Source organism: Centroberyx affinis, unplaced genomic scaffold, assembly GCF_046629955.1.
Source record: "Centroberyx affinis isolate AG114_WGS23_722 - 3 ecotype Tasmania unplaced genomic scaffold, CSIRO-AGI_Caff_v1 ptg002815l_1, whole genome shotgun sequence".
NCBI classification, from domain to species: domain Eukaryota; kingdom Metazoa; phylum Chordata; class Actinopteri; order Beryciformes; family Berycidae; genus Centroberyx; species Centroberyx affinis.
This window is the reverse complement of record NW_027280959.1, coordinates 1-202,500: the sequence shown is the minus strand read 5'-3', so window position 1 is coordinate 202,500 and position 202,500 is coordinate 1. Positions and strand designations below refer to the sequence as shown.

The 202,500-nt window shown below is 42.7% G+C and overlaps 18 protein-coding genes across 30 annotated transcripts; 7 read left to right on the top strand and 11 right to left on the bottom strand.

Moving 5' to 3' along the window:
- The first annotated feature begins 5,283 nt into the window (after nucleotides 1-5,283).
- Nucleotides 5,284-16,559, top strand: pitpnc1b (phosphatidylinositol transfer protein cytoplasmic 1b). 3 transcript variants are annotated; one of them, XM_071536011.1, is made up of 11 exons: nucleotides 5,284-5,937; nucleotides 8,952-9,100; nucleotides 9,708-9,796; nucleotides 10,191-10,198; nucleotides 10,352-10,423; nucleotides 11,635-11,727; nucleotides 12,534-12,689; nucleotides 13,649-13,712; nucleotides 13,897-13,983; nucleotides 14,507-14,514; nucleotides 15,597-16,559. In XM_071536011.1, the coding sequence occupies exons 1-11, from the start codon at nucleotides 5,890-5,892 to the stop codon at nucleotides 15,744-15,746; spliced, it is 924 nt and encodes a 307-aa protein (XP_071392112.1). In that variant the 5' UTR covers nucleotides 5,284-5,889; the 3' UTR covers nucleotides 15,747-16,559. The 3 variants fall into 3 exon arrangements, with proteins under 3 accessions (XP_071392112.1, XP_071392109.1, XP_071392110.1); XM_071536008.1 differs by lacking the exon at nucleotides 14,507-14,514 and having other exon boundaries at nucleotides 15,592-16,559; XM_071536009.1 differs by lacking the exon at nucleotides 14,507-14,514 and having other exon boundaries at nucleotides 13,897-13,984; nucleotides 15,581-16,559.
- A 22,505-nt stretch (nucleotides 16,560-39,064) lies between these two features.
- On the bottom strand, nucleotides 39,065-49,163 carry LOC139658005 (myocardin). Its single transcript, XM_071536007.1, has 16 exons — nucleotides 49,100-49,163; nucleotides 48,476-48,633; nucleotides 45,883-45,936; nucleotides 44,718-44,773; nucleotides 44,114-44,180; nucleotides 43,177-43,302; nucleotides 42,862-43,055; nucleotides 42,488-42,628; nucleotides 41,671-41,833; nucleotides 41,370-41,546; nucleotides 41,007-41,155; nucleotides 40,276-40,860; nucleotides 40,046-40,144; nucleotides 39,752-39,889; nucleotides 39,586-39,640; nucleotides 39,065-39,486 (listed from the first exon to the last, which is right to left on the bottom strand). The coding sequence occupies exons 2-16, from the start codon at nucleotides 48,528-48,530 to the stop codon at nucleotides 39,065-39,067; spliced, it is 2,481 nt and encodes an 826-aa protein (XP_071392108.1). The 5' UTR covers nucleotides 48,531-48,633; nucleotides 49,100-49,163.
- Nucleotides 49,164-53,981: 4,818 nt separating this feature from the next.
- LOC139658025 (uncharacterized) lies at nucleotides 53,982-58,724 on the bottom strand. Its single transcript, XM_071536041.1, has 3 exons — nucleotides 58,547-58,724; nucleotides 55,228-57,798; nucleotides 53,982-55,070 (listed from the first exon to the last, which is right to left on the bottom strand). The coding sequence occupies exons 2-3, from the start codon at nucleotides 57,772-57,774 to the stop codon at nucleotides 54,705-54,707; spliced, it is 2,913 nt and encodes a 970-aa protein (XP_071392142.1). The 5' UTR covers nucleotides 57,775-57,798; nucleotides 58,547-58,724; the 3' UTR covers nucleotides 53,982-54,704.
- Nucleotides 58,725-59,215: 491 nt separating this feature from the next.
- Nucleotides 59,216-67,255, bottom strand: ntd5 (ntl-dependent gene 5). 2 transcript variants are annotated; one of them, XM_071536043.1, is made up of 8 exons: nucleotides 67,181-67,255; nucleotides 66,076-66,219; nucleotides 65,405-65,596; nucleotides 62,357-62,480; nucleotides 61,697-61,773; nucleotides 60,899-61,081; nucleotides 59,945-60,142; nucleotides 59,216-59,799 (listed from the first exon to the last, which is right to left on the bottom strand). In XM_071536043.1, the coding sequence occupies exons 1-8, from the start codon at nucleotides 67,245-67,247 to the stop codon at nucleotides 59,717-59,719; spliced, it is 1,068 nt and encodes a 355-aa protein (XP_071392144.1). In that variant the 5' UTR covers nucleotides 67,248-67,255; the 3' UTR covers nucleotides 59,216-59,716. The 2 variants fall into 2 exon arrangements, with proteins under 2 accessions (XP_071392144.1, XP_071392146.1); XM_071536045.1 differs by lacking the exon at nucleotides 66,076-66,219 and having other exon boundaries at nucleotides 67,181-67,253.
- A 1,011-nt stretch (nucleotides 67,256-68,266) lies between these two features.
- dbpb (D site albumin promoter binding protein b) lies at nucleotides 68,267-78,142 on the bottom strand. The gene is made up of 5 exons (XM_071536042.1): nucleotides 77,630-78,142; nucleotides 77,128-77,379; nucleotides 75,781-76,233; nucleotides 71,837-72,096; nucleotides 68,267-70,851 (listed from the first exon to the last, which is right to left on the bottom strand). Exons 2-5 carry the CDS (start codon nucleotides 77,315-77,317, stop codon nucleotides 70,636-70,638), a joined length of 1,119 nt encoding a protein of 372 aa, XP_071392143.1. The 5' UTR covers nucleotides 77,318-77,379; nucleotides 77,630-78,142; the 3' UTR covers nucleotides 68,267-70,635.
- A 2,233-nt stretch (nucleotides 78,143-80,375) lies between these two features.
- LOC139658023 (uncharacterized) lies at nucleotides 80,376-91,062 on the bottom strand. Of its 6 annotated transcripts, XM_071536040.1 has the most exons (4): nucleotides 90,753-91,062; nucleotides 90,240-90,367; nucleotides 84,340-86,834; nucleotides 80,376-84,051 (listed from the first exon to the last, which is right to left on the bottom strand). In XM_071536040.1, the coding sequence occupies exons 3-4, from the start codon at nucleotides 86,618-86,620 to the stop codon at nucleotides 81,617-81,619; spliced, it is 4,716 nt and encodes a 1,571-aa protein (XP_071392141.1). In that variant the 5' UTR covers nucleotides 86,621-86,834; nucleotides 90,240-90,367; nucleotides 90,753-91,062; the 3' UTR covers nucleotides 80,376-81,616. The 6 variants fall into 6 exon arrangements, with proteins under 6 accessions (XP_071392141.1, XP_071392136.1, XP_071392138.1 ...); XM_071536035.1 differs by having other exon boundaries at nucleotides 80,376-86,834; XM_071536037.1 differs by having other exon boundaries at nucleotides 80,376-86,834; nucleotides 90,255-90,367.
- Nucleotides 91,063-97,380: 6,318 nt separating this feature from the next.
- LOC139658022 (protein shisa-7) lies at nucleotides 97,381-101,429 on the bottom strand. The gene is made up of 5 exons (XM_071536034.1): nucleotides 100,672-101,429; nucleotides 99,527-99,681; nucleotides 99,067-99,132; nucleotides 98,597-98,782; nucleotides 97,381-98,375 (listed from the first exon to the last, which is right to left on the bottom strand). The coding sequence occupies exons 1-5, from the start codon at nucleotides 101,427-101,429 to the stop codon at nucleotides 97,381-97,383; spliced, it is 2,160 nt and encodes a 719-aa protein (XP_071392135.1).
- A 6,263-nt stretch (nucleotides 101,430-107,692) lies between these two features.
- On the bottom strand, nucleotides 107,693-113,467 carry ube2s (ubiquitin-conjugating enzyme E2S). The gene is made up of 4 exons (XM_071536026.1): nucleotides 113,312-113,467; nucleotides 112,089-112,236; nucleotides 109,537-109,727; nucleotides 107,693-109,439 (listed from the first exon to the last, which is right to left on the bottom strand). The coding sequence occupies exons 1-4, from the start codon at nucleotides 113,312-113,314 to the stop codon at nucleotides 109,068-109,070; spliced, it is 714 nt and encodes a 237-aa protein (XP_071392127.1). The 5' UTR covers nucleotides 113,315-113,467; the 3' UTR covers nucleotides 107,693-109,067.
- Nucleotides 113,468-115,677: 2,210 nt separating this feature from the next.
- Nucleotides 115,678-119,254, top strand: josd2 (Josephin domain containing 2). The gene is made up of 5 exons (XM_071536024.1): nucleotides 115,678-116,055; nucleotides 116,192-116,320; nucleotides 116,739-116,864; nucleotides 117,712-117,906; nucleotides 118,205-119,254. The coding sequence occupies exons 2-5, from the start codon at nucleotides 116,199-116,201 to the stop codon at nucleotides 118,314-118,316; spliced, it is 555 nt and encodes a 184-aa protein (XP_071392125.1). The 5' UTR covers nucleotides 115,678-116,055; nucleotides 116,192-116,198; the 3' UTR covers nucleotides 118,317-119,254.
- Nucleotides 119,255-119,394: 140 nt separating this feature from the next.
- ttyh1 (tweety family member 1) lies at nucleotides 119,395-137,940 on the bottom strand. The gene is made up of 15 exons (XM_071536025.1): nucleotides 137,902-137,940; nucleotides 134,025-134,189; nucleotides 131,999-132,228; nucleotides 130,361-130,472; nucleotides 129,302-129,633; nucleotides 128,446-128,541; nucleotides 128,259-128,331; nucleotides 126,404-126,479; nucleotides 126,146-126,201; nucleotides 125,385-125,477; nucleotides 125,187-125,279; nucleotides 124,881-125,020; nucleotides 122,862-123,029; nucleotides 121,145-121,223; nucleotides 119,395-120,444 (listed from the first exon to the last, which is right to left on the bottom strand). Exons 2-15 carry the CDS (start codon nucleotides 134,157-134,159, stop codon nucleotides 120,361-120,363), a joined length of 1,767 nt encoding a protein of 588 aa, XP_071392126.1. The 5' UTR covers nucleotides 134,160-134,189; nucleotides 137,902-137,940; the 3' UTR covers nucleotides 119,395-120,360.
- Nucleotides 137,941-139,552: 1,612 nt separating this feature from the next.
- On the bottom strand, nucleotides 139,553-146,001 carry leng9 (leukocyte receptor cluster (LRC) member 9). Of its 3 annotated transcripts, none has more exons than XM_071536022.1 (8): nucleotides 145,995-146,001; nucleotides 145,507-145,655; nucleotides 142,671-142,764; nucleotides 142,085-142,221; nucleotides 141,608-141,934; nucleotides 141,194-141,479; nucleotides 140,761-140,884; nucleotides 139,553-140,647 (listed from the first exon to the last, which is right to left on the bottom strand). In XM_071536022.1, the coding sequence occupies exons 2-8, from the start codon at nucleotides 145,646-145,648 to the stop codon at nucleotides 139,985-139,987; spliced, it is 1,773 nt and encodes a 590-aa protein (XP_071392123.1). In that variant the 5' UTR covers nucleotides 145,649-145,655; nucleotides 145,995-146,001; the 3' UTR covers nucleotides 139,553-139,984. The 3 variants fall into 3 exon arrangements, with proteins under 3 accessions (XP_071392123.1, XP_071392122.1, XP_071392124.1); XM_071536021.1 differs by lacking the exon at nucleotides 145,995-146,001 and adding an exon at nucleotides 145,770-145,952; XM_071536023.1 differs by lacking the exon at nucleotides 145,995-146,001 and having other exon boundaries at nucleotides 139,553-140,617; nucleotides 145,507-145,763.
- A 262-nt stretch (nucleotides 146,002-146,263) lies between these two features.
- On the top strand, nucleotides 146,264-158,459 carry flcn (folliculin). 2 transcript variants are annotated; one of them, XM_071536020.1, is made up of 12 exons: nucleotides 146,264-146,503; nucleotides 146,694-146,903; nucleotides 147,117-147,263; nucleotides 147,422-147,643; nucleotides 152,975-153,141; nucleotides 153,280-153,371; nucleotides 154,948-155,111; nucleotides 155,479-155,592; nucleotides 155,938-156,061; nucleotides 156,195-156,320; nucleotides 157,045-157,147; nucleotides 157,404-158,459. In XM_071536020.1, the coding sequence occupies exons 2-12, from the start codon at nucleotides 146,694-146,696 to the stop codon at nucleotides 157,609-157,611; spliced, it is 1,677 nt and encodes a 558-aa protein (XP_071392121.1). In that variant the 5' UTR covers nucleotides 146,264-146,503; the 3' UTR covers nucleotides 157,612-158,459. The 2 variants fall into 2 exon arrangements, with proteins under 2 accessions (XP_071392121.1, XP_071392118.1); XM_071536017.1 differs by having other exon boundaries at nucleotides 147,117-147,275.
- A 1,109-nt stretch (nucleotides 158,460-159,568) lies between these two features.
- Nucleotides 159,569-163,320, top strand: LOC139658020 (uncharacterized). Its single transcript, XM_071536030.1, has 5 exons — nucleotides 159,569-160,099; nucleotides 160,492-160,598; nucleotides 161,158-161,229; nucleotides 161,718-161,864; nucleotides 162,138-163,320. Exons 1-5 carry the CDS (start codon nucleotides 160,087-160,089, stop codon nucleotides 162,492-162,494), a joined length of 696 nt encoding a protein of 231 aa, XP_071392131.1. The 5' UTR covers nucleotides 159,569-160,086; the 3' UTR covers nucleotides 162,495-163,320.
- A 1,136-nt stretch (nucleotides 163,321-164,456) lies between these two features.
- On the top strand, nucleotides 164,457-169,295 carry grwd1 (glutamate-rich WD repeat containing 1). Its single transcript, XM_071536027.1, has 7 exons — nucleotides 164,457-164,670; nucleotides 164,803-164,920; nucleotides 166,159-166,321; nucleotides 166,493-166,703; nucleotides 167,330-167,475; nucleotides 167,939-168,130; nucleotides 168,681-169,295. Exons 1-7 carry the CDS (start codon nucleotides 164,457-164,459, stop codon nucleotides 168,987-168,989), a joined length of 1,353 nt encoding a protein of 450 aa, XP_071392128.1. The 3' UTR covers nucleotides 168,990-169,295.
- A 191-nt stretch (nucleotides 169,296-169,486) lies between these two features.
- cdc42ep5 (CDC42 effector protein (Rho GTPase binding) 5) lies at nucleotides 169,487-173,120 on the bottom strand. The gene is made up of 2 exons (XM_071536016.1): nucleotides 172,974-173,120; nucleotides 169,487-171,676 (listed from the first exon to the last, which is right to left on the bottom strand). The coding sequence occupies exon 2, from the start codon at nucleotides 171,672-171,674 to the stop codon at nucleotides 170,733-170,735; it is 942 nt and encodes a 313-aa protein (XP_071392117.1). The 5' UTR covers nucleotides 171,675-171,676; nucleotides 172,974-173,120; the 3' UTR covers nucleotides 169,487-170,732.
- A 2,615-nt stretch (nucleotides 173,121-175,735) lies between these two features.
- Nucleotides 175,736-188,023, top strand: leng8 (leukocyte receptor cluster (LRC) member 8). 2 transcript variants are annotated; one of them, XM_071536015.1, is made up of 15 exons: nucleotides 175,736-176,065; nucleotides 176,619-176,751; nucleotides 177,135-177,269; nucleotides 177,639-177,716; nucleotides 178,327-178,759; nucleotides 179,144-179,315; nucleotides 179,397-179,567; nucleotides 180,107-180,352; nucleotides 180,440-180,598; nucleotides 180,811-181,105; nucleotides 181,372-181,473; nucleotides 181,568-181,636; nucleotides 181,746-181,875; nucleotides 182,549-182,756; nucleotides 182,850-188,023. In XM_071536015.1, exons 1-15 carry the CDS (start codon nucleotides 176,025-176,027, stop codon nucleotides 183,010-183,012), a joined length of 2,535 nt encoding a protein of 844 aa, XP_071392116.1. In that variant the 5' UTR covers nucleotides 175,736-176,024; the 3' UTR covers nucleotides 183,013-188,023. The 2 variants fall into 2 exon arrangements, with proteins under 2 accessions (XP_071392116.1, XP_071392115.1); XM_071536014.1 differs by having other exon boundaries at nucleotides 176,619-176,766.
- A 3,576-nt stretch (nucleotides 188,024-191,599) lies between these two features.
- LOC139658008 (RNA binding protein fox-1 homolog 1-like) lies at nucleotides 191,600-199,944 on the bottom strand. The gene is made up of 12 exons (XM_071536013.1): nucleotides 199,858-199,944; nucleotides 196,330-196,566; nucleotides 193,507-193,686; nucleotides 193,280-193,333; nucleotides 193,067-193,159; nucleotides 192,901-192,970; nucleotides 192,736-192,795; nucleotides 192,508-192,643; nucleotides 192,379-192,418; nucleotides 192,217-192,284; nucleotides 191,739-191,823; nucleotides 191,600-191,644 (listed from the first exon to the last, which is right to left on the bottom strand). The coding sequence occupies exons 1-12, from the start codon at nucleotides 199,942-199,944 to the stop codon at nucleotides 191,600-191,602; spliced, it is 1,155 nt and encodes a 384-aa protein (XP_071392114.1).
- Nucleotides 199,945-201,885: 1,941 nt separating this feature from the next.
- LOC139658007 (small ribosomal subunit protein uS4-like) lies at nucleotides 201,886-202,495 on the top strand (the record flags this gene model as incomplete). Its single annotated transcript, XM_071536012.1, has 3 exons — nucleotides 201,886-202,004; nucleotides 202,112-202,234; nucleotides 202,467-202,495. Coding segments are annotated over exons 1-3 (249 nt in total), but the record flags the coding sequence as incomplete, so codon positions are not given.
- Nucleotides 202,496-202,500: the final 5 nt, after the last annotated feature.

Here is a 202,500-nt window from a genome sequence, read left to right as displayed (position 1 = left end):
CGCAGACACATACACAAGCATCCAAATTCGATTAGATTTGAGAAATCCAGTGAAGGTATTTCCAGAGACAATAATTCAAAGTGCGGTTAATGAGGTCCAACAGAGAGAGAGAGAGAGAGAGATACTCAATAAATTTCACACCACTGGATCCCTGCCATTTCAAGAGGGCCTTTGTCAATTCCCATAGAGAGAGACAGAAAGACAGGCGAGACAGAAAAGGACAGAAAAGAGGTTGACCATAAGGAGCGAGAGATTGAGAGGTTGAGAGAAGGCTACTGGTCTCTCAGTAGAGCGGTGTTAAAGACACAAGCCCTTGGGATGATTCCCTGAGCCTGGCTGGACTGTCTGGCATTAACACTAAAGACATGGAGCCTTGGCATGGAGCGAGCGAGAGAGGGGGTAAGAGGATAGAGACGGAGAGAGAGAGAGAGAGAAAGGCAGAGGGGGTCAATGAGAAAGCGAGAAGGGGCCACGGAGCACTGCCACCAGCCGAAAAGAGCTAGAGATGCCTTTTCAAATTTTTGTAGATTCCTCCACCTTGCGTGCAATGTGTGCAGTTCTCTCTCTCTCTCTCTCTCTCTCTCTCTCTCTCTCTCTCTCTCTCTCTCTCTCTCTCTCTCACACACACACACACACACACCGGGCAGGAACGTGGCAATTGAATTTCCTTTCAGTGGCGTTGTGTGCAAGAGGAAATAGCGCAGGGCCACAGTGCTAGCCTCTATCTCACGCAGACACTGAACGCAGCCTTAATCCATTCCTCTACCCTTCCCCTTCCACACACACACACACACATACTTGTCTCCAAATCCCCTCCACTCCATTCCTGGAATAAATTATTTCATTTCTTTTTGGTCCGCAGCGTTTTTATTCGTCTCTGTGGCGCGCCTCAACTTCTGTCCCTGTGGAGAGTCCTGATGAATGTGTTGGGCTCACACCCTCTGATCATCCTGCTCTGAACGCCTTCAGATACACACTGGCTGCTGGCTGCCTCCAATACACATAAGGGCTCTCTCTCTCTCTCTTTCTCTCTCCTTCTCCCTCTCTCTCTCTCTCAGACACAGACACACGAATACAAACGGGAATAATTCAAGCTATACAACAGATCTGGATCCTTTTTCTCCAAACGCACGCCTACTGTACACAGACACAAACACACACTTTCTCTCTCCTCTGTGTATTGAGCTAGCGGTGTTGCTCCTTGTTCAGATTAATGATGACATTTAAGAACACTGAACAATTTAAAATAACATCTATTATTCATCTGGGAACATAAGTACAACAATGTATAGAATGCACTTTATATTGCTGAGCTCATGAATATGGAAAAAAGCTGCAAATGAATTATTCTTTTTTATGATGGAAGGAGAGTCTCAGGACTTGATTACCAGAGCAGGGAGCCTCTGTGTGCCTGCATGTGTTCATATGGGAGCATGTGTGCGCATTTGCATATGCACATGCATATATGTGTGTGTGTGTGTGTATGTGTGTGTGTGTGTGTGTGTGTGTGATTGCAGGAATTAATCAAGGCAATTGTACTTGTTCTTGTACCAAGTTAGCATGCTGAGGTTTAACACTTCCGCTCCTCACATCCCTGTTGCAGTGGCTGGCGTGGCCCCCGAACGCCGTCTGGAGCCCCTAACGATGTCGGATAAGACCTCATCTTCCCCACTGGTGTGTGTGTGTGTGTGTGTGTGTTTCCCAACGGGACGCGGCTTGACAACAAGAGATTGGGATTCGATAAGGATAAGTGAGCGCTCCGTTTCATCCAGGTCACTTGGGGATTCACTTCTCACTCAAACACACGGACAAAAAAGCACACACAGACACACACACTTACACACACACATCCCTGTGGCGGGCGGTCCTCCTGTGGTATCAATTAAGAAACTGGTCCAATCAATGTCTTAGCACCAGCCTGATACTCCACTACAAGGAGATTAAGACTAAGCTTACATCTTCACACAGAGGAGCTGGCCACGCAAACATACATACAAAGACCCCCCACACACAACACATAGAACACACACAACACATAGAACACACACAACACATAGAACACACACAACACATAGAACACACACAACACATAGAACACACACAACACACACACGTTAGCAAAATAGTCAGCCTCCTCTGTGTGGTGCACAGTAGCATCTGGCTGCATTTGTGCTTTGAGACACTCTGAACAGAAAACAATAATGCGATGTGTACTGTTACTTCATCTTTCTCTCGCTCTTATTTTTCTCCCTTCTTGTCTCTCTCCTCGCTAGGCTAAAGGCTGACCTAAATACTTCAGGTTTTTGATGATTGGACTAAAACAGAGATCAGAGGCGTCCAGTGGGTTTGTCTTCTGTGGCGCGATGGTGGAGGAAGGGAGGGAGGCAGAGGATCCGGACACACTCAAAGAGATGCTGGTAGTTAACCACACTCCGTAACTGTACAATATGGAGCTCATAAAGCCAGTCGACCCTTATCCCCACAAACCGGCTAATTCCTCATCTTAATCTCGCTTCATCAGAGCCTTACCTTTTACCCTATGATAAAAAGTTCTGCCACTGCCACCGGGCCGCCACTAATCCAGGCCTGGGAGGGAGTGGTCCATCATTCACACGCTCGGAGAGGACAGTGGAGAACCTTTGACCTTGGCTTGTGACCACGCCTAGAGATTGAAGAGCCTGTAATGCAGCGATGGCAGCCGGCCCACCAGTTAATGATCTGCTTCTTCCTTTTTCAGCTTAATATGGAGCCATACTGCTCGCCCTCAGCTCTGCATTAACATTACACACACACAGACACACACAGACACACACAATATACACGTGCACACACACACACACTGACGCACATACACACATATATACACACACAAACTCTCTCTCTCTCTCTCACACACACACGCATACACACAAGCAGAGCAGGAAACATAGAGGTCAAAGAACGCCTCACCAGTTTTTTAAGAGCACCCATTCATTTTTCATTTAATGATGTGAGGGGATGTGATAGGTGTAAGCACTGTGATGAACTCCTCTCCAATTCCACCAGCGCCCGCTCCCTCTTCCTGCAGGACAGCAGACGAAGGTGACAGCTCCGATGACCAGAGGTGGAAAGTGTATTAAAATGTTTCACTCAAGTAGAAGCGCTGCTACTTCAGCTGAATTTCACTAAGTAAGAGTAGAAAGTAAATGAGGATCTTACTACCAAAAATTAGTCACGCAGTTTTATAGATAGATAGATAGATAGATAGATATTTATTTGATGGTCATTAACAGCCCAAGGTTTGGGGATACTTCTAAGTTTAGAATAACTTATACTAAAAATGTCAGATCTCATCCCACTGAGCAAAAGACGTGATTTCAACGTCGCGTCTATGCTTTAGCTCTCATATAGCCCAGGATCATTACGGCTATGTATAGACCTATTTTAGACCAAGCAGTAAATACATTATTACAATGAATAAACATCTGTAAATACCAAAAATATGCACCAGAGAAGTCCTGTAGACTAGCCTACAAGATATTATCTGAGAGCATAAGAAGTAATTTCAACATTGCGTTTATGCGTAGCTCTCATATAGTCCAGGATAATATTGTCTATGTATAGACATCTAATAAACTTTCACTTTTCAACCCCATTTAAACTTAATTTAGCCTAGACGGCTATGGCCATTTAAACGTGTTTTAAATGTCTAATCAACGTAAAATTGCTCAGTGGGATTTTACATTCCAATTTTATTTCTAAAAATAAAACTTTCCCAGTTAAAAAATTGGAAAAATTTAAATTAATGCACAAGACTTTTGAAAATAATCACAAAAGTAGCGTTTATCTCAAAATCTCCTCTAAATCCAGCAACTCATGTAATTGTAAGTAGTTCCTGACTCTGATCCATCTTGGAAGCAGACACGCAGGATAAATCTTAGCCTACGGTAGACAAATTCATCCATTCATCAATCAAGAAACCAATTTTTCGATTAGCTCCATAATTCGCTGGATCAGTCATCCAAGAGCATTGCCATTCCTCACCATGGTTACCACTAACCCCGCTCCCAAAGAGCCCCGCAAACCACAATTAATTAATCAATCAAAGTAATCAATGACTCGATCAACTGTTGAATCCACAGCTAAGTCATCGCCTATCATCCTTTTAACTGTGGTGATTCATGTGCTGTCAGAGCTGTGTGTGTGTGTTGCGTCCGGGGAGAATACAGGCAGAGACAAGCAAAGCACACCTCAGCTCTCTGAAGTGGCCTCTCTTCTCTAACACTGATCTGATAAGATAGGAGCAAACCCCACCAGGAATTTGTTTTCACCGCTCTTTCACTGCGGAGCAGATGATAGCGAGGACACGTGGAGAGGCGAGCCACTTTGGCCCCCGTCTGAACCAACTAAGAAAAGCAAGCGAATTCCACCATAGAGGAAGAACGCGAGCCCGGCTATTGGTTTTGGCCCCGTCTGACTGACCTGAGAAGCCAAACATCTGCTTCTCTTATTTGATGGGGAGGCAACAATAATGTGTTTGGCAGCCGCAGCTCTCACTCACACAGAAGGAGAGCGGCCCGTGACTCAAGGACGGACGCGGGCGAGAAATTACGACCGCTCCGATTCCACTACTCATTGACTAAACACGGATTCAATTAAACCCAGCTGAAGGTCATGAGGTAATACAATGTAAGCGAGTCTGGCGCTGTGCTTAATGGAAGCGCTCATGGCTCTGGTAATATTTAATCCAATGGCCCAACCTGACTAGCCCAGTGTGTCAGCCATTCATATCCCTTGAGTGCTGTCACAACCTGGGCTGTGTGTGCGTGGGTGTGTGTGTGTGTGTGTGTGTGTGTGTGTGTGTGTGGGTGTGTGTGTCTGTGTCTGTGTTGGGAAGGAGCAGTGGTTGGGTGGGGGAATATGAAGGTCTGTCTGTGGAATGTGAATGTGTTTTAGATGTAAAGATTACCAAACTCCAACATGATGTGTCCCATGTATTGCCAGATGTAGAGAGATAACAGCGAGCGTTGTCTATTTTTGAATCGGCCCAATGTTATTCTTGAAAACAGTCTTAGAGAGAGAGAAGAAGAAGAGAATAGAGAAGGGGGAGGGAGAGAGAGACACAGGAGCAGAGTGGGGCGGGGCGGGAGTGGGGGGTGGGGGGGGTGAAACAGGTGAGGAGGTAGTAAAGTGCAGTGGGCGGGGAATGGATAGCATGGGAGGGAGAGAGGGAGGGAGGGAGAGAAAAAATAGATAAGGAGGGAACAAGCAAAGGAATTTGCTGAACTGAAAGCAGTGGAGGGCAGTGGAGAGGAAAGGGAGGAGCGCTGAGCAGAGAGCAAGGTTGCACATGAGAACACTTGGAAGGAAAGACAGAAAGCAAAAGAGAGACAGAGAACATAACAACAGCATAGGTAGGGTTGGTTAGGAACAGGTTTCAATCATACCTCACCGCTAATTACCAGCTTTTCACCGGGGTGAAAGAAAGCAAACAGAAACTAAGACAGAAAAGCAGAACAAGCAAACTGTAAAGGCAGCTGAAAGCAGGAGAGGGGAAAGCAGAAATAACAAAAGGAGGGAAAGACAACAGTTGAAAGTTGACCCAAGGGGTCCGGAAGATTAATTGAGGGAGAGAAACAAAAAGGAGAAACGGCAGTAAAAAGGGAGCTAGGGAAAAAGTAAGAAAACTGCAGATACACATTGACAGAGTGGACTGGACTTGACTCCATGGACTACTGACATCAGCAAAACAAAGGAAGAAGAGAGGCAGAAAAGAGGTCACTGCAGTCCAGCAGAGTGTAGCTTGCCTGAGCTTGTCTACTATGCATCTAAGACAGCTGGGATAGGACAGACAGACTGAGGCACAGACAAACACAAAGACAGGCAGTCAGTCCACACTGTATCAGCACCATGTTGATGAAGGAGTACCGAATATGTATGCCACTGACTGTGGACGAGGTAAGTGTGTTTGTCTTTCCCACGCACTCACACACACAGTAAGTTTACCCTCCTACTACTGTAAATTGAAAGACAAAAACGGGGGGGTTCATTTTGAATGTAAAAGTGCTGTTAAAAGTTGTAATCTCAAAAGTGTTCAAGTGTTTGATAAGAGAAGTGCCAACAAAGCACATAGACCTCCTGTAGCTGCTGTATGGGAGCTTGGCACGTCGGGCAGCGAGGTTTGTACCTGCAGCTTGCACTAGCCTCAATAGGCCTAGCCAATCTGATGGAGCCAACACACAACACCTGGCCAGGAGCATCATAGCACTGTTGTTGTGTCTAAATTATCTCCCCATCTGTCTCTCTCTCTGCTTCCCTCGCTTGCTCAAGCACTCCTCTTTATACACAAACTAGTTTGACTGGTTGCGGATTTACCAGACCTAAACTCAAACAAAGGCTTTTTGCCTGGAGGTTTAAAAACAAAGGAGATCCCGCTGGGGGAAAAATGTGGGTGGATGAGGGAGATATGCACCAAAGTGCCCTTCAAAAAGGAATGTCCTCCTCACCTGCTGTGCCATCCTCCCCCTCAATAATATTACCTGTTACCACAACAATGACAGTGACAAATTGCAGTCCAAAATAGGATTTATAGTATCAGTACAGGGCACAGAAACGCTTGAGCTTGCAGCAAATCCTCTTCCACCTGAAGGTAATAAGTATAAGTGAAGCTTACTTGAGGTAGTATCAACTTGTGACAGTTACTATGAGCATAAAAATGATCATGTACATAATGTCATATCAATGAGTCCAGGCCATATACAGTAGTGTAACCCTTGCCCTAATGTTAAAGGGGAATACTGTTTAATTTTAGGATTGAAATATATTATTCCTATACTGTAAATACAGTTTGGCCTGTAAGTGTTCACTTCTGTTGCTGCTTGTCCCATTGCTCAACCTGTAATCTCAGAGTAATGAACACCTCCAAAGGCTTACTGTTACAGAACTAATGATGATTTTCTTGAGATGCGGGTACATTTTTTGGTTTGGAACTTATTACACTATTAGATGTAAAATTTTTGACAAGCTTTGTATAGGTTTTGCAAAATCTGCCTCCTTTTCATAGTCAGTGGAGCAACTTGTACATCAGGATGACATCACATATTCAAGTCTTTTCTCTCTGGCTTTTAACATTGGTAAAAAAAACAAAAAAGTTGTTCATTAATACTGTATGCCCATAAAATTGAAGTGTATTCCCTGAATACACTGAGGTGTACTCCCTTTTAATCGTATCTTTCATTTCCAGTTCAACTCTTGGCATCACATTGACACTATCTGCAGAGTCTCCACCCCACTACGATGAGCTATTTGCCCTGCTCATGAGTCTATGTCAAACACACTGACTGCAGCTCTCTTTGAAAGGCAGAAGAAGGAAAATACAAGGCAAACATTGTCAATGGTTTTTTTCTGGGTTTCTCAACACATCACTTATCACTGCCCTTCAGAGTGCATAATAGTGATTTAAGGTCAGATAAGTCTTCTTTCAACTTGTTACTAAGATTAGCTTTCAGGAAGGGGGAACTGACTCCAAACCTGTGTCTGGAACCCACTAATAGTCTCAAGACTGTGTAAAAGCATCCATCTCTATGATTAATTAAGTTGTGAATACCCAATAGGTAAATATTGAATGTTGACATTCCACAGTAATTGGAATAAGAAGGAGGAGTGTCACGATGATGTCAGCAGACTACAGTGAAGGATGGCGAGCTGACTCTCCCCTCCTCTTCCTCTTCCTTCCTCCCCCTCTTTCTCAGTTTCTTATTTTTAATTAAAAGGATCCTTTATTGGCATGTCAAAATAAGGAAACAAAATGAATTACATTCACTACAGAACAATTATAATGGTCAAAGCAGAACAATTTAGGTGTATATACAGTGTCATTGCTTATTTATCATAATGATAATAATAATAACTTCAAAAACAAAGTTTACAAAGTGCTTCGCAATCGAGACAAACAAAAGACATAGAAACAAGGTCTCATAAGGGAAGAAGATGATAGCGGCAATAGTGGAGTAAAGAAGCATTATTATATAAAGCATGTCTGTAGAAATAGTTATTTAAAAGACAACAGTGATTCTGCCAGGCTGAGCTCCTCGAGGAGGACACTCCAGAGAGCAGGCGCCCAAAGGCCTGGTCTCCTTTAGTCTTACACTGCACTAGGCAGGATTTTTAATGAAAACACACCCGTCTCATCAGCCTAAAGCACAAAGTGGGGCTGCGACAGAGAAGAGAGTCCCATCCCCACTAATTGAGACTCTATAGACTCGCCCTTATTGGCCAAATTAAATTTTAGTATCAGATATGGTCACTGGCGGGAAATCTTCACACGCAGTAAGTGACAATTCAAAACACAAAGCTCGCTCCTCAGCAGCAGCGAGCGAGCGAGCGAGCGCTCCATTGAGAGAAAACTGGACTCGGGAACGATGGCTGCCAAAAGATTTTCTTCACTACCTTCACTCCCACCAGCCACTGAGAGGAAGGAATTTAGGTCTGAGGAGTGTGCAGTTTACTGATGTCACGTAACATGATTTTTGGGTACTAAAGTCCTCAAAATTCAAACAGTTACCTCTCACTGCCATTTGTGGCTGCCAATGTGCGAAATTGCCTTGGGCAGCTTTAGGTCTGCAGTAGATTTGGGAATGACCAGAAAGTCCCTGCTCATGGATCTAAGGTTGCACACAAGCTCAAGAGTGGTTAAGATGTCAGAGATAAACCTGGGGGCCAAACTGATCCATTTAGTACATTTTGCTAATTTCCTCCATGTATGACAACAATCAGCAAACAAATTTTGAATGAAATTAACATTGCACTTAACATTGCACTCCCTCTCTCTTTCATGTTTCTCTCCACTTCTCCTCCCTCTCTTCTGGCTTCATTTTTCTCACCACAACTTTGTCTTTGACTTCACCCCCACCCCTCCTTAACACCCCCCCCACCCCCACCCACCTCTTCCTAAATCTGTCCTCGGGCTCCAGTATAGGATTGGGCAGCTGTACATGATCAGCAAGCACAGCTGTGAGCAGAGCGGAGGGGGAGAAGGGGTGGAGGTGGTGAGGAATGAGCCAGACATGCACCCCCAGCACGGCCCGGGACAGCTGACCGAGAAGCGGATCTACCTTAGCAGGTAGAGGGCACACTCACATTGTATTACTCTCCTTGTGAAGACCTTCATTGAACCTAATTTATACCCTAACCCTAACTCTAAATTTAACCCTACCCTGCCTTAACCTAAACCTAATCCGAATTCTAACCTTAACTCTAAATCCAAGCCCTAATCCTAAAAAAAAATCACTTAAAGAAGTAAAGAGGACTGGCAAAATGTTGTTGAGGGTTTTCCTCATCTTTCTATCCTTGTGAGGACATTGGTCCTCAAAAGTAGAGCTATACAGGAACACACACACACACACACACACACACACACACACACACAAACAACTGTAGAATGTATTCTACCTCTATCATGCAGTGGCATGTGACCTAGAAGCTACAGTAACAATTCATCACCACAGGTGTAATTGGGAATGAGTCATACAAATGAACACTGTGGTAAGAGTAGCCTACAGGTAATTTAGCTATAAATGGCACAAAAACCACTCTCTGTCTTTCTCCATAACGCTCTCTCTCTCTCTCTCATCCTCTCTCTCTCTCTCTTTCACTCCTTCTCTCTGTCATGCCATGATACTACTCTCTCCCTCTCTCTCTCTTCCTGTTTCTTCCTGTTTTGGTCTCAGTAAATTGCCATCCTGGGCGAGAGCATTTGTCCCTCGATTCTTCTATGTGACAGAGAAGGCCTGGAACTTCTACCCTTACACCATCACAGGTCTCTCTCTCTCTTTCTTTGTGTGTGTGTGTGTATGTGTGTGTGTGTGTGTGTGTGTGTGTGTGTGTGTGTGTGTGTGTGTGTGTGTGCGTGCGCCTGTGTGCCTCTGTTTGTGTTAAACATCAGGTTAGTCTCACCTCAATGCATTATAGAAAACTTATTTACTTTTAACAGCTGGTATTCAAATATTTATCACTGTATGTATGTATATATGTATAAGCATTCCTCTGTGCTAGCATGTGTGTAGGTGTGTGTGTGTGTGTGTGTGTGTGTGTGTGTGTGTGTGTGTGTGTGTGTGTGCTCACATATGTGAGATTGCGTGCTGATACATGTATGAGTAACTAATGATATTCCTCTCTATCCCTATCCATATTGAACGTCCCTGGTGCTGCAGAGTACTCAGTAAGTATTCTCACACATCATTTACTGTACATGAATGCAACAGCTCATACTCTTCACTCTCACATATCAGTGGATAAAATCTGCGTCCTCTTTCTCCATTTCCCTTCATCTCTTCATTCTCTCCTCCCATTTCTACCTCTTCTTCCTCTCTAGGTGTCGTTCCTTCCCAAGTTCAGCATTCGTATTGAGACGAGATTCGAGAATAACAATGGTGATAACAACAATGTGAGTATGACTGAGAGGCTGCGAGAGGAGAGAGATAGAGTGAGCAGAGAGGAGGGGGAGGAGAAAGAAAGAGAAAGGGGAAGGAAAGAAATTGCAATTTTCTCTGCAGTGCGAAGAAAATGTTCATCAAATTGATGTGCCCATTACAAGGAAAACAAGCAAAGCACATAATGCAATATTGGCAGATCTATTAACCAGACACATTGTATGGCGAGCATGCCTGCTTTGCTCCCTGTTTTTCCAAGGCCAACACACACACACACACACACACAAACACACACAATTTTACCCTTGTTTGTCCCTGCATCATGGCTGTGTAATCAATGGGAACGAACAAGGGAACAAGACGGAACACGTCAAAACATGAAGATCTCTCTGCTGGAGTTCTGCTAGACTGTGAGAGCTAACAGAAATGCGGCGAAACTTGTTTCGTTTCACCAGTTGCTACAGGTTACATGAATTTAGTCTACACAAACATGCATTCACGGAGGGCCGTGTGTGACCTACGCACATCATCTAGCCTATCACACCAGCTGCAGGACTGCCTGTGCTTCTGTGTGAATACCTGCACCACACAGAAAATGTGGAGAAACAACGCTTCTGATGTGGAAACCATGAGATCGTTGCGCACTGGGGACTTTGTAAAAAGCCAAGACAATACATCCAGCTATTACAAATGCATTCCATACGAGAGAGCAAGACCTTGGGTAGACAGATCACCAAGAGCACCACAGGAGCGTAGCGGGCTATTATCTAACAGTGGGTTTTTCTTATTTGTTAGTTTGCAACTGTGAAATGAACAACTTCAATAGGGCATTTGAACACATTTTAAACAAGGTCAGATAAAAGTACAGTCGGTTTTCCGCCTCTCTCCCTAGTTTCCCTCCATTCTCTCTCAAGGAAAAGTGTATTCCGCTCCCATAACTCTTCTTTTTCCCCTCTCTCTTTTTATATCCCTCCTACGTCCTTGTTTTTTTCTACCCGCCCCCTCCTCTCTCTATCTCTGTTCTCTCCTCTGTTTGCTCCAGTGTGATTTGCTCCAAGGGCCTCAGGGTGGGATAAAGTGTGGGGTGTTATGGTGTGTGACCTCCCGATTCTACACAGTTACTCATCTACTCATCCTGCTCTGTCTCCAGCAACTGTGTGTGTGTGTGTGTGTGTGTCTCCGTGTCCGCTCTTGTATATGACCTCCCCCATCTGTTTGGATGTAGGTATTTGGGGACAAACCGACCCCAAAAGAGAGTGTGAGTTTCCTGGATATCCTGAGTGACCCTATCCCTGAGAAGCACTACAAAGAGCCAGAGGTACATAATGTACAGTTACACACACACACACACACACACACACATAATTTCACGCACAACCACACAAAGGCAAACACATACAAATGATCTTGTATATAATAGCTTTATGTTGTATAGCTCTTTGTAAAAGAAAAAAATATAATTACAAAAAGGGATAATTATGTACACGTGCGTACACATGCACAAATTATCATGTACAAACACAAAAACACATACACATGATTACACATACACACACATACACACAACTGCCACCTATTTCCTTACCGGTCTTCTTGCTTCAGAAACAATATAAATCAGATTAATACACCCACACACCTCTTTTTAATCTGTCCATCTTTATTCCTTCCTTACCAAGGTTAGGCACTCCCTCACTGACAGTAAGTCCTTAGAGACAAAGGTCAATATGCAAGACGCAATACACAGACACACGCACAACAAGTACACACACACGTGCATGCACACACACAGATAAAACACACACACACACACAAAAAAAAAATGCAGACACACCGAAACCCATAGATAAGTGAGACTGTGAGAACATAAAATCACAGACACAAGCGTTTTCCACTCATCTTTTGGTCACAGATGCATAATGTGTGTTATCACATGCTCCTTTTAGGGGCTGTGTTGAGCAACAATCTTCTTGCACCTCCACACATATTATCACACTCTCTCTCCATCTCACACACACACACACATACACACACTCATCCATAGTTCCCTCTGAAGACAGCCTCACAGGGCCGTGGTTTCTGCAGACTCAGCAGGTAACGTACAGACCCACTGCTTACTCTGTGCAGGACTTGAGTCGCTGGCAGTCAAGTAAAACGGGCCGGGGGCCCCTGGAGGACGGCTGGAGAGAGGACACCAAGCCCATCATGTGCTCCTATAAGAGGGTGCAGTGCAGCTTCGAGGTGTACGGCTTCCAGGGCCGGACTGAGGAGTTCATACACAAAGTGAGACTGAGCTGTTTTTCCCATCGTGCTTTTTTCTTGCGCTGAAGTACAGGGGGATGGATCAGGATATGATCTGCAATTAAGGTTATGGGCCTTTGTAAGTGTAATGCTGGAGCTGGAAAAATTTAAATTCACAGCTAATTGGATTTACTAAAGTGGTGCTTATGTGAGCAGAGCAGTCATTTCTGCATGCTGTAGTCTTTCGTTTCGTACACCTACATGGATGATCCCCTACAATAGAACACAATGTGGATATACACATCCTAGTAAAATCATTATTGTTTATTTGATGGTTATTTAAATGTGCTACGTGTAGCCTTTTAACATCAGTAAATCATTACCACATTAATTTTTAGACATTAGTATAATTACCGTTAACAAGAGAGAGACCATCGCCAAGAAGATTGGCAGCCTCTATCAATCTCTACACTGCATTTTACCTTGTGTGCTACACAGGAAATCTGCTGGATTGCTTTTTAGCACAAAACAGGAAGAAGGCCGCCGTTTCTCAGAGTTTCTCAGACTGGCAGACGGTGGAGGGAGTGAAAGGCCAATGGAAAAATCAATTGCAACATATTAATCCTCTTCTGCAAAGCGAAACACACCCAGAGCAACAAGGGTTACAGTTAGGGTTACGGAGCAGCGACAAGTAGCAACACCCTGTTTGCGACAGCTAGCAACAGTGTTTATGGGAATGTGGTCTTCATACTGAGAAACACTAGTAACAAGCACAAGCACTGGCATGAGACAGAGGCTACCAATTGTCTCGAGTATGATCTCATTTGTTTACAGTAATTATACCAAGGTATCAAGTAATTGTATTATATTATAATTATAGTAAGTATACCAATTATTCTGACAATAACATATTGATGTTTAAAAATGCTACACATAGCAGCTTTAATGACGCTGACTTTGTTTCATTTTTTTCTATGTTTTTGTTTCCTGAATTCTCACAGAACATCCGGGACATTCTATTGGTCGGCCACAGGCAAGCAGTGGCATGGATAGACGAATGGCACGGTGAGTCAGAAATGCATTTACCATGCAATTTTTTTCATTTTACAGATACAAAACAAAACATACAGCATAGTTATACGTACTTGTATTATTAAAATATGACTTTACCCCCAATATATACCCCGTGAAATAATACATATTTTATACTGCATCATAATGCTGTGTGTGTACTTTCCTTTCCCCACAGGGATGAGTTTGGAGGAGGTGAGAGAGTATGAGCGAGAACTGCAAGAGAAGACCAACAGCAAAGTCAAATCCAGCCAAAGCAACACGGGTAGGTTGGAGCTCCTGACCTGTACTGTACTGAAATACCACAGAGGATGGGAGGAGAGACATAGGAGGGGGAGGAGGGGGGAGGAGGAGAGCAGAGGCTGGAAATGGAAAGGAGAATGGAGGGTAGAGTGGGGGAGAGTACAGCTGGGAGAGAGTGGTGAAGGTGGAGAAAGATGGAGGTGAAAACAAGGAATGGAAAGAGTAGTAGATGAAAAGAGCAAGAAGTTTGAAATGTATAGCTGTACCCCACAGTAATTATTCGTGCATTTCATTTCAGCATAATAAGCAGGGAATACAGATAGTAAGAAGCAGGAGATGTAAGATGTATAAATACAGAGAGGCAAAACACACACACACATAGAGTCCCATCCAAAGCACACGTTTTTAGATCATTAAAAAAAATATCTAAACATGTATTTTGTATTTTTGTTAGCCTGCCATGTTATCTATTGCTGTCAATAGACTGTAAAATGGTATGAATTAATAACTTTGTAATGCTAACAGCCGTTAACAGGGACTGGTAGCACTGCTAGTGACTTAGCTGCACCCCACAAGTACCCAGATGGCCTGTGTGTATCTATGGGGGGGAAAGAAGGAGGGAAGAGCAGACAGGAGGCATTTCACAAGACAAGCGAGGAGTGAGGAGGGAGAAAGAGAGGGTGTATGCCCGGAAGAGAACGACAGAAAGAAAGATGTAAGGGGGGGAAGAGGAGTGTATTGTAGGCCGGCCCATGAAGTGATAATGCCACTGCGTCAGTCTGATAAACAGTGTAATGCAGCCACCTGCTGAACTCTCCCCATCACCAGCCCTCTCAACATAAATACCCAGCCATTGCAGCACTTAGCTGCAAATGTCAACCCTGGTGGGGGTCTGCGTCTGGGCATGTGTGTGTGTTGGTGTGTATGTGTGTGTGTGTGTGTGTGTGTGTGTGTGTGTGTGTGTGTGTGGTCACCCTGCCCCCTGCTGGTTAGTCTGGTGAACCTAGGCTGCATGCAAGCGATATCAAAGGCAGAATCCACAATATGGCTTGTAGCAGCTGGCTGCCTGCATTCTGTTTGTGTGTGTGTGTGTGTGTCTGTGTGTATGTGTGTGTGTGTGTGTGTGTATGTGCGCGCGTGTTTGTGTGTGTGCATGCGTGTATGCACGTGTGTGTGTATGTGCGTGCGTGTGATGGGAGACATCGAGCTGCAACAAATCTGCAGTCATTGCTCAACCTGCTGCAGCTCGCTGCGCTGCCATGACCCCCTACAGGCCAAATGCTGCTACTGCACGTATCTTTGCACAGACAGAGTAATAGATTTGATTTCATTCATCTACCGTAATAAAAGTAAATGGATGTCATTGACTCTACAGTCTAATAAAAAGTTGCGTGTGTGAGTTGAATACCAATAAGGGGTTTAACTAATGGGGAACTAAATGCAAGTAACAGATCTAAGTATACTCAAATAAATTAGAAATTTAAACACATTTCTCCCGCTGCATTCTTCCCTGTGACTCTTTCTCTTTTCTTCCCTCTTTCATCACTGCCTTTGTTTTTCCTATTGTTTTAACTTATCCATTTTTATGTATCTCATTCTTTCTCTCTCTCTATCTCACCCCCCCCCCCAGGCCAGGCTGCCTCTCGCCCTGCGTTGTCTCGCTCTATCTCGGTGACTGACGAGCGCTCTCTGAAGAGGATGGGAGTGACAACTGCAGCCATGTCTGACCCCGCAACCTCCTCCCTGCCACAGACCCCCATACGCCTGAACTCGACCCCTGAATAATGCCTCACACACACACACACACACACACACACGCACAAACCAGTCACACCATCCATGTGATGTTATTTCTCAAACACGCACAAACACACCTACATACAAGCGTGTACACACACACTATCTGCCTGGCCAAAGATGTCCTCTACTGCCACCTTCAAACTACCTTCCAGCATCTCCAAGATCCCAGCTGTGTCCACCTGTAAATGCGACGAATTTCAGCGGCTCCTCTCCAGCCCGCAGCCAGAGTGCCGCTCACCCACCAGCAGGGCTCTCCAGTGTTTCCCAGCTCCCAGCCAGCAACCTAGAGACAGGTGCATAAGGAGTTTAATAGAGTGGATCTAATGAGAGAGCAGAGGAGAAGGGGGATGCCATCAATGCTATGGATCCGCTCCCCTCTTCCCCAGCCGATAGGTCAGCCCGGGCTTATTGACAGAAGGTATCGAGGCGTTGTATTGGTTCCTTGATCGCTCAGCTGTGAGCTGCAAATGGGTCAAGCCAGGGCTAAACTTCAATGATGAGTCAATAATGTAACCATTTGAAACACTATTACCATTTTTATGTACATTTGAAGGAGAGTCGGCTGACTGCCCATCATCAGAGACCAACCGTGGCAGGATATAAACAAAAAAAAATGATTTGACATACATAATGCAGAAATAATGCAGTTTGCTATTGCCTTATTTGTAATGGCATTCCGTTTGTATGGACCAAGTATAATTATGGATCAAATGGAAAATTTATGTGGAAAAATATACTGTATAGTCATTTATAATGGATTCTCAGGGTACATTCCTTTTATCAATAAATAGAATTTCTATGCAACGAGAATTCACTTTGATTCACCAGTGTCCCAATCTCTGCCTAAAAGTGACAGAATGGACTCCCGCCACCACACATTATCACATGTTTGATTAGTATTGGCTTGTGAAGAAGGACTAGCTGCTGGCACATTGCAGTACTCACATGTAATCGAGTCACCAATTTCACACTCGTGCGCCTATGTGGAACTACAGTATGGTGAGTGGCTCAGATAATTTGCTTTCAGGTTCCGGCTCCAACAACAGCAGCGGACGTGTAAATGAAGCGATGCGGTCCAGCACGACTTGGCCCGGCCTGGTTTGGCTCTGCAGCTTGGAGTCCATGTCCATGTCTGTCATCAGAGAAGGTTCACTATATCAGTTTATTGTTTAAGACCTTAGAACGGCTTCTCACTGAGAGACTTGGAAATTCCTTTGATTGACAGGCACAGATAGGATAGCAGCTTGCTTGGAGTGGTGCACCAAACAGCTAACATTATGGTGCTCATTATGGTTTCTTTTATCCATACAAATCAAGAATCAGCATGAAAATTTGTTATTAGCTTCCCGACAAAGGTCTCAGACACACACTCATACACACACACACACACACGTATAAACACACACACACACACATGCACACACTCTTTCTCTCGCTGTCTCTTTTTACAGTAACAGCAGGAGGCTGATATGAAAGAGCAAGTGCTCAACACAGCCAGGAGTGTTCACAAGTGCTGCAGAGGGACCTCAAACTGCTGGCTATACTGCATTAACATTACCTCTTTCTCTTCTACTTCTATCTCTCCTGTTAATTTCTCTCTCTCTCGCTCTTTTCTCTCACTCTATCTTTCTCACGCTATTTTCCCTCTCTTCCTCTTTCTCTCTCACCTTCTCCTTTATTCTCCCTCTCTCATTCTTGAAACCCTCCCTTGATCTCCCTTTCTTTCTTTTCTCTTTCTCTGTGTGTCCCCATCTCCGTTCCTCAAGAGGGCCTCTAAAGAAGATGCACTGTGTTCATTATATGGAAATGTTCCCCATGGTACATTATCATAGATCCTGACCCTGTAGCGCTGAATCATCCTGCTATTCCCAGTTCCCCCGTCAGACCCACAAATAGCACAGTAGAGGAAAGACGGGACGCTCTCCAGAGCCACATCCAGTCAGCTGTACCGCTATCACCACTACTGTACTTTACAGTCACTTTCATATGGAACCTTGAACTGGACAGCATGGGCGCACGAGAGAGGGAGGACAGAGGAAAGGCAGAGGAAAGTGAAAGAAAGCAAGAAAGAACACTAGAAATAAAGCGTGCAAAAAAAAATAAAAAATTCAGAGAGTAAGGCAGTCTTAACAAGCAAGAAGTTGAGTCAGGGTCTGTTTACTATGGTATAGCAAAGAAGAAAGCATGTCTGTTTGTCCATAATTTCTGCTCCACCTTAATGGCCTTTTGCCTAACCATACTGATGCACAACAGATCAATACACACACTCCACTCACTAGACAGTAATGCAATTGACTCATTTGTTTGAGGGTGTGCACATGTGTGTGTGTGTGTGTGCATGTGTATGTTTGTCTGTGTGTGTCCATGTCTTTTAAACCAGTCCCCATTTCCTAGCTGTGCAGTATCTTTAACTCTGTCATTAACAGAGAGTGACCATTTAAGCCACATAGTTTAGCATGTCACTAACCTAATCACTGGGCCCGCATGCCAGGGGCCCACAGATTCAGTAAGTGTGTGTGTGTGTGTGTGTGTGAGAGAGAGAGAGAGAGGGAGAGAGAGAGAGTGAGAGAGAAGGAGGGGGTTTTACACAATCATTGAGAATTAGTGTTAAGTGAATTAGAGGGTGACTTGGCGTTTATGAGCATAATAATATTCTACGAATATTTACATCCCATAGTATGGTTATCTGTGTCTGACACTGCATGCGTGTATGTGTTTGCATGTATGTGTGTGTGTGTGAATTCCCAGGAGTATAAGTCTTGCATATGACTAAATGGTGAGACGCTTGTGTTCCCTCATTACAGTGTCAGCAATACAGTTTTTAGCCCACTCAACCACATAAATGACTTCAAATCCTCTGTGTATTAAGCCTCACTGCTGGGAACCCAATTTGTAACCTCTGCCCAGTAATACGTTAACTGGACTTTATCTGGGGACAGGCAGAGTGTTAAATTCATACAGTATCTGAGAGAACTAATTGAACCAATTAAGAAAGTGAATATGGATTACTGTGGGACTGTGCACACACACAACCCCTCTGGAATAGAGTTGGAGACCGCTGGTTTCACGCGATAATGATTGTCATTGAAAATGGATGGCGAAGCTCTCAGTGTACTGTGCAACAACACTGTCCCACAGTCGGTTGGTTTTGCATTTACACTGATGTGTTTTCATGGTGAAACATCCTTAGCAACTGATCCCAGGGCTGCTATTCTGGGCAGTAATTAATTGCATGCGGGTAAAGGAAAAGTCAAGGATAAGTGTTGAAACTGTACTTTGTCTCGCACGCACTCTCACATCACACACAAACAAACAGGCAGCACTCGCTTTCACACAAACACACACACTTGCTACAGGAAACAAAACAGCAAATGCCTATAAACAAGCAGAAACACAGAAACTCACACAAAAATAAAGGCCTTGGGTAGTCGTTCATGCTTTAAATATCTTAATCAGCAAGCCCATAAAGCCTCCCAGTTTTAATTGCCCCACCATGACTATTAATTACATAACAGCCATTGCAGCCAGCATGCCCATATGTTTGTTAATAGGAGAGAATGGATTAGAATAGAGTGAGTGGAATACATTAGAATACAATGGTTTTTATTGATCTACAAAAGTGGAATTACATTTGCCCACTGGCATGTGCATAGAAACAATGGTATTTATTTTCTTGTAAGGAGCTACAGAGCAGAGGATGACATGAAACATGGTAGAGGACGCTTCACAGAGGCTAAGGACAATGTACAGTATTACTGTAACACTGAAATATCTATTGGTGAGTTATTTCTGTGCATATGGAGGGGAGGGACAACATGACTGGGACAACATATGGTCAGGATAATACAAGATTACATGTAATTGGCCTTATTCCCACAGCAGCCATCGTCATATTATAGTTGGTATAGATTGGCATATGTATAAAACTCAACACATAAGTGAAGACGGAAGTTAGCTAGCTTGCTAGCTTACTAGCATGTTAGCTACTAGCTCGCTAACTATAGTCTAGATACCTGCAGCTAGCTATAGTGGCATACATATATTACCTTAAAATGTGAACCTACATCCCTACAGATTCTTCAGATCCATCCGTTGTTTTTCAATAGGGAATCTGTGAGATAAATGTTTGTCTGATTACCAACATTTGTATGATGTGCATCTTGATACTTAACAGAGTTTCCTACCCGGAGTGGGACGTAAATTCAAAATGGCTGCCGTGGTAATGGTCCATGGGGAAGGGGAGAGCCTGCGCAATCGCTCCATCCAACCCGTTGCCAGAAGTAAATCCCTGATGGGAAACTCTTCATAAGTATTCACGTTGCCCACAGCCAGTCTCGTTTTGTTCAGTGTACCAGTGCGGATTGTTTCTGGTTTATCCACTGGGGTGTAAACAGGATAATTCAAAAACTATGATATTTTAAAAAAAAAAAAATTAAGGGTAAAGCCTACGTGTGGAGAAAGCGGGAAAACAAATATGCTTACTAACAAATATGCTTACATTATTCATTTTTATGTACAAACATAATCACATCTGTAGAACATCCCTGAGATTTACAGTTTAAATGAAATAAAAAACTGATGTAGTACGTGCTTACCCCACGGGTGGGTACATTGTAACAGACCGGGGGCATATTGTAACAGCGTGTGAAAACGATTGTCAGCATGTTGGAAATAAGTTTATTTTGCCACAAAATAATAGTAAGTGAATAGTAATTATTGTCACTACTTACAGTGTTAATCTTTTGGTAGTTGTCAGAAAGAGTGACATATTTTATCCATAAAACTATTTGAGGCATATGATCATTAGCTAGTTAATGACGAATGTCTTTGAGTTCCTTGGCTACTTCACTACCAGCTCTGTGGAGCAGTGCAGCGACGTGCAGACCAATCAAATAACTTGGCGCTCAGTCATAAAAGCTACATTGAACGAGCTAGCTGTTTCCAACATCCAACGCTACAATGATTTTCTCTGAATACTCCTCATCTCATCCTTAAAAAATCACATTAGGTCTTATAGTTTAAATGTAGCTAGAGATAGAAGCACACTATGTGATGACTCCCTAATGCGAAAGAATCTGTAGGTCATTAGACATTGGCAATCAATAGAAAACAATGTCATAATATAGAGTTTAAATTTTCAGCAAAAGAAAACTTACATAGCAACATTGTGATTCAACCTAAATTCTGTAAATTGATGGTAAGACAAAACAACATGATGTGTGATGAGTGGAAAGTAATGTCTATTGCGGGTTTGAGTGAGAAATGTATTTCCAGCACCAGTATGACTCCTGAAGTCTCCTGATATGAGGGGCGCTGCTCTGTGGCGACCTGCGGCGTTTGAGTGGTTGCTGTTTCCCCCTGTTGCTACGCCAACGTGTGTTTTTCACTGCAAAGAAATTTCCCTATGGCGACAATAAAGTCAGTGAGTAAGTAAGTAACTCTGCTTTCTCAAAGAACTCTTTTTTTTTTTTTTATACTGCATTAGGGTACTGTGCCGTATGTTTTTTCTGTTGTGTTCAGAATAGAGGTCAACATACTGTAGCTTTTCAGGTAAAGCTACAAAATCTGTCCAGTAAAACAGATTAAATCGACATGGAGCCGACGTAGACAAATAAAGGTTAAATGGCATAAAAGCAGATGTTGTCATTGTGAGGCAGGTAAGTGGCAGCGGGGAGGTGGTGGGAGGAGAGGGGCTGCTACTGTGAAATTAGATCACAGTAGGAAAGCAACCCAAACAGAAGAGCTTACTTCATCCACAGAGACCTGTAGTATCAGTCTGCTTCTTGTGTGTTTAACCAACATGTCTGCCAACCACTTGTGAGGCCTGAATGTATGGTAAGAAGGCTTTCTCATGATAAAATATTGCCGTAGTTTCAATCTAAGTAATGTGTTTCTGGGGGATCAACAACAGAAATTCAATGCTGCATGAGACTCCCTAGTTTGTCCCATTCTAGCCCCTGTGGTCAGGCAAGTCCAGTGGCGGGAAATCTTCTTGGCGCAGAGGAAGTGATGCACTTTCCGCATTACAAGAAAGAGAATTACGCTGCGATCTGCGGACTATTTTGGATTGCAGTTGGTGCAGTGTAGCATGGCAGAAGCAGCTCTTCAGGATTGGCTTTACCGCCTCAGCCTTCAGTTGAAGAATTTGACTTTTGGAAAGTCTCAAAGCAAAAAAGAGAGCGTTCAGCATCTCTCCATGTGGCGAGGTTGCAAGGAGTTGCTACAGAGAAGAAAGTTGCTAAACCTGCAGAAAACAACTCCAAATGGCACCGGTGTCTTTTTTAATGGTAGCCTTGTATAGACGCTAGTTGGTCACATGCTAAACACACATTCTGCATTTCCTCATGCTAAAATGCCCATATAGACTAAAATGCGAGCATCGTCAAAGCTCTAAAAGTTTATGTATTTGCAGACATGTGACACAAAAAATGAATCGAGGCATTTGATCGGTTCATTTCGGTGATATTCAGCGTTGCTGGTGGAGCTACCAATGTCAGAGCCAGCCTGCTGCAGAGTCTGTGGTTGTTTCAAGTCTGGTTTCAGGTAAAAAAAATATCGATTTTGAATAATACAGACGGCACGGCAGAGTGCGAGAGGGGTTTTAGCCTAATGGATAACATTGCAACTGACAAGAGGTCTGCACTCTTAGTTTCAAACATTGCCAACTTGATGGTGATAAACCTTAATGGTCCCCCTGTTTCACTCTTCAATCCAGAGGAGTATGTCTGGCTCAGGCAGCGCTGTGCTGCCATTGACTCACAGCAATGCAAGGCCATGTCAGTGCAAAAAATAATGTTTATTTGGCGCATACTCTAGCTTTGTACAGTAAAGTGGATGCATAACATAACTGGATAAATACTTTAAAGGAATAGATCACATTCATTGTAACATTCATCACTTTGAAACTTTGTACTATAAAGGCAAAAAGAAAACGGAATCCATTCCCTGATTTTATCCATGCAGCCAGTAAAATCGACCATAGTTTGAGCCCATAGCTATAATACAGTTCTCACAAAGTATGGTAACTATTGGTGGTACATTCGATTCAATAAACTAGCAACTTTGTTTTTTCTATGGGGTCCAGCTCTATCATCTATGCTATATTATTGGCAGCATGGATAAAACCAAAGCATGGATTCCCATTCCCATTTGCTTTTATAGTACTTTCAAGGTAAGAAAGCAAACATGAAAAATCGTGGCGATAAGGAAAGTTAATCCTTGACTGACGTTTTCATGATATCATGATATCTCAGAAACTGCCGATCAGATTTTTACAAAACTTTCAAAATTACACTGATTGGACTGATCGAATTCTGAGAAAACTGGGGAAATAATGCATCCCACCACTGTGTTCTTTCATTTTCAAAATTCGCTGGCCAAAATAAGGTGACATATTTATTACTTGTCAGCCTATGGGCTCCTTGGTTTGATCAGGGCCAGGTGTCACAAACCAAAAACTATAAGCTACACCATACTTGAATTCTGTGTAAAGAACTAATGTGAGCAAAATTCCTGCTAGGCATTTCATTTGTTACTGGGGGCAAATAATATTTTGAACAGGATGAACATATTTGATCATTTTATGATGAGTGAATGGAGAAAATAGAATTTCTTTCTCCACATCATCCTTTACCTGTGTTATAGCTACATGTTTTATCAGCATACGAGCAGAGGGGTTCACATCGTTTTCCTTGCTACTGTATGTAATGGCATATTTATCTATACGTATCTTATTTGGCGAACTAATTTGAGAAGAACTAATTAAATCCTGTGAATAGTTGAAAAGTCTTAGACAATATGGTAATGACTACCCAAGTCTTGATTCCATAAAAAAGCCCACATGCTTTTTATTCTCCTGCTGCTCACTGAACATCTATTACAACTTCCTATAGCTCCAGGCCAAGCTTTCCTCTCGTCTCTTTCTCTTTCTCTCTCCCCCTCTGTCTTTCTTTCCCTCTCATCTGCACTCATTTACAACTTTGCCACCTCACTCTGTTTTATTTCCAAATCAAAGTGATGAAATGGATCTTCAGTGAGGTGATTTCATAATGTAGCAAGTGAAGAGGAGGGCGTCGTTACTTTATCATGTGGAGGGGGGATGAGTGAAAATGAAAAACAGGAGGAGGAAGAGGAAAAGAAAGTAGAGAGATAAATCAAAGAGACTTGAATGCCATTTACCTTTATTTCAAGGAGTGCCAGCTAGATCCATAGCTTTTGTCTTAAAGGAAAAATCCACGGTTATATATCATCAATCTGTGATGTTCAGTGCATTCCAGGAGTTTTTTTGTGATGAAGTGTTGTAATTTACTTTTTGATGTGCCGCCTTTTCCTCAAACTGCTTCATCTACATCTACTTCAATTAGTGATTTCCTGCATTTCCAGGACTTTCAACAACGCCCACAGCATTTAGCTGTGGATTATGTGAGCAGGTGGGGCGAACAACAGTGATGGAAGAGCAATTTATTTTCCAGTCGAAAAAAAGTCAGAGTTGCACCCTTTACTCAATGTCTATGTCTTGTGGCTGCATTGCATTGTGGTCTATTGAAGCTACTGTCAGTGGAGAAATTAGTATCTCCGCCTCTTCTATGAGGGATTTGTCACTGTATGACTGTTGAACATTGGTGCAAAATGCTCTTTGATTCTGAGGGTCTTTACCGTTTTAGATAGTTGAAAAATGTTCAGCTATCAAATTAAACATTGTTTACATTTATCCAGTTAGCATGAGAATAGTGAAATTAAGGAAAATGCAAGGTACATTGCCAATGCAAGGCACACTGCCAATTGCTGCTTAACAATGTTGGAGTGTTTTAGGGTGGATTTTTCTTTTAAGCCTGGGTGAATTTTGTATTAGTTAAAAAACAATCTTTGGAAATAACAAATATCGCTTTTTAATTCATTAACTCAAATTTCTGTGAATTCCCTGAAGTGGGTGGAGTGGAGCGGAGCTGAAAGCAGCCCTGTGAGCCTGTGTTACTATGGGCTGCTGCCGTGTCTACCTGCTTTACAGGCCTATTATAGAGACATCAGGGGAGTAACACAGGCCGACAGAGACAAACAGGTCACCCTTACCTGGGCTGGAGGATAAACGATTTCCCCTCCACCACTGCTCTACCTCACCTCCCTTATTTTCTCTCCCTTTCTCCCTTTCTCTCCCTCCATCCCTCCTTTCCATCTCCCCTTCAGTCCCACCCCTCCTCTCCTCTTTTCTACCTTTCTGTAGTCTTTCTGTTTCCTTCCATCCTCTATCCCCCTCCACATAGCTTCCCTGCCTGCCCCCCACACCCACATCCCATCCCAACCCCATCTCCCTGCTCCCCCCGTCATGCAAAGAATAAATATTAAAACGGGGGCTGTGTGTGTGTGTGGATAGGGGTGGGGGGGGTGGGGGGGGGAGTGATGAGACGAGGACAGCGTGTACAATGACCTTACTCACAAATCGTTGCCTCATGTACAGCATGCATGTCCTTGTTGCAACACCAAAACAGCTCACAGCCCCAGATGCTGCATAAACAAACACACACACACGCACACATACAGACACACACACACACACATATACACACAAACACATGCACAGGCTGTCTCTCTCACTCCCTCTTTCCACAGTAATGTTGTGTGCTCATTATCTACTCTTAAGGATTCACTTAGTTTGCTAGCTTGGCATTTACCCACAGAAAGTACAACCAATATTCCATTCTTGTAGCAAACTCTTGCAGCCTGGTATGACATTGCCTTTTTACGGGTGACACCTTAGTCAGGTGGAATAAGGAGGAAGAATGTGCCTTCAGTCTGTTCCTCTTTAACTGTCATACAGAGGGACAAATGATGTCAGACTCTGTTGCCACTGCTTCAAAGATGCACATGTCCTTTTATAAAGCCCTGGAGCACTGGCATTTAACATTCACACAAGACAGGTGCTGTCATGCATTCAGCTCCGTGTCACCAGCAAGTCTATGCGTATTTATGCATGCAGTCTCATCTACTGATGTATAATCACATGCATATGTGTGTATGCAACTGTGTGTGTGTGTGTGTGTGTGTGTGTATGTATGTGTGTGTTTGCTACCATGGTATAAATCATTGGAGCTGAGTTGGGGGCTGGTGCTGCTCTCTCCATCTGTCTCTGTCTGCAGGGGTGAGGTATTTTACACTGATGATAGGGCGAAGGCGGGAGGAGAGAGAAAATGAGCCATGCTTTAGTCGTGTGGGACGGACAGAAAAATAAATGCTATGGTATCGAAGGGCAGCGGGCAGCATGTGGATCATGTGAATATGTGGAAAGACTTGGGGGAAGGGATATGTTGAAGCCTTCAGTTCACTTAATCCGCATCTCTGGAGGGCCAGTTACTCACTACCTAAGATCTGCCTCTGTGAAATAGACTCTCTTATCCAGTATTGAAAAATAATGCTACCCATATAATGTCTCCACATGCAGCCCTTCCTCTCCTGCAGCCTGAATACTGGATACATATGAATGAATGCTGTTTTGTGTTCTGTTCAGCCGTACATTCATTTTGCATCAGTAACATGGACACATAAGGCCCTCTCCTGGACTGAAAAGTGTTTTCTTGTTCCATCTACTTGCAACATGATTCTTAATCCCTGGAGCAGGCTTCATCTGTGGGAGAGCAACTGGCTCTCCATTGGTTACCTCATTTCCATCAATCCTGACCACCTCTTCTTAACAGGATAAACAGGAGCAGAATAGCTCCTGAGCAAATGTATCCAATACTTCCTAATCAGGCTGGCACAGAGGGGAGGGAGAACGCCCTTGAACCACAGGATGTGGATTCAAGCCTTCATGCTGGCCTGCATTCGTCCTGCTAAAGTGTCCTTGAGCAAGACAATGAATCCTTAACCGCTCCAGGGCTGCGTTCTGTATCTGACCATGCTCTCTGTCCTCCCTGTGAGGGAGAGGCGCCAGGAAGAGAACTGACACTATGGGTTACACATGCACCAAACTCAGGCAGTGTGCTTGAAGCAGTTGCAGCTGGTCTGTACATCATACAGCTATGACAGCAGCACCGCTGGACAATTTGCCTCATTGAGCAGCCTCTGCTCCAGTTATACCCACAAGAAACTGAAGGAGCTTACTGAAGAAACAATTCACAAGCTGGAACAGGTTTTGAGTCCCGATTTATGACTCATGTCGCGTCCCTCATCCCTCCTATCAATTTGGATTACAGAGTTTCTAAGAGACTGAATGACAAAGACAGACAGGAGGAGAGACTGTTGGCCTATGTGGACCTCCCATTGGAGGAAAGGGGGTCATGCTTGGTTGGCTTGGTTGTTAAGGTAGAGGGAGCAGAATCTCTCCTGACAGACATCCACTAGCTTGCCATAGTGCAAGATTTGGTTCTGGGTTCTGAGATTAGCTCAAGCATGGCAATCTCTCCTTGGAAGGATTCTGGAGGGCTTAAAGAGCCAGCCATAGAGCAGCAACACAACTGTGGAATGGACACAGCCATGCCAGGCTTTTTTGCACAAACCCAAAACTGGCAACTCAACACTGCAAAGCTACACTATTGCATGATTATTGTCACATACCTGGGTCTGTTGTTTGGGAAGAGGAACAGAGCATCACAGCTGCCATTCACAGTATGCAAGGACACATTCTTATAAGCACACCATGGCGCACCTGCATTCTAAAACAACAGTGTTTTCAAATGCGCATTCAGTATGCATGAAACAAACGAAACGCCCATTTGCCATCTAAGTGAGACACGTATTTGAATTGTGTCATTTTCAGTGGGATAACGTTGGAACCAGTCCTGCGAGTTTATTCCCTATAATAATAAGACATAAAAAGAAAACTGCTGGTTTTATATTGGTGTAGTGAATCAATGCACCTTGAGCACACGTGTGAGTAAACACACAAATGCATGCATACATGCATGTTTGCACAGACAGACACACAAATGTGCAAATAGAGCAACATGCAAACATGTGACGAGGTCAATCTAATCTGTGAGTGTCCATGGTCATATACAGAGCATATGGGATAAGGATGCAGGGGGTAGTTAATCCCTCCAGAACGGTGCTCCTACAGTGTGTATGACCTTGTAGGGATGTTAGCCCTTATATCCTCATTAACATGGATGAAGCATGGCCAGAGGGTGAATACACCTACCACCTCACCTTAGTTCCCTGCAAAACCACAGAGGAGGTAACACTAATACACAAACACAAACACACAAACACACACACACACACACATGCATGCTTGCACGCACGCACACACCCTCAAAAGCGCAGCCAGGCATGCACAAAACCTCCAGCATCTATTTTTCATTATTACAATGGTATCAGCTGGAGGCAAGGTTGGGCTATGCTGCAACTGTACAGAGGCTGAGTGGGTGAGGTGGGCTGTCATTGACACTAGGCCTCAAACACGAGTCTGTACTAAAAAGTACAGAAAAGACCCAGCGGGGAGGCAGAGGCAGAAAGGAGAGAGGAGGAGAGTGCTGCAGCCTAGCACACTGGCTGCGCTGTAACTCAGCTGTGTCCTTTACAAGCGGACTGTAGGGAGCATGCACAAACACTTGCACGTAGGCACACACTCACTCAAAACACACACAAAACATGGAGGCGCTGTGTGGCGCAGACATTGTTTCATCTGATTTGGCCGTAGTCTAGCTTCTACAAGACAATAACTCTCAGGAGGACGAATATCAGCAGGCCAGGTCCAGCAGGCAGAAAACAAAATGCACCGAAGGCATCAGATCATTTTGTGTCTTGTCCTGTAAAGAGGGCCTTGTTCCATTAGGTGGACACTGTGTCATGTCCTGTAATGTGTAAGTTTCTTTGAGGTAATGTGTGAAATAATGTGAAAATTTAGGTGAGATTCAAACCTGGAACTTCAGTGTGGCGTTACACTGACATTACAACTACATATTGATCGCGCATAGTTAAATGACTATGTAGGTGACTATGAAGGCAATTGTTTTCAGTATGAATCCCGGGTCATGACGTTTTCAAGACAGCTAATATTGGATTGATACAATTATTCTATGAATAAAGTCTGTTACATGATTTAATAAATGTGATATAAAAGTATTGGAATTCAGACTGTCAAATGGGGCATTTTACTGCCAGACTGCATGCAATTTTGAAATTTTAGCTGTAGGCTATCTACACTACAGATTGGGCTACACTTGAAAAAAATGTTACAAAACTGCAAATGGTTGTAATAAAATAAGAATACAATATAGTTTGCGTGTGCTAAATGCATACAAAGATGTGACATAGCCACCTAATGATACAGAGCCTGCATTACACACAGGACAAGACACAGAAATGGACAAATGGACAGGACATAAAGGACACAGTAGCCATCTAATGAGACAAGACTAAACCCTAGTTCATTAAACGGTCTGGCGAAGTCCCTGCATCTTATATAATTTACAGTTGGAGCTAGTGCTGATCACTTAAAGGTATATTATGTAACATTTCCGCATTAAAATATCTAAAAACAACTAGACCTATGTTATATATTGTGTGTACTTACATTATCCCAAATGTTTCCAACAATGTTCAAACCCAGAGAAATCTGTAATTTTATTCAAGGTAACGGTGTGTTTCATTTGGTCGCCTGTCAATGGCATCATATCCCCTTTACCCCCTAACTTCCGGGGAAACACGGGAAACACCAGATGATACGTCAGAGAGTGAGGAAGGAAGTCGGCGAACTAGCTAGCTAACCGCTCTAGCCACTCTATTGTTTTTATTGTTCACTCGTGATGGATCACAATTATTCATTCCTGTTTGCTATGCGTTCTGTCGCCGAAGCTGTCCCCATAAAAAAGCTCCCATGATCCCACACTACTTCACAACGTCATCAAACTATGTCTTTTGTTATTGTTTTGATTGAGAGACCCCTAGCGGCAGAAATGACATACTGTGCATTTAAAAGATATTATTAGTTGGTCAATGTGATAAATTATTAGATGTAGGTCACCAAACCATCTTGCTCAACACACACAGCTTAGCGGCAACATTCGTCCTGAATGTGATTTTTTAAAGATATGGCTTCCACATAGATTTCTGGTGATTTTTGCTTGATCTTTGCTCTTCATTATAATGATAGAAACTACAAGATCAAATTTGGACTCCAATTTGGGCCTAATCTAAAATTAGCATCATCATAATGCATAGTAAATAGACAGGAAGAAGACAAATGACTATAAACCTCAGCACTGATTTTAGGATATCCTAAAATGGGAACTTGTGTTTGTAAATTTACCTTTGTGTGAATTGTAATTCTGTCCTTTCTCCTTCCTAAAATGCACTTCCTGTTAGCTGCCTGACAATAAAAGGTTTATTCTGGAGGGAATTTGGTTTAGTGGCCCTTACCTTACATCTGATGTTGCTCTGTCTGAGGTGAAGGTTGTTAACAATACCACAAGTAGAACTAGCTGGGCTATGTAATTGCAAGCATTTTTTTTGCCGAGGCTTACATAAACTGCTAAATTGAAAAATCCCATTACTCATCCTTGTGCCATTCTGCTCAATTACCCTCTTTCACATGGGTCTAACAAGATGTGGGCCTGTTCTCATGATTGGGAACGGATTGAAATTCTTAGCACAAAGCAGTGACAACTGTGATGGATTCACCTTGTTGGATGGCTGACCATTTGACATGTTTTAGATTTCTTATATGAGAAGATGTGGTAATGTCTTACCTCACAGAGAAACTTACTAAGCTGACAATACAATGATGTATTGCAGTGGAAAACAATATAGCAAACAAGAGTAACCTATCTGTGCAGGTATTAGGCCACTAATGAAAACAACACTGAACATAACAAGCTTTTCTGTATTAAAACTCTATAATCTACATAACCTATTAGCTTACTGATATTGATTATTAGCTTCCTGTCTTTAATAATCCTGAAGATAACAGCTAACTTACTCCTTATTAATCATTATGTATTATTTTTAATAATCATATGAAAATTAGTAGCATAAACAGCATGTCTACATTTGATATTAAAACATCTGGGAAAGCTTCTCAGTCTTTTTTATTATAATATGAACAATGATATAAACCACTATAACCGAAAATATTGTCCATATTTATCCTAGCCCGAGCCTACAGCGTACTTATGAAATTTTCAAGATAGGCATAGTTACCAAAAAGCCTCCGGGTTACTTTGCTATTGGTACTAGGCGATGTGCGAGCAGCACTGAGGAGTAATTTTGGACTGATATTGTGCAGCGTGGCAGTAGCGAATAGTAAAAACAGTCAAAATCAGGCACAAAATCCTCAGATGATCCTTATGCCCCTCAAGGAAACTTGGGTTCAGCAAATCACTCTGACTGATAGGTTATGAAACAGGTATTGCCCTTCATATATAAATAAAATCAGCCCATAAACTCTTCTTGCCATAACTCCTCTTTATGGGTCTATATTTGGGTACGGTCATGTAGTCTTTATGAAGTCTTCGGGTTTTGGGACTGCAGTTAGACACTTCAGATACTTTCTAAGGTAACAGTAAGCCCAGGAAGAAAATATGGCTCAGACAAGAAAAGGGGTAAGTTGGTTAAGTGGTAAAAAGCCTCTATGACCTCTGCTTTCACCCCACGGGGCAGTAAGGCTCAACTGACTGTCAAGTTGCTCAGTTTGGGTTGCTAAGGTTTCCCAATATTGTGGTAAAGGTCAGTTTAAGCATCAGTACATCCTATTATGTGACCCGCACCCTCCCATTATTTGACTGCAGAGAGCCTAATAATGCCACATTGGGTTTTGGTAGCCTTTAAAAGAAGCTCTTTCCTTGCCACATCTTTTGTCATCTAAAAGAGGCTAAACATCTGCGGTACAGAAAGATTGCTCAGTCAAGCCATGTTTTGGTACTAATTAGTCCAATTAGCCTTTCCCGTCTCAGATACTTTTAAACAAAGACTAGCAGCTCTGCTCGGCTCACACTCAACCAGCCCCGCAGTTTGATGTGTTGTGGAGCTGGAAAGCTGCATCACCCTCTAGTTACAGACACAGACGCAGACGTAGGCTACTTTACACAGTTTCAGGGCATCCTTCCTTCACAGGATAAAACTGTACCCTGGCATGTCTTTTGAAAAATTCTAAAAAAGTGTATGTCCCCTTAGCAAGATTTTAACACAGAAACATACTTTTGTGCACGAGGAATCAGAGAGCAGTGTAGATGTTATATTCCCACAGCTGTAATTTCACTATTAGCAATGCTGAAAGGCAAGTTCCATATCGGTTGCCTGTACAGTATGATAACAGATTTCATAAGGAGGTGCAGAGGAACCAATTAGATACAGCAGCAAGGAGAACTACAAGGATATTAGGTATACTGAACATAAAGAGAATAATTGAACTGTGATTCCTTAACATCAGCTCCTATACAGTGGCAGAGGTCCCTTATTAATCTATCCTGCATCTAGTCTGCATCTATCCTGCTTTAATATACTGCAGCCTAATCTTTTTCAAACATTTTAAGATAATGCCATATTGTAAGATACCGTGTCTTTCAATCTGCTGGTTGTTGGATCATTCCTTCTACTTTCTAATGGCTTGAAAAAAAAAAAAATGTATCAAACATTTCCTCTTTGGGGCAGAGGAACAGTAATACAGCAGTAATTCACTACATGCATTTAAAACAGGGCTTTTGCAGACTTTTCATCTGTATATCTATTTGTGCCCCTTAGAGGAAATGTTTGAAAAATTCATATTTTCTTCTTGTAGACTTGTAGAAACAGTGTGATGGCCAATATAAGGACTACACACTGAATTTCTGCATCTTTTCTCAACTGGCTACAGAGTTGAATGTGTTGTGCAGCATTATCTATCTCCCAGAAAGGGCTGGACGGCTGTGTTTCTGTTTTGTTTTTTTCCCCTTTTTTTTGTCTGTCAGCATTTTCCTCATCTGCCACAGCTGGTCAGGCAGGTCTACACAGTGAAAGACAACTGCAGTTCACCCAATCAGGAGTCCGGTCCTCACAACAGATGCTTCATGTGCTTTTCATAATGGAAAATGTGTCAGTAGGGCTGAGGTCAAGCCATGATGAAACAAAGTACAGAGCTGCTATTTCAGGCATTGAAGAGTGAATGTTGTTAATGCTGTTTTTTGGTCACAGCAGGGGCCTTAATGGTCAGGTTTGATCATGGAGTTAGGCTGTAACCAAACAATTAACGCACCATAGAAATATTTGGTCTGTATATCGGCTCTGTAAGAAGTAATCTAAAAGTGTTTTGCACTGACTGTGACATAATGTACTCAACAGACCAAGAGAAATAATTAGCCACTCTTGGTATCTGAATGAGGATCTGGATGGCGGCCCAGAAGAAGTGCCGGTGGTCCTTCATTGACCGTCTTCTTCCACTTTGTTATGCACAGCTTACCCAGCAAAAGTTTTGATTTGATGGGTTTTACATGGTTAGATTCTCTGTATTTGTTGCTGTGGTACCAAATGCCCATTTTCCGCCTTATATTGTAAACGTGATTAGTGCTGGCTCTCGACTAACTGAGATACAGGCAACACTAGCTGCTGAGAAATTAACATCCCTCTGCCTTCTCTCTCATGGGTTATAATTGCAGAGCAAACCTCTCGGAGGAGCGCCACAGAAATCGAACCGTAGCGACCTTCTGCCAGTGATCAAAGCCTACCCCCCCACCCCCCACCCAAGAGACGAAGGGAGAGAGCAAGGGAAAGAGAGGGGAGAGAGACGGAGGGAGGGAATCCACACAAGCCATCTCACATCTCGGCAAGCTTTACCTGCTTTACATATGAAACACACCTTTCTCCTTTTAATTCCCATGAAATCGTGCAGGAAGCGGTTATCGCAGGGGGGCGAGGAGGAAGTGATGCGGAACGGCTAGAGGGGCCATTACAGAGAATCCTTCATTACACCCTGGTCACGGCTTTGGAGTATTACCCCTGTGAAAACACACTCTCGCCCCTGGGCAGATAAGGCAAAGAGACTAGATTGTCTAATCTTATTTCTCTCTGTGTGCCTCGTCTCTAGATGGGGAAGGCAGAGTTAAACGTATCAACACATGAGGCTTTGGCGCGCTTAACCAACAGACAGGTTGGCTCAGATCTGTTGGCCTGTAACTGTGTCTGAAGAATTGTCTTATGCCTGTCTTTGATTGGAATAGGATTTGGAATGGAGATGGATCCTCACACCACATCTTGGTCCATGATCAATCAATCAATTAATCAACCAACCTACTTTTATATATGTAGCTCATTTGTAGTAGCTGTGTCTTAACCGCCGAAGAGGAAGAAAAGTATCAATCCATCAAGTCTGAATTGGAAAGAAGAAAAACTCTCTGAAGGCATCTTCTTGCATTGGAAGGCAATACGAGTTCCTTGGCAAGACATCAGAGTGGAATATATAAATATCCTGACTCATCCATCAGATACATGAGGAGTCCATGTTCAATTTTCATTATGCCAAGTCTCTAGCAGCTGGAGCTCTCTGCCTTTAAAATTTACAGTAGGTAAATGCCACTTGCAGGAATATACACAAATGCAAAAATCATGGAATGCTTATCAGACTACAGTACATTAGCATAAAAACAAGTGAGAAATAGCTGCCACAATCAGTAATGACATACTTAGCTCTGCCTGATTATTCAGGGATACGCATTTACATAAACTGTGGCTCAGTAATAGTTCTATGAATGTAGAGTATATTTGAGTCATTGGTTTTGTTTATCAACATATTATTTCTTATGTTTTTATGCAGGGATCTAGCAGAGGGTAAACACACCTAAACTCAGTTTATCCACCTTTTTATTTGTGGAATAGAGTCTACAAGCATTTTTAGGATGACATAAATATTTATGGGGCAAATAGTATCATAGTGATATAAGTTATATGGGGATAGGGTCATTGAAGTTAACCTAGACAAGCCTAGTTTAGCTGGACTGTGAATGCAGCCTGTGGGGAACATTGTCTGTCAGGAACTGAAACATTTGACTCATGACTTTCATAAATGGTACTGGACCCTCTTTTCATGTTGGTTCCAGAAGATTCTTTGTCCCTATTGAAAATCAATGAGTAGGCTATGGCAACATTCAGGCTCTTGGAAAATGTCCTGTGCAGTGTTGGAAGAAGTACTGAGATATTTTACTTAAGTAAAAGTAGCAATACAACAATGTAAAGATACTCCATTACAAGTAAAAGTCCTGCATGAAAATTCTTACTTAAGTAAAAGTACATAAGTATTGGCAGCATTTTAAAGTTGTCAACGTGAAGCTAATCTTAACAATTTAGCTATACTTTTGGGTAGTCTAATCTATAACAATGCTATTTTATAGTTATTTTATAAAGATGATCAAATGTTTTAAATCTGATCTGAAAAGTAACTAGTAACTATAGCTGTGAAATAAATGTAATGGAGTAAAAAGTACAATATTTCCCTCTAAAATGTATTGGAGTATAAGTACAAAGTAGCATAAAATGGAAATACTCAAGTAAAGTACAAGTACCTCAAAATTGTACTTAAGTACAGTACTTGAGTAAATGTACTTAGTTACTTTCCACCACTGGTCCTGTGCCCTAAAACAGCTGCTGTGGCAGAAAATGTCGCATGGAAAATGGACTGAAGTGCTCTGACACAGGCTATAGGAGACTCCTATTTCAATATGATTAATTACTTACCTACAGTTACAGCCGTGTCCGGCGGAATCCAGTGGTAAAACAGGAATAATATGTATTTTCACTGCGCTCATGTTAACTCTCTGACTGTTGAGCAATTTAACACATCTCCGATTAAAACATGTTACTGTTTACAAATCCCGTTAGCCTACACAGACGGGTTTGGAGCGAATTGTGGAATTTTAAGTTTAACTTTCATTTTTACAGCGGGAGACTGTGTCAGATTGATAATAATGGTCTTTTTGGATCGCCAAATGACAGACATGACAGCCATTTCTATAGGCTACATTGAGCAACTTCTAATTGGCACACCGCCACAAGCCCACGTATGGAAAAGTCGCGCATGCGTGTTTCAACAACGTGGAGTCAGGTAGGGACCCGGTGCTGTACCTGCTTCTATTGGTCGTTGTTTGCCCTATGATGATCACTGACAGGAGGTCATAGTTTACCCACCTTTTTATTTACCACTACATTACTGTTCCTATAGCTACTTTATCATTCTGAGGATACACAATCAAGATATGAGGAAGTCATGACTGTTTGATGACATTTAAATAGCATTTATTGGTATGAATGAATATTTCATTTAATCTATGACCATAAATATTTGATTGGCTGAATAAGATACAATTTGGAACAGATTGTGTAATATATAGGCCATCAGTTAATCTTTCCTCATAAAGCAATCTACATGTTGATCTTCTCAACAGGCCATAACACAACAATGAGCTGCTTGTTCATTTAACTTGAACGAAAGAAACAAAGAGTAACCACATAGCAAATCTATTAAGACTTTAATTTTCTTAATGTTTTTAAATACATTTTGGACAGGGATTGATAATTTTTGCATGAATAAGTTAAATAATAAATAAAATCAAACACATTTTATTTTCTCTTTGACATCTTTTCACAATCAGGTATTTATAGCAGCAGAAGTGGCCTACAGAATCTCAGTTACCTGTAAGACCCTCGTGTTTTCAGCTGACCTCTGTCCTAACCAGCTTTAAATCCAGGTCAGGTGAATTTCAAACCCAGTTTAAAACTGAAGTATTTAGCCTGGGTTAAATGAGAATTGTCAAACTGTCTCGGGGGTGTTACAGGTCCTGAAATAGGAAACTCTGCACCAGTGTTAGGAAACTAAATGAGAAACAAGGAAAACACTAGTGTAGGCCTGAAGCACTGGAAGTCACAGGAGGTAGCATCTTACTCTCCTGCCTATCAATTTTTTTGTGCAGGAGGCAAATGTTTATTGATCACTATGATTATCATAGCCATCCATCCACATTTGACTGCATTTTTCATAGTCTCTACAGTGAACGCTGCACATGAAATGCTTCAACATAAAGCTAAAGTATTGAGCTCAAGGTTTGCCTGCACCAGATATGTTCTTCCAATAATTTACCATGGCTGTCTTGTTTGGTAAGACAGTGGTTTATCATCAGAACAAGAAACTGGCTGGCACCCATACTGCAAGGACAGTGTACAAACAACATGACATAAACAAAGTATGGCCTTAGATTTGCCAATGACTGTGCCCTTTACACAAAGCATATTGCACTGAGCACATTAATACTTTAGAGACACAGCAAGGGACAAAATACAATCACAGTTTTTTCATCATATAATGGTCTTGGAGAAAGGTGTCCGGTCAGATACCAGTTGAGAAAACAAACAATACACATGTTCCCTCCCTCTATGAATGACACCCAATCAGAGCTCTTCAGAATGATAGATGGGGCATGCGGCCAATTGGGGTTACAACATAATTGTATGTAAATGAGATCTTGGATCTAAATTACAATAATCTGGTACAGCAGATGTTAATGACAGCTAACCTGTGAGATAAATCTGTGTCATTATACTTACGTTATTATGCTAAGTAGGGTTGAGTATGTGCATTGCAGGTAGAAATGTAGCATGCAGAATGAACGTAACTCATTGAAAGTGCATTATGCAAACAAATGTTGTACCCATCTCAGCATGATCCATCAATCACTTAGAGCATGAAAGCAAGAACAGTGTCATCATTATTGAGGAGATGCACAGCATTTACTGTATCTAGTTCAACTTGGTACTGACAAGCTAACCCCTGGTCGATTCACACGTTAGGAGACTGTGGTCTCAGGAAATAGCAATGCCATATTCTGCAAATATCTCGCTTTGGGCTAACTCTACAGTGCATTTGCTGTGAATAAAAATAGTGGCATCTGTTATTTACATGCAGAGCGCACATTTAACACCAGAAAATAAAACATTTATGAAATTAATTAACACTAACTGAACAGGTGTGACCTTGGCATTTGGTTTTAAGTGTGCTAAATCTGGCATTGCTAGTAGCAGGGTAAGCACCAAGCAGTGGGCCAGACACTGTTGGGGGTTAATCAGGGAACAAACTGACCACCTGTTTTTGCACAATGATGAGGAAACTCTCACTTATCTGATTGGTGCATTTGTATGGGGACTATTTTTGGGGCGGGTGCCTGATTGCTCTCTTGGAGAACAGTGACTTGAACAAGGTAGTCTGGTTGTTCTGATGATTACACTGGATAACTACACTGGACTTACTGACTGCTGGCAATGAGACTACAATGAAATGTCTGGTCTGAAATGTGGACACGGAAATTCAGAGCCTTTTCTTGTGTCTTTCACTTGTACTCTATTACAGATCAACCATACAATACACAGACAGGCACACTTAATTGTACGCAAACAAATAACTACAAGTGCATCTGGCAATATTGCAGATAAATATACATGGAAGCATTTGTGTGTTAACACATACAAACAAAAGCAGCCTTGTGTGCACAGTCACACACAGTCAGACATGTGGTACACACACACGCGCGCGCGCACACACACATAAACACACACAGCATGTTTGTAGCTTCTGCCAGCTTTCTGCCTCTACATGCCGACTGTGTGTCTGGCACCAGGGTTAAGGTCTGAAGCCACACACAAGCTGCGTGCTCTGTCTGGCTTTTACACACTCTAAATGGGCTTTATGAATGGCTAGGACTCAATGACTGAGTCAACACCGGGGGCCACACTCAACCCAATCCGACAACGGGTTTTGGAGATAAGTCAGAAACAACATTCTCCCAGCGCAGCCAGGAAGCATGTTTAAATTAATATGCCACCAGGTTTTCTTTTGTTTCGCACTGCAAACATTGTGCTGTGGAGTGTGTCAGTCCACAAATGCGTTGTTTGTTTGTCATTTCTGGCTCAGCCCAAGTGCTTTTAAACAGCGGCCTGTGGTGTGTGTGTGTGTGTGTATGTGTGTGTGTGTGTGTGTGTGTGTGTGTGTTTGTGCTCTAGTTGCTCTATCAAAGCTATGTTTGATCTGATCGCTGCAGTGAATCCAGCTCTCGACATTGCGTGGAGCCATACCTGCAGTGACCTGCAATGATGGATGGATGGATGGATGGATGGATGGATGGGTTTAATGGATGGATTTAATGGATGGATGGATGGATGGGTTTAATGGATGGATGGATGGATGGATGGATGCATGAATAGATGCATGGATGGACAAGGCCTCTATTCACAATCTTGTGCCCTCATTGGGATGTACTTGATATACTTTGCCCCTTTCATGACCAACAAAAAAATACAACATTCACACTCATCTACACATACAGGAGGTACAAACACACATTTGCACACATCGCCAAGTCTCACCACTGCTCTATCATTAGATCCAACACTCGAGTGACATTCAGATCCGAATCCAGACCGAAGTCTGTCTCAACGAATGGAGCTGTCGGTGGGGTGAGCGGGCGGAGGCCAGACGTCAGAGTTTCAAGCCAGTCAGCGGCGTCAAACATTGCCGCCGCCCGCCGTTTCCGTGCGTTCCCCGTGGATGACAGAGGGGAAGTACAGAAGGGGGGTGGGGGAGGGGCTGGGGCCACTTGGCCGGGGGCTGTCGCAGCAGGGGATGGCGGGAGCTCCAGCAGGAGAGAGGAGCATAGGGGTGAGGACAGGAAGTTGTCATCCTTCGAGTGGTGCTGGGAGGCCTGGGATTGATCCGCTTGGGGAGGAGGGGAAGGGCCAGGGGCTAAGTGGGCAGGGGATTTCAGATCAGAGATATCGACAGAGTCTGGAAGAGAGGAAGAAGAAAGAGATAAGACACTGAAAGAAGAAGAGTAAAAAAAAAAGCAAAAAAAGTTGTATTTTTGATTCATTATGAGAAACTCACCGACACAAGTGATAGGCTCAGCCAGAATGTCATCTATGGACTGGCAAGGGTCCATCTAATGCAGAGAGACAGGAGAAACACATAAATCCCTCTGTACATTCACTGAACAAAAGGAACTTTTGGACAAGTCATGGTGACGTCTCCCTGTTCATCTACAGCCTCTAACCTGTGCTTTCTGGATTGCCTCCTGTAGTTCTTCCTCCAAGCTGCGAACACTGGGCGAGGTTTGAACAGGACTTGCTGTAATCTGCACTGGCAGCTCAAAGTCCTGGCCAATCGCATCACACGGCTGGCAGCTGAACACCTGATTGGAAAGCAGGGGTAACTGAGTTGATGATGATGAAAGTAAGGTCACACGCTTCAGCAGTTTTCTTACATTTGAGGCACTGCAGCGTACCTTTAAATGGGGTCCTATACGTATGGTTATGTAAGTTATCTGTGTATTTATTTGTGTATTTACCTGGGTAAACAAGACCTCTGTCTGTCCGTCTGTTTCTGGCTTCCCTCTTGGGCATCCTGGATCCTGTTGCAGGAAGGGATGGAGGGGTCCTCCACAAGACTGGCAGATGAGAGGAATGGGGAAAAGGTATTACTGATCATAGTTCTGCAAAACAGCCATCCTGTTATCATTTATCAAATGAACTGTTCTCCAACACATCAGACCCATCATCCAGGCCCCATTGTCCTCACCTCGTTGCCGGTGTTAGTGGTGCGGTCCCTGGGTCTGCTCCTGATCCTCTCCCTCATCTCCAGCTCCACACTCAGCTCCTGCTGCTGCTGTTGCTGCTGCTCCTGTTCAGTTCTCCAGGCGGTGCCACACTGAAGGGGCGATGAGGAGGAGGACAAGGGGAGACTGGGGCTTGGGGTTCCCGAGGCGGTACTGGCGGGAGCCAGGAAGACAGCGCTGGTCACACCGCACTGTTCACCTGTCACACTGACCGAAGCAACATTTGAGAAGCCATTTGGAACAGCGCTCAGAACTCCATTTGGGGCACCGCTGAGAATCCCATTAGGAATTCCCCTGTCCTGGATGTACATATGCTGGTTTGGACTGCTGCTGGGTGAGTCTGGTCCAGAGCTGGAGCTGGAGCTGGGACTCTGGTTGGGGGGCACCAAGGTAGTGAGGGGCTCCAGGCTGGTACCCAGCTGGCAGAGGGGGGCAGGGGTTAGGCAGGTGCGGGGCAGCTGGAAGGGGCGCAGACGCTGCAACAGGGCGGGCTTGGTGCCAGACACAGGGAGGCCGCGCTTCCGCAGCTGCTGACGCAACTCTGACACCTAAGGAGGGGAAGGGGTGGAGGTGGAGGGGCAAAGGGCAGTCATCAGTTTCTCTTCCTCACAAGTTACATGCTAAGAGTTATCGGTTCTCAGAAAATTTTCTGCTTTTTGCTGCCATTCTTGCTTGATAGAGTTGCCTCTCTTACCGTTAGGTCAACAAGGTTAGGAGGGAGAAGCTCGGGCTTGTGCGTGGGACTTGTGTCCACAGGGGTGTGGTTTGTTGTGGCAGGGACAGGTTGGGGGTTCTGGGGCATGGCTCCCGACGATTTCACAATGTCGCTGCAATCTCCACTGGAGGAAAGAGGGAAGCATTAGCTGACCCTAACTGTATGAAGACCTACGGCTTGTTGATAAACATAGTTGTCTCCAGCGTAGATTACATGACACTATATCTAACAGCAAACTATCAGCATACCTGGGTACAACAATGAGCTGTTGCTGTTGTTGCTGCTGTGGCTGTTGCTGCTGTTGCTGCTGTTGCTGTAGTTGCTGTAGTTGCTGCTGTTGTTGTATTTTCTGTTGCTGTTGCTGTTGCTGTTGCTGTTGCTGTTGCTGTTGCTGCTGCTGTTGCTGCTGGTTCTGGAGGATTTGCAGCTGGAGGAAGACCTGCTGCTGCTTCAGGAGACGGGAATAGGCCGGGTCTATGGGCTGGGCCGCGACGGGGCTCTTTTGTTTGGCTCCGCTGGCTGGGGAAAGGAATGCCAATTGGTTAGGCTTAATTAATACAACTAGCAACAACAGTAAGCCATGAGTACACAAATGAAATTAAGTTTAGAATAGATGTAGAAGAGTAAAGCATCATGTTGGTACCCGCAGTCCCAGATCCTCTCTGGTCTGGAGGAATGTATTGGTGGTATTTGAGTTTCCTCATCTTGGGTTTGGTGTCCCGCGGTTTCCGTGGGCGGGGGAGACGGTTGAAGTTGAGGGAGGAGGGTAGGGTGGAGGAACAGGAGGGGCTGGGAGGCTGAGCTGTCTGCAAGGACACACATCATTCAAAATTTATTAAAACTGTAACCATACTGAGCTCTTGCCCAGTTGTGAACACCGAGTGGCAAATAAAATGTCACACACAAAAAATGTCATGTCAGGTCATTTCACCTTGTGTGGCATAATATGATCCATGTCAAGGTCAAATTCTTACATGAAATGCAAACATGCCACACAAACCTCCAGATGACAGTGTGTGCCAGTTCTGACATACAGCCATGCTGCTCAAGTGTGAATGTGTTAACCTACAGGGCAAATACTGAGCTCCCCCAGAAGTGCAAATTGACAGTAATGAATGCAGAGAAGCTTATAGAGCAATGTGCTTGACAAAATGGAAGAGTGACCATCCTGTAAGGTTAAAGACCCTTACAGTGCTGATATGTGTGTATATACCTAAATGTTGCTCTGGATGAAAATCTCATATCTCCAGAAATAAACTTCTAAGGAATTAAAATAATGGTCTTTCCAGAATAATGCCACTGCATTTTTAACATTATTATTTGAGTTTTGAATTAGCTTCATGAAGGGTCATGAAAATATTCAGAACAGAACGACCGCTTTTAAATTAGGTGTGATGTTTTTATGAGACAGCATCAGTATGCACTGTGCTTCCTAACTGCTTTGACTAACCCCAGATTACCTTTGGCAGCAGGGGTGTGGTCTGAGAGGTCAAATACATCCCATTCGGTCTCCCAGTCGTTGCCATGGAGTTTGATTCACCCAGTGTTACGCTCATAGGTTGGCTGATGCCCTCGGTTGCCGGGAGCAACGCCAAACCAGACTGAAAGCAGCAAAGAAAAAGAGAATATCTGAGTCGACATATAAGGCTATTTATAAATTCATCAGTCTGTTAACATTTACTTGTGAACATAGTTCAGTTTGAAAATCTAATGTGTTCAACTGAGGTCATAGATGGGAATTAATTTATTAGTTGGTCGGCACTAGACTTTCTTCCTATTACCAACATGATGCAAACATGAATCTTAAACAAAACTGAATCTCACTTTTCCTTACCTGAGCATGACTGGGGCTGTGGTTCAGGGGCGGGCCCACAGGTGAAAAGTCACTCAGTAATTGGTCACCTGAGAGTCCTGGCAATGAAGAAAAGGCTGGTGATTGGTGTACCCCCTGTTGCTCAGTAGACGAGGAGGAGCAGGAAGAGATGTCATCTTCGAAGACATCAGTGGAGAGAGGGAAAGATACAGGGCCTGAGGAAATTGAAAGTGAAAGGAGGTAAGGTCACAAGAGGAGCAAAGGAGGAGGGGTGGGAAATAAAAATGTGTGTGTGTGCCTGTGTGTGCCCATGCATGCGGATGTGTGTTGACTCACGGTTCTCCGGGGGCAGTGTGTGTTCGTGCTGTTGCTCCACGGATCCAGGCCGGCGTTGGATCCTCTCATTGAGGTCCTCCGCCTGGCGAGCCTTCTTCTGCCTCTGGGCCCCGCACACACTCCTGTCTGTGGGTGGGAGAGAGGGAGAGGAAGGGTACAGATAAGCAGAGAGCAGGGGACAGATGGGAGATCAGTAGAGAGAAAGGGAAGAAGGGAGAAGATTGGAGAGAGAGAAGCAACAGGATTTCAGAACATATGTGATGTGAGCATGCACAGCACTGTTGCCATAGGCGATCAGTCCCAGTTCAAACCAGCAGAGGCATCGAAAAATAGTAAACACTGCTGCCTTTAGAGAGATGCATTCCCCTGGATGTGAGCATGCACACACACACACGCACACAATCATACTTTCACGCAGCATTTTTTACAGTGCAGGACTGTGTAGGAAATCACAGAAAGGAGTTTATAATACCAGTAGTCTTTTAAATTAAAGAGAAAAGTTAGGATGGTATAGAGCAGAGAGAGAGGGAGAGAGAGAGAGAGAGAGAGATGTAAGTAATGGGAGAAAATGGGGATACTGATCCCTGGATGGGCGGGCTTATCATGTACTGTCAATCACTGATATGTTTGCAGGCTGCCTAGAGTGGAGAGTTACAGTGTACAACAAGGCCGCATTTATATTTGATTGACAGCTGATGAAACACCAAGCCTGTTGCAAGATTTATACACTTCATTTTCTCACACAACTACATTGGTGGAGTGGGACTGGAAGGAGGAGCGGGGACTAGACAGCACAGATAAGATATAATGGAGAGAGAGAGAGAGAGATGGGGAAATACTGTAATCACACAGGATAGCGTTACTATGCGCTTTGCTGGGAGCATACAGAACAGAAACAGAAAGAGAGACAGCAACATTACTGTAGGCAGGTCATCACCTTGTGCAGTTTCAGTGTTCAGACCACTAGGGGGCAACTTCTGAGTGGCGCCGTCGTCAGTTAGACACTGCATCAGGAAACAGCAGGTCAAACCAACAACCAGGGCGCAGGGATCATATTGCAGTTCATTCAGGGCAAATTGCCATTGCCAATGTATCCTATTGGAATACTCATTTACACCAGTGTTTCCCCCAGATGTTTTTGTGAGGCTTTTGAAACAACAGTCGGATCTTTTGGTGCTAAGACTATCTAATGAAACCAATAAATTAAATTATTTTAGGTGGTTGCTCACAGAGAAGAGCACTCAACCTATTCAGAGGCAGGGGAAACACTGATCTAAACTAACCATTTCACGAAATTCACGCCAATTCACGTCAAATGAATGTTCTTGCAGCAATGTAAGCAACAGTGGTAAACCAAAATTCTGGCCCTGGAGTGTTCTACCAAATACAATAGCTTACACTCATGAAAACGTCACATGGAGCAATGAATGAAAAAGTTTTACATGGGAGCTTGGCTTTTACTGCAACAAGGTCAGTGTGTTATCTATGGTGTGGAACAATCTGTTGTATCATTGACCAGAGAGGAACAGGACGTTACTCACCAGAGCTTCACTCTGGTCTTTCTCTCCTTTTTGAGAGGGACAGGTAGATTTCAACCCTAAAGAGACAGACAAGATGCGGTCAGATGCAATGAAAACACAGTAGAGCAAGGAGGAATAGCTTTTTTTTTTTTTTTTTCTTAAATCTCATTCCGAAATCATGTTATCATGGTATTGTTGTAACAGCCTAGAGGTGGTAGCAAAGGGGAGGATGAGGACTAAACTGAACTCCACACTAGACAACCTCCAAGCCCCTCTGCGGTGACCTCATCCCCCCAAGATGCAACAGCATCTTAGGTGCTGTTTTGTGTTGACAGCCGTCAGACTGTACAACGCTTCCTGTCTGGGTGCCTGGACTGTCAAGGAGCCTCCCTGGCTTGCTTTTTGGATCCCTACACTGTGGAATACTCTATACAACGTCTGCTGCACTGATTGTCACATCTGAACGTGTTTCTGTATATCTGTACATACGATTCGACACATTTTCTTTCCATATGCTACCTCTTGTCATGATCTGGCAACGGCAGCAATATTGAGAGCAGACGCTAATACACATTGTTATGTTTTTGCACATATAATACCTTCATCCAGAGATTTATGTAGCCTATATACCTACATTGGCAAAACCTCTTAATATGATACCTGCATCTCTAAATGGAATACATTGACAAGGTGTATAGGTTGTTGTTTTTTTTTACAATGCACGTACATGTACATGTCCTTCTGTGTATATGCATGACCTTCTGTAGACATGTTAATGTGAATATGATGCACATTTTGCATATCATGAAAATTTGCTGTAAATTCACATGTCTGTTTTGTTATATTCCCATATGCTTCTTGTTGTTATATATTTTTATATTGTTCCCACCTATTTCATACTGCATATATTTCATATTTTTGGCATGTTTTCATATTGTATATTTGGATTATTACTTATTTTTGTGATTTACATAATGAATTTGTTCAAAAACACATGTAATATTTAGAAGATAGAAAATAGATTCCTGTATTATCAGATTTTTTAGCGCATATTAGTGAAGAGAGAATTTGGACTCAGGACTCTTTCATTGCAAAGAGGTGAACTGAAGATCATTAATATGAAATCCAGCATGCAGTCATATCATGAAGAGATCAATCCCAATGATAATTATACAAATAGACTAACCAGAGTCTGCATTGATTTCATTCTGCCTCCGGTTCTGAATCCTCAACTGCAGGACTGAAAAGCAAGAAGAGAGGTTCAATTGGCTGTGTTAATAAATGAGGAATTATTACAAGTTGTGCTGATGGAACTATACGTTGTAGATTTTATTTCTCCTTGGTACCAAAGAACCAACAATTTGTAGAATGATTTCTTTCAAAAAAACAATTTCACATTGGTATAGAAAGGTAGCTGTTGGGCAATGGAAGACAGCATGATCACTGCTATATGATATGGTCTTGTAACTGTATATTACCCCATGACTTTGCAGTCTTTGTAGATTATATCTTCTGGTATGCCTACCAAACTACACACAGCACACACACACACACCCATAAACATTCAGTACACACATGCACAGCCCAACAGGTGAAGCGGGGTAGGGCTGGGACCATTACGACCAGCTCTTCCCCCATAATGCAGTTCAGAGAGTTTGAGACCTGAGAGACCTGACGAGGGAAGGGGAAAGGACGGTGGGGGCGGGGGGTGGTGGGGGGGTGGGGGTGTGTGTGTAGAGTGAGGGCAGTAACTATTTATCCCTCACTAGGTCTATTTTGGTCGGCCCCATCCCCCCTTCAGCTGTCCCTCTCTCTCCACAGCCTCTCATACATCCCCTCCGCCCCGCCTCATCCTCATTTGTGCTGCTAACTATATTCTTCCTCCTTTCCTCCGTCTCGGACAACTCAAAATAAGAGTTAACCTCGTTAGAAATCTAGATTCTAAGTGACTTAGCACACTGTGCACTGTCTTCATAACAGGTTGGGAAAGGTGTGCTGGGGGGTTCGATTACTGTGTGTGTGTGTGTGTGTGTGTGTGTTTGTGTGTGTGTGTGCATACCAGCAGATTTTCAGTCCTTTTCAAAACACATTTACAGCACAGTCAATATCACAGCCTCATGCCCGAATCTTGAACCTTAACCCAACATAAGGATTAGCATGGTATCCTCTCTCTCTCTCTCTCTCTCTCTCTCTCTCTCTCTCTCTCTCTCACACACACACACACACACACACACACACACACACATACACACATTGTTATTATTATTAACATATTCATGCATGCTTTTGTGGAATCTGATCAAAGTGTTGCACCGGAATCAATTATACCATAAATATGAACTCAAACAAACTGCATCATGTCCTCCATATCGGAGGTGGATGACATTGAGTAGTTTTTTAACAAAAGGCTGTAACCCTACTGGATGTGCACATGATTTCAAACAGACCAGCTGCCCAACAGAATCACGTTTCCCAGCAGGTGTTTATGCACCTAAGGGACTGTCTCTATGTCATTTCCCCGCCTTTCTATTTTACCAGCCGTTTATGACAGCCGCCTGGGACCACAACAGCAGCCGCTGCTACTTGCAGGGAAAACTTGCTTCATGGAGATATGGGAGGGTTACTTTAAAATGTTATTTGTCAGAAAATACTGATAACATCCTGAAAATTTTAATCAGGAGCATAATTATATTAGATTAGTCCAACTACTAATGTAATTTATAATTATTATTTTCAGTTACTCTTGGATTTTGCCCTCAAGACTTCTTTACAGACTGTGATTAGGATATTGTTATTACCTACAATGATAAATAATTCTTTGTAATTTGTGACTCTAGTCTCACAATGACAATGTCCCTTTAACCTTCAAACATATTCCAGTGTAATCCAATGAGTATACTTTTTTTTCAAAATGATCAGTAATCTGATTACTATGCATTTCAGCAACTGTAACAGATTACATTTTTTTTGTTTCTTCTTTTTAGTTTGTTTTATTGTCCTACCCCCCCACACACCACCCTAATTGGAGGACGACTTTATCTTGTACAACAGTATTTTTTAATATGTGTACATATCTCACACAATGTTATCATTACATTATTAACAGTATTTGAAGCTGCTCCAATTACAAGTGTACAGTATCAATCAATTATCCACAAAAGATACGCGAAGAAAATAAAAAACAAACACTACACTTAATTGCACACACACAGATACATAAGGAACAACACGCAACAGATTACAGTTGGCAGTTTTTTGGAATCAGATTACTGTCATCTAACCCTAACCCATTCCCCAAGCCTGGTAATAACAAACGATAGACTTTGCTTGGTGTCAGAGCAATATTTTCCCTGATATTTCCCGATTTATTTCTCCTGTTGGAGAATTGATAAAGAGAAGAGATGTGACTCACGTAGGCCCACTGCCTATTAACCATCATTGTTAACAAACCAACCCATGTCTTGGTTACAGCGTCACACAGGAGAGATCTATAGCTTGGGGCTGAGCTGTCTTCATGTCTATTCAAGACATCTCTGTCTGCAGGTAGCAATCACTAAATCCATCCACCATGATCAATACCTTCACTCTATTGATCACATGATAGACAACATGATTGACAAGCCAATAGCCTTCGCAAACACTTCACCTCTACATGTTAATGCTAATGTTGCCAATTACGCCTGGGATGTTTAGCCACTGTTGTGGGAAAATAAATCCCTTTCTCCTTAATTGGCATTTGAGTTGAGACTCTAATGCAATGGCTGCTTGCAGATCCTCACCTGAACGGAACTTGTTCCGGATGAGAAGCGACCTCTCGGAGGCCAGCAACGTCATGTCGGAGAGGAGGGTGGGGAACGAGGGAGCAGGGCAGAGAGAAAGAGCAAATTCCTGGTATTGCTCTACCAGGAGGAATGGACTCTTCCTTTTCTGTCTCTCGCTGTTGGGGATGTAGGGAAGAGCAGAAAGCGAGAGAGAGAGAGAGAGAGAGAGACAGATGTTTGTTAATCCATTGACAGACGCAAACTGATATTGATACAGGCACGCTGAGATAAATAGAAGGAGAGATAGAGACGTAAAGCCTCTCAGACCTACAGGCAGGCTGAGCGCTGCGGTGAGCTGCTCTGGCAAGAGCAGGCCTCCCTATAGGCAGCCTGTCATAATCACACAGAGAGTCGCAGCGGCCCACCCACAGAGACAGAACTAACGACACAGAGAATAAAACAGACAAGGAGGCATTTAGAAAGACACAACGAGGAGGTAGAGGAGAGAGAGAGAAGGAGAAGGAGGAGAGCGGAGCTGCATGAGTGACAGAGACAGGAGCCCCGACAGATCCTCAGACGTCAGGGCTGAAGTGCGCGGGGGACACTGATTGTGACGGACAAACATGGAGTCACAACACCTACCACACAATACATTTTCACCGTGACGACAGGACTCGGCTGTGTAGTACACTAAAAGAAGAGGAGCTGCCTCTAAAATAGAGAGACCTGGAAATTTACATACACTGTGTTAGTGCACACACACACCACCTATTAACAATATTGATTTGAACTGGCCAGCCACAGAACACCCAAAGGAAGCCTGTTTGAAGGGAAGGGGCACACACACATGCACACAAAAACACACACACATGCTTTGGAATAGCTGAGGCTATGCATACTAAATCACCATAGTGTTCTTACTATTCCCAACCCCATAAATGCACACACCCCACTTATTTACAATATGAAATTAGAGTCCTGTTGGCCCAAAGGACATCCACTCAGTCATTATTGCAATCAGATAACAAACAGTTGATTGAAATTTCATCTCTGGCATTATTCCACAGTAGGGCATTGAGGCACAAGAAAGCATTGAGAACAGCAACAAGCCTGAGAATAAAAGTAAGAGAATGAAAGAGAATACTTACAGGAAAAGAGAGAATGAAGTCCCTCGGGGGAAATTGGAGTGGATTTAAGATTAAATTGAGAGAGGTGCGAGATGGAGGAAGAGAGGGAAGAGAGAACTTCGTAGTGCGTTTAATGACGATTTCTTTCTTTCATGTTCTTTTCATATCCTTTCTTTTTTTTCCTTTCCACACTTGTTAGTTCGTCAGGTTTCCTAAAGGTGAACGCAAGGAGAAAAGGATCTGTGGTTCCTTCTTTCCCTTATGGTAGAACTCACCCTATCCTTCTCTCTCTACCTCTGTCTCGCTCTCTCTGCCCCTCTCCCCGTCCACCCCAAAGCATCCTGGATCCTTGGTGCCAACTGTGAGCGACTGTCAAAGTCTACCCCTCCCCCCTCCATGGCTCCATCTCCCCCTCCCCTCCCTGAGCAGCCATTCACTACCCCTGACATCTGTTGACTGACTGATTGATGAACAGGTTTGGCGACAATAAGGGCTTTTGTGTTTACATATGACTTTCTAAAAAGCAGAAGTTAATGTAACTCATTAATGTTAGCAGTTAGAGCCTGAATCGCCACAGGTTTTGAGGGATAGAAAAGTGTGGGCTTAATGAAGTGACTGTTTCTCTGTCGCATGGCAAAAAGAAAAGCCTAGGAGTGTGTGTGGGCCTGCAGAGCAGACTATGGATTGTGGTGTAGTTCTGGTTCACAACTAATGATGCACTCCAATAGAAATGCAGGCTCAGTGTATATGTGCTCCTGTCAAAATACCTTTGAGTCACTCTCTTTAAAGTGATTTACTAGTGTGTGTGTGTGTGTGTGTGTGTGTGTGTGTGTGTGTGTGTGTGTGTGTGTGTGTGTGTGTGTGTGTGAGACACAGAGAGTCGTAGGACACAGGTCAGTGAGTCAGTGTTCGTCAGCATATGTGTATCAGCACTGGTGCCATGAAGAATCACCCCGTGTTTCACCTTGCTGTCCGAACCGCCCTTGTTTGTGTGACTGTGTGTTTACGTATGTATGCATGCACTGTGTATGTATGTGTTCCTACATGCATGTGTGTGTGTGTGTCTGTGTGTGTGTGTGTGTGTGTGTGTGTGTGTGTGTGTGTGTGTGTGCCAGTAGGCTGCACAGGGGGAACGGGGGGGTCGTAGCTGGAGCACCTGTTCCGTCGATTTGACAGACAGGCCGGTGTGTGCTGGTTCAGCAGGTCACAGAGAGGGAGGGGAGGAGAGGTAAGAGATGCAGGACAGAGAGAGAGGGGAGAGGACTGGAAAGAGAGGGTGAGGCAGAGCTGAGGCGACAGCGAAAGCGGAGAGGAAGGGAGGGTGGGAAACAGGGGAAGTCGCAACCACAGGAACAGGAAGACAGCTGGACCAGATAGGGAAAAGAGAAAAGGAGGTTGCAGCCATTTTATCTGATGTGGATAGAAAGACACTGACGTAGGGACCCACTAATCAGAGAGCACAGAGGAGAGATAGCACTGCATGGGCCAATTATGGTTGCCAAGGAACAAAATGGAACAACTAATGGAACACAAAATGAAAGGGGAACCTTAATTTGATGCATGGTAATAGATGGACAGCTCCTGTAGGTGTCATTTGCAGGGTATGTCTCCGTGTTTTTCACCATCATAAAATGTGCATGCCCTACATTAAAGGTCTCACCTTTGACAGCTTTTCTTCTCCCACCCTGTCAATGGCTGTGACACACACACAGACAGAAAAAAAAAATACTGGCAGCACTGACAGCATGGCACATTATTGAGGGAAAGGTGATGTAATCGCTTTTTCCTCCGTCTGTCCCCGCAGGCCCCTCCTGTCCTCCTCCACCACAACCACCCCCACCCCTAGAGCCGGGACTCCCTTTCTGATTAACACCTGTTACCCTCCTTCTTTCTCTCTCTCCCTACCCCTCTCTCTCTCTCTCCCTCTCTCTCTCTCTCTCTCTCTCTCTCTCTCTCTCTCTCTCTCTCTCTCTCTCTCTCTCTCTCTCTCTCTCTCTCTCTCTCTCTCTCTCTCTCTCTCTCTCTCTCTCTCTCTCTCTCTCTCATAAACTCACAGTGTTAATCCTGCACTGTGTCTGGTGAGAGAGGAGGCTGCACGCTGGTAACCTTTCCCTCATACAATATCATATTTCTCTCTGTAATTCTGGCCTCACGCTTCTCACACATACAAATATACACCATCGCACACAAAACACAAGCTAAAATCATGCTCGGCCCTTCACAAAGCTTAATTCACTTAGAGTGGGCTGAAAATGTAACTGCATGTGTTTTCATAAGCGGCTTCACATCTTCCCCTTCACTGTCATACCTTTAAAGTTAGAATATAAATCCAACTCTCCCCACACTGGCTGTCTGTAGACTTACACCCTTTATGAATAGCCCTCCTAACCCACCATTTGAGAGTGCTGAGAGAGAGGGGTGAGTAAGTACATGCAGCACATCATAAGAGTAAGTGTGCCCTCACATGGCTGCAGTATGCAATGACAGCCCATGATGGCCATGTTGGACCAAAAAAGCATCCACGGTCAGTTTATCTTTCCATCATTTTGGCTTTCAATGACAGTAATGGAAAACCTGTGATCTGAACAGAGTGGATATTCAACAAACATGTCAAACTGTCAGTGTATCAAAGAGACAAACACTCACAAACATACTAGTCTAACACACTTCATTACATCTGCCTGCCTCTCCCTGGCCGTTCATCACGGTATCTATTCTCATCCCTCTCGCCTCTCCTCCTCTACCTTTATCACTTCAATCACTTGGCTATGTGCCTTGTGCCACTCAGAAGGCCTGCTGCCCGTTCTACTTGACGCGACACAAACGCCAGCGCACATACACACACACCGGTCTCAAACACACATACACACACTCTCTCTGTCCTCACTCTGTCCATCATCCATCTGTCTGTCAGTCACCTCACTTTGAAGCTCTGTCCAATCTGGATAGTTACCAAAGCGAGCACGCACGCGCACGCACACACACACACACACACACACACACACACACCTCCAGCTGGACTGCTGATCTCATACACTTGGCCAGTTGAATATTCATCATTGTCATGCACTGAGGACCTTGTAAGCTCAGCGATGCAACAGCCCAGTGGTGTCAATTAGGGGACTAGAGTCTGTTTTGTGTCAATTTATCCTTTTTTTCTAACAGAACAGCATTGAATTAATGAAGGAAACCTCGAAGTGGCCTTAACTCTGAGCAGGTAGCACTTCAATGAGTTTCTACAATAGAAGGTTAGGAGCAATTGTTAGTCAGGGGCTCATTTTTAATGGTGTAGACGTGGAGGGACATGATTGTGAATAGCACAGGAGGAAATTAATTTAATAAGATTAATTGGTACAGTGCCTAGACAGAGTATCATACTGTCTGCTGCACTCTGCTGTGGTGTTTATAAGCTAAGCTATATAAGTCTATAAATTCTTTATAGCCCTATGGGTCTGTTTGGCAAAGGGGTGACAGGCACCAACAGTTAGAATATAGGCAATTAAAGGTGAAATAGTAAAAGTAAAATGTACATTAGACATCTGTTTCTCCTCTTTACCATAGCAAATACACCTTCTCCTCACTTCACAGAGCATGCCTGTCCTTCAGCAGCATATACTGCATTCTCAGACAGGCTGCTTGGTTAACCTCTGCTCCAGACACTCTCTACACCTCTCTCCTTCCACTGGCCCTGAATAAAAGTCAGTTTGCCAGATTAATACAATGGAGCACAGCACAGGCCTTTCAGCATGCTGAAGTGTCTCTATTCACACACTGGGCAGCATTGCAATAAGGAATGGGACAGCCGCGAGGACCCAGTCAGGTCATTTGAGCGATACAGTATTTAATAACTTATCGTCAGCTTAGCCCTGTTAGGCTCAGTGGCTTAAATGGACCAGAAAATTGAGGGAGTGAAAAAAACAGAGGGCTGTCTTACAAACTCAATTACTCCCTGGAGACAGTCCAACTGGTCAGGTTGCAAGCCCAGCAGATATATATCAGGTATCTTTTTTTTTTTTTCTACTTTTGATCCCAGAGATTGGTGTAAACTCTGGTCTCTACTTTGGTGATTAATATAGAAAAGAAATCCAGTCAGTGAATCAGCTAAAATTAGAGGGGAGAGATGGATACTGGCCCCAGTGTTCATAACTGAGGAGAATTATATGTGATCAAAACCTCTTTATGCAAGTCCACTCTTTGATAACTGATTCATTAAGCCTCTGTATAAAACAGACTCCGAGGAGAGCTAAAAGTGAAAATTAAAAGAATGATACAGATTCATGTACAGTCAGCAAAATTTAATTCAAATAAGTTAACAAAATCACATTAATCAAAAACTTGAATATATAGTGTTTATGTTAGAATAACTCAGAACTTTTGGTCAAACCATTGTATGATATGGATTAAATACATAAAATCACTCTTTGAAGGCAACAAAAGAAAAAGAAAGCATTTTCATTCACGACATAAAAAAAAGTGAATATTGAATTGAAATAAACCAAGTGCAAATGACTCACAGTGTCTCTGACGGTAAGAAAGATTACATCTTTCACATTAGATAGTGCAGAAGTGCAGCTCTTACAAATAGTTCTCTGTTCATAAATATACAACTAGAGCAGAGAATTGTTACAGAGTAAATAAGTTATCCTTCTATTGTGAGCACTTTAGGTATTCATCATGGATAATATGGGAATGCAATAGTCTCTTTTTAGGGGCATGTTAGCGACCTACTCAGTATTTTTAACTGACAGAAAAAAAACAGGATCTCAAGCATGAGCTTTCCCTACCATTCAAGTTTTCTTTTCATACAGGAAAGCTAATTCAAAAGGAATACAATACATGGCGTATGACTCTGAAGGCTGTATTTTTGGCCCATCAAATGGAATGGAAAAATATACATTCATAATAAATAAATGAACATAGAAACAATGAAATAAATATTGCAAGTGCTCCCTTCTTTGAATATTAATTAAATATGTTTTAATGAAGAGGAAAATTTAGTATCTAAGCATGTGAATCAGAGTCTGAGCCAGAGTTCAGTACGTTCACCCTGTCTGACGCTTCGCTTCCAGCTCTCTTCATCTCCTCCTCCCCTTCACTCTGGAGTCTATCTGCAGACAACTCTAACTTTCCATCTCAGACTCTGAGTTATCCAAGTTGGACACAGTGGAGCTGTACCACTCTGCACTCTCTTCCTCCTCCTGGACTCCCGATCCGCCTCCTCCCCCGTCTCCTCCACCTCCTCTACTTCCTCCACCTCTTCTCTCGCTCAGCATCTCCATGGCTACTTGGTGGTATGGGTGTTTGCGCTTGGTGTGTCGACGTAGCGTGTTGCGCTCGGCGAAGCGCGTGTGGCAAAGTTGGCACTGGTAGGGTTTCTCTCCGGTGTGCACCCGTTGGTGGCGCTGGAGCTCGCCCGCCTCCCTGAAGCGCTTGGCACAGATGGGGCACACATAGTTCCTCTGGCCGGTGTGAATGTGCTTGTGTCTCTGTTGAAGAAAATGGTAAACATTTGATTGCATGGCAGTGCTAATGTAACACATTGCTTTCATTAACTGTTATCACGATGGTAATTAGTGCAATGTGACATCTGTCATTACTTGTATTACACTAGTCAAATTATCGTAATGATTAGCTTGCACTGACCTGCAGATGGCTGGAGCGTTTGAAGGCTTTGCCACACTGCTGGCAAACGTGAGGCTTCTTCTGCGAGTGGGTGATGGCATGGCGCTCGAGGTCTGAGAGGTAAAAGAAGACCCGCGGGCACAGCTGGCAGTACAGCACCCTGCGGGGGCCCATGGAGTTGGGTGACGAGGCTGGAGAGAGGGGATCCAGTGGGTCAAGGGAGTCCAATTGGCCGGAGGTGAGGATGGGTCCGATGGGAGGGGAGGGAGGAGCCGCAGAGTTGGAGAAGTAGAGATGGTCGTCCAGCGGTACGTGTTCCGACTGCAGGTCAGAGGGCTCAAACTTGGGCTCCGAGGCCGGGGAACGGTCTTCTGCCTCTGAGCTGGGCTGACCTAAGGGGTCAAAGGTCAAAGTAGCAGACTGTGGGTGTGGAGAGGATGACGATGCTGTTGTATAAGTCGATGGCTTGTTGTTTTCATTTGAGACTTCTTCAGTGTATATGGCTTCAGTTCCAGGGTTTGAATCAGAAGAGTTAGTTTGGGTCTGAATGAGGGGAGTCGCATTGTGAACGGCTCCTCCAGAGGGAATAAGGTTGTTGGTCTGGAGAGCGGGGGTGGACGAGGGGACAGAGAGAGCGGTGAGAACAGGGGCGGGGTTTATGCTGTTACTCACTCCTGACAGGATAACAGGGGGGTTATTGGGGCTCAGTCTGATTACAGGGTGAGAGAGCGTGGACAGAGATGACCCCAGTGTGCTGACCTGACCAGATGACAAAGGAAGTGAGACCGAGGCTGAGGACGCAGCGATCTGGGACAACTGACCAGTAGCGGGGTCAAGGACAGCAATGGGGGGAGAGACAGACTCACCAGAGGAGGAGGGGACAGAAGAAAGGAGGAGGAGCATAGGGGTGGAGACGCCCGGTGAGTTCTGAGTGACAGAAAGGGGAAGCGAGAGACCCACTGGAGCAGAGGAGAGCTGGGCCGAGGAAGAGGAGGACAGAAGGAGAATAGGGGTGTTGGTAGAGGGGTTAGTGAGGATCTGAATGGGTTGGCTGGGGACTGATATCCCAGAGGGCTGAGACAGAGCAGCGCCAGCCTCATGAACAGCTTTAATGCATGGCTCTGGGGCCTTAGAGGGCTCCAAGGTCTTTATCAGTTGTGCGCTCGTGAAGAGGTCAGCGGCCTTTGACCGCTCAACACCGAGTGACGGTGAATCAGTGGTGGAGGCTGGTGAGGGATACAGATCACCAGAAGGTGCGTTTAGCGTGTGCAGTGCATTATCTAAACTTTGGCTGAGGTTGGGACCTGCTAACGTGGCCAAATGTGACGACGCCTTTCTCTCTGCCTCTGCTGAATCAGGCTGGTCTGAGAGAGGGTCCTCTGACTTGGAAGCGTCTACTTGGGGCACTTTGAGTCCATCTGGACTGAGAGTATAAGGAATTCCCTGGTCGTCTATAAGAAGTAGGTTTTCAGTGTCACAGTCTATCGAAGGGAGGGAGGTAAAGACAGAGGTAGAGAAGAAAGAGGGAGACAGGAGAGAACCTCCAAATGCATCGGTGCCATTCATATGGAATGCAGAGTCCTCTTTTTCATTGTCACCATCATCCTCTTCTACTATATCTCTATCTCCTTCTCCCTCAAACTCATCCACCTCCATAATCAATGAGCTCTCAGAATCATCCATAAAGCGCCCATACCTCCTCTCTTTACTGTCTCTTTTCTTAGGCAAACTCAGGTCCAGCGGTTCTGTCTGCTCCTCCGTTCCTACCTCTTCCACCTCCTTACTCGCACAAGCCTTCAAGTCCATTGCTTGTGAAATGAGAGGAATCTTTGTCCCCCATTCTCTCTCTGTCCTTTCCTCTTTGATCCCTTGTTGGATCTGTACTTGAGTTGCATCAGTACTGGAGTTAAAAGGCGTTTCTGGAACAACAGTATGGTTGATATTAGCATCTGTAACATCTTTCTCTTTACACCTTTCCTCGTTCTCCTCTGCTTCCATCTCATGGAATGATTCAACTTTTGGTTCTTCAGTCTTTTGACTCGTAACTTCCTTTGTCTCCCGCTCAGTCTTCACAGATGAAAATGTGGCTATTGGGATTTTGCTAGTACTTTTTTCTGTGATCATGGTCCCAGTTGAGACCAAAACAGGTCTGGTGAAATGAGGGTGAGAAAAGTCTTTGGTCAGGCTGATGGTAGAGTTTGTGATTGGCCTTTTGCACCGAGGAGGAACAACAATTTTGATTCTGATTGGTTGGCTGCGCAAAACAGGCACTCCAGTCTTGACTGTAATTGGCTGCTTGAATCCACCAATCTCACTCCTTTCCTGAGAGGCTGGCTTGGATGTCCCGCCCACCTCTGGCATTTCCCCATTGATTGATAGAGCATCTTGCCTCGAGTTCACTGCTTTGAGAGGGCATGGCTGGAGGTTACCTGGTGGAGTAGTGGGTGAGGTTTTTTCCTTTGGGTCCACAAAAAACTCTGTCACTGGCCCTGAGCCCTCTGCACGTTGGCTGCCATTTTGGACATCCAAGCTGCCACTGGTCAGGACTGTAGCCAACTGAGAATCCATTTTGGGGCATACCTATTTATATTTCTGTAAAATAGGGATAAAATAATAAACAAATTAACAAATGAGAGTAACAGATGAACAGTATAGGCTAATTAAACAAAATAGGATCGTAATCTCTGTTATAATTTGAAGGGAATTAAATAAATATGTAGGAGTTGTTGGGAGAAACATACAACTCAGTGTGTGGTGATTATTGGGGTCAAGTGTCTCTGGTCAAGTTTAGTGCAATAAGCCTATAATTATTACTGGCTGTGATACTGTTATGTGCTATTACTAATAAAACCGTATCATTACTAATTCCTCTTTCCGAAATAATGAGCGACTTATGACCCCCCTAAACTGAAGACCGTGTCCTGTTAATTGCATAGGCTACCTTTCATGATCCTGCTGTATAAATTAGGCGAATTGCTTACCCGGAGTCGCCGATCATTCACAGAATAAACGCACTAGAGTATAGCGACGGGTCCGACTGATGCAGGCTAAACATTTCCTCTCTCACTTTTATCATTCGCATGCTACCTAGAGAATAAAACGTTACATTTTGAATTCATCTGGTATTTAAAATGTAACGTTTTGTTTCGCATCCTCCTCTTTGGTTAATATCTGTCTGAGGATAAATCGAGAAACACTGTCCGTGGAGGACGCCATTATGCTCAGTCCTAGGTCCGAAATGCCAATATTATTATGGCGCGTGTGCGCATTGACAACACTCGGACCTGGGACAACGCCATCACTAACGCGTCATTCGCTGTAGAAAAACATGTATATTTACAGACGGTCGCGGTGTGGAGCGGATCCTTCCCTTTGCACCGGAGCCTCCTCGGACCTACAGCCAGCCATTTTAGAGTCGAGGGTTCGAGACACCGAGAGCGCAACCCGGCAGCTTTAGGACAAACTTTACCGGCGTATTGCTATTTATTCACGCTATGCTTTTACGGCAAGTGTAGGATGCGCCGGACACGCTGTCGATACATTTTAAAACTGTATTTTAAACTATACTCCACCCATACACTCGCTGCATAGGGACTGGCTTACCCGAGCTGTGGATATTTCCGGAGGACCAAATATGAATGTGCAGTGTAAAGGGTGATGCTGCGAATACTGAGGGAGGGAGGGGTCAAGGGGAGTTGCTATGGTGTCGCAGCCTACCGGGTCCGACCAGTAGCCATGTTCAGCCTATGAGTATGGTTGAACCTGCAGCCTGCAAAGGAGGCTCTGTGTGCGTGCGTGTATGTGCGTGCGTGTGTGTGTGTGTGTGTGTGCGTGCGTGCGTGCGTGTGTGTGTGTGTGAGAGAGAGAGAGAGAGGGCAAGAGAGCAAGACAGTTAGAAATCAAGAGCTTGTTGAAAAATGGGCTTGAACTCACCTATTGTATGCCATTAAAAGGAGTCAGATAGAGATCAAGCTATTTTTTGACATTGTTTTATTTCAAATCATTCACATCAATAAAACTTACAAGCCTCAAGACTTGATGCGTCAGTATCACGTCAACAGAGGACAGAAAGGCAGACAGTGACAACAAGCCAGGGATCACACAGTGAGAGATCACAGAGTCAAACCATAGCCACATTATGAGCTACATGAAGGTATCGTTACTGGCATAATAACTGGTATTACTGCGTTATACATATTCACCTATGTATTACCATCTAATATATGAATTGGCTCAAGCTGGAAGAGAAAGCAAAGAAATACTTGAGGGGTTTAAGATTATTTGTATGCCTGCAGTTTATGATAATATGCAGTAGAGAGTGACGTGACAAAGGTCATAAGCAGGATTCAAACCCATCATGCCACAAGCACAGAGTATAGCCCGCTGATCCACAGGAACGCTGAGGCATATTAGAGGTTTTGGCAGACTGAAATGATAGCAGGTTTAAACAGAGGCTGAAGGGTGAAGAGGGAGTGTTGGGGGTGTAGGGTAGTGGTGGATGGACGGGTTATCACTCCACATCACCAGGCTCACACGCATCGATCTCTGACACCAGCCGGTGAGGGAAGAGTTGGAACTGCAGCCAGGTGGGCTCTGAAAGAGGAAGAGAAGGGAGAGAAGTTCATGTCTCGAACCCTCAATAATGAGAATGAATGACTCTAAAGTGCTGAACGGCCTGTTGAAACAGATATAGATAAGAAAATACATAAGAAAGGGCCGGTCTGTATATGTGGCTCACCAAGGTAGCAACTGGGTGGCCGGAGCTTTCCATCAAAGCAGGTCTGGGTTGCACTGAAGCTGCACTGCTTGTGAGGGTGTTTGCAGTAGAACGTGACGTTCTCCCCGTGTGGAACCATGGCGTCTGTAACATCAAATGGCCAGCGCTTCTCTCCAATGATCTCCACGCGGCTTCGCTCAGCAGGGATGAGACAGCGAGCTACAAAAATGATGAGCAAAGTATAGAATATAATAATAATAATATAGGTAATAAACTTTTATTTATAGAGCACTTTTTTTTAACACAAGTTACAAAGTGCTTTACAAGATTAAAACAAATTACAATAAAATGAAACGAGAATAAAAGAGAAACCACACAATTTAAAAGAGCACAGTAACAGAGGGTTAACGAAGTAAAACCAATAAAATAAAAATAAAAGAATCAACATAATTTAAAAGAGCACAGCACACAGAGGATTTACAAAGGAAAGGCTAAAAATCTAAAGCAATATTATAAACAGGTATGTAATCAAGAGAGATTTAAAAGATAACGCAACAGATAAGGTGATTAAAGAAACAGCCACAGGATGAAGAAAAGGCTTTTTTAAAGAAGTGTGTTTTTAAAAGCGATTTAAAAGATGATACAGAATCAGAAGTATAGTATAAAACACAGACAGAATATGTATATGTAATATACAGTATATGTAAATATGTATACAAATACTGTCAATTCTAATAAATATTCTATGTATGTATGCATGCATAGATGTATGTATTTATGTATGTATTTATGTGTGTTCATACACTTTGCATAGTAGTAGAAATATATTGAGTATCTTGGTAACAATTTCAATTGCAATTTTGAAATGTACTCAAATAAGTCTTTATTTTAAAGGTACACCAGTGGGAAGACTAATCAAATGTATAGGCATCATTCCTGGTATAACTGTCTCCTGTTTCCCAGGATGCCTCTCACCTCTGCAGTATGGAGGTTGGGCGCTCCAGCTGCCGTTTGACAGGCAGGTGACCTTCTGGGGTCCATCCATCAGGAAGTTCTTCTTACAGAGGTAGTGGATGTCAAAGCCCACCTCATATTCAGTCTTCTGGACGGCCACCACATAGCCCTGCTCCACCTCTCGAGGAGGCAGGCAATACACTTCTGACAAAACGGAGAGAAACAGCAAGAGAGTGAGAGGGGAGGAGGTTGATCACCAGTCTACATGTCCTTCATTTTCGGGACAAAGGCCAGCATAAATCATATTCTTCTTTATCTTAACATGATGCGAGAAGCTTCATGTAAGAATTTCTGATCTGTAACTATACAGTAGTACGCTATGCCCTTTCCCCATTATTTAACAGGCCATGCAATGCCAATTTTAGCCAGAAGATGGCAGAAAAGCACTGCGAAACAGAGCAGCTGCTCTTGTAAAGTGTACTCAGAAGGTCTGTGTGTTTAGTACATCTGTCTGTCTCTTTCTTTGACTCACTCTCTCTTACATACCTGCACACACACGGACACATGCACACAAGATAAGGTCTGAAAATGATGAGTACAATATCCACCCCCACAAAATACACACACACACACACACACACACACACTCTCTCTCAGAAGGCCTCAATCCATTCACCCACACACCAACCATCATCCTTTTCGCTGCCGACGTCTTCTCCAGCTAACCTTGAAAGATGCAGGCGTAACATTGAGTGTGAACAGGAAGACACACACACACACACACATACAGTTAGTGCGAGATATACTACACATACTTACTTTGACAGATGGGGTGAGGGTACTGCCAGGTTTGATTATCTTGACAGAAATTTTCACTGCTTCCCACTATATCCGCTCTGCAGGAGCAAAAGGAGACACAGATGGAGAGAGAGAGGGAGAGATGGCTGTGTGACATGTACAGTATTGACAGCTGAGGAGCTCCGTCTGAATAAACTAAAGTGATGAAAGGCGCACATGATTCCCCCTTTCTCCGCGTCTCTCTTTCAGAGTGTCTAGATTTTGTGTGCACGATTCTGGCTGACATATGCACTCGGTCTCATCTTATCCAGCGGATGACTCACGCTGTAAAGGGGAGTCAATACAAGATTAGAATGTAATGACCTAGTTAGCCGACTGGAGAAATCGTCAGCTGGGAGATCAAAATGAATTCCCTCCCATTCATCACTCATCACCCCCCCCCCCCTCCCCATCACTCCCCACCGCCCCACTCCACCATCTCTCCAGTACTCAAACCTTCCCTCTTCTCCCTCTCGCACTCTGCCTCCTCTTCACCCCGTCCTCTCCCCTCTCCCTCAAATTTCTACCTCTTAACCCTTCTTTCAGGTTTTCATACTCACTGCCTACGCGCTCCCTGCCTCCCTACCTATCCGCCATCTTCCACCCTTCGCCCTCCCCCTCTTTTCTGCCCCCATCGCTCACCCAGACAGACAGCTGTAGCGGATGGAGGTTCCTATGGCAGCGCTGCCCTGGATGCTGAAGGTGTTGATGACTTCGTCAGGCAGAGGGCAGGTCTGGGCAGCATGGGCCGTGGGTGACTCAATTCCTGAGGGAGAGAGAGGAAGGAGGGGAGAGGGGAGGGGAGGTGAGAGGAGAAGAACCTTTGTCTTCAAATGGCGAGAAGCAGAACATCTGGACACGTGTGACATGTTCTCGTCATCTGATTTCCCTTCCTGGCTTCCTTCAAATGAGCTTCACATCATAGTAGCTCGGAGTTATGACTTAGAAAAGTAAAAAGTACCACCAGTGTCACCAGAAAAACATGTGGATGGAAGGAAGGACAGAAGAGGGAATGACAGAGGGAAGGAGTGTCCATCATGTTACCTCATTTGACTTGCGTTAACCAAAGTTTTCATGCAGTTTATGACCTATAGAGGTGTTTCACCCAATGTCTTTTTTTTTTTACCTAAGTGGAAATAACCTTTCCCAGGTAATAAATAAAAGTTAGATAAGCAGGTGAAACGCCGCCACAGCCCTCTCAGAAACAGCTATATCTGTGATTGTATAACACCTGGCACTGTTCATTCCTGGAAGTTTGAGTACCTCACACTCACAGAAATATAAATATCAAGAGTGGTGCTTGGAGAGAGGTTGGAGCGACCCGAGCTGCATCAAGTGCAGGGCTTTCGAAGCCGAACACGACTTTGAAAGGCGGAGACGGCTCTTGCCTGAGGGATGTCTTAGGTATTTGAAACCTGGAAATGTTAATATAAGAATGTAAAGTGACCTATGGGAGAGTGAGAGTTAAGAGCCTGCTTGGCTGCAGATGAGAGCCTGAAGCTGAGTTCAGTGTTTTCACGTACCGCCCTTCTCCTGCCTGTGTGTCCCAGCTTTACTGCCACCCACACATGCTGCGGCAAGAAACCAGTATGAAACAGGTATATCAGATGCAATGCTTTAAACCAGTTTGATAAAGAACAAATGAGTGACTCTGAATGACTGTGTTAAATGCAGGCTCTGATATACTGATTTAGACTATAGATGCACAGGGTCGGCCAAGCCCCTTAAGCCTCCTTTGTGGGTTTTTTTTCTCACAGTCTCTCTCTCTTGCACACACACACACACACACACACACACACACACACACACACACACACCACAAACTCAATAGCCTACAGCAGCATGCTTGTCCTTGGCTCTCTTTGTAGAGAGAGACCTTATCAGAGGCCTCAGATGGAAGAGGATGAGAGGAGAAGGAGATGAGAGGAAAAGAGGATGAGAGAAGAGAGCAGAGGAGAGGAGAACAGGGAACAGAAAGGCCTGGAGCACCGTGAGCAAGAGAGCTCTCTGACTCTCCTGACTGTGATCTGTCGCCCACACACACACACACACACACACACAAACTCTGTGACACATGTGCAATCTGCCGCCTACACATACACATCTAATGTATACAGAAAAATCTACCTCTCTACCTCTCTCTCTCTCAACACACACATACACACACACACTCACACTTGTGCGCACAGCTCTCTGCCACTCTGACAGTGATCTGCCGCCCACTGCCTCTCAATAGGCATGAAGGAGCTCGACTCGCACTCAAACACACATGTACAGGACACACAATACAAACACTCTCACACGTTCAAAACCCACCTACCTTCTGCCTGTCTCTCAGCAGGAAGATACTCTACAAGAGAGCTGAGAATCGTAGCCTCATTTGACGTCTGTGGGTATAGCCGTTCCTCCAAAAACCTCAAGGGTTTGACCAGAGCCCAGCTGGGTTGACAATTCCTAAAAATATATATTTAGCTCCAGGTCCAGGATTAGTGCTGCAGGTCTCAGGCCTTTGAAGGTGAAATCTTATCGTTTTGATCAGACCTGACAGGGTTTCGATCCAAAGTGCAACACCCAAGCAAAAAGCATGCTATATTTTTAGGTTCTATATGGTGATGAGATGTATCCAAACAAAAAAGAAGTATTGATAGCTGTGCAGCACAGCCATGCAGCACAGTGGTACAGTTTTTTGTCTCTTGTGGGCAGTCCGCTCAGCTTTAGTATTCTTACTCTATATTTAGACTGAGAATGTAGCGAAGGAGACAGAGAAGGGAAGATTTAACCACTCGACTATCTTGGGGCACACTGTGGTACAATGGTGGTACTGTATAAAAAAAGGGAATCATGCCAAAGACCTTTTGTATTTTCTATAGGAACTGAGGAACTGAATAAGACCAGACAGACCCAGCTCAGCTAGTCATGGTTGTGTCTGATTATTTACAGCTCTGTTCTGGTCACCATGAACTAACAGAAGAATCTTTAAAGTAGTCCTGGTCACATGTCTGTTTAAGGTCAAGTAGAACTTGCAGAAGACCTCTAGCACATATTTTATATATAAGCCTACCACAAGCTGTCATAAATATAATCACATAAACTTATAAATAATAGTAGAAAATTTAGATTTGTGAGCTTTAGTGCACCCCCCCATCCCACCCCCTTACACACACACACACACACACACACACACAAATACACTACCAGTCATTCTATGCTATGCAGTGTGGCACCGTTGACGTAAATGCATGCACACAGAAATGTATTCGGCATTCAGCTCCTCTTTGAACTTATCGACAGTACAACAGTAAAATCTTTAGACAGCCAATATGAACAACTGAAGCTCCAGTTGCTATGGCGATGAGGAAAATAGGTCCCAGTTGTGCAATGTCTCAGTCGACACAATCACAGAGGGGTTTCGTTCCTGAATCGCTCTCTCTCTCTCTCTCTCTCTCTCTCTCACACACACACACACACACACCTTTACCATATATCATTGACTTGCACACACAAAAACATATACACATGCAGTATACCTGCCTCTGAAAAATAAGCGATCAATATCAAATCAGAGAAAGTAACGACTACCACAGCACGTTCTTCCAGGTAATGTTTATTGCCTGTTCTACGAATGCCTATATTAAGTGGATATCTGAAGTAGAGCGAGCAAGAACATTTTTCTGTTGAACTCCAACCCACCTGTGCAGATGGGCTCATCCCCACTCCATTGTCGGTCACCCTGACAACGGCGGATAGTTGCATCCAAGCCATTGGGCAACGCGAATCCTGGGTTACAGCGCACTTCCAGCAGGGCAGAAAATGAGTGAGTGGGAGAGAGGAGGCGAGCTGTTGAGTTGTCACTGGGAGGAAGAGGCCAGGGACAAGTACGACCTGCGGAGAGACGGGATGATCGAGAGGGGAGGAGAGGAGAGGAGAGGAGAGAAGAGAGGAGAAGAGAGGAGAGGAGAGAGAAGGAGTATTCATATGGTGTTGGATTGTCGTGTTGTGAATTGGAATGGTTAGCACTAAACCCTTTTAAAAGGGCACTAATGAGGTTGTATAACGCACAGTATAATGCACATGCACAGTGCCCTCATTTACAGTGCACAAATATAATTAAAAGCTTGTGTTCAGCACTGGCAAGGGTGTATTTTGAGGTGAGCAAAAATACCCAGTTTTTGGGCATAACCAAGGCATTTATTTTTCACAAGAGGAAAATACATGCGCACACAGATGTATGTAGGCACAGCTGCGTATACACCTACACACACACACACACACACACACACACACACACACACACACAATTGCTGAGACCACAGTGGTGTTCACACTGACAATAGAGGGCACACATGCACACATGCAGTTACCTGGAGCCACACAGCTGAGACCGCACTGGCCGTCACACAGACACTGGCGCTTGTTGCCACAGTCCCTGTCTGCTTTACAGGGTCGAGGACACGTCCTCCTCCTCTCCTCTCCCAGCAGCCTCTCTGGACAGGACCCTGTGGTCCCTGTTAGCACAGACACTATCACACCTTCACAGTAATTGCACCTTTGTTTGTTCCTACTCCATTCACGACCCCTTGTAAAAACCACAAATGCTCAGAACTGTAATGAGATTTTGTTTGTCAAGTCTGCTTTGTTTTCTGTTTGAAGGATAAGTAAATTTAGTGTGGGTGGCCGGGCAAACATTTAGCACCCAGGTTGGCTGCAGAGTTAGCATTTAGATGGAGCCTTTATTATTCTTTGCCATTTAAACTACCAATCTTGGTTTTGTTGAAAAGTCAGAGTGTTATTTTCAGTCTGTGCATCAGCAAAGAGGAAAACATACAGTATTTATTGTCTGGTTTCACAATCTAGCAATGGTTTTGTTTAAACAATTAAATTTACATTTGAACAGGACCGATCTCTCACACTTCTCTAGTGCCTACCAGCCCTCCACATTTTCCCTCTCCCTCCATATGTATTCCATCAAACACATCATAAAACCCAATCCTCCACTTAAACAGTTTATGTTGCACGCCAACATGGACCCGCCCTCGATGTCCAGAACATTTGGAGTGAGGGGGAGAGGAAAGGAGAAATTTAGGGGAGCGAGTGGGGAGACAGACAGGTTCCTCGTTCTTCCAGATGGAACACGTGTGCTATCAGTCTGCCCGCGGCACGTGTGACCAGTCTGCTACCCAAACACATGTGCTGTGTGTATACACATGATCATATCAGCTCATATGGAGACAAATATGAACACATTACTACAATAAGGTACAATCCGCATCACAAGAAAACATGCAGGGAAAAGTCCAGCTCTTCCAATAATTGCTCTGATAAAGGACAGTCCAACAATTAATAGTAATTCCAGGGGTCACTGCATGACAACTCCCTGTGTTTAGTTACAGGCCATTGTGTATGCAGCACTCCCCCAGCATACATGCTCTCCCAGATGTGAGTGATGGACAGAGTCAGAGAGCTTACCTGAAGCCTGCAGGGACACAGTTCCAGCCAGAGCCCACAGTGACAGGAGCAGCAGTGCAAAGTCCATCCTTGAAGCCTGGCCTCAGACGATATGAGGGAGGGAGACAGGCACACACTGCATTTTGAGGGAAGGGGAACAAAGGGTGGGAGATGGGGGGAAAGGGAGAGAGAGAGGGAGGGAGAGAGAGAGAGAGAGAGAGGGTACAGCCCAGGAACACACATCTGGTTCGCGTTGAGGAGAAAAGGACTGAGGAAAATTCCTCTCTGAAGGACCTTTCACCCATTTCTGTTGAGACAGCAGATAAAGGGGATGACACACATGCTCACTCTTGCCCACACATCAATAAACAAACAAGAGATGCAATTAACTAAGTAAACTGGTGGGTTTACCTGTTGTAAATCCAACTAGTCCTGCCTTAACCAGATGTGCATACACACAGCCACACACACACACAGCCTGCACACACATAGTGTCTTGTTTCTTTTATTCTTTAATTAATGTATATGTGCATTCATTTGGTAGCTCTATCCTCTCCTCTTTCATGCCAAAACCTTCACAACTGTGTGTTATATGATATTTATGACTGTAGCTGCATTATAGATTGGATTGAGAATTTATCATATTTGTGACTGTATCCCCATACACAGAGAGTATAATTAATTTGGATATGCATGAACTATTCCTTGAATGTCCAATGGAAACAACATTGCCTCTTTTGTGTAAGAATGCATATTTGGATTGTTTTGCCTATTAAAAGAATGTACACAATGTGGAACAAACTGGGAGTCTATCAAAACAGGCAGTCTCAGTCTCATTTCACCACATAAATAATTGTGTGGTTACTTAATCAGAATGAGGCTGCAGTGAACCGAGTAAATGTGTGTTATAAAAGTGTTATTCCTCTGTAATTTGACCTCAGCTGTCCATTCTCCTGGTCAAAATTGGGCATTAGTTAAATTAGTTAGTTAGTTAGTTAAAGGCTCAATCACTCAGAACTTAACCACACAGACTTAAGAGAGGCACCAAGAACTACTAAAATCTAACAGTCAACAAACTTGTGATAAAACACCTGAGCAACACAGAGGAGCAGTGAATGAGAACAATCTTTTATTTGTGTTTTTTGGGAAATCTTGACTACATCCAAATAACCAGCACTAAGTGGGCTGGGCACCATGGACACCACTGACGCAGCAGGATAGTTGTAGTTCAATTAGAGTCACTATAAGATTTATCAACCACATCTGTGAGGATATTAGAGACTACATCCTGTTGGGAGAGCAAACAATCACTGATTGAGGTGACAATAGGCTAAAATAAACCAACAGGAAACATATACATAGTGTGCATAGTCCATACACGGCTGAAGAACAGAAGAATTCATAATGAACGGTAAATTAAGTCTGATGAACCTCATTTTCAAGGTATTGAAAATACCAGCAAAGTTTGTGGAATCCATGGTCAAAGAAACCAACATGTCCGTCCTCTGTGGAAAGCTGAGTTTGCTGTATAGAGTCCGTAGCAGAACTGAGTAAGGTAGAATGTCTGGAGATCGGAGACAGGATGCAAATGGTTGAAAGTGAGGGTTTTTCCATTTGAATAGTCTCTCTGAGGAACACTTGAGATCAAAGATGTTTCAAGGTGCAACAGATCATGTTCATCCAAAAAAAGGAAATCATTCAATAATATAGAACAGCAATAAGAGGGATAACAATCATCATAATCATAACAATAATAATAGCAGTAATGGTAACTATTCAACATGGTCATTAAGGGGATAAAAAGCACACTCTATCACTGGTTTGGCCAGGCCCTTGCCCCCCTCCCCCCAGGGGCATAGGTGGTGTACCATGCCCCTGTGCAGGTGTTGTGGGTACACAGAGAAGTTCATAGACACAGTAAACAGTAAGGACTGCAGTATTGAAAAAAAGCGCAAAGTATCAACAAGCTTTGTGAATCAACATAGGAAATTTTGGCTTTTATTTATCCCAGAAATCTGAGAAATTAACACCATTCCAATCAATGGGAGTACGAAGCCCATCTCCTGAAATCCACTTACATAAACATTCATACACTCATCTCACCACATTCACACTTCTTATAGACCTCCATCAAATACACAAACCTGTATCCAATATAGACAATATTTCTCTTTGAGCGACAGACAGTAATTCTAATTAAAGTTTGTTAATAAAGTACAGTAAATCAATGTGCATTTTCCTGGGGGAATTGACAGACTATTTCAGAGTATGTTACAACACTGAGATTTGACTGTTCTATGTGCTGTCTAGGCACAAGGGAGACACAGGACAAAATGTGGGAAGAGTTAGCATATAACTGGAAGGGGGACTGGTTGAAAGTGAGAGCAGCTGGAAACGGATCAAGTGGATATAGAAACAGAGGAAGGGCAATGTCCTAACGATTCAAAGGGAAGATCAAGAGGGCCTGTGTTACCCAGGGCATCACAACCAGCTTTCACCAGCTTAGGTAAGATATTATACACCAGAGTAGAGTAAAAACACTCAACGTGGATAGAGAAAGAGAGAGAGAAGGAGTCAAAGATACGGTATGGGCTTGACAAACATGTACCAGTCTCATAAAATGAAGCCCATCGTACAACTGGGCAAGTATTGTCAGTATCACAGATGGTGGGGTATGGTAAACAGGGAACATAAGCACCAAGTCAATTAAATAGGATGGAGTTGTTCTATAAAAGAAAACACACGAGACTGGTCAAGACGGGTGTTGAGGATAGTGCTGGACTGTGTACATGGTGTCTACCCGTCTCTCTCATTCTCCCTCTCTCTCTCTGTCTCAGCATGCCCATTCCCAGTGACAGAAGCATAACAGAAAAAAATAAGTGCTTGAGTAAAATCCACAAAAATGTTGAACTATACAATTTTAAGATCATTTTGCTCTCTATATTACAATTGAAACTTTCCTCCTAGCCCCTGTTGCTGCATCCTGACTATAATCAAGTCTAAAATACCCAACTATGGTTGACCACCTGTTAAACACCGTCTCCTGACTCATCTATAATAAAAAGATATTTACCATAGCGTTCCATGTCTCTATGTCCCAGTCATGTAGAAAATATACAAAATTATTCTTCAAATTTGCTCTCCCTCTAATTTTTCGTAAGTATTATAAAAATATACAATTCTCCAATAACAAAACCCTTAAAAGTCACATCTTTCATCTGTTTAATTAATCTCTCTGTCCATCACTTTTTAGGACCGCCCACTGTGACACCTCAACAAAACAAGACACCTGAGCTTCAATATATAACCTTTCTCCTTGTCTCATACATTCATCATCATCATAATCATCATCCTCATTGTCATCATCACCATCATCATCATGACCCCATTCTGTCCATCATGCCATCCTAAAAATGAGAGTCTTTAAAATTAATCCAGCTTAATCCTCCTCCGCCTCCCTTTGCTCCTCCCCTTCATCACTGGTCGGCCAGGCGGTTCTCGTATTTACTAAGGATGTTGCGACAGCGGCCAAGTTCCTTCCGCATCTCGGCCACTTCCTGTCGGAGGGCAGCGTTCTCTCTCTCCAGGTAGGCTGCGCGCACCGATATTTGGTTCTCCTTGAGACGCCGAGCATCTCGGGAACGCTTTGCTGCTTCATTGTTTTTACACCTCCTGGACCAGTATTTTTCATCCTGAGAGGGGATAGGAGAGGGGTAAAGATAGAAAGGATTATTATTACAGCATCTGCCAACTGATCCTATCAAAATATTTCCCTCTATACTAGTCATTTCTATTCTGGGTATGTTGCAAGTCAAATCAGCTGATTAGGGAAATATGCAGGACTACTTCAATAAAATAATCAATGAATGCTCAGAATAAGAAACTAGTTTCTAGAAAAATCTACAAAGCTACAGTGCATTTGGATTGTGTAGGCAATTTATTCTGAAGTATTGGCACTGAGAGAATGCAATACCAGTATTGGGAATGTGGGTGTTGGGCCATGAATGAGTGTGGGACGAGCTCCGTCCAGTTTAGTCCTGTTGTGCTAACTGCAGATGTTTCATCCTCAAAGTCTGTATTCAGTTAGTGTTTGAGATTAAACAAAGTGTGGCAACGAGCTGCATGTTCACTGTCATTTTGATGCCATTTTTTATGTTGCATATAAACATCTTTCTCACACATCAGTGGGCATGGCCAAGAAAGCAAACTATCTCTGTAGGATAGTCTAGTCTAGTAGGATAATTTTGGTTTTTCATATCAAAGTCATTTCCCACTCCCACATATCCCCTTGATCCCCTTAATGGGTACTTTTTATGGTGGTGAGGGTACTTATAAGTTGAGTTACTGAATATTACCTGAAATACCTTAACATGTTCGTTTTCATATTTTCATATTATTTCCCTTTTTCTATTATTTCTGTTTTCTATTCCTTCACCCATATTTGCACAGGCTTTATTAATGTTATTAATTAGATTGTAACATAACAAGCTACCTTTAAAAGTAACTCCAACACTGTTCATGACAGGTTATATTGGACATACCATTTGCCTGTTACTGAATAGCATTTGCTAAAGAAAGACCTTGTGAGCGGTCTCAAATTTTTTGGATAAAGCTGAGTTGACCATCACTGCTCTAAACCTCCCTGCTGCTGCACTGCAGACTTTAGACTGAGCTCACCTTCAGGTCATCAGGTACCAGCATCTTGCGGGCCTTCTTGATCATCGGCTGCGGTTTGAGCTCCTCGTCACTGAAGCGGTGCCTCCTGGGGTCGAAGGAGTCCTGGCCAGGGATGCTGGAGAGGGCCATGTCTGAGGAATCCATGTCAAACATTCCCATCGCGTCAGGGCCGCTGCCTGTGGGTGTGAGCATGGGTGGACAGGAGGACGAGGAGGAGGAGGAGGGTGACTCACAGGAGTCATTCATACTCGTCTGACTCCCTGGAAGAGAAGAGAAGAACAATCTGATTTAGATGCCTTTTACTCAACTACATGTACAGTGAAACAGATTCTAGTCTGACACTAAGCATGAGTAGTTGATGACAGCATGCCACACAGAAAGGCAGTACAGCAGTTTGCAGTTTTGCATCCTGACCACCAGATGGGAGCAGAGAGCTACTCTCTGACTGTAAAAACAACAAACGACATTCCTATGCCCTTAATTGATTTCAAAAGAATTTAAGAGGTTCTTCAACCAGCTTGTGTTTCATGGACAGTAAGGTTTAGAGGGGTAGGGTTAGGCTTACAGAAGTAACTGGGAATATAGTTCTTGGCATGTAGATACAGATACACAGATATACAGGAGATACAAAGGGTACAGTAAGAACAGAAATACAAAACAATGCAAAACTCTGGCTCTCCAAAATATGCTGGTGTAACACAGGTAATCTCTTTTTTTTTCATGTCAAGGACCTCTTACTAGATACACATTAGGTCAAGGACCCCCATTTGATAAGATTTTGTTCCGGGAACCACAATCTGAGAGATATAGTAACTCCCCCAACATTGTCCAGAACTGCACACTGTCTACACTGTAAAGCTATGATCAAAATAATCTCAAAATCTAAATATTCTCTCATTGTGCTTCTACTGCTGCAACAATAGCGAAACTAAATTATTCCTGATTTTCCTGGGTATCCCCTGGAACCTCCTCAAGGACCCCACTTTGGGAAACTCTGCTCTAACAAACCTGATTCATGACCACAACCTCATGTACCAATTGGTTCAGTCAGTAGATAATATTGGCTACTGTTATCAACATGACCAAACCACTACAAAGTTATTGTAGAGCACCTCAAATATCCAGAGCTAAAACTCTATGGAGAAATCTAAAAGTGGAAATGTTATATAACTTTCCACCCCTCCCCTTGAAACCAGTTCTTTAAGTGGGGCCAGTATAGGGCTACACCTCACCCCACTCCCTTTAAGGCCTAATGCACCTAACGTGACTGACTTTTCTTCCCTATCGGAGCATAAACACCCCTTCACTCTTCCTCTACCTCCATAAACACACACACACTGCACAATCAACACCCTTGCCAATGGCTAATTAGTGATTGATGCTGAATATGGTAAAGAAATACCACAGAATTTCATCAACACCTTTGTAACACTGTCTCAAAAAAACTTTATGCTGTGAGTTTCACAAAGCTGGGATTTATGGCAGGGCTGCCATTCGGGAACACCAAGGTCAATGCAAAGAGCGCATAACTTGATGTAAGGAGCACAAAATCTGGAAAACAGTAATATGGGCTGATGAGTTGGCTGTCACCCTTTTTTCCTACATTAGGGCAGGTTTCTTTCAATCCCACAACATTGCTGCCAACTGTTAAACATGGTGGTGGATCTGTAATATATGGGCAGCCATCTCACAAAAGTCATTAATCCTGATGATTGCTCTGCATGACTGTATAACTGCCAGGGAATATGATGGTATCTTACAACACAAGCTGCACACTATGGTGCATTGTCTGTTCCCTCATGATGTTCCTATATAAACCAATTCAAGAGTGGTTTCATGAACACCAGAATGAAGTCAAACACCTCCCATGGTCTCCATAATCATCAGATCTAAACCTCATTGAATCTTTATGGCAGCAATAGGCAACCATGTGCCATTAAGGGTCGGGAGCATGCATGTATTCATTCCAACCAATCACTACACCAGGTGATTTCATTGATTAGCACACCTTCAACCAGAGCTGAGGAACTAATCAGTGAAATCAACTGCTGTAGTGATTGGTTGGAATGAAAACCTGCAAACTCTCGGCCCTCCATGGCACATGACTGCCTCTCCCTGATTTATGGGAAGTTCTGGAGTGCAGGATGAGAAGTAGATTTATACTCCCTTCATCCCTCAAAGAACTGGAGGCTTTCCTTTTTGAAGAAAGGCCCAATATCCCACTACACACAGTTCAGGACTTGCACAACAGCATTCCAAGGGCTGAAGCTGTCCTGAAGGCAAGAGTAGCCCTACTCCTTATTAGGTATGTGATGTTCATATATTATTATTGTTGTTCCTGTTGTTTTGCCCACACCCTGTGGATATTCCCTGTGCCATAAAACAATTAGAATTAGTGAATATTCAGTCCTGTCACTTATGGCCAAAGCCAAGAAAGAAAAGTCTGCCCCACTCCCTAATCTGAGATGTTTACTTTAGCACAACTATAAAATGTAACTATTTTGGGTGCAAAAACAAGCATTTAATACATCTAGAGAGTCATTCTTCTATTCAATGTCTATGGACCATGTCTATGATACCACAGATTAGAATATTGTTTTTTCTGGTTTCAAGCTTTGGAAGAGATGATCATAATTATTTAAACAAATTTAATTAAGTATCTTAGGCCACACAATAAGATATATAAATTCTTAAACTGAACTGAAAAGACTATTTATAATTTCAATTGTTTTTGAAAGATTTTTTTATCGTTTACTTACACAAATTCCATATAAAGGAATTGTAATCCCAATACGTAGGTCTTTATCGTGTAATGCAAACACAAAGGCCTAATTATGGCTTATAACGCACACTTTGTTTGGAAGGCTTTAGGATTGAATTAGGTGGCTGGTATTAACATCCCATATGTCATTCTTTCCTGGATATCTTTGTACTTAGTCTCGGTCATCTGCAATCAGACATTCAGTTTGAACTCCAGTAGCACAGCGAGCCTCTTCCTCTTCCTCCGTCCCTCCCTCGGCCTCTGGGCTCCTCCTACATCTCTACTGGCCCTGCCTCTAGTTCTCTCACTCCAGTACTCACAGGCTCGGCACGTGTACTGACGCGTGCACATGGCTGTAGCGTGTGAGGTGGGGAGAGATTTAAAGACACGCAATCACAAACACTCCACACACTTCTCTCCCTCTCTCTTGGTGCTGTTTTGACCCTACTGCACATGAATAATTGGCTGGGAGTGAATGCTGATTGTGCTGTACACTGTGGTACATAGATCACATGCCAAACTAAACCAAACCTCTTTGTCACAGCTCTGAGGTTGACTCATCAAATAGCCCTGGACCTCTTTCTTTCCTTTCTCTTCCCCTCTCTCTTTCTTTCTTTTCTCCACATCTCTCCCTGGTCTTTATCCTACTATACAGGCCAACCTGAAAGAACCGGATTTTAACCCTGCGACATGCTACATTATGAAAAGTAAATTCCACTCATTGTTAAGCAGCCATTTCCAAATTCTCTCTGCCAAGTTGACTTTGCATTTAGAGCCCTGTGACTTTGTCTCCTGCCTTGGGTTTGACTCCACAGGACAGAAAAATGCTTGGTCACCATGGTGTTTGTTAAAACTCAAAAGGGAGAGCTAAAATGCTGAATCACTAGCCCATAGGGACGTTCAAAGAGCACCACATAACCTTGCATGCATTTCAACCATTATTGAATTGTAGGACTACTAACCTCATATTGGTGGCAGGGGACAATTTGACTCTAACTGCCTCTAAACTCTGCAGAGTTCGCAGAACCCTCTTTTAGGATCTTGCCATTGTGAGCTGGTATGGATACACCTTGATGAATGTCATGCAATGCTATGAGCGCTATGTCATCAACAGTCCTCATTGTCTAGTCTCTGGTTCTACTGTTACTACTACAGACCAAATGGCCCAAGTCAGTAAACTCACCATGTAGACAGTCATTTCCTCCTAGCATGTTCTGCGGCTGCGCCACTTCCAAACCAATGAGCGAAGGGGAGGAAGATGAAGAGGACGAAGAAGACGAAGAGCAGGGCGGGGGCGAGGACGGTGGGCACTGGGAGCTCTGGTTGGGCACGGCCGACTGGGAGCTCTGTGAGGGGATCTGGGCCGAACTGGAGTTGTTGTTGTTGTGGACGCTGCCCATGCCATTATCAGTCAGAAACTCCTCCAAGTCCATGTATTGAAGCTGGAAGAGGCCCCCATCTGCAGGCAGGGTGCGATCCCACAGGAGAGGCCCCAGGAACTGGTTGAAACCCCCTCCTCCATTTCCACCACCTCCTGCACAGCCATTACTGCTGTTACTGCTGCCTATTCCACTCCCATTCCTCATGGAGCACACTCCCAAAGAGTCCTCATCCATGTCCAGAGATCTGTCTTTGTCTGCCAGAGAGAAGAGGGTAGAACTATTATAAACTCATGATGAAGATAATGAAGAATGGCTTTGAGCTGTCTGATTACCTTAACTGTTTTCAGAGAGACACAAGAGAGTTTTACTTGCCAAAAGGCTTTTCTCAAGATATTTTGGTCAGTGGCCTAACATCAACTCTCCAAATTTGTGCAAAATTAAAGGGGTGGCAGGTGTACCCATAAGATGCATTTCTGCAAAATCTCTCTCTCTCTCATTGTATCTCTCATATGTACACACACTCACAGATGGACCAGATGGTAGCTGAATTGCAGCATGAAGAAAGAGCTGAAACCAATTTGTTGTCATAACATATACGTAAGCTTCTGAACAAATCTCACAATAGCTGGGGCTATGTTTGGCACAGCCAGCAACCAGAATCCATTCCTTCATAGTATTATAGCTAAACCAAAACATGTTATCACATCATTGTAATCTGGATCCTAATTTGAAGTCACAGCAGGCATTAAAATCCAGGTAAATATTCATGGCAGAGTCATTGTGAAATTAAAACTTTAGACTATCTGCAATGATGCATCACACTTTGGTGTGAAACTTGGTGCCAAAAATTGATCAAAAATGAAATGTTGGCTGCGTGACAATGTTAAATATTTGTATAATAGTAGGAATAGTTCCAATATCACAGCAACAGAGGGGGGAAATGTATGCAAGAACTGCCCAATGTTCAGCTATGAAGTAGCTGGAGCCTCACAAGATCAGATAATGGACTGCACAGGTGAAAACAAGCTGAATGAAGATTGACTGAGTCACGTGACATCTGCAAAGTCTGTGTTGGGCTGCTGCACATTCAACATCAACAACATCATACCATACATATTTTTAATGTATCAAATTAATAACATTCTCACCTTTCACGTCACAGGGGTTTTTTACGCGTTGGTCTCCCTTCATGGGGTGCTGCAGGAGGGATTTTAGACCTGCCATAGAGGTGAGGTGACCCCCTGTGAGGGAGCCTGCAGGCTGAGTACAACTTCCAAACTGTGGGCTTGCGCCGGCGGGAAGGTCGGGGGTCAGGAGCTGGGAGAGCTGCCTGGACATCCTGGACCAGACGGGGCCGCAGAAAGATAGCTTGGGTGCAAAAGGGGTCGAGAAAAACTGACCTGTGTGTGTGTGTGTGTGTGTGTGCACGAGACAGAGGGAGGAGGGAGGGGGGGGGGGGGGGGGGGGGGCAGAGAGAGAGAGAGAGAGAGAGAGAGAGAGAGAGTTTTGAGTAGTGCCATTGCTGAAATAGTATAATAGGCTACCATTGTACTATAATTCTTCATAATTATACTTAAGAGCATACTGTTAATAATGTAGTTTCGTAATATTTTGAAAACTTAAATGAAATAAGGAAAGAACAACTTTTACCTTTTTACTTGTAGTCAATTAGGTTTGCTTAATTCCATGCAGAGTCATTTTAATTAAAGTATTCCATTGCAGTCAGGTGTTGATATTATTATAACTCCTCGATAGATCAAGTTGGTATTCTCAGTGGAGCAGTGTGGGAGGGACAGTCAGATTATCTGAATAAGAATGCTGTCCATAATAAACACAGCCAGGAAAAAAAATGAAATCCGCAGACTGCACTGACAGGTAAAAATGTTGCAAAAGTTGGAGATAATATCCCGATTCAATCGTCCACCATTCAATACGAGACCCAAAAATAGTTGCAAAGCAAAGAAAACAACGTCCTCCGTCAAAACACCGAAGGAAAACAGAGAGTAAGAAAAAACGCAGCGACGAGCAGTGCGTGTATGGTCCTATTGGTCAGATGACAAGTTGTATTGCTCTTTCTCTTCTCTCCAGTCGCGCTCTGCTGTTCGTCGGGGGGAGGGGGGGTCTTTTCCTCTTTCTCTGTCTGTACTTTTAGCATCCGATGGATCCAGTCACGGGCACGGGCTTTGGGTTCGGGCCGCGCGACGGCTGTCCTCTCAGCTGGAACGAACACGGGCAGTTCACGTGACGTCACATCTCGCAGGGCAAGGCGCGAGAGGGGCGTGTTTAGATCTCGATTCTCAATATTTATGAGACACACCTACCCTCGTGCCACACCTCGAGGAGGCATGCCACAGTGTGCTGTTTGTTGCCTGCTCAAACTGACAGGTACAAACACATGGGCAGTTTTTTAAAAACTGCAGTTACAAAGACGCAAACAAGTTTAAGATAAGGAAGATGGGAGGAAGTAAATACTTCTCTGTTTTAATGCAGGTATCATATACACTACTATAGTTTACTAGTACTGTAGTTTTATAGGACATTACTGGTGCAAAACTTCTCTCATGTCTGTTAGACCATATTTCTGGCTTTCTGTAATAGTCTAGAATCAGGTAGTGGAGCATAGTTTTTCCAGTTTGCTTGTAATCCACAGAAAACGTGAGTGTGTGCCGTTTTCCAGGCGAGAGGAATGCTTCAGCACGTTGCCTCCTGGGGTACAATCAGCCACGGCAAAATAGCTGTTCCCAGCGCACGTGTTTCAGGCACGCGGGGATGAAGCCTGTCTGCTTGCCGCTGTGACTCCGATTGGCTACAGAAACATGTCGCTCCTCCCATAACAGACGCCTATTGGACAGAACTAGGTCACTTCCCCGCCCCGCGGATTCCCCCATGCTACAGCCGCGTGAGACCAGTTCGAAACACAAAAGCGCGAGGTGTCTGTCTACTGTACAGAATTACAGAGCGCATGCAAAACATAGCGCCGCATGAAATCTCCTCTTTGTTTTTCCCCAAGTCAGACATGCAAAAATAGAGTGATGAAAAAATTATTAGGAGAGATAGATTTTAGTCATTTTACAGCTCAAAGCTTCATGGACCTGACAGCTTTAGTGAATATTATGTTGTAACCTAAGCTGTCAGTTTTGAGTGTTGAATATTTAGTCATAATACTTAAGTGTTTATTTGCTTTAAAACTTGGCAGAATGTGTTTTTAGGGAGAACCATGCTAAAAGCAGCTGTACCCCCGTTCAGCCCTTTTCCAGTGTTGTTTGCAAGCGCTACAAATGGATGCAACCCATTGAACTAACGTGTGACTTTACCAAATCATTAAATTTGTTACACTTACTTGTCCCATAAACCATTGTTGTACTTGTCATTCATGATCCCCTTCTCCAGATTTATCATGGATCTGGTAACATGCTAGATGGTCATTAACAAATAAACTAATTAAAGAAAATACTTTTGAATTTGTCATAATATTTCTACCAGGGCAGTGAATTTGACTAAGTAGCATACAAAGAGAGATAGTTTCTCATTCTATAATTTCCCTCATAAGGGACACTGAAGTTCAGTCTTAAACCAAATATATTACCACACTTAAAAGTATTACTGAAGTAAGCATCAGAGAGAGAGTGAACGCAAATCTGTGTCTGGACATCAGGAAGGCAGGACAAGCAACTCAAATTATCACACATTTTTCCCAAGCTATGTCCAGTTACATTTAAGTGTGGCTCAATTTAACTTGTTATAATAATTGAATGCAGTTGTTCAAGCAATTTGTTTACTTTGTCTTTTTGGTGGCATTCATCTTCTAGTAAACAACTTGCATACACAAACAGCACACACACACACACACACACACACACCCATGCACACTTCACACATAGACAGACAACATTCTGCCCCTTGAGTCCAAACCCTATCAGTGTAAAATCCATGTGACTGCCACACTCAACCACACAAGGGCAAGAATACAGCATAAATGAGTTGCTTACTGCCATCTTGTGGAAATGGAATAGAGTGAGAGGTTTTACACAGCCATTTATTTCCTGTATGGTGATCATATACTGTAAAATGTAATGATTGAAAACAACTCATTGACCTGGAGTAATCTTCCCAATGACATGGGTAGGCCTGTACTTGAATAAAATTTATTGGTATATCCACTACATCCTGAAATCCATTTAATCCACAGAGTGATATGAACTTCACAAAGGACATAAAGCTAAATATAATTGTGAAACTTCAATACTGACTTTGGTAACAGTTACAACTTACTTATATTCAATAACTAGCAGTTTGTATCGTCTTCAGGATACTGCAGGTCATAACTGAATGAAAAATGAAAGGAAAACAAATGATAACACTTATGGTTTATTCAATGCCGAAATATAATCAACTACTGACTTCTCAGTAAATAAAGTGATAGAAATCTACTTAGAACTATCATTTTCTTTTTTCTTTAGAAGAAAAAAAACAAGGCTTGACAGGGGTATGAACATTTCTTAAGTGAATAAAGTGACAGAATGTACTTAAAACTTATTTTTTCTTTTTTCTTTAGAAGAAAAAAACAAGGCTTGACAGGGTAAGAACATGATTGCAACTCAGCAAAAAGAGTAAAAGGTAGAAGGGATTAAGTATAAGATTGGCATGTAGACTGATTGGGTTACACACATAAATACATGGAATAATACATTTGCTTCTATGATGATAGGTCCTTGTCATTAACGCACTGTGAAGTAGAAATAATCACTGCTAAAAAGAGCATACAAATAACATGAGATAAACACGTGTTACAGTCCACTTGTTTAACCTGTATTCAATCTCTTGGTATAAAAGCTATGAATAATATCTCAAATAAATGAAGTAAAGTGAACATGATAAGCAAGGCTTTTTGTAAGTTTCTTCATTTTGGCAGGAGAGGGATCCTTGTACAGCTTATTACTAGCAATGTTGTCTTTTTTCTATATGTGATCAAATCACTAGGGAATATTGAGCAACTTTCAAATCAAGTTTACACTAAAAACCTTTGGGGATATACTGAATAAACCATCACATACTGTAGGAGTGAATTCACAACCTCAGCAAAAAACTGACCAGAGAACAAACATGCACTGACAAACTATCAACAAATGTCTTTGTCCCCATGTCCCTACTCCTAATAAATGCACTTTACATTTTTAAAAAATCCTCAGAGAGCCTCTAAGTGAACAACAACAAGACAAAGTACACAGCAGAGACGTTTATCATACAGCAAGAGGTGTAGCAGGGATGCTAGTGAGGATATGGGGAAGAGAGATACATTAGCAGGTCATGTCACCTAAACTTGTCTAGTAACTGCACAGTGTCAGCCAAGCATAGTGTCAATGCACTTAAGGGGTTAATGATCCTATGGAAACAGTCACATCTTTGAAACATCTTCCAATACAATTTGGAAGAATTTCAGGTGATATTTTATAGGATGCTCTACAGTAGTTGTTAACACACTCATTCTAATAGTCAGCAGAGTAGATGTCAACACAGACACCAGGCAAATGCTCTCAAAGGCATCAAATGCCTTTTTTAAGTCCCTTTTCAACTCATCTTCCCATTTTAGAACTAAAATATTCCTTTTGTATGCCACTCTTTCAGATACCAGGATGCTCAGTATCTGAACGCTCCCTGTAGGGACGACATCTCCCCCTGACCCTCTCGGTTGTTTCTCTCTCCTTGCCTCTTTGAGAGCTTCAGGCTAGTAGCTCCTCGCTGCAGTCCTTTGGCCCTGCGACGGCAGGACACCTTGTGCCTGTGGAGGAGTGTAGCATTCCAGAAGCGAGCAGAGCAGCGTCGGCAGGAAAAAGACCCTCTGGCTCGATGGGAGGCCCGATGGATGAAGGCTGCCAAAAGCCTGTGAGACTGCTTCCCACATACACTGCACCTTAGTCGCTCCTGGGTGGTCATGACTCTTTGCGGGTGTTTAACTGCCATGTGGACTAGCAGCCCCGCTTGACGGGAAAACACTGAATTGGGGCATATAGGACAGCCAAATCGTTTCACAGGGACTTTGAGTGACGACAGGATCTGCATCTTCATTCCACCAGTGTTGACGAGCTTATACCCACCCCCTCCTGGTTCCCCCCCTCGCCTAATCTTCAAGAGAAGAGAGCCTTGTTTCTTCTTCTTCAACTGCCTTCTTATTAAAGAACCTATCTTTCTCTTCCTTGTGCTTCCATCAAATCTGACTAAATCTGAGGGTTCCCATCTGTTCCCCCTGCGATCTCTCCTGTCGGACTTTTTTTTTTTTTTCTTGTGCCGCCTCATTTCATCAGGTGGTGACTGGATGCTCTGTTCACGATGTTGGTGGGACTGGATACTCAACAGATGATGATGGTGATGATGATGCGGGTGATGATGATGAAGATGATGATGTTCAGTGGAAGGCAGTTCCGTCAGGGGCTGGAACGGGGCTGTGGTATGAAGAGTATGACTACGGGATCCTGCTGGGTAAATATGCTCCCCTTTCACCCCTGCTGGGGAATGCTGGTGCTGGGGGGGCATGATTGTGGAGTTTGGGGGCAGAGGCTGTGAGTAAGGCGGGGCATTAGAGGCTGAGGATTGGGCTGCTGCAGCATCATAAAAAAGGGGAGAGTAACCAGCTGGTGGTTGTGGGGGAGGCTGTTGGTGACTATGAGTGACTACGCTATGACTCTGCCCTCCATGGCCTTCACTGGAAGGAGCCATCTGTAACAGGGCATTGGTGGCAGCCTCACTCTCTGATGTAGATTGACCAACATCACCCCCACCTCTGTTGTCTCCTGATCCACTGCTACCCTCTTGTGGGTTAGACTGTTCAGTACGGGTCAGCCCGTGCTGTGATTGCCTATGTCGAGTGAGGCTATTGGAGTAAGCAAAGGCTTTCCCACATACGTCACAGCAGAAGAGCTTTTCACCCCCACCTTCATGAACCGTTTGGTGATGGGCGGTCAGATGGAAGTGATGGCGGAACGACTTCCAACATATAGCACAGGTGTAAAGTCGGGGCGGGGGCTGAGGCTGGGGCTGGGGCAGGGGCAGGGGCAGGGGCTGGGGCAGGGGCAGGGGCTGGGGCAGGGGCAGGGGCAGGGGCAGGGGCAGGGGTGGGGGCGGGGGCTGGGTGTTGGAGTCTTGAGGCTTGATGTCTTGAGGATACGAGTAGTAGGAGGTGGTGTTTGCTTGGTTCTGGCTCCTGTCTTGGGCCACGCTACATTGAGGGTTCGGGTTAAAGCTGTTAAGGTTCTCTGCAGCTGGTGTTGTGGGTACTTCTTCCAGCTCTCCTTTCTGATGGAGTTTACTGTGCCTCCTGAGGCTCTGTGAGTAACCAAACTCTTTCCCACAGATGCTGCATTTGTAATTTTTTGCCCCAGAGTGGACTGTCTGATGTTTGCTGAGGTGGAAGGCCTCTCGGAAATATTTTCCACAAACAGTGCAGTGGTGAGGCTTTTCTCCAGTATGGATGCGGTCGTGCCTACGTAGGGTCTCACGACGTGCAAATCCCTTGCCGCAGACACTGCAGAGATAAGGACGTGGGAGCCCACTGGGCCCAGGTCTAGGGGTGTATTGCCTGCGTTTGGGGGGCTGTCCACCAGCTGCTGCATCTTTCTTAGCTCTGGGTTTGCGGGGACGTTTTGGTTTGGCAGCAGTATTCTGTGGGTTACTGCTCATGACCTCCTGGTTCCCCCCACCTCTGAAATTTTTATCCATACCAGATGTTGATGAAGGTGACCCCAGAGGACCTAAACCGAGGCCCCCCAACAGGCCCCCTATGATATCGCCTCTATCATCTCCTCTGTTCCCACTGCTGCTGGCTGCTGTTATAGCAGAGATAGCATTATTGACAGAGCTAGTGACATCATCCTCCGAGTCATCCAGTAGAGAGGACAGGGGCAGGTGGGGCTGTTGCTGCTGATGGTGATGTTGGTTTTGGCTCTGTGGGTGAGGATGCAGTGTTGGGGCCAAAGGTGCCTTTCTCAGAGCTGGGCCCGCCATCCCACTTCCACAGGGGGAGGCACCAGAGTAGCATGGAGATGGATTGCCTTGAGAACGGTGATCGTCGTGGTAGCCTGTGTAACGATTCCGAGAGTAGTCAGTGGGGTATTTACCATCTGTTCTCTCCCTGTCATTAGAATTCCCTCCCCTTCCAGCCTGAAATAGACCATCACACCCTAAACCTGATTTTGGTTCTCCTTCCCCAACAATGATCACACCATCTTCCTCCTCAGTTTTCCCATAAATTACACCTCTATTGCTCTGATAAGTTCCCCCTCCACCATTACCTCCTCCACCCCCTCCACCCACTCTTTCCTCCCCATCAGTTCCCGTCTTGCTGCCCCGTTGTTTGGGTCCCCTACCTGGCTTGCCGCAGGTGCCTGAGGCAGCATGGTTGAGTAGAGAGGTGCTCTCACGGAAGGAACGACCACAGGCTGGACAACGGAATGGCTTTTCCTCATGAATCTTCTCATGGCGTGTCAATGACTCTCTACGATTGAAAGCCCGAGAGCAGGTGGAGCAGCCATATGGGCGGGCTGAAGAGTGTATTACACCATGTTGCAGAAGGTGCCCTTTTTTCTTAAAGCCTTTGCCACAATCAGAGCAACTGAAGATTTTGTCTGGGCTAGGACAAGAATTGGATGGGGGCTGAGAAGTATCTTGGGTGGAGTGGGGAAGGCTTGGGTCAGATTGTGTTTTGATGTGAATTGGGTTTGGGCCAGTTGTGGCAGTATTGCTAGTACCTGCTGCAGTTGGCTCATGCATGCGCAAATGCCTGCGAAGGCTTGACAGGTGAGTAAAGGTTTTGCCACATTCTCCACAGTTATAAATGGGGTCTGCATCAGGCTGTGTGGGGTTGGGCTGCATGGAGCTCTGGTTATCAGGTTTAGAAAGGTGAGAATCATTAGTAACCAGCACTGAGGCAGCAGTGGAAGAGGGAGCAGAGGAGGAAGAGGAAGAAACCACTGATGAGGATGAAGATGATGAGGCAAGGAGGGATGATGGGTCCCCTCCCATATTTGACATACCGACCCCACTCCCAATTAAAGCTGGGGGCTGACTGTGGCTAAGCCCTCCTCCACTACTAGCAGTATTGGGATTCCCACTGTGGCTGCTGTGGCCATGGCTACTGCTGCTATTACTACTGCTTTCAGATTTTCTCTGTGGCAAATAGCCGGCCATAGCTTTCTTCCTCCTACTGCTGCTACTGCTTCCACCTCCACTGCTTTCCCCTTTACCATCATCCTTTGACAAGGATAAATGAAGTGGCAAAGGGAGGGGCAAACCTGCTTCCTGTTGCATTAGAGAAGCTATTTGATTTGATGAGAGAACAGGGATGCCCTGGAAGTCAAAACTACCTAGGGATGAGGGCTGAGAGCCTGGGTGGAGCGGGTGATGAGGATGAGAATGAGAGTGAGGGTGAGACAGGGTGTGAGGTGGCAGCTGTTGCTGCTGTGGAGGCTGCTGTGGAGCCTGCTGTGGCTGGGGAGTGGAGTGGCCATGTGAGTGAGAAGAATGCAAAGCTGGAGGCGGAGCAAGGCTAGTACTAGACTCTGCACCTGTTTGACTTAAACCAATCCCCAAGTGGTTGTGGGTTCCCTGCTGAACCAGAAATTGCTCTAGGCTAGCATTGGCAGGCACCCCAGAGAGGAAATACTGATTAGCAGCTAACATGCAACTAAACTGTTGGTGAAGGCTCCGTGCATCAGATTGGGCCCCAACAAGCTGATGCCCCAGTGAGCTGACTGCACTGCTGCTAGAAGGGTTGTTGGAGGTGGCCACAGAGCTCGAAGGGGAAGGAGAAGAAGAGGAGGGGCCAGGTGATGCTTGAGGGACAGAAAGGCCAGGATGCAGGGGAGGAGGGGGTGGAGGTGCAGATGTTACTAATCCTCCTAATCCCCCAGCACTCCCACTACTGCTACTTCCCCCAGCAAAGTGCTCAAAGCGGCCTACGCCTGGGTGTAACTGCTCTTGTGCTAGTGCTGCCTCAGATGGGTGGAAGGAACGTAAGAACTGTGGATAGCCTGAAGAATGACTTGAGCTGCTGCTACTCATCTTGCTCGACTTTGAGCGTGAGCTCTGAGATGAGGAAGGCTGTTGTTGTAGAGGTGGGGGAGGAGGGGCACTCATCTTGGCAAAAATGGAGGCAGAATCAGAAAAGGCGTTACCTCTAGACCCCTGGAGGGCGCCCAAGCCGAGTCCAGACAGAAGAGCTCCAGAAGATTCAGCCTGTTGTTGCTGCTGCTGCTGCTGCTGCTGGAGTTGATGCTGGTGAAGTTGCACTTGCTGTTGATGCTGTAGTTGTCGATCTAAACTAAGGCCTTTGAACGGGTGGGCCTGGTGCCCACTTAACATCTCTATAATGTCCAAATTGTATTTTCCAAACTGGAACATTTCCCACTCACTGGCACATGGGGGTGCAGGGGCCACACCTCCAGCGCCAGGAGCGGCAACGATGATCCCACCACTGCTAACAGTCGAGCTTCGCCCTAAGGGTGACGTTACACTACTGCTTCCTCTGGAACTGCTCGAATCTCGGCTTGATTCTAAATTCCTTCCAGTGGCACCGCTGCTACTCCCTCCTGATCGTGTACTTCGACTGCTGCTACTTCCTCCTGATCGTCCACTGCCTCCACTCTCCATCCAAAAGGAGAAGGGACAAGTGGGGGACACGTTTATGGGTCTTTTTTGATTTCTAGATGGACTCCAACTTATTTCAAAATTGGACAGAATAGTTTTTATTTAGAAGCAGTTCAAATGACATCTCCTTGTTTCCTTTGACAGTTACTGTGTTGACATTGTTTTCCTTCATCTACGCAAGTTTCCTCATCCCCGTTCAGCCAAGAGGTTCCTACAACTGAAAAACACAAAATTCAGAAAAGAGAAAAATCATAGAAGGGAACTGGAGAGTAATTTTGAATAAAATGTTTGTATTTACTGTCCCTAGCCAATATTCCAATTCTAATTATTGATTTCAAAGAAATAGTGGTTCTGAACCTATTAGTAGGCGTTCCATCCATTAAGGTGATTTTTAATATTTATATGTAGAGCATTCACTTAAGTCTGTATCTGTCTATCTTGTAAGACCATAAGATATCTGAAAATTATGTTAATAAGAACTGCACCAAAGATTCCCAACTTGAGGTATATGATGAGAGATACGTAACTGTAATCATTCAAATGGCCTACATAAGGTGGTACGGTCATTTCAACTGATGCATCTCAACACTGTAATTACGAATCCAAGTACTTAAGCTGACCAGGGTGGAAAGTCGCACAATGAGATGCTGCTAATTTCAGCAGAATACTTTGACATTTTGTAAATTCAACATGTCATGGTATCCCTTTAAGATTTTTGACATTTTCAGCCACCTCAGCAGGTTAAAAATCATTGTGTGGTGGTCAAGTTTCTAAATACATATATTTCATATTTTATAATCGCTTACTCTGAGGTGGTTCTGTTGGACTGTAGTATAACCAGACTCCTTTTGCTGTTAGCTTGGTTTATCATGCTCTCTAACATTTTAAGATTCACATTTCATATTTACCATTGCATTTAGCAAGTTATCTGGATGCTCACAGATGACCTCTGCCACAAAGCAAAAGGAGTTCATGGTGAAAGGAGGTAGAGGTTGATTATTCAACAGAGCTACTTTGGTGATAGTGATCTAATATATGTCAACATATTATCATATTATAGGTTAGGTTACCTATCCCCTTAACCCTTACATGCTCTAGCGGTGCCGTAACACCCCGGACACTGTATTTTGTCCTCTCAGTTGAGATATATACGTACGTGTGGGGATCTCGGCCAGTATACATGTTTTTTTTTCCAGTATATAGGGCACAACAGAACCAAGCCACCATGGTATCTATGCATTTTATAAACGCACAAACCTATTATAATAAAGCATTTATTTGAATCTAAATACTGTACCTTGCCCTCTCAAGTATGAAATTGTGCCCTAGTCACATACGCTTCTATTTCATCATTCATTGGTTAAAGGATAATTCCAGGTATTTCCAACCAGGGCCTTATTTTCCTAGTTTTTTTCCATCATGTTGATCGTTTTCGTCACTTACTGCACTGCAGAGCTTTACATACCTCCAGTTCTCTTTCACACTTCTCTCCAACACACACCCAGAGGGCCAACGCAATCTTCCACAGTTGAACCCAGAAAGCAATTAAAACACACACTTTCAAAACAATAACACTCACACGACCGTTACATGTCTTTAAATAGCTATGATTGAACAATTATCACAACATTTCAGTTATAATAGTCCATTTGATACTTTTTAGCGTTGCTCACACACTTCTTTGTTTTGCAGGCTGCCTGTCTTCTCTCAAATGAATATCATATCATTAGAAGGGGATTTTGCTGCTTCAGCTTGAAAGCATTCACGTGTTTTACTTGTTGGAACGCCAACATTCAAAATCATTTATATTTTTGTATTTAAAATCAACCATAAACAAACTACAGCAGATATTTTTTGCTGTTTGTTAGTACGGTTGATTGTATTAGTGTGAATAGAACTATAATTTCAATATAATAACTACAATTTCAAGTGATTTAGATTTTTAATACCTTGGACTGCTGACATCAGTGGATTCCCTGCTATATTTAGTGCTGGTGTTGACTCACTTCTGCAATTCCTGATGCCAGGTGGGAGATATCGGAGCCCACAAAAAATTCTCATATACCCTACCTGTAATTACAACTAGGAGGTTGATGTGAACGGTTTTTCCCAGTCGGCAGTTCTTATTTGCTGAAAATCTGATGACAGGAACACAGCATCAGAGTACTTGAACGGTCTAGTTGCCAATTAACTAGCCCACGCTAGTTAAAATAACATGTCTAATACCGCAATATATGCAATTTTCAGGCATCAGATAATTGGAAAATCAGATGTAGGCAGGTCCCATTGCAGTGTGGGTGCAATTGTGTTGAAAGGACGTGTTTCAATCGCTTTTTCGCAATCGTAACAATGGCGAGAACTAGTAAAATAAGGCCCAGGTTGAGTATAACCAGAGTTACCCTTTAATGCATAATGCAATCCACAAGTTCCCAAAGAATGAAAATCTAAATGGACATATCACTCAGTTTAAGATTTTACTCATATTTTTCTTATGGCCTCACCAACGGTTGACTACGTTGACTACAACGGTTTGAGAACATGAACAACACTCTCCCAAAGTTAGAAACCTAAGAACTATGTTTTTTATTGTCTTACTAAACCTGAGAACTATTATCATTAGTATTTGAAAGGCATACCAATGCACACCTTGGAGCTGCTACACTGACAATGAAACGGAGACTGGTTTTATATCTGACAGTACTGCAATCAGTTCTGATACATAATTTGAATACAATTGGGGCACTGTCAGTCACCTTATCCAGCTTTTCCATTTCTCTGTGGAACTGTTCACTGAGACCAGGCAAAAGTATTTCATTTCTGGATATGTGAGACAGTAGTGCATGTTTACAGGTTAAACAGTCCTTAAAAAAATGCTAATTATTTTCATTCAAATCCAACTGCTTGCTCTGTCACAATCTTCATTTAGGATAGGTCTTATCCGAGCACATTTTCTAGCCCCCCAGGACACCATATTCACACCCACAACATAGGCTATTTGTTCAGTTGTCCAACTAGACCATTACTATTTGTTTAATCCCAGTTCTTCCCAAAGGTGCATAATATTTCCAGTACACTAAATAACTGTCAGTGCTTCAATCTAATGTAACAACCAATAATAAAGTGATTTCTTTAATTAAGGTAGTCTAAATGCATGTATGTTTTGATGCAAGTTTTTAGTGGAATAGGTCTGTCAATAGTGTGTACTCAACAGGGTAGGCATAATGCAAATTATGATGAGATGGGGGTTATTTCAGATTATCAACTGCTGTGTGGGACCATAACACACATCAAGATGATAACTAACTATTGTCACTGGCTCCAACCCTCACCACCAGTATGACAAATTAGTTAAATAGCAAAATGTAGTTCCCTTCACCAACAGGCCAAGCAGGGATAATCATCATTATTTGAGCAGGGTGGATTCATTCCATATTTAGTCATTATAGTAGATGTATTTTCAATTTTCTTAACTATTCAAAAACACTTTGACAATTCTCGATCAGTAGCCTACATTGGCAAATTGTTATTTAAATTTAAATTTCCCATTATTCTACAAATGACAAGAGGTGAAAGTGATTTGGCTTCACTCCTAGTCACCAACTTAGCATCTCATTTTGCTCACCTCTTATATTCTTACCGTTTCCCTTAATCGGAGAAATGGACCTATAAGGGAGTGAGCTCCCCCGGCAGATGAGGGAGATAATTTATCGCATATTTGATTGCCTCTCATTTTAATGTAAATTAGCGATCCTGTGAAGAAGGACAGAAATTCTGAATCAACATCAGTATCACACTCGCTGCACAATGTAAACATTATCAGAACAGCCACAAGCAATAACGCATGCACTTGCGGTGGCACACTGTAATAGTATTGGCTAACGTTTGCAAAAAAAAAAAAAAAAAAAATAGGACGCGCTTGCATGCAAAACTTCACGGTTCTCCTTAGTGTCTTATTTTGTACTGGCTCAGCGTGTTTGGCTATTTGATGCCACACGTAATCTAGAAAACCACATAACCAGTAGTACGGCTAACGTTAGCTAACATTCACAACCAGAATATCAAATGCATGCCGACTAACGTTATGTTGCTAACGCTATATATACATCTGCGTAACGTATATTGGGCAAATGTTTACCTACGCATCCAGTTGCAGAGCACAGGCAGATGGATGAGGCCTGTCACGCCTTCTAACCATCTAGCTAGCTACCATCCGCTTCCATTTCTGCGTGCTGTTTTCCACTCGTTAGCCAGAGCCATTTTCACTGATGCTGAGCTAGGTGAACGCTTACACGGTTCTCCCTCGAAATCAACACCAACGGCTGCCGTGAACGCCTCCTCGCCATTTGATAACAGCAGCCCGCATCAGCAGTGAACAGTTAGCAAAGATTTTGTCGACCGAAATATATTTGGATGGTCCGTGAAAATATTTTTGGGTAAAAGTGAGTGACGTGTGCTCACTTAACATTGGTCCTTTCCGGCCCTTGTTATATTTCCGGGTAGCACCAGCGGAGCTCGCGGACGGCTGTCTTAGCTCACAAGTCTGAACGGTTTACACATTTTACTGGAATCGAGATGTTCTTCCAAAAATGTTGCACATTTGGATAATATGTGCTTATTCGAGTGCCAGTCCGATGTGTCCCACCGTGTTAAAATGTATCCATATTCGATAGGAGGTTCAAAACATTTCACCGGGCTGCATAATGGCTGCTGTTTAGCCTATAGGCCTACTGTACCTAACTATTATAAACATTGTGGCTGCATTGTTTCAGTGACCCGTCTTATCAGTCGCACATAAAACTGCCGGTTTGTTGTCAAGAACAGACAAAGCACTTTTGATTCTGAAATGTAATTTTCTTACAAGCATGCATACTCAAATATTTTGAAATGTCCACTACCCATGAAATAGGATATACATAGGTCTAGATGGAGCATCAGTATAAACCCACACATTATAGAGAGATGCAGGCTGGTGGGGGTCTCACAGACAGGACCCAAAGTAATAATGTTATCAAAAACCAGACAATGAATAGATGTACAAAATGTATAGGTTTATTTGTAAATACATATGACATTAATATGAATAAATACTACTATCAAAGTGAATATTAATCAAACGTACTATTTAAATAATATAGAAACAAGCCATATAAATGTCTAGTGTCATTCATGCTAGAAAGGACAAGTCTTCTCTTTCTCTTCCCAGTCTCTCCTGTCCTGTACCTGCCCAGCATGATAGCCATGCAACAGTTTTGAGCCAGTTCAAAAGTGATAATCTCCCTGAGCTTCAAGGCCCCAAGTCAACTAATACAATTTTCGAATCAATATATGATGATTAGTATAAATCCAAGAAATGTGCCTGTGATGCTCATGGCGTCCAGGGGAGGCTGTTCCTAAATCCACCCAGGATGAAGAGGAAAGGTGACCGGGCCTTTGCTGGGATGTCCTGTCCCAGAGGTTAGACAGCAGCTGCAGCTAAATCAGTGTTGGCCCCTAAATCACTTCTCAAGGGCCATTTGTACAGTAAGGCCCTTTCATAATTTTACTTTACTGACTTTAATTATCTTTTTTATTGTCACTAATATTAAGATGTTATTTTTGTTTTACTTTCCCTCACTACTGTATTTGTTTTTGTTCCTTTCGCTGCCTGTACACTTTGTAACATCTGTTTTGAAAAATGCTATATAAATAAAGTTAATTATTATCATTAGACTATTATGTGAAAATAAATTGTGTTCTTGCAAAATTGTGAGAAAATAGGCCAGTAACTCAACGTCAGGCTAAATTTCATCTTCACATATCACTTACTCTTATTTGGTGCAATCATTTTGATCAAAATTGAGCGATATGAATAGTTTCATCTCCACACCACTCTGATTTTTAAGGTTGCTAATCATGCCTCTGTTACAATGTTAATCATGTTGACCAGGCATGCAGGGTCCTGGACCATCAAAGGCCTCAAAAGCCCCAGATTCACATGGAGATAAATTTGTCTCATACAAATTTGCATACCATCTATGCCATCTTCAGTATAGTTGTAGGCTACAATGAGCAGTTGTTAGTATCATTTACATGGGTCAGCACTTTAGTGGGCAGATGTACAATCTACAATTGGATGCTGATCTGATAGTGTGTAGATCACAGGTAATCCAGGCACGATGCTAGTTGACAATACATTAGGACTAAATGCCGTCTGGCTCTGGTAGTGCCACTAAGGACAAACCCCTACTGAACTGCATTTGCTTTATTTTCTAGCGTATGCTATAGCTTAGATACACAATACACTGCAGACTTTACATATCAGCCTCCTGTAGGTAAATTACATGACATTGTGCTTCTCATCTGCTGCAGAATCTGTCCTGTAGGCCTGAGAGGTCACCGCCCCTCCTGGTGGCGAGAGGTGCAAATTACAATAATTGCATGCATCAAAGGGCGCCAGTACCTAAACCAAATGCAATCGCTATTTTGCGCCATTTGTGTACATCCAGTAACATTGATGGTGGTATATCGGTACAACGGCAGTCTTCTCCTCGATCATGAAAGCCTTCTTACGCCTCAGTGCAATAAATGCGGTCACAGCAGCTTTTTAAAATGAGCTCCATACTCTCTGACCTGTAGGAAAGACATGGGAGAAGAAAACCAGATGGTTCCAGCCTAGGTATAATATAGACTAACCATGTAGGCTACTCATATGTTTTGGAGCGGTGAATTATATGAAGACAATTTTAATTTTTCAGTTATTCACTCCCATTGGAATTGTATAGCCTTCTAATGTGTCTTTTACAACAGTTTACAGCGGAAAGATGTGGGATTTTATCATAGACCCACCTGTTTGTTCACTAGAAAGCTAAAAGGCATTATGTTAACACACAGCTGTTTCCTTTTGCTAGAACCTTTACAATAGACTCAGTTGTTTCATGATTATTTTTTAGAATCTGCCATTTAAGGACATGTCTTAAGGCATATAGTCCGATACACACAATGTTAACACTGTTGAGAGGCCAATCCTATAAAGTGCACTTTGCATTTTACAATCGGATTTTGTTTGCCTCCTTAAAAGAAGATGCAGTGAAAGGTCGAAACGGTAAAACAGATCTATTGGTCAAGGAATTCTTCTAAAATCTTGCATAATGGATGGGAATGTGTTTGTCCATACAATGAATTGCAGAGAAAACAGTGCCTTTGGTTTGGAATAGCTTACCAGTATAAATGGTGTATGTGCTGCTAAGGTCGGGGATGATCCAATCATCCATGTGTCTTTATTGCTGGCAGCCTATCAATTAGATTTTTTTAAGAAATAGATATGGAGGCTGTATTCTATAACGAATAAGTTGGGCATGTTTCCTTCCCACATACCCTCAACTACAACAACTAAAGTAAAAGATCCTTCAAGAACATTTATGTGGTGTGAGCAACTCAGACTGAATGAATGACAGTAAAACATTTTTTTCCACCAACTTTATTATACAAATTCTTTGTAAGTCACTGTTGTATCCAAGGGGATCAATGCATTGAACAATAACAAAAGGGTTACTTTGAAATTTATAGGCATGAAAATAAATTGGTGAATTTCATTATTGGACACAGTCCCTATTCATACAATTTACCGTCTATAATGTATTACATTTCAGCTGACCGTTAGCCATCCTCATTCTAAATGAATTCATAATGGTAATGAAAAAACACACACCATATTCATTCATTTCTCTCTGAAAATTTGCCTTTTAACTTACTTGCCTGTGTTTTAGTTGTCAATCCTGAAAAAGAAATATCCCTGTTGCCATGTAGGCTGTGACAATAGAAAGACGACAAAATGTTATGAGTTTGGCACTGTACAATTCATTAACTACTAACACATAATTTGTTGAATCCTCAAATTAATGTCGAAGAGATCACTCGTTAAAATATTCTGATTGTACTAGCTATACAAAATACAATACTTGCACAAATTAGATTAACCATTTATAAAATTGTGGTAATGAGTTTTAATGGATATGGCTTGTGAGATATTACAGACTTTGCTACAGACCTTTTGTGGCTTTATTAAAAAATCTAATACTACTGTATGTCATCTGTCCTATTTCCCTGAAAAAGACACTGCACTCAGAACATTCAGGTTTCCATTAAACCTCCATTTTTCCAACCTGTGTTATAAACATTCATCCAAACACACATACATTATGGCATCATGGGTTTAGTGTGTACCACCCATATGTTATTGGGTCAGGCTGCAATAGCAGAGACAGCAGAGTGTCTCTATCTGGTGGCATTAATAACATGTGGCCCGTCCCAAACACCTCTATCCCTCACTGGCTCTTTTTAAGACCTTATCTACACTCATACATTTAGAAGGCTGCAGATTTTTTCACTAGATGTTTTTGTACCAGAGTGGAAACCTAAGCAATCACTTAAGATCAAAAAGTCATAAGGCCTATGTCTAGGCACTATACATACAGCTGGAGATTGGCCATTGGCATCAATGACCTTAAATCCAGGCATATTGTCAATGCCTCTCAATGAAATGGAGCTGGCATGCATCAAGATTTGGAATGTTTTTAAAAACTTGGATTTATGACCAGATGTAACAAAAACCAACTAGTCATGAGAATGCTAGTTATCTAAAAACAATAAACACTTAAATCCCACCAAGTAAAAGAACATCACATCATAAGATAATTGTTAATAATAACAATAACAGTTATAATAATTATTAATAATAACACTCCATCATATTCATAACAACTACATTTAGCACTGTGTATAGGAAGATTGTCCAAATGAAATCAGTATTTCTGTTTATCAGCATTTCATCTCCATATCCTCTCAGTTGACTGAACAAAAACCAAGCGGTAACAAAGTCTTCTTTCTTTAATCTGCGTAATTATCTCTGATTTCTCTTCTTAGTTATTACAAAAAAATCCTCTCTATACCATACCTTTCATTGATCAGTCACACTTCCAGCCTTGCTTTACAGAATGTAAACCTTGAGGATATGATACAAAGTATGTTTGTATCTGGTGCAAATATCAGGGGATAGATTTGTGCAAAGTTTTGTCTCTGTGTTTCTCTTTGAACTGTGCTTAAACTGCTCTTGTTTTTTGTACACATTAATACTTAATACATCATGACAATATCAACACAAAATCAAGAGAAAGAGATATCATTTTATATGGACCACAGATATCACATACTATATAGGATAGGATAGCCCTTAGTATTGATAAGCGTTGTTATTGATGAAGATTTTTTTTTTTTTTACTTATAATGGCTGAAGTGCGTTATGATACAGCAAGGTCTTCATTTGAGGATGGAAAGGGCATCCCAACCATCCGAGTCTCTTATGGCGTCGGAGCCGTCCTGCAGAAGGCCTCTTGTTGCCCTCTCTCCTGACTCACAAGCTTTGGCTTGCTCTGAAGCCAATCCTTTGACTGTACAAAATATCATTGACTTGTGTAATTTGTCACCTGGTGAGAATAATAAAATGGTGATTGTCAGACCAGCTTCCTCTGTGGTATTTTCTTTGTATCTCCATAAATGGCTTTGAAGGACAGTTGTGTAAGTGCAACCTCTGCGTCATGGTCTATTCATTTGTGCTCTAGAGAAAACCTATGCTCTTCGTACACAACCTACATAAAAGCAAGTTGCCTTTTTATTGGTAAACTGAACAGAGATGTCCGCTCTGTATCATCTCTTGACTAACGTATATGATCTACGTCAGGATTTTTTAAAATAAAATGACTGATGGCTCTATATCATTTGGTTATCCCATTATTTTTTACAATACGCTCCTGATCTATAGAATGGGATCATTAGTAAACAATTGCCTGTAGCATAATCTAATATCAGTTTACACTCTTTAAATGTAACAGTGATCAGTGTGTGGAGGTTACGTCCTCTGGGGATATAATCTAAGGTCACATGGAAAGCTAGGCAACCCAGGCAGCTGATTGGTTATGTGGGTTCCTTGACAGTTTAATCAGGCGCTGAATCCTGCCAATAGTGTCAGGCTGCTGTGTCCCAGTCACTGGAGTGCGAGCTCCAAACAGCCCCCACCTCATCCGCTCATTTACATAGGAAGCAACAAAAATCAGTTCTGTCTCCCTGCGTCAGGATGAGGTTGGTTCAGTAAATAGCGAGAGAGTCAAATCTCTAAAATCCCTCACCAGGCACAGTTCACTTAGACTCATCTGGTCCACTGGGCTGTTTTCCCGAGGGATTCAGTTTTGTAAATCATTGTTGGCAAGGGTTGACAGTCCAGCAGGTAACTGGCTCAATTCTCTATTAAATTCTTGATTAAATATTCCACAAGTATCTCCTCTTCGTTGATCTCTTCCACTCCTCTTTTTTGATATCATCTGGTTCCCTATCTAATATGGCTCCTGAGTTCTTTTTTAAAGACATATAAAAACAAAGTTATGAACGACACTTCCGTTGGTCTTGTCTCACCCTTCTAGTCTTTCTACTAGTAATGGCACCAATGTATATGGCAATATGGCAAATTCTGTTAGGAAATATGGCTGATGTAGGCAATCACATACTTAGAATACCCCACCTTGATCTATAACTTTATAAATAATCATATTTAAGCTATCTAATTACTAGTGAACACTAATTTGAATAGCCTAAACACTTTATACTTTAATTATACTTAATACTTTTATTCTATTTTTATTTCTTACAGTTTATATATCTAATAGTTAAATGCAGAAGGGTGATCTATTTCCAAACCTTTGATGAGGGGCAAATTCTACATTAGGCACAGCTCCTCACACCGTCACCTCATTTTTACTGCCTGTCCTGATCCCCTGGCTGCCTCCTCCGCTTCCCCCCACCCCCCCACCGCCTCCTCCCGGTATAAAATGTAGCTGCTCAATGGTGTTCTGCCTTTTCGCAGCAAACGCCATCCTCCTCGCGCTGTGGCCCCCTAGTGTTCCTGTTCCCATAACTACCCCCGCGCCGGGCATCTCGCCCGCCCAGCCCATGCCCCCACTCATGTGCCCCGTCATGGCCGTGTTCCTCTCCTGCTCCCTTCCAGACGTGGGGTGAGAGTTCATCTTGATCATGTGGTGCCGGTCGAGGGAAGGCGTGGCACAGACGTTCTGCTGGGACTGGGCCTTTTGCTGCGGGGTGAGGCGAGGCAGCGTGGGCACCATCCCTCCTGCGTGGGCGTACGGATCTACAACCCCCATCCCCCCAACTCCCATCCTCTCCTCCAAGTGGTCTGGGGACATGAGCAGCCGTTCCTGTCTGTCCTGCCTCTCCTGTCTATCCTGCCTATCCTGCCTATCCTGCCTATCTTGCCTGTCCTGCCTGTCCTGCCTATCCTGCCTATCCTGGGGTTTGCGGGTGAGGGTCTGCGTGTTGGAGTTCTTATTGGAAGCCGCCATGGCTTTGTAGTACTGATGCTGCTGGTTCTTGGAGAGCCGGGACAGGGTTCCTGTGTTCCCGGGGACGTCGCCCATGTTGAGCAGCTGGTCTTGGGACTTAACTTTCCTCGGTGGCTTGGAGAGAGTGTCATAGTTGGGGTTGTACTGGGGCTCCGGGGGGTCCAGAGGGTAAGGGTTGGGGGTGGGTGACGTAGGCATGCCAGCAGGCGGGATCCAGGGACGCATTGCGTGCCTGGGAAGCGTTCCTCTCCCGCTGAGGGTGTAGTCTCCACCCCAGTGGAGGTGGTGCTGGGAGGACTGGAGAGCTGGCTGGGCTGTGTGAGGCCGGCGCTTTGTGGTGCAGTAACCAGACGAGTACTCATCTAGACCTTTCTCTGGAAGTCAAGCACAATTTCTCTGAATTGTTTATCATAGCAGTAAATACCATAAGTACATACTGACAAATACATTTTATGCCATAGTGTCTGAAGTGTCTTAGCTCAGTACTCATGAAACAGCAGCACAAACTGCACTGTAAGGGCAGGGAGGGAGGGAGGACAATGACAGATTTGTATATTCCTAATTTCTTCCCCATTTCTCAAATGAAGATACGTACCCAGGCGTTTCAGGGAGGAGTATCTGTTGAGCTCGGGCTTGGTGGCGCTCTCATAGGAGGGAGGCAGCTGAGCCAAGTTGTGGAGGGAATGGTGGAAGGCAGGCTGGGATTTGGTGTTGTTGTGTTTGCTGGAGAGAAGGGTGCCTCCAGCTGCCAGCTGAGCGTTGTTCATTCGAGGGGTGCGTTCTGCAGAGACCAGAGGGAGAGGAAGGCTACGTATTAAATGAGATTTCCTCCTCTGGGTATAGTGCACTGTAGCAGTGTTCAAATCTGCTAACATTCACTGGAACAGAGAGATTTTAACTTGCTTCCAACCCTAACATAGGCAACAAATGCAATGATAATCATAATTATTGTTGAGATGAATATGTCTACTTTTGTGCTTGAAACGAAACTGAATGAAGTAAATTAAGCATAGTGGTGATTACATGTAATTTACATAAGAGCATAGCTTTCACCAGCTGCCTTACCGATAGTTGCAGTGTGTTTGGGGCTGGAGCTTGATGAGTGGATGAAATTGTGTTGCAAATTGCCCACTGTAAGTCAAACAACATAAGGTAATCAGCTCACAAAATGGATGTCAGGCAGTTTCCAGTTTAATGGCATTTTAGCATACAAAGATCAAGCCACCTTTACGATTTTATCTATCTGCATCAATTCACCTTCACATGATCTTTCATCCATATTGAGACTCTCAACATCAGCATATAAGGCTGTATACTTTAATAGTGCTTATCTCCAGATTTCTATCCATTTAAAATGGATTACATTTTTCTTCCACGGCACCAGTGAGGATTCTTGTTTTTCCTTAATGGCTCTCTTTCGAATGGAAAAACAGAACAACGCACACAGACACATACAGACATGACATCCACAATATATCACTGCATACAACAGCTTGTACATGTTGTACAAGCCTTAGGCCCTTACATCTGTTGTCCTTGCTGGGCAGGCCAGGGGCGTAGAGGTTTTTGGGAGGTCTCCCCAGTGTCCCCTGTCCGTCTCCCACAGCCAGAGCCACACTGTTGTTTCTCTCATCCTGCTGGACTGGGCTTGACTGGTGGCGCAACATGTCAACCAGGGCTCTGACATGACAAACACAAGCACAGAGAAAACACAGGATTAGACTTGTGTATTTTCAGAGTTCAATCTGAAGTGACAATTAACACTGCTAATGGCTAACCATCCTTACAGACAGGTAAGTTCTGCTCACCTGTTATTCTTAGGAGCCTATGCTTTAGGGCTAGCGTTTGTATTATGTATATTTTTTACACATTTGACAATATGAATGTTGTTTGCAATGTATCTTATTTTTGACATTGGATTAATACATATTTTATGAGCAATGGTCTGTTTCAGTTATGATCCACTTATCAATTATTGGCCAGGAACCTTAGAATCAAAAGCAAAAGCAAACCCATGAACCATAGAAATGTTCAAATGCCATATAATTTCTAACATGGTCGCCTGACTGTGATGTGAGTGATGGAAGAACCATCCATATCATTCTCCTAAGCTTTTTGAAATATATGGGAATAGCACACTTCGGATGAGGAATGAGGTCGCAGACTTGCTCACAATTGCCGAATTGATGTGAATGCAGTGAACATGTGAGTCAATTAAAAAATCAAATAAACTGTTTTAGTTTTAATTTGTAGGGTTTTGCATTCTTTGAGGGGAGAATAGTTAGACCAACCAACTGTAAATATTGGTCCAACGTTCTCCCCTAGTGTAGCCCAAGATGGAAAAATGCCCAACCTGTGCAAAATCAAACAGCATATCTGCATTGCCAGGGTAGTGTGATATAGTGGACCATATATGAATTGATAAGCCCATTGGAATCAAATCACCACGAATTCTGCAGCAGCCACTTGATGAAAATCAAATATGTTTTAGCTGATGTCTAATAACATTATTTTGAGCCTAGAATGGTGAATCTGGGACATTTATTGAGACCTGAAAACCTAATTTTCTTACATTATTCCTGCATGACAGGAATTAACAGATAAATCAGTGAGAGGTGATGGAAAGAAACCGGAATACCGGAATAACTTATTGATTTCTCTGAGCCTCACCTGGGCATATTAAGATCTCTGTGGTTGGCCTCCTCCTGCACCTTGTTGAACGCCACCTTGATCCCCACAGCTACAGCCACCATGAACACAACTACACCACCAATGACAAAGCCTGTGTTGTGGCTCTGCTGCTTTAGGGGATCAAAGTCTGGGTCCGGTCCTAATTCCTCCGGTGTAACCATGTCAGGCGGCGGCGTCTTGGCCCAGTCTGGAGAATCATAGTTTTTACAGAGGTCCTGCTCCAGCTGCCGGCTGCGCTCTGGACAGCAGAAACGGTAGTGGCAGGTCCCACAGCAATAGATGAAGGTGTCCTTGGAGCAGTTGAAGGCGCTGTCAAACTGTCCCATTACGTCGTAGTAACCCCGACATACATCCACATCCACCAGGCGCCGCGGAGGGGGCGCCACCTGGGCTGCACCCAAGGGAGGTGCAAGAGCATCTGCTGCAGTCACATTCTTAGGGAACATGACCTGGGCCAGGGGCTTAGGAGGAGTCTCCAGAACTCCCTCTGTTTCTGGAAGTTTCTCAGCAGTTTTGGTCCTGCCTTGGAGAGCAGCCGGCCGCAGGTTGGCCTGGATAGCGAGGAGCAGGAGAGAGGGGCTGGGGGCGGTCTTAGGCTGGTCGGTGAACAGCCTCCCCAGAAGGTCTGAGTGCTGGGGAGGGGGGGAGGGAGAGGTCTCCACAACAGTGGTAAGCGGGGCAGTTAGGAGGGAGAGCAGGGAGACAGCGAGGACTCGGAGATTGGTGGTGGGCGTCATCTTTACATGACTAAGAGCTCTATTTTCTGTCGTTGAGTCAATGCAGTTACAATGCTGTATCCGCTTTTGCAGTTTAGCCCACTAAAATGGCATGTGAAATATTCAAGCAGCATGTACAACCTGTTTGATATTGATCATTTAAAAATAGCTTCATTCAATAATGTTGAGCGATGAATTTATAAGTCTAACTGAGTATTTATATAGTAAATCAGTATAAGTGGTGAGGAATAATAAAAAAGAAAAGGACTAACTCCATCAAAATGAATTTGTAGGTGTCAATCATTGGTAATAATAGTGTTAAAATTGTTTTAATTTGCTGCTAGAAATGTGTAACGTCTTCATGTTTAGTCCTCCAAAAACACCCCTCAAATCTATAATGCTAAAATAGGTGCAGCTGTGTAAAAAGTACAAACTGCACATAAAGATCTTCATGCTTTTAGACCATAATGTCTTGTTCTACATGTCTCATTGCATGTTGTGTTTTGCCTCTCCAGAACAAAGAAATATCTGCCGCAATCCTATACATTCCTGTGCTGCTTATGGCACTTGTAGAACAATAGTCTGTGGCCAGGTCTTTATCTGTCTTGTTTGTTCCTGGTCGACTATTTCATTCTGGCACATACATTCAGAGTTGGCACTTAATTAACCTGTAGGCAATTCTCTTCTGGAAAAATGTATGAAATCTAAAATTCTACCAATATGTTTTGTGCTTTTTGGCATTGTAAACAATCAAATAGCATTAATAGACTGCACCAGTGAGGGAAGTAAGGACTGGCTCTAAAGGTTGTCCTGTAAGTGGTGCCTAGTTTGTCTGGAGCAGGGTGTCATCTCCATGTTAAACTGATCTAGGCACTAATCACATCTGTACATACACTATTTACTTTATCTAAATGTTTTATACGGTTTGATCTAATGTGCAGCGGTACTCGCCTGGCACGTACTGTTACTGTGATCGGGCTGAGGGTGATAATGAGGGAGCCCCAGATTAAGTGCTAGAAGACTGTAGAAACTGCAAATTAGGAGTAAGCATCAAACAATCAAACAAATCCTGGCCTGTGAAATACATTGCAAAATGAGGCAAATGTATTATTTGAGATCTGAACTTGAAATGTTCTGTATTTAGCTTTAGGCACAAAAGTTGACGGTGTCATTCAACTGCGTGTCACTCTAATTAAATACGAATTGAATGGCACATTGCTTCTACATGTGACATTTCTCTCTAAGTAAAATTATTCCTTATTTGTCGCTGAGGTTCAAAGAATATCACTTTTGTTGAGAAATATGTAAATGTGTGAAGTTATTGTGTTGGAGGTGTTGGCAATAATAGACAGAGGCAGATCTGTCTCCCACAGAAATTATAATTATATGTAATTATCAAAACGTCCCTATCTGTTGCAGAGAATGTAGGCACAGATGGGGGAGACAGAATGTTGAAATCACTGAGGCCTCCACTTGTTTCAGTTACATGTTCCTCTAACCTTCTGAGAGCAGTTCAGTGGAGGAAAAACGAGAGACTCTCACACTGACTAATGTTCCAGAAAACTCTTCAGGAGAATTCGTCTGTCGTCTGTAAACGCTCTGCTCGATTTCCAGGATCGTCTTCAGCTTTACATGGCGACGACGATCAAAACTGGAATGTGTTGGCCGAACAACGGAATCCACTGCAACACAAATGACAGACTTAATTAGAAAGAGGGTCTTCAAGCTCTCCTTCTCTCTGCCGCTCACACACTTATTGATAGCGGTTCGAACATCTGCACATTTTCAGGACACATGTGCACATAACACAATCCTTTGTATGTGTGTGTGTGTGTGTGTGTGTGCTGTGGGAATTGAGTGTGTGTTAGCGTGCCTGTTCCTTTGCAGGAGCACAAGCTCCTCAAAAGCCGATGATAGAGAAAGAAAGAGAGAAAGAGGGAGAGAGAGAGAGGGAGAGAGAGAGCAGAGGGATAAATGCAGGGTAGGGATTTAAATAAGCAAAGAGATCGTGGCGAGCGGGAAGAGCCAGAGGTATAGATGCAGAGACGACCATGAGTGGGAGGGCGGTGTGTGGGTGGCACAGAATCAAGTACATTTCTCCCAGCACTTACCAATACAACATAGCACAGCACACAAACAGCACCGCCAAATACATCCACAAATACATGCCACAGACAAGAGAACATGATGGGGGAACAGCAGCACACAAGACTGTAAATCAGCTGCTGTTGAAGTAGTTGAAGGGGCAAAATGTATAATTCTAAAGATGCTGTGGATGTGTGTGCATGTGCATGTGTGTGCGTGCATATGTGTGTGTGAGAGGGAGAGAGATAGAGAGAGAGGGAGAGAGAGAGAGAGAGAGAGAGACTATAGTAGGCATTCTATAAACCTCTCTGTAGTCGGTCCCTCCTCACTCCTTTATTCCTCTTGCTCTCTCCTTCTCCTCTTTCTCCCTCGTTCTGCCTTTCTCTCTTTCTCAGATTCTGTGCGTGGGTTGAGGCAGCTAACTCTCTCAGAATAGCACTGCAGCTCTGTCTGTGTGTGAGTGAAAGAGGCAGTGAAAGAAAAGGAGGTAGAATCCAATCTACACCCATTAGCCAAACTAGATTTCAAAGTCACATCTCCCCGTTTCTTGTTCAACAAGATGACACTGTGATGCCTTGCACAGTCATCTGCAGGCAATGTTCAATTGCCATTACCATATTTCTGCTCTGACACCATTCACTTCACAAGGATATTCTGACCAGCTTCTCCAGACCAGAAATCCAAACCACTCCCCACGATACAAGCAATTACAGCTTTCTAATGACGCACAAGATTTCAAATTCAAACTGCACAACAAATATTCTACATCTTATCCCAAGATATTCATTCAAAATATGGTGGGCCAGTCCTCCTGCACCCAAAAGCCTTGAGTTTTTTCAGCCAAAGCATTTTGACTCAACACACAAAAGCGGAGGATGTTTTCCTGTAGTTATCTATACTGTGCTGTTGAAGCAATGCAGTTGAGGAGTGGGGGCAGGGGGCAGAGCCTATCACACAATGCTTAGGAAAAAGGAAAAGGTAAAGCGAGAGGAGAGAGAGAGAGAGAGAGAGAGAGAGAGAGAGAGAACTAAAGGGTGAAGGGCGCTGTGAAGATGCCTCCCTGAGTTGCATGGCCACTGGAGGGAGGACATGCTCAAATCATTTTAACAGATTCCTGGCATTGTGAGCAGAAAGTCAATCCTGTTGTATCAAAGCAGATGAATCAAACAGCTCCCTTCCTTTCCTCGCTGGATACTGACAAGCTGTGCAGACTGTTGGACATGCACCAATTTCAACAGGTGTTTGAAGGAAATCAAACAAAATGGCCTCTCTTTTCTTTAGACACACTGTTGCAAAACGCACTGTGATATGAATGAATAACAAAAAATCCTGTATTAGCTGCATTCATATTGCAGCAACAGAAATTGAATTATAACAAAAGCCGCGGGCCACAGGTTCCTATTCTTTAAAAGGAAGGCTGGCGTTATTCTTATCAGTGAATATATGCTGCGCAATGACTGTGTATCCTCTGAGTGACTGGACACTCACTCTTGTTATCTGGGCTACAGTCTATCCTTCATTAGGTTATTAAGTTGTAGCTTGCAATGAACAAGCATGCGGGTTACGGACATGACTTGCATGTATCAGTAGGCTAAGAGTGCGTGGGTGTATCCGCGCCGGTGTGTGTATAGTCCGGCTGGCTGTGTCGGTGTGTGTGTGTTGTCAATTGTCTCATTATCAATGTATTTACAATGTTGCAATGTGCTGGGAGTTGTTGATTTAAGTATTTAAGTGATGAATAATACGTCTGCCCAGCATAAAGGCTATGTGTAGTTTCTATGGCGCAGCTTTCATCCAAATGTTTTGTTTGACAGCCTCCAGCCTACTTGATGCATTTAAACAGATGCGAAACTCATTTTTACATACACAGAAAGACAAAGTGAATGTATAAAACTAATTTGCCTGTAATTCAGTTAATGGTGCTGCATCAAAAAGGGTGCATAATGTCGTGTCTTACCTGTGCGTTGCTCTGGGGTTTGATGCTGGAGAACAGCGCTGGAAGAGCCTGCGCACTGTATCTCAGTGCTTTTCAGATGACAGCCTGTTATTGTAGCTTAGGAAGATCAGGGCAGCTTAAAGTGTTGCTGATGTGTCGGCCACCCGTTTTAAATGCCCGTGTTTCAAACAAGTGTTGCAGATCTAATTTGTACATGTTGGTTCTCCATGAGGCTATTGCTGTTCCTTCATATTCGTTTACCACAGCAGAACAAAAAGCGAACAGACGAGAAATTCGTCAGTGACCAACGAAATATTCTGCGATTTTCCTACTTTTGATTAGGAAATTCAACTACGTCGGTAAATTCCATGTGTTGCACAGCACATCAAGTTATCTGGTGCAACTAAAAAGCACGCAGTAATTCAGTAAGGTAGCATTATAAACGATGCAATCTCAAAAAGTCAAACGTGTAAGCGAAATTTCCCCCAATTTAACTTTTATCCATCCGAAATCGATTGTCGCTGGATCCCTTCATAATTTCCAGGCTAGATAGGCTACACCGCCTAACTGCGACTGGCCTCACGAAGGTCCGCCAAGGAGAGCGCGCTCTGATTGGTCGCTCAGACTGGTGCTGATGAGACTCTTCATTCCGCGCTTCTCGGCGCTGATGGTCATTAGGCCCATTCACTGGTGGCGTTCATCCTTATAGTCTTCATTTTTTGTTTTGTTTTACTTTAATAAAATAATACAGTCAAATTTGAAAACATCATTGTCCATCAGGTGTCTATCAGATGTGACTCAGATGTGGCAGGTGCAAGACAGAGGCAAAATAAAACGCAAAGACTTGTGATTTTCCAAGAAATACAAAATCAAGGCACTCAATAAGCGGACATCCTCTGAGATCTAAACTGTGTGTGCGTGCATGCGTGCGTGCGTGCGTGTGTGTGTGTGTGTGTGTGTGTGAGAGAGAGAGAGAGAGAGAGAGAGAGAGAGATGGTTGCCACAGCAACTGTGTCATTATGTTGGTGGCAATTATGAAAGCGATGAAAACGGGGTAGGGGAGAGGATTGGCGCAACAGCCTTAACACTGGAGCGTGAACGAAACTGTCAATTAGACCAGCATTTGCATTTCAGTGATTTGATTAAGTTTATAGGTTTCGCCATGCTCGGCATGCAGTTGTATGAAGGAACACTTGCCAATCCACAAAAATCTAAGAAAGTGGATAGAGGGAGAGCGATGAACAGAGAGGATATCAGGATTGTAAGAGATGAAGTTGGCTCTTGTTTGGCTCCTTTCCGCTGTCACAAAACCGCGTCCTCGTCCTGCTGAACCTCAGACCAACATGACACCAGAAGAAGCCAGATGTACCTTTCATTTCCCGGTAATCACCACGGCATCAGCAAAATGTAGCCAAGGCTCATGTGAAATTAATTGGGATTATAGTGATTTAGGCCTGGAGGACAGATCACCTTATCCACACCACTCAGGTTCATGTTAAATAAGGATATTACTGGAAAACTAACCTGCATTCACCTAGCACCTTGCCTGTACATATTCTCTAGGCTACATTCAAGGTCCTTATGAATTTAACAAAACAGAATTGTAGATTTTATGTGTTTCTTTTGCAATGGCAGCTAGTCTATTCGGCCAGAATAAATTACTATGTATCTCTGTCACAATACTCAACGTATTTCATTCTGTTGTGCAACATTAGGAAAACGGTTAAACATTAATTCGAGAGGAAATGCCAGGAAGGTAGATCCCAGATGGGGAACGAGGGGGTAAGCGTTTCCAGAAGGGGGTTTTGTGAGGATGTCAGGGTTATCTGTAGTCCCAGGTGTCTAAGGGCCGGATAATTACCTGCATGGCAGGCTGCTATTTCTACACAGGTGGGTGGGCTGCTGTGCGTCTGCAGCACAGAGGCTAGTGCAGCCCTTCATTAGATAGTCCAACTGCGGTCTATTGGGTGCACTTTACAGTGGGATGCTAACGTGTATGCAATTACTGCACTAGTTTTCTTATAATGGTTATTTCGTCATTGCAGAATAGGAGTCCACGATAAACAAAATGAAGTGCTGACTCGTGGAAATGAACAGTCAAAGCCTACTATTACTACACTGCCATCAGTGTAATGACGGCTGATTACTAGAAGGCCTAAATATTTACCATCAAAACCAATTGCGTATGCATGTCAAATGCATACGCAATAAAAACACCAGAAAAATGATAGAAAACGACTCATTTTGCGTTTCTCTTCTGGCATTTCATTTTTTTTTATTAATTTAAATAATTTAAAATGGACACAAAATACCCATCCAACAGCCTGCACAATGACACGAGTTTCAGAGGCACCTTTTCCATCCACAGCGCTTCAGATTGTTTCCTTGGGAAATGTAGGCCCCACATGCATTTGCAACCGAGAGAAAACCTGCCCAAAAAACCCTGCCAAAACAGTGCAACGGGTGGGGAGACAATTTCTATCAAACATGTGGAAGTCTTCCTAGTGATATCTTCTCTGGTACCCACAAGGCTGATAGGAGAACTGGGTATTTGAGAGCACATACTGCTTTGCAGGGAAGCAGGGCTAGTTGAAGCTAGTCACATTACCGTATGCTCAATGATAATAGAGATGAATCATTTTTTATAAAGCACACTCTTGCAACCGACCCTGTTCCCTTACAGCCATTGATCTAGATCTTCACACACAAGACAGCTGAATATAGACATGTCAATTAAAAACCACTTTTGAAAATACTGGACAGTGAAACAATTTTAGAAAAATGAAAAACTTAAAAAAGGGTAGGGATTCCATTAAGAAACACTGAGACATTCTAGACTCCACTGCTAACTCTTTCCATACCGTTTCTTTCATTCAGGTCACAATTTTGTATGAAAAATACAATTTGAAAAGATGTTAACAATTTTGCGTGGCATTAACAAAATATCATTTCTCACACTCTAATGAAGCCATCCAGATGCATAATCCTTTCACAAATTCCAACATTATTACCTTGCAGCTCAATTTGAAAACCTGATTTTGATCGAAGCGATTTAAACCCAGACAGAGGAAACGACATCCTGGTTTTAAGCTCGAACTCCCTCACCGTGAGCCTGGCTGAGCAGTACACAGTACCATCTCAGCAGCAGAACATTGTGTTGAAGTTTAGAAAGATTTGACACCGAGCTTAACTGAGACAATACAGTTACATCTCATTAATGGAGAGACATTAGAGGCCGTATTTACCATAGTGAAGCCCATAACCAGGTGTCACTCATTCAGAATAGGCTTAGGGAAAAAACATCAAATACAATTGGTGGTATCATCATTTGTGCAGTGAAGGTTTTTTCTTTCTTTTAAAAAAAGAAAGGAACAAATATTTCTGAGCATGTCTTTAGGTATGGAAATAATTAACAAACCTGTAGCGCCAACAGGAATAGCCAAACTGGTGGCAAAAAAAAAATAAAAAAAAAAATAAGGGGGGTAAGATGTAATGAGTACAAAATGGACAGTCTGGGGTGGTGGTAGAAAGAGTCAGAAAAAATGAACAAAAACATCGTCAGCACACTTCAATATTTATATTTACACACACACTCGCGCACACACGCACACTCACACACTGAGAATTTAGCTGAGGTATTAGAGTCGCCTCAATGCACGCTTTTTATCTGCTTTCTTTTTCCCTACTACATTACTAGTGCTACTACTACTGCTGCTATTGCTGGTGGTGGTGGTACTGGCTCCGTTAGCTCCATTACCCAGAGCTGCTGCCACAGTGGCTGCACCAGGTCCCGCTCTCTTAGTAGGGTCACCCGCATGCTTCTTAGGTTGCGGGCCATCGTTAGGGTCCTGAGGTGCCCCAGAGGTCCCGCCAGGTCCTCCCATGGCATGGATTTCTGTGAGCAGACGAGCACGGGAGGCATACTCTGCATAGTCCTCCAGTAGCAAGCGCCCAGCCTCTTCATTCAAAGCTGACTCAGGATTCGGATGAATGAGAAGACACTTGATTGTCTGTGGGAAAATGTAGAAGACAAATGTTTAAAAAAAAAAAAAAAGGTGGAAGCGTATAGTTGACAACAGAACAACAAAGACTAATAGTCTCCCTTACAAGTAAGACATGTCTGAGGCCGAGTTCTGCCTTCCAGTCTCTCTTCAGCACGTTGACACAGATCTCTCCCTTGTGACCCACGTTGGGGTGAAAAATCTTGGTCAGGAAATACCCCTTGGGTGGAACAGCAGGGAAGTCCTTCCCGAGGACCAGACGCATTCGGAAAATGCCACCAGCAAATGGAGTTCCCTCTGTCAAAGCATAAAGAATTAATCACATCAACAGTGTGTACTGCTTAGCCCACTGTTGTTCCACAAAGAAAAACAAGGTCACAGATTGGTCAAATTATTTCAACCTGAGGAATTAACCGTGTAACCGTCTTTGGACTAGAGAAGAAAAACATGTTGGCTAGGACTGGATTTCATTTGGAACTTTCTAATACCAAAACCAGTATTGGTACCTTGAATTCAATACCGATACAAGATGATCATTTTCTTCAATAGCCTACTTTGTAAATGAAGGCCATCCAACACATTTTTTTCCTATAAAAAGGGCATCTGTTTGCTTCTGCAGATGAATGCATGTCAAACATTTCATTAAAATGAATGAATTGTGATATGACCATCTATAAAATGTTGTTAAAAGTTCTTAAATTCATAAATAGTACTGTCTGATGAATCGAACTGTTGTAGAGAAGGTGCACTATGGGAGGTAGGGATGTTTGGGAAGAAGGATCTCCTGTCACCAGGACTGTCTGGAGTGGCTGTGTCATCGCATGCAGAGTGGAGGAAAGCTGGCACCTAAAGTCCTAACATTTTGTACACACCTAAAAAGCAAATGCTCAGTGCAAATTGTATTGACATTTCCATTGCCTGTGATTTTTTAAAGGTGGCAATTAGACACACTGACCTATTTCCAGGGAGGCATTTTATATTTTAAATCCCCATGAAATGAAAAATGACCTTTTCACCTTGTTAGCCAAATTTACATGTTATAATATACACCTAGTTAACAATAAATGCCAGAAAATTACAAAAACAAAATATTTTATTGTATTTTTATATCAAAAATCCATTACTTTCACTTCCCGGGAAACAGTGCATCTTTTAATGGTGACCTCATGCTGCACCAGTAGGAGTAAATAAAAATTCAAAACCAACGGAACCACCACAGGTTTTTGAACAATCCTGCCCCTCCGATCAAATAGAACTGCCTTTCTCTGCCCAACTGATATCTCATTGGTTTACACTTTTGAATGATCCCTCCCTGCATTATGTCCCGCCCCCATATCCTGTATCAACAGAAGATGCATCAAGTTGAGGAAGTAAGACGCTCTCAAAATGCCGTTTCATGGGAACTTGTAGTGGGTCATTGACACAATGATATGGCTTACACATACTGTATGTTAAAGAACACAAATGTCAATGTGTCTCATAATAATTGGTTTGTACTCCATGTGGAAGACCATTTTCAATGGGCTATTGGACAACTCCCAACAGCACATTGTTATTTTAACTGCATCCAAAAACGTTTAGATGTATAATTCAAGCCTTTATCTTTACAGAAATAAAAGCATTTAGTCCATAACATGTACACTTTTCAGGAGACATGAAAAAGAATACTTTCCTTTTTTAATTATATAATCTTGCTGCACTCGAGAGTTGTGGGCTCAATGAGCAAACTATGCCATCATTCACGTTTTTGAAAATAATTTAAGTCCTTGAAAATGGCAAATCTAAGCTTGGATAGTTAACCAACTATCTAGACATAGTGGAGCAGATAGCTGTCACAGTTGGGACCCAGGCTAGGCGAGAGGGTGACAGAAGAGAGCCATTATTACCTCAGGTTGAAAATAAGGGGTTAGATCTCCTAGCTGCCAAATAGCATTTTATTGGATATGCAGTGGTAAGGTAGCTGAGCTAACAAGTTAGAATGACCTGGATGCAGCTTGTTGAATTCAAGGCTGTATTTGTTTGGGCAGTACACAACAAACCACAAGCACTGGAAGCTAGCTAGCTAAAGTTAGCTCTCAATCCAATACTGGCATTCTAAAGGCTAAGAGGTCATATATAATTATAAAATGGAATGACTAAACTATATTAATAACATGAGACAGATTAGACGCATGAAAGCTGGATGGATAAAATCCCATAGACCCAAGTATTGCATGCTGACTTGTGCTAATTTTTGAAGCATAAACTACTGACATTTATGTGAACTACTCAAAATCCATGTGATTGTTACCTGCTAGCTTGCAAAATGTCACAATACATGTTGTTGCATTGGCCTTTCAGTAACTTCTGTTTGGCCACACAGGACACACAGACTGTTTGAGTTACCTGGGTACTCAAACACTGTTCCAGCCGCTGAGATAGTAATAGAATACGCAAAGAATATAATCTTACGAACAGAGAGAAATTGGGTATGAGCAAGACACTAACTATATGAGCTTCTAAAGCCCCTTCATGAGTAACAAAGATAATATAATAACTTAGCATCCCTCTATCATTGCTGAGCTGATTTAAAACAAAAACTTTCATTAGCCTATTTAGTAAAACAGAGTCTTATCATGACCAATGTCAGCCTAGCATGACGTGTGTTACAAGTCTTACCCGGTCCTTCAATGGCTGTGTGCAGTTCAGTGATATCTTCATCACTGGGATAAATCTTGATGCCCTCAGGGGGGTCTGCTGCTAAAGCTGAAACTTCTTTGTATACCAAGCGAAGGACCTGAGGGGGCAAATTCTCCACATTGGAGTTCTGAAGAGAGACACAGAGAGAGTTTTAGCCAACTCAGGTTGTGCTGATGGCAGTACTGATATAGATACTGTTAAAGTGAAAAACACAACTCACACGTGTGTTAATGCTATAGTACAGTCTAGATTTCTTAAGATCTACCAGTCGGTCGAAGAGCTAGGAACAAGAAAGGCGAAGGTCTTTTGATAATGTTGTCCCAAGGGAAATCCTGAAGCTGCTTTGCTGACCATCTTACTAACTGAATGAAGGAAAGCTCACCTTAGTGGATGGGAGATAGTTATATCAAAACATTTATAGGCCTATTGATAAATGTAATAAGACCCAGTTTTACCTTTTTTTGGTTTTGTTTTTAAATCAGGATATGCACAGATTTTCTAGTTCATTAATATAAAGATCAACTGAAATACCACGAATACACAAAGCCAACCTTCAGTTAATTGTCAATGGCGAAGCTATTTTTTTCTCTTGATGACGTTAGCATAAGGTGTTTAGTTTCTAGGTTTGTGCAAAAGTTGTTGGTGTTCATAATATCGATAATCGTCTAAAATCCTAGGAATGACAAACCTAATCTGTTTTTGGGTGAACAAGCAAGTTTTTCCCCTTTGAGGCATCAGTTGTTATAGCACGAGGGGAAAACATTAGTTACTCTCATGAAGTTTTAACAAGTTTTAATGACGTGTTGATGTTAAGGATGTAAGTCATCTGACGTTAACAAGTTAATGAAAGCTAGCTAACGTAATCGTAACGATAGTTAACGCCAGCCAGCTTGAGTTAACGTTAGCTTGCTATGTAACGTTAACGTTAGCGTTTTCATTAGCTAGCAAGATTAGCTGAAATTAGGTAACGCTGCTAGGTGGATAGACGTTTCCGTGATGCAGTATTTGTGGTAGTTAATTTATTTTCAAAACGTCTTTCTGTTAGATAAGCTGTAGCCAGTGAATCTTAATTAACGTCAGACATTCCAGCAAATAGACATAACCCGAATAAGCAAAGATCGACGGTTGGCGACAGCTAAAATCAGATCAAGCTAGCAGCTAACATTAGTACCATTAGCAGTAAGCTGAGCTATTCGACTTACCATGTCTTCGAAAGATATTTAGCTTAGTCGTGTGGATGTGTATCTGGCGTCAGTTCTATACAGAATTTTACGCTAACGTTTCCCAAACTCTCCTTGATGAAAACTTAGCTTGGGTTAGCAACTGCTCTATTCTTCTTTTCGTTGACACAGGAACAAAAATACGATCCTCAATTTAACCTACACTCTTGGACCAATAGGCATCTTAGTAACACGATACGTGAGGAGAATGTAGCCAATCACGATCCAGCATTTGTCGTTGCGTTATGGCTGGCAGCTCTATCAGCCACACAAAGTCGGAAATATCACTCATACTACCCAGCCATAGGTGCGTTTGAAAAACTCACACCCACCCTACACAAACTAAAAGCTTTGCTAACTAGAATTCTGCTGTTCTGCCATCCCGTCTATCCTGTATCTAGAAATGTGCAAAAGATGCACATTGAGATGGTCTGGTTTGGCCAGTTTATTTCTATTTATGTCTGCGATTGTAGGAATAGCCCCATTCAATGGCAAACCAATTCACATTACATAGAGTATCCCAACCCAAATTGTCCATATTGCAGGGAATCCCCAGGCAGCACCTATGACATTATAAAACAGACTTGATATTTGTTACTAGACCTGATATGGGCATCTTTTACACTTTTTTTTAACCATTTAGATAGATAGGATAGTTATGTGGTTTCTGCTTTTAATAGTCTGTAAGCATAGCTGTGTATTTGATAAATATTATCAGTAGAAAGAGGCCAGAAAAATGGGAGGCGATTATTATGTCTAAACACTGCAGCACAATCAGTGGAGGTCCTCCACTGATCAAAGCTATCAAACTATTACAAGGTGATCATGGTCCATCAATACATGGCAGTGAAGTGCATGTTCCACCTGATTGTGTTGCAGAGTTTTTATGGATAGATAGCAAAATTACGATAAATATTTTTTTGTAAAATGTATTTTTTTATATATATATTTTTTGTTATCTTTGAGATTGACATGGTTTCATATGTGGACTATGTATGAGACTCAGTTGGACTGTTACTGTTACTTTGCCATATTGACAAATCATCTTTCAGAGTCTCATACACTAAACCAATGTTCCTTTCATTATCATTAACATTATCAAACTTTCCAGCACACCAAAGCTATTCAGCAGCACCGCAGTACATTGGCCTGTGTTCCATATGTCTTATGTGCTCTGTCCATTACCCTGTGCTCTGTCCACTTTGGCTTAAATGTCATTCAGTACTAGAGTAGGCTGTCAAGACTGTAATGTTATTATTTTTTATTTTATTTTTTAGTTTTAACTGTTGTTGTTTTTTTTTAATGTAAATACAAACTAGTGAGCCTTAATGGAGCAAATCTAGCAATAATAATAATCCTAATAATAATCAGAACCATAATAAGTGTGACTTGCTGAAACTAAACTCAGCACTAGAGGGCGCTTCAACACAATGTCCACATTTAGGAAACCTCGGAGCCTGGCTGAGACCGTTTGTGCTAAGGATCCAAAAAGTGTCAGGACGGGGTTTGATGAATGTAATCCGACTTGAAATCCAGCAGGGCGAGCGAATAACAGATGGGGTGTCGGTATTTGCTTCTGAATTAATGGCAATAACTTATGTGTTATGGTGGGTAGAGGAGGTGAAACAAAATGGTTATTGTTATGATGCTGCTGCAGCCTTGTTGGCTTTAGAGTGACAAATCCAAGGCCCATCCAAAGACCATTTATGCCTATATCTACCCATATAGAGAAATTGGGATTTAAGGTATGATTTGTATGGGCTCCGGGTCATTCTGGGGTTGAGAGTAATGAAAAGCAGGACAGAACTGCAAAAACCTCTCTCAGAAAAGAAAAAAAAGTTTAAATGTGATTTATGGCTTAAATGGGAAAAACAGAGTGTCCTGGTGTGATTGAAGAGGGAAGTGAAAATAAAAGGCAGGCAATGTGGAACATTGAGGAGAAAATTAAGGCAATTTTTTAAATATATATTATATATATATATGTATGTATATATATTATATTTTATTTTTTATAATTTAAAAGTCAGTAAAAAACCGAAGCAAATATCTGGGGGGAGACAGGGACACTACTGTTAAATTAACTAGAAACAGTGGCCTAGGCCTACAGCAGCATGGTAAAATTTTGAATTAGCAGATCTAGGGGTTTCTTCTTTTTCTTTGAAAACTTTGAGTATAACAAGAACTATCAACTGATTGAAACAAAGATCCTGATTTTTTTTTCCCAACGGGCTTATACCACGGGTTTTTAAATCATAGTGGAGTCCATCTGAGTATTTTCATCGATGGAGGGCGACACTGCCGAAAATATACAAGAAGAAGAAGCAGAACAACAAGCAGAAGAAGAAGAAGAAAAGGAGGTGACCGTTTGTGTGCAGTGTGTGTAAAGAGGCAAATAAGTTCTCGATTATGTTTTTGTTTTAATTTGAATGCGTGGCCTATAATCAAATCAGCAAGGATCAAAGCAACGCATTGTCTCGTGCTGCCGTGACCGTGGAATGGGCGTGACAGCGGCACGGCAACAACAACAACAACGGCTCTGCTTCCGGTTTCTCGATCTAGCTGTCAGACTCCAGCATCTTTTTTAGCAGGGAATCGCATTGTCAGCAGCTTTATTCTCAATAGATTTAGTTTGTTGCTATCGCTTAATATCTCACTTTGTCGCGGTTTTGGGGACTGTCAACAACAACACTGTAATCGTTGGGCTTCCGTAGTTAGCTTCCGCCACGGTAAGCAGTGCACAGCTAACGACTTTTAAGTCAGCCTGCCTAAAGGCAATGCAAGAGTCTTGTATAGTTTTATCGCTAGCTTGCCAGCTGTAGCCAATTCTTACTCTTTTACTTGTGTGTGTGCTTGTGTCGTAAGTCTTAGTATGAGCGAAGGAGAGGTGTTTCATGAGAAGCAAAGATTGGAGCTGTGTGCGATTCATGCATTGAACAACGTGCTGCAGGAGCGAGTGTTCACCAAGGAGACAGCCGACGACATCTGCAAACGGTAGGCTAACGTTAACATCTTCAACGTATGTGTGTGTGTGTGTGTGTGTGTGTGTGTGTGTGTGTGTGTGTGTGTGTGTCTGTCTGTCTGTCTGTCTGTCTGTCTGTCTGTGTGTGTTTGTTACTTCTTTTCGTCTGCCTATGTACAGAGAGTGAGACTTTAGTGCTTTGCATTACAAACAAGCACACACAAGTTTTGAGTTGCAGCTGATACTCCTCTTCACTGAAAGAGGAGTCAGCAACCTATCTGTTGGACTAAAAAACTTCAGACAATCTATCTGTGTTTTCATGTTCAGGTGTACACATCCTGACCAAGTTTCAGATACAGCAACAACACTTTAAACAGTATTTTAGTATACACATTCTGTTACTGACAAAAGTTAAAATGTTTTACTGCTTCTTGTCCCTCTCGTCCACAGGCTGGCCCCACAGTGTGTGGTGAACCCACACCGCTCAGTGTTAGGCACGGGGAACTATGATGTCAACGTCATCATGGCAGCGTTGCAGAGCAGAGAGCTGGCTGCGGTCTGGTGGGACAAACGCAGGTGGGTGACACACACTGAACGCTGTGTGATGAGAAACATCATGGAGCCGACAGGAATGTGTAATTTAGGAAGCTTCCAAGCCTCACAGCAAAGCTTTCTTTTAATAGAAATCAAATCAGAAGTGCTTCCTTTGGTGGTAAAAGGAAAACCCACCCTGAAACACTTAAACTCTGTTAAAAAGCAGCAATTGGCAATGTACCTCGCATTTCTCGTTCCATTTTCTTGATTGGTGGTGTATTCTTGTTATTCCCATGGATAACTGGCCAAACGTAAACAACATGACGTCACATCAAGATATTTCCAGCGCAGCTGCAATGGAATTTAATTGCAGAAAAATGTCAACTATCTAAAACATCAATGATAAATGTCAGGATTTGCTGTTAGTCCCTCAGAATCAAAGAGAGAGGGCTTCTTTCTAGATTCACCATTTTGTTGACGTTCAACAATCATACAGGAAGAAATCCCACATAGAAGAGGCAGAGATACCAGTTTCTCCACTGACAGGAGCCTCAATAGACCAGAATGCAATGCAGGCACAAGACATGCTGCATTTTGAGTAAGGGGCGCAACTCTCGCTTTTTCTCGGTTGGAAAAACTCGCTCTCAGCTGGATGCAACAAGTTCACGCCCGTTCTCTGGAGGCTGTCGAAAGGCATTCTGGCAAATGTAGGAAGTCACTAACTGAAGTAGAAGTAGACGAGGCAGGTTGAGGGCAAAGTGGGAACACTAAAATACACAGAACATCACAGATTGATGATATGATGGACAATATGATGATGCAACAGTTTCAGATTATCCGAGGATGGACTTTTTGTATAATACCCCCTTTCTCTCTCTTTTTAACACAGAACAGTACAGAGCCTTTGCATGTCAAAGGTCCAGGGTTTCATACTAAATGTTCCGTCACGCGTGTCGCTCGGGATTGTGTCCCTCCCCCTCAGACGGCGGCACTGGCTTGCGGTGCGGCAAGTCAACGGACAGTACTACAACCTGGACTCCAAACTGAAGAGTCCTGTCTGCATCGGGGGAGAAGCAGAACTACGGTAAGAAGGGACTGGATGTTGGAAGGAGCATGTCCTATCTTCTTGATACAACAGAAATGTTACAAGAGATGCACTCTGAACGTGAGGTTATTCTAAATTAGAGCTAGAGTGTGCTGTGTGGTCCTGCTTGAACTCTGTCTCAGTGAGTGAGTCATCCCATATGAGTGGTCACATGGGGCTTATCTCACTGTCTGTTTGTGTTGGTACGCCGCACTCTTGTAATCTACTCTCTGTCTTTGCTTACATGTCTCCCACCCTTTCCTCATCTGCCTCCCTCGCTTTCTCTTCTCTCCTTCAGTACATTTCTTAGTGAACAGCTTTCTCAGGACGTGGCGGAGATGCTTCTGGTCGTGCGGCGGGAGGTGGAGGAGGACGGCTCGTGGCTGAACTCTGACAACCCCAAGAAGTGATGCCTTGACACACGACACATCTTTACATAGCATGGAAAAACTGCTCTGGGAAAAAAAGACAGGCATTTTCTAAAACAGACACCTCTTTAGAGAAAATTCTTCAGGGAATGCACTATCAATACACTAGATATCTACACACAAATACACAGAGGAAATTCCAAAGAGAAGCAAAGACGAGGGGTTACTCCCGAAATTAAGAACTGCTTTGATTGTAACAGTAACATTGGTGGCTGTTAAGCTGTTGTTCTGATATAACCCATGTGGCATGTACCTGCTTTGTCTGCCCTACTCTTGGTACATTTGTTTTAACAATGGGAAGGTGAACCTAACGTAACAGAGTTGCAAATATAAGTGGTACATTTGGGCTAGTTTGATGATGCTTGAGTTGTGACATACGACTGAAATTTCACCTTTTTGTGGTGGAAAAATTGCAAACGTTGTGCATGAAACATCATCTGCAATAATGTCTATTTTGACTACTAAAATACCATCAATCCACACACACTAAGAGAAAATGGTTGAATTGTATTTGCCACATAAGATCTCACTGGTCCTGCCTGTTATGATCCAAGCGCCAAAATTCGAACACTATGTATATATGAGTTGGTCATGTCAAAATGTGCCACCGTTCCAACTGACAAAGAGCACCTGAATGCACCATCTCTCTCCCCATCTTTGTTGTTACTCTTCTATGCACTGCAGAGTTAGACTTGTTAGAACTGGTTGTCTTTGTGTTCATACAGGCACACAGGTGCTGTGAAGGCTGGTGAGGCATTAACTGTATTAATAGGTTTGATGTTTTTATTTTGTCCATCTGTCTCTCCCATCGATCTATGCATATCCAAGTGAATAGGAGCACTATCTCTGGTACACACTAGTGACGAACTAACACATTAACATAAGGAAACTCAGAGGTTCATGATAATGAAACTTATTTATATTAAACATTTGATCTCTTGTTTTATCCTGTTGTAAAGCATGCTGTGTGTTTGTTGGCTACTGTGCATTGATATCTAGGCATGATGAAGACCAGCTGAGCGTAAGGTTATTGAAGTTATTTTTATTTATATTAGACTCTTGAGTGTAAAAGGATGCCATTCAAAAGGAGCATTGATAATACCATACAAACTCAATTCAAGGGTTAACAAGGTCAGTTGGCAAGGAAGGGGGATTCAATGAAATCTCCAACATACCATACCATATATACACAAAACATCTTGTAGAGATCTCAGAAACCCAATGCTATACATAGTTATTATTGCTAGTTACGGTAGGGCTACTGCAGCACCAGTAGCAAGATTCATATTGCTATGTACCTGCTGTCATTGCATGGGATTTGTAGTTCTCCACTCTCGAGACTGACTGGCAGCTGTAGTTCTCCATTCAGTCTTTAAAATAGGGTCTTGATAGCCCTCAGGTATTTTTTAAGAGCAAAGGTTCATGATTATTCAGATATTATAGACAGTGAAATATACAGAATACCAGAATGTAATACAAGGAAAATACAGAATTGCCACCTATAAAAAGTAAAAAAAAAAAAAGTTATACCAAGTGAGGGAACTGCATAACCATTCACAGAAAAAAATGTGTCTTGTTGCTACGTGCCAGTGCTTTTCTACAACAATATTTATATAAAAACTTGAAAATAAAATGGTGGTACTGATACATTTAAGAATATAAAACTACAACGTAGTAACGTCAATACCATTCTGGCTTGCCTCACAACTGTTCACAGTTCACACAGACTTTGGACAGACTAGGGAACAGAAATGAGTACTTTAACCCAGTGAACTCGTTTCATACCTTTGCATAACCTCACTACCCATCCAGCATTTATAGCTCACTGTGAGTTATTTCAACAGTCCATTTAGTCCTGTTTCTTTTAAGTGCTTCTAATCATAATACTCAATGGTACTGACGTCACACACCTTTAATTCACATCTAGCATTCAGTTTATTTAGATTAGTTCTTTTTCATTTCAGTAAAGTGTCCATTCATATGAAAATTAAACATTTTTTTCTATACATTTTCTAACAAAAAATAATCAACGTGAATACAGGTTCCTTGAATGGGCAGGGTTGGGGTGTGATTGACTACCCCCGTAACCAGTCAGCATGCTGGGAGAGTACTGTACGTCCAGAAAACATGATGTGATTCAACAGAGGAGGTGTGGAGGAAGATCCAAAGGTGTATTGAGAGAAAAGAGCAAAAAAAGAAGACAAGAAGATGCAATTATTCACCCATGTTATGAAGATCAACTCGTCAAGAATAGTAGACGGCGCATGTTCTGCTCACTGTCTGACCACCGCTCATGAATGAATTATGCAGAATTTATAATGTTTCAAATGGCAAAGTGAAGGTTCTGAATTTTAAGAAGCCTTTCACATCAAATCACCAACCAATGCATTTGAGGATGGAAGAGAGGGTCCCTCCATCCTCAAAACTCTTTCCAATCCATTGGGAAGACTGAGATGCAGTTCTTAAAATCCTGAATGTGCTTCCGAATGTTTTATACATATTTTTTTTGGTCAAGGTGCATAATTCTTTTATGTTCTTGGAAATGGGCAGGTAGTGATGATAAACACAAGGACAGCTCTTCAGCTCGTGTTAGTTACAGACTTACATGCCAACAGTAGAAACATGTTAATTACATTTCATTATTTTTGTCAGTTTGTAAGCAAAAAAAAAGGCCAGCCCACAGGGTCTTGCGAGGTTGAAGGCTCACCACCGCGTCGGTCCGTTTGTTATTGATCAAAGAGCGAGCGTACGCTAACAGTAATGATAAATGGCACAGATTATGATGATGTCACAAGAACAGAGGAACTCACAGAGGGGGGTGGGGACTGCCTGTCAGTCAAGGGTAGGCTCTCATAGCCAGGGTTGCCATTGGAGGAAACGTTTGGAGTCCTGTATAGAGATAGAAAGAGACAAGGACAGAAAGAGGGAGAGGAGGAATGGAGGATGAACAAGAAAGGGAAAAAGGGGTGAGACACATTGAGAAGGACAGAGGGAAGGGGCCGGAGGGTGATGGGAGCCAAGGAGAGGTAAGAGGAAAAAGGGAGGAAGAGTGATTAGAAATATGGTGTGGAAAAATACAGAGCTCAGTATAACTAGTGGCATTAGTGTTACTGGGCTTGAAGCTAGGCTGCTGGGTAGTGCTGTGAGCACTGTGGCCCGGCGTACAGTCCACTCCTTATTGATGCACTTTTACATGCACATTACATTACATTTACATGCATTTATAACTTGGGACTGCAGCTTACCAGTCCCATTTTAGCTGTAATGCTTCTTTCCTAATTAATCTGGTTATCTGCATACTAAACCCCAGAAAGCTTTTAAAGCAATTCCAAGCCATTCCACTTGAGAGGAGTGGACTGTATTTTTAGTGTTGGTTTAATTTGTGGACCTTGCCAATTAGCTTTAGTCAGTATCCTTGTGTTAATATTGGATACGGGAGCAGTCAGGATGATCAACTGGTGTTAGAATAGGTAGTGTTCTGTGTTATGAGATTAGGTAGAGAGTACATATTCTCAGAGTACTAACTAAACTTCGAAAGTTCAGCGAGAGAGAAAGGGAAAAGAGGTAAAGAAATGTAAAAAGAGAAACCAGAAGTGATAAAGACAAAGTGAGAAAGAGGGAGAAACAACAAAAAGGATTCAGAAGGCATGATAACGAATAAAGAGAGGACAGATAGAGAGAAATAATTTGAGAGATTTGATCACATGAGACTATGGACGCCACAGTGTGGATGGTAGATGAGAATGATGGGGGCGGTGGGGGGGGGGGGTTACCTATGTCAACCTGAGCCTCACATCGCCGGATGTTTTTACGAGCGCAGCCTCGTCAATGATGCCCTCCCCCCATACAGCAGTAGTCTACTACTGTGTAGGAAATAGGACGCCATTTGAGACACAACCAAGATCTGTGAAATGATCGAGCGGCCTACACCGTCTGTCTTGAAACGCTTGACAGACGAATAGACAGACACACAGACAGACAGACCTCTGGAGTTGTGTCTGTTTCTCTGCCTACACTGTAGTCCACATTGACCTGTCTGTGTGTCTGTCTGCATTGCATGTGCTTAACCTGACAGCTTTGTGGTTTTGGACTATTCCTACATGTCTATATAGGGGCAAAAGTATGTAAACCTAGCTGACTGTACTGTACTCCAGCTACCTAATCTCTTATATTATCAATACTAATCATATTAATGCTAATATAAATGTGTGTTGTGAGGGGAAATATGTGTTCTGCTTTGTACTTTGCATGATCGTTCATGTCACTGGTCAGTCTCTCTGTGTATTGCATACTGTGTGTTGGCATACTGCATACTGGATCTAGGTAAAATCCCTGATCTGGGGCGTATCTGTACAGAAGTTGCCCTTAGGTACAGATCTAGGATCAGCTAATTATCTTCCAACAGCAATAAGCTGAGAAATAGAAATACAAGTTTGATGCTAAAACAGTGTCTAAGGGCAACCTCCTCCTCCTCCTTCTGCATCTTCTGTCTGTCTGTCTGTGTGTCTGTGTGTCTGTGTTACTCACGGGAGGGGCGGCGCGCTAGAAAAGGGGGGTGTCCAGCCGGCCCCCGGGTAATTATAGAAGGGGGGCATGGCCCCTCGCTGAGACCCCGTGGACGTCTGTCTACGTGCCTGATGGGAGGTGAAGGGGTCCTCACTCTCGCTGTCCGAATCTTCATACTCCTCTGAATCACTGTCACCGTCCATGAGAGAGAGAGAGAGGAAAAAATGTGTGAGCAGAGGAATGATGGGTACCATGTGTATCCTGTATTCCGCTCATGCCTTGTTTACTTCACAGCTGTTTATTATAGTTACACATTCAGTATACTCCCCCTATTTATCCCCCTTTACCTTTTCTTGACATACAGCTGACATGATATGAATGGCTTCACACAACTGCAATTAGTTGTACTGTTGTTATATGTTCACAGTTCACTATTAATTGAATACTGACATTCCCAGAAAACACATTTACCAATACACAGGATGTGATGTAACAATCCTTTGTGCCAAAATCTAGGGAGAGCAATCATACAGAAGCTCAGTTCAGATGATGAAAAGAATGATGTACTAACCTACAAATGGTTACCGATTAAATCAGGCTTATGATCTACAGGACACACACACACACACACACACACACACATCCACTCTCAGCTGACTCAACAACCCTGTGCCACTGCTATGTAAGACATGAGTGCTAAACTCTACCTGCACAAAAATAAGAGGAATTAAATTACATTTATCTGGCTGTAGAAGTAACCACAAATCAAACTATCTATCTTGCAGGGATCAAAGCCATCAGAGGGTTCAGTGGTTTGTCACTGGTCATTTATGTGTTAAAGTTGAAAAGATGGTAAAACCTTTTAGGCTGCAAGACATTGCGTATGCCAATGTTCTTTTGAAATATTCCATGATTAAGTTTGGGCCCGTCGTCTACAATACACTTTGTGTCTTGTGGTCTGTATGCCAAGCAGCAAATATTCAGCATTAGTGGCATGCAGAAACTCCCACATTTCGTAATCATGATCTGCTTGTGGATGATCGCCCCATTGTTCTTCATGAATGGAGTAGCAGGGGAATGTACATCCTTCAGGACATTGTGGGACAAGATGGACTTCTCAATTTTCAAGATCATCAAACCAAGATCAGTCTGCCCAGCTCCTCTTTCTTTTTCTACTCATATGGAATACCATGGGGGGAACAATACCTCAAGCAAGGTGGAAAATAGTAGTGATCTTTATAAATACATTTTAGAACATATATAGTTATCCCTTTCCCTAAATAACTTGTGGAAACAAAATCTATCTCCCTTTATAGTAGTAGTTTTAATTAATAGTTCAAATGGTATTCTTTCATGAAGAAATCTGGATCACTAAACCATTCATTAAAATAGATTAACACAAATTCTGTCCTCCTCCTTGGTGACTTTTGAAAATGAAAATACTTCAGTCTCCTGATTGTACATTTTGCTCTTATGCAAAGCTGGGAACAGTTTTACATATGATGTGGAAATGTCCAAAGGTGATGGACTTATGCAAACACTGTCCTCTGAAACACTTTCCACTGCTGTTGGTAAATCTACTCCCTTGCTACCTCTCATGACTTCCTTATTCTTAATTTTCTTTAGTCTTGTCTCACTGATTTGTGCTTTTGATATTGCTTTCTTTTGTTTTTTTCTTCTCAATGTTTGAGGCAAGCAATATATAGTGTGTAGTGTGGGAGGGTGAAAGGTCAGTACCAATGTAGCTGTGTACGTGAAAATGGAAATGTCCTGCTGATCCCTATTTTATATTAGAAAATAATAAAAACAATTGATGACAACAAAAAATAACAGGAATTACATGGCTACATTTTGCAGGACTTTCACTTACACACTAAACACACACACACTTCCGCATAAAGGTTTTATGAGAATTATTGTACTGGTACTGACTCACACACACAAACACACACACACACACACACACACACACACAAACACACACACACACACACGCACATGCACACGCACACACGCACACGCACACACTCTTTCTCTCACCTGGGGAAGCTCCTCCAGGCTCCGGGCAGAGAGCAGAGGATAGCGGTGAAGGCCAGAGCAGAGAGGAAAGAGTAAAGGGAGAGGTAGAGCAATCCCTCCATCCCATCATAGCACAGGCCTTTCAGGGAGTCGATATAGTCCTGGAAGGAAGGGAAAGAAAATGAGAAAGACATAGATCTGTGAAACTAAATAAACTAGAGACAGGAGCCTGGCAGTAAGTTGTTATTGGTCCTCAGCACAGATCTTATGACGGTTTTCTTAGTCCAATATATGAATCTACATGAGTTACTCTGAGCCTAGACTTACCTTATTCAGACCTCGGCAGTTCAGCAGCGCCACCAGCTGATGAAAGTTGCCCTCTGTGGAATTGAGTATCTGCTGAACCTCCCTGAGTGATTTCTACATTGACAAAAAGTACTGTATGTGAGAAAATGATCAGAAGGACACACTGCATCCGGTAGCCATTTTGTGTCTTGCGCTGCACTGTTACACATTCTAACATACCTCAGCTTTGGGAAACTGTGGGAGAGCGTTTCTGTCCAGACTGGAGAGGTGTGTGTGAATGTTGGACAGCGCCCTCTGTGACTGGGTCAGCAGCTGAAACAACAGGTCAGTGGGATTGAAGTTTATATTTAGGATTATTGCTCTAATATACTCAGAGTATACCTATTTATCTAGCGTGCTAATGGTTTTAAAGAGCGTAACACACTGTTTCCAGCACCCATCTCTACTTGGGGCGATAACAATTTTCTGTTATCGCCCCATTTTGACACTGCCTTGACATCACTTACTGAGACGCGGCCAAAAGTGTAACACAGTTGAAAGTTTCAGCCCATAGAGAGCAGTGCAACAACAAATCTCTGCCCCTAGAAGCAGATGCAGGACTTAATTCAAAAAATGTAGAAATTAAGTGCAGGATTAATGCTATTCACTATATAGAAGCCATGTAACCATGTTTACAGCTCAAAAAATGGGATTTAGTACTGATTCACTCTTTAAAGGGTTGCATAAAGCAAGCCTTAAAATAGACAGCATAATCATTCTTATAATCTTCATTAATGAACACAAGGCAGCAGGGTGGCCAACCACCCTGTAGCTGGAAGGTTTGATGCCCATAGCAGCCAATGTTTCCATCAACACCTGTGTCCTGTCAAAGTCAGACACTGAATTGCTACCTTCTCACTCATTTAAAATCACTTTGGATAAGAGTTTCCAATGTAATATGTAATGTAAGCAAGACACGTGACTGACAGAGGACATATTACCTGCTGGAACGGACTGTTCATGCGCCTGCTGCAGGTCAGGTAATAATCCAACACATCTGAATGGCCAACAGAAAACCAGTGCACAACAGATCAGTGCACAATAGCAAAGGTGTGGGAACATTTAACTTTGTCATTATATTTGGCTCTGCTGACATAGGCAGAGTTGGGGGTAAATGAACCGCATAGGAGTAACAGCAAACAACAGCCACTAGTACTTTCAGAGGTTGTCGCTCAGACAGGGATAAACTGCTACTGTACCTGAGCTGGTCCCAGAGTTGAAGTGGGTGGAGTTGAGGACAAACGTGTTTGGATCTGAGCAGAAGTCACTGAGAGCCTGGCAAAGCAGGAAGAGTGAGAAGGAGAGTGGAAAGTACGGAGGAAAAAAGATGGCCAAAGAAAAAACCAGCGGGGCAGGGGAGTGGGGGGCGAAAGGGGGAGGGCAGGAGAAAGTGATCACAAGGGAAAAGTTAGTGGAGACACACTGACCGACTGACATACTTACCTCCTCAGATATCTGACTGCAGCTCGCAGTATAGAGGCTGATATTGATCTGCTGCTGGCTGAATCACATGCTGTCCTGGATAGACCTACTCTGTAATCTGACATCCAGCTGTCTTTCCATCACCACATCTCTTTCTTCTCCCTCCTCAATTCCTCTCTTTCCCCACTCTACCAAACACTGTCTTTCATCTCTCTGCCCTGCCTTCTGACCTACTATATACACTCAGAGAATGTACACAACATAGAGAGAGTTACACACAGATGCACACAAACACACTCAGCATGAGATCGCCCCACCAGAAGAGGGAGTGAGAGCCACACAGACAGGCTGGGACTGAGGGGAAAAGGGACGGCCCAGGACAGCAGAAAGCGGGCAGGCCCACAGCTGGCCCTTTGTTTCCCTGTCAGCGGCCCGGGACAGAGCTGCTCTGTGAGGAGCCACAGGCCCTGGGACATCTCCCACCAGCTCCACATGACACTGGGACACTTAAACCAGGCAGAAGTGCAGAAAAACAGCCACCCTTTTGCCCCCCCCACCCCTCTACCCCCTGTCACCCCCCACCAGCTCCAGCCAAAACAGTCTCCCCTTCAGACAGCATGACCCGTCCAGTGCCTGTCCCCAGCCAAACTTCACACGCCAAGCTGAAAATGGACAATCCTCTGTCAGCAGCATAAAAAAGTTCTCTATGTTCTTTGTTTTTCCGACAAATGTCACTGCAGGGACACAGCACACTAGTGTTATTGTGGTGTTTTGGTGTTAAAAGCTCAGCTGGACTTTCAGCTGAACATTGTCCAGCTTTCATACATCGGCATGTTAGTTTCACTTTTACTGGGTTACACTTTCACTCTCAAACTTACCCTCCTCCCTTTTTCTGTGCCCATCTCTAAAGCTTCTAGGAGCAGAGGTGCAGCAACAGCTTCAAGCCTTGCACTGAACAAGCGGATGGTTTATCCTCTCTCTCTCTCTCTCTCTCTCTCTCTCTCCATCTCTCTCTTTCACTCACTTTCTCCCCCTCTCTCTCCATTAAAGAGAGCCTGAGATGCTCTCTTGCTCCGACTCGTCCTCTCTCCGTCTCCCTACCTCACTCTTGTTGAAAGCACTTCTGTTCATCTTCCATCTTTACTTCTCAAAGCCAAACGCCCACGCACTGGCAAACACACTTACATGCAAACATGCACTTTAATGCACAAACACACTTTGCTCACAAATGCACTCATGCACACGCACATTGAATCTTTAATCTCTGCCCCATTTTCCTGCCTTTTTGGTCCTCTGCCATGACTGCAGTGTTCCCTAGGAGGCAGGTCTTTTCACAGTTTAGCACAATGGGCACAGAAACACACTCATACACACACACACACACACACACACACACAGAATGGTCTGTTCTAGAGCTGGGCTCTTCTCAGCAAGGGATTCCTGACATCCCTTTGGCCTGCCATCGAGGGTCAGCCCCCTAAAGCTCTCTTCCCTCAGCAATAGCCTGCCAATCACTCCAATGATAGTCCCATTCACTCCCATATAACTCCCCCTTCCCTTCCCCCTCCAACCCCACATCCCTCTGCCAGCCCTGGCCCCTGTCTTTATAGCAGTTGTATTGGACCTACTCACCACTACAGTGGCAGTCTCCAGGCCCAGGGAGCCCCAGCTTAGGAACAGGGCCAGCCAGGCCAGCACCGTCATCCTGGGGGGGAACAGCACACACACTTCAGCCAAGAGGACACCCTGATGTTCCATCCAGTGTTGTTTGGACTATATCTAAAGGCACAACACAGCTTGTGTGTGTGTGTGTACTTACAAGATGAGGAGCCAGCGGGCTTGCTTGGCCAGTCCCAGCAGGATGAACAGACACACTATGAGGTCCAGCAGTAGCAACAACACGTATGACAGCCACCTACAACAGACACATACACCATGTAAACTATGCATGCAACATATGTCATTACATTAAACACTATTATAAACAAAGTCATATCGCTTCTAGTGGAACTTAATTAGCTATTTTTTAACCTTTGAATGAGCATGCTCTTATTCAGCACTGCCCTGCTTCACAAAACCTAGTTAAACCTTACTAACTAAACTTAGGAGCTACTGAGCACAACCACAGTCTTCTACTGTTCTTCCACAGAAGCAACTGGGAGTCAAATGCTTTTTGCAAGGGAACCTCGATGGCCAGTGAAAGTTGTCACTTTCCCCATACAGATTTTCCCAGCTGATCTGAGATTCAAGCCTATGGCCTTCTGGTCATAAGCCCACTTCTAATAATAACAACTTTATATTATAGAGCACTTTTCTAAAAACAGTTTACAAACTGCTTTAGAGACCAGCAAAAAAATCAAACAAGATGATACAGTGGTAATAAAACAACAGTAAATAAAAGCAATGAAAACTGTAAGAACAGTAAAAGAAGAACTTAGAACATTTTGGCTTCTGCTGCTCCCAAAAACAAAACTGCTGAGAAGTGTAATAAGATTATTCAAGTTCTAATAATATTGCTGATCTAGGATCACTGATCATGTCTTCTTGCCCATCTCTTTTAGACTGAAAGGCTTTGATATATCCTATCCACTGTGTATCTGAATGCAGGTCGATGCTGTGCACCGTTTGACAGTCGAGTCTCAAAGCCAGGTGGCCGCTCCAGCCCGCTGCCTCACCTGTAGTCCTCATTGACCATCAGAGTGTTGGCAGCCCAGCCGGGTGAGAAGGGGTTGGGCATGATCCCGGCAGGCACCATAGTAGGAGCCACAGAGGGGGGAACCGGGGTGAGGGCCGCAATGGGCGACCCGCTGCTGCTGTCGTTCCCCAGCCCTCCGTCGGCACTGGAGCGAGCCAGGGAGAGAGAGGAGAGGAGGTTGATCACGTTCTCAGATAACCTCCGGCAGTTCCGCGTCGACACCAAGAAGGGCTTACTGCCAGTAAACAGCTCCTCCATTGTGGTCAGCGGGCCAGAGATAGACAGCTGCAGCCCAGTAATTGTGTCTGAAATCTGGGGAGGAAGGAAGAGCACAAGGAGGGTTAAGTGGGACGGAAAACCACAAGCTAGAGATGATGATGCTCATAAAATCATGTTGACTTAAGAGTGGTTGTGTTATGCAGATGGAGAACTGAGGATGCTGGGCATCTTGGTGCCTCGGCCTGCTAATGCACATAGCTGATAATCAGGACTGTAATACGGGTTCAAAATCCTAGCTCATACTATGCTGTCAAATATCTGTTTGCTTATTATTCTGTCTCTTTCCACTGTACCTACTATAGAGCTAATGGAGTGCTTGAAGAGGGAGAGGTTGAAGAGGGATAGCACACTTGAATAAAAAAAAATTGAATGTTAGTTTCTTTGTTGATGAGTGGATATGAACTGTACCTCAGATCCATCCACCTGTGCTTCCTAGGTATTTACATATATATATATATATACTGTATATAATTTCTCCATCCCTCTATCTTCCAGAGAGAGCAGTGGAAAGAGGACATTCAGCAGTGTGACACAGAAACCACTATCTGACCACAGCAGTTCACAGGGAGATCGATATCGCACCTGACAGAAGTTTATATCACACTTTTTTTCTCTCTCTTCCTCTCTCAACAAACCACATGTAAACATGTATGCATGTACACTCTCTCTCTCACACACACACACAAACACACACACAATGTCAACTAGGTTAGATATTCTGCATGTGCCTGGCATTTTACTTGCGTAGAGCAGCACTCACCAGCAGATCGATGGAAGCTAGCGTATAATTGGCTGTGAGAAGAGACGAGGTCAACTGATACATCCCATCATTAGCCTCACTGTTGCCGTAGAAACCAACGCCTATGGCAACACTGCAAAAAAAAAGAAAAAGAAAAAAGGGAGAAACATGAAAACAGGGTGGGAGGGTGAGTGTGTGAGAGAGATAGAGAGAGGGAGAAGAAGAGACATGGGAGGCATAAAAGTAATGTTTAATTCAGTGTGTATGTACATTTTAAATGAATTTGACACAACAAGATAGAACTGGCGAGGATGTGATATGTGTGCTCTAGATGAACGTACCAACAGCCAAGCGCAGGGGAAGGAATAAGCAGATGATGAAAAAAAGCCGAGTCTGTAGCCCTAGACTGTTAGGCTTCAGCAGGCAAAATATTAGAAATGTTAAACATAGCGACATATTTACACATCTTTCTGTTATTCAAATATTCAGATTAAGGCTCGGGCCAGATGTTCATCAAATCCCCTCAAACCCGAGAGGAATGGTATGACCCAATCTCCCACAAAGTATGTGACCCAGATTAGAAAGCAGGGGGAAAAGGAGGTATGTGTGTGTGTGTGTGTGTGTGTGTGTGTGTGCGTGTGTGTGTGTGTGTGTGTGTGTGTGTGTGTGTGTGTGTGTGCGTGCATGCAAGCCTGTGCTTTGCATTGCAAGCTGCCAAATGCGTACGCTGTCTAATGCAGCTGCATTTCAAATGACATACACAATGCTAGTACTATCCGGGGGAAAGGGTGTCACATGAAATATTTCCAAGAGGTAAACTGCGGCATTATTTTTTCATCCAACCCCGGACAGAGAGGTCACAAGCAACGGAGAAGGAGGTGACTACACTGCAAGCCATAAGGGGGAGACACGAGCCACATCAACCTAACGTCTGCATATGATGACATCATCATGACAGCTGAAATCAGACCTCCAGTACATTATGTTCTGTAATAAAGCAATATGGTGTCAGCCGGTATTGCATATAAAACCACAAGCCTATGGTGGGAGTGGACTGGAATATAATAAGCAGCGGCGCTGAAGCATTAAATTGTGCTATTACACCACACAATTTGACAGATAGCTTCCCACTTAAAAGGTCTGATGGGCAGCTGAGCTTCACTCCAGCGACCCGCGGTTCCGCTCTGCTGTGATATGAGAGTGTCTTGGACAGATGTCAAGTAGCATTCCTGTATAATGTACAGTGAGGACAATGTACTGACTTGATGACTGCATGGTCACCAGATCAAGGGGGGAACACTGGTGGGTAAATGACTGCTGTAGGTGGGTGAGCTGAGATCATCGCCACACACATTGATGGGGAACCACCGAAATCCACACATAAATAAACACACACACACACATCCACTACTGTCATGGGCCTGTGGTCAGTAACCAATAACATAACATCATCCATTAGCAGTCATTTGAGTGTCAGTCATATTTTCATAGCACTGTCCCCCTCCTATGCCATTGGTGACTGTGTGAAACACTAAAAGCCGCATGATGATGGAGGGTGACGCCTTGTGAATCATAGTGTTGCTGTTGATCCATCTAAAGGCTACTGATGTTGCCATACAATAAAGAACACTATGGTTCATGATGAATCTGCCTTCTCACCAGCACAGTGTGACAGCCGCCACCGCCACCCATGTGACACAGCAGATGCCCCGCCCCTTCCTCCCGCCATATCCGTGACCCGTGCTGCCGTCTTCGTCCTCCTCCTCTTCCTCGGATCCCTCACTCCGGTCGCCACGGTGACAGCAGCAGTAGTGTATGAGGAAGGAGAGGACCACCAGGAGGGAGAGAACGAGAGCGATGGCGGACAAACTGGACAAAACCAGCAGGGTCTGAGAGAACGGGAAGAGAGGAGAGGAGTCAGTCGGTGAATGAGTCAGTGAATCTGAAAAACGGCACTTTAATTCCATTTTTACATGTGGAGAAGAGCAGTATGAGAGGGTAAAATACCAACTAATCCTGTTAAATTCCATAGCCTGTCATATTGTCCCACCCCCATTAGCAGCAGGAGATGATGATTAGAAATGTGTGAGAATATAAATTGTGTGCTTCAAAGGCAAGCAGCAAAAATCACAGATACACTGCATGCGCCCACTACACACACACACACACACACACACACACACACACACACAGATAAATACACACACTAACTCGTCCTGGAAAAGGAACGAGTTAGTACTGCATTTAACACAATTAATAAGATCACTCTCGACTGCTGATCATCTATACTTATCATTTCTATGGCTTTAACCCATCAATCTCTGCACTGTCTAAATACTAGGCATGGTGTAGTGAATATTAATGTCACTAAGCCATATCAGACCCCCATTTGATCAGGGTCCATGTCATAAAATCAACATTACTGAAATGCATTTCGGTACAACACATATCTACAGTATTATCTCTTATCCATCTGCCCGTCTGTCACTCCCCATTCCTCCACCTTATCTCTATCTCTCTCTCTCTCTCACTCTCTCGCTCTCTGTTCTCTACAGCCTCTCTCCGCACCGCTCCACCCCACCCATCCCTCTTTCCCCACATTCTCCCTTGCCTGCTTGCTCTCTCTCTCTCTCTCCCCCCTCTCTCTCTCTCTCTCTCCCTCTCTCTTCCCCCCTCCCCCCCTCTCTCTTTCTTTCTATCCACGCCACTGAATCTCTATTAATAATCTGTGACCTACTTAAATACATTCACTGCCACTCTCTCTTTCTCTCACTCCCATTCGCTTTCCCTTTTCTCTCTCTCCCTCTCTCTCTCTCTCTTTCTCTTTCTCTCTCTCTGCCCAGTCTTCTGTTCGGCAACCTCCTCGCATTACTCATTCCCTCTCTCATTCTCTCTCGGAGCACTTTCAATCTCTTTTGTCTTTCTCTTCTGGAGGATAATTTGCGTCCCCTTCTCTGTACCACAGAAAAGTCACAAACACGCACTGTGAGACACGGGTAGCTGGAGCGTTTGTATAAGCCTGTTGGAAGAGGATGAAACCCAGCATTTTGCAACAAAAACTGCACGACTCTGTACCATGCAGACATTACCAAGGTGGCAGTCTGCTATTGGACTCACACCTATATGCTTAATCTGATACACTCAGAGAAACCAGATTGCATGAAATATCTCCAATTTGCATGACCAGAAGGAGTGGCGTAATGTCACGATTAAGTACAGTTCAGATTGACATTAAAGCATCTGAACTGTGGTTAAAAAAGGCATTATTAGGTGAAAAAATAGATTTCTGGATTGACAGACTGGCGGTGCAACATTAGAGATGGGTTCAGAAACATGTCAGCGGTCCTTAGAGGAATCTAGGCCCATCTTCCTGCCAATAATTAGGTCAATAAACCGGCCTGATTAAATCTTTTAAAAGGTCTACTGACGCCATCATGATAACTCCACAGATGATTGTTAACATTCAGAGATTTATAATGCAATTCAATGTGGAGCAAATTGCCCATAACTCACAATTACCTAATGAATTACAGAATCATTACTATAATACAATGTACAGTTATTACTATGAATGGAGCAATTTATCTGTAATTATTACGTAATGTGAGGCCTCAGACTGACACTGAATACACAGGGAACAACATGTGGTTTCACTGTGTGGCTGGTAGTGACAGGTGTCCGTTACCTGCTGGTACTCCCAGCTGTCGGGGACGAAGATGTTGTCCCTCATCTGCATGGTGAGGTCCAGCCGGGGGAGGGCGTGACACACTCTCACCCACAGCGAAGGGGTGTAGCTGGGCACCGTTGTCATGGCAGCCATTCTTTACTGCCAATCGTCCCCTCCTCCACCCTGTGGGAGGCAGGAGAGAGGAGTCAGAGCAACCAGCCGGTAGGATGTGAAGTAAGGAAAGAGTCAAGGAAAGAGGGAAGCAACAGCGAAGGTCTTCCCCAGCCCATGGCAGAGCTGAGAGGACAGAGAGGTCACTGCCTGCTCTCTGCCAGCCACTGAGCCCCACCTCCATCCAGGCACAGCGCCGACAATTTATGACCAGTGACCACCTGCGCAGAGTAAAGGTTGAAATGTCAGCCATGCTTACTTGAAATGAGCTCTAAGGAGCGTAAATCAGCGCACACGCCTCGCTCAGAGAGGAGGCTGAGGAGTGTTGTTCAGTATTGTGCTTTACCTGCAATACTTAAGGTGAGGACCTGGGCTTCACTGATCTTAGATCTGTGCCTGAGGGCAACATCAACCAACAAGAAGCCCAGAGGCTCAAATAAAGATCACATAAAGCAATGAATAGATAAAGTCATCTTTTCACCTGCATTAATATTAATGTTATAACCTTTACCTGTCCCTATCCTCGCTCCATAAAGACATTAATGTGTGGAGATTTGTGTTGCAACAGCATAAAACAGCCTGCCATATAGGGAGATTACATTACTATCTATGACCAAGCTTGGCTACTAATCACAAACCTCTCTCATAACCTATCCTTTTAAATAGGGGAGTATACTATAGGAACAGTATGGATTATATAAGGGATGTATGGGGGCTTTGAAATAGTCTTCGCAGCAGAGTATATGCAGGAGAAGAACAGGGTTTAGATTGGGTACCAAGAAGGGATAGAAGGAAGGATGCATTTGGCGGCCTTGATAGCTCCGCTCCATCATCAAACGCTGTTTAGCGCTCAGCATCTCTTACTAAAGCCAGCCAAGAGGGAGAAAGTAGGGTAAATACAAAGGGCAAATCCGGTTAGCCCAAACACACACTGGAATCCTCATTACAATGAAAGAGCAGAAGGGGAACAGAGGGGGAGATGGAGCATTGTAGGCCCACGACACTGGGTGTGTAGATTAAGAGAATATCAGAGCTTTACTGTTTAAGACAGGAGTGTTTCAAGACAGCTTAAGGGAGGGGAGCACAGAGAGGACCATTCACAACAACAGTACTGAAGCTTAGATAGAACGGGTTATACAGCACAGCTCAATGCCGACGATACCGATGGACACAATTCTGCATTTGAGTCTGAAAGGGTTCAATAATGTCAGATAGATTTTGCACTGAAGGCCTGTCTTGGGTTTTACGGTCTTTGAATGCAGCTGTTATTTATTCAATACAGCATTCAATCAACACAGCATTCTACATTTGTGAGGCTTACTACTATCCCTATTGATTCAGTACACCGATGCTCACAACCCACCGCATATAATTGCGTATAATAACGTACATGATAAAAGTTTTGATTCAGCAGATAGTCGCAGTCAATGCAGAGACAATTTCCCATTCAGATTTGGGGCGGTTATGGCCCAGAACAAGTTAACAGCTCGCCCACAGGCCAGACAGGCCCGCTCCGCTCTAAGCCCATTACAATAAGCCTGTTCACCTTAATGGTTCCAGCAGCCCAACTGTCACAAATCAAATCAATGCCAGCACTCCATTTCCCTTATTAAAATTGTGGTGAACATAATGGTTTACACGCTGTGAGCCATGCATCCATCAACCACACACCAACAGTGTCAACAGACTGTGTACTGTAGTCCGGTGCCGCTATGTTCACATACCACAGTCATATATCAATCCAATAAACATTTTATGCGTTCCCTTATGATCATTTACACTGGGTTCAGCAAGACAGAGGCAGTTATTAAATTAGATGTATTATAGGAATTTGATTTAGGCAAGACTATGAGGTACATTTATCAGACTCTGGAGAGGGTAAGAGCTTTTTGAGTTTGGCCAAAGTGAGAATAATCACATAATCAAAGCTGAATTGCTCTACCTGTGAGCACCACCACCAATGTAAAATAAAAAAGCAGTTCCTTTGATGGATGACAATAATGTAACAAAAATAATAATAATGATTTTGAGTGTGAGAAATAATAGTTGACGTGCATTATAGCTCATTTTAGCAGCACGCACCATATGAAACCCATGATCAAACAATTAAAAATATCAAAATAAAAGCCTGGATCAGCAGCTTGACTAGCAGCATCTATCCTACAAGTCATTCCTGGGATGTCACTCGTTGCAGATGAAGAGAACAAAATTAATTCAATGAAGATGAATGGCTGAGGGAAACCACACCAGTGACAGATCAATACACATCATGTCAAAATGTAGGTAGGACTGTACTGCAACCCAGAAAGTTATTGAGGCAACCTAATGGGATGAGGGTGGGAATGGGGGGCTTCGGTCCCGGAGCAGCAGTTACTCAGCAGTTGTCACAGAGAGGAAGACTCAAGTTGACGTGATGTCTCCTGCCAGCTTGTTATCATGCCGGTTACCATTGCATAACTGAAGGCAAATAAATGTGATTTTGAGCCCACTCAATGGAGGGAGAAGAGAGAGGGAGAGACAAGCAGAGAGAGATGGAGCACAGACCACTGCCTCTCACCCAACCATGGCCTCTGAGACAGAGACAAAGAGGAGAATAATTTTGGATTGGAGGATTCTCCCTCATTGTTCTGTCTGCACAGAGCTCAGACAGCCTTGGGAATGGAATCAATTGCAGGGTATGAGACTCCATAATGTCTGAATGTACAGAACGAGGCCATTTTGTAAGGCAGCTAATGAGAAAAGGCTGAAGACGGGAACCATCTCCTTCAGCTGGGTATAAAATCCTCTTTAGCACAGGGAATTCAGCTGCATTTTTATCTATATTTACATTGTGCTGTGACAATTCAATTCTGTGAATCGAAGGATAAGAATAATGTAGTCCTTCTGCAGCTGAAATGATGCACATTTCCAATTTGCCTCTCATAAAATGTTATGTTTCACATTAAGGCCTAAATAATCATCCAACATCCACTTAACAACACCCTTAATGACTGCAATTTATGAGACAGCATTATAGCCCAGTGGCACACCACAGCAGCTATGAGACATTAACACCCATAAGTGTATGAAGTTGCCTTTAATATATAAGCACCTGTCTGCTTTCTAGAGCCATAGGAACAAAACAAAAAAAAGCAAGATTTCTCAAATTTCAAATAAAATTCAAAATTGTATTTTTTGTTTGCATTCATCTGCAAAATTAATATTCAGTTCCAACAATCTACCCTCAAAGTGAGTGCAGCCTACCGTAGGTAAGCCAGTGCAAATCGGTGCTTTGATGTGTGCAAGAGTCAAACATGACAAGTTGATGGTGACAAAATGCTTCCACACTACTGACCTAATTGGCAAACCTATACAGAGCAAAATGTTAAATTATCTTACACATTAAGCAAATAGTCCAGAGACATTTAAACAAAATGTAATAACTGAGGCAAATTAAACATCTCGCATCTCTATTTTCTGTTTTAATTGGGTGGAAAATCAATAGATGCATTGAAACCATAACAGTGCCAAAGTAACAATTCTCTAATTCTAAGAGGTCAATGGGAAATACTTCATGAACATCCATTAAGCATGAAAAGATAAGCATGGATCCAAATTGGTAATACATTGTAATGGTTTAAATGTGCATGATGAATCGATTTCACTTGACTGATTATTCATCTTTATGACCACAAAGACAATTAAGCCATAATCAAGCATTGACAGAAAGAGATCAGTCTCTTACCTCTGACTGTTGTGCTGGAGGTTTCTCTCTTTCTGTCTCTTCTCCTTCTCTTCTCTGGGTTCCGTGAAATATTTACCCACTCAAAGAGGTATACTGCCAGCCGTCAACGCTTGATGCTCTTGCAAAAAAATCATCCTGAAAAATTGGCTTGGAGACATGCCAAAAAATATGTCAAAATGAAAAAAAAAGGAAGAAAAAAAAATAAGCCAATAATTCTTGTGGAATTTGAAATATTAAATAGCCAATAATTGTATGGTTGTCTGGTCACAGTGGAGATGTGCTTGTGTTGATGGATGAGAGAGGAGCTCTCAGTGAGAGCAAGTGAGTGAGAGAGACAGAGAGCGAGAGAGAGAGAGAGAGAGAGAGAGCGAGAGCGAGAGAGAGAGGGATTAAGATTGAGGAGACACCCCTAAGGGACTCTTTATCGTTGCATTGTAGCCCTTCGTAGCTGAACGCCCAGGCGACTTCACAACAAGGCAACGACACGATATTGCCCAAAGATAATTAATCCGTTAACAGGGATTAACGGGTCTATCCCCTCACTCACTTCATAGCGAGATACCAGAGACACACTTCTAATGCCGACCCCCATCAACAGCCACACACACTCCCATCAACCTGACCAATCCCTCTCAGACTACCAGACTGAGCCCTAACCAGATTATTGAGACCAAGATTAAAAATGCATAATTGCTAGTCAATTGTGCTCAGGAATAGTGAAACAGAGATTAAAAAATCCACTCACATATTGGAGGCAAAAGAGTGAGCTCCTGCCTAAGATAGCGCTGTTTGGCTGCGATGTGCAGAGAGCCAGCGTGAGGTAGGGATGCACATAAAATTAGAGTAAGAGAGGCGAATAAGCACACATAGATGGATATGGGGAGGGGATGCAGGGAGAAAGCAACATAAAACACTGTGAGTAGAAAAAAAAATCAGGGTTCTCAGTGAGAGGTTGAGAGAAAGAGAGAGGGAGAGGGGGGGGGGAGAGATGGAGTGAACAATGAATAGAGAGGGGGGAAAGCGACATGCAATGGATTTGTAGGCAAAACCAGTTTCCAGTGAAGGCTGCAGAATGGCATCAACCCTGATTCAATAACAATCAGGGTAAAACGTGCAAACGATACGGGAGAAGTGGAGAAAAGAGTGTTGACGGAGATGTTCTCATGGGGGATTTGACTGAGGAATGAGAATTGGGAGATACACTGATAAAACACAGCAAGAAGGAGTAAAAGAGTGTGGTGTTTGTCTGCCATTGGAGGAAGGGGGGGCAGAAGCGAGAGAGCAAGAGGGAGGGGGCGGCGTTAGTTTTTCTGTGTCACTGAAAGGGAGTGGGGGAGGGGAGGCAGGGAGATAATGCGAGCAAGGGAGCAAACACTGGAGAGCCAGAGACCATACTCACTGACTCATATATGTATAGTGCGTGTGTGTGTGTGTGTGTGTGTGTGTATCTGGGAGGAAAAGGGGGGAAAGAGACAGAAAATTATATTATGTATGCAAGAGTTACTCGGAGAGCGTTTACCCAGCCTCCATGTCTCTCTGTATGTTAGACCACAGCACAGCAACAGAACCACATCCAGGTCATCCATCACACTGCTGATGAAATATCACCACTCACGGGATTTAAAATAACCAATTCAATATTTAATGTCCTTGACAATCTAGTGGTCATAATTCATTGTAAAAGCATACAAATTCATCCTTCTTGTGGTACACAATCCATACAATATTCATATAAAACAGATGATATAAATCATGGAATTATGAACTGTAGAATACAAATTCTTATATTAAATTATGGCTGTTAAGAAAATATAATCTATTCCCTTATAAATCATTAATGACTACTACAAAAAGTGCGTTAACTGTACGTATAGTGATATCTCATATGGCTGATTATCTTGAATAGTGCATCTTAATGCTCGATCAAATGTCCCCAGAAAAGGCAAAGACATGAAGTTTGGTAAACCAGGCAACATGGCCAGTGCAAATCTAGCTCAGAAATATTGCACCCAGTCATACATGTATACATGTATATGCATGTGAAACTGCACAATGACAGCAATGACAGATTAACACCCATCTATCACCGAAGAGTTACTGTACACACGATCTCATAAAAACCATCTTTCTTGAACGTACCCATAGCACACAGGTGTAAGGTGTTTACCGGCAAGCGGCCAAAATTTAAACCCTTACCCAGCTTCAAGAACCCCACCCCCCCAAAAGGCCTGTCTGCCTCGTTGCTGTCTACCTTGGCCAGTGTGAGGTGGTAACGTGGGTTGAAGGAGTGCCTGTGGAGCCAGCCCTCCTTCCTGTAGGCCTCCTGTAGGCCGCTGTTGAGCTGCTGCAGGTGGAGCTGCGGCTGCGGACTCACGTACAGCACCCTCCCATTGAAGTGTTTCAGCTTCAGGGGGAAGGTCACAGCCACTGGGGGGTTGCGATCCACATGGGCGAAGCGTCGGAGGATCTCCCCGGCGGCGGCCACCTCAGCCGGGCCATGCAGCATCAGGAGGCACAGAGTGACATGGAGGCTGGAGGAGGGCATCATGTGAGGGGCAGAGGAGGGGAGGAGGGAGATGAGCTCCTCCTGCAGCTGCTGGAAACAGGAGAGGATGGCGGGAGTGTTGGCCCTGAAGGTGATGAAGTGGGTGGGTTGTCGTTTAGGGGGCCGACCACCAGGCTTCTCTTCTCTCTTCTTCAGAGGCGCTGATGGTCCCTGGGAAATGCGAAGTGCTACAAGATAACTCTGTGTATAATAGAGGTGCATAAAGAGCATCACTATGCTGAACTTAAACAGTTATAGCTGAACAAGGATATTAGAAAAAAATGATTTCAGGGTGATTTCAGGGCTGCACCCACCTCAGCTTCGTTGTTGCCTTCCCAACTTTCCTTCCATTCATCCAAAGCCTCTTCCTGACCCTCCGCTTCCCCTGTCTCTCCCTCTCCTTGGGATAAGGAGATTTGGTCTGTGGAGGTACAGAGTCTAAAATCAAAAGAGGAGATTAAAATTATTCAAGAGGCAGGCCACTATTTTGTAAAGTTGCTCACCAAGTTTCAGCCTTCGTACTTAAAACCAAGTCACCCTTCTCTACGTGGATATTCTAAATGTCAAAGGTCATGTCTTAAGTTAACAATTCCTATCAAACTGAGCATAGAATAGGCAGATAAAAGAAAAATACTTTCAGATTGTTTAAAAAAAATGCTTAAAATGCATTAGTAACACATGCGCATGGTCTAGACAGAAGTGCTCAACGAGTTTCAGTCAGACTTCAAAGATATTAAATGATCACACCCATTTGCATCTTCCTCCAGGACTGGCTTAGATCCTCCTTGTGCTTCCTGTTTTCCCTGAGGATTGCTTCCTGAACGCTTCAGAGCCAGTTGTGTTGACTCAGGAATGTGAATATTCATCTCATTCTCCCTCTCTTCCTCCAGATGTGTGCTCTCAGTATGGGAACACTCCTCTGTTTTGCTCTCTACCTGCCCACTGACAGCAGGTAGCTGGTCTTCTGTCGTTTGAAAGGGGTCTTGTTTTAAAGTTAATGTCTCTTGTTGCTCTGCGTCTCCTGTGCTTATTTCTGTAAAAACACATGCAAATGTCAGGGCAAATTCTGTAGTGTGTGCAGGCTTTTGTTCTAAACTTGTGTGTATGCAAGTATATGTGTGTGTATATAAGGTGGGGTGGCAGCAATAAGTCCTCTCTCACCCTCTACTTCCTCTTCCCCTCCAAAGGGGGGAGCCAGAGATTGACCAGTAGAGCCAAACACCCTGTCAGTCCTGCCGTTGCGGTCCCAGATGCGGTGCCCTCTGTAGATGAAGTACTGGATCCTGTGTCTGGGCAGGGCCAGCTCTGTAGTGTAGTCACAGTCGCATGGGTTGGTGTCCCAGTTGAACTCAGAGAAGGGGCGCTCCAGCACCCCGAGGAAGCGGTCCACGTACCCCACTACGAATTCTGACGCCTCCACTGACGGATCCCACAGGATCCTAGAGATGACATCGTCCGCTGTGCGCATGCGAGGCTTTTTGTTCAACTCTGGGGGGAGAGAAAGATATAGAGAGGGATAGAAAGAGATCAAGAAAGAGAGAAAGGGAGTGAGAGAAACAACAAGAGTTTTCACTAGCCTCTTAGGAGTATGTTATCATCATCAGATGACTGGGAAACAAGTTGAATGTAGAGTTTTACCTTTTCCCTCAGTGTCTTTTGGTTTTGTTGCTTTGTTCACTTTGCCTTTCTTCTTCTTGTGTTTTTCCACCGTTTCTTCATCCTTCCTGTCATCTTGGTCAGGAAACACAGCACCTGGGTCATCTAATGATGGGTTGCTAAGACAGGAGATAAAAAGGAGATGAAACAGGGCAGAATACAGAGGGGAGACATGAGACAATTAAAAAGATATTTCCAATTCCATTTGAACCATTCATGTCTATGTGGGGTATCGGATCTGTTTCTTCTTTGCAGCACTGCATGATTAGCACTGGCTAGACTGTATGAACCTCAGTCTGCTCTGCCATGTGAGCATCAGTTAAAAATATAGACAAGATATTCCTCATTGTGCAAGAAAGACTGAAGATTTCTCTGTCACCAGGTGGAGCCTTGCAATCAGGGGAGGGACTTAACATTCTGACTGCCATCTGCTTGATGCTGGCAGCTGTGCTACGTGTAATGTCTTAGTTGTTAAAAAAAAAAGTACATGTTTAGAATTTAATTAAGTAATCAAATGTCTCCCGCTATCCCGCTGGTGAGGATACTGATCAGGCTGAGGGGAACAGACCTGTGAGACAGACGACATCTGTGGCCAAAACGGCACTTTCCCATCAGGAAAAACTGGCACACACCGACTCCCTCCTCCTCCTGTTCTGCTGACTCTGTCAATGAGAGAGGGACAGGAAGAATAGAGAGGGAGAGAGTTAGAGTTAAGGAAGGACGGGCAGGCCTTTAATGTAAGTGAGCAGCCAATCAATATGGATTCTACATCTAAAGTACCTCAACAAAATAACACAGCCATGGTAAAATACTAATTTAAACTATATTTTTGCCAAAGTAGGCCACTATGACCTTGACAGCCTAGCCTTTCTGTAGCTCCCAGTTATAAACATGTCCATCGACTTACAAATGTTTACATTTTATTATATTTAACCTTTATTTAACCAGGAAGTCCACTTGAGTTTCAGAATCTCTTTTGCGAGGGAGACCTGGCCAAGATAGCAGCAAATAAGGAGTAGTATTAGAAGCAATTAAACATTATAAAAACAATAAAACAATGATTTAAAACACATAACACATCTGACCCAGCAGAGAGACAGTCATAGAGATAAGGGACAGTGAGGAAACAACCTATGAAAAGCAAAAACAGAGTCCAATTGACTTTGTTACCATATCTCTCACAAAGGCCTTAAATTCGCTCACTGGGATGAGAGTCTTCATTTTTAGATCATTTTTCAACATGTTCCAAGTAGTAGGGGCCAAAACCATAAAGGATTTCGTGCCCATCTCAGTGCAGGCCAACATGGTCACTCTACAGGTGCCAAAACTCCCAAATGTTGATTAAGTTCATATATCAAATTTGGGTTTAATATGTTTAGTGATTGATCTGAGCCTAAAAACACATTCATTTTAGGATGCCTACGCTGTAATTCTGCTCCGATCTGGGGCCTGGTGCTAGCTACAGAGGGCAGGAGTCACGCAGAATAACATCATTCCACAAGATCATGATGGCCTCCAAATAGCAAGACCCTACAGCCTGACCCCATCCAGACTGAGCTGAGGACCATGAGATACATGGAGAGTGGAGCTGCTGAACCTGGAAGCCAGACTGAGAGAGAGACAGGCAGAAGAGCTGAAGAGAAGACAAGAGAAACAGGTATAAAGGAAAGCGCTACAAAGACTAAGATGTCCCACTAGTCTACAGGTAAGTTTTCACCAACATTGGAAAGGCCCTAGATTCTTCTTAGCCTACAAGTAGCCTATGTTGACTGAGCTAGCTTGCTGGGCAAATAAAAATATGCTCTCCCTGTTTCTTTTTCCTTTTCCCGGAGTCTTGCGAGTCTTCATGAGTGAGAGGTGTCTACTACATCAGGTACTATGCCAGTGATGTCTCTGCTCCCGGAGATATGTTTACACCAAGAACGCCAAGAGGATAACGCTCAATTATACTCACAGTCCAAATCGTAGATAGGTGGTAAATGCTTTTACTCTAGAGCTAGAGGCGGGGGATGTGAAAAAACCTTTAGTGGATTCCTTGTGTTCCTTATGTGGCAGAAGCCTGATGTTACACTTCAAATCATAAATATTATTATTATATTAATCCCAAAAAGGGGATTGGTGGAGTAACAAAGATGTGTATAATACTATTTATACACTGTCTATTCACTGTGCAATACACTTACAGAAAGTTCCACTCATGTAACAGGTGGAGATGACTCACTGACCTTATGGTATTCAAATGTCAGCCAAACAGTTACTATGCAGTTGCCTGCACACTCAATCACATATCAGCACACGCTGTAACGCTATTTCCAGATAGGAGAACTGAATGTGACTCACGGTCCTAATCCTTTAATTATCAACTGTCAAATCATCCTTCCCCACCAAGATGGCACTGACTGGCACTGACAGTCCAGAGCAGACGCAGGTACAAGGCTACATGAGGCTCAGATGACCGGCCTCTCAACGGCCTTTCAACTGGTGCCAGAGACATGAGATCTCAGTACGAGAGGGTAGAAATAATTGGGTAGAAATAATTACGCAAAGCCTAGCCCTTACATAGTTCAAGTCTACGTATCTTTATTCTATTTACTTCTCGGAAATTGTATCTGGCTTTAAACCAAATTAAACTAGAGGGAGTAGACGCATAGAAAGTTACAGACAGGAATCTACTCCTGATACAGCACCTGGAGGTCAGAGTCAACACTTAGTCGTCTTGACTCACTTCCTGGCTAATATCGGTCTCCTGAAACATTTACACTGGGAGCCGCTTGACATGTGAAAACGATGGCTTGCTAAACAGTGGCCGCAGCTCACTCATGAAATTCCTCCTTTCATAACAGGGGCGACAGACAGCAGAATATGAACCACAGGACTCCTGATAACAGAAACACCTTCCCAGAAGACAAATTAGTCACAGTAACAAAGAAATCTGCCACAGACTTAGGAATGTCATTACACAATCTGGGTTCATTGCTGAGAAAACGTTGACCCATTCCACTGATCTCTACTTTTTCTTTTTTTGCCCTCCTTAAAAGGGCCAGATGGGTGGAGTTTGTCACATGGATTGATATATAGCACCAGGCCGAATTAATACAATCAGATAACTTTGTCTGAAAGCTACCAGATATCTGTTCTGTGAATGACCCAAAAACAGAACTGAGTGAAAAGGCAAACCCCACCCACCTGGCACTTCCGCGTCACTAAAACAAACTTTGAAAAGTATTTTAAATAATTTTTTTATCTGATCTCAATATGCTGAAGTACTGTCTATATGCCACATTCTCTACACTGTGTGCCTCATTATATGGACGCATTTATATAATCTCTCTTAAGAAGTCAACAGCCTTTGAAGATGCATTTCATAGACAGCAGGTTAGTGTAAAACTGTGAAGGGGTTTTACCTGAGGTGTCTTTGCCATTGTTATCCCCAGCTGGGACCTCTGTCTCTGGACTGGGTGTGTCTGTCAGACCGCTGGACCTCTGGTTCCCCTCTCTCTGGTCTTCTGGTGAATCTAAAGGCACTGCTGACCCATCTGAAGCCATGGTCAGTCTGTGGGTCAACAGATGATGTTACTTCAACAGTCTTATGTCACTGCGGTATCTGCTGCTATACCTTTACCTTTGTTTGATTAATCTGAATGAGACACTTAAACCTGAAACTCACAAAACTGTACTGTGACGCTGATGTCTGTTGTATTATTGCGGAAGTAGTGACTAGCGTAGCAAAACAAACAAATCCCAAAAATAAAAGGCTCAAAATCCGACGACTCAAAGCCAGCTTTATTGACATATAAAGCGCATATATTTACAACATAAACATCAATGTAAATATCATAAGCAAAATCGTTTTAATAGTACCCGAAAAAGCAAATTGACAGTTCTGACTTACTCGCACTTTGACCTGGGTTTGTTTGCTCGGAAGGAATTATGGGTAATGTAGTGTTCTCTTTTTTTTTTTATCGCCGAAAATGTAAATGGGAAAATAATATCAAACGTAATATTCACAATAAATTAGTTATCAGTGATTCTAAGACTGCTTTCTCGATTCGATAAACAAAAAAAATTCAAACCAAGCAGTAAAATGAAGAAAAGTAGCGTAACGTAAACGCTATGCGTCATTTGTGCTTGAGCGCGTGACTGTGCGTCACATGATCTGTTGTTGAGCCAGCAGCTACAGAGAATACACAAGAGAAGTGTACAAAACCTAAAGCTGAAACTCCAAGAATCAAGCATGGGGTTTTGAAAAACGACCAAAATTAAGATTTGTAGAGTTTATTTCTCGTCCTTGTTCCAATATACTGTTATTTACATAATGGCCTTTGGACACTGCGACCAATGAATGTCTTTTGGTGAAGTATTGAGCACCAGTCATTTGGTGAATTGGGTTCTGCGCTGAAGGTAAGGGTGTTTGATATATAAGCTGTAATGACCGTGTCTTAGCCTAAGCATTAGTTCAACAACCTAGTAATGTCATAGTTATTGACCAGCAGAAACTTACTGACAAATGTTGTTATGGACTACTTGTTATGTTCACATCCAACTCCCACAGCACAATAAACATCTCTCATCCTCCCTCTATCCCTCTCAGATGAATGCTCTGGTTGCTCTCTGTCACTTCTGTGAGCTCCATGGCCCTCGAACATTGTTCTGCACCGAGGCGCTACACCCTCCGTCCCCCTCTCCTCCCCAGGCAGGCGCCCCGGTGCCTGGGGACAGGGACCGAGATGGGGATCGGGAGGGTGAGGGGCTGACCATGAGGGCCAACAGCTCGGCCACTCAGAGAGGAGAAATGTGTGAGGTGAGTGGAGAGACGGGACAAGGACAGGGTGTCGAATCAAATGTCAACTGACCCAGACAGCCTACAAATACTTTGCTTCCATCTTACGTGTCCATGGTGCAACTATCTCTTTCTTTCTTTCTTTCTTTCTCTTAATAACACTCAAGCTACAACTTTTTTGGTCTACAAGTGAGTCCATTGTCCTGTCATTTATCCCTTTTCTTCGTCCTGTAGGGTTGTCGGTCTCTACCTGCATCTCACCCAGGCTTTGTGAGCATTGATGATGAGACAGGTATCCGCTTCCTGAGCCACCAGCATCCCAGACAGTCACAGCTTTTCAGTGTGGTACGCCAGGCCTGCGTACGCAGCCTCAGCTGTGAGGTAAACAGCGACGTACGTCTGTGTGTTTGTGTTTGTGAGTCACACCTCTTCTTGGCAACTTCAGCTGGATCATGCACCAAATTAACATACCCCATTTTTTATCCCTCTTTCTCTTCATATGCCCCCTCCTATCCTCTCGCTCTTTCGTTTTTCTTCAGGTATGTCCCGGTCGTGAGGGTCCCATCTTCTTCGGGGATGAACAACACGGTTTTGTGTTCTCGCACACCTTCTTTATCAAAGACAGCCTGGCCAGGGGCTTCCAGCGTTGGTACAGTGTTGTCATGGTGGCCATGGACAGGATCTACCTCATCAACTCCTGGCCTTTCCTGCTGCGCCACCTTAGACTTACGATACAGAGCCTTCAAAGCACCGCCCTCAAGGTAGGGACATACACATGGACACATATTGATTTTTGATTTAATTTTATTATAGTGTCATACACCATACTGGTGCCCAGCCCACATAGGCTTACAAGACACTGTAAATGAAACAGAGCTATCAAACAAAAGTACAGTTATCAAAACATAGAGTACATGTTATCCATCTGCAATTCACTTTCAGATTACATTATAGGTACAGAAGTTTGGTATCATAGTATCCAATATGTCATTCAGGATTCAAAATAAATAAGGATTCCTTCCTTCTTTCCCACGCCTTAGAGATATATCGGGCAGTGTCAAAGTCATAGTTTCTAAACAGGTATTCTAGTCTTTGACTGTCTTCCATCAGAAATAAATTAGCTTATCACACAACTCAATTCTCAAATCATTATATAGAGGGCAAGGCAAGGCAAGGCAAGGCAGCTTTATTTGTATAGCACATTTCATACACTGGGGCAATTCAAAGTGCTTTACAGAGTGATAAAAATACAGTAAAGGTAAAAGATTTACAATTAAAAAGTGCAAAAGTACAGACGAGATACAAAAGATAAAAGACTTAAAAAGTAAACTAGTGCAGTTCAAATCAAGTGAAATAGAAAGATAAAAGAACACAACAAATTCTCCCACTTTTAGATGCACATTGTGAGTGAGCCCATATGTTTTTTTGTAATTTTCTTTTCCCCTGTCCTTCCTGATTCTACTCTTGATCTCATATTTACGTCAGATCTCACTGTCTAAGGCAGACAAGAATCATAGATTCTCCTCTTGGTCAAAAACCTCACCATCCACAGATGGATGAGAATCATACAGGGTAAAGCTCTGTCCCCCCCCACATATAGTACAATAAGTAAGCATTACCTGGACAAGATGAATGAAAATTTGTACTTGCCCGTGTCAGCTCTGTTGGGATCCTGAACAGAAACAGTTAAAATTAAGGTTATTTAAAAGCTAAGCTGAAAATATAAGTTTTTAGCCATTACAGGGTAGAGTAGGCAGTGTAAAATAAGAAAGTTTTTAGCTTTGACTTAAAAGTGGTCAGAGTCGGGGCTTGTCTAGTATCATCTGGGAGGTTATTCCAGGTCTGTGTTGCATGATAACAAAACGCTGCTTCACCTTGTTTTGTTCTAACTCTTTGGACAGCCAGTAGGCCAGCCCCAGATGTCCTAAGGGTCCTAGAAGGTTCATATGGCACAAGCATGTCAGAGATGTATTTGGGCCCGGAGCCACAGAGTGATTTGTAGACAAGCAGCAAGATTTTGAAATCAATTCTCTGAGTGACTGGTAGCCAGTGTAAGGATTTTAGAACTGGTGTAATGTGGTCGTATTTCTTAGTTTTTGTCAGGACCCTGGCAGCGGCGTTCTGAATAAGTTGGAGTTGCCAAAGAGCTTTTTTTGAAAGCCCTGTGAACAGACCATTGCAGTAATCCAATCTACTGGAAATAAAGGCGTGGGTAAGCCTTACTAGGTCTTGTTTGGACATTAGTCCTCTGACTCTTGCAATATTTTTTAGATGGTAGTAAGCTGACGAAGTTACCGATTTGATGTGGCTATTGAAATTTAAATCTGAGTCCAGGATAACGCCAAGATTTCTGGCTTAGTTATGAGGGACAGGGAGTCAAGGTGAGAGCAGACATTCTGTCTTTCTTTCTGTGCTCCCAAGACAATTATCTCGGTCTTATCTCTGTTTAGTTGGAGAAAATCTTGCCGCATCCAGTCATTGATTTGTTCGACGCAGTGACACAGAGTTTCAACAGGTCCATAGTCACCTGGTGTAAGTGATATGTAGATTTGCGCTACTTAATTATTTTGTAGGATTTGGCCTGAAGGAAGCATATAGAGATTGAACAGGAGAGGTCCCAAAATGGACCCCTGTGGAACCCCGCAGGTCATGGCCATCTGCTCGGACACACAGTTTCCAATGGTTTCCAAAGTAATGTCATGAATGTCATGAAGATATGACTTGAACCACTTAAGGACAGTTCCAGAGAGTCCCACCCAGTTTTCTAATCTTTGTAATAGAATTGTATGGTCCACAGTGTCAAAGGCAGCACTAAGATCCAACAGTACTAAAACAGAGACTTTGCCTGAGTCATTGTTCAGGCGAATGTCATTTAGTACCTTTATGAGTGCAGTCTCAGTGCTGTGATGGGGCCGAAATCCTGATTGAAAGTTATCGAAGCAATTGTTCAGCATTAAAAAGTTAATAAGTTGTTGGTGAACAACTTTTTCAATAACTTTACCTAAAAACGGTAAGTTTGATATAGGTCGATTGTTGTCCAGTACAGTAGCATCAAGACTGCTCTTCTTTAGGAGCGGCTTCATGACTGCAGTTTTCAAAGCCTTTGGAAAAATGCCAGATTGGAGAGAATTGTTAACTACAAGTATTAGTTCTTTCGTCAGGCTGCTCAAAACTGTTTTAAGGAAGCTAGTTGGTAAAACATCAAGGCAACAGGTGGATGATTTGAGATTGGACACAGTTTCTTCAAGTGTTTTGTCGTCAATGGGATTAAATTGTGTCATACCTACCAAGTTACTTCTGGAAGACTGCAGTGATGATGCTTTTTTGTTTGGCATTGAGGAGTTAATAGCATGTCTGATGCCTTGAATCTTGTCATTAAAAAGGATGCAAACTCGCTACATTTGCTGGTAGAAACTAGTTCTGGGGATATTGGAACTGGAGGGTTAGTTAACCTGTCAACGGTAGCAAATAAGATGCGTGAATTGTTACTGTTCTTGTTGATGATCTCAGAGAAAAATGATTGCCTAGCACTTTTCAAGTTCAGACTGTAAATATGTAATTTTTCTTTATAGATTTCAAAGTGAATCTGGAGGCACTCCCTTTTCTGTGCCCTTACAGAATGAGTGTTTCTCCATGGTGCCTTTTGCTTACTAGCGATCATTTTAACCTTAGCAGGAGCAGTGGCATCAATTACATTTGAAATTTTAGAATTGAAGGTATTCAGTAGATCATCAACATGATTTGAAGCTGGGGCAGTTTCAGATTTGATGGCTTTCATAAAAAGTGTTCTGGTATTCTCATTAATGTACCTTTTTTTAACAGTTTCAGATCTAATGTTGATTTTTGGTGTAATAGACAGATCAAAGAATACACAGAAATGATCTGATAGAGCAACATCAAGCACAGTGACATTTGAAATGTTAACACCCTTAGTAATAACCAGATCTAGAGTATGTCCTCTAGTATGGGTCGGCCCTTTCACATGTTGAGACAGATCAAACGTGTCAAGTATGACTGAAAGTTCTTTGGCATTTTTGTCACTGGCATTATCTATGTGTACATTAAAATCACCCGTAATTACTACACAGTCAAATTCAGTGCAGATAATTGAAAGCATCTCAGTAAAATCATCAAGGAAATGTGGGGAGTATTTTGGTGGCCTGTATATAACTATATATAGAATACATGGAGAGAATTTCATTTCTATTTTAAACGACACATATTCAAAGGATGAGAATTCTCCAAATGATAACTTACAAAGGAATCTATCCCTAAAAAAGGCACAAACACCCCTTCCTTTTTTGTTCTGTTGTGCTTCAAACTAAAATATGAAATTTGGTGGGGTGGATTCAATAAGGATAGGATTCCCATTCTTGGTGTCCAGCCAAATCTCTGTTAAAAACATAAAATCAAGCTTGTAAGAGGTTATAAAATCATTGATTAAAAGTGACTTGTTACACAGGGACCTAATATTAAATAGGGCTAGTTTTAGGTTTGTTGGAGCAAGGCCTGAGATACTTGGCTTACAGGGAATGTGAATCAAATTTGTAGGATTGGAAGATTTTACTGTGACCCGCTTATCTAATATTTGTCTTGACACTGTGGCTATTGTATTTGGGAAGGTTGTTCTCTCCCAGGGCCTCAGCTTGCTATCAGATAATTTATGAATAACAGTTCTTGAACAGCAGAGGCCCAGGGTGTCCTAGTTGCTGCCGACACTGATGGCAATACCCATGACCTGGCCAAGCTGGGGGTGATTGGGATCATTATGATCCCAGACTTCACCAAGTCCTCCATCTGGCTTGTGAACCTAAGAGGAGAGACAGGGGAGGGAGTGGATGCTGGAGAGTCAGAGGGGAGTGGGGATAGAGGTGGGGGAGTCCAGGGCAGAGGTGGGGGGAGTGTGGAAGGGGGCTCCACAGAGAGGGCAGGTGGAGCGGTGTCACTGTTGTCACCCTGGAGCTGGCACTCTTTCTGCAATAAAACATAAAGTGAATTTCATTTTCAATCTCATTTAAACCACAGAGTGAACACAGTCGTTCTTCCGCAGAGTATTACTGTATCATCCAGTTTCAATAGCGAGAGGTAATGTGCCTGATCTTAACTGTGCACATAATGATCTTCTTACCTTTCGTTAGATTGTGAGTAACATATGGTTCAGGTGCAAACTGGTGCTTAATGAGACTGTATGTCTTAAGTTTAGGCTTTGTCCAAACATCTTCAGCTCAACTATCCTTATATTTTGAAAACAATTCATACAATTCACACATATTCATATTTCTCAGATGGAATGATGAAGGCCTATTCAATTCATTGTATTCCCATGATGTTACATGCATTTCCTATCAACATCGTACTTTACCATATACCCAGCTCATTGGCTGTGGCTGTCATTTGATTATATTCACCTGTTACTTTATTACAATCACTTGTTATTTTCCTATCAAGGCTGTGTGGTGATGTAACAGAATACCATGAATAGGCACTCATTTGTTAGTGTTAGGGAACTTAATTGCAGCTTAATTACAACTATTCAAAATGCTGCAGCTCACTCTTACTAGAACCAAGAAAAGAAAACGCATTACTCCTGTATTATCCTCTCTGCATTGGCTACCTGTGAGCTTTAGGATTGATTTTAAGGCTCATATGGGTCTGGCCCCCACTTACGTCTCTGATCTTTTAACACCCTATGAGCCAGTGCGCAGCCTGACGTCCTCGGACCAGGCTGTCTTTGTTATTCCAGTCTAGGCTGAGTGATCGGGCCTCCGAGGCTTTGGTAGAGCTTACCTGAGGAGCTCAGGCTAGCCTCTTCATTAGCCTCTTTTATATCACTTCTTAAAATTTAGGAGGTTTTGTAAAGTTTTATTTATGTAAAATTTGTATTTATTAATTTATCGATGCTCCGAATTGTTTTATCTCCTCCTGTTTTTTCTTCTTCTTTCCTTTTATTCTATTATTCCTCTGTTATTTCATTCCTTTGCTGTTGTTTTATCTGTAAAGCAGCTTTGTAAACAGCTAAGCGCTATAAAAATAAAGACTATAATGTCAGAATGTCCCAGACTGATTTTTCCTGGCACTGTCCTCTTCCACAGGTGTTTGACAGTGAGCAAGGAGTCTGTCCCCAGCGAGCGGTGAGGATGAACAGTGTTTTCTCACCTGCAGTCTTCCCCCACCAGAGGAGCGGCAACGCGGCCCGCTCACTAACCTCCCTCACGCAGCACCCCAACCTCTGGGCCAGCCTGCACTCCTCCTTCAGCTGGTGAGTTGCCCAGAATGGCAAAGGCTGGTATACTGTCAGTTTCGCTATTGTATCCAATCTCTCTGTTTTTCCCACTATGACTAAGATTTAATCACAAACCTTGACATCCTGTGTGTTTTCCCCTCCTGGCTTGTCCAGGCTGCTGAAGGCCTGTGGGAGTCGGCTGACAGAGAAGTTGCTGGAAGGAGCCCCCACCGAGGACACACTGGTGCTCATAGAGAGACAGACAGGTAGACATTCAAGTGACAGACACGTCTTTCTTAATCACACAGGATGACTTTTTGTTTTTTTACTTGACTGTAGTCCACACAGACTTATATATTTACCCGTCTAACCATCTGTTCATCCCTGTAAGTGGATAAAAGTTGGAGACCTAGAATTGTCCAATAACACTGACATTACCAGAAAGAGTATCAGTTGGTTTGGGCAAAGGTCCAGTGTCTCTTGCTTTCCAAGCAAAGGTTTGGCTCCCTGAAGACAATGATATAAACGGATGTCATGTGCTTGCACAATGTACTGGAGTTGAAGCACCAGTCTGCTATGTTTACCGTGAAAGTCTGATTCACTGTGTCAGACCAGTAGGAGAGGCTATGGGGAAAGAATGGCGTGATTCACTTAACCATTGTACTACAACATGTGACTTCTTGGCTTTCCGGAAAGTGTTTACATCAGTTTAATCAAGTGTTTCTGTTAGTTGAATGGCTCTTAGGTTTTGGAACTTAGACCTTGTTCCGTTTTATTAGTCCTGGGCCCTTTGTGGGGTTTTTTTGGTACACTGAATGAGAATTGTTTTATGTTATAGATTTCCCAAAGCGAAAGGAAACCATTACAGACATTATAATGATTGTTCATTCATACCAAGCTGTAATGAAATGACATAGAAATTAATTGGCAACCACTTTATCCTGTATAATATGAATACTAACAGGTATACCCTAGATTTTTTATATAAATTTTGTCTTGAATGTTTATTTATTTGTTTTCTGCATTAGTGTGTCAGTAGACTGCTCTTTATAGTACAGTTCTTTGATATTTACAAACTTTTCATTTCATTATTTTTTGAAAGCATCTTTGCTTTACAGAATTTTTTTTACATGTGCCTAAGACTTTTACACAGTACTGTACGTATAGGTGTGTAAAACAATCCTCCATGCAATTCACGCTATGCGTGTTCATAATCTCAAACAAGATGTAGTTCAGTGGCATGACCACCAAAACTGAAGTATGAACAGTCAGTCACTCCAGCCTGAATCCAAAATCCCAGGCCCAAAGTAGCAGGACTTGACCGCACACAAGTTGTGTGTGTGTAAACTGGGCTTTGAAAGGATGCAAATGCCACAGAAGTCAAGTTAACTTTTCTAATCAGTTTTGGGTCCTGAGAAATTGTAACTGAGCTGGATCACTTTAACCATTTATTGAAGGCAAAATTTTGACTTTCTATAGCACCCTATTGTATTATTTATTGTTATTAGTAGAAGTAGAAGTAGTCATCGTAGTAGTAGTAGTATAAATTAGGCCTAGATAAGGGTCAAGTTTTATGACTTATATTGGGTGATCGGCAGCTTAATTACACAGCATTTGTAGTGTTTTGGAAAAAGAGGATGAGTGGGGGTCATGTGCACATCACATTCCTGTAGAGCCTTGTAATGATTTCCTGTGGTTAAAACAGCTTCCTTCAAACAAGCTGTGAAGTCATTAATACTGGTGGACAAGAATAGCCTTACATGTGTGTTCTAACCAACGAGGAATGCACCCAAGGCATGAACCTTGGCCTGGGCTTGAAAGACAATTTTTGTTTCCCCAAAGAGCAAGAAGAGGAAATGAGCTGCTGGGAGGGAGCAGAAGGGGGCGGGTCCAGACCACAGCGGCACCAATCAGAGAGCGAACTGGACAGAGACTTCCTGCGTGATGATGCAAAATTGGAGGGATTTCCAGGCCCAAAGTTCAGGTCACTGAGGCACTTGAGACAGGTGATCTTTGGGTACTTTTTGAGTTTGTCATTATGTTAATTGTGAAAAATTCCATGAATGACTTAGGTTTAAGGAGAGGGCAGAACCATACAAGTTAAAAGATAGAGAAAGAAGCTTAGAAATGCTCAACCACAGTGTTTCCCCAATCATTGAATAGGTGGACCATCACATAGGCATTTGTGGAAGGAATCATATTTTTATTACGTTAATTTGATACGTTCTGTGAAAGGTTAATTCACATTATTTATATCGTATCAAACACTATTTTGCTTTCACTATAGTCAGCTCACTGCTTCATAATTCCCACTCAGCCTTTTAACCTCACACATATCTATGAGCTGTCTTATAATACAGATTTGGTCCACAGATCCTCGGGGCTGCTGAGTTCCGTCAGCTAGCGTGGCACGTGCTCATGGGAAATCAGGTCATATGGAGAGGCGCGGACCCTGGGCTCATCCAATCAGCTTTTACAATGCTCAAGGTACTCTGGGCTGCTGCTGCCGGTGCATCCCTTGTTGCTCATTAGGAGAAATGGTCTAACTGTGGTTGAATATCGTCTAAGACAGGGGTTAAGTATGGACACCTGTGAGGATCCTCATCAGCTGAGCCACATTGTAATAAATGTGTCATCAGTTGAATTCAACTTAATAGAACACGCTTGTACCTGTTACAGCCATCTAACATTAACCACTAACACTTATTGGGCTTATTTCTGCTTATGCCAGTATTTAGCTTTTTTTGACTCATTTACTGAGATATATTCATCTGTATGCTAAGAAACCGTATTTATAATCTGAATCTGTGGTTGTCCTGTATGTCCCATCAGTCCTTGCTCCCAGTAGGCTGTGTGCGGTCCGTGCCGTACAGCGCCCAGTATGAGGAGGCCTACAAATGCAACTTCCTGGGTCTCAGCCCCGATGTGCCCATCCCAGCCCACGTCAGCTCCTCAGGTACAGGAGGCTCTCCAGACTCACACTGTAGTGACCCGTAGATCCCAGTATGAACCCCTCAGACACTGCTGAGCCCACAGGTCATGTATGACTGTGTTGATTTTAACTTTGTATTTTTATTTTTTTCCTGTAGAGTTTTCAGTGTTGGTAGACGTCGGCACAGAGAGAAGCTGTCAGTTCTCGGCTGTAGGTGAAGATGACATCTCCTCGCTTTATCAGTTCACCATCAGCAGTGCGAACACACAGCCCACAGATAAGGGTGAGCATGCATACTGGGGCGAATCACCGCCTTAAAGTCTGCTCCTCCTCTGAATGTCTGAAAGCATACAGCACTTTCCCTTATTTATATACCTTAAAAAAATCAAAATAAAGTTATTATAAAGAAGTTGATTGCTTTTGGAAGAGGCAACAGAGTCAACTGATTAACTGTTTTGCTTCTGTCATTATTGTTGTCCATGACTCTGTCAGTGTTTTGCCCGGCACCTATTGCACAATAAGCCGTCCCGGGGGGGGGGGGGGTGATCCCTATTTGCCTCAGCTCGCCCAAGGTTTCTTCCAAGTTTTCCTACCAAGGTTTTTCTTGGGAGTTTTTCCTTGTGTGCATTTAGGGTCTAAGGCTGGGGTGCCGGGTAGGTTAGAATAGTAGAATAGGTAGTTTGTTTTGTCTTGCTCAATCTGCTCTTGCCTACCGGTGATTTTTTTGTTTGCTAAGTTTGTCTTACATAACTTTGTTCACCATTGATTGTGTTTAATAGAATAGGTAGTTTGTTTTGTCTTGCTAAATCTGCTCTTGCCTACCTGTGTTTTTTTTTGTTTGCTATGTTTGTCTTACATAACTTTGTTCACCATTGATTGTGTTTAGTTAGACCTAGCTGGACACACTCTCAGTAAAGTCCTCTGAGACATGCTTGTGACAAAGGGCTATATAAATAGACTTGACTTGACTTGACTTAACTGCCTGAATCTCTGTCATCTTTCCTCAGGTCCCACGTTGCTAAATAAGCTTGAGGTGGCTTTATCGAATGAGAACCTGTCTGTAGATGTGGTGTCTCACTGCCTGTTGTGTCTGAAGGAGGAGTGGATGAAGTGAGTAAGACTTCTACATTCATTCATCACACAGACACCAGTTGACTACTGGGGTTCGACTAAGATTTTCCGTTAACACATAATCATGGATACTATAATAAAACAAAAGTTATATGAAATAACTTACATTTTTCAATGTACTAAAAAAAACCTATAGATTTCATTCTGCATCTACTTTCCTACCTGCCTTCGCTCACCCTTCCTCCCCTTTTTGTCTTCTACCCCTTCCTATCTGTTCTATCCCGTCATCTTCCAGTAAAGTCAAAGTGCTGTTCAAGTTCTCCAAGGTGGACGGGCGAGGGAGGGAGGACACCCAGAAGGTGCTGGCCCTCCTGGGCGCTACAGGGCCAGGGGAGGAGGACAACGTCCGGCTGCTCAAGTTCTGGATGACCGGGCTCAGCAAAACCTATAAGAGTCATCTGATGACGGCCGTCAGAGGAGGGGAGAGGAGCCCCAGCCAGTGACAGGGAGGCAGGGAGGAGGGGGGAGGTAGGGGAATTGACAAGAGGGAGAAGGTTGACATTGAGGCAAGAAAAGTGAGAGCAAATATGTTTTTATCGTCACCTTTGTTAATTCTGTGGGATTTGGTGGAGTGAAAGGGAAGAAGATGAGTGTGAATGGATGACAGAAATTCTTTGGCTCATTCATGATTCTCTTTCTGAAAAATCCATGACACATTCAGTTTTGTATAATGTATGAGCGTTTTTATTTGTCAGGGATTTCTTGTAAAAGACGTTTTCATCCTAACATGTAAAATCTAAGTTATTATAAAATGGTTGGCTGATTGTTAACTTGTGTACAGATGTTTTTAAACAAAATAAATCAATTTGTATGGTCGGTCTAGCATCCTCTTGTATTCCATAATTGGCTCCATCTTGTGGCGAACTGAAAAAACAAAGAGGGAATGAAAGTGAAGTGGGGGAGAGCAGCACTTCTCTCTCTGCCAGCTCCCACTCACATGCTTTTTTACAATGAATGGCTGTCAGCCAAGAAATCTCAAGTGGTGTAAGACAACACTTTAAGGTTTTCTGGTGTCCTGAAGTGCACAAAATGGTTGCATAATAAGGCCTCTCTCCAGTACTGCCGGACTCAGCGGGGATTCGCTTCTTAACGAGCCAGCCACACATTGCTCCACTAAAAAGCTGCATTTTTTTTGTTTTTGTTTTCATAGTCATTTGAGCCTGTCGCTTTGCTGAAGTTTGCAGAGTTCAGTCAATAAAATTCACAGACATACTGCTTTGTTTAAATTGGAGACATACATTTTTTTTTATTTTTTGCCCCGGCTGCATTTATGTAGTGATTGTGTAAAAACACTGGCATGTAACCTGTATTGGATTTAGTGCAATTCTGTAAATATTATTAAGATTGATTGTAGCTGTCTTATTAAAATGAATCTACTACTGAACAGTAGTGTTACCCAATAGAGTTTTTAACTTTAATTTTGTTTTTCTACTTCTCGCTCAAATCTGGGCTTCGTTATGCAAGTTTCACTAATACAAACTAAAAGAACAAAGATAATTTGTTACAGGTCCACAAATTAGTTGCATGTTTACTTGGCCAATATGTAAGCCCACCCTGTATTACAAACTCTCAGAGTGATATAGGAGACAGGAAGACAGCTTGATGATGGGATATTTATACCCTCTGTTAAAATACATAGTATAGGTGAAGAGGTTTCCGGTTGATGATGCCTCAGGGAGAGTTAAAAATGCCTTGGTACTGATGAGGCACTCTCTAGTTTCCATTTCCCCTCAGAGAGACGGGGCATCTGGAAACGGCACTGCTTCTTTTGGCCTGTTTACAAAGCACATGTTCAGGAACAAGTCCTGTGTGACTCAAGGAAATAACAGTGCTTCCTTCCTTTATTGATCAACTCCTCTTCCGAATCGCACATGGTGACGCAACGCAACCTGACATGACAGGCCAAAACATAGCGGAGAGGATGACAGCTGCGCACCAAGTGAGACATCATCATCAGACCCTCCACCACACTGGATCATATTTTCACAGTAATTACTAAAGATAACTCAGTCAGTGAATGACTTGCAGGTTTTGTCATGCAGTGTTGCAATTTAATTCTTGTTTTATGAAAATCCCTTGTCATGTGATGATTAGTCAGGACGGGTATTGTGTACCGGCTCTGGAGGGAAAAGGCAAGTGGATCCACAAGCACAGAGGTGTGGGGGAGAGTAGAAATGAAAAACATACGCTCCAACTGCATGACTAAGCCTCCTCGGGCCTGGTTTGGAGGGGGAGGATGGGGGTAGGGGGTGGGGGTCAGGGAATGAGAGGGAGCAGGGGGAGGGGGCTGGGTCAGTCAATAGTGAGGTAAAACGTGTGGTAGTGGGAGGGGCTGAGACTTAAAGGGAGCAGACAGCAATCCAGATTTGATAGCAAGCACTTTCACTTTGAGCCCAGCCTCTGTCTGAGTAAGGATACACAGAGTGCCCAGAGGGAGGGAGAGGGAAGAGCAGGCCTGTGTCTCTCTCGCTCTATCCATTAACCAGTTTCGAGGGAGAAAGGAGTGATTCAAATTAGGCAGGGCTGGAAAATTCTGGGTCAACAGGAACAGAGAAAGGGGAAAGGAAAGAGATATGTTTTGTTTTTAAAAAAAAGCTACGGCAGGGAGAGACTGCAGCCAGTCAGGCTCAAGTGGGAAAATCCAAAGTGAGAGCAGGATTGCGTGTCAGGATAAAGGGGGCTGTATTTGGAAAGTACCAAAGGAACACAAAAGGAAGAATTTTGAAAGAGATGTCAACAAGAAGACTGGAGACTGAGCAGTGAAGGAAAAGACAGCAACGCTCTCTGTGTCAAAGACCTCAAGAAACCACAGAAGAGGAAACTTTGTCTTTCACAGACTGATACTGAAAACCTATCTGCAGAGTGACTGCTCTCAACAAGAGAAATGGAGAAGTGTCCATTCTTAGAAAGATAAAAGGATGTCACTGCCAGGTGAGAAACATTAACTTTGTGCATATTAAGGCATTTTTGACAAACTTTGTTTTGCAAATCTATAGAAAAATAATTGAATAACAGAACTTATTATTAGATTGTCCAGTTTAATAATCAGTAAATTAAACACATTTTTTTTGACAAGCTTGTCTTGTTAACATTGAATTTCCAGTGCGTTAACATTCATTATATTGGAGTTGGGTCAGCAACAGGCTCTGTTTATATAGTTCCTGCACAAATAGCTAATTGAAGCAGGAAATGAGGTGATGTTTCTTAGTAAGTATGCCGTTTGAACGGACCTTGCAAACCACAGAAAGTTTCCACCAATTAATCTGAATCTCTCTCCACCTCTGTCTCCTCCTCCTTCCTTTCTCTCACTGTCTCCCAAACAGTTTTGCTGTTGCTATCATTCTTGACTGTCCAATGTGGTGGATGTGACTTTGACTGGGAAGGTGTCAAAAACATTAAAACAACTATTGACTCTAACCCAACTGGATTTGTAAGTTTAACACTGATTTTACTTGGCCCTCTTCCCACCTTGACTGACTGTGTGTACAGAGTCAATCATTCAATGTTTCTAAAGTGTAGAGGATCCTGTGTTAAGAGTAAGAGTAAGAGTGTTATCATGTTGTCAACCAAAGAGTTACCTTCTATCCTTTAAAAAGTACCATCACTGTTATCGATTGTGCAATCAATGATTTTGTAAGTGGTGGTCAAAGGGTGGAGGTGTAGTTTTCAAACAAAATCTTTAAGTGTCTTTGAGTATCTAGAAAAGCACTATACAAATATAATGTAATGTATTATTAAAGAGATTTAATTGACCAAATGAACAAAGTTCCATACCTTGACCCTTACAGTCAAACTTTACTGTTCACCATTCACATGCCCAGTAACATAAGGTCAAGGGGATCAAACAATGCACTATTGTTTCACCTTTGTAGTTATATTGCTCCATAATTTACCAGTCAAGTATTGTCCTTTTCAAACTCACAGTTTAATTGACCTATTTCTTCATCTATCACTTTATTCACATCTTTGTCTCTTTTTTTTCCTTCTAGCGGACAGTATTTCCTAAAGATTACTATGTTGTGCACCACTACAAAAAAGGCATGCTGTGTGACACTGATCCGGTGAGTTGTTACATCATTTACAAAGGAAACATAAGGATTATATATACACACAATAAATGGGTCATAGATCTTAAGTCTTACAGTATTTTTCCACATCAAACTTGTCCTGTGAGACATTTTAGTGTTTTTTAACAGGATGGCCATTAGCTTTCACCTAATCTTCATGGAGTTTTTAAATACCAGATGATCAAGGCTCCGTGTGAGCCCTTGCTCTGTGTACCCACAGTTAATCTCATCGATCTGAGATTATGTTCTCTTTTCTGAAAACATATCTTCCTTCCAAATTGTCTTGGGTTTCATCTGTTAGTGGTTGTGTGATGTGATTCTTGTCATGATTTGTCAGAAGTGTTGTGCTTGATAAAGTGTTGCTTCTTGCTACTTTTATTACAACTTTTTTGCTTTGGCAACAGATACTGAAGTATTTAATGCCCATAAAGCTCATAAGAATATTATTTTGAATTTTGATTTGGTTCTTTCTTTCCCTCCAGTGTTGTGTGTTTCCCGCTGCAGTTGTCCTCTTGGATTCCTGGCATGTGCTTCTCAGAAGCCTGTACAACGAACACCTAAATCACTCCTTCATCTTCGATCTAAAGCAAACACTGGATAAAATTATAAAGAGGAACAAACATACAGAGGTATGAATTAAAAAAAAAAAACATGTTGTTTCATAGACAAGGTAACCAATGGCCAGAACTGTCTCACATTGCTTGTCATGTGATTGTTTACTGCATTCATGACCCTGTTGGAATCATTATTCAATTTATTATGTGAACTTAAGTAAAGTACATTCATCTGGGACATGTATTTGTTTTCCTGTAGACAGATCTTGTGACCTGAAACCTCTCTCTTACTGTCTAGTGCATACAGACTGTTTGCTCTAACTTCTCTTCTCTCCTCCTTTCTCACAGAGGTTCCAGGAGGAGACGGATCTCTCCAGCCTCCCATCAATCCGGTCCTCTCCAGAGGATCTGCTCAGTTTCACCTCAGAGATTTTCTCTAGGTGGCTAAGGGTTGGGTGCTCACCCTCGATTGAAACATGCTCCCTCCCCACTCTGCCCCCCTCCCCTGCTGAGAGGGAAGAGCTCGCCCCCTCCAGAGCCAGACTCTTGACCACCCGGGCTGTCAGCGGGTCGGAGGAAGGACAGAGGGAGAACATGTTGGACATTACACAACCGCCGGTCAACGGTGGTCCACTATCTCTATCCTTTCCTGCTCCCGTCTGGAGCACTCTGCCATTTACACTTTATTGGTGGTTGTTGCCATAGTTACTAAAATGGATCTCTTTGATGATGCACACAAAATGCAAAAACATTTTCTGGCACTGAATGATTGTTTCTCACATGGTCTTTGTGTTGTAATGCCGTAAGCTTTGTTAATATGAAGTGACATGCACAGGTTGCATTAACTGTCCAAAGGTAGTTAAAATAGTTGAGCTCACTGCACACCAGTGCTCTGTAACAGCTGATATCACACTTATAAACTCATAACCATCCTGTCTAGAGCAAGCCACGAGCTCCAGCTAGCTATGCTCTTTGTGCTAACAAGTGTTAAAATGCTGGGCGAGCCTCTGCACATAAGCCATGTCTATTTGATGTGAAATTCATCACTGTTTACAAGGAATGTTTAAATGTCAGATATTTTTGTCCATATACGTTTACTTTTGTACATAATTGTAAATTAAAGCCATTTAGATACAAACATTGTCAGTTGCTTTTTAACTTGTTTTAGTTGGTGTAAGGGTTATCTGGGAAATACTATCCCCAGTGTAGCAACTGTTATTTGGGTTCGTCTTTGCTGTTTGTTCAATAAGAAGACTTTCAGACTCATATTTTGTTCTGCTAAAGTAGTTAATATTTTATTTGTTTGAGGCATTACAGTGAGACAGACAGTAAGACATGGTTTGTAAGGCAGAGTCAGGGGAAGCAGTTTGTGTAGAAGTCGACATGAGGTCAACTATAAATCATCTCTGCTAGCTCACTGAAAGATTCATTCCAACCGAGCGAATAATTAATTACTATGGTGTAACTCTGATATGTGTATAACAACCTGTAAGATAAAGTACAGATGAGAGAGGAATGCACTTGAGCGGGGCTCCAGACCGTCATGCTCTTCATGAAAAATAAAGAGCACACTTTAGTGTTCATACTTGCCCCTGCATGTACACACCCACGCATGTCATTTGCAACATTATCCTCACTGGGCCCTCTCTGCTCTTTCATAATCCATAAAATACTAAGCATATGTATTGTTGAGTTCTTTTCCAAGGAATCTAACATTGTTTTGGCCCCTAGCGATCGACTTTTGGATTTCACCTATTGAGGTTTTACTGGCCTTTTTTTCCAGGGGATTTAGACTTAATGTAAAATTCCTGTGATTTACAGCAGGTCACATAAGGTAAAGAGGAGATATGGGAGTATAGGTCAAACATGAAATACAGCGAAAATAAAAAATTACAAAGAATTACATCATCCTCCCCATAGAAAACAAGGGAAGGGAACGCAGAAAACAAAAGTTAATCTAAAAACAAATGAAAGTGTACCATTCTTCTAGGCTGCACATTTGTATGCAAGGTTTTTTTTTGTTTTTCACAAAACCACAAAGACATGTTGTGCCCGCTGCGTCGTATCAGACTAATTTGCAGTACCTGTCACTGAAGCACACTGCAACATTCAGGCTGCCCACCAGTCTATACTGTTCATTGCCAGTTCTGAGGCGGGCTGCCAAACTCCCTGTTCCTCATTACTGGGACAAGGTTTACTGACCCCAGTCTCAGGGCCAGGCCAGGCTCTGTGTGACAAGACCTTACAACACATTAGGTAACGTCAGGACCTGCACAAGTATAAGAGTCAGTCGTAACTTTGAATGCATGCTTGTGCTCAGTCTGCATGCACCAAACAAAAAAAAGCAGTCCTTCATACCATCTAATTACTGACACCAGTGAAGAAAATGACCCATGCATCCCCTAAGAGTCTGCAGTGCCACCATTCCATGAATATTCAAGTTTAGAAATCATTATAGCTGTGGTGATTTCCGAGGCAAATGCTTTCAAATAGAGCTTGATCTTTACTGGCAATGTGGTTGGATGAGCCAAACACCAGAGGGGCCAGCTGAATTCCCGTAAACGGGGGGAAGCGAGGGGGACGCGGGGCAGCATGGGAGGGGTGTGGAGGAGGTTTTAAACCACGTGCCGAGTATAGCGGAAGTAAGCAAACTCTGCCTCTCTCAAGATGTCTGCGCCCGGGGAAGACACGTTTACCGAGGAAGCAGGGGAGATGGAGGAGATGGACGAAGCCGGCAGCGACGAGGAAGAAATGGAGGAAGAGGGGATGGATGGAGAGGGGGAGAGCAAAGTGTACGTGCCCGGTATGCAGCCGCTTCAGCCGGGAGAGGAGCTGGAGATGGACCGGTCGGCTTACCGCATGTACCACGAGTGCCAAACAGGCGAGTTGACACAAACTTTAGCACAGTTAACGCCAAAAAGCGTAGCACTGTCTATATAGAAATGAACCAATCTGTTTATTACTGCTGTCATCCGAGACTTATCGCTGTCTCGCGTGTGTTGTGTCTGTCCAGGTGCTCCGTGTTTGAGCTTCGACATAATAAAAGATGGGAATGGAGAAGGAAGGGAGCAGTTCCCCTTGTCCATGTTGCTGTGTGCCGGGACACAGGCTGACACCGCGCTCAGCAATAGGTAAGCTGCACAGTGGCAGTTAGGAAGTACTGCTGGGATGGTAATTACACTGTGGCACCACCATCTATGTTGGTAGCTTGGAGACAAAGTAATTGTAACGTACCTGTTGTCCAAAGTGTTCACTCTAACGTTAATAGAGGCACGCACACTCCAATATTTCACAGTCAACAGCCTTTGTTCATGCACAATATATTGCAGCTTTTCTGAGACTGGACTTCGCTTTCTTACAGTGTGTGTCATGTCAGTTTTATATTTATTATTTTCAATAGGTGTTCAAAACAAAAGACAGTGTCATAGACTTCCTACACGCAATAAAAAACAAAACAAACAAAAAAAGGATAATTAAACATAATCAGAAACAATAAAACAATTTTAGTGGTATCAAAAGTACACTGGTCATGTCGTGCAAAAGGAAAGTGCCTGGAAGTAATGAGATAAGATAAAATAGCACTTTATTGATCCCCTTGTGGAAATTCAGGTGCCACAGCAGCAATTGACGGACAAAACCAAAGAAGTAAAGTATGTCAAGTAAAGGTAATAAAGAAATAAAGGAAATAGCTATTAACATAGAATAAAGGTAGTAAACTTAATATACATGAGTTGCCGATTTTTAGAAACACAGGTTATTATTCTCTGAGTAGGGGCGTCAGCTAAATGCCTGAAATGCAAAACTGTGAAGGCGTTCAGGGTTCAGTCAGGTTTCATCCTGGAGCAGCTTTCCTTCTGCACCTCTGCTGTAGTGTGGAACCTGTTAAACAGCATGGCTCGTTTATTGCAGAAGGTGCCAGTGGTGGAGGCCAGATTTGGACATGACTAACCATGTAAAATAAACAGCAAATTGTTTTGGAAGTGTAAAGGGTCGAGGTGTAAACCACAGTGCATGTGGCTTGAATTTGTAGCGCAGATTCAATGTGTTCTGTTGTCATCCACATAGTATGGGAAGGTTCCTTTCAAAGTATAATCAGTTACTGATGACCTTTTTTTAAAAAGAGTATAAAAACATTCTCTTTTTGTAAAACTCTGCAACTCATTACTTCCAGGTTCTTTGGATTACTTGGCATCTAATTACTAATGATGCATACAATGACTCCTACTGTACAACTCTTAACTATCCTCTGCAAACTTTGTAATAAAATCTCTTCAGGTTATTCACCACTCTGAAATAATGGAATCAGAGAGTTGGGCTACTTGCACCATATGTCCTCTTATATGCCTTTTTATTTTTTACCTTCTCTTAGACTTCTCGTCATACGCATGCATAACCTTCATGGAACAGAGAAAGAGAAAGAGGGGGACGAGAGCAGTGAAGGAGAGAGTGATGAAGATGAGGAGGATGAAGATAAGAAGCCACAGATGGAACTGGCCATGATGCCTCACTATGGAGGAATTAACCGAGTCAGAGTATGTTGTGTACCATTTCTATGCAAACATTTTTTTAAATATATCTATCCCTCTCTGTGTCCACTATCCTATAAAATATCAAAACCAGCTTGCAGAAGCTATATTTTCCTAAGTTTCTAAATTATGTGGACTGTTTTGTTTTTTTTGTCATCTTTCTTTCTTTACTTTCAGGTGACCCAACGTGGAGAGCAGTCACTGGCTGCTGTCTGGTCAGAGAAGGGACAGGTAGAAATATTTGATCTCCGACTTCAGATGGAGGCCGTCCACAGTTCTGCAGCCATGACGGCTTTCATCAAGCAGCAGAAGGAAGCCACGGCCCTCTTCAGTTTCTCGGGCCACATGACGGAAGGCTTTGCAATTGATTGGTCACCTAAAGTACCTGGTAAGTGAGTCTTTTTCCTGCATTGAAATTTGCAGAGTGGTTTAAGACAATCTATTGAGAATTTCGAGGTTGGTTTACTTTACAATTCCAAAAGCAGTGAGTCAGTCTTTCCAGTAATCAATCCAAACCACAGAAATACAATTCTTCGTTTTGTCACACTGATGCACGGCCTGGAGCAGCTGCACTAACAGTGCGTGGGAAAGTGACTTTGCGCATTCATATGTTCTTCATGTTTGTCTGAAACTTAGCATCAAAGTGAGCTTTATATTATGGTAGCCTAATCTCTGGGAAATCTTCCTGTTTATTGTCATATTCACCCATTTTCTATTTAATTTTCTATGAAGCTGCACATTGGCGTGATGTCGGCGATTGTAGGACCGCACAAGCTCTTCTTTCTTTTCTGACTATGGAGAATAGAAGTGCTTGTACACAAATACTAGATCATTACTTTCTAAGGGCATGGGAATAAGATATTTAAAGCTTAAATTTAGCAGAATTAGCCTTAAGCATGTAGATGGCTCATATTTTACACAACTCTAAAAATTTTGGTTTGAATGAGAAGTATAATACCGTAATGTGTTTAATGACACAGAGGTTAAAGTGTTCTGCCTCTAATCTCTTAATAGGTCGTCTAGTCAGTGGTGACTGCAAAAAGAACATCCATGTGTGGGAGCCGCGGGAGGGAGGGACTTCATGGCAAATCGACCAGCGGCCTTTCAGCTCCCACAGCAAGTCCGTGGAGGATCTGCAGTGGTCTCCTACTGAAGCTACAGTATGTTTGTACACACAATGGTAACACAGTGGGTCAAACTGATTGAACTGGTGGATGCTGCATGATTGGAAAGTGCTGCAGTAACACAGTCATATTGTAACATTTAATTCATGCATTGACTAGAAAATCATTGAGCTACTTCCTGGTATGTGGCTGTACAGCACACCAACCTAGAGCTGGCCCATGCATACTGCATATTTGACCTCTACCGTATTGCCTGGTGTACGAGCGCACACTGTATTTCCTTATGCAGGGATCTTGGGGACACAAACGAACAAACACAAAGAGCTCTTATACAGATGCTCCTCCCTCCCACGCACCTAATAAAAAGACAGAATGTATTTTTTACAAGTGGTAATAAGGTGAAGTTCCTTGTTTGGGAGGACCATAAAGACCAATCGGGCTTTGTTGTGTAAATATTTAATCTAGTATCTCAGATTTTGTACTCTCTCCTTTGCCCCAGGTTTTTGCTTCCTGTTCAGTGGATCAGTCGATCCGTATCTGGGATATTCGGGCCCCGCCTAATTCCATGCTCTCAGCTAATGAAGCGCACACGTCAGATGTCAATGTCATCAGCTGGAACAGGAGTGAACCATTCATCCTGTCCGGCGGGGACGATGGCCTCCTGAAAGTGTGGGACCTTCGGCAGTTTCAGGTAAAACCAAATCAGTACCTTCATCTGTAGTTATGCAACTCATGATAGCCATACAGCCATTATATCAGCATACTCTCATGAGTTATTACATGTTTGCTGTGTGACACTTGGAGTAAAGATCTACCTGTTGGATTGGTTTGTGTTGTCATAACCTTCCACAGCATTTCACCATCAGTGCTACAAGAAATAGTGCACAGCTCCTGAGTATGGGCAGTCATAGCTTCTTAAGCCCCACTTTCATCATCAATCATCTGTATTCTATCTTGTGCATGTTGCTCAATAGTGTAATTACTGCAGTTGTTGCCTCCCTGCCAACACAGGAATGTTTTTTATTTTACACAAAACATGACAAAACACTCCTAGACCCTGGCACTTGCTTGTCTCTACTTGTGGAAAAAGAGGATGTTTTTGTGGAAGCAGAGCATGTTTTCCTGCAGTGCAAATTTTAGGATTGTTACTATAGAGGCCAGTGTGACAGAAAACTGCCCAGCTGCTGTATGTGAAGAATGCCTGTCACCTCTGAGCGTTCTTGTTTGACCTGTCCCTCTAGTCCGGGCGGCCGGTGGCGAACTTCAAGCAGCACAGCGCTCCCGTCACCTCCGTGGAGTGGAACCCCGTGGACTCCAGCGTGTTCGCCGCCTCGGGAGCGGACGACGTCGTCAGCCAATGGGATCTCTCGGTGGAGTCGTGTGATGTGGGTGCGAGGGCAGAGGGGGTGAAGGACCTGCCCCCCCAGCTGCTGTTCCTGCACCAGGGACAGTCAGAGGTGAAGGAGATTCACTGGCACCCGCAGGTACCTGGTGTGATGATCTCCACTGCTCTGTCCGGATTCAACTTGTTCAGGACAATATCTGTGTAGTGTGTGTGTGTGTATGTGTGCGTGTGTGTGTGTGCTTGAGAGAAACAGATGGTTGTGCCAATGTACATGAGTACATATTTGATGTGTATGTGTAGTAAATCCATATATGTTGCATCATTATGGAGCTTGTATTAATGTACATAAACAACACAGTAGGTAATATTTCTTCTTTTGACATGTAATGGTCAATGTAGGCCCCATGTTGGGTTACAATCTTTCCTAGTGATCCTCCAATCTGTATGGTTTACAGATGATTGAACTATTTTATGCATTTGTAATTGCATGCTTAAAATAAAACTATTTTCAAACCGTAGTTCTGTATTCTTTACTCTCCTTGACTTCATACTACTGTTTTTTAGGAGAGAATGTAGTCTGCTCGATTTGTATTTTCTTTATTTATAATGTAAGAAAGCAGAGGATTTCTTCATGTCCAGAGGCCAGACCTGAGAATCACATCCTCGCCTTCACAGATTCACACTGAACAGTGTTATTCTGTTCGCCAGCTTTGCGCAAGAGTCTTTTCAGAAAATGATTGAAGTCAAAGCCGAGCATGGTGATCAAGTTCATCTCCCAATTACATTGTTTTATTGTTTTCATTGTAATCTTTATAAATCCACAGGATAGCATGTAGGGAAACAAAGACAAAACACTTTTCTAACACAGAAAGATGTTTAAACCAGCATTTTCAACAGATCAAACTAATGAGCATAATGTTCTCTCCCCTTTTACAGCATTGTTTAACAATTTGTTCCAAAAGAGACATTACATAAGCGAAGGCATGTACAAAAATACACTGTTTGTCCTGATCTACAATCTGACAATGGTCTGTAAATAAAAGATTGTCTTAGCATTCATAGTAGCTCAACCCCACAGCCACAAAAAATAAGAGCTTTGGCAACTATAGTAACAAACAAACAATAAAAAATAACTGCAACTGAAAACAGATGGGCAGTTATAAACAGATAAACAGACGAATAAAACAGATTTGATTTGATCCGATCCAGAAGTTTTCATACTGCACATCAATAGATTTGGAATGTGAGAAATTCACAGTCATTTACGATACAGGATACCTTTATTTTCTTACAATATTTCTGGACTGGGGACCATTTGATTGTAAAGCTAGTCAAATGCATTGAACATCAAGTGATGACATGGAGATTGTAATAAACATGCAATATGAAAAATAACTATTAATACAACGCTATAGGACAGAGTAAAATAATGTAAGTATACAGCTCCCTTTAAGGCACCATGATATAAAAACTCAGTAATAAACATTATCACCTATTGTATGCACTTTAGATGACGAAAACATCTGACATAACATAAAAAATATCAATATAAGCATCATTCACTTAGCCTGAATTAAACTTTCCACTGAGCATCAGTTTCATAGCAAACCTTCCAGGTGCATGAAATGAATCAAAGTGCTACAAACCTTTCACTGTAATAACTCAATCTAAGCAATATTTTGCTTCTTTCTGGTCCAAATGAAAAAGTCTGTTACAAATCTGCTACCCATGTAGATAAAATATAAAGAAGTCTTTTCCAGTTGAGGAACTTCGTCTATGAACTGTATAGCTTTCATTCTAAGTCTTGAAATGTCCAGTTTGCATTCTGAAATATTCTGTGTAAATCTCCCATTCAAATTATACTAGACTGATGAACTAAATAAAATAAACTGCAATTGATTTACTTGACAGCAAAGATCTGTTTTCATGGGCAAACCATGCCTATCCCCTATAGACCGATCTCATCATCGAACTCATCCTCAAATGTGTAGCCCCTTCCACAATCTCCCGCCTCCTCCTCCTCCTCGGAGTCAGTCTCTGAATGGCAGTTGTCAACCCTCCTCCTGTCCAATGAGGTGACTCCTTCATACTCTGAGCTATGTGATGAGGCAGGACTAGGTGGCATATCCTCTTTGTGATTGGTGAACTCTGCTTCACCTCCTCCTACCAGGTTGTTGCCCCTCTCGCTCTCGCCCGCTGTTGGGCTGCGACACTCCAACTCTTCCTCATCCTGGAAGTCAAAGCCCTGACCTTCCTCCTCCTCAGACACCTGGCGAATGATCTCCTCTCGCTTATCGCTGAATCTCACTTTTGGTCGTAACCCCTTTGGCTTGATCCCATTCCCATCTGTTATCCTGCCGTCTCCCATCTGGTTTCCATCTAGCCCAACCGAGTTCTTCTCATTCAACTCATTCTGCACACTCACGGACATCTCCTCCATCAAACCTTTTCCCTGTTTTGTTTCCACTGTGGCACTGTGGTTAGTGGGAGCAAACACCTCTTCCTCGTTGGTGTTTGTCCACTCAGAGTCAAGTCCCAGTCCGTCCATCACACCCAGAACATCCCCCAGGATAGACGGGCCCAGATCCAGGTCCAGGTCGAACGAAGACACGGACTCAGAGTGCTGCAGATCATTGTCCTGTGGGCTTCCCAAGCCGTCTGTTTTAAGATCGCTGTGGTTGACTGGCATCTCAGAGTCAGCAGCTGGCGGCATCCCAGGAGCGCCGAGGTCAGAGCTGGCTGGGCTTGGGCCGTGAGTGGACAGGAAGGAGGTGTCACCGAAGGCGTCGCCTCCCCTCCCAATGTGCATGGTGTGACGGAAGTCACCCAGCGGGGCTGAGATCATGGTAGGGTCCAGGCGAGGGGCCCGGGATGACTTGTGCAGTGGCATGACTGGAGACAGAGCAGAGGGCAAGATAGAGAGAGGATGAATGGTAATTTATTTAAGTCAGCATAGATTTGAATGAGAGATAAAACACAGAGCAAAAGAGGTTACATAACACAAAAACTGGAAAGAGAGGGAGGAGAGTGAAAGAGAGACCACAAGAGGCATGTCAGGCTGGAACATGTATGTGTATCATAACATGGTGGCAGGCATCTGTAGGCTACTCACTAGTATTTTCACATTAGATAATTAAGAACTTAAACAGGCCAAATGCTACTTTGACAGCCGAAAAGCATTTGCACACCTGAGTTGACAACAGTCACAATGAAACACAATACCAGAATATCTGTATAGTTCTAGATTATTTTGAAAGCAAAAACGCAGCATAAAAAACACTAAATGCTATATTCACTAACCAATGAATTTTCACTGAAAAAGTCATTGGCCCTCTTGGTGACCCTGTCAGCCAATAGAAACTATCAGAGTCTGTTCAGCAGGGACAGACTTTGTTGGGCCTCTGTTGAGTGACCTTCTACAACAAGCCAGCATAAAAACTTCACCATGTTGTGCAAGATTGTGGGAACCCAATGAGTCTTTTGGCACTGGCGCTGCCGTGAAGGCCATGCTGGGACTTGTACGTGAGACACACGCATGCAGCGTTAGCACATACTTGTCTCTAGATTCCTACCCCGAGGGAGCACACGAAGAAAAACAAGACACTAACTTTCTCTTCAAAAAGCTGAATCAATAATACTGAAGCCCCCGTGTTGGGCCGTCTAGGTAGGCATATGTATCATTTGCTATCAGCATGACCAAATTATTTCTGTAGAGGCCTATAATCGGTGTGTATGAATCAATCTATTCTATGAAACATTTTGATGTTGACACCACACTAGCCTGACGCACAAAACTTGAGCTGACTTGAAGCAGAAGACATACTAAGACGTACTAACACTGATGTATTATGTGTGTGTGTGTGTGTGTGTGTGAGAGAGAGAGAGAGAGAGAGAGAGAGAGAGAGAGAGAGTGTGTGTGACAGAGAGAGGGAGGGGGGGGGGTCAATACATATCCCCCCCCCACCACCACCACCACCACACACACACACACGTCATCCCACCTAATAATTTGAGGACATATTATGTTAGTCTATATGAATAATAGATTATATAAGTTATATTAGGAGCGCGTGGGGATAACAGCTTATTGGAGTAAGCAATGAGAGGAAAGGCTGTAAACGTCTCCTAACTCTGCTTATCAAGTACCTGGGTGAGCGTTACCAAAACATTAAAAGTATGGAAAACTTACTTTAAAGTGTATACTCTGGTTTTTGGCTGGCTCCCTCCTCAGTATCCAAATTTTCATCTGGCTTTTTTTTTTTTTGCTTTAGCTTCCCTCGACTTTTTCCTCGCTCTTTTTCTCGCCGTCGTTTGTCTGTGTGAATTTTCTTTTCTTTTTTTTTCCTAAGGGATGGGCATGGGGTAAGGAAGTGACGCGAACAGTTATTAGGGAGTGAGTGTTGGATGAAAGTTATAGTTGTCGGTAGGAGTTAGAGTCAAACCACAGTTTTAATTATAGCGAGACAAAAGTAGCAACTCTCCGCAGACTGCTTTTAAAGAGAGAATATTAAAGATATTTTTAATAGAGAATAATAAATATATATATTAAGACATGTTAAAATTGTGAGCCAAAGTTCATCAAGCCATATTGAGAATACAGATGACTAAATCTATCTCTAGAAATGTCTTGAGATAGTTTTTAACTTTGTTACTTTCGTGGTAACAATGATTTTTAAGATGTGCTCAATCACAGATCTCATGTTATTATGGAAATATGATAGGCCTATAATACAGCTGCGGGTGGCTGAAGCCTCATTGGGCTGAACTCACACTCTATATATTAAAGACTCTTCTTCAAAGTAGTTCTCAGTCTCCGGTTAAGCATAATGGCACACCAGGAAACCAGACAAATTCTGTGCATCACACAGAACTTATTACGATGGGTTTGACTTGAAACTCACTGCAATTATGCAGTCTTTTATGGAATGTAGTCAGTAAAGTCAGCCCTCATGCTGCACCACTTAGTTGACAACAGCACAGTTTTTTGTTTTTTTTGTCCTTTAAGGGTGTGACTGTGGGGCAGAATTAACTCATAATTAACTTCTCATTCATTCGCTCATACTGCCAGCAAGTCAGAGATCCTCTTGAAAGAAGACTGAGGAAAAAACGGGAATCTGGGTCGTCAGATTTCAGCAGGAGAACAGTAGAGCTGCTTTAAGGAGCCCACCTCATTCAATTTCCTCCCATGGGTTAGAAAAACAGAACAGCCATTACCAAACCGAAGGTATTCATACAATGGAGCAGGGTAGTGAGTCATTGTTTGTGAGATCCTCTCACACATGCTCGACATATTTGTGTGATGACGTACCCAGAGTTTAAGACGAAAGACTAGAAGTGGAACAAATTAGATACACTCGGCAGGCACATAATATAGTGTGGGAAATAGACTGGAAATTATATAATTGTATCTGTTACAATACCTGTCTCAGTACCTGAGGTAGTGTGAATTTAAAAATGTTCCCTATATCATATGAAGGCATTGGGCAGTTATTATTCAGTTTTATTTATTTGCCGGTTACACATCCTGAAATCAGATGATGTTATAATACAACTTTCTTGCATTTTATTGAAACCGAGGAGGAAGACATACGGACCTCTCACCCAACTTGAGGGTAACAGGCTATAGGATAAAATGTGAAGGGCTCTGCCAGACAGGAAACGACTCAATCTCTCTCTCTCTCTCTCTCTCTCTCTCTCTCTCTCAAATTCAAATAAGCTCTATAAGAGATTTCTTACATAGTCATAGCACTGAAATAGTAACACATCAACAGCAACACATTTATTTTCAATAAAAAAGGGTATAGAATGGCCTACAAATATTAGGCCTGAGAAGTAAACTAAATAAAACAAAAAATGGCATGACACATAGTACAATAGTGAGGAATAAAATTAACTTATATATATAGTATATATATGAGCTTCAGTCCCTTTGCTGTCCCTATGAAGGTTATGACAAGTAGCCACATATTTTGCTTCCAAAATTGATAGGCCAATCTGTTGATTCCCCTGATAGAAAGTTTATGAAGATCTGTTAATGTGTCAAATTCATTATGTTTAGAAATAATTTTGGGGAAGAATATTGCTCTTATCTCTTTCTCTCTCTGTCACACCACACACACACACACACACACACAGATCCTGCAGCTGTGTGATTGACAGGAAGGTAGTGTGGAAAAGGAACAACATTGTATGTAATGTGAGTAGGCCTGTGGAATTAGTATGTCATCACTAAAAAAATAGTAAAGTGGGAAACTCAGACATGTCGATGGGGTGAAGTGTCAGTGACACAGACAGTATCTCACAGAGGGGTCGAAACAATTTTACATTTGTTTTGTGAATGTATATATGTTAAACTTTTTTGGTTGGACTTGGAACATGTTTGAAAGGTTATATGGCACTAGGATTTATTTATAAAAAAACATTGTACAATTTAAAATTGAAGTAAAACATTATTTTGAAACTCTACAGGGTGTTAAAAACCAGACAGCCAATAAGACTCTGGCTGCTATTTATAATACCTTAAATATATTTTTTTAGTTTATTTTTTGTAACCCCTGGTGTAGTTACCTCATTTCTCTTTTTATACACTGTATTTTATAATTTTTCTTTTTTATACAGTCATTGATGTATTGTTGACAGACTGTTGTGTTCCTATGACATTATTATGTGGTGTGAATACATGATAAATAAAGGAGAACACACACATAAAAGAGGGGTCACTGTGAAAAGGTGTATTTCTTTGGTTCAAACTTGCTAGATATATAGCGATTTTTTCATGTAATAGTGATATCTTGACGACAAACTGAGGAACATTTTCCCCCGTTTCCGCCACTGACATGGCTTCATCCAATGAGATGAGGAACGTGAAGAACGGACGGAAAGCGTCACTTGACTTGGCGAATTTTACTTAACTGCCATTTTGTATCACTGACACAGTCCGGGCAGGCGAAGTTGGTCGCAAACGGAGAACAAATTTAATATATAAATATTCACTTGATTTCAGATCTCGTATTCTGATCAGCATAGTTGAAGTCTGATCTGTTGGAATAAATAGCGTTATTCTCGATTGGTAGATTAGTCCTCCTGACTATCGCGGCGGACTTCATCTTGTTTACCTTTTGGTCCTAACTGTCGCCCAGAACGCTATATACGTTAGCTCACTTTCTAGCTAGCTAGCTTGCTAGCGAACGTCCGCTCTAGCGTTAGCTTGCTAACGTTATCTAGCCTGGTCGGTGGCGAAATGGCGGCCAATGCGACACAAACAACCCCTACAGCTAACTGGTACGTCAGTACTTACTAGCTAGATAATATGGCCAACTAAAACAGATTAATTAGATTAAGTAACGGCATATAGTCTTCATTAGTTCACAACCGTAGTCATATATATATATATAGTTAAAGACATTAGGTACGTTTACGGTGCGGGCTAGTGTTAGCTAACAGCTAAGGAGAGGCGGTGGGTTAGTTAGCTACTTATAATCAAAGCAACTAGGGTTTGGTGTAGCTACATTTGGCCAATCTGTCCTAGCTAATGTTGCTTATGCGGACACATTCGAATTTGGGCCTAGCTTCGTTTTCACTGGCTAACGTTAACTTGGGCGATTTAAAGTGCATGAGTACAGTTAGTTTGTTAGCTGACGTCAAAACCTGTTTTGGGATTAACTGTTTTGTACAAATTTTGTCCTAGAAAATGTAGTTATGTTACAGTGTTTATTTGATATACTCTACTATACGAGGTTTCTGAGAGTTTTACTGTTTAAAGGATCTTGGTAACTTTCAATTCGATTTAACACATTTCTTCCGCATTGACTCATGGTCTTCGTGTTAATGGCAGGTCATATGGAGCTGCCCAGGAAGGCCAGGTTCACGAGAACCCAGAATGGGAGAAAGCAAGACAAGCACTAGCCTCCATTAGCAAGAGTCAGAGCACTACTAAGACTGCACAAGCCAACCGGACCACAGCAGACGTTTGTGTGAGAGAGGTGTGCTATTATCTCTATTATCTTAACTGTGTCAGAATGAATACGGTGTGAGCCATTCCTGCAGCTCAACCCAGGGTTCAGAAATGATCTCATGCCAATCGATCAAAATGTCATCATTTACTTCTCTGTAGAGCTGTACATACCTCTCAGTTTGCAGGGAGTGCTGCTCTCCAATACATTCCAACGGAGCTCAGGTCTATTTCTGTGAGCGCTGGGTGGATTGTATTCAGAGATCAACAAATACTTCTTTATTTTCTTGACAGATTTAGCATTCTTGCAGCATTATCATTTTTTTCACTTTTAGACGACTTATACTCCATTCACCAGCATAACATCAGGGCTATGTCTGTATGTGTGTGTCATTTCAGGCTGGTCAGTTTCAGCCAGCAGTGACTGACTCTGCTGCCATTCAGCAACAGCAGTACTATCAGTGGTACCAACAAAATCAACAGCAGTATCCTGGATACACTTATCCCTACAACTACTACTACCCCATGGGTCCAGTAAGTATATAGGAAATGGATTTAATTATGTATTTTGTTAACTTTTCTAACAGTCAACTCAGTGATGCAGGGTGTGCACTGAATTGAACACTGTTACCTTGGAATCACCTGGGAATGCTTAGAACTTTTTTCTAGTAGAACCTCAACCCTCCAAATCAACCTGTGTACTTAATGAGTGAATATGCAAGAAATTATTATTATATTATTTGTGGAATCTTACCAAACATTGGCATGTACTTTCCTTGCAAGCCTACTCTCCCAAATGACCGCTGTTCCTGAGGGTTTTGGATTAAAAAGGTTGCCACTCGGTACAAACAGTGAATTTCATGTGACTAAAAGGGTAACATGGCTGTCTCCTTGAATTTCCAGTATGGAGGTGCCTATCCACCAAATCAGTATGGTGTTCCTCCAGGGCCTTACCCAGGACCCCCAACTCCTAATGGACAGGTACATAACAGAAGTTCCTACAACCACCAAACACACAGCAAGTTAGCTGTCATACTCCCATCTCAGTTTTCTCCCAAACAACTGAAGTGAACAGGGTCTGTTTGTTTAGAGTTCCAAAAGGGGCATAAAATGAATCCAAGTGTTTGCAAAATGATTGCAGTGCGAGTCCAAAAGGCCTTAATTTACCCCATTGCCTCCTATATTTACCTCAGTGACCGTTTCTTGTTTTTAGAGAACGTGAATAGTCATGCACCTGAATTGTCATTTTGGGGTGCACTGTTCCTTCATCTGTTTCAAATATTAATGTCATGTATCTTAAATGTCTCGGTGATTAAAAATCTAAAGAGTTTGAATTAAAGGAGGAGGAGGTTTGAATAATTCTAAAAATGCATGTTTACTCATAGTAGTTCCCTTCCAAAAATTAATCACCAACCCTATCAAACCCCAGCAGATATATTATGGTCATTTTGTGCTATGGGACAGTAAACGCTTGATGCACTTTTAAATTGGTGTGTTAGGTCTGATACACACTTTTGTTGCAAATGTGTTAATTGTTTTGTTGTATTGGTAAATAGCTTCTTCTTTTTTGTTTACCCTTCTCCTTTCATAGCCTCCTCCTGTGCCTGGAATGGATGACCAGTCATCTAGCTACCCCTCTCAACCCCAGCCCCCTCCCCCTTCTGCCCCTCAGCCCCCTCAGAGCCCAACAACCTCAGAGAAACCCCCTCCTCCCCCACCCCCACCCATTCCTCCCCCACCCAACTCCCAGTATCCCCCTCCTCCTTCACAAAATGCTTACAATCCCAACAACCCTATGCCTTACCCACCTGGCGACCCCAACCAAATGCGAGCTTACAATCATGCCCAGGGGAGGCCTAACTACGGACAGAGCTACCAGGCCCAGAACGCCTATCAGGCTTCTCAGAATAACTCCCAGCAGCAGCAACAGCAGCCAGGCCAGTATGGACCAGGGCTTGGCAGAGGAGATCTCAACAAAAACAAAAACCAAAAACAAGGACAGCAACTCTGGCACCGCATGAAACGTAAGATTTGAAATCTTTTGTGAATTAGCTGATGTATGATGTTTCAATTGAATCAGTACAGAGAGCTGGATATAGTTATCAATGATTTGTCTGGTATCACTTGCAAATGTTTTTCTTTTACATTGTCCTTCAATGGCAACATCAGGCTTGTTCTGTTCTAGATGTGGTGAACTGTATTAGATGAATTGTGTAAAATTACTTCAAGCTTTACAGGAGGTTCATCGGAGGAGACAGAAATAGTCCAGTGGAGTGGAATGCAGCTCTGATGTCAATTTTGTTAGGAAATGGAGAAGAGTAACGTTAATGTGAAAAATTAACAAAAGGTTCTTTTAGATCAGTTTTCATATCTCCATTCTATGCTTTTTACAATTTTTGTTCCCACAGAGGCACCTGGGACAAGTGCTGTGAAGTTCAATATTTCCAAGAGGCCCTATCAGGTTCAGTGTTCCATGGTTCCCAATCAGACCTTCCCCCCTGGGGAGCAGCCCTCAGGAATGAATCCAACTCCTTCCTCACCAGCTACTGCCAGTGCTGCACCTGGAGCTGCTCAGACACGGTGAGAACTGGACTGTTTCCACTGCCTGTTCTCCTTTTCCTTTTATGAATGATGTCCTTACTGTTGATTGTCTCTCTCCAGTCCCCAGGACTGGCCCCAGGCCATGAAGGAGTATGTGCAGCGCTGTTTCACGGCCTGCGAGACAGAAGAAGACAAAGATCGCACAGAGAAGGTGCTGAAGGAAGTTCTGCAGGACCGGTTGAAGGATGGCTCTGCCTACACCATTGACTGGACCCGTGAGCCACTGCCAGAGTAAGTTGAGAAGAGGAATAGTGCTTGATATAGTTTTAACTGTTATCTCATCTTTTTCAGATTTCTTCCAACTCCTGTGTATAAGCTTTGTTGTTTTTACAGGTTAAAAATTCGAATTTATATTTAATTGCGTTGTTTTAATGAGTTAATATAGCTAGTTGTCAAGTGCTAACTAGTAGCATTAATTGGAAATGAACAGAAAAAATCAACTTTTAAGTTTGTCATTGACTCAACAATGAATACAACCGTTCCCAAAGCATAATTTTTTATTATTATTTTATTTATTATTCCTGTAGTCTTTCAATAATAGTTCTGTCTGGCAAAACACATTGGTAGGGAAATGAGGAAGCAGGCAAATCTGATTGGCTGTGATGCAAAAAGTTCAGCTGTGGCCAAATTTTCGCGGAAGGCAAGCTTGAGTGTAAACACATCAGCCGCTGGTCGCTCAGCTCTATAGGAAATGATTGGATTTCCAATGACTTGATTGTTTTGCTTGCAGTGTGAACATACGCTAAGACTTTTCAACTCTTCACCTCTAGACTGAAGGCCAAGCAGTCTCGTTGGGAGGCTGTGCCATCCCAGAGGACATTGGATAGCTCAATTAGCCGTGGTGGAAATACAGTGGCAGCTTCAAGAGGCAGGGGTGGTGGACACAGATTGGGCCACTACAGGAATGTCTTCTCTCAAAGGAGCCCGTCTTCCAGTTCCTCTCGCTCCTCCTCTCGCTCACCGTCCCCCTCCCACAGCCGACACAGGGACCGGAGCAGCCAGAGGCACAGGCGCAGGTAACACGCCGTTTCCCCGCTTTGTCTTTTATCACTGAGGGTGCCCAGTGTATTTCTTTTCTAAATGTGTGGTCTCTGTGCCACCAGTGATTCTGGCTCCCAGTCAGACAGCAGCATTTCCAGCGACCTCCGACCTCAGCTGTCTCGAAGAAATCAGAAAGGAGGGCGTGGCCGTGGTAACGACAGGGACCGAGGACGTGGAGAGAGGGGCCGAGGAAGAGGAGGAAAAGCCAACAGAGGAAGGAGGTAAAAGAGAATCTTATAAAAAATAATGTTATATTGAGTAATCGGACCCTAAGTTTAACTTATTGATCACTGGTCTTGAGGTAGGATAAAATGGAGTTCTATGTCTCTGTTTAGAAGTTAGAGGAAAACTGATCAGGGTTATTTTTTTTTTGCTAATGAGCAATGGGAATAACTTGGTGTAACAAAGTGTCCCTCGCCCATACTCTCTCCAGAAACATGGATGACACCAATTCTGGTATGGGTAAGAAGAGGAAAGGCGGCAACGCTGGTCTGGATTTCCATGACCCTAACCGGGAGGCCAAGAAGCAGAGCAGGGCGGCCCGCTTCCACAAGCAGCTTCGCTCGGAGCCCCTGGTCCTCTCCATCAATGCCCTGGACCTGCCCAACGGAACGCAGGAGAGCCTCAGCTGGGAGGACTGCCCCATTGTGGGAACCTGCCAGGACATCACCAAGAACTACCTGAGGCTCACCTGTGCCCCCGACCCATCCACCGTGCGCCCTGTGCATGTGAGGAGATATGGCCTCTTTGTACCGTTGAAGTCATGCAGTCTAGGAGATAGGATTTGGTTATTAAATTTTTCTTTGACAATCATGGAAATATATTTTTTTATTTGATACTATACAGTGGAGAATGACAAGAAACAAGGCCAGAGAAGTGGCATGGCATGTGACAAAAGTTGCAAAAAGTATATTTTATGTACCTTAGACTGCTGCACCACAGAGCACCAAAGATCCAGGCTCTGATCTATTTCTGAACTCTTGTTTTCACCCAGGTGCTGAGAAAATCTCTGCAGGCAGTGAAGACTCACTGGAAGACCCATCAGGACTACACCTACGCCTGTGAACAGATGAAGTCCATACGACAGGACCTCACGGTTAGTTATCTTCATTTATCCTCCTTCCAGTCTTTGGCATTTTTCTACTTTGTAAAAAATTCTTAATTGGACTCGACTTTCCTCAACCCTCCAGGTCCAAGGAGTTCGCACAGAGTTCACTGTGGAGGTGTACGAGTGTCATGCACGCATCGCTCTGGAAAAGGTGAGTTTGTTTTCCTCTGGTAGCGTTTCAGTAGTTGGCAATATTAACAGTGTGCATCATGTTTTTGTTATTGTTTTTTAAATATTGGTTAAATATTTATTGTCTTCAGGGCGACCATGAAGAGTTCAACCAGTGCCAGACGCAGCTGAAGGCCCTGTATAAGGAAAATCCATCAGAGAACATCGGGGAGTTTACAGCATACAGACTGATGTATTACATCTTCACCAAGAACTCTGGAGGTATGCTCACATTTTTTTAATGGCTCAATATTATGCATATAAGCAGTTCCTTGTCCTATGTATTCATTATAGTAACTTAAACAGTCGGTAACACTTTATAATAACCATAATTAATAAATGGTAAATTGATAGTTAATTAAACTTTAGTTAATAGTTATTTTACTGTTAACAAACAATGAAATGATCATTAATAATGTTTACTAATTATTAGTAATGCTATAATTTATGTTATTTTATCATTCGTTTGTGTAATATAAAATCATTTGTTTATAAATGATATATTGTATCATAGCTTTTTACCCTTTTTACCGTCTCTTATCAGCTATGATACAATATATAATTTATAAACAAATGATTTTATATTACTCAAACGAATGATAAAATAACATAAATTATAGCATTACTAATAATTAGTAAACATTATTAATGATCATTTCATTGTTTGTTAACAGTAAAATAACTATTAACTAAAGTTTAATTAACTATCAATTTACCATTTATTAATGATGGTTATTATAAAGTGTTACCAAACAGTCAACTGTTTATGTAGGACATTTGGCCTCAAAGCACCTAGCAGAAATGGCATATTAATGACTGGACTCAAATACTTAATTTCCAGAGCTATGGTGTTATGGTTCTCTGTTTAATCTTGACCCTTTGTCTCACCCTCCAGATCTGACCACTGAATTGGTGTACCTGACCCCAGCGCTGCGGGAGGATCCGTGTGTGGCTCATGCTCTTGCGCTCCGTGCTGCCTGGGCCCTAGGCAACTATCACCGTTTCTTTAAGCTGTACCTGGGAGCCCCACGCATGGCCTCTTACCTCATTGACAAGTTTGTAGAGAGGGAGAGAAAGATCGCACTCCGGGCCATACTCAAAACGTAAGTCATGTTGCAGTCAGATGTATATGCAAAGATTTTAGGTCCAAATTATAAAGTGCTGACCTCTGTGTTTTCTCTTTCCTCTGTCCGCAGATTTAGACCCGACTTGCCGGTGGAGTATGTGCAGTCCGCTCTGGGCTTCCCTTGTTTAGACTCCTGTATGGCCTTTCTTACTGGGCTAGGAGTCACCTTCTTCCTCTCTGACCCCAACAAGATAGACTGCAAAGCCAGCTCAGCTGTTTTGGCTGCCTCCTGAGGGGGGGAGGGATTCTGGGGAGGGGGGAAGCGCACTAAAGGGAAATACTTAGGGACCAGCAGGGACCCTTTAATATGAATGCACTGCACTTCAGACACCTCAGCCAGTTGAAATGGAGAGTTGTTGGTAGACTAAGAACTTTGAAGTCCCATAGAGAAAGATGAATACTAGCAGACTCTGCATCAAGATCTAAGGGTAGATTTAATCTTACCACACTCAAAGATGAGGACTATTTTAAACGTGAGGGAGAATGTCCGCATACACAACCAATCAAATATTGTAGTTTAGCCTAGTGTCCCAAGTTACCTCTCAAGATATTTATGATGCCAGAAACATGAGTGAACATCTTAGATTGGGATTATCCTGTACTTCCAGCACTGAAAGGCCAAGTAGTAACAGAACCAGATCAGAGAAGAGCTTACCCTCATGGTTCCCTATCCATTACCACACTCAGATGTCAAAGCTAACAGTGTTCTGTTATGTTTTTTCCTTCCTCAAGTCAACAGCTCCAAACTCCTGAAGAGTCAAGCCATGTCAACCAAAAGGGAAATGCAGAAAGCTATTCTTCAAGTCATGCATCACGCCCTCATCCGCTTTGAAGCCAAGCCCAGGGATTTAGGTCAACTTTACATCTTCCTCTTTAGAGACTGTAAGCCTATGCTGATGTGAGAAGATGCCAGCAACCTATCCGGAAGAAGAGATGGTGGTTTGTATGTCCTGTCCTGCTCCCTATTCCCTAAAGGTATCTACGATTGGCCGTTCTTCCTGTTCCTGCCCTCCGACCATACCTCCCTTGAAAGCTATGGACTGATAAATTCAAAGCCTGGTTCCTGATTTAGTTGAGTAGTATTCATCCGTCTGTAACCTCTTTCCGCTCACACTTAGGAAGTGGTTGCCCAGCATTTGGAAAAGCTTTGCCTTCGATAGATACCTAGTCTATAATGCATCTCAATCTAATGAGCATTGACTTTATGTATGATGATGGATGCAGGCCAGTGTTCTTCATCAAGACGGCCTTCCAAATATTCTGCAGCTGGCGTCCCACCTCTAATCCCAAAGCAGCTACAGGCAGAGAGGGAATCTGCTTCCATCGCTCCCAGGTAGAGGTTCCCCCGTCAGCACTTGGAATCCAGAGTAGCCCAGTCATCACCTCCTTTGATGGTGAATTGCAGCGTTGAATCGCATCTTTCAGTCATCAGCTCCAGTGTTTGGACCGTCGGAACGTCATCAACTCCTAATACAAAGAAACGGAAGCAGCGAAGCCGTTATCTTCAAATACAGCAGTGGATGGATTCTGCCTGAAGAAGCAGCGGAGGAAACCCTGTTGCTCCTCCATGAAGAAATGGCAAGATTGGTTTGTATGCTACACCTGGCTCTGGTCGACCAGGCAGAGCACGTATGTATGGCTGGTAAGAGAAAGGGACTTCTGTGGAAGGAGTTGGATGACAGCACTGCAGTGATGTTGTGTACACCTCACATTCCCGCTGTGTGTGTGAATAACGTAATGGTTAGCTTCCATCCATAGGTGATAAGTGTTTTATCTCTTTGTGTGTGTTTTTTTTGGTTGGTTTTTGTTTGGCACAGCAGTATTGGCCTTACCCACTGGCATGATTGCAAAGTAGAAAAATTAATTATGGAGCTGCAGTCAGCTTTTAATGCAATTTACAGTTTGATTTTGGTCAAATTAATTGGTTATAAAGCAAATTTTAAACTGCCAAAAGTGGATTGAGTAACATCCCAGGGATGCACAAATATATGCTGCTGTCTGAATGTCATATGGTTAAGTATTCAAAGCAAAACGTGATTTTTACACTTTTGCAGACATTAATTTTCAATAAAGAGGGAGATGTAAGTAGAGTAGTGCTTTTATGTCCAACTTATCCAGTCTGCTCATGAAATATTTTTCTAAATTAAACAAGTCTGGCAAGTCTAGCCTTATCTCCAGTATATACAGGACACGGTCATAGTAATTGAAAGGACATTTCAAGGACAATTGAAATGGCATTGTAGTGGAGTGAGGAGCTTTTTCTGATGTGATTTTGGTCCATTGATCCTCTATAGGTTGGTGCTTATCACTATCTGCATTAATTGTCATGGTGAACAGTATGTCATTCCAGGATCTCCCATAAATGTAGAGTTGTGATCTCATGTGCTTAGAGAAGGAATTTACATATGACAAACATAATGATGCCGTTTCTTGTCCCATGAAGGGGAATATTTTTGTCCAGTTGATTAGTCATTAGAGAGCTACTCATTAAAACATGCCAGGAAATGCCCCACATAAGTACAAAACCAACAGAACTTTTCACTCTGGTTTGACTGTATTGCTGTGTTTGGTGCTTATTTTCACCATGTCCTATCAGTTTGGGTCTCCTACAAAATGAATGTCCAGAAATATAAAACATAGATTGACATGTTCCTCACAATTTTTTATTTTTTATTTTTCAAGTCTTTCAACAGTATTAACTGCTAGTGTAGAAATCTTGAGCTTGAGGTATTTAAATATGTGGTGTAATTGACCGGGGCATGAGTTGATGCAGGCTTACTGTAAAATCTACTGGCTTATCTACAGAGTATATTTTTGTAAATAATATATGATATTGCTGTGATTTCTTTTCAGTTAGTGTGTAGCTTAGATTTTTTTTTTTGTTCACACAAGGGTAAGTGTGATATTTTTCTGTTTCACAAGACTATTCTTAAAACCATTGATGTGAATATGTAAATTTAAAGATGGATTGAATTGCTTTGCCTATATCTTCGCATTATCATTGCAGTGATTATATAATGGAGGGGGTTGATAGTTGCCAGATTCTGGTACTAATTTCTCTTAGGGCCATCTGACAACAAGCCATTATTTTTGTTGGTTTACTTGCTTCAAATCATTGCAGTACATTAATTCTTAATTTTATGCAAGAGACTGCACCGGCTGTCTCAAACCAAATCTTTGACAGATGTCATTTGTAATGCTTTTGTCATTTTAGATGCCTAACAACAATTTATGTATCGATTTGAGATCCCTAAGCATATTTTCTTGGCTGCATGAATAGTTGTCCCTACCATTCACTGAAGTTCCAATTATGAGAAAGATTTGGTTTGTCAAACTGTCTTCTCGCCTGCCACATTTTGTGTCCCATGCCAATTTCCATATTGACATTTGAAAATTGAACCCACAGTGGCAAGTTTATGTTGGCGAGTTAGTGTTTGGTTCAGGCAAAAGTTGTTGATGTTCTTGATTGATTCAGAAACGCGATGACACATGGGACCACCATCGCCAAGCACATCTAATTGTTATATAAAAGCACAGCATGGCCTTCCACAAAATGACAAATTCCATCAGATAACAAGGTTGTCAAATTGGTCCTCTTGTAAACTCGGCTCATCACTGTTTTTGAATGTGTTCATTGTTGACCACTGTTTCAGCATACCATTGTTGACGAAAATGATCTCAACATGTTTTCCTTCTTCCCTCTTCATCTACCTGACCCCTGTCCTCTCTCTGCTGTTCCCTTCCTCCCCCTCTCTAAACCTTTCTCTCACACACCAGACCTCTCATTCTTCTGTTTGTAGTACTGCATTGCAGGAGCAAATGGAGTGATAAGTGGGGAACCTCCTCCTCAGCAGCAGCCTCCTCCTGAAGCCAGCCGGAGAGAGTGGAGTGTGAGCAATCCAAGTCTTGGTTTGACCCACTCAAGTTCAAGCCATACTGCTGATAAAATACATGGGAGCCTCACACATTATGAATTGTCTGTGTGTAAAATGTTTATTTGCCACTAATGTGATCTGCTGCTAACCTAAAGCTAAAAAAAAATGTTTCCTTGTTACAGTAACACCTATCATGTTTAACTTTGAAACAAGATGTTTGGTGATGGAAAAGTCGGTATGTTTTTGTGGTATTCTGTTTGTCCAGACACATTTGCATTTTTTTTAAATAATAAACATGCCTCAACAGTTATTTACTGGTTAGAGCTGTTGTTATTTATTAGAGTAATATTTGTTTTTTCAGTATATTGATGCTGTTAATTACAGGTTGTGTGCAATATAGTTTTGAGAATTGTTTCCACAGCATCTCAAAATGGGTCTGGACATACAGAATGTAATGTGTTCTTATCCTCAAATAATATATACCTATACTCAGTAGCCATTTTTTTTATTTTATTTTATTTTCTGTTTTTCTGGAAGTATGTGCTCTCCTTCAGGCAGGCTGGCTCCTTTGACATTTTGTTGGTGTGTGCTCCCATGTTGAAGAATTGCCTTGTTGCTTCACTGTGACAGGTTGACTGGCTGTTTCGACTGGCTTGTGTACATGTTGTAAGCTTTTTACACAGGGTTAAGATGTGTACATCCAAGGTCTCACTTTTTCAGCAGTGAAAGAGCCCAGAGTATTTGCATTTTATTTTTCTGTAGAAATTTCACTCCAGACAACTAACAATATGCATTTTCATTTTGAATGTTTTTCTTCTGATGCCCGAGTCATGTTTCAGTATTTTTTGCTCCCATGTACTGTAAACCTCCATCAATCTCTGTAACTCCTTCCTTGATATTTGGCACTGGAAGAACTCCCATGTCCCTCACCTCAGCTCTATTCATTTTTTAACATTTACTTTTGACTTGTCTCCATTTGAAATCTTGTCTTCTCTCTGTTCTCACTCTCTCCTCCTCTCTGCTGATCCTTACCTGCATGCCTCCCCTCCCCTGTCCCGCTCTCTCTGACAAATCTCTAACCAATATTTGTCTCTTCTCATTCTTGTTTTCCTTTTGTGTTAAGTATGTTAGTGACAGTGTTTGCTGAGTGCAACTAGCCACTCTCACTAGTAAGTATTGTATTGCATCTGCAATGCTTTAATAGTTTGTTTCAGCTAACTAACAACTGAAGCTGAAGGTTTAATTGCAATGCCCCCTCCCTTTCCCCATCCTCATGCCTCTACAGATTTGATATGATAAACTGCCATTTTGTAAATATTGTGTACATAATCTCTTTTTGAAGAACCTAATAAAATTCAAGTATAAATGACTCCTTGTTTTACAGTTTGAGATCTTGTGATGCATGCTGGGAGTTGATTCATGGATTTAGAGCTAAATTAAAATAAAGTAAGGAAAAAAAACCCATAAGAAAATAAAGTATCCACACAGATCAGAAATGAGTCAAGGCTGCGTTTACAGAGTTTATTGTGAAATTTCATGATTGAAATGGAGAAATCCAAAGAGAGACACCTGTGACACTGTAAGACCTGTAGATGATGGATCAGTTCAATGCAACCTTCCATTCATAACTTGAACATTTAATTTCGAGGTATATGACTCAATGTATTTCAAAAGAAGATAAGTCAATTAGATGGAGTAGTTGGAGAAGAATAGAGCAGTTGCTGTTTCGTGACAGGAAGGGAAAGCATTCAGAGAAGATAAAAGCATTACAGACTAGGAAGGAGATGGAAAAAAAGAACCCAGAAAAGGTAACTGGGGTATATGAATTATAGGGCAAAAAAATGATAGAAAAAGCAAGAAAATATAGCAGAAATCAAAAGGTGAATATAGAAGGAGAAATGTGGCAGAAAAAAAATGACGATAAGTTACATGCAATTAGTAAAGAAAGGGAAAGGACAGTGAGAGGAAAGGAAGATACTGAGGTCAGATAAATACAGTTTAGGTTGAAAGAGAAAGTTAGAAGCAAGCATGGAGAATAGAAAAGGAGGCAGCATAAAAAAGATAAAAGCTTGTGACAAAAAGCGATGAAAGTGAAACAAAAACTCTTTGTAAGGGTAGTACATTCATGAAAGCCTATTGACACATTCACAAGTGGCATTTTTCAAAATGAATGCCCTTGGTCAAATGTAATTTTATAATTTAATTTGCCTATAGAGTGACTCAGCAGATTTCAGCTCTGTCTATTCCAGTCATCTGAACTTCTGCTATTTAGTCTGTACAAATCTTAATAACCTCCCATAGAATAACAGCAATTAAAGGGCGGTTAATGTCCACTGTACTTTAATATTTTCCATCTATATTACATCTAATTACAAGATGCTTAATGGAATCTTAATGGCGGTCATATGTTTAGAAATAGACCAGGACTAAATGCAGCAGTATAATTCTTCTACCTCAAGTGTAAAGTATGATAATGTGTTACAAGGCTTTTTATAATAGATGATTAATCAATTTCTCATGGAATGTGAGGAGTCCATTCTGAATGTGCCATATGAAAAAAAATGTGTTTGTGAAAAGTGTTGTCCTGTAAAAGAAAAAGTTTCAAAGATACAGAAACAGAAAGTCTATGAAGGAGAGAACAAAAACAACCAACGAGGGAAGAGAAAACAGAAAAAGTAGAGCTGCAAAACTTTACCTAAAGAATATTTTAGAAAGAAAGTCAGAAAGGACAGATGTCTGCAAGAGAGAGTAAAGCACAGGAAGCAACCACGACAGAAAAGCAGAAAATAAAGCTATATTATTTACAGGAGCAGAAGAAGCAGAACAGAAAATAAATGGAGAGTAGAATAATCATGCAGCATGTAAAAAGAGAGCAAGTCATAAGAAAATAAATAAATGTTAGGTTACACTGAGAGAGAAGATGCTAAATCAAAATGGGATAGAATGGAAGCAGAAAGAAGATTAACAGCAAAAGAAAGCATGATACTGGATTGTATACCTTGCCAACATAACATAAATTAAAAATGAAGCTAATAAATAACACTAGACGCTCAAGGTTGGCACATTGCAGAGAATAGATAAAAGATGACAGGCAAAGGCTGAACTCCATGCACGTGAATGTACTGTGTGGTTCCTGATACATCCTGTAGTGATGCAGAATAGGATGTTTACAAAAAGAACCACTGATAAATGAATTGATGGATAGAGGAGGTAGAAGAGGAAAAAGCAACAAGCACTAAGATAGTTAAAGAAGTAGAAGTAGGAAAAGAGTAGTAGTAGTCAATAGAAAAACAGCTGTAAAGTAGACACTGTTTCAGTTTCTTTATAAGGCCTTTGTAATTGATTGGGATGATGTAGACACATGTGATGTGATGTGATGTGATGTGATGTGATGGGGTCTATCAAATTTCAGCAATCCTCAATATATAGATATTTGTTTACCAATGTATCACCACTAGTTATTATAAACTTGTACATCACATTTCACAGCCAATTAGATACAACGACCTTTTGCAATAGAGGGGCATAAAAAGCCTAAGGACAAAGTGAAAGCTAAGGAGATGAGAAATGAAAACAACAATAGACTGGAAAATGATTAGAATCAATAAAGGAGAGAAAAGGAGAGGAGAGACAAAATAGTTTTATTTAGAGGCAAAACAGCAGTGAAGAGTGCAGCAGAAATGAGGAAACAGCCTACAAGAAGTCATTAATACTACGGTAGTCAAGAGGTTACTCAACAGTTTTGAGTGAGGAAGAAAAGAGAAATGAGAGAAAACAGAGAGAAACATGACAGTCAATGCAGAGTGAGATAAGGCAACAGTAGATAAGGGTTTTAAGTACCATGATGAGAGGAGCAGGCTCTCAAGAGATTGCTCTTTACTGCAATCCCCAGATGTGAATGAGTTCAATGTGAAGCGGGGTGGGAAAGCAGCTCAGCAAATACCTTTCGCTAGATAAGTAAAAGTAAAACAAATCTTGCTTCATCTCATCTGGGAGAAATAACAGAGAGCATAGAGAGTAGCAACAGGCTCATCAGGCAGCGAGATACAGAACCATGACGACAGAAAGACAGGATATGTTAGTTAGGTTATATGGACAGAAAAGAAAACCTGGCTTTACAGAATCAGCTATTTGTATCACATACATAGAAAATGATACAGGACTAATAGTGAAAGCCGTATGAAAAATGTCACAGAGGTAGATTGTGAGAAAAGCAAAAAATAAATGAAATTCCAACTACATCCAGACAAACTTTAGTTCCAGGTTTGTCACATTGCAACCGGAAAAGAGAAATAATAATAATACCAGTGTCATAGCTGTCTCTCTAATTGAACAGTGATGATGCGTGCTCACACACACACACACACACACACGCACACACACGCACACACACTCACACACGCACACAGATAGAGAAAGCTAGTAAATCCTTGACAAAAGCCTGTGTCATCAAAAATAAGTCATTTAACATTGTACAACATTGTAACGTTGTACAGTTTGACCCGTGAAACTTCAAAAAAAAAGAATCTTAGATATGAATCACAAAAAACTCTCACAGTATTTTGCACCTTAACCAGCCGTAACCAACTCCCCTCATGTAGTGTTAGCCATCTTTCCAGGGGAAGAGCTGTTTAGGCCACAGCAATGCTCTTTAAATTTTGCAAACAGTCAATTGTTAAATAAAAGTTTTAAGCAACTGTCTATAAATTAGATAGTATCCTCTTCCATGTACTAAATATTCTTTAGTAGAAAGACTAGTAAATGGGTCCTACAGTATTTACAAGTACAGTCTGTTTAGTCTCTCGAGGAGCGGTTGTGATGGAGACAGGAGGGAGCACCTTTTCCATATTTCCAAAGCTTAAGGATCTCATAACCTGTCCTGCAGCGTCCATGGATCAGCCAATCCCAGAGTCAGAGAGAGACGTCTTTGCTCCCATTGGGCGGCTCAGTAAGGGGTGAAGCGGTTGTATCCTCCTCGGTACAAACTGGCCTAAAACAGAAGCAGAAAAGAAAAAGCCCTGAGTTGGTCGCTATAGATGTATTTTGCTCTTGATAGAGGCAGTAGAGGTTTTGACTTTACTCACCATTGTACCAACCCCATATGTTGTTGTTGGTCCAACTGAGTGGTGATAGTAGGGATCTGTAGCCGTGGCATAAACCCGTCCATATCTGGAGAACACATAAATCACAGATATTAATGTCATGACAGACCATATATTTTACCATGACTCTGTGTAACTTGATAGGTAAAGCATGGCACTAAGAACGCCAGCGTTAGGGGTTTGATTCCCACTTGGGCCGCCCATACTAATTATATGCACTCATGGTAATGAAAGGTGTGCTGGGTAAAAGTGTCCACCACATGGTAAATGTTACAAGTAAAAAATCTGCTTATTTGGGATGGCACAGAGCCTTTTCATATAGCCTTTATGCAGTGGCCTTATCTTTTCTGAGCACACTAAATACCTGTAGGTGTAACACCAACAGTCTGTGCTGTACCTATTTCCCCATCATTTTTTTCAATACACATTTATGATTGTGTGCAATGTTTTGTCTGCCTACCCATCGCTGTAGGTTGCTGTGGCAGCAGATGCTGATTGAGCCACTCTATACGCTGCAGGATAGCCACCCTGATTGAAAAAAATGAAATAATATGAGTACAGCAACAGCAAGCAGGAAACTGAATTAAAAAATTAAATATGTGGGAAATGTGTGGCTGCTTACATAGACTTCTGCTCCATACAGCCCATCTTGATACACCACTCTGATAAAAGTATAAACAATATTGAAATGTTTTGTAGTGAATGAAGTGAATGTTGACCATCATTGTTCATTGGATGAAGAGAGTCTCACCCGGGATAGGCGGGGACAGCGGCGGGTGTGGCTGCAGCAGAGCGGATGGTGTTGTAGACGGCCCGGCCTCGGCCGCGCAGCGCAGAGCCCCGGTAGGCCAGGGTGGGAGTCGCTACTGGGTAGGGGAAACTGGCAACTGAGCGAACAGGGAGGGAGACAAGGAACAGTAAGGTGAACAACGCTGATGATTTCAGGACGAGCTGTATCTCCGAGGGGAACTTTGCTCACCTGTGTAGAGCTCAGGTGCGTACATCGCTCCCATGACAGGGTTGATCTTCCACCCAGAAGCTGCACATAAAGGAATAAAATAAAAATGAGCTTGTTTTCCACTAGCTTTAACTGGAAGCTACCCAGGATCCCTCCATCCCAAAGAGAATTGATAAGGTGCCTTACTTGAAACCTCTCCATTCACAAGAGGCGTCTGGGGCTTCTTAGTAACGACTCTGGCCGTGGCGTTATTAACCTGCGGAGAGAAAGAACAGGGCAAAGACAATGATAATTGTTGATTATGTAGTATAGTAATGAGGGAAACTACTAATGGCAGGAAATTCTTTCTCACCTCAATCTTCCTCCCTTCCACAATTGTCCCGTTCAGTTTTTCTCTTGCTCGGTCTGCCTCCATTGCACTCTCAAAGGTCACAAACCCAAAGCCCTGCAGGTTTGAATGTTCATATTGCTTATTTCTTTTACTTTAATGTTTATTAAAAATCATTTTCAAATCGATTTCAGCTCTGATAATATTTCTGTCACAGTTCAATGATAGTCTACTCACCTTTGATCCTCTCTCATTGAAGATGATTTCTACATCCAGAATCTTGCCAAATTGCTAAAAATATCAGAGTAAGATTTCAGTTAGTTTAGTTTTCAGTGTAATGGGATTTTAGTTATACACAGAGGCAGTAATTACATTCAGATTGCCCGAAAACAGAATAATATTTTGTGAATACTGTGCAATCCTATGGGCTTCAGTTTAGAGGTAGGGAGAAATGCATCTCTTACCCCAAACATCTGCCTGAGGTCCGGGTCTCTGAAGCGGAAAGGGATGTTGGAGACATGGAGGCGTTTCGGTTGGGCCTTACCTGACCCCTCCTCCTCACTGCCACTGCCTGCTCCGCCCCCCGATGACACCGATACACTCAAAGACTGAGGGTCAGAGGTCACAGGGGCCAGGGCATCCTCCTGACAAATGAGAACATGTCGGACAGGAGGAGGAGAGGGAGCAGAGGGGAAGGCAAAGAAGAATGGACAAGAAGAGAGGACAAGAAGGACAGGAAAAGTGGAAATAGGTAAAGAAAGATGGAACACAAAGGATGGAAAAAGAAGGGAATGAGATGAGAATAGGTGTGAAGAAAAATGGGGGAGGGGGTTCAATAGAAAGGCAAAGAAAGAAAGAAATTATACAGGGATCTAAGAATATGCTAGGAATATACTTGGTTCATGCAGTGGACCACTTGAATGGTCAACTATTTTATCATTTGGTCATGAAATTATTTTTTTTTTTACATCAAATTCGTCAAGATCTATCAGAAAATTTCTGTGTTTATGTAATAATTCAATTGCATAAGCTTCACATTGCATTAGACAAAACATTGATCATTTTCATGAGGTCAGGTAATCAAAACCAAGTTCAAAGAGCATTCAGCACCCAGTGATCCTTCTCAGGCAAATGTGAGGAGGCGTGAAAAGGGGCTCCATTTTAGTGAGGCGTCTTTGAACACATGCCCGTTAGACTGATGTACTGTATACTGCCAATCAAAAGATACTCAGATACCGATAATAAAAATAACTTCAGCTGTAGCTAATAAAGTAATATACAGTTTTTAAGTTCCCCTGAAAAATAAGGAGGGGCTGTAACTCTCTGACTAGTTACCTTACTGTAAATTTTACATGGATATGCATACAATCTAAACAGTTGTCAACAGTTGTACAATGTAAACTGTGAAATAGATATAAAACTGTGGTATGGTACAATCTATCTGATTAAATTTCCCCCATGCAGAACAATTCAAGAAATAATGTGCCAAAACCAAAACATCCACTATCCCACAATGCACCACGATGCTAGTGTGTGTGTGTGTGTGCGCATGTGTGTGTTGGTCAACCAGCGTCATCAACTGTTGCAAAAATGTTAAATATTTTTTAAAACAAATGAATGAGTCCAAACAAGAAAATGAGAATGAAAAGTACTACAACAAAGGCAAAACAAAAATATAGGTGAGCTTCAGCAGTGAGGGAAAGAGAGGTGCGAGGGAGCAGGGTGCAGGTCAAAGAAAAAAAAAAGAAACAACAAAAAAACAAAAAAAAGCAAAGAAAAATCACAAAAGTGGAGAAGTATCTTGACATGTGAAAAAGTAAATTGTAATGAAAATCAAAATTGCAATCCCTTATGCAGAGGTGAAGACGTAGGTATTAGCATTCTAGTACCGAGAGGCAGATAGATAGACAGTGAGAAAGGCCTCAGTGCAGCAATAAAAGATAAATTAAAACAAAAATAGAACGTGAACAAGGCAAAGAAGTTGCGCAAGAAGCTTGAAAAGGAGAGGGGGGGAGGGAAGGCATGGGGGAGGGGGCAGAGGTCAAAACTGAACGTTCCAACAGGGTCAGTCTAGGGTCACGGTGCTGCTTTTCTGCCAAGGGTTAAAGGTCATTTTTCAAGGGGCATACTGTAATTAATAGGTGGGGACAGATACAAAAGGGCTGGCAGAGACACTTTACACAAACAGGTACATATATACACAGGCTGCTGTACTACAGCTGGCCACGGCTAACTACAGTAGACAGAGTTCACACCAACACATTCGCTCACACACACATAGACACATCACACACAGACAGGAGGTGGGAGGAGGGGGGTGGGGGGGGTAGAGGGGGGGACAGGGAGGAGGTTGAGTTGGGTGGTGGTGTCATGTCACGATGCAGAATTGTTTTCTGGACCTGAGCGATATTTCAGAGGGGGAGGGGGTCATCCGGTCAGCCTCCACCCTTTGACCCCCCCTCTGTGGCGACGTCTCAACTTTTCCCCCGAAAATCAGCACGGACCTTGTATGTCGGGGGCTCTAGTGATGGAATATATAGATGGGGCCACAAAACACCAGTTATATGAGAGTAGAAAGAGAGATGTGCTGCAGCTGGCTGTACACCTTGAGTAATTACCTCTGTCTCATCTGAAGGTGACTTGATTAGTGTACGACTTTTATTTACTGAAATAAAGTGTGTTGTATTTACATGGTAAAAGACACATCCTACCTTAAATTTACATACCAAAGATTTCATTTTAATTCAATCCACTGAAGTAAAAAAGTCAATCTAGTGTTATTACAGTAATTACTTTTTTACCTTTTGTGATTTTTTTTTTGATACCTCATTTCTTTTCTGAGTTGCAAGACCCACAAAAACTCATACATTCTACTTCATGTACAACTCTCCACACTTCAAACCTTTATTATGAACACAAGCTTTCACAGATGTAATGTTGACAGATTATCAATGTTATTTCCAGATTAATAAAACAGGGGAGAGGAGGAAAAGGAGGGGATTCATTTTCAACAACAAATCCCCTCTCAGCTGTCCCCCAATTTGCTCTAGTGAGTGTCGGGGGGATTCCCTTACATGGACACAGCAGTGGAGGCGGGGCTCTAAATATAGAAGTACCAGGAAACTCTATCTGTCCATGTTCCTCTGCTAGGAGATATGGATGGGCTACCTGAGAGATTTCACCAAGCACATCACCCGATTGATCCAATTAAGGCAGATCATACACTTTTCATCTGAAGTTCTTGTCATAATGTAAAAGTGCATTAATGATTACCAAATAGTCCTTACCGTGTTGCCGGACACCAGAGTCTCCGCCCCCTCATGCTGCGGGCCCTGGTAAACTCTGAGTTGGGGGTGTTCTGCGTACTCTGAACTGGGATGGGCGGGGCTAAAATCTAGAGGCGGTAGTCTGCCTGCAGATGTTGGCGGACCTTGACCTGGTGGGGGGTAGGAGGGAGGCGGTGCGTAGACCTGAGGCAGGGCCGGGTCACCGCTGCCAGGGCCGGCCTCCTGGGCAGGCCCTCCCTGAGAGAGAGAGAGAGAGACGGGGGAAGGAGGAGGGGGGATCAGTTACCGATATCAGACAGGATATCAGATGTCAGATGTGTAAACAAACTGACCATCAAGTGGGATTACTGGTAAATCCCTTTTTTTTTACTTACACTAATTAATTGTTAAATACAAACTGTGTGAGTCTGAATATAAAGTTTATGATGTATTAACAATCATCAAATAAAAACAAATCTCTCCACTATACCATGATGATAATGACAGAAAGGTCAATTGTCAAGCTTGGATATTAAAAGCACATCTGGTCACTAATCCCAATTTCCAAAAGTCTGTCTGCTAGTTGAAGCCTAAATCATTTTACTTCTAGTACAAACACTACAATGAAAAAAATCCCCTACAACTGCCAGGCAGACTTTTTACATTTTACTGACTGATAGAGACATTAAGTTAAATACTTTACAAGAACCATTCAGTATAGGTTTAAAATCTTTCTTTTTCCTTAAATCACACTATTCTTCATCAAATAAATGTTTGTGTCAGAACTGAACAAATAACCAGATTTAGCCTCCTTCAGCATTTGAGAAACAGAGCCACCATTCAGCTGAGAAAAATACATGTTGGCACACAACATGAAAAAAAAACTGAACTAAAACACACCAAAACAGAGGTGAACAATCATCAGATGCAGTCTGGATGAAAGAGAATTACACAGTTGCGAACTAAACGGATTGTCTTACCCCTTTACTGCATTCCTCGTTCTCTGATGCATTGTCCAACAACTGCCGCATGTTTTAATGCCATCCACCCGCCCACCGCACCATAAGTTAAACTCATCCACCAATCAAATCAAACGACTGCCAGAGCAAAGAGAGGACCGGGGGCCACACCAGCTGTGGGCATTTGTACCTGTCAATCACCTTGTTCCCCACACCCACCCTGTCTTCACTTTACACACACACACACACCCCGACACACACCCACACACACACACACACACACACACACACATACACGAGACAGAGTTCTTCCCCCAAGTTGAGGTATTTATGAATGTAAATGCTCCTTCTGTTGCTGAACAGTATATCACAGTAAAGGTCACCACTAAGAATAACACAATTGAAAAGGGCTACATGGTTTTTTATTACTTTACAGATGCATTTTTAAAACAAGCGCTCCCCAACTCCTTTCCCATGACATTAAAACATGCAAATCACATGTGTTTCTATGTTCAGTTGCCTCCGAACTAACTGAGTCTTTTATCTACAAGTTCGTTTTTTTAAAATTCTTGTTTATTTTCTGTTCAGAGTGATGGCTATTTAAAAACCAGTGCCTTAAAACATTGGAAAGCTGCTGGGAAATAGTTTCCAGAATCCATCAGCTCTTGTTCCAATAACATTTTAAGCTTCTTGCTCAAATATTTAAGTACCATAAACAGTGCTTTGGTGGCTGTGAGGGGTATTACAACAACATGGGTGAACACGTGACAGAAAGATCATATTTTCCCTCCTCCAGCACCTCAAATATTACCGCACCGTTAAACTTATTTTCATGCTTCCTCATGCAAACAGAATGCCACAAGTCAGTTAATCCTGGAACCAGCTTTAGGATCTAGGGAAGCTCTGGTATAATTAATAGTTCTCTCCTGTGCCGTCTCGTATATCTGTCTATCAGCTGTTGCAGTTAAGAGGTGGGAGGAATTAGAGATAGATAGATAAAAGAGGAAAGGACGGAGGCATGGTTGAAGGAGCGTGAAATCAAAACTCTGTTACTCTGTTAACATCTTTGTTGTCGCCATCCTGCTTCTAAATTTTGCAAAGTACAGTACAGAGATGGACTGTCCTTCAGTATCTATGTGGCTTTCTCCTCGGTTGACACTCATAAATTCCATCGACTCTCAATTTAGCCTCTCAATGGCCGCCTTAGCTATCATGCAGTGGGACATAGTGTGACTGGAATATATTTCTGAACATGTCAACACTAACTTGTGCCTGTATTGTGTCCCATTTATCACAAGAAACAGCCAATATCTGACTGTTTCAGATAGAAAGTGACAGAAGGGAGGGGGAGATAATAGTAGATTGTATTTCCCACCTATCTTTACACCAACCACTGCTCCTTAAGTATCACAGTGTCAGCAACCACACTGTCTCCCCTCTCCTCCTTGCAGTCTTTTTTTTTAAACTTCCATTTGTTCCCTCTTTCCTTCCTCCCCCTCCTCAGCTGTCAGCTTGTGGTCAGAGGTCAACGGTTCTGGGCCAGGTGGCTGCTGAGACAGTTGCAGGAGGATTTACACACAGACGACACTGCAGATGTGGCCTTTTAGTGTTGGCCAACTTACAGAAGTCAGGAATATGTACCATGAGACAGGAACATTATTGAACATTGTTAGGCGCATATAATGTCCAGACTGCTAAAAAGTCAATATTTAAATATACAATAGGGATAAATGCACACTAGGTGGATCCAGGAATCACATCCTCTGTTGCATTTTGTATTTGTATTTTAAGTATGCTTGACTACAGACAACAAGATAGGTGACAGAATGACAGAATCTCCCTGTGATTATCTGGTCTGAAGAGGAGGGCTAAAAATACAGCCGGTGTGATAAAAGAGACAAGGTAGACAGATTCCAGACACATTGGAGCTGTAATGGCATGTCAGGGACTCTTACACACACACACACACACACACACACACACACACGCACAGCCTGTTGGCATCACTACGACCAGTGGACTAAAGATAACCACTAATGTGTCCTTACAATTAAAATAAATAAGATCTGTTGCAATGTGTGTGCCTCTGCCAGCTGCCATCAGGCCCTCTTCGACTTGTCACTACTCTAATCTCTCTTGTGCATGAGCAATGTGGGCATCACTAGACTAAATTAGAGACAATATTTGGCTTTTATCAACTCCAGGAAATAAAGACCCTTTACAATTTTCTGCTGAATCAAATGTTTTCCTCCTCACTGGGCTTGATTAGCTCATCTAGATATCATATTGCCCATTTCTACACTGAAATTAATTCCTGTTTCACCATAAAATCCATTTAGCTATGGATTTTACTTGATTTTATTTCACTTTTCTCCTATAGCAACACATTTAGTCACCCTTGAATCCTGGGGCATTGAGTCACCTTAGCCAATGACTCAAATCAAAACACATTCAAACAACAGCAGCTGTACTGGGAGAGAGGGACAGCTTACTTAGATTGCACATGTGCTGATGTAGGCCTACGTGGAAAACATACATGTGAGAGAGAAACTGAGAGATTTAGAGATATGGAAGGAATAAGAGAGTTTACCTGAACTATGCTGGGGTAGCATGAGGTTGTCTGTGGATAGACAGGCAGTCCATAAGGCTGGAGGATCACAGTAGGTGAGGAGAGCATAGCCCAAAAAAACACAAACAAGGAGACGGGGGGAACGATGGGAAGATGGGAGGAAAAAGAGGAGAGCAGGGGGGAAAAGGAAGGGTTGAAATGCACACGGCCGAGCAAGCAGTCAGACTAAGGAAAAAAACAAAAAAATAAGAATCCGACAGAAGGAAACAGAAGATCCAAGAGAGTGAGGGAAAGACTGAGAAGATATGAGGAATCTATTAACCTCAGATTTAAAATAAAAAACACAAAAAAAACTCCACAAAACAACTGATCCTGTCCAGAAAAGACAGGATAGAGACTAGTGAAAGAGAAAGCGAGAGAACTTCTGTGTGTCCATCAGTTGATCAGCCTGACAGACAGAAACACATGCTCAGGGTCCCGTTTCAGAGATATATAAATAGTCACCCTGTCCTTCCCTCTGAGTTTACCACCTTACCACCCTCTCTCACACACTTTGTCACCCAGGTTTTCTCTGTCATTGTTACACACATTAACAATAATATGCATAATAACCTATTCCAAAACGCTTTGAAGGCGCCCGTCAGTGTGTGAGATTAATAAGACCTCAGGTTATTTGACTCCTTGTGCATATGCTCCACTTTAGCTTTGCAAAGCACAGACAGCTGGAGACACACACACACACACACACACACACACACACACACACACACACACACACACACACACACACACACACACACACACACACACACACACACACACACACACACCATGAAGCTTGAACTTTAAATGTTGTAAAAGCGGTTGTTTTCGCTTTGACCAGCAGAGGGGAACAAGACTAACATTCCTACTTCCGTTTGGGCGGAGGCATGATGGGATATGTAGTGTACGTCAGCCGTATAAATTAACGGGATTGTCCTTTGACTTCCTCTTTACTGCGCGAGCCTGAGCGAGACAGGTACGAGCGGCAACTTTATGGTCTTTACTACTATGTAAATAACACACAGACGTCTAAATATACAGCAGCGTTTATAGGCAATGCATTGAAATGTCACTGTATCGGGGAACATGTCTTCGAACAAGTCAACGTAGCATTTTCCAGTGGTTTAACGTTATATGGGAATAGCTAACTCGGCTAAGCTAGCTAGTCACCATGACACCGAACAACGTGGGTTGATCGCTGCGGCCTAGTCGTGTGGTTGATAGTCTGTTTTAAATGCACATTTTACATATCCATTTCAACTTACATAGACACAATTTGTCGTGCGTTACACTTTTATAAAGTCAAGTAAGGACATTGTACCTCTGTTAATACATAAGCATTGTAGCTATTGTGTTTAGGAGGGAAACGTACGTTGTTTAAAGGATAACGCCGGTGTAATTTTGTTAACCTATCGCCGTTAATGCCCATGAAAAATGTAACTCACCAGATGTTGTACAGTCAGAAGCTACTGTTTGTTATACTTAAGATTTGCCTTTTATAGGCTCCCATTTTCTTCAGAAATGCATTAAAACATCTCGCGGAGAAATGCTCTTGCCTTGAATGACGTGGTCTGGCAGTCCTAACGTGACTGTAAGGCCACAATCCTTTAAGTTAAAACGTAACTTTCGTTGTGCCTCTTCACTAGCACCAGAAGTAACAGTGCGCATTAATTAAGTGAAAATAGTGCCCCATTAAACTCAAATTACATGATGTATTAATTAAAAACAGAACAACCAGAGCCTTTGACATCCGTAAAGTAAATCTGCAGTAGCTTCTGACTGTCAAATAAATCTTTGGTTTTAGACTTTTCATTGGCAACAATGGTGATGGGGAAAATTACAATTGCTATCCTTTTAATGTCAGTTATTGGCAGACCAAGTAGACATTTTAACCTGACGATTAGACAGACTAGATGAACATGGACCTATGAGGTGTGTCTGCAATCAATGGGCCATCAGTCTGTCACTTATTGCTGCTGGTTGGCTAATGTCAGATTTGTCTTCACCCCACAGGCACTACTAGGCCACCATGCCCGTTGCCAGGAGTTGGGTTTGTCGCAAGACTTATTGTCACCCCCGCCGCCCCTTCGAGAAGTCCCGTCTCGACCAGGAGTTGAAACTTATTGGTATGCTTTGTTTTCATTAACGTAAGCCTTAAAATACACAACTTTGACATGACTTGAAGACCTTGCTGATCTTGCAGTTTGACTAATTTCTGACTGCCTTCTTTCAGGCGAGTATGGACTGAGGAACAAGCGTGAGGTGTGGAGGGTCAAGTTCACCCTGGCCAAGATTCGCAAGGCTGCCAGAGAACTGCTCACTCTGGATGAGAAGGATCCCAAGCGTCTCTTTGAAGGTAAGCAATATTTGGTGGTAGTAGTAGAGTAGTGTTAACTGCTGTTGTGTTGGCCGATGATTTTAAATATTAACAGTCAGATTTTCTGTGGTGTCAAGAATTCCTCGTCAATGAGGCCAAGTTAGTCGACCTGAAGCAAGTGCGCAGGTGTTATTTTAAAAAGGTTAACTTGTGTATATACCTGTACTATTGTTTGGGTTATTTTATAAATGGCTCCTGTTTGGTTTCTCAGGTAACGCTCTGCTTAGGCGTCTGGTGAGGATCGG

Coding starts and splice junctions, on each gene's coding strand:
- leng8 (XM_071536014.1), top strand. CDS start 176,025: ATGGCGGCCAATGCGACACAAACAACCCCTACAGCTAACTG. Junction 178,760..179,143: donor ACTCTGGCACCGCATGAAAC/GTAAGATTTGAA, acceptor TTGTTCCCACAG/AGGCACCTGGGACAAGTGCT. Junction 179,568..180,106: donor ACCCGTGAGCCACTGCCAGA/GTAAGTTGAGAA, acceptor CTTCACCTCTAG/ACTGAAGGCCAAGCAGTCTC.
- leng9 (XM_071536022.1), bottom strand. CDS start 145,648: ATGGCTTCAGATGGGTCAGCAGTGCCTTTAGATTCACCAGAAGACCAG. Junction 142,222..142,670: donor AGATGTCGTCTGTCTCACAG/GTCTGTTCCCCT, acceptor CTCCTGTCTTAG/CAACCCATCATTAGATGACC. Junction 140,885..141,193: donor CTGGAGGAAGATGCAAATGG/GTGTGATCATTT, acceptor TTTTGATTTTAG/ACTCTGTACCTCCACAGACC.
- ttyh1 (XM_071536025.1), bottom strand. CDS start 134,159: ATGGCTGCCATGACAACGGTGCCCAGCTACACCCCTTCGCTGTGGGTG. Junction 129,634..130,360: donor TAGCTTCCATCGATCTGCTG/GTGAGTGCTGCT, acceptor CTTCCTCCCCAG/ATTTCAGACACAATTACTGG. Junction 125,280..125,384: donor CACAGTTTCCCAAAGCTGAG/GTATGTTAGAAT, acceptor TTGTCAATGTAG/AAATCACTCAGGGAGGTTCA.
- pitpnc1b (XM_071536009.1), top strand. CDS start 5,890: ATGTTGATGAAGGAGTACCGAATATGTATGCCACTGACTGTGGACGAG. Junction 10,424..11,634: donor ACAATGGTGATAACAACAAT/GTGAGTATGACT, acceptor GTTTGGATGTAG/GTATTTGGGGACAAACCGAC. Junction 12,690..13,648: donor CTGAGGAGTTCATACACAAA/GTGAGACTGAGC, acceptor GAATTCTCACAG/AACATCCGGGACATTCTATT.
- grwd1 (XM_071536027.1), top strand. CDS start 164,457: ATGTCTGCGCCCGGGGAAGACACGTTTACCGAGGAAGCAGGGGAGATG. Junction 166,322..166,492: donor GAGGAATTAACCGAGTCAGA/GTATGTTGTGTA, acceptor CTTTACTTTCAG/GTGACCCAACGTGGAGAGCA. Junction 167,476..167,938: donor GGTCTCCTACTGAAGCTACA/GTATGTTTGTAC, acceptor CCTTTGCCCCAG/GTTTTTGCTTCCTGTTCAGT.
- dbpb (XM_071536042.1), bottom strand. CDS start 77,317: ATGTCCAGGCAGCTCTCCCAGCTCCTGACCCCCGACCTTCCCGCCGGC. Junction 76,234..77,127: donor AAACCCCTGTGACGTGAAAG/GTGAGAATGTTA, acceptor TCTCTCTGGCAG/ACAAAGACAGATCTCTGGAC. Junction 72,097..75,780: donor AGGAAATGACTGTCTACATG/GTGAGTTTACTG, acceptor CTTCTCTTCCAG/GGAGTCAGACGAGTATGAAT.
- ube2s (XM_071536026.1), bottom strand. Junction 109,728..112,088: donor CACAGCCATTGAAGGACCGG/GTAAGACTTGTA, acceptor ATGCTTTGACAG/AGGGAACTCCATTTGCTGGT. Junction 109,440..109,536: donor GCCTCAGACATGTCTTACTT/GTAAGGGAGACT, acceptor ATTTTCCCACAG/ACAATCAAGTGTCTTCTCAT.
- cdc42ep5 (XM_071536016.1), bottom strand. CDS start 171,674: ATGCCACTGCACAAGTCATCCCGGGCCCCTCGCCTGGACCCTACCATG.
- ntd5 (XM_071536043.1), bottom strand. CDS start 67,247: ATGGACTTTGCACTGCTGCTCCTGTCACTGTGGGCTCTGGCTGGAACT. Junction 62,481..65,404: donor GGATGAGCCCATCTGCACAG/GTGGGTTGGAGT, acceptor TCTCTCCCTCAG/GAATTGAGTCACCCACGGCC. Junction 61,082..61,696: donor CCCTCACCCCATCTGTCAAA/GTAAGTATGTGT, acceptor CCGTTTTGTCAG/AAGTGTATTGCCTGCCTCCT.
- LOC139658005 (XM_071536007.1), bottom strand. CDS start 48,530: ATGACGTTGCTGGCCTCCGAGAGGTCGCTTCTCATCCGGAACAAGTTC. Junction 41,834..42,487: donor CCACACCCCTGCTGCCAAAG/GTAATCTGGGGT, acceptor GTGTCCTTGCAG/ACAGCTCAGCCTCCCAGCCC. Junction 41,547..41,670: donor GAGAGGATCTGGGACTGCGG/GTACCAACATGA, acceptor TCCTTTCCCCAG/CCAGCGGAGCCAAACAAAAG.
- josd2 (XM_071536024.1), top strand. CDS start 116,199: ATGAGCGAAGGAGAGGTGTTTCATGAGAAGCAAAGATTGGAGCTGTGT. Junction 116,321..116,738: donor GCCGACGACATCTGCAAACG/GTAGGCTAACGT, acceptor TCTCGTCCACAG/GCTGGCCCCACAGTGTGTGG. Junction 116,865..117,711: donor GTCTGGTGGGACAAACGCAG/GTGGGTGACACA, acceptor TTTTTAACACAG/AACAGTACAGAGCCTTTGCA.
- flcn (XM_071536017.1), top strand. CDS start 146,694: ATGAATGCTCTGGTTGCTCTCTGTCACTTCTGTGAGCTCCATGGCCCT. Junction 153,142..153,279: donor CTGCACTCCTCCTTCAGCTG/GTGAGTTGCCCA, acceptor TGGCTTGTCCAG/GCTGCTGAAGGCCTGTGGGA. Junction 155,593..155,937: donor CAGCTTTTACAATGCTCAAG/GTACTCTGGGCT, acceptor ATGTCCCATCAG/TCCTTGCTCCCAGTAGGCTG.
- LOC139658008 (XM_071536013.1), bottom strand. CDS start 199,944: ATGCTCTCCTCACCTACTGTGATCCTCCAGCCTTATGGACTGCCTGTC. Junction 192,971..193,066: donor TGGAAGGGAGGAAGATTGAG/GTGAGAAAGAAT, acceptor TTCTCTCCGCAG/GTTAATAACGCCACGGCCAG. Junction 192,285..192,378: donor TGTATGGAGCAGAAGTCTAT/GTAAGCAGCCAC, acceptor TTTTTCAATCAG/GGTGGCTATCCTGCAGCGTA.
- LOC139658023 (XM_071536035.1), bottom strand. CDS start 86,620: ATGGAGAGTGGAGGCAGTGGACGATCAGGAGGAAGTAGCAGCAGTCGA.
- LOC139658020 (XM_071536030.1), top strand. Junction 160,599..161,157: donor ACTCTAACCCAACTGGATTT/GTAAGTTTAACA, acceptor TTTTCCTTCTAG/CGGACAGTATTTCCTAAAGA. Junction 161,230..161,717: donor TGCTGTGTGACACTGATCCG/GTGAGTTGTTAC, acceptor CTTTCCCTCCAG/TGTTGTGTGTTTCCCGCTGC.
- LOC139658025 (XM_071536041.1), bottom strand. CDS start 57,774: ATGGATTCTCAGTTGGCTACAGTCCTGACCAGTGGCAGCTTGGATGTC. Junction 55,071..55,227: donor AACGCTCCAGCCATCTGCAG/GTCAGTGCAAGC, acceptor TTTCTTCAACAG/AGACACAAGCACATTCACAC.
- LOC139658022 (XM_071536034.1), bottom strand. CDS start 101,429: ATGACGCCCACCACCAATCTCCGAGTCCTCGCTGTCTCCCTGCTCTCC. Junction 99,133..99,526: donor GCCCAGCAAGGACAACAGAT/GTAAGGGCCTAA, acceptor TTTGACTTACAG/TGGGCAATTTGCAACACAAT. Junction 98,783..99,066: donor CAAACACACTGCAACTATCG/GTAAGGCAGCTG, acceptor TGGTCTCTGCAG/AACGCACCCCTCGAATGAAC.